The sequence below is a fragment of the Leptodactylus fuscus genome, chromosome 2, assembly GCF_031893055.1.
Source record: "Leptodactylus fuscus isolate aLepFus1 chromosome 2, aLepFus1.hap2, whole genome shotgun sequence".
Lineage (NCBI taxonomy): Eukaryota > Metazoa > Chordata > Amphibia > Anura > Leptodactylidae > Leptodactylus > Leptodactylus fuscus.
Window position 1 is genome coordinate 50248187 of NC_134266.1, and position 288358 is coordinate 50536544.

The 288358-nt window shown below is 44.7% G+C and overlaps 2 protein-coding genes across 5 annotated transcripts; one reads left to right on the forward strand and one right to left on the reverse strand.

Moving 5' to 3' along the window:
- Positions 1–54086: 54086 nt before the first annotated feature.
- GIT1 (GIT ArfGAP 1) lies at positions 54087–149120 on the forward strand. 3 transcript variants are annotated; one of them, XM_075263759.1, is made up of 21 exons: positions 54087–54335; positions 95198–95331; positions 99762–99874; positions 100443–100548; positions 104755–104841; positions 106840–106970; positions 107785–107879; positions 110453–110495; positions 116184–116210; positions 121486–121534; positions 121830–121902; positions 132389–132486; positions 132586–132697; positions 134971–135098; positions 136107–136259; positions 139072–139287; positions 140897–140986; positions 142134–142210; positions 143022–143204; positions 143573–143636; positions 144591–149120. In XM_075263759.1, exons 1-21 carry the CDS (start codon positions 54284–54286, stop codon positions 144801–144803), a joined length of 2244 nt encoding a protein of 747 aa, XP_075119860.1. In that variant the 5' UTR covers positions 54087–54283; the 3' UTR covers positions 144804–149120. The 3 variants fall into 3 exon arrangements, with proteins under 3 accessions (XP_075119860.1, XP_075119862.1, XP_075119861.1); XM_075263761.1 differs by lacking the exon at positions 140897–140986; XM_075263760.1 differs by lacking the exon at positions 116184–116210.
- Positions 149121–153456: 4336 nt separating this feature from the next.
- TP53I13 (tumor protein p53 inducible protein 13) lies at positions 153457–167202 on the reverse strand. 2 transcript variants are annotated; one of them, XM_075263704.1, is made up of 9 exons: positions 167091–167202; positions 164770–164844; positions 163927–163962; positions 163126–163184; positions 162377–162455; positions 161043–161171; positions 159153–159341; positions 157400–158309; positions 153457–155837 (listed from the first exon to the last, which is right to left on the reverse strand). In XM_075263704.1, exons 1-9 carry the CDS (start codon positions 167169–167171, stop codon positions 155728–155730), a joined length of 1668 nt encoding a protein of 555 aa, XP_075119805.1. In that variant the 5' UTR covers positions 167172–167202; the 3' UTR covers positions 153457–155727. The 2 variants fall into 2 exon arrangements, with proteins under 2 accessions (XP_075119805.1, XP_075119804.1); XM_075263703.1 differs by having other exon boundaries at positions 163927–163965.
- Between the last annotated feature and the right edge of the window lie 121156 nt (positions 167203–288358).

Sequence of the window (288358 nt, forward strand, 5' to 3'; positions counted from 1 at the left end):
GACGTCACCAAACCTGACCACAGACATATATAATAAACCACTGAATATATTTCCTACTTGACAAAGGGGAAATATAAGGAAGTGTGTGCAAAGAGAGAAACTACAATGACGGCTGAGGTTACATGGGTGGCTGTGTGACATAAAATCGCAACATCACATTTCTGTATCATATAACCATCCAGTAGAGGGCAGGTTTCTCTATACAAAGGACAGACTAGACTGATATTTCTCCTACCTAACCTGAGTCAAGCTGATTTATAGTTTTTTTTTAATGGTTTTAGTAAGGTCTCTCACTTCAACATACAAAACGTTAATTTTTGTCTTTGTGACATTTTTGTGTAAAACTGGAAAATTATTGAAAAAAACAAAACAATGCAGATTATAGTGACACAAAAGCTAGAAATTACAGAGGGTTTCCCACTAGCATACCTTATCGACTGTCCATAGGATTATTGGTGTTTGCTGGGAGCCCCACCGGTCGGAGCCCTATGGCCCCCGTTTTAATGGCCTGTTGGTCGTGCTTGAGTGCTGCTTTTCCGTTCCTTCTCTGTGGGACTGACCACTATATACAAGTTGTTCTATACAAGCAATGTCACTGCATTGAAATGGGGGTGCTACTCTTTTGATTGGTAAGGGTCCAGTGGTGGGACCCTCAGTGATGAAACATCTAATATATTGATATGGAGAGACAACTACAGTAATTTAGACCAGACCCCAGCATATAAACCCAGCCCTGCAGATAGATAGTGTTAGGGTGAATTCACACTGAGTAAACGCTAGCTTATTCTGAACTTAAAACACGTTCAGAATAAGCGGCGTCTAAAGCAGCTCCATTCATTTCTATGGGAGCGGGGATACGAGCGCTCCCCATAGAAATGAATGGGCTGCTTCTTTCACTCCGTGCAGTCCCATTGAAGTGAATGGGGAGTGCCGGCGTGTACGCTCAGGCATGAGCAGAGCTTGCCGTATACGCCGGCACTCCCCATTCACTTCAATGGGACTGCACGGAGTGAAAGAAGCAGACCATTCATTTCTATGGGGAGCGCTCGTATCCCCGCTCCCATAGAAATGAATGGAGCTGCTTTAGACGCCGCTTATTCTGAACGTGTTTTACGTTCAGAATAAGCTAGCGTTTACTCAGTGTGAATGCACCCTTAGGGTCACCTGAATAAAACAGAGTTTCTTCTTATGCTTCCATTGCTGAAATATTGCAATATGCAAATAATCTCTTAACAACGGAGATGACAATCCACAGAGGGAAACTGCGGTTTGATTCAGGTGACCCTAACCTATCTGTCTCCAGGGCTGGGTTCTCATGACACTCCCTTTAATTGTTTTTGTCATGTCATTTATTAGCCATACATCATGGCCTGCAGTCAGGATCCAGGCACAACCCATAGCATAATGTGCTGTTTCTGGAGATTGTCTCTGCTTATGCAGATCCTTTTTTTCTACTTTCAGTCATTTCCATTTACACATATTTATTGCACTACCCATCATTTTTGGAGGGTTTATGCATTTTCCAGTGTTTATTTAATGTTCTATGATTTTCACTATTCGATTCTCATTTCTGCAAACAACCTGCAGTACTAATTTTTATCTCTAAGCTCAGTCATATAGCTGCCCTGTAAATCCCCTTGCAGACAACCGTGCACTAGGTCAGTGTGCTATCTGGATTTTTCCTGGATAGCACACAGACCCATTAATTTCTATGGGCCTGTGCACATAACCATGACTTAGGCCGGGTTCACATCTGCGAATCGGTTTCCATTCAGGGGGTCCATTTGGGTTCCCCCCCCAAACGTAAACCTAATTTGCATAAAAAAGTGATTACCTTAGGAAACCCCATAGAGTATAATGAGGTCCATGTGGTTTCCATTCAGTTTCCACAAAAAAAATGCGGAGAGAAAAGAGCTGCCTGCAGGACTTTTCTCTCCATATTTTTCATGCGGAGAGAGGAATGGAATGGTCCAAATGCAGATGTGAACCTGGCCTTACATGGTCCTGTGTCTGGGATGCAAAATATGGAGCAGGTTCTATTCCTGTCCGATTTTGTGGCAGTGCTTCTGCAGCCCCTCTTCTTTGAATGAATGGGGCCCCGGAAGCACAGCCAGTGCACATGGATCACATCCGTGTATTGCAGCTTTTCTCAGGTTCTGATAAAGCCAGGTCTGTTATCTCTCTGTGTAAACACTCAGCTAACCCTCAGTCCATCCTGTACATGCATTTGCATATTATCTGATCTTCTGCAGGCAGTGCAGACACACTGGATGGGAAAACACCTTTAATCCCAATTGGCAGTTTGCTACTTTTAAACACGCTGGGAAAAAGAAAATCTAATTTGTCACAAAATTCTAAAACCACGAGAGCTATGAAGGTAGCCAGACGTTAACACAGTTCTCCTCAAGCAGAGCTGAAGGGGATCATCGATGACAACAGCACACTCATTATATGGCATCCCAGCGAGCTGCTGAGATGCCAGAACAATCACTGACACGGTGCGAGGAACAAGTTCAGCAGCACGCCAGCTTGAGAGCTGCCGAAACGCTGAACCATGTAGATCATCGACGCCAGCAACATGCTCATTATATGGCTTCCCAGCGAGCTGCTGAGATGCCGAAACAATCACGGGCACAGCGCAAGGAACGTGTTCAATGGTAGGCCAACTTGACAGCTGCTAAAACGCTGGAGCAGGCGGATCATTAACGCAACAACACACTTATTATATGGTGTCCCAGGGAGCTGCTGAGATGCTGGAACAATCACAGGCACGGCTTGAGGAACAACTTGCAGCATGACAGCTTGGGAGCTGCCGAAACGCTGGAGCAGGCAAACCATTCACAGCAGCAATTTGCTGAACATAGGCGGATCATCGACACCAACAACACACAGACGAAGTCGCGGGCAGGGGCTAGTATCCAATGTATTCAGAATTCCATTATTTGCTACTTGGTGTCGATGTAGTTTTTTTCATTTAGCCTTTACATCAATATGGAGATGAGCTGTGAAATGTCATCCTTGTAAATGGACAAGGAGTCTCTAATATGGAAATACATAGGTTCAACCTTCTACTTGCCTCTGTCCTTGTCCAACCCATAAACCTGGACAGCTCAGAGGCAGCGTGAGTGCAGAGTATTATTCCTGCGACGTGTGCTCTGAACAGTATTTGAATATTCTGAGTCATGGCAGAAGTCATCTGCTATCAGATCTCTCTTCATATGGCAGCAATTCAGTATCCCAGAGAATGGAGGCGATGAGAAGAATTGACAGATTGATGGCACGCTTGTGCATATTGTGACTATTGATTTAGATTAAGAAAGGCGCCTTCTGTTTCTCACAACAAGAGGTGTTACGCATCCTTTTTGCAAAGATTACCAAGTAAATTTCAGGGGAGGAATCAGCAAGTGGTATATGGAATAAAGTGTTAATTATTAATTAGAATAGGAAGCGATTGATCTGTTACTATGAGATGCTAACAGACCTAGAAATAAACAGCTTCCAAAGGGACCATTAATAGTCCAAAGCTGGCAAGGGCAGTCACACATTTTACCATAAATAAAGCTTCTTCTCCCTGGGTAGAGTTATCGGCGCAAGACGGAGATACGATGGATGTATAAGTAACATTACACTTGATTAGAAACCAACACATATGTCATATACAAGGGCAGATGATTCCAAGATGTGGGGGGATCTGGCTGCTCACGCCTTTAAAATAAACAGGAACATTTTTGGCAATCAGTTTTCAGTTATTCTGCTTTCCCGATTGCTTTTTGCATACTCATATGGCACGACTGCCAGTCAACAGGTTACATGACCATGATGCTGGGCCTAACTACACAACAGTACTAGTTGTCAGTTGTCAGGGTTGTTTCCCTTAGGCCTTATTCACTTGATAGTAAAACACTGCCGTGTGATGACTGGTTTTGAACAGCCATCGAATGAGCGTGAATGGGAATATTCACATGTCCGTTTTTTTGATGATCAGTTTAGTCCATTAGTAAATAAAAAACAGACATGCTCTATCTTTGTCTATTTTGACAGATACGAAAACATACATGTGAACACACCCATAGACTTTCCTGGGTTTTAAAATGGCTGTGTGATGGGTTCTGAAAAAAACAGACATCACATGGCTGTTTTTCATTGTCATGTGAATAAGGTTAAAAAACGGACGGACACGTCCATATTTCACAAATAGTAGGTCTGTGAAAAACGGAGTGGTCATGTGAATCTGTTAGGGTATGTTCACACAAAGGAATCTGCAGCACATTCCATCCAGAATTGCAATAAGAGTACTGCTCAAACTTGCAGCTGATTCAGCCGCAGATTTTGCATCTCAAGACTCCTTGCCGATTAGGTCCATTCATCTGGGCCTAACCAGCAGCGGAAAGCCGTGAGGGAATGCCAATGCACTGCATTGCCATGCCTCCGCGGATAGTGTGTTGGCCGAATATGGCGATGGAAATGAAGAGGAATTTTCTTCTTTTTCTGCCATGTGAACGTATCCTTATAAAGAAAATAACTGATAAAGAACGTGGGCTCCACAGGGCAATGGAAACGCTGCACACAGGCCACGGGAAAATGCCCGCTTGCACAGTATTGTTAGCGGCCATCTTCCCGTGGCCTGTGTGCCTGCGCAGTCAGCTCTGCTCAAGGCCCGACGCCTCAAAGTTACGAGCCTGCGCCAGAAGAAGACTTTGAAGATGACGCTGCGGACGAAGAAGAAGGCGGCGCTGGAGACAATTCCCTGGCAGTAGTGGGGACGCCCCCATCGCTGTTTGAGCACTGGGGCCCGCCCCCATCGCTGCAAGAGAACTAATTTGCATACAGTTAAAAACGGAATTTCCAAGGAACGGCACAGCGGAGACCACGTCTAAAGGTAAGAGACGAATAGCCTTTCTAAAGGCTATTCCGACGTCTTATCCACAAAAAAAGGTTTTAATGGTAGAATCCCTTTAAGTTTTGAACTGTCTTTGCAGCGACTTTATGATGGGCTTCGTTTTCACAGTCACTGCATGACATACAGTACACAGAGACTCCGCCCCAGAGAAACCACAGTGTTTGTGCCCACTTGGCTACTCTAATTCGCATCAGCACTAAAGGGGCTTATATCTTTGGAATGGCTAAACAGATTTGGATAAACAAAACCCTATAACGCTCAGGGGAACAGCGCCTACCCTATGATGCAGTGGTATTTTGAGACCTAATAACAGGTCCTATTTAAGGTTTTTATACATTTTTTGCAAGTAACTCCACCAATACCTACCCACCAATAACGCCATGTTGTTTCAAATGCAATATGTTGTGCAGGTTCCGATATGGGGATTAAAATGTAAGAATCAGGGGACCACCACTCCTAAGCCAGGCCAATTCACAGTGCGGCTACACTTACTATATTACAATATATTCAGAATTTTATATTTTGAGCAAAACTAAATTCAACGATTGAACAAATCTAGGTCCCAGATTTAAAGGGGTATTCCCACGTCGCATACTCGCTAGTCTTCGCTGCTGTAAATTCTTCTGTCTTCCGGCTTTGTTGCGTCATTGATGGGCGGGGTTACATATGCAAAGCCAGCGGTGAGAAGTCGTCGCTTCTATGCCGCTGGCCCTGCGTGTGCGCTCCTGATGCAGCTAGGCATTGGACGTACAGCATTCACAATGTAATACAGACCTGGCATCCGCTGTTATAGAGAGGCAGATGCCGGGGAGTGTAGACACCAGCACAGGTGCCTGCAACATCGCTACGCTCCTGCCCTGCATGAAGCCAGCAGCGGCAGGAGCGATGCTGCTATTCCGCTCCTCCGCCCCTCCCTCCCCTCCGGAATAGCAGCATCGCTTCTGCTGCTGCTGACTTCATGCAGGGCAGGAGTGTAGCGATGTTGCAGGCACCTCTGCCGGCGTCTACACTCCCCGACATCCGCCTCTCTATTATATCGGATGCCGGGTCTGTATTGCGGCCCCTCCCCCCCCCCAAGTGTAAACTATCCCCCCCTCCTCCAGGCTCGCTCCTGTGTACTTAGCCCCTCCTCCCTCCCCCTCAGAGCAGCAGATACATCACTTGACTTATGACCAGATAAGTCAAGGGCTGTGTCAACAAAGAAATGAATAATGTAATATAGTGGACAAACAAAGCAGTTTTGCTAAAGCAGTGTATTTAGGAAAAGTCTTACATTCACATTAACAAGCAGTATAGATAGGATCCTTGTGATGGGACAACCCCTTTAAGGCTCTATTCTCATGGAGTAACGCACCACTCATTTAGACACGTATACACGTGTCAGAGCGCGGTGCTTCAAAACAGATCCTATTGATTTCAATAGGTTCCGGTTTATGCGCGCTACACATTGAAATCAATGGGAGGCTTTGTCACCCATTGATTTCAATGTGTAGCACGCGTAAGTCGGCACCCATTGAAATCAATGGGTTCTGTTTTGAAGCGCCGCGCTCTGACACGTTTATACGTGTCTAAATGAGCGGCGCGTTACTCCGTGAGAACGGAGCCTAATCTGAATATTTCCTATTACACAGTAGTGCAAGCTGACACTAAGCAATATGTAACGTTCACTCATCTGTAAAAAGCTTCCTTTACAGCGGCCCTATTTGTAATGCAGTACATATGCTTTGGATTTGTAGCTGCAGGAGCTTAGAGCATTTCTAGGGGAACTGTAATACAACAACGCAGAATCAAAGTGTCCGCGCCAGAAGATCTGTCTGAGGTGATAATTAGAGACAGAAATTGTTAGATACGTCGATTATAACACGCAGAAATGTGGTAGAAGATGCCACTAGGAATACCAGGACAGATGTCACCTTGTAAGCTTCATGTGTAGATGACTTATTTAAAGACAACATTTCACACACTGCACATATGTACGCATACATCAACAGTTTATTTATAGAGGAAAATATGTAGTGTTATTGAATGCTATATAATTTATCACATGTAGCCAGCAGGGGGCATAATACATAGGCATACACCTGCCAAAGCCAATCCGTTGCATGCTGCTACACCAAATGGAGCCTCTGAGCTTAAAGGGAACCTGGGTCTTTTAAACCACCCCTTCACCTACCCCCTCCCAGGCTTATTAGCTATGCCAGCATTCTGCATCACATCACTGGTGTCCTCTATTAACCAGAAATTGTGATAATTTGGGAAAAATACAGTTTTCTTTTCTAATCTTATGTATCCCCTATAACGAGAACCTGTCATGTCTATTCAGGGTGCTACACCAGCTACACATACTTAAGGAGAGGTAGTTTAGAGTCCCAAATAGCCCTGTGCTAATGCTGTCGATGGCTGCAATTATTCTTACTTTCCTGACTCCTGGTACTTCTGATGCGCAGCGTGTACTGAAGTCAGAGTAGCACACCTTGGCTTTAATTCACATGCATCGGACCTCAGCACATGTGCAGCGAAGTCAAGGTGTACATGAGTGAAGACTAGAGCTGCCCAGCTACCAAGGAAGTCTGGTGAGACTAATCACTAGAAGGGACTATAAGGGTAAGTTCACACAGAGTTTTTTGGTTAGGGTTTTGAGGCTGTGTTCGCCTTAAAACCCTGACCAAAAAGACGGCTCCCATTGAAATCAATGGGAGCTGCTCAGGTCTTTTTTCCGGGAACTGTTTCTTTTGGCTCCCGGAAAAAAAGAAGTGAGATTCTCATTCTTCAGGCCGAGTTGCCTCGCGATTTGGCCTGAAGACACTCCCTCCTCCAGACTAGGTCCATTCATTGGGCCTAATCCAGAGCAGAGTGCGCGGTTGGATGCTGGTGCAGTGCACTGGCTTTAAGTCGTGGCTACCCAGTTTTTGGATCGGAACCTGAGGCCTCTGCCTCAGGCTCTGATCCAAAAGACCCCATGTGAACTTACTCTAAGGGTCCATTCACACGGAGGAAAGTGCTGAGGAATTTGGTGTGTCGAATTTTTCACACTGAAAAAAATGCCTCCTATTGATTTCAATGGGTTCTGCTAGCATTTTTTTTCACTAGCGGAATTTTCCTCTAGGAAAGTGAGAAGCGACATCCGCCTGAAGACACTCTCTCCCGACTAGGCCCATTCATTTGGGCCTAATCCGGAGCGGAGTACGCGACTGGATGCCGGTGCACTGCAGCGGCATCCGGTCGCAGCTACCCGTATTTTGGTCCGGAGCCTGAGGCTCAGACCCGCCTCTGGAGCACTTGCAGCTGATTTGCATATCGTTAAAAATGCTTATTTCATTGTTTCATCAGTTTGCAGCCAGAAATGAATGTTTCTGCTCCTTGTAAAATCCCTTACACAGCATTATTATTGGTTTGGAAGGAAATGTTGCACCTGATAGACTCACTTTAAGAAATCTGTCATGCTATATGTATGAAAAAATGACATCTTGAAAATTTTATATAATTTTCCAAATAAAACCAGTGGATAATTTGTTTGAGAAGAAGGAATACGGAGGTGTCTTGAGGCAGAGGTATCGACATAATAGATGTTTTGGATGTGCATCAAAAAGTCAAGTTGTAGCTTAAAATAATACATAAGATGTGTCTGTGTGTCTTCTCATAATGGAAAGAATTCTGCTTTGGCACGGTTACCTGGTGCCAGCTATGCTTACGTTCGATGGTACGCCATAAATTTCAGGCTCTAGTTTTGCTCTGTGTAACTTAAGTCAAGGCTTCTAAGTGCAAGTGAATAATGCGAGATGCCAAGTATGTGTGTCTTCTAAAATGCTGCAAAAATGCAGGAACAATGAATGATCTTTAATATTGCAATTCCGTGACCGCCACAAGTTAACCCTTGCTAACTCAATATCTGTGCAGAGCGTATTCTGTTGATGTTGATTCTGGATAGTGAGGTCTTTGCACCAGACACTGTACAGTAATCTGCTGTAGGAAAATCTAAGAGCTCCACAACATGGCAGGTACTCAACTAAGATGACAACAGGCTTGATGAATGTTTTTTAAAAAAAAAAAAAAAAAAAAAAGCAGAATTGTGAATGCAGCTCTGGAGTATAATACAGGCTGTAATTCAGAACCAGAGCAAAAGGTAATGTATTTGTAAAATTACTCACTTTTATATGGGGTATTGTGTCTCTATAGGGAGAGATTGTATATAATGCAGAGGCCCTGCTGAGAATTCTGGGTAAGGAATATGCAAATAAGAACTCATTGGTGGAAAAGAAGAACAAGCTCTAGCTCCAACTTGGAATAGATGAATAGGGATCCACCCCGGACCCACACTGATCACATGGCTGTAAAGACTCCAACTTTGGATAATCTACAAGGCCCATTTATTGAATACTAAGATATTGCCCTACATACCATAGAGGCAGTGTAGCTCTGCCCCATTTACATGGGAATGGGACTGAGCTGCTGCTATACCATGTGACTGATTGGAAGCAGTCCAGGGTCTTAGACCACCACCAATCACATTGACCTCTCCTAATGTTATCAATGTGTAAGTTACAGAAAACCCATTTAGGACAGGGCTCCATGTGACATAAATGTCGCGGTTTGACTGCAGCGTAAATGCTGCTGAAAAAACTGCATTTTACAGTTCCTGCGAAGTGAATGTGAATCCCATCCACACATTGTGGAAAAATATACTGTTGTGGTTTTGGAAATTGCAGCATGTCAGTTATACCTACAGAAACGCCAGTGGTTTCCCCATAGTGATAATGGAAGCAGAAAGTCCGCAGAGGAAACTGCACACTTTCTGTGAAAAGCGCTGCAGGAAAAATTGTGATGCGTTGCCAGCAACGTTTTTTTGCTGTCGCCCACTATAGGGAGATGACCTGCAAGTCATCACAGGCATGAAATTGTTGGTGGACCCACTGTAAGAAGACCTAGATATACACATCGACAGAGAAGGAGAGATCTAGAAAGATAGATGGAATTATAGATAGATAATAGATAGATGGATAGATAGATAGATAGATAGATAGATAGAGATAGATAGATAGATAGAGATAGATAATAGATTGATAGAGATAGATAGATAGATAGATAGATAGATAGATAGATAGATAGATAGATAATAGATTGCACTATATCAATGTTAGTTTTTACAGTTATTCTATCTTCTTTTCTTCACTATACGTAATGGTTATTTGGCCTGGTTTATATTATTTTTGCCAGCTTTCTTAATCTCCTCTTCCCCCATCCTATTGTTATTGTGTAACTTTTGGAAAATAAAATACACTCCTATAGTTTTACAGTGACAGGAATATTTTATGGGCTCGATAGCGATGTAGCAAACAGATAGAAGAGCCAAGTAACAGGCAATCCGTCTTCCAAGTAACGTTGCTGTGAAGTCACTTCTGGAAGGAGACGTAATGGGATTGAGCAACATTACCTCCTGTTATACTGAGATTTGTGAACATCTGGCACATGTCATACCTTGATCATTTGTCTGAGCTAATGTCACATATTAACTCCTTCCCACTTGGCGAATGTTCGATTTTTTCCTTTTTTTTTTTTTCCTCCATGCCTTCCAAAAGCCATATCTTCTATTTTTCTGTTAACATAACTCTGCGGGGCTTATTGTCTGTGAGAATATTTGCAATTCCTGTTGGCACCATTTTACACTCCGTAGGATATACGTTACTAAATTTAGATTGTTTTTGTTATGTTTTAATAGAAATAAATAATAATTAAAAACGAGTTTTATATATATATATATATATATATATATATATATATATATATATATATATATATATATTTTTTTTTTTTTTTTTTTTTTTTTTGCTGTATTCCTACCTGCTTATCTTTTATATTTATATTTTTTCAGCTACAGAGCTGTGGCTCTTAGGGCTCGTTCAAACGGGGACAGAGGGGGCGGATTTTGGCACGGAATCCGCGTCATAATCCGCCCCCTCACAATGATGGTTTATGGCGACCGCTAACGATTAGAGATGAGCAAACACTGTTCGGATCAGCCGATCCTAACAGCATGCACCCATAGAAATGAACGGAAGCACCTGGCACGGCAACCGGCCGCCGGCAAAGTGTACGTGCCAGGTGTTTCCATTCATTTCTATGGGTGCATGCTGTTAGGATCGGCTGATCCGAACAGTGTTCCCTCATCTCTACTAACGATCCTTTTTCTGTAAGCGGTATGTTGCCACTCACGGAAAAAAGAAGCGAGCTGCCCTTTCTTCAGGCGGATTCCACGGCTCATTGAGCCACGGAGTCTGCCTCGCGGCAGCACCCTCTGGACTGAGCCCATAAATTTTGGGCCTACTCCGGAGTGGGAAGCCAGCGTATCTTGCTCCTGATTTTGACGCGGCTTCCCGCGTCAAAATCAGGACCAAAATATGCTATTCCATGCCCGTGTGAACTAGGCCTTATATTTGCGAGGCAAGCTTTTATAGCAGGAATAGGACAAAAATTGTGATTTTTGTTCCATTACATTCACTGTACAGGATAAATAATTTTATATTTTGATAGTTCAGACATATGTAGACACAGCTGTGTGTCCAGGTCACATTTGAGAGCCACAAATACTGGAGCTGTTCCTGTACATGTCCACATTTGCAGCTCGGCCTATTCAATAGAATGGATGGGTCAGGGAAAACCGCGGATGACACCCAGGTCTCATCCATACCATTTTCACTGACATGCAGACTGTGCACGATTGTGTACATGAGGCCTAAGTGCATGGAGTTTATAGGGGTGCAAGTTTTCAGAATAGCCAAGGTCTACTTAACCTGTCACTGCTAACATGAGCTTGTTAGCAGAAGAGCTGACAGGCCACCTGGAATAAGGGCTTACATGCACCTGCTACCTCTGCAGCTACAGTATTGCTTGTTCTTGCCTTGGCAAGTACAGACTTTTATAAACCCATCTCAGCTCATCTGAACTTACAGATACAGACAGTGGCATCTGTGTAATTGTCAGCGTCTCTTAGCAGCTACACAGAGATTCTGGATTCTACCTGTATACAGGCCAGTTTACACTGAGCAGATTTTAGTAAGCAATCACTGACTATGTACAATCATTATAATCATGATGGCTGCCCTTGTCGTGGTGCTGTGCCTGTGGGGTGGGGGGCCCAGAGCCTGGCAGCGGTGCCTCTGGGTTGCTCTTACTATGCGTTGCAGTGGTGGTGGTCGTCATGCCACATCCATTATTGTAGGGACCCTCTATTCAGAGATTGCCATGAAGTGGCTAGTGGGTTTATACACCTTGAGCAAAATGTATATTGAGAACCCCCATGGGAAGCTAGATCACTAAATAATACTGGGATGTGCCTCCATGTCTTTATTTCCTAAAGGGAACATGTCAGGTTGGGATATTAATCCTTATGGACTGGGGGTTTAGTGTCCTATACATGATCAGAGGCACCAAATCACCTTATGCGGGTGTAAAGATCCATATCATACAGGATCCTTTTGTCCCAAGCCAGATTAAATGCCGCAGCGCTAATCCTTTTCTTGGCGCAACCAGATCCTTCCAGTGTCCCCCTCCAACCATACTTCCACATCCTCCTACTCCAACCCTGAAGACCCCCCGCCAAGCCGCCATGACAGCATCCAACACAAACCATCAGCCCCATACCCCCCCCCCCCAGATAAATACTAACCCAGAAACCCAGACCACCTATCCCTATACCTAAATAGGGGAGGAAGGGTGGGAGCTTCTCTGATTCCTCAGCAGCACAACTGCCGTTTCTTCTCAGGATTTTCCTATGAAAGCCAACCCCTGCAACTAACCTTTAGGACATACCCCCCTAAAGCTTCCTTCAAACTAGCCAATAGCGTTTGTCCAGCCCGGCCCACATCATGGGCGACTTCCCGTAGGCTGCGCTCAGTCCAGCCTTTTCTGACGTGCAGCAAGGCCTGAGCATAAAACACAAACTTTTATAGTTACCTAAAGATGAGTCCAATGAGTCGCGTCAGACCTATTTCTGGTTTTCCAGGCACTTGTCCATTTCTTCAATGAAGCCAGGGACCTCAACTTCACTACTCATGTACCCAAAGTCTGATGCATGCGCACTTTAGCCAAGGTATACTCCTACAGCGTCAATGTAGAACTGTGTCCTAAATCACCATAAAAGGCCCCCATTAAAGGGGTTGTTCCATCACAAGGATCCTATCTATACTGCTAGTTTATGTGGATTTAAGACTTTTCCTAAATGCATTGCTTTATCAAAACTGCTTTGTTTGGCCGCTATCTTAATTTATTCACTTCATTGTTTACACTCCGTTTCTATGGCCCTTGGGATTATCTGCTCATTTGTCAAGTGATGTAGCTGCCTGCTCTCAGGGGGGGGGGAGGGGCTGGGAGCAGCTCTGAGCTGTTTGTGTCTGATAAGTAGCAGAGCTTCTGAGATAGGGGAGGTGAGAGCTCCGTGATTTCTGAGTTCTTATCAGTCGGTTTAATTGAATTTGGCTGATAAGGGCTGAGATAGGGAGTCCGTTACCTTATATGTAATGTGAACTGACTCAAACCCAGCTCTGCTACATCAGCTTCACGCTGTGGTAATTCACTTACAACCAATCCCGTGCAAGTGAAACCCCGCCCACCTATGTGCCGAGGAAAGCAGGAAGTGAAGAGAGCACAACAGCCTGCAGGTTAGTGAACAAGCGTCATGTGAATACCCCTTTAAATATGGTTATAGTTCTGTCTATACATGTAGTAGCTTCTTATAGATGTTTGTTATTTCCTATATGCTTATCTGCAAAAAAAATAGGGTGTATTTATTAGTACACGATCACATTGAAATATTACCACAATCAATTAAAGCAAATCACAAAATAAATTATCAAAATTATAATAATATATTGCTGAAAAATGCCATACAATGGACACCAATGGTAAACCGCGGTCACTTATAAAGGGCCAGCCCATTTTCTGTCCATCATTTCAGCAGTAAGAATAATACAGCATGTTGCCCTTTTTTTCTTCCTGTGAAATACAAAGAAACTTCTGAACAAAAGTGTGAACAGAGACCTACTGATATAAGTCAGGGTAAAATCGATTTCTGGCCAGGGCCCCATGTTGCGTAAACGCTGCAATTTGTCCGCAGCGTTTTACAGTACCAGCAAAGTAGATGGAATTCTGGCTAATCCTATCTACACACTGCAGAAAAAAAATCTGAATCATGTCAATTATACGTACGGAAACTGTGGCATTTTCAATACAGGTATAATAGAAGCAGAAAGTCTACAGAGGAAACCTGCAGACTTGTGACAAACGTTGCAGACAAAAACGCACGCAACGTGTTTCTGCCACAGTCTTTTCCGCAGTACTTTTTGCCTGCAGCTCCATGGGGCCGTTGCCTCTGGCAGGAAACGTCTGAACATACTAAATCTAAACTAATAAAAGTAGCAATGATTAGTAAATTAGTAATAACTTAAGTGCTTGTGTTATTGGAGGAGAGAAGAGTATCGGTGGTTTCACATCTCTTACCTGGAAATCAAAAGATGCAAAAAACATTGAATCCATTCTGACCCATTAGTGTTCCTATTATGCACGATTCACACTGAGACAATAATCACACCATAAAAAGCGAGAATTGAAACTGGCCAAAAAGCTTCATTTCATCCACGCTGACAGAACAGTATTTGTTTGCTTTTAGCATGTACGCCCCCTGCTGTTCACAGAAGAGCTGCCAATTATCACTTGTACTGGAGCTGTAAGACATATCATTCTGTGTGTTTAATGCTGATACTTGGCACTGACAAGTATGTGGGGAAGTATGCATTGGTTTGATCTTTCGCTACAGTTCCCTGGAACATTTTCTATATGACAAGATAAAAATAAAACTATAGAAAGCCTAAACTATATGTAAAATCTAAGTATGGAGAGCCCTGGAATCTGCTAGCAATGAGCAAGCACCGTGACAGTATATTCAAGACAGTGCACAATGCGACAATCTTTCTCCTGTTATATTCCAGTGATACATTATTCATCACAAGAGCAATATTTGTGGGTGATAGACAATAGTTGTCAGCTATTCCTAAGAAGAACCTGCACAGTATACATGTTTCTGATCTACCGACATGTCAAACATGTTTAACACACGTTTTCTGAAGTGAACCTATGCTTATACATCAAAGGGATATTCTGACTTGTGTTTTTTTGTATTTTGTATAATAGGAAATTATTCAGTTTTATAATATACACATATTTGAAATTCTGCACCATACCTACGCTATATGGATAAAAGTTGGCCATTGCAGCTTCTGGGAAAGCTTTCTTTTTTATTTCATTAAAAGTTTATTGAAGTATTAACAATTTTACAAGAAATTAAAGGGGGCGGGGGGGGGGGGGAGAAAAATCAGGATATGGAGCGAAACTAAAAACTCAACAGGGGGCAAGGGAGGTCAAAATGTGGGAAGGGGGGGAAGGGACGGGTGGAGGGTATGGAACTGAAATGAGCTCTGACGCAGTAGAGCGCGCATACAAATGTCTGAATTAAGTAAGTCAACAAAAAACTTGGGTAACTTGAAAGCGTCAAATGGTAGTTAGAGAATGAAGGAGCAACCACAGAAACAAACAAAAAAACACGTACACAGACGGAAAGACATTGACAGGGGGACACAGAAGGAAAGAGGGATTGGAAGTCAGCGGAGTAGTCAAAGTGGTTCCGGAGAAGCCACGTCTGCTGATGTACTCTGTCATCCTGAAGGAGCTCAGCTACCATGCTCTCCATGGTACGCAAGGCGAGAACCTCATGCGTCCCTTCTCGACTGGAGTCAGACAGGTGATTTTGCAAGTGACAGGAGTTGACCTGGAGGATGATCCGGCCCCATTGCTTCTCTCCATATTCTCGCGGGAGTTTCGGAAGCCCACCCGCAGACTCCTGGGTTCCTGTTAGTGGCCCCCCAGTTTAATTTCCTCCCACAATTGCCCCCAGTTTAATGTTCTCTCCCAGCTACTCCCAAGTTTAATGTCCTCCTCCAGTTGCCCCCAGTTTAATGCCCCCTCCATTTGCCCTCAAATTTAGTCCCTCTCATATGCTCCACCCAGTTTAATGTCCCCTCTCTGCCCCTACAGTTTCGGTCTTGCGCTGTAAAAGTTTAACATAAAAAACAGTGATACTCACCTCTCCTTGCTCCCCTGCTACGCTGTTTACAGTTTCTTGTCCCGGGAGCTGAGTGACGTCATCACATTGCATCTGCATCTACAGCTCCTCCTTACAGAGGAGGCACAGTGGTGAGGTGGGAGCTGTCCACTCCTTCCTCACTACTGTATTCAACTCATCAGTGTCCTCTCCGGATGCAGAGGAATTGAATCCGGGACATACCTCCCGCAAACTGTGACCGCGGGACAGGACCCACAATCTGGGACTGTTCTGCAGAATCCAGGATGGTTGGGAGGTATGTGTTACTAGCAGGAGAGGTGTGGACTCTGAAGTTATTGTGTCTGCAGAGTGTTGATGACTTTTATGTACTATGCAACGACCTCGCTTTGTAACTTTATGTGGTCTGTCACTGCCTGGCTGAGTTGTTGTGGTTACTAAACGCTTCTACTTTTCAATAATACCTTTCACAGTTGATGGTGGAATATCGAGGAGGGAAGACATTTCACAAGTGGACTTGTTGTAGCAATTGTTTCTATTATATGGAGTACCATGCTGGAATGAAGTGATCTCCAAAGAACCAGCCATAAGTGTTTATAAAGGTGACTACATGGTAAGGGGCTGGATTTTATACATGGGGGTAATGGGACTGAATGAAACACTTGACCTATGAATTTAGAATGGGAAAAGAACATACTGTAGGTGTAATGTGTAGTTGTTCCAATAGTGTTCTCCCTATAGTGTATGAGTAGGTTCAAACCTGTGCATGCTCTCCTTGGGGTTTCTGTCTCCAAATCCACCTGAAAAATGCGAAAACCAGACAGACCCCAATATAGTCTATGGAGTCTGCGGGTTTCCGCAGGTAACTGCTTTTTAAGCAGAGTTGTTTTTTTGTTTTTCGGCTCCCAGTACACTTGTGTGACTGTCACATCATTCACAACTATGGGGTTGTGGGCACTGCCGGAGATTACTGTCCCAGCAGCCTCATATAAATGAATGAAGCAAGTGCTTTTACACAGAGGCCCTAGGGGGACTTTTGGTCCCCCGTCCTCCTGCTCACTAGGGGAGCCCTAAATCTGGCCCCCAGTGATCAATTATCCCCTGTACTGTGGATAGGGTATAAGTGTCCATGACAGAACAATAGCTTTAATGGTGTTGAGTCATTGAAATTCTTCCTTCTTTTTATTTTTTTGCCTGATAACCTGACACTTATTTTTGCTTCCTCTTTAAATTTTCTGTAGTTGCAAAAAATTCAATATTCAAAAAGGACCACAAATCAATACAGTAAAAAAACAACTTATAAATTAATTCCATAAAAAAACCTTTCCATCCAACATCCTAAACCCTTCCCTGGCACATGGTTATTAGGGATCTTGTTATAGATTTTGCATTACGACTTAGGATCTACAAGTTACTCCCCCAGCTCAATGTATACCCTGGTGGAGTACAAAATATTGGAAGGACCTTATCTTATTTCTCGTGTTTAGCCCATTTCCGCATACTTTGGCCATATTCAGGTTTTCACACCATTCCTATCTGTTACTTAACAATTTTTTCTGTGTCCGAAAACTGATAAGAGTAATAGAAGCATATCTCATGACATCCCGGGGGACCATATTTTATATATTACATAGCTGGATAAAATACGCCATTGATTTTGGCAGACCTGCATTGGGTCCTGTGTGTGAATCAGCAGACAAAGGCGCTTTGATTTTCTTCAGCTCTCTAGTAAGGAAGAAGCAGCCTGGAAGGAATTCCCTCTGCATGATAAAAAGTGAGTTTACTGATAAAGCTCAGTATAATACAAGACATCATATTGCAACCAGAACAGGACACCGGAAGAAAGCAAACTAAACCTGCAGGCTCTGCATGTGATAGTGTGTAAAATAAACTTCCATAGACCAAAAATAGCATGTCTAACCACCGCTACACGTACAATAACTAACCTAGTAAATGGAATGTAAACACAATGTAGAAACTTCTGCCCTGCAGTCACAGTATTCTCTATGTCAGTTCTCAGTTCCATGACTACTAACGTAGGAATTTTTTTTTCTAATTGGATTATTAACCCATTAAGGACATGTCCTCTTTTGGCGTTAAGAATATAGCACTCTTTCAGAATTCATAACTAATTTATTTTTCAGTCATTTTAGCCATTACTTGTTCTTCTTTTGCATGATGAGTTGTGCTTTTCAATGGTCCCATCTTGGGGGTACATAGATCTTGATGAACTTTTACTAACTGTTTCAGGGTTGGAAAAAAAATGCATAACTTTATCTTCCGTTACAAAAATAAAGAAAAATAAAGAAATAAACAGTCTCTCTGTTTACAGTAGAATGAATGGGAACGGACACCGAAACAGTCTGCTGTGTCCATTCTCTGCAACAGTTTAATGTCCGTTGCTGTCATCCTATGGCAGAAGACAGCAACGGACATTAACAACGGTAGTGTAAACCCAGCCTTAATGGCAAAAATCCATTGTCTTTTCAAGCTGCTGTACTTTTGTTTAGTCCCAGTATGAGACTTAACAAGATCTAATAGTTGCATAAAGATGGTAGACCAGGGAGGGCTTAAGTGGGTCACCCGCTGACACAACAACCCATAGGACATCCTGCAACCCACCAATGTGCCCAGGCTCAGATACAATAATGGGCCCAAACGTTCAACATAAAACAACTGCATGCATAGCTAACTTTGGAGCCAATCACTTTAAAATGAAATTTATTTGGCATGAATGTGTACAATGATAAAAACAATGTTTCTGTATAGATATGGTATAGGAGTATAGGCCCTGAAATTACTTCCTCTGGTAGGTAAGAGTATTTTTGAAAGCATGCAAAGATATTTATCATTTTAGATTACTTTAAACTATCCAAAAATTGTACAAAAGAATTATTTTTCATCAATCTACATCTCATACAAAAATTCAAGTAAAAGCTGAACGCCACATGCTGCATGTGCTGTGTTCCCAACATTGGCCCATATATACTGATAGTAAGAAAGTATGAACTTAGATAGCTAGTCTTAAAATTTGTCAGATTTATCATAGTGGCTGATGCTGGATGAAAAATCTGGTGCAGCTTTAGACTATCCCGTCTAAATTTATATCAACTCTTAGTTGGCTTACATTGAACCAGAATTTTATACCAAAATCTTGTTGCAAAAGGGTGCAAAGCCATACCCACTTGTCTGCTAAATAAAAAAAAGTATATATCAAGCTAGATGTGCCAATGTGAACCAGGAGGCACCAAGATATGTCACAATATGGTGCATTTTATGAGTCAAGTTATAACCACAATATTACATTTTCCCCATTGTGTTTTACTTGACAGCTGCAACTGAACAACATTCATCTGGATTCTACTAAAACAACCTCCCTGGCAATCTCATTACGCCAAATCCCTTATTCCCAGAGTGGGGTTTTGCATTGCTTTGCTCCGTTCAATACATTTCCTTGTTTGCGCACATTTATAAGCTAGAACTTGAAGTGAAGATTTTCTTGAAACTGTAAACACTCTTGAGAAATGGTTTCTTATGTGTTAGCTATATTGTGGGTCAGGAGGTTTTAGTGGAGGTGTATAATAGATTGCTATAAAGAACTGTTCTACCCTATATTTATAGTCATGTATTGTCTCAATTTGTAAAAGTGTGCGATGAACACATGGGGAGAATCTTAAAGTGCTACGCTTTCTCACCTTTCAGTCATATGTACAAATGCAGTTTTGTAATTAACCTTTTGCTGTCAGGGGTTTTGCTACAATGTTCCAGTTTTATGATATGGGGGGAGGTTAATATCTTCTTTAATTTACGTATTTCCAATTTTCTCGCTTTTAATATACAATAACAAATGAAACCTGAATTGTAAATCAACTAAATCTTATTATACTGCCATAACTGGGGTTGAGCCGATCTTGACTTTTCAGGATCGATTTTAAAATCTGATTTTCGATCATTTTTCATTCGAACCCGATCTCGATCCCAATTCCGATCCCAATGCAAGTCAATGGGATTTTTTTATTAATCGGAGATCGGATTTTAAAAGCAATCCTATTCACTATACAGCATGGAATATAACAATTGTTAGAATCCACGCTGTGTAGTGAATCACTAAGTAGCCAGAGGATTTTTTTTAATCCTCTGGCTACTTAGTCCCCCCTGGTGTCCACTTACCTCCAGAAATGGCTGGTCCAGTGCCCGGTGCCTTCCTTCTTCTTGTCCTCGCTGCTGCTCCACGCTGCAGTCTTCTCCCTTCGCTGCCCCCTCCCTGCCAGGTTAGGAGAGTGTGGGCTGGTTAGGAGAGTGTGGGCGGGTACTGGGAGGGGAGACGTCACGGAGGGGAGACGTCCTAAGCCACAAGCCCCGCCTACCTAGCGCTTTAAACACTAACCTGGGAGGCGGGGCAGCGAGGCAAGAAGACTGCAGCACAGAGCGGCAGCGAGGACAAGAAGAAGGAGGGCACCAGAGCAGCCATCTCTGGAGGTAAGTAGCTGCTAGAATGAATGTATGAATGGAGGCAACCGGCGCGCAGGGGGTTAAGGCTGTGTGCCGGCTGCTTCCATTCATTCCTATGGAACTGCAGCGGAGCCTTCACACTGAGTATACAGCGTATACTCAGTGTGAAGGCTAAGCAAAGCATTGTGGGAAAAGATCACCGATCTCGATCCCACATAAAAAGATCGTGTTCTAAATTCCGATCACGATCGTGAAATTTTCTCGATCGCCGATCGGAATCCGATCTTTTCCGAACACGATCGCTTAACCCTAGCCATAACCATATATTTTTTATGAATACCGTAATCTCATGGCTGGTTGTGAAAATACCATGCACCTTATAGTCCTTATAGTCATAAGGACCTTCACCCAAAAGGTGCATAAAAAAAAATCATGTTTATTGCAAAAAAGGGAAATCAAGCAAAGCTTGAGACAAACAAAATTTCCCAAAACTAAACGTTCAGGATGTACAGAGATTATACATTGTGCTTTTGTGTCCACATGCAAGTATCTTCTCAAAACTCAAGATCTCGTTTGAGTCCTGTCCTGTGATGGACTGTGATGTTTTTTCCTGTTTTCACATGTAGCTTCTGCATCTACCGCCTACACACATAGAGAAAGGTTAACGGTGTTGTCTGACCCCAAAAGGATTTATATTGATGAACTATCCACAGGATTTGTTAGGCTTCATGCACAGGATCGTGTGCAGTCTGTAGGTCAGTGAAAATGGAACTGATGAACCCAGATTAGTAACTGCGTGTCATTCATGGTTTTCATTGGCCCATATGGAGCAGGTCCTGTACCTGTACACATTTGCTGCTCAGCCAATTCAACAGAATGGATAGGTCAGTGAAAACCAAGGATGACAACTGGATACCAAATCGGGTCCATCCATGCCGTTTTCACTGACCTGCAGACTTCACATGATCATATGCATGAAACCTTAGGAACCAACACCTGGACTGATCAGCTGTTTCAGCAGCATTTATGACAGTGGACAGGGAGAACTCCTTTTCTTGATGTCTGCTGGCCTACCTTGCCTCTATTGAGCAGGCACCGGCAGAGAGCAAGAGGAGGAGGAGCTAGCTCCTGCAGAAAAACCTGATCTCCATTGTCCATAAGATCCGGACAGGAATACATACAGCAATGGCGTAACTACCACCATAGCAGCGGAGGCAGCTGCCACAGGGCCCAAGACATTGGGGGCCCAGTGACAGCCACTACCTCTGCTATCATTATACTCAGGGGTCTTTTCGGACCCCCGAATATAATGATTGGCGGATCGGGAGAGGTAAGAAACATAAAAAACATGTTACCTCTCCACGATCCTGCCAGGCCTCCTTCCTGACATCTCTGACGTCACATGAACCCGGCCTGTGTCCCGGGTCATGTGACATCCGACGTCATTGAACAAGGATAGCAGAGCAGAAGGCAGCGGAGAAGACCACGTAGGAGCCGGGGGACAGGTAAGTAACAGTAGTTTTTTATGTTTTTATTCCCCCGGGTGTCCGATTATTATACTCTGGGGTCTGAAAAGACCCCAGAGTATAATAATTGTTTATGGGTGTCCACAGTGGGACATAATACTGTGTGCAGGGGCCACTAGGGGGGATAATACTGTGTGCAGGGGCCACTATGGGGGATAATACTATGTGTAGGGGCCACTAAGGGACATAATACGGTGTGTAGGGGCCACAATGGGGGATAATACTGTGTTAAGGGGCCACTATGGGGCATAATAGAACGCGCAGAAATGCGTAGGAGGGGGTCAGTTGAGGTCGTCGGTGTCGGTCAGGGAGGGGAGGGGGGCCATGTCAAAAGTTCACCACGGGGCCCCGCTATTCCTAGTTACGCCACTGACATACAGTAAGGATGATGGGGTGGGCTGAGTTAGTTAGGAAGGGCTAGTAGTGGACAGGCTAGCTAAGGAAACAGGGAGGGGGTATAAGGGAGTGAGAGAGGGAGGGGGAGGGTGTGAGGGTTGGAGGCAGTGTGAGTCAGTTCTGAGTGAAGCACAATGCATCATGGTAGTTGTAGGATTAAACGGATCCTATCTTTTGAACACATTTTTTTCTCCCTAACATGTCGGAATAGCCTTAAGAAAGGCCATTTGTCTCCTACCTTTCCTTTTATTTTCCGCGCCGCCATTCGCCTTCAATCCCGGTATGTAAGTGAGCTCTCTCGAAGCACTGGGGGCGGGCCCAAGACCTCAAACAGCACTGAGGGCGTCCCCAATGCTGCCAGAGAGCTCTCCAGCACCGCCTCCATCTTCTTCTGCAACGAGGTCTTCACCATGTCTTCTGCCGGCGGCGTCTTCTTACTTCTAGGCTTCAGGCCTAGGACAAGCCGACTGTGCATGCCCATGGCCACAAGAAAAATTGCCGCTTCCACAGTATTATAAGCGGCTATTTTTTCGTGGCCGGCAGGCATGCACAGTCGGCTTGCCCTAGGCCTAGAAGTAAGAAGACGCCGCCAGAAGAAGACGCGGTGAAGACCTTGTTGCAGAAGAAGATGGAGGCGGTGCTGGAGAGTTCTCTGGCAGCATTGGGGACGCCCTCAGTGTTGCGAGAGAGCTTATTTGCATACCGAAAAAAACGGGATTGCAGGCGAACGGCGGCGCAGAGAAGAAAAGGAAAGGTAGGAGACGAATAGCCTTTCTTAAGGCTATTTTGACATGTTAGGGAGAAAAAAAAGTGTGTAAAAGATAGGATCCCTTTAACAGGAATGCAACAACAAATGCAGAGGTTGTCAGGAGCTTCCAGAGAAACCCAGAAATCACTCAGAACACTGCTAAAGGTATTCGGTTACACTTATTACACATTTGGTTAACGTATTAATAGCACTAAAAGACCTTATTTAAAAATAAATAAATCAAAACATTGCCTGGAAAATCCCTTTAAGAGAATACTGTATATGTAGTTTGTATATCATGTTGGTTGTTGTGCAAAACGCAGATCAAATATTATATAAATCCATGCAGCTGTGCACATTATATTGTGAGAAACGGCTGAAAAATAAGGCAGCTATAGCTAAAAATATTATGGCATTAAATTTCATTAAAACTTCATATTAGTCTAGTTTAGTCAGATGGGTGTTAGCTTTTCTATCATGATTTTTCTCTGCTACCAAAGTGTCCTCCGGATTGTAAGTGAGCAGCTCTAATTCCCTAACAATGAAATGCTGACACCCCGAAAACTCTGAAATTATTACACTGTGAAAGCTCCATATGTGAACGCATTACTTCCTTAATGTAAGCTGACTGGTTGCTATGAGCTATGAAATATTTTTGCTCTTTATATTTAGTTATTAATAGGACATGAATAGTTAGCCATAGGCAGCTCCACCATAATGTTCAACTTCCATCGTATTGTTATTGAGCACATGCAGTATAATATTCATATACAGTATATCATATTTTAAAATCAGTAAGTAGAAGGAGAAGTCCAAAATTCTGTGTTCAAATCCATTATAGCAGCTTGAAACAACATAGACTGCCATTGCTTTCCTGACTCGGATGTTGAATCCCTTGTATACCATGATCAATAGTGACTGCGGCATCTAAGGAGTGGTTTACTCTTATGGCTGTATGACCCCCCTTCCCCAAAGGTTCAGAATCAGAAGATCACTTGATCTAGTGCCCTAATAGGACTAAAAAAAGTAAACAAAATAAATAGATTAAATGTGTTCAAATGTTAAAAAATATTTAAGATAAACAGAAAATCCTGATATACAAATGTCTATATTATTTATTATGTAAAGCAATAAAAGAGAAATAAAACCAAAGATCTAGGTTTAACCCCTTCCCGCCGATGGCACTTTTTGACTTCCTGGCCAAGCTCGATTTTTCAAAACGGACATGTGTCACTTTATGTGGTAATAACTTTGGAATGCTTTAACTTAATTATGAAAAAATAAGAAATTTGGTGGAAATTTTGAAAAATATGCATTTTATAAAGTTTGAAATGATGTGCATTGCATACAGATAGTCAGACCGCCAAAATTATATCCTAAATCTAATGTCCTAGATCTCTGCTTTATGTCGGCATCAAACTTTAGTCACCCTTTTATTTTTTACGGACATTATAAGGTTTACAAGTGAAACAACAATATTCAAAATTTTCAAGAAATTTCCAAAACCCATTTTTTAAGGGACTAATTCAGTTGTGAAGGGGTTTTGAAAGACCCTTGTATTAAACCCCCCATAAATCACCCCATTTTCAAAACTTCACCCCTTAAAGAAGCCAAAGCAACATGTACCTAGTAGTTTAACCCTATAAGTGCTTAACAGGAATTAAGACAAAATGGAGGTGAAAGTTACACATTTGATTTTATTTTTCTAATATTTTCGTTTAGCCCTAGAATTTGCACATTCACAAGGGGTTAAAGGAGAAATGCATCCCGGAATTTGTTAGGCAAGTTCTCCAGACTACCTTAGTACCCCACTTGTGGGTGTAAACTAATATATGGACGCACAGCGAGACACAGGAGGGAAGGCGCGCCAAAGAGCTTTTAGAGGGCAGATCTGGCTGTTATCAGTTTCAGGAACCATGTCGCATTTACAAAGCCCTTGATGTCAAAACAGTGGAAACCTCTAGAAATTGACCCCATTTTGAAAAGCGCACCCCTCAAAGAATTTATCAAGTGATGTAGTGAGCATTAGTAACCCTGAAGTGAATGTGTAAGTTGTGCGGAGTAAATTGGGTACACCAAATGCCATTCTATTTTCCCACTAGCTCCTATGACACGGACGGGGAAGAGGGGCATTCTGGGGGATCAGCGCTGGTGTATTATCTCTCATAAGCTCTAAATATGGGGTGTCCCCTGAATTCGCTCGCACAGCTTACACATTTCCTTCTAGTCGCAGCCACTTATGTCCTAATGATTTGGCGACTTTTGGGGTTTTTGCCTTCACATTGTACAAGCTAGATTTTTTTTTATTTTCTGGCAATGTGGCCATATGAGGGCTTGGTGTTTGCGGTATGAAATGTACTTTTCAAAGCCACAATTTTTGGGTGCCTGTAACTTATTGACTACATTTTATTAACTCTTTCTGGGTGGGATGTAAAAGAAAACATCAATTCTAGCATTGCTTTTTAGCATTTATTTTTTTCCCGTGCAGCGTACAGCATAAGAAAGAGAGAGAGATATTCTGTCCAGCTGTGTTTTCTAGAATCTCAGATTTTCTTCATGATTTTCATCACCACAGTTTCCTGTACACTACTTTCTACAATACTGTAAGCCTATAACTTGCTTGTAGAGGTCTCTTACAATGATTTTACTAGTATCTATCACTCTCCCCTTTCATCACCATTACTCTTTTTACATTTCCTGCTATGCGTGCACTTTTCACACTATTGATATATTTGGTTTAGGGTCAATGAAAGACACTGTTGCATAGACCCATAGGCCACTTGTCACCTCTCACTATATATAGTCCATTAGACTTCACCAACTTAAGGGGATATGCTATGATAATAAGAACTGCTATTAAGGGATTTGTTGCTGATGATTTTCATATCATGCAGCGAGTGTGATTTAGAATATTCTCACAGCAATCTTCTAGATTAGGTTTGTTTGCTTATGAACTGCACAAAATTCTATTAACATAAAATAAATAATTAATAGTTATGTGACTTTATTACATAATAATATAGTAAAAATATAGAAGTTGGATTGACAATATCGTGGCAAAAAAATAAAACAAACACAACAAGCACGTAAATATTCCATAAGTAGGTATTGTCTACCTTGTCAGTGGTGGCAGGAGGGACACAAATAACAGGGAGCAGGGAAGGGGAGAGGGTCTAAGAAGCTGTGAGTGGTAAGTGAGAGTGAAATTTGCAACTACCGCTCGGCTATGTCAGTGCAATGAGCAACTCCATCAGTATTGATGGGAGTGCTGACTGCCGAAACTACTAGCACCAGCCCTGGAATTTAAACTCACTTAGGCCTGCAAACCACATCTGCATTCGGGTTTCCGTTTGGGAATTCCACTTGAGGTCCCTCCAAACGGAAACCTGCCAGTGGCGTAACTAGGAATGGCGAACTTTTGACATGCGGCCCCCCCTCCCCCCGACCGACACCGACGACCTCGACAGACCTCCTCCTACGCATTCCTGCGCGCTCTATTATGCCCCATAGTGGCCCCTGCACACAGTATTATACCCCGTAGTGGCCCCTGCACACAGTATTATACCCCGTAGTGGCCCCTGCACACACTATTATGTCCCTCAGTGACCCCTGCACACAGTATTATCCCCCATAGTCTCCCCTGCACACAGTATTATCCCCATAGTGGCCCCTCCACACACTATTATCCCCCATAGTGGCCCCTGCACACAGTATTGTACCCCATAGTGGCCCCTGCACACAATAGGCCGGGGTCATGAAACATGAGACGACTAAGCCAAAGCCTGCCCAGATAGTGGAGAGGTAAGTAACAGTATTTTTTATGTTTTTTTTTTTACCTCTCCTGGTCCGCTGATCATTATACTCAGGGGTCCGAAAAGACCCCCGACTATAATGATAGCAGCGATAGCGGCTGTCACCGGGCCCCTAATGTCCCGGGCCCTGTGGCAGCTGCCTCTGCTGCTACGGCGGTAGTTACGCAACTGCTATCTGCATAAAAAGTGGTTACTTAAAGAAACCCGCGGACTCCATAGGCTATAATGGGGTCTGTGTGCTTTTCGCTCAGTTTCTGCACAAAAAATTTGAACGTGCTACTTGCACTTAGGAATAGGAATCCTGCAGGTGAACTACAACTAAAACCACCAGACTTTTGCTGCAGCAGCTTGCAAAGGAATATGTTGCAGAATTTCCCTGCAAAAATGTGTGCAGTGTGTTCACTGTGTGTGGCCCCAGCTAACATTTGTCTAGGAATAGATTGTAATAGATATGTAATGACATGATCTATTGAGTGTCATGACTCATGCTTTTAAGGTTGCAGTGGGCCCCCTCACCTACACACATTTGGTATGCATGCTCTTGAGTAATAGCCAATGACTAATGTGAATATGCTAACTTGTACATACCTTATTTAAAGATATATATTCAGTGGTGCTAAACATGTGCTGAACGTCTATAGAGAAAAGTTAACACATCTGCAGATTTTCTTCACTTTATGCTCAAAACCTACAACTCTGCCTATTGCCTCGCCAAACAAGCCTACTTCACCGTTCTCATATCTTCACTTTCCAATAACCCTAAACAACTCTTTGAGACCATTCACTCCCTCCTTATTCCAGAGGTGCATGTACCTGTCACAGACCTCAGTACTCAAGACCTGGCCACATATTTCAAGGACAAAATTGACAACTTCCATCAAGAGATAACCCAATCTCCAAGTGGTATCTGCCCCTTCTTTCCTACCCTCCCTTGCTCCTCTTCATTGTGAACTCTCATTCTTTGACCCCATAACAGAAGCAGCTCCTTTTTTCTTCTCACCTTACTACTTACACAGTTGATCCTATTCTGTCGCACCTCCTCCGGTCACTGTCCCCTGCTGTTAGGACTCACCTTACAAAATTTTTTTACCTCTCTCTCTTCTGGATTCTTTCCCTCCTCCTTCAAATACGCTGTCATAACCCCACTACTGAATAATCCTGCCTTGACAAATCCCGGGCCGCTAACTATCGAACTGTCTCTAACCTCCCCTTCATCTCTAATCCCCTGCAACGCTTAGTCTGTTCCAACCTGATCCAATATCTCTCTACTAACTCTCTTCTGGACTTCAAAAGCTCTCTTGGGTTTCTTCCTATCTTTCTGACCACTCATTTAGTGTATCTTTCGCTGATGCTATATCTTCTCCTCTGCCCCTTGCGGTTGGGGTACTTCAGAGCTTGGTCCTAGGCCCCCTCCTCTTATCTCTGTACACAACCCCAATTTTACAAACCATCAGCAGATTTGGCTTTCAATACCATCTTTATGCTGATGACACCCAATATAGATCTCATCCGGAGTCATCACCTCTGCACTACTACAGAACACCAATGACTGTCTATCTGCTGTCTCTAACATCATGTCTTCTCTTTATATGAAACTCAATCTTTCAAAAACTGAACTTCTCATAGTCCCTCTGTCCATTAACCCTGATATCCCCATTTTTGTCTGTGGCCTTACTATTACACTGGGGCAGTATGACCACTGTCTCAGGGTTGTATTTGACTCGGCTCTCACTTCACCCAACATAGTCAGACAGTTGCACTCTTTTGTCACCTGCACCACAAGAACATCTCTAAAATTGCTGCACTGGTTACCCATTCATCACAGAATAAAATATAAGATTATCACACTCACCCACAAATCCATTCGTAGCGCTGCACCCCTCTACATCACCTCCCTCATCACTATCTAAAACCATAACTGTCTTCTCCATTCTGCCAATTACCTTAGACTTGTCTCTTCTGTTATACGAACATCGCACTACCATCTCCAAGACTTTTCTTGAGCTGCACCAGTGTTCTGGAATGCTTTACCCTGGACAATCCGATTAATCCCCAACTACAGCAGCTTCAAAACTGCCCTAAAATCACATCTGTTTAGGCAGGCTTATCACATGACCTGATCACATTGTTCTACAACCTGCAAACTAAACTAACATGTCTTATCCTATACTATCTTTCCTCCTTTATTTCTCACACCTCTGGTGTGCTACCAAGTGTCAGTCTTCTTATTACATGCTTCATAATGGCTTTTCCTCTATACAAACGCCTCTATAATATTCCGAGAGTGCTGCAGCAATACAGCTGTCAGTGATGGCTTACAAGTGCAGGTAAATATAGCTTATGTCATCTCTTCTATATTTAGGCATGGTGGTCCCAAGAGTCACAAAGGAACTAATAGGGAATAGGTAAGGGCTTGTAAACATGACTGGGAGTGTGCATATTGAGCTTGCTGCCTCCAGCTCCACTACATACAAGTTTCGGTGTTTCCTCGCTGTCTGATCCTGCAGTCTTCTCTTGGGAACAATAGCAGTAATGTTCCCTAGGCAATAATGGCATGACGTCAGCTAAAGGCCATACAGTCCATCTTATAGCAGAGATTACATGTTCAAGACAGCAACAAGAGATTTATCTTCCACACTTGACTGATCCACAAGTTATTGGGGGAGATTTATCCATGTATTTCCGCTGGCAATGCTTTACAGGGATAGTAATTTCTCAATAGAGAGAGAGGGAACATGGCAAGATTGCTTTCTAACAGGTATGAAATTATGGCACATGGATGTATGGCATGTGGGCAGTATAGCTCCATGCACTTCTATGGGTGATATATTATGGCCCTGTACAATTTGCAGGTTGCAGAGATTTTCTATATGTATGGTCTTAAAATAACAGGTTAAAGAGATATCCAGGTTTTAGGATTGATGGTCTATCCTTAGAATAGGCTATCAATATTACCGTAAGTCTGTGGGGTCTTATACCCGTAGGGAATCTGTTCCTTCTGGAATAGAAATACTAATTTGGCAATTAAATCCGCATCATGATAGTAGGCTTATTAACTGAGTCATGCATGATGTTAAGGAGGCTGCCCTCTAGAGGGCAGCACACAGAGGCACTGTTCTCCTAACTACATCCAGGAGAATAGATTTGCATATTCTTTACCTAGGGATTCAATAGTGCAAGTCCAGTTATGGGTGACAGGGAGAAAAGGTTATTGTAAGGCGGTAAATTATGCTTTTTTCTAGGATTGGTTCAGAAATCCATTCCAATGGTGTCTATAGCAAACAGGGTGTGCAATACATATGCACCAGGGCGAGAGTGGTTTCTAAATTTCCTTTTCATGTTGTGTTTCCTCCTGCCACTGTCACCCTCACACAATGAACTATAAATAAAATGTCAGAATACATTATAAATAGCTGACAATGTGCAAGCTTTCTCTGCCATTTAACTCCCACAGCTTTTCATAGTCACAATACAATAAAATCCTTTTACTCTTTAAGGTTAAGGGGGTGTTCACATTACTGTTAGTAATGTCCATTGCTGTCTTCCGTCATAGCATGACAGCAACAGACATTAAATTGTCACAGAGAATTTCTGGCACATGGTGTGGAGTTGTCCGATTGTACAAGCCTTCTGGAGAGGGGTGGTGGACCTCCTGGCAGTTATCCTGGATCGCACTGCCCCGTTTTCTCCCGAAGTCTGGTTATTCGGTGTACTGGAGGAGGAGATATGGCAGCATCACATCCAGATTTTTCTTCGGCAGTGTTTATTTTACGCCAGGAAGGCCATTGCCCTACGGTGGATGGCCCCACAGTCTCCGTCGGTATCTCAATGGCGGAAACTGGTCAATTCGATTCTCCCATTATTATATATAAAGGCAGGGGCTGCCCCCAGAAATTTACCAAGGTTTGGGGAGCATGGTGTGATTCTCCTATTACCCAATACTCTGCCCCCTCAATGCGTTCAGCGCTGGGCGCCTTTACGTCTTGAGAGGGGACGTCTGCTGGACGGATCCGTGGCCCCCTTGTGTCAGTATAATGTGTGACTGCCGACGCTAGGGTGCTCTGCTCATTATTGCACCTTTCCGTATATGGAGTAGGTTTAGACTAGGTTGGGATGGCGATGTGGCAGATCTTTGTTTGGAACCTTTTTTTGTACATTATTTTGTGCCCTTCTGTATATATACTTTCCTGATTGCATTGTTTAACTTGTTACATCACCTTCAATAAAACGAGATTAAAAAAAAAAAAAATTGTGACAGAGAAGGCTGATTCTGTGTCTATTCCCATTGACACTAATGTAAACAATATTAGTTCTGTAAACCACAACTTCTGTTTGTTCACATTTGTAATGGAAGATAAAGTCCTGCCTGTATCTTGTGTTATAAAGGTAAACTAACATGAAGGAAGATTCTGTCATGTTGTTTACATTAGTAATGGAGGGACCCTCACAGATTGCTTGCTTGAAGCTTCCATTTCAAAGGCCAGTGATGTCAGGTTCATTCTCTATATACTAGTATTTAATATGAAGAAGCTGCAGTGTTCACCCGAATGCTGTAGCTCTTCAAACAGCTGATCTGTGGGGGTCTCAGGTGTTGAACCCCTACCAATATTGATAACCTATAATAAATAATAATAATAAATTTTATTTATATTCCGCCAACATATTCCGCAGCACTGTACAATTTGTAGGGTTCAAATACAGACAAAATTTCACACAATGGGACTGAGGGCCCTGGTCACAAGAGCTTACAATCTATGAGGTAGAGGGGGTGACACAAGAGGTAGCAGGGGCGGCATTGCTTATACAGAGGTCAGACAATTTTGTAATAGAGGTGACTGTCATTACACAAACTTAAAACTTTATGAGCCGTCACTAGTGGTGTCCTTTAACATGTGGATGGAGCTTGGACCTATAAAGTTAGCCTGAAATGGCGTCATATCATGTGGGGAAATGTGGGAGCGGGGACAGAGGAGGGTTAAATTTTGGGGATTCTAATTATAGTACGGAAGGGTTTACATTAGGAATTGTGATAGGCCTGTATGAAAAGATGTGTCTTTAGTTTGCATTTGAAACTGTAGAAATTGGGAGTTAATCTGATTGTCCGGGATAGAGCATTCCAGAGAAGTGGTGCAGCTCGGGAGAAGTCTTGTATACGAGCGTGGGAGGTTCTGATAATAGAGGATGTAAGTGTTATCCTAATGATAAGTGATCAATATTTAACTCTTGGAAAACCTTTTAAGCTGATGTAACATCTCTGCCTGTTCGGGTCACTGCACCACCCTCTGCTCGCGTGCTGCGGCGCAGGAGGCGGGTGCAGTTTGGTTCTTGGATTAAAGTTTTTGGTCGCACTGTGTGAACTCGGCTCTAGTTCTGTGATTGCATTTGCACCACACCCGTCTTCTGCCTATGTTGCCTCTGTCTATTAAGTGGTTAATCTGGCCTTGCCCTATGATTGACAGCTGCCTTCCTGTGAACTCCATGGGCGGGTTCTTCCTCCCTATTTAGCCTTGGTTCCCATTCACACCAGTGCTTGCTATTGCCGTGTGCATACCTGCTCTTACTGTCCCTGTTTGCTTATACTATTATCCTTGACCTTTGGCTTCCCTCATTGACAATTCTTTTGACTCTGATTTGGCACTTCATCGCTCGACTGTTACCGAACCCTGGCTAGCTGAACTCCCATTGTTGTTGTTTGTCTTGTCTGCGTTTTGTGTTTCACATATTCAGGGAGGGACTGTCTTCGTGGTTGTCGCCTATTACCTAGAATAGGGTCTGGCAATAGGAAGGGAAAGTTGGGGGCTTCAGCTTAGGGCTCACTGTCTCTTGTGCCCCGCCCCAGGGTTTTAACAGTTACTGAGGAACTGCTGTCCTAGCAATTCCCTTACAGCTGACCATACACAATAGTCTGTGTTGAATCCACCATTTTTCAGTATAAGGACAACAGCTTTCTCTCCCCTTTTAAAACACATGCATGCTTGGCCAAGCTGAGCGTATGTGTGTATAGGGGGAGGGTGTGACAGAAAGGATAGCTGATGATTAACCCTGCATTCACATGACTGAGTTTCAGCCATGAAACTCGGTTCATGTGTTGGTCGGGAGAATCCCGGAGAAGAACTCCTAGTAGTATAGTTATGTGCAATGCTAGTAGTCCTTCTACTGGGATTCTGTACAGGCCAGTAAATCTGACACTCACATGGACCAAGTTTCACGGGTGAAGGTTGATCGTGTGAATGCGGGGTAATAATATTTCCAGTTTTACAGCCTACATTCATAGGGACACACATGCCTAACAACTTAGCTGATGCTACCCTGCATTTCACTACACTACATCACTTTAAACCTAGAATTATATTGATCGCTCTGCATTCACAGTAGAAGAGATGGAGGGAGAACACTCATACAATAGCAAATATGAAATAAGTGACAAGGGCACTACAATGGTATCAAGTAAACTAGAATAGAAAGGAGGGTACAAATGAACCATACTCAATTTACAAAAAAAACCTGCAAACATTATAATTTATACATATATAATATTTTAATTATATTAAAAATTATATATATATATACTGTATATATATATATATATTTCTATAACTGTATTTAGTATAATAATTATTATATGTTGTGTTCACATGTATTATTCTACATGGGCAATGTGGATTGAGATCCTAAATCATATCAGGTGCATGGGAGAATTAGAAGCGATGACTAATGACAGGCAAGACATTGTCAGCTGTACCTGGGCACTTTGGAACGCATTTCACCTCTCCTGAGACTTGGGGTATCTATTTGTTGGACTTTCCCCTTTGTTCTCCCCCCACCCCTGACCCCTACTCATCATTTGAAACTAGGCATTTACTTATATACAAGACGCTTAAAAAGTAAAAAAGCCAAAAAAAAAAAAAAAAAAAATTAATAATTTCCTTTCTGTATAAAAATTAAACAAACAATAACAAAAAATTTAATTATTAAAATCTAATAACCTTTTATCCCATTTGGTAAATGCCGCATCGGGGGGAAAAAAAATCTAAATTTGCAAATTTAACATTTTTTGTTCACTTTTCCATACACAAAAATGTAATACAAAGTGATCAAAAAGTCATATGTACTGCTGTTTTTTTTTTTTTTGTTTTTTTTTTAAAATAGGCCGTTACCAACAGGAGTTACTCCAGCCGGTAGCGGACCCTATTTACTTACCGATCTGGGTTCCCGGGGGGTCTTCAGTGTCAGGAAAGAGGAGGTCATGTCAAAAGTTTGTCACAGGGCCCCACCATTCCTAGTTACGCCACTCCTCCCAAAGGTACCAATAAAATTTTCAGGTTTTTTGCTTTAGCTCGCTACATGAGGCCTCAGTCTAAATATGTTATCACCATAAGGTTTTTTTCCAATTCCACCGCCTTTACAATTTTTACTGGTTTCCAGTACATGGTATTATATTAAATAGTTCCAACAGGAAGTACCTGCATGAAACGCTCCCATATGGCTGAGAAAATGGAAAATAGAGACGTTATAGCTTTTGGAAAACTGGAAGAAAAAACGAAAATGAAAAATTTTGAATTATTCGTGAAGGAAAGTGGTTAACTGAAGAATAGCATAAACAGAAATGTCCTAGTGTAATATTTTCATTGAATTAAAAAACGTACTCATTTCCTTTAGTGCGAATGATCCGATAAGACATATTCAAGACTACCGAGAAATACAGGTTATTGAATGACAGTAAAGAGAGGTCTTAAATAAGGTGAGGAACTAATACAGGAATAATATATTTCACTATCCAGAGATTAAGGTTCCTATAACCTGACCAGTTGCTGCAGTGAAGATCTTTCGGTTTAATGTCTACCAGCTGCTTTAGACAGGAATAGATATTTCTTGGCAACATCTGGAATTGGAAACTCTGTAAATATAGGAAAGCAGCCTCTCGTATACATTCCTGCATAGGTGAACCTAAGTGATGACCCCCACAGGTGCTACAAAATAGCAGCTGTTACTTTATAGCCATTGTCAAGCTGTCATAAATTAAAGGAGTTGATCAGGCGAAATTTCTATATTTTAAATAGGTTGGAGGAGGTTAATTTAAAGAAGAAAAAAAAAAATCATACTCACCGATTTACGGTATTCAGTACATCCAGCAGGTTGGATCTGCAGCGCCAATGTCTCCTCAAAGAGAAACTGCTTGCCAGCTATGACGTCCGCTGAAGCTGTTGAGGGCCTCAGGGTCACGTGATCACTGAGGCCAATTAGCAGCCTCAGGAAGAGACCCCAGGACTTCACAAGTAGTGACATCACATGACCTTCGCTGAGGCCACTGATTAGCCTCAGCGGTCACGTGTGGTGGGGACTTCCACTGGAAGATGACAATGGTCCAGGAGGAACGGACCACGCTGGGAAGCACCAGAGCTCCAGGGAAAGGTGAATATGATTTTTTTTTTGTCACCTCCCCTGGCCTATTTAAAATATTTTTTTAAAAAATCCTGGATAACCCCTTTAAAACTTGGATTCATATGCTGTGAGATGTCCTTTTTAATGGCTATTAAATTCAAAGGGAGTGAGTGGGGGCTATTCACATGACCAATATTTTGACATTCTGTTGTGGAGGACTGCCAAAATAAAGGTCACGTAGATTGTGTGAATGTAGGATTAGGATATGTTCACACAGCATAATATGGCGCCAATTAGGTGGACATTTTTTTTACACCAGAAATATAATATATAATAAATCTCCCCCATGGATTTGTTTTTGGTCAGTAAGGACAAAAATAGGACATGCCCTATTTTTTATCAGATGTTATACCTGGTCTGGTAACAAACATATGAGTATACGTGCCGGTTGATTTCCATTGTCAGCCATTGAAGGAGCCTGGTTGTCTCAGTATTTCCTTTATACACCATCTTCACCCTCTCGCAGTATATAGAGTGGTCTGAAGGGGTAGCCGATTCCTTTAATAAGCTTCCCTGACATTTGGAAATAAAATACTTCCCTCCTCTTAGCTCAATTATTCCTTCAAGGATCCTGCGCTGTGTCTGAATAGCTCTAAGAATGATGCCAGTTCTGGCCTGCATTTGTAAATGACCTGACTATTTAGTATTGTTATTTTTTTCATCTCGTTCTCAACATCTAAGACTTCTATATTTGAGACAATTATAGTTATTTGAAGTAGAATGACTTGGCAGAGCATGACGGAAATGTCTATTGTGTTAGCAACCCCGATGACCCACAGCAGACGTAAATGGTATAAGACAGCCCTTACAAACAGAGCTTAGTAGGTAGAGAAGGCCAAACCTACCATTAAAAGTAATTGTTATACGCGATATTAAAGTGTACCTCCAGACATGCAATTTTGCACCTGTCCCTGACTGAAGAGCAATTCTAAAGAAAGGTTAAAAAACACATCAGTAAATATAAGAGATTGTGTTATCCTCATAGTTATATGTGCAGGGTACAGTCAATAGGATTATTATTGCAGGTTGCACATGAGTCATCACCCAGCTGGGAGCGATTTTTGGGGGCATGGCCTGCAATGAGCTGGATTTCCAATTTTATTTTTTTAGGAAGGAAAGTATCAGCAATAAAGTTTAGACCATGCTCCCTGTTCACAGTTACTACCCCCTGTTTAGAGGTTAAAATATCTGGATAAAATAATACAGCATGGTGTGCTATCTTGTCTGGTAAAATACCAGTTTCCCTATGGTGCACCGCTCTGTATGTTCCACAGGACTGTTCCACACCCTTTGTGGCCTCGCACATTATAATGACCATTAGTTTTTATAACTGGATTGAAAAACTAGGGAGAAATGGTGCTGCTGACCCGGTTCTGCTACTAGTAGAGCAGAAAGCCATAGGCTTCCTGCGCTACCAATGACAGGCCCATGGCCTACAAGCTAAGCATCAATACTTACCTGACTGCTCCCCAGCGCCTCCTGGTTCTTCTTGCTCCAGGCACACATGACGTCATATCAGTGCACCCGAAGCAAGAAGAATCAGGATCGGGGAGCAGACAGGTAAGTAATAACCTAATGATGTTATAAGGGGGAACCAGTGAAGGAGCTACTATGGTCCCTATAGTGTTCCGTTCACTATCCCACCCCATACAGTGGTGACTTCACCAGCCCACTCATACAGTGGCCTTTTCACTGGTCCCATATACTGTATGGGGTCCATTGATGAGACCATTATATTGTGGCAGGGAACATTGATGGGGGCCAATATCGGTACTATTCCGTTATCGGGCCAGCAGAGCTGTTCAGCACTAGTATCGGGACAGCAGCAAGCAAGGCCGCATACCCGCATCGCAGTACAGTTCCGGACAGCATCGCGCATCGCAGATGAGTTTGGGACAGCATCGGGTTCAGCAGCATTCACACACACACACAGCTAATTGTAAGTGGATATACTTTATTTCGTAATTGCCGGCAGAGATGCTCAGCACTAGTTATCGGGACAGCAGCAGCAGCAGCATCGTAGTGAGAGAAATGGACGTGTCGGGCTGTGTTATATAACTTGTCTTAAACAGGAGGCATGAAATTAGCGATCTCTTTTAACAAATCTGTGAACATTGTTTCTTTGGAATGATTTTATCGCCACATAAATTCGGCTAAGTATGACTCCAGATGCTGGCGGGCTGTTCCACGCTGTCTTTTATTGCGCCATTTAGCACTTCCCCACAAACGTTCCACATTTTGCGTGTGGCACTGAGTGTTTGGGTCAACAAAATTGTACTTGTGGTTCACTGTTAAATGGTCGTAGCCAGCAGCTTTTAAGTCTGTAGTATTATACCCCTTCCAGCAATCAGAGTATATTATACTCCCATCTGCCACGTTGGCTTTAATAGAAGCTATCAATGTTGTAGCTGATCTTTCTGGGACTGCAACAACAAAACACTCCTTAGTCTCACGGCACAATCCTCCAAAGATCCATTGTGGTGGCAGAACCCGGCCGCTGTTGTTTTTCCTTTTTGTAAAAAGGCTTTCATCCACCTCAACCACTTTGTTTAGGCCTCCTATTTTTGTAGAAGGTCGGGATATTAAGGCACTTGTACACACTTCGCGGAGGTAATTATTCCAATCTACGAAGGTGTTGTGATTCATCTTCAATTGCTGTTCACAAAACTCTACGGATGTCAGCTCTTGGCACCAACAATATATGAAACGGGCAGCCGTAAGAAAAGGAATGCGTGAGTTGGCAAACCAAGTTTGCGATCTCACACCCTTTTTTTCGTCACACGGACGTTTGCTGCACCGCCATTTTGGAGATGCTTTGGCCAAAAAACACATTTTCATCTGGTGGTTACGAACACAAAACCGGCTCTTATGGATCAGACCATTGGCTTGGAACAGTTCAATTGCTGATTTTTCATCTGCAGGTAAATCCCACAGCGTGTAATCCATCTGACAAAACTGCTGAGAACTGTGACTGAAACAATGGTGAGTACTGTGACTACAACTACGAACACACTAATTTGGCGCCCAATTTTTCTGTCAGCATCGGACCAGCCCGGCACGTCCATTTCTCTCACTACGATGCTGCTGCTGTCCCGATAACTAGTGCTGAGCATCTCTGCCGGCAATTACGAAATAAAGTATATCCACTTACAATTAGCTGTGTGTGTGTGTGAATGCTGCTGAACCCGATGCTGTCCCAAACTCATCTGCGATGCGCGATGCTGTCCGGAACTGTACTGCGATGCGGGTATGCGGCCTTGCTTGCTGCTGTCCCGATACTAGTGCTGAACAGCTCTGCTGGCCCGATAACGGAATAGTACCCCAATATCTTGTGGGGGACATTAACGGGGTTGTGCAGGATAACATTTCTTTCTTTTTTTAACATTTTTTTTAACATACTTTCCTGTCCCCAGTGTGGTTCAGTCCTGCAGCTCCATTATTCTCTTCCAGTGGAAGTCCCCGCTGCACCTGACTACCTGTGACGTCACATGACCCCCGAGACCAATCAGCAGAAGACACCGAAGCAGCAGGATCAGACCGTACTGGGAAGACACCGGAGCACCAGGGACAGGTGAGTATGGCTTTTTTTGTCTCTTTTCACCTATCCCAGACTAACTATAAAAAAAAAAAATGCTGAACAACCTCTTTAAAGCGTGGGGTCAGTGGCATAACTACCGCCATAGCAGCAGAGGCAGCTGCCACAGGGCCCGGGACATAAGGGGCCCGGCGACAGCTACCTCTGCTACCCCCGCTCTTATCACAGACAAACTGTTTTAACTGTGCTAAGAGCGGGGGAAAGCTGAAAGGACCTTGTGTGACGTCATCTGTCACATGACTGGGTGGGCGTGTCTATAGCCCGTACAGTCCTGGAAAGAGAAGGAGAGATCTGCTGCGAGGTAATGAAGGGGAGGGGGAAGGGAGATGCAGGATGGAGAGTGTCTGTCTGTGTGTAAGTGTGTGTGAGTGTGTATGTATTTGTGGTGAGGAGCAACAGTAACCTAGGGGCAGAGATGGAGGAGAGGACATGAAAATGTGGGTAGAGATGAGGGGTGCATGAAACTGGGGGCAGATGGAGGGAGGGTATGAAATGTCATGTGACATCAGTGTGTTATTAAAGATGGCCAACACCACCAAAGACTGCAGCGGAGCCGGAGACAGGTAAGTAACTTTTTTTTTTATGTCTGTATCTCCCCTCGGTCTCCGATTATTATACTCTGGGGTCTGAAAATACCCCAGAGTATAATAATTGTTCATGGGTGTTCATTATTGGGCATAATCCCGTGTGCAGGGGCCACAATGGGGTGTAATATTGTGTGCAGGGGCCACAATGGGGTATAATACTGTGTGCAGGGGACACTATTGGGTATGATAATGTGTGCAGGGGCCACAATGGGGTGTAATATTGTGTGCAGGGGCCACAATGGGGTATAATACTGTGTGCAGGAGCCACTATGGGACATAATTGACCGTGCAGGAATGCGGCGTGTGTGTGGGGGGGTAGTCGGTCGAGATCTTCGGTGTCGGTCAGGAAGGGGGGGGGCCATGTCAAAAGTTCGCCACGGGGCCCCGGCATTCCTGGTTACGCCACTGCGTGGGGTATTAGGGAGAATCTTAAAGGGGTTGTCCAGGGGTCTGACCTCAGCATAGGCCACAAATACCTTATCAGTTGGGATGTGACACTTGGTCCCAAGACCGATCAGTTGTACGAAGCCACTGTACACAATACGGGGCTGGAAGCAGAAAGCTCTGTCTTCTGTATATTACCCTTCATATTGATCTACAGTGAAGGTGACAGGTGAGTTTGCTTTCTTATTTTTGTTATTTTTATGTTACACCTCCCTCTCGCTACATAGGTTGCTCCAATTAATGTATAAACTCTTTAAGGCTGAGGCCCCACACTGTGGAAATGCAGCATTATTTGTTGCAGATTTTGCTGCGTTTTTTTGAGCCAAAGTCAGAAGTGGATTTAACAAGAGGGAAACATATAAATACTTTCATTATATTTCTCATTCCTTTTCAAGTCATTCTTGACCTTGGCTGAAAAAACTGCAGAAAAATCTGCAACAACAAAAAATGTTTGCATTTCCACAACTAATATTGATGGTCTGTCCTTACAATAGGCCATCAATATTATATCTGCAGGGGTACAACAGCCAGGACCTATGCAGATCAGCTTCATTATTATAGTGTGGCTACAGATAATGGTAACAATTCCGGGAGCTATGCTGTTCACTTGCTATACAGGTTGTAGCGGTGGGTTTAGGTAGTGCAGTGGTGCACATCGTATGTTGGGTGAGCAGCATGGTATTGTTTGTTATTACCAGTAGCTGCGCTATCTCAGTACAGCTGATCTGTAGCGGTGGTGATGTCCTGACATTATTAAACCGGTTCACCAGGAATGTTAAATTTATAAGATCATATTGGTGGTGGGCTTACTGGCAGATATGGGGATGTATGGATGTATGTATGGGGAAACTTCTGATGCTTATTCTATACACAGCATGGAGCCAGAAGCAGCTCCGGTCCATGTATACTGGCCGGGTGACATCGGCTCAGCTACCAGTGAAGTCAAAGGGCTAACTGCTTTCAGCTCCATGCTGTGTATAATATGGACGTTGGACCCCGACTGGTCTGCAACTTATCCCTTGTTCTGTTTATAGGGGATAAATTGAAGAGGTGGGAAAAACTTTTAAGTGTCAAGCTTCATTGTCAGAAATGTAAAGGTGACCATATTGTTTGCCACTCATTTCTGGAAGAAAAATGTCACATATATGAATATATATTTTAACAACTCGACAGAAGTGGATTTGACAATTTCTTTCTAGTTCAGATGGAAATCCACATCTCCGAACCAGGGATGTCCCTGGCATTTGGCTTCTTTTATATGACGACCAATTTGAAACTCCCTCCAAGCTCAGTCATGGCTGAATCCTTTCTCTCTAGCGCCACCTGCTGCAGATCCATAGTCAGTGTGCTGCCAGCGTTCCCTAGCATGACATCATCTTTTTTTTCGAGTCACACCTCCAATTTGCATCTGTCATTCTGAGCTCTCTCTTTCCTCGGCCTTTTCTTCCTGTGTTTTTCACACTTGCCACTTGGTGAGCATGCGTGGGTTTTCTCATGTCTGATCCACAGGATTAAAATAGCTTCACCTCATCACGTAATTGCAGCTTAGGTGTAAGGTTCAGCCTGAGCTTCAGGGAACAGACAGAAAAGATGAGCAGATAATGTTATATGGAGAACCATGCACAAATAGCGGATGTCATCACGGACATGTGTAAAACTATATATATATAGGCAGTTATATATGGCGACCTCATTTACGTGCATGCTTGCCAGATTCCAGCTTTCATGTTTTAGGGACGGTTTAAAAAAGGGATCTGAATCATTGCCCTAGGCAACAGTGACACTTTGGTTGGTACATTTTTATGCCCATTGGTCCTGATGGAGTTCAAGAGTCCTATAAATATCACTTATACTAGACTGACCCCGCTCTATCAGCCAAAACATGACGCCGCTCTGGTGCATCTAGTCTCTCTATGTAATACATTAATCTGAATGACCGCCATGTAATACTACACTTCCCCAGCAGCTAATACATATGTCACATCATGCAAAGTTTTATACATTTACTGCAAATTATAGCACCGCAGACTTCAGCAAGAATGACTCCCCTCATGATAAATCTCCCCCACTGTCAATAGTCTCTGGTAAGATTCTGATCAGTGGCCATGTGAATACAGTACAAAGGTAAAGATGTATTTTACTAGTTAACTTTTGCACCAGCACCTAAGGCTAGGGCAGTGGCGGATCCAGGGTTTGCGGGCCCTGGGCAATTGACTTTGGCCGGACCCTACTTACAGGGGGTCTGGGATTTTTTAAAAAAAATTAGCCCTAAAAATGCATTTTTGAGGTGTTTTTTAACTAGTTAGCTGTTTTTGACCAACTTATAAAACTGACCTTATTTGCGTACTATTAGTTGCATCGGGAGCGCACATGCAAGGCCAGTGGCATAGAAGTGATGTCATCTCGCCGCTGGCTTTGCATTTTGAAACCCCGCCCACCAGTTGACGCAAGAAAACGAGGAAGAAAGAAGAGTTTACAGCAGTGAAGATTAGTGAGTAAGGGACATGGGACTACCCCTTTAAGGGCCTTGCGCTTCTAACCCTTACCTCGCAACTTTTGAAGACTAGAAAGAGGGAATAAAATGTGCGCAGTGTGCCGCGGCAAATTTGTCTCTGCCCACTTTTATGTTGACTCCGCCCATTCTCATTAATTTTTCATGTGCTCCCACACAGTATAATCCTCCTACAGTCACCTGTAAATTATATGTCCCCCCTCTATCTCTCCCCCAGTTTCATATACACCCTTCATCTGCCCCTAGTTTCATGTCCCTCTCCCTCCATCTCTGTCCCCAGTTTCATGTCCCCCCGTTTCTGCCCAGTTTCCTGCCATTCTCCCCCCTTCATCTGCCCACAGTTTCATGCTCCCCCATCTCTGCACCAGTGCCATGCCATTCTCCCCCCTTCATCTGCCCCAGTGTCATGCCGTTCTCCCCCCCTTCATCTTCCCCAGTGTCATGCCGTTCTCCTCCCCTTCATCTGCCTCAGTGTCCTGCTGTTCTCTCCCCCTTCTTCTGCCCTATTGTCATGCCGTTCCCCCCTTCATCTGCCCCAGTGTCATGCCGTTCCCCCCTTCATCTGCCCCAGTGTCATGCCGTTCTCCCCCCCTTCATCTGCCCCAGTGTCATGCCGTTCTCCCCCTCCCTCATCTGCCCCCAGTTTCATCGGCCCCCATACATTATGTTCCACCTTAATGTTTAACACAAAAAAACCACTTACACTCACCTTCCAACGCTCCCCCGCTGCTCTCTCCCTCATACACATAGTTGTAGGCGCGATGTGACATCGTCACATCGCGGCTACAAATGCAGGAGAGCAGTGTTAAAGCAGGAGCTAAGCTGTGACAGCTCCTGCTTTAAACACCTATGTATTCTTTATAAGAATGTTGTACTATTCTTTGAAATCGGGACATACCTCCCGCCGACTGGGACTGTTTTGCTAGGTCCGGGCCACGCCGCGGGGACCCAGGCGGTTGCCCGGCTCGTCTGGCCCTGGATCCGCCCCTGGGCTAGGGCCACATGGCGATTTTGACCAAGGTTCCTGTTGTCTGATTAAAGATTACTATGTCACACTCCGACTCATTCACTTATGTTAGTGACTTCTTAGTTGCTAAAAAGTCTAAATTTTTTAGTCAATTTTGCAATGGACACAGCACCCTTACATTCATGATGCAATTCCATTCACTAACATGACTGAGCTTAAGTTAAATCCCAGTGGAAGGATCAATGCCAAAACTAATGGCACCAATATCTCTGATACTTAGGCGCATGCTGGCAAATTCAGCGTACTGTCATCTTTCTAGCAGTATATAATACTGGCAATCTGCAAAGACTTGAAAGTTCTATAGCCATAGATTAAAATTGGCTGATTGTGTAACCAAGGTCAGCCATGCATATTAGGTAGCTATGGGCTGACCACTTGTATAGCAGACAGCTAATGATCTGACCCTCCTATACACAAGTATAAGTATGATTTAATCTAATCTGCATGTGGTGCATGTGCAGTCGCGTAGCTAAAGTCTTGTGGGCCCCGATGCAATCTTTTGTCTGGGGCCCCCTACTTCATCCCTATATGCCCGAATTCTTGATAGGGATGGTTACAGGTCTAAGGGGTTGAATCAATGTTAGTGTGGTTAGGGTAATGTGTGGGTCTCCTTGACTTAAGAGTCAGATGGAAGCTGTGTGGGCCAGTGCTTATGGGCCCCCTAAGGTTCCTGGGCCTTGGTGCGACTGCACCCTATGCACCGCCTCAAGTTACCCCCCTGTGCATGTGTATGGGAATAAGAGAGAAAGCTGCTGTCAGATTCCGCTGGAGGTGACTTATCTTTCTTCAAAATGAAAAGGATTGGACATGTTGAAATCCACACCCTGATCCTTGTCTCCACCAACATCTGCCATCGGGGGGGGGGGGGGGGGGGGAGTCAGGAGGTTCTAGTACACATGAGGGTCTGTTCACACAGAGTTTTTTTGCAGGCGGATTTTGACGCGGAATCTGCCTCAAAATCTGCGTACAAAAAAAGGCTCCCATTCATTTCAATGGGAGCCGCTCGCTTTTTTTTTCTCCGCTAGTGATATTTTTCAGCTAGCGGGAAAAAGAAGCGGCGTACCCTATCTTACCGTGGATTCCGGGGCTGACTCAGCCACGGCGTTCGCGGTGTGAGACTCGATTAGGCCCATTCATTCAGGCCTAATCAGGAACGGGATGCCGTGATGGGATGTCCATGCACTGCTAGCCGTGCGGAGAACTCACATGGTGGAAAAGGTTTCCGCTCTGTGAACGGGCCCTGAGATTGCCAGTTAGTCGTATTGTACAGGGTTTGGCTGACATTAGTGTAATATGGAGTGATGTGAAAAGATTTTAGGCATGTGTGGGAAAACATGCGGCAAAGTAAGAATATTTTAAAAAATACTATTAATAGTTTATTTTTGTCATTTAAAAACATTAACTGAATGAACAAAAGAGAAACCTAAAATGCATCAACATTGTAGGAGGATGATATATATGGCCCCATATGTCTGGGATTATATGAAGATACAGATAAAGATACATTCACACAAGATCAGTCCTTAATTCTCAAAGATGGCGGGAACAATCTTCCGGGTGAGTTCCTTCAAAAACCGTCTGCAAGTGTATTCAGAAGAAATGATGAAAGGCAAAGGGCAAAGGTCACACCAAATATTGATGGGCTTTAGATTTCTCTTTTGTTCCCTGACTTCATTTGGTTCATTGACAAAAATAAACCATTAACACTTCTACTTCTGGAAGCATTCTTACTCTGCACCTTCCTGTATATGGCCGTCTTTAGGGGACAGTTACTTTTTTCACATGGGTGATACGGCTATTGAATAACTTGCACTTAACAATTTAGATAAGTGCAAACATGAAAGAACAAACTGTGCCATGAGAATACTTTCTGACAGTATAGTATAAAGAGAAAGAACACCATATACATAGGTCAAATGTCTGCACTACAGAAGTGAATGAAATTAAAAATTAACAGACACACCCTTGAGGGTTACTGTGCCAGTGGATCTTATCAAACTGGAGATGGCTTTCTTAAGAAAGTGTCTGAATGTTGTTGTGCTAAGTAGTTATGTCTCCAACAATGCAAACTTTCCAAACAACAAAAAAGCCCCTCCACATTTGGCCATAATTTTTTTCTTATTTTTTCAAATTTTTCTTCCTTCACTTTCCTTCTCCATCATAGCTGATGCAGAGACAGAGAAGTAAGCTACAGTACTTAGCTATTGAACTACATCAACCTCCAGCCCCCTTCTATCATACCACTGACACGGGAGACACGGAAGAGGTTCTCAGCCTCGAAATGAATTCAGAAGTGGGTCGGCCAAGACCAGGACGATACATGTATAAAGTCACCAGCAAGTTTCAGGAGAACATACAGATCAATACAACACTTTTTACCTAAACTGCTTTTTAGGAGATGTTCCATCCTAAGGCCAGGACCCCACGTTATGTAAATGCAGTGTTTAGGCTGTGGCAGAAATACAGAGGAAAAAATCGCTGTGTTTTACATTACCTGCAAGGTGGATGGGATTCTGGCTAATCCCTTCTACACATTGCAGAAAAAAAATCTGTAATAAAATGCTGCCATTTCAAAGACATTCGATGTGTTTCCGCCTCAGCCCTGCGTAAGGAACTACATTGGTTGTTTATTCATTATAGAATACAATTGAAACTTATCACCGTCATCCACAAGGCTCTCCATAATGCTGCACCTCCCTACATTTCCTCCCTCATCTCTGTCTATCGCCTAGCCGATGCTCTCCATTCACTCAATGACCTAAGACTAACATCCTCTATTATCAGAACCCCCCACACTCGTATACAAGACTTCTCCCGAGTTGCACAACTTTTATGGAGTGCTCTACCCTGGACAATCAGATGAACTCACAACATTTAGATCTGGAAGTGCAAACAAAAGACAAATATTTTCAGACAGGCCTATCACAATTCCTAATGTAAACAACTCCACAGTCAGAATGTCTAAAACTAACCCTCCACTGTTCAACATGCCCTCTACACATAATAGGACATGATTGGTGACGGCTCATACAGCTTTATTTATATGTGTAATGAAAATTAGCTTTATCACAAAAACAACTGGACCAATGCTACCTCCGATGCCACCCCTGCCACCTCTTCTACCTCATAAATTGTAAGCTCTTGCGAGCAGGTCCCTCAGTCCCATGTGTGAATTGATTTATTACGCTGGGAAGGAGTTAAGAGGAAGCTCGCTCCAATCGGAGCAAGGGAAGAAGACAAAGTGAGAAGGGTGACCCAAAATGGCACTACATGCATCAAGGCTCCTCAAGACCTCATGAGCTCCCAATACTCCTGTGAGCCCTGAATCATTATCTAGAGGGTCCAGGAGGAGACGACGAAATTGTGTGTGTTTCAGAAGAACACCGTAGAGTCCTCGATCTGTTGTATGCACACCACCTTATGAATCCAGTGAAACAATGTGGTAGAGCTGATTGATTTCCACAAGGCCACGGCACAAGTACCGGCAGCATTTACAGAATGTTTAAGCACTGACTTTCAGTATGTTCGGCATGTAGAAAAAAAATCCAGGGATTGAGGTATAGGAACATGAAAGATTCTTGTAAGTTCTTGATGAGTTCCATTCCAGAAATTTCTCACTTCAGGATAAGTCCAAAAGTGTCCCTTCTGCTGCAACTCAACTCCAAAAAAGCGTAGAGACATTTGGGAACATTTTGTGTAAGTTGCAGGAAGCCCACTCTCACCTAGTTAGTAATTTGGAATCTGCTTCCTGGTACTTGTTTGCAATGGATGATTTTGTGTGCAGATTCTAAGATCCTGCAACACTGAGGGATAGGCCCGGTTCATTTTCCTACCTCTGAAGGTGTAAGCAGTAAAGTATAAAATCCCTCCAGGCAGTGACTATTTCACTCTTGTGCTGCCCTTTCTCATCGATCTGGCCTCCTGTTCTTCAGCCAACATACTTTAAGGCTAAAAGTCTCCCCTGTTTCTGTAGGATATGGATACCTGGTCTGCTTATGGTCTCAGAAGCTCCAAGGCTCTTTGAGAACCACATGCTTTCACCCTAACTACTCTTACTTCCGTCTAACAAACACTCATGGATGGAAAACCTTCCTAATAAAAGCCCTCCATTGGGTTTCCACTGCCTCTTTGAGTGATGCAGCATCTGTACCTTATATTCACAGATAAGCTAGGACTTTGTCTAACACAGTAGGATGCTATTTTGGACTATTTTACACTATTTTGGAGAAAGCTTTACATTGCACATGGTCCTTTCATTGCCTGTCTGAGGCCATCCAGTTGTGTTATTCCCCTATGCCCATCCTTTGTATCGTTTCTAAGAAGAAAATTTATTTGCATTTCACAGCTTGTTAGGGCTCTTTTTCATGGGCCGACAAGCGGGGCAATGAAAGTGACCAGACATTCCTGGGAATATTTGTTCCTGATCATTGCTTACTTGGCTGTACTTATATGAAGCAAGCATTGCTGTCATATGGGGATGAACAAATCGTTCCTGTTTATATGGCATGATGTCCTGACTATAAACAATGATGTAAAATGCCCTATGCAAGATGTGATCACTGTCTGAGCTGCGTCATTGCAGAGGCCACAGATAAGTGAGTGGCATTCACACTCATTTCCTGCAGGGTCAAGACAGGAGCATCCACAACATAGGGGAAAAGTGTCTAATCCACAGGATAGGGGATAAGTGTCTAATCCGCAGCACGAGAGATAAGTGTCTAATCCACAGCATTGGAGATGTGTCTAATCCACAGGAGAGGGGAAAAGTGTCTAATCCCTAACATAGGGGAAAAGTGTCTAATCCATAGGAGAGGGGAAAAGTGTCTAATCCCTAACATAGGGGAAAAGTGTCTAATCCACAGGAGAGGGGAAAAGTGTCTAATCTACAGGATAGGGGAAAAGTGTCTAATCCACAGCCTAGGGAAAAAGTGTCTAATCCACAGCATAGGAGATAAGTGTCTAATCCACAGGAGAGGGGAAAAGTGTCTAATCCACAGGAGAGGGGAAAAGTGTCTAATCCACAGGAGAGGGGAAAAGTGTCTAATCCACAGGAGAGGGGAAAAGTGTCTAATCCACAGGAGAGGGGAAAAGTGTCTAATCCACAGGAGAGGGGAAAAGTGTCTAATCCACAGGAGAGGGGAAAAGTGTCTAATCCACAGGATAGGGGAAAAGTGTCTAATCCACAGCCTAGGGAAAAAGTGTCTAATCCACGGCATAGGAGATAAGTGTCTAATCCACAGCATAGGGGTAAGTGTCTAATCTACCGCATAGGGGATAAGTGTCTAATCCACAGCATAGGGGATAAGTGTCTAATCCACAGCATAGGGGATAAGTGTCTAATCCACAGCATAGGGGATAAGTGTCTAATCCGCAGCATAGGGGATAAGTGTCTAATCCGCAGCATAGGGGATAAGTGTCTAATCCGCAGCATAGGGGATAAGTGTCTAATCCGCAGCTTAGGGGATAAGTGTCTAATCCGCAGTTTAGGGGATAAGTGTCTAATCCGCAGCATAGGGGATAAGTGTCTAATCCACAGCATAGGGGATAAGTGTCTAATCCACAGCATAGGGGATAAGTGTCTAATCCACAGCATAGGGGATAAGTGTCTAATCCACAGCATAGGGGATAAGTGTCTAATCCACAGCATAGGGGATAAGTGTCTAATCCACAGCATAGGGGAAAGGTGTCTAATCCACAGCATAGGGGATAAGTGTCTAATCCACAGCATAGGGGATAAGTGTCTAATCCACAGCATAGGGGATAAGTGTCTAATCCACAGCATAGGGGATAAATGTCTAATCCACAGCATAGGGGATAAGTGTCTAATCCACAGCATAGGGGATAAGTGTCTAATCCACAGCATAGGGGATAGGTGTCTAATCCACAGCATAGGGGAAAGGTGTCTAATCCACAGCATAGCGGATACTTGTCTGATCTACAGCATAAGGAATAATTGTCTGATCCACAGCATAAGGAATAAGTGTCTGATCCACAGCATAGGGAATAAGTAGTACCTAAATTGCAGAGACCCTACACAGAGAACAGCCCTCTCGGCTTCCTGCTCCATTCTCTATGAGTTGCTGAGGACACAGCTTTGCAATGTGGTGGTAGATGTCAGACAGACACAGATCTGTAATTAGTGACCCATAATTAGGATAGGTCATCAATATTTTAAGCCAGTAAAAAAAACTTTTAATTATTATTTTTGGGACAATTACCAGCACAAAATAATTAGGTAATAAAACTTTGTAGGTAAAAGAAATATTGCAAGTCACCACGGATTAAAAGGCCTGGGTGCGTCTTACCTAAAACAATTGTATGAAACATTCATGAAGGTATTAATCACTGTAATTATAACTTCCCAGGATGGTTTCCGCAGTTTATGTAATGATACCATAGTCAGGTATGGACACATCCGAAAACCGGGAGAGTGAAGGAGTGCAGGAGGCCATGATAGCAGTGAATGAGGGACAGAACTGAAATACCATGTCTAAGCCACAAGTGTCATGTTATTCATTCAGATAACTGGGAAAAAAAAGACTTCAAGGAAAACTTGTGATTCACATGATCTGAAAACTAGAGGGGGGAGAAAACTACAAGCAGCAGAATTGTTGCAACTAAAAAATCAGTTTCATTCACACCAATGGGTTTGGTTCTGCAATATGCACATAGATTTCTGAAATTCCCATTGACTGACAGTTCTGCAAAACATATGCTGTATGTGAATATACCCTAAGGTCGGGGCCCCATGTGGCATAAACACAGCATTTTTACAGTCTCAGCAAGGTGGATGGGACTCTGGTGAATCCCATCCCCCCATTGTGGAAAAATACGCACATATAGTATAATTGTCCACTCAGTGCTCCCATATGTAATAAAATAGCCCCCATATTCAAGTCGAATGTCTCCCTCAGTGCTCCCACACTCAGTAGAACAATGACCCACAGTGCCGCCACATTTAATATAATGGTGGCTCAGTGGTTAGCACTGCAGCCTTGCAGCGCTGGAGTCCTAGGTTCAAATCCTGCCAAGGGCAACATCTGCAAGGAGTTTGTATGTTCTCCCCGTATTTGCGTGGGTTTCCTCCGGGTACTCTGGTTTCCTCCCACACACCAAAGACATACTGATAGGGAATGTAGTTTGTGAGCCCTATATGGGACAGTGACTGATAATATCTGTAAAGTGCTGCGGAATATGATGGTGCTATATAAGTGAGCTTAATTAATTAAATATAATGCATGCCAGAGATAGCAGGGTGCGTGCATCATGGGGATACATATATTAGGGGTTGAGGACAACTGCCCTAAAGCACAATACCAGTTGTGGTCTATCCCTCTTCCATGCTATTCATTACAGCTGAGTGTTCTCACTATTGGTTTATGCACAAGTTGATCAAGATATAAATGATAAAATTGCATTCATTGACATAAAAATAACCGACGCAGATAGAAATGTCAGATTACTGCAAATCTCAGCCTGTAGTTATAGCTCAGGCAGGTATGTATCAATTATTATACGTGTGGTCTGACTAGATACTGGGTTTTGCCACAAGAGGGTGTAAAAATGCTTTCCCCTGCCTATAAAAAAGGCTACTTTGGGTAGTGTACCTTCTGGTGCAAAAACATTAGGTGCTAGTCATGCCCCTATAATGCCCAGTTGACAGGCATTGAGAGGAGACACAGTATTTGTAGTGTTGATGAGTTGCTCACCATTTTGGTTGTTGTAACCTAGGAGGCCTGTTAGGAGGTATTGGGATCAGTGATACACACAATACAAACAATGCTGCGGACGGCCTAGACATATCATTAGCAGAGAGGATTGTTTGATCCGCCGACAAGCAGCTTCCAAAGTGTTCTTCTCCACTATAATTTTCCGGCACTTTGTAGAAGGAAATTTGGTGTCATGTCCTTTACTGGAGATTGACACAATACCCCAACTGCTGGTGTAATAATCTGGGGAGCCATTGCACACAAACGATCACCCCCCGTAGTGATACAAGGACATGAACAGCTCGGCAATATGTGCAGGACATCCATATCTGTTGCCTCTCATGGCAGCACTTCCAACTGGTATTTTCCAGCAGGATAATGCTCGCCCATACACAGCAAGGATTTCCCAAGTGTGCAGGATCTACAAACCCAAGAGCAACATATGTGGGTGTGTGTGCTGCAAGATACCATACAGAACCTGCATACCTTCATGCCCAACAGTATCTCATCTTGTATGCAGACTAATGTCCACCCAACATGGTACTAGAGACTCCTTTCAATTGTTTCCCCAACAAAGTTCTCCTTTCCCTCTAATATCAAAATCTCTTACAGTTATCATCATTACATTCACACGCAGAAAGGAAACATTAGCTCCCCAGAAAAGTAACAGGTGTATTTCACTATATAGTCCTTATTAATGTAGTGTAAGGAAAATGTTAAATGGGTCGACAGATTCACAAAATATTGACTGATAAGTGCCAATAGGAACAGGGTCGGCACGTCAAGTGTATCCGAATAATCGGGGCTGATGTGCAATCCACAGGACACAAGTGAGTCAGTGGTGAAGCTGTAGAAGAGCACTTTATGGATGTCTGGAGCACTATGTACTCACACCTATGTGTGCGGATGGCCAGTCTGTGATCTAGTGACAAGGCAGATTTAGGACTGTGACTATATGGCGGAAACAGGGGATTCTGTCAAGCAAGCTACAGCACTCAACATAAATATTGTAATTTAAAGGGGATCTTTCATCACCTCAAAGTCGTCCAGCTCTTTTCATTATTTAATAGGTGCTGCTCCACTGATTCTGGCATAGTTGCAATTTTCTCTCTCTAGCCTCCACCATTCCTGAGCAATCCATGCCAGTAGTTTTGGTGCCTGATCTGCCATTTAGTCTCTGTACTGTCAGGAAGACGGTGTCAGACAGGAGTAGACAAGAGGTGTGATTCTGAGCTCTGAATCACACCGCCCGCCTGAAATTACTGAGCATAAATAACACACCAGGCACCAAAACTAACTGCACTTGTTGCTCAACAATAGTGGGGTTAGAGAGAAAATTCCAACTGTGCTGGAATCAGTGGCATAGAGACCATTAACAGATGCTAAGAACTGGAATCGATGGAGGTGGTGAAAGGTCTGCTTTAAAGGGAGTCTGTTAACAAGAAAAAATAAATATCAAAATAATAACTTTACCTTTCAGGGCAGCTGCTACACTTTCCAAAGATGTCTTTCTTATTCTGTAGCACAGCTCCATTTTCATGAAAATCAGCATTTTATAATGACTCTAGGTCGTGCTTCAAAAGTGGTTACCCGCATTAGGGACGATTATCCAGGGCAAAGAGTGAAGCCCCAGCAGACGAAACGCCCTTAAAGTCCTTTTCACCTCATTTGTATAAAAATAAAATCCTGATTTTCATGAAAATGGAGCTGCAATGCAGAATAAGAAAAAGATGCTTGGAAAGCATAGACGCCATTTTTCCTGCTGACAGACTCCCTTTATGATCAATGGACAACCTCAATTAATTTTTAATCTTAGAAACTTCCTAATTCTGTGCTGAATCACGTTATTATATCTTTATAGTTGTAAACTTTTTTAATCTCATACAGAGCTGCTAATTTCCATTGTGGGAACTCAGCAGTGGATATGACGTCCTCTGCAGTATAAAACTCCACCAGGGGTTGTATTTGCTGAAAAATGTAATGGATAGGTTCACACTAGCGTTTGGGTTTCCATTGTTCAGGTTCACTTGGGGACCTGAAAAACGGAAACCAATCTGCTATAAAAAGCGGTTACCCGCGAACCCCATAGACTATAATGGGGTCCAGCTTGCTTGCAGGACTTTTCTCTCCACATTTTTCAAGTGTAATGGGGGACGGAGACCCAGAACAACGGACAGGCGGATCGCTAAAATAGCGGTTTCACATACTGAGTATAATGGGGTCCGTCGGGTGTTTGTTGTTTTAAAACCAAAACTGGCAGATGGAAAAGTTGTGCATGAAGGACTATTTTGTCCACCATTTTCAAGTAGACATTGTGACAGAGACTCAGCGCAAACGTAAACGTAGCCTTAGGTCAGATCTGCGTTGGGCGTCCATTATTCTGGTCAGTCGTAAGACTTATGTGCTACCAATACGTATAAAACAAATGGCCCATTTATTGTCAGACGATGTTTTTTATACTTTTAATGAAACCATCCTAAAGGTAAAGAGTAAATATTAGACACGAGCTAAGGTTTATAGGTCAGAAGCTGCTGCCATATACATAGGTCACTACAGTAACTTCCCTGCTCCATAGCTGACATATATGACATGGTGACATATCAGCCCTGAAGAGATGACACCACAGGGACACAAGTCTATAGCAGACTGATGTATGTAATGTTTACTATCCGACCGCCTCAGCCCCGGCTCCTTCGTCGTCTTCTTCTTCCTCCTCCTCCTCTTGCTTTCTCTCCCATTTCCTTTTCCCATCCCCTGGGGGTGAAGCTTGGGATATGGCCCCTCCTGTTGGATGGGCAGGGCTTCTCTCAGTTTCCTGCAGCCGATACAGTCAGCCCAGGGTGAGCTGCAGAGCCAGAGCCAGGAGACACCATAGCCCTGATCCCTAATCCGCAGCCTGGTAGCAGTGCAGGGGCTGCGGGTGTGAGGTGCCCGCCATACAGCAGCCTCTCCCCGGCTTTCTCTGGACTGGTGCAGCACAGGACAGCACCCTGGCTCAGAAGGTGATCCCCTCCTCTCCTCTGAGGATGTCTCGGAAGGTGCAGAGGGGCGAGGTGTGTGCAGACTGCAGTGCCCCAGGTAAGACACCCCATGCCAGGCAGCTGGCCTCATCTCCTGTGCCCTGCTGCTCCCCTTGGGCCTGACATAAGGGGCACATCATAGGCCTTCAGTGCACTAGTTCTGTAGTACACTCCTTGCTGGTATCTTGTGAGCTGCCTGCTGGTGAACTTCTGCCCCCTGTAGTGCCACACTTCACCCCTGGCAGAGGTAACCTGCCCCCTGTAGTACCACACTTCACCCCTGGCAGAGGTAACCTGTCCCCTGTAGTGCCACACTTCACCCATGGGAGAGGTAGCCTGTCCCCTGTAGTGCCACACATCACCCCTGGCAGAGGTAACCTTCCCTCTGTAGTGCCACACTTTACCCCTGGCAGAGGTAACCTGCCCTCTGTAGTGCCACACTTCACCCCTGGCAGAGGTAACCTGTCCCCTGTAGTGCCAAACTTCACCCTTGGCAGAGGTAACATGTCCCCTGTAGTGCCACACTTCACCCCTGGCAGAGGTAACCTGTCCCCTGTAGTGCCACACTTCACCCCTGGCAGAGGTAACCTGCCCTCTGTAGTGCCACACTTCACCCCTGGCAGAGGTAACATGTCCCCTGTAGTGCCACACTTCACCCCTGGCAGAGGTAACCTGTCCCCTGTAGTGCCACACTTCACCCCTGGCAGAGGTAACCTGCCCTCTGTAGTGCCACACTTCACCCCTGGCAGAGGTAACCTGTCCCCTGTAGTGCCACACTTCACCCCTGGCAGAGGTAACCTGCCCTCTGTAGTGCCACACTTCATCCCTGGCAGAGGTAACCTGCCCTCTGTAGTGCCACACTTCATCCCTGGCAGAGGTAACCTGTCCCCTGTAGTGCCACACTTCACCCTTGGCAGAGGTAACATGTCCTCTGTAGTGCCACACTTCACCACTGGCAGAGGTATCCTGCCCCATGTAGTGCCACAGTTCACCCCTGGCAGAGGTAACCTGCCCCATGTAGTACCACACTTCACCCCTGTCAGTGGTAACCTGCCCACTGTAGTGCCACACTTGACCCCTGGCAGAAGTAACCTACCCCCTGTAGTGCCACACTTCACCCCTGGCAGAGGTAACCTGTCCCCTGTAGTGCCACACTTCACCCCTGACAGAGGTAACCTGTCCCCTGTAGTGCCACACTTCACCCCTGGCAGAGGTAACCTGTCCCCTGTAGTGCCACACTTCACCCCTGGCAGAGGTAACCTGTCCCCTGTAGTGCCACACTTCACCCCTGGCAGAGGTAACCTGTCCCCTGTAGTGCCACACATCACCCCTGGCAGAGGTAACCTGCCCTCTGTAGTGCCACACTTTACCCCTGGCAGAGGTAACCTGCCCTCTGTAGTGCCACACTTCACCCCTGGCAGAGGTAACCTGTCCCCTGTAGTGCCACACTTCACCCTTGGCAGAGGTAACATGTCCTCTGTAGTGCCACACTTCACCCCTGGCAGAGGTAACCTTCCCTCTGTAGTGCCACACTTCACCCCTGACAGAGGTAACCTGTCCCCTGTAGTGCCACACTTCACCCCTGGCAGAGGTAACCTGTCCCCTGTAGTGCCACACTTCACCCCTGGCAGAGGTAACCTGTCCCCTGTAGTGCCACACTTCACCCCTGGCAGAGGTAACCTGTCCCCTGTAGTGCCACACATCACCCCTGGCAGAGGTAACCTGCCCTCTGTAGTGCCACACTTTACCCCTGGCAGAGGTAACCTGCCCTCTGTAGTGCCACACTTCACCCCTGGCAGAGGTAACCTGTCCCCTGTAGTGCCACACTTCACCCTTGGCAGAGGTAACATGTCCTCTGTAGTGCCACACTTCACCCCTGGCAGAGGTAACCTTCCCCCTGTAGTGCCACACTTCACCACTGGCAGAGGTATCCTGCCCCATGTAGTGCCACAGTTCACCCCTGGCAGAGGTAACCTGCCCCATGTAGTACCACACTTCACCCCTGTCAGTGGTAACCTGCCCACTATAGTGCCACACTTGACCCCTGGCAGAAGTAACCTACCCCCTGTAGTGCCACACTTCACCCCTGGCAGAGGTAACCTGTCCCCTGTAGTGCCACAGTTAACCCCTGGCAGAGGTAACCTGCCCCCTGTAGTGCCACAGTTCACCCCTGGCAGAGGTAACCTGCCCCCTGTAGTGCCACACTTCACCCCTGGCAGAGGAATGTTGGCCATACCTTTAACCATTTCGTGCCCATTCCCACCGATAATGGTTATAGTGATCGGATAGAATCATTGGGAAACTGATAACCTGCCAGGTGTCAAACTAGCGGGTACTGACGTTACCTCTGGGGTCAGCAATCTGTAACACTCTAACTGTTGTGAAACTACAACTCCCAGCATGTCTTCATAGCCTGAGAGTTTTAGTTTTTCAACAGCTGGAGCGCCTCTAGCTGGCAACATCTGGATATGTTTCGTGGTACAACCAGCTCTGTACCCCCATATATTTCCGATAAGGTGCCAAGAAATCGGATACAACGCTATTACACCAATAGCCTAGTGACACTTTATACATTGTATACAATAACGCTCTATGATGACGTGTGGACGTAGCAGAGCTGAATCGGTCATTTAAGTCATTAGGGATTTTTGGGCTGTGTACTCTCTGACCTAAACTCTAAGCAGTGTACAGTCACATGGAGTTGTGGTTTTACTGAGAATTGTCAGGGTTTTGTACTAAGCTATGTTCACCTCTGCACCCAATATTCTGGTCTATCGGAGGACCAGAACAGAAGATCAAAGCTGCGGGGTGAACTGCAGCAGAAATAGACATGCTGCAGGTAGCAAACCCACAGCACAGTCACTTTGCACTGTTTTTTGTGCAGCATGTGGATAAGATTTAGCTACTGTATCCTGCTGCAAGTACACCTTATGTGACCCCATCCTAAAAGTTTGACTTATCTCTATTTGCTTGTGCGCAATTTATTGTTCACTGTTATCAGCCATGTCAAACGGGACAAACACCGACTGTAGTGTTATTCAGTGGGGGGGACATACAGTGAGTCCAAGAGAATGTCTTCCATCATAATCGCTACTTTATCTGAGTTGTCTCCGATTCTGCGTAACTACAAACATGTCAATACCTTACTATTAAATGGTATTAAGATTTGGGTTATAAATTTAGATTTGTCCAAGTTACTGGCTCTAGTCAGTGGTGCTGTGGTAGTGCGGTAAGATTTCTACTTAAGTTGAGCAGACACTTGTCCCTTCTACATTAGACATATTCGGCTCTGCTGCATCTGCAATGTTGGTAGGATTTTAGCTCAGTTATGTATCAGATCCTTTACGACTGAGGCTCACAATGTGACGTCTACAGTGTCAGTCTTTAAAAATGGCAGATATGCTTGCGTCGTGTGTAGAGCGGTTGAGATTTTGATGCGGTAGAAGTTTTTGCACTTCTTGAGACGTTCTGGTTGTGTCTTGTACTCCAGAAACAAACAGCCCTATATACGGTTGTACACAGACTTCTAGAGACTTTATTTTCTGCCTGTTCGACACAACGGAGACATTTCTTGGGACAATGAAGACGTTTCCTATACAGGACCCCTGTGTGTGTTTTCTCGTTGGAGCTGGTTGCTCTTTGTGCAGTTATCTGTGAAGAGTGAAGTCACTGCTGGCACATTGTTCGCTTGATGTGTCTGTCAGATGCTGGGTATAATGTGCATACATATGGCGTCATGTCTATCTGCCTCCAGGGAATGAATGGATTTATCTCCTATCCCTCGTGTACGCCACATCATGTCTGTATGGCTGCCTCGTAATGTTTAGCTCTTTGTTCTCCATCTGGTCGCTGCTAGAGTAGATGGTAAGCTCTTTGAACTCGAGTCTTGTGACTTCAGCTTTGTGTAATGTGCCGTCACTAGTTCTTCCTGGCAGTCAGCAAGGCTTACGATATTGAGAGAAGATGACTGGCAGGCAGTAGTCGCATGTCTACCTGACATCCACCGTCTCCTTACAGGGATGGAGAATGCACAATAGATGCTAAGAGTGTGTTCACACCTGTGTTGTTGGATTTATTCATCTGGTCTGTCATAGGAAAGTAAAGACAGTTTGCTATTAACAGGCAACAGCAGATCCTGGGGGACCCCATTGGCTATAATGGGGTTTGTCAGGGATACTTAGTTTTCTTGCTGATATTGCCAGACATAAAGGTCCTGCTTGAGACCGACTCTGTGGCAGATGGACAGCAGCGCAGATGTGAACATAGCCTAATACGTTTACTGTTCACGCACACACCAATTTTCATAGGGGCTAGTGACCTCTATGACTAGCATTTTGCCCACAATGACAGGTTATAGCTGTACCTGTCTGAGAGACGCTGTCACTGTGTTGTCGGGATGTTCATGAGCTCATTGCTGTGTGATCGATCCGCGAAATGCAGCCAACATGTGGACTATGTTTCTCAGACTGAAGATAGCCATGAGAATACACCATTACTGTACATACAATGGTTGTCATACAGATACACCTGTTTATTTATGGGAACCTGTAACATGCGGCTGTGCGATAGTCTGCTGGCTTCATGTTATACAGCAAATGGAGCTGAGCAGACTGATGGCTTGTGGCAAAAGTTCTGGGCTAGGGCTACACAGCGAATCGGGCTGTAACTCCTGTTGTGCACCGTGTCACCCCGTGCGCCCTGTCACCCTGCACCTCCTGTAAGTGAATGGAGTTACGTAATGACCCTAAGGGATTTGTGACTGCATCTTTGCTAAAAGTTTAAGCTCTGCTGTATTTATTATTTTTGTAGATCTTACATTTGCAGCATTCTTGGGGTCTTAATGAACTCCATTCATTTACATTGGTGAAGGGTTCGCAGGAAGACTTAACGATCTTTTGTCAAATAACTGGAGTCACGGCCAAAGTGGCCATATAGCCCTAGCCTAAATGGTGACTTGATTAAAATCCCTGCTCTTTCTGTTCTTAAGTATTTAGTGTTAGTGATGGGCGACCTTCCCTGTATGGTTGGGTATACATAGGTAACTTAACATTGGCACTCCGAAATCCAACGGAAGTGCTGGATTCTCTAAATATTTAGAATGATAGACACTAACTGAGCCCAAAAGATCCCACTGACCATAATAGGATCAATTGGGCTTTTGTTCCAGCGTCCATCATTTTGCTGGATAAAAAGTCCTGCGCGTAGGATTTTTTTCATTTGCAATTTTTAACAGATTCAGCAATGGAGACTCCTAATGTGGCCTCTAAGGCAGATGTAAACTTAACCTTATATTGAATGTTTCTCACAAAACCATACATCAATCTGCTCAACCCCCCACTCTACAAACAAACAGACGCCATGTTTAGGTGATTTTTGGAGTGTGGTGCAGAAAACTCACAAAAAGTCTCATATCCTAATGACATCCTGAAAAAGCTTAAAGTTCCTCTCTTCCAATGTAAAATATGCAATGAGGCCCCCACTTACCATGTGCTATCTATAATACTGGGTTCTACTTATGTTTTAGAGAGGCCATTGAACCCACTGAGGTTTCAGGGCCCGGTAGTAACTGCTACCTATGCACCCCATGTAGACATGCTCCTAGTAACCTTGAGTACCCATTATATTATAATATAATATAACTGGAACCTTAGCATTTACTTTGCGATTCCTTTGTTACAGGTGATGATGGTGGGTACAGATGTAAACAAAATAAAATGGGGGGGGGGGGGTTGTCAGGCTTGGACATCCTCTTTAGGCTAGCTCCACATGGGCATTTACTATCTGGATAGTATGGTGTATGGTAATTCCTGGACTGCACTCTGTCTGGAGACCCTAACTCATAATCGACCCACCGCAGGACTACTCTCCCATTATGGTCATAGTACAGGACAGTAGTTCCCAGGTCTCCCATATCGTAGGTAAATATAATACTGTGTGACCAGGACACAGAACACCGTGAAGTCCGGAAAAGGTGGCCAATATATGGACCTTATTTTCTAGCCTGTGAATGCTCAAGTGCGGATAGCCTTAAAGGGGTTTTCCGGTTTCATATGTACACCTCCGCAGATCACTGATACCGAGACAGTGTAGGAGAATTCCGCCACTCTCACAGTATAAATTATTTCGCCGTGTGTAGGTACTGCAGTGCTGCTCCATAGACTTCAATGGGGTATTGCTGCAGTACCTTCACTCACCGCTATTGCGGATAGACCAGCAACTGGATAACCCCTTTAAATTGTCAAAATGAGCACATTGTGGACAACCTATGTACACTGTTTTCTCATCCTGGCCCGATCTAATATTGATCATCTATCCTAAGGATGTGTAAGGCTTTTGACCTTCTACTCAGCCTGGTTGTGTGTTGGCAGATGTATGGCGGCTCGCACATTCTTCGTGACACAATATTATGGACCCATAGAAACTCCATGTGCCACCATATGGCATTGTATAATGTCTCCTATAAAATCACTGCTAACAGGTGCGGTAAATAAGTTTGGCTATTGTCAGGCGGTTTGTGGTGTTGCGTTGTCAGGGATTGATAATTATCCATTGGTTGTGTTATGGGACAGACGTCACAAGTTGTCGGAGTCTCTAGGACACAGCCATAAGCAGTAATGCTGAAGAATTCTGTAAAATTCTTTCCTAGTGTTCTGCTTTGCAGGTTGTTACATAAGACACATTAACACACAATGCAGCAATTATTTGGGCTCCTCGGTGTGACACAATGGCCTCGCTCAGGTCATGGCTCATTCTGCCGTTTCTTTGTAGCTCTGAAATGTTTTTGGAAAAAGCAAGGACAGCTAGCCATTGTGACTGCACTGCATTGTTAATTTGGCTGGGTACACTATACCAGGGAAGCTGGCACATGGGACTGGTTACTGTCTGTGCTGTCTAATCCAATCCCATTTGTTAGTGATGACCTCGCACTGCCGAGAGGGATTACACCGCAATCCTATATTTGTATAGTTCTCTCATACATTGCAGAAACAGTTAACCCTTGTTAGAATGAAATTGTACATGCATGTTCTTACAAGTTTGCTAAAATTATTTATGCAGATCAATTTTATATGTAAACAGTGAGTATTACTTACCTTGTACTGATCCTGAGTTACAGCTTGCATTGTACTCCAGAGCTGCACTCATTATTCTCGTGCGGGAGTCACTGTGTATATAAATTACATGAATTATCCTACACTGATCCTGAGTTACTGCCTGTATTGTACTCCAGAGCTGTACTCCTTAGTCTTCTTGGGGAGACACTTGGTTCATATATTACAGGATTATCCCACACTTATCCTGTTACAGCCTGTGTTATACTCCAGAGCTGCACACCTTAATCTTCTTGGGGAGACACTTGGTACATATATTGCATGATTATCCCTTGAAATCTGCCACACTAGAGGGGGGTGTCTGAATTATTAAAAATCCAGGATCGCTTAAGAATTCAGGCACAGTGAGCACCAGCAAAGTAGCTGATTAAGACTGGCATATATACCGTATATACTTGAGTATAAGCCGACCCGAATATAAGCCGAGGCCCCTAATTTTACCACAAAAAACTGGGAAACCTTAGGGGGGGGAAATGCAGCAGCTACTGGAAAATTTCAAAAATTAAAATGGTCGGAGTTTTTGGGTGCAGTAGATGCTGGGAAAGGGGAGGGGGTGTTTTGGTTGTCTGTCTGCCCCTTCCCTGAGCTTGAGGACTGGGATTTTTTTCCCCCACTTGGAATTCACTCTGGCTGAATATAGGGTATCTGCAGTGCTCCTATTAACCCCTTCCCAACGGAACAGGAGCACTGCAGATACCCTATATTCAGAAGAAAGGAAAGGGAAAGGAAGGATTTAGAACTTTTATTTTTAATTTTTTTTTTAAAGCTTTGTTTTTTTTTTTTTTTTTTTTGTCCACTATTTTATAGGAGATTCTATACATTGATATTGCGGCTGGTCATAGACCTCCTCCCCTCCTAAAAAAAATAAAATAATTTTTTTTTTTTTGCTGACGCGAGTATAAGCCAAGGGCGGGCTTTTCAGCACAAAAACTGTGCTGAAAATTTCGGCTTATACTCGAGTATATTCCTCCAAATGACTGATCCTGACTTACAGGTAGTGTTGTACTTAAGGTGGAATCACTGGGGGGGATTTATTAATCCATTTTTGTGGGATAGATGGATGATATTGTGGCACGCCTTTGTCGCAAGGCCCTTTCTTGCACCAAACCGCCCATTCATCGTCTTGTTCTTCACACGCGAATGTTGGTGGTTCAGGGCGGTGATGCTTCAGCCTAACAGAACTATTATAAAGTTATAATGAAATTTTACTTCAGTTTCGGAGCCTCTTAATAATTAACCATGACTTGCGCCTTCATTAAGACTGGTATATGAAATGCTAGTCTTAATAAATCTGCACTATTTTGTTCTTACATTATATTAGTAATCCTTCAGCGATCATGAGTTATATCCTATATCATCCTATACTCCAGAGCTGCAATTGTTGTTCTCAAATCAAATGAAAAATAAAGCTTTATTGGCACGTCCGAATAGATATTTGGCATTGCCAAAGCTAGTAAAGTGGGGGGGAGGGGGGAGTTGGACTCGGGTGGGTGAGTGGTGGGGGTGGGGTGGATGGTTTGGGGTATGACAGTCCGTGGAGTCTCATCTTCCTCTTCGTTGGTGACTGCTATATGGGGAGGTGGGGTGGGGTGGGGCGGGTGTTTTGGGATAAATATAACAGTCCGTGGAGTCTCATCTTCCTCTTGTTTGGTGACAGCTGGACACATATTGGGCAGCGATCTCCACAGTGGCCTCTTCTTCTCCCAGTAGGATGTAGAGTTTCCTCTTCTCATCTGCAGATATGAAGTCTGGGATGTGGGCAGAGAGTCTTTGGTAGTAGACGGCCCTCACAGCTGAGTATTTGGTGCAGTGTAGCAGGAAGTGGGTCTCGTCTTCTAGGGCCCCCTGGTCACAGTGCTGGCACAGTCTGTTCTCCCGTGGCTTGTACGTCTGCCTGTATCGCCCCGTCTCTATCTCTAGGTTGTGGGCGCTCAGTCTGTACCGGCTCAGGGTCTGTGTGTTTGGGGTGGTGTATTCTCTCCAGGTAGGTGGCCATGGTGTAGTCCCTTTGTAGGGATTGGTACACGGTGAGTTTCTTGTAGTTATTTATTTCGTTTCTCCATTCTTCAATGTACCGCTCTCTGTTTGCCTCTGTGGTCGCCTTTATTTCGGCCTTGGTGTTCTTCTGGTGCAGTTGCTTTGTGTGCGTGCAGTACATTACTTCTGATCCAGATGGTTCTGCACAGTGTTTCAGTCTCTTTAGTGGTATTCTGGGTAATGTCATATTTGGGGTTAAATTTGCATGTTGTTGTCAAACAGGTTTTGCTTTTATTTTGCAGACGTTTTATGAAAATTATTGCAAATGGCAGTATGACGGCATGGTGTGAATAGATCTTTACACCAGCCTTATGTACTCATTTGATGTAGATAACTACCCTACTGTATTTAGGTGATGTGTCTGAAAGCTATGAATAAGCAGAACCGTGAATACAGCTCTGGTATATACCACAGTTTGTGGATCAGGATCAACACAAGATAAATAAGGCAAACTGTGCAGCTTACATTGGTCTCTGGGTCTTCATTCCATCTGGTGTCTGGGATCCATTGTAAAATTGATCCTTCATATCCATCATGAGTCCTGTAAAAATGAGCGCCATGATACCAGTGTGTGCCATATGGTGATCACAGGTGAATATATGCTATAGAAGTGTTTGCAAACTTCCTTTGAAGTACTTGTATACGTGTATGTCTGATGTCAGTGTTATAAGTAAGGGCCCACATTTGCACCATCATGGCTCAGATTGTTACATAGACAACTTAGCTTGACCCACAAATTGATTTTAAAGGGAGTCTGTCACCAGAACCCAATAGATCAGCCCAGCCGCACAAATAGGTGAGGGTCATTGCTCCAAACAGGAAAGTGGCAACACCTTTGTTGCTCCAAAGAGCTCACTTGCATAATATATCTCAGCAAAAGGGGGTCTCCTGAATCAATCTGCCTGCGGGCCTGGCTTCTGATGACAGACTTCATATGGTAAAAGTTTGCTGCAATTATTTTGTAGAAGTTTGTCCATTACTTCTTATATATGACTCACTGGAGGAGATTTGTCAATGCAATTTCGCCGGTTTTCTGCTTGAACGCCGTATCTTGAAGCTCCTGTCAAATTTGACAATTGCAGCTTATTTTATAAAAAGGCGACATTGCACCTAGTGTGGGTGGTTTATTCACGTTTTTATCACTTTCCTGAAGGAAAAAATATGTACCACCTGGCATCATTCAGTAGTGTACATTGTATTGGCAAATCTAATAAGCATATGCGTGCAAGTGTTGGGGGCTACAATATAAGGGGCTGTTCACGTTACGTTTCGATCATCAGTTTTACGGATGCAAAAACTGGTGCTAAAAACTGATGGAAACTGATAAACATCTGTGAATATAGATCAAAATAATAGGGGGGAAAAAAGCTAATATCTCAGGGGTTAAAGGGAATCTGTCACCAAGGTGGAGCATATTGGAGCAACAACACAGATAGGTCAGGCTCGCCTGAATGTAACACATTTACTGAAATCCTACAGGATTGCATTTATCTCACAATATGCAAATGAGCAGTTTGGATCATCAAGGACGGCTCAATTGCTCCAAACTGTGATGCTCTACATGGCTCTAATACGCCCTCCTTTTCCCCCCGGCCCTTCACAATAGTGCCAGTGTTATAGAGCGGTGTGTAGTGTAACAGTTTGGAGCAACGGGGGCCGCCCTCAGTGCTCCAGGCATTTTGGTAATGGAGGCACTAATTTTCATGCCAGAAAAAGGCATAGTGTTCAGGTGATGCTAGGTTCGCCCTAGCGTCGGGCTGTCATTCTGGTCCAGAACAATGGACAGATGGACCACTAAAATAGCAGACACTTCCGGAACCCATGGGGGTTGTTTTTTTAAACTGAAATTGAAAGTAAAAGTGGACGCTAGAGTGAACCTAGGGTATGTTTGTTACTGGTTTAATAGGCTTCACCCTGGTAACACTCCCTTTAACCCCAATACTAGACTGACTGTTCCTGTTCTTTGCAGCAGTCACCTCCTTGTCAGCACGTGACAGATATCATCTAGTGGTAAGAGTATCACACAATGTAGCCGGATGATATTCTGTTGGACAGCACAGGTCTTCATGTGCTTGGGGCCAGAGTCTTGATACATGTGCTTGCCCATTGCAATGTATCCGACTCTGGCTGTAACTTCTCAGGGCTCTTTGGAGAATGAAAGCGCCAGTCGCCCCATGTTTCTGTTCCGTGTGTTGTGATGTGTTAGTTCCTGTCTGTCACGGCCACTTTTTCTAGGCGGCGGTTTTGATGAATGTGTTGGGTGAGTATTTGAGCACCTTCAGCGTTTTCTGTATTCCTCGAGCACAGCAGCTCTTTTATGTCCATTGTTTTTGTTGCTGATGCTCCCCATTGAATGAACATATTGTATTGTTTGCCTCGGTCAGTAGGAAATGTTGAGTAAGGCCTTATTTACACGTCGGTGACAGTTTCCTCCTCTTACTGTCTGTCAGTCTTTGATTTTCCATCTCTGTCGTCTGTTTGTCATGTCCGTATTAAAGAATATGGAAAGGGTCCGTTATGTCCAAACCCACTGAAAATGGGCACATGACTGAACCAATGCAATCTCTGGCAGATGTCTATGAAGAAAGACTGCACATGGATGGCGTCCGAGTGCTGTCTGTGATTTACATGGGACTGTTGACTTGAATGAGCTTGTTTGGACTGGAGAAACTGCCAATAGTAATGGATGTTTCCATCTTTTTTGTGACGCTAGGCATGGAGTCTCCTATGGAGACTGTGGTACAAATATACCAATGAACTAATTTGAATATCCATAAAAATCTGATTATCTCTGCATTGGTTCGTCAGTTTGTGGTCACACAGACTTGTTTCTACTCCTATTTCTGCTCCTACTCCAAACCGACTACTACTAAACCGACACCTTCACAAAAGTCTGTAACGATTCTCTAATTCATTAAAATTCTATGAAAGTAAATGTGTAACAAACTATCCCATTACAATATTAATCATTTTAGTTTTGAAGTCTGAGTCGGTAACGTTTTTCTGACTGATTTTGACACTGGCTGAAATTGGTCCCAAATCTGACTCCTCAGCCTTGCCTTGTACAGTATTATTGTTGTTTTTGAAGGTATTTTGGACCCGATATACTTCCTTTAGGGGCTCATTCACACCACTGAGCAGCCAATAGCATTATCTACATCCGCATTAATATGGCATATACTTCTGCAGGGAAAGTATGAAGAATTTTCAGCTGCCAGAGGGAGAAGGAGACTGATTCTGTCCGGGTCCAGGCCCTGGCAGCTCAGACTAATAACAGCATATTAGGGAAAGACATAAGAAAACAAAAAGTGATGAAAAATAGTATGTATATATATATATATATATATATATATATATATATATATATATATATATATTTTACTTTTATGGTATGTTCTTGTTTGCTTTTTATTATAGGAACCATATAAGTGACATTAGGATGGATTCATCATATGATGGAAAACGATTCCAGTAGACCCCATTAACTATAACAGGGTCTCTTAGGTCTCCATTATAGTGCCTGTCATTTTGCCAGATGCAGGATGACACTTTTGCAGAGTTCCATGTGAACTGCAGAGTGTGAACACAGCCTAATCCTTTTCCTTGTCTCTTAAAATAAAAATCTGTTTGTATGATTGTTTTTATCCTACTGGGACATGTATTATAACAATAAGAATAATTCTAGTAAAATACTATTTCTGGTTTACAACTTAAAACACACAAGGTCATCTTAAAACCACAAGCAGTCAGCACTTTCCAGGAAACTAAAATGATCAAAGAAGTGTCTGTCGTACAGGCTGCGAAAATACGTAGGGGATTCGGAAATGCATATTCATTCACAGGAGCTTGGTCTGGTGCCCTGTGCTGCAGCACTGCCCTGGCACTGAAGGCCTCGATCATGTATATGTGCAAGTGTATATGTACAAGCTATATCTGGCTGTCTGTACGTAGATGCCTGAGCTAAAGCTTCCCACTCACAGCCGCATCCTGTCCTATAGCTGCAGTGCGGACTCAGCAGCCTTGGGGGATGGGAAGATCTCCTTTTTTTTTTTTTCTCTTTCTTTTTATAGTTTCCTATTTTTATGTCTGTTCTTTTTCTGGGTCTCATGCCTAGGTGAATGTATAGATGCTACAGCCCATGTCTCGGCAGCAGGGCTTGACTGCAAAATCTGACTTTTATCATTGATTTCTACTACAGAGTGAATGACAGGTTATAAAAGTCATGCGGCCCGCTCGAACAGTGCACTGCAAAACACAGAGCAGCTATGCCCAAAGTAATAGCAAATATACAGTGGTTATATAGAATAATAATAGTGTGTGTATATATATATATATATATATATTTATTTAATTTGTGTTTGTTTTTTTACGCTATGTTCACATATGCGCCCATGTCTGTTGTTCTGGTCCGTCGGAGGACACATTTACTAACACGGTGACTGTCGGGCTACACTATCTGCATCCAGTAAGTAGGCCTCGCTTCAGTCACATGATACTTGGCAAGTTGCTATCCGCGAGTGACCCTGTGATACGCCATGGAGGTGTTTTCATTCCAGCGCCCTTGTTGGCCGGGCCATTTGGTGGGTGTATAGGTAATGGATCTGCAGTATGGCGCTCGGATTAATTGAATACATAAAATTTTAACCACTTGTAACCATTGATACTGTTTGTGTGCACTTCTTTAAAGGGGTTGTCTGGTTGATCAAAAAAACTTTTTAAGGGAGATAAAAGAAGCCATGGTACCTCCTCGGATCCCCTGGTACTCCAGATCTGCCTTCCCTGATGGTCTGTACTTCCTGGTCCCACTTGACACCCAGAGAATATTGCTGAGGCCGGGCACCATTGTGGGCAGTTATCTTAGAGGGCATTTCCTATAAGGCACAAGAGAGCAGAGATCAGTAGCGACCCAGATGGTTTTATATTTTCTCACCATATTTTATAAGTGTTTTTCTGGCTTTTTTGATGATATTTCCCTATGATAGGTCATCATTTGAAGATCAGCAGGGGTCTGATACCCAGGACCCCCACAGATCAGCTGTTTGAAGCAACGGTTGCTCTCTTTGAGTGCCACTTCCACTTCTGATGAGTGCAGATTCCTGGGTCTGGGTCCTAAGCATAGGTCAATCCGTTAATAAACCCGGAAAACCATAGGCGACCAATTAGGGCCATCTGAAGGCCTCTTGGCCAAGTCATTTGCCTGGGTGGCTTACAACTGTACCCATAGATATCAGTTGATTATTATAGTTGAGTGGGTTTTGCATTATCCCCTTTTTAGAATGAGACCTTATCTGTTGGGACTTGTTTCGGAAGATTCAGAGCAAGTATACGACATGTTGTCTGGAATCTAAAAACAGTCAATCCCTTGAACACTTGGGTAAGAACTGTCTACCTTGGTTGTACTTTAAATGGACATATTGGGGAGTGACTCGCAACCGTACTAAGTTTGGGGATTTTTTTTTCTTTATGACAAATAACATGAGGGATCACTGAGTATATTTCGCACTTAGGAGGAGACTGTTGTGTGATGTATGAATAATGGACGGTCAATGTAAATGGCAGGATATACTGAAGGCAATGATGATGTCTATGAATGGATAACCAGATGTCATGGATGACACAGACTTCATTATAGACATCCGTACTTGGACAAACTACTAATGTCAAGCAGAATTCCATGTATTCCATAATCCCCGCAGCTAAATGATCCATATTCTAGCTATTTTCTACTGTGCCATTTCCTATTGATGGATCTGGGGAGTTATTATTAGCTGACTACTACATATGTACTTGAATGATCCCTATTGAGCAGGTCTGACTATATAAAACCGTACTGTATTATTTTTCTGCTCCCGCCACTATGCATTTATTCTCAACTGAGAGGCCATTGTTGTAGTATTTTTACTCCATGAGGTCATTGTTTAGTTTGGTTCGTAGGCCACAGTCTTGCTTATATATTAACACTCCTAGTGATTGTTTAACCAGGGGTCACACCGAAATTATACATTTGTTCTGCTTTGCTATAATTATTCTAAATTTAGAGACAAAAAAATCAAGTACCGTGTAGTTCCATAGTTTCTAATTAGGGGTATAACAGTCCGTGGAGTCTCATCTTCCTCTTAGTTGGTGGCCGCTATATGGGGAGGTGGGGTGGGTGGTTTGGGGTATAAGAGTCCGTGGGGTCTCATCTTCCTCTTGTTTGGTGACTGCTGGACACGTATTGGGCAGCGATCTCCACAATGGCCTCTTCTTCTCCCAGTAGGATGTAGAGTTTCCTCTTCTCGTCTGCAGATATGAAGTCTGGGATGTGGGCAGAGAGTCTTTGGTAGTAGACGGCCCTCACAGATGAGTATTTGGTGCAGTGTAGCAGGAAGTAGGCTATTTATGGATGAGTTGTTTGGACTACTGACCCCACAGCCCTAAGAAAAGGTGCAGTCTCTCTATCTGTTATCCCTCCAAGAAAGTGAGCAGACGCCATGTTATTGGTGCCATAAATACATGGAATTTATAATAACTATTTTGCTATTGATAGGTCACAACCAACAAAAGATATAATCGACAGGAAGGAAAAATGATTGAAGTAGTTTTGGAGGCCAAAGGCTTTTGGCATAGGTGGGCAAATTTATGTTTAGGAAGTTGCCCCACGGATAGATAAGTGTCTGATAGCTGGAAGTGTCGCTGATCATGAGAATAAGGATCCTGTATTCTCCACATAAATGGAGCAGTGGTCTCGCATATGCTTTGTGACCCCATTCTAAGCCTAGGAGACTGCTTAAAGTTGCCAAGCCCTCTCCGCAGACATCCTACAGTCGGTTACAGGGACTAAGGCCTCTTGCACATGATCGTGTGTATTGTACGGTTGGATGACACACGGATTGATATACATTCATTGAAATGAATGGACCAAGCTGCAAATGCGGACAGGTATAGGACCTCCTCCAAATTTTGTGGTTCTTCAATTCGGCCTGGACAGACAACTGCTAAAACTACGGCTGTGTGTCTGGGCCCATTGAAAAGTATTTGTTCATACTCTGATAAAAAGTACGGTCGTGTGCATGAGGCTTTTTGATTTTTTTTATTTATTTTTTAATACGCTTCCAATATTTTCCAGATTTTTTTTTTTGTTTTTCCTCTCTTCTATATACATCTATATACAAGAATTTGTCCATCCCAGGTTCTTCAATTCTGTCTACCCTAGAAATAGCTGGTAATCTTGGCAGTCCAGCTCTGAGGATTTGTACTTCGGGGAATGAAACACTTAATTTAATGCTCAATAAGAGGAATTAATTCTGGCCACAAAGGAAATACTTTGTCCTTTGGATTTGTGACCTGAAGGCGACGCAGCTGTGTGAAGAGTTGGCTGCCTAAGCAGCACTCGCTCTATCGTATTAGCGACACATTAAGGCTTAAGGCATTAACAGACTGCATGGCACAACTTGGTATGGAAATATGTAAAAATGTGGTGCTTTTATTAACCGTTTCTTACTGAGTGACCGGGATGGTCAGAAGCCATTGCATTCAGCTGTGTCCCTCCTGTATTGGTTTATAGGCACAAGGACTCCAGAGGATTCGTCTATTTTATGATGAGGGGTGTACCTTGACGTAAATTAGGCGCTAACTCCACACGGAACTGGGATTATAAATACTGCCATGGGAAATGTTGTGTGTGAACTGCCATAGGTGTCGGGTGAATGTTACGGTTATTTTATAGGTATTATATGTCATGGCCAATCTGCATTATTTACTATATTGCATTGTATTACATACTGCAGGACCATTGGGTCTCATTCCGCACAGATCCTCAGGACAGTAAGTCTTATGCTTTTGTTCTGATCACTGTACTGGTTCCCCAATTCATTTGTCATATCCAACCAACATTGCACTGCGGTTCCAAGTGCCATGATTGGTGGCAAACTACACAGCGATTGGTCCTCACTAATCTGAGAATGCATGGGCATCAATGCTTCACACTTTTTGTGGACCAGGTGACAGACACTATGTTAGGCCAGGTGCAAAGTGGCATGGTTATACATAAGATGTTGTGTGATGTGGTCCCTGGCGAGGTACATACTGATGTGTTTGGTGATTCTGCATCAGGGGCAAGAGAAGGCTGAGGTGGTGCTCTGGGCACTTAAGTATTGCCACCTGCCCTGTACTTCAGCTTGGCTTTGGCATTGCAGGCCTTAGAAAGGTCCTACTGTACATGCCAGTGGCTGAAGTGAGCTAAGCTGGACTGGACCAGAATGGAATTTAACAGAATTAGTCCTGTGTGCCGAGAGGATTGTGAACTGGGTTACAAAAAACAAGTGAACCACCACTGCAATGGTTGCAAGTTGTAATGCATCCTTATGTTGATTGAATGGATGTTATCCCAAATAGGATAGAATTGATGTTATGTCTTCTTTAAGTGTGGTGCCTTGCTAAATCACCCTTATGGTCACATCGGTCACCCTTTATGGCCACATTAACCTGTTGCTGCAATGGTCTGTAGGCACACAACTTTTCCAGGTGGAGATGGAGCACTTCATTCCCAAGCCTTCCTGGGCGAGGATGAAGCAGTTCATACTCCACCTCATGATGGAGGAAGAGGGGGTCCACCATTACCAAACTTGTGGATTCTTGGAGAACCGTGTTACATGTTTTGGGACAGCAACAAGCTGAATAATAGCCATCCCATCTAAGTTCCTCCAAGCTCCAGCTTATAAGGTTTTTCTCCTTTTTATCTTTTTACAACTTTTTGCTTGTTTTGTCACTTTTGTTTCTTTTTTATATATAAGCAAATGAATCCTTGGATATTGAATTATTCAATTTTATGGTGATTCATGTATATGTTCTATGAACCTATTACCTTTAAGTGTGTGTGTGTCTGACTGTTAAAGAGACATATTCATCTGTGCGTGGGGTTCCTACTAAACCCATCAAAATTAGTAGCGGTGTCAGCATGTATCCGGGTGCGTGGTCTGTGATGGGCTGTGATTTATACTCAATTTGCAGCCATAGTGAAGGTTTGGTGGAGTGAATTAAACCCTGACAGACGCACCCACGTCACATACGTAACCTGGTGTGGTTAGCCTGTCTGGCTATCTGTAATACAGCTTTATCCACTGCAAATTTTTGCAAAGTGGCATTTTGGTGGACTCACTCCAATGACTGCTTGGCATGGGAGCTGGGGGAACATATCAGGTGAAAAGTGTTAGTTATTCATGGGTCAAATTTATCAAACATTGTGCATTTGAAAGACTGTGCTCTGACTGTTTTAAAAAGTGATGAAAATGAATGAATTAACACAAAATTTTCAGCCTAGCAAAAAAATGATCATTTTTGCACATGAAGAGTAGAACGTACTGAGGACTCCATCGTACAGCTCCCAATACCAGAGTTTGGAAATTTTACTCTGTGCTTGACATCCAACTGAAAAGGACATTTGGGAGGAGAATAGTCACCTAGCCAGACAATTGACTATCTATAGGTGAGAGCGTATATGTCTGACACCCTGCAGTTCACAATGCTCCATTCATTTTCCCCTGTAATTTCGTGTAGGTGTCTTCTCCTGCCCTGGCACATGTTACATCAAACCCACCGGCAATACAAAAATACAGACACTACATACATGCCCTCATGAATAAAGCAACTAGTTCAGACAATGAATGGAGCTTGTAATTCCCCATAGTATAGTGTTTGCAGGGGGAACTGGTTTAGTACGGGATTCATCTGAACATGCTTGTTTCATTGTATATCTGATGACTAATGGCGTCTTGTGTTCTATAAGAAGTATGTATAAATAAATGCATGGACCCGGACTCACTAATGTTGTAGTTATGGGCACAGGAGGCGAGCACATGGAGAAAATGCGTCCTAATTAAAAGTGAGGAGACAGAACAAAACTCATGCTGTGCGCTAAAAATAGAAGGCCCCCAATGTACCGCAATGTGCTCAGGCTGCTAATGTAATGTGTGCAAAGTGAGATCAGTCTGGAAGGAGAATCCATTCTTATTACACTGCGTGCTTAATAACAACTACAATATCGGCCATAGAATGCAGGTAAACCAACTAAATAAACACGCTGCACCCCAAAGTCACAATAGCGCAAGACTTTTCTCGACTATGGTATCTACCAGTAGATATATCTATTGGTAGATACCACACAGGCAGTCTGAGCACACATTTCCCTGGTAAAATACGTGTGGATTATATTGGATGCAAGTAGAGTGACACTGAATCTACTGGCTTTCCAATAGAGACTGTTGAAATATACTAATATAAGTCAGTGCTACCTGTACTGTGCTGCTCTCTAGCTGTGCTGCTTGTACTCTGCTGCTTCCTAGCTGTAGTACCTGTACTCTGCTGCTCTCTAGCTGTGCTACATGTACTCTGCTGCTCTCTAGCTGTGCTACATGTACTCTGCTGTTCTCTAGCTGTGCTGCCTGTACTCTGCTGCTCTCTAGCTGTGCTGCATGTACTCTGCTGCTCTCTAGCTGTGGTACCTGTACTCTACTGCTCTCTAGCTGTGCTGCTTGTACTCTGCTGCTTCCTAGCTGTAGTACCTGTACTCTGCTGCTCTCTAGCTGTGCTGCCTGTACTCTGCTGCTCTCTAGCTGTGCTGCCTGTACTCTGCTGCTCTCTAGCGGTGCTACATGTACTCTGCTGCTCTCTAGCTGTGCTGCCTGTACTCTGCTGCTCTCTAGCTGTGGTACCTGTACTCTGCTGCTCTCTAGATGTGCTGCTTCTACTCTGCTGCTCTCTAGCTGTGCTGCCTGTACTCTGCTGCTTCCTAGCTGTGCTGCTTGTACTCTGCTGCTTCCTAGCTGTGCTACATGTACTCTGCTGCTCTCTAGCTGTGGTACCTGTACTCTGCTGCTCTCTAGCTGTGCTGCCTGTACTCTGCTGCTTCCTAGCTGTGCTGCTTGTACTCTGCTGCTTCCTAGCTGTGCTGCCTGTACTCTGCTGCTCTCTAGCGGTGCTACATGTACTCTGCTGCTCTCTAGCTGTGCTGCTTGTACTCTGCTGCTCTCTAGCTGTGCTGCCTGTACTCTGCTGCTCTCTAGATGTGCTGCCTGTACTCTGCTGCTCCCTAGCTATGGTACATGTACTCTGCTGCTCTCTAGCTGTGCTGCCTGTACTCTGCTGCTTTCTAGCTGTGTTACCTGTACTCTGCTGCTTTCTAGCTGTGCTACATGTACTCTGCTGCTCTCTAGCAGTGGTACCTGTAGTCTGCTGCTCTCTAGCTGTGCTACATGTACTCTGCTGCTCTCTAGCTGTGCTGCATGTACTCTTCCTGCTCTCTAGCTGTGCTGCCTGTACTCTGCTGCTCTCTAGCTGTGCTGCCTGTACTCTGCTGCTCTCTAGCTGTGCTGCCTGTACTCTGCTGCTCTCTAGCTGTGCTACATGTACTCTGCTGCTCTCTAGCTGTGCTACATGTACTCTGCTGCTCTCTAGCTGTGGTACCTGTACTCTGCTGCTCTCTAGCTGTGCTGCCTGTACTCTGCTGCTCTCTAGCTGTGCTGCCTGTACTCTGCTGCTCTCTAGCTGTGCTACATGTACTCTGCTGCTCTCTAGCTGTGCTACATGTAATCTGCTGCTCTCTAGCTGTGCTGCCTGTACTCTGCTGCTCTCTAGCTGTGGTACCTGTACTCTACTGCTCTCTAGCTGTGGTACCTGTACTCTACTGCTCTCTAGCTGTGCTGCTTGTACTCTGCTGCTTCCTAGCTGTAGTACCTGTACTCTGCTGCTCTCTAGCTGTGCTGCCTGTACTCTGCTGCTCTCTAGCTGTGCTGCCTGTACTCTGCTGCTTCCTAGCTGTGCTGCATGTACTCTGCTGCTCTCTAGCTGTGCTGCATGTACTCTGCTGCTTCCTAGCTGTGCTACATGTACTCTGCTGCTCTCTAGCTGTGCTGCTTCTACTCTGCTGCTCTCTAGCTGTGCTGCCTGTACTCTGCTGCTTCCTAGCTGTGCTGCTTGTACTCTGCTGCTTCCTAGCTGTGCTACATGTACTCTGCTGCTCTCTAGCTGTGGTACCTGTACTCTGCTGCTCTCTAGCTGTGCTGCCTGTACTCTGCTGCTTCCTAGCTGTGCTGCTTGTACTCTGCTGCTTCCTAGCTGTGCTGCCTGTACTCTGCTGCTCTCTAGCGGTGCTACATGTACTCTGCTGCTCTCTAGCTGTGCTGCCTGTACTCTGCTGCTCTCTAGCTGTGGTACCTGTACTCTGCTGCTCTCTAGATGTGCTGCCTGTACTCTGCTGCTCCCTAGCTATGGTACATGTACTCTGCTGCTCTCTAGCTGTGCTGCCTGTACTCTGCTGCTTTCTAGCTGTGTTACCTGTACTCTGCTGCTTTCTAGCTGTGCTACATGTACTCTGCTGCTCTCTAGCAGTGGTACCTGTAGTCTGCTGCTCTCTAGCTGTGCTACATGTACTCTGCTGCTCTCTAGCTGTGCTGCATGTACTCTTCCTGCTCTCTAGCTGTGCTGCCTGTACTCTGCTGCTCTCTAGCTGTGCTGCCTGTACTCTGCTGCTCTCTAGCTGTGCTGCCTGTACTCTGCTGCTCTCTAGCTGTGCTACATGTACTCTGCTGCTCTCTAGCTGTGGTACCTGTACTCTGCTGCTCTCTAGCTGTGGTACCTGTACTCTGCTGCTCTCTAGCTGTGCTGCCTGTACTCTGCTGCTCTCTAGCTGTGCTGCCTGTACTCTGCTGCTCCCTAGCTGTGGTACATGTACTCTGCTGTTCTCTAGCTGTGCTGCCTGTACTCTGCTGCTCTCTAGCTGTGCTGCCTGTACTCTGCTGCTCTCTAGCTGTGCTGCCTGTACTCTGCTGCTCTCTAGCTGTGCTGCCTGTACTCTGCTGCTCTCTAGCTGTGCTGCCTGTACTCTGCTGCTCTCTAGCTGTGCTGCTTGTACTCTGCTGCTCTCTAGCTGTGCTGCCTGTAGTCTGCTGCTCTCTAGCTGTGCTACATGTACTCTGCTGCTCTCTAGCTGTGCTACATGTACTCTGCTGCTCTCTAGCTGTGCTGCCTGTACTCTGCTGCTCTCTAGCTGTGCTGCCTGTACTCTGCTGCTCTCTAGCTGTGCTGCCTGTACTCTGCTGCTCTCTAGCTGTGCTGCCTGTACTCTGCTGCTCTCTAGCTGTGCTGCCTGTACTCTGCTGCTCCCTAGCTGTGCTGCCTGTACTCTGCTGCTCCCTAGCTGTGGTACCTGTATTCTGCTGCTCTACTTGTGCTACATGTTCTATGCTGTACCAGGATGTTAGGTGGACAGCACTGACAATTCCCCTGTCCTTCATTATAATTGTTCAGTTTTTTCCCTTAATTTTGATAAATCATGGCGTCCCCAATCTCCCGACCCTTCAGTGTTCCTGTTGGCCAACACTCTCTAGTAAGAGATTTACCCAAATGTCCCTCTCTGCATAGGGTGGTGCCATATTTTACAGAGACTACAACAGCACGTGTATGATAGACTCAGCTTCTTCTGCCGTCTTCACGCTGATGGAACTGCGGGGAAGGTTCAGGATATTTTTGGTTATATTTTAACTCTGGAAGGTATTTGTTTTGTTTTTTTAATTTGCTCTATAATTTGTTGAATTCTCCTTTTAGTCGAGTACAGATGTCGTGTACTGCAGTATTCTGTTATCTGGGTGGGATCTTTCAGAGCTGTTCACACTGAGATTCCTGGTTCATTACTAAAATACCAGAATGGTAGTAAAGTCACTAAAAGAAATATGGAGGCGAGGTTATGCAAGTCCTCAACCTGCTGCGGTCTGCAGTAACTTTTATGCTGATCGCAACTTCTCAGGATTTATTTGTAGCGATCAGCTTTGACTTCACTCGGTCATTCTTTTCACATTTACGATAGATCATACATGTGGGAAATGAAGCAATACAATATCATCAGAGGAATGATGTAAACATGTCGGGCTGTACAATTCCAGTATCTTTCTAGTCACATGGAACATTTGTGCAGGAATTCCAGTGTACTGGGAAGTGTTTGCAGTGAAATCTATTCACGATCCATTACATCTTCAGGGCTTTGAATCTTCTTGGTAGGCTATACGTCTGTTTGTCTCTTGCAGAGATTTATGCCATAAATTCTAAAGCCTGTCTTTGTTAATCTCTAGTCCTTGACTGACATTTGATGTACCATATATATGCCAATGTGTCCATAGACTAGCCCACAGCTGGCCGTATACATTAGATATAAATGTACCGTATGTTCTCCTCACTTTTAGCCATTTAGTGTAGTTCAAGTTCAGCCTACTCTCCTCTCCAAGGTCAATGCACATGCACTAGGTGGCCGAGAGTGCATGTGTATGGGGTGAGATTCAGCCCACCATTATGTAAAGCGCATAGTTTGGCCAGTAGGCACAAGTATGCATAGGTGACTTTTTTTTTTTAAATTTTTTTTTAAATACAAGGGAATCCAGTGATGGACTGAGTTTTTGGCAAGGAGGCTGGGGAAGGTGAGGAAAAATACGAAACAAAAAAATACCATACTTGCCTGTCCTCAGTGCTCCATTGTCTTCTACCCTGGTCAGGTCCAGTGGCGCCCCCCTGCTTCTTCCAGTGGAAGTCCTCACCTTATGTGTTCCTTAGACCAATCAGCGGCCTAAGTAAAGGAACAGGGACATCACAGTTATCATGGCCTTTTAGGCTGCTGAATCAAGGACTTCCACCGAAACAAAACCCTAGGAGCGTCAAGACCAGATCACAGGGGAAGGTATGTTGTTGTTTTATGTTTTCCCATTCCCTGGCCTTCTTGCCAAAAACTGGACAACCCCCTTAAGGTCGAGGACTGTCGGCTTTACCAGTATGCACTCCAGTGCTGGAGATTTCGGTGCTGTTAATTTCGGCACCAATATCTCCCCACTGTCCGAAGGTTGGGCCCCCACAATTCGGTCCTTCTGCTTTAGCAGCCTAAGGAAAGGACTTGTTAACTGTCAGATATTGATGCTGGAATTAACAGAACCGATATCTCCAGCACCGCGGCACATACCGGGAAAGCCAATAGTGCGCTGAATTCAGGGCACCGTCGGCTTTCTAGTGGTATATAATGCTGCACATTGATAAGAACATGAAAGGTCCAATTTAAAGAAATCCCTCCAACTCCCTGCAGAAAGAAATACATTTTGTGCTGCAGGTCAGACACCCAGCACTCCTGTCATCCTGGCTGAAGCCTCATGTTGCGGAAATGCAGCTTTTTTTGTTGCAGATTTTGCTGCGGGTTTTTGAGCCAAAGCCAGGAGTGGATTGAGCAGAAGGGAGAAGTATAAGAACTTCCTTTAATATTTCCCATTCCTTTTGTAGCCACTCCTGGCTGTGGCTCAAAAAACTACAGTAAAATCTGCATTAACTCTGGCTTTAGCCTCAGTATCACTGTGAATATGGAGATTATGGTCACCCTGGCTCTCAAAAAGAACAACAAACCAACAGAAGGTTTTTTTAATTTTTTTTCTTTTATCACTCATCTGGTTTGTATATGTAAACATCTAGATTACCCCCTCCCATTCTAGAGAAGTGGAGACGGCAACACATCCTTTGGCGACTGTAGGACAATCGAGTGGATTGTTTGCTTCTTCTGGCTCCTGAATTCTGATTTACTGGAAAATAATATGCATAAAACACAATAGAAAATGTACATTATCTAGTGCAGGAGCGCTGATAGCAGGGAGGTAGCTTATCATAGCGAACAGCTGGATTAGTTTCTGGATTTTTGTAAGGGAAAGTTTATACGGCACACAGTGCTGCCGCCTGTCAACGCGTAATGGAATCCATTGTTTTGTGTGTCTGTATAATGTAGCAGCCAAAACTGTCCCAGTGATGTTATCTCATTTCCTACCATGTGGGGGGTATGTTGTCCTTCCAGGGGTATGCTCCCCTTCTGCATGATAAAAGCTATTTGTGTGGTTTTAGGGCCTATTCACACTACCGATGGCCGTCTGTTATGATAGGGTCTGTAAAAAATTAATCAATGAATAAATAATGCACACGTCACATCCATCATAAGTCTACAATTTTTAATGGAGCCAAAAGTCCTGCACCCTGTGTTATTATCTCCGCCAAAATAACGGACCTGTGGCGGATCTGATGAAAATGGATAGTAACAGCGACATATAAGCAATAGTGTTCTTATGGAGTGAACTGCAAGTGTTAACAGAGCTTTGTCTGTGCTAGATATTGAGATTGACACCTGTAATGTCGTATGTGGCTGTACACTATAGAAGGATGTTGGGGGACAGTCAGTGCGCCTCTTAAGCATTAGACAACGTAATGTATATGGCCGGCCTAAAGTGACTCTGTCGTCATGAAAATGTATGTTATGTATTTGGTCGAATGTTCTTTCAACATTCTATCATCACGTCGTCCTCTTTCTCCGTGTCCAATAGCCGATATCATGACGTGTAATGTTTTCGTATTTGGTTGAAAGTTCTTTCAAGTTTCTATCACCGTATCCTCCGTGTCCAGTAGCCAAATGAGCTTCATGAAGTTTGTGAAATAACTTTGAGTCTGTGACATAATACTGGATAGTAGTGTCGCCTTCTTTAACAGGATAAATGAGTTTTTACTTTTGTTTTCTATAATCATCACATCATAGCGATTCAGCAACCAATAGTCCCTGGGTTCCTTCTTAGTAGTCATTTTGGCTTTTTGGACATCATTGATTAACTTCCGGTAAGCAGTTTTGCTTCAGAAAATTCTGTTTTTGGCAGCATTCCCTCCAAATTTGGACAGTTCATCATCAAATCGTTTCATTTCCTTCTCCAACCCTACAGCTTGCTCCTCATCCCCCATTTTCATGGACACTCACGAACAACCAACTGATTCTAAGCCTGAAACAGTGTACGCGGGTTCAAAGTCTGCCTTTCTCTAAGCCTGAGGCAGCAGCGACTGTCGAGTATCGCATGCGGAGGCGGTGGGTTCAAAGTCACGTGCCTTGCTTGCCGGAACGAAGCGCGATCGGAGATGCTAGTGCCTTCCCGCAACGAAAGAAGGGATCGGAGAGGTCACCGATTTCATACTTTGCCGCTTTCTCATTTGGCATTCTATAGAATGCCTAGGCAATGTGGGAAATGATGAATTGTTTCATACACTGCCAGCTAGTTTTCGGCATTCTATACAATGCCTAGGCATTGTATAGAATGACGGATTTCATACATTACCGGTAACACGTACAAGGATAGCAGATTCCATGTTATTTTCACTAGTTGACAAGTTTCTTTAATCCTGCAGCCTCTGGGGGGCATGTGGCTACCATTTATGGTCTATCTGTGGCCCAGGATCAAGTCCAGTATATTAGGGCTTTGCAGTTGGAATTGGTGCTTTGGCCTACTGACTCCTTAGCAGAATACACAGAAGAACTTCTGGGTCATAGCAGGTCTTCAGGACTCATACATGATATTATCATATGATAGTACATGGCTAGCACTCTGATGTGTGCATGAGCCCCAACACCGAGAACCTCCAGGAGACTGGAAAACAACAATTCTTTTCAATATCCTTGTGTTCACCTTCATTCCTCCACCCCTTGGTGGTCACCCATAGCCGTGTAGACAGTGATGTTTTCTCAGTTACATACCAGGTTTACATAACCATTATATACGCTTGTTCTGGTGCTGTATATACTTTGAGTGTATCATGTTATATTAATATTGATGAAATATCACTGCGGCCCACTAGTGACACATAGACATGGACTACAGGTGACAGGAAGGGATTGTTATTACTTCAGTGGTGTTATCTATAGAGGTGTTCTCTTCTGTTGTAATCCTGTCTTTCTTGTTTGTAATTGAAATAAGGTGACTGCTGCAATGAAGGTAAATCCCGAATTGGCAAGTGTCAGTCTAATATATGGCTTGAGTGAAAATTGCTGAATATGGTACGCTTTTAAAAATATACATAGTGATGAAATGAAATAGAGAAAATCATCAAAAAGTCTTAAAGGGGTTATCCAGTTTTAGACTAATATTAAGAGAGAAATGTCAATGAAAAGTTATACAATTTCCCATTATACTTTCTGAATTAATTCCTCGCAGTTTTCTAGATCTCTGCTTGCTGTTATTATTTGATTACTTCCAGTGGATAAAAATCAGTCCATGGTCATGTGATGTACGGTCCATTGTCATGTGACGTACGGTCCGTGGTCGTGTGACGTACGGTCCGTGGTCGTGTGACGTACGGTCCGTGGTCATGTGATGTACGGTCCGTGGTCATGTGATGTACGGTCCCTGGTCATGTGATGTACGGTCCATGGTCATGTGATGTACGGTCCATGGTCATGTGATGTACGGTCCATGGTCATGTGATGTACGGTCCATGGTCATGTGATGTACGGTCCATGGTCATGTGATGTACGGTCCATGGTCATGTGATGTACGGTCCATGGTCATGTGATGTACGGTCCATGGTCATGTGTCGTACGTCCATGGTCATGTGATGTACGGTCCATGGTCATGTGATGTACGGTCCATGGTCATGTGATGTACGGTCCATGGTCATGTGTCGTACGTCCATGGTCATGTGATGTACGGTCCATGGTCATGTGATGTACGGTCCATGGTCATGTGATGTACGGTCCATGGTCATGTGATGTACGGTCCATGGTCATGTGATGTACGGTCCATGGTCATGTGATGTACGGTCCATGGTCATGTGATGTACGGTCCATGGTCATGTGATGTACGGTCCATGGTCATGTGTCGTACGTCCATGGTCATGTGATGTACGGTCCATGGTCATGTGATGTACGGTCCATGGTCATGTGATGTACGGTCCATGGTCATGTGATGTACGGTCCATGGTCATGTGATGTACGGTCCATGGTCATGTGATGTACGGTCCATGGTCATGTGATGTACGGTCCATGGTCATGTGATGTACGGTCCATGGTCATGTGATGTACGGTCCATGGTCATGTGATGTACGTCCCATGGTCATGTGATGAACGTCCCATGGTCATGTGATGAGCACACCGGTGCACAGCTCGTTACCAGACAGATGTCTGATTGCTGTGACTGTAACGAGTTGTACACCTGTGTGTGCATCACATGATCATCGACTAAGCAGAATGAATGACAGCAAGCAAAGATCTAGAAAACCGCGAGGAATTGATACAGAAGTATCTTGGAAAATTGTAGAACTTTTCAATATTAAAACAAAAGTACTTTCTCAAAATTGGGCTGAAAGTGGACAACCCCTTCAAATGTGTTTCATATGAAAACGTGATTCAAAACGTAGTCCATGTATGGTGACAACTTCCCTCCATCGTGGACAACTCTGATGAGGTTGTCCGCCTGAATCCAGCCTTAGGTTATATTTCAGGCCTAGCTCCATACAATTGAATTACTTCCTGTTTATGAGCATTTCCTGGGCAGCGGCCACAAGCGTTACTATATATAATTTTTACAATAGATATAACAGTATATGTAAAACCAAGACTATATGGGCCATGTTTACTAAGAAATCACGACTATTTGTCAGCTACAACTTGCCATTGATAGACTGTCTTCATCACTTACAGGGTTAATATTGGGACTGAGGTGTGAGCGGCGTGGTCTTCCGGTTCTGCCTCATGTGTACACATAGGTTTTGGCATTGCATTGTCTATATAGAAGCAGGGCGGCTGCTGGCACCATACCTGCACTTTGTATATGAACTGTAAACCCTCTTTGACACAGAATTACAAGCAGGCTTTTATCACCCTGAAATATTCAGGCTGTTATAATGGAGGTAGGAGGAGGCCCAGCTGTGTGTGGGAGAGGGGAGAACACTGTGTAACCAAGCTATGAAATTTCCATTAACTCTCCCTGTGTGAGATTTGAGAGTCCATAGTAACCCTTCAGCGATCGCCCCATGCCCCGCACAGATCAGCACTTTGTCAGCGATTTAGTAATCATGGTTGGCGAGCAGATGAGGCCCCAGGCGGTAGGCGATGGGGACGCTTCACAGCGTGCCGGTGATTTTATAATTACCTGTATATTCACGTTGCATATTATATAATAAGTAATGTCGCAAGGTGTGAGGAAAGACTTTTAGAAAAGGCAGGAGAAAAACACTTGCTGCACTGCGCCGCTCCTGGCGATTGCCACTTCATCAGCAGCCATGTTGGAAGTGCAGCACTGTGTTAACAGGGGATCGGCAAGGCTAAGTGCAGGCCATAGTACTAATGGACCCCTATTGCTGTTTCCTGCACCTTTGTGGTTGGCCGTACACATTAGATTGTAGGCTAGTGATTGAGCTAACATTGAATGATCGTCTGGCGATCAGTTTGTAGACATGGCCATAAGATAACATTCAGACGACCGAAGTGCAAAATAACTATGAAAAATATCCTTTTTTCATGGCCATCCTGCAGCCGAGGGCATCCAGTTTCACATTAGTGTATGGAGGGATATGTGAAAACGGACAAAAATAAAACAAATGACCTATATTTTGACGCTCAGTTCAACAGACCAGCAAAATAACAACTCATGTGAATAGGCCTCATTCACAGACATTGAATGTAATTCCGCCATTTGACATCTGTTAAAATATAAAAAATTGGACGTCACACAGCTGATTTTTCACTGTTGTGTGAATGTAGCGTTAGGCTGGGTTCACACTTGCACCATGCTCTCCATTGTTTGTATCCATCATGAGACCTGACTGAGAGCCTGCCCTCTAAAACAGCGTATACCCGCAGACTCCTCCGTACCCCATTGAATGTAACAGACCGTGCAGGACTATTTTCTCTGCCAATTTTTGGTGGAATCTACAACGGAGTCTCAGATTTTGGCCATATTGAAGATTTCAGTATTTTTAGACTTGCCCTACATCTTCAGTGACACCCGGTGAGGGGAAACAATTTTTTAGAGCACTTTCCTCTGGATAGGTCATTAATATAAACAGTCGGTTGGGGTCAGAAACCTACTTTACTAGGCTGAGGCCCCACGTTGCAGAAACGCGGCCTTTTTTTTTTTTTTTTTTTTTTTGAGCCAAAGCCAAGAATGGCTACTAAAGGAATGAGAAATATATAGGAAGTTCTTCAACGTCTGTATTTTGCTCAATCCACTCCTGGTTTTGGCTCAATAGACCGCAGCAAAATCTGCAACAAAATTAAGCTGCATTTCTGCAATTTTTATTTTTTTACATATAGCCTTAGTCTGTGAAATGAACAAACTGGACCAACAGCTGCATTAAAACTGCATCCATGCACCATGTAAATCCATGCACGGCCAGCACTAATCTACGTTAGTGACTACACTGGCGTGCGGGCGATGCCACAGTGTGTGCTTTTATCGTAACCGTAAGTAACTGCTAACACTTATTATACCGACTTTGATACTTGATTGTTTCTAATAATTCTTTGGAAAATCTTTTTTTCTTCTAATTCCTGGTAACCTATCAGTCCCATCTCCTACTATTACCTGTGAATGCTAAAGGCACGGACATTGTAGGAGATGTGTATAGAGGAAATGTATAGTCACTGACTAGCAGACTTCTGTAGAAATCACGTGAGGTATATTCACACATTTGTTTTAGTCATTTAACTAAAATTGACTGTTCAGATGTTTCTGTCTGTACAAGGACGTCTTCAGTTCCAGTAAGTCTTTGTCACTTCATTGTGGTTTTCCAGTTCTGTATTCATAGAAGGGTTTGTCAAATTTGCCTAAAATTTATTTTTATTTTTTTAAATAAATCTGTTTTTCTACTTTTGCTTAAAAGTAAAAAAAAAAACAAAAAAACAAACAAAAAAACCCCCCTGACACAGTAAGAAGTTTTAAAAGTAAAAAAAACAAAAAACAAAAAACTTGACACAATAATCAGGAATCAAGTTATATTTGGTTCAGGCTTCCACAACCTATAGCCCAACTACTGAACAGCCCCTCAGTCAGAAAACTGATCTGATTTGTGTCATAATCCTACTTGTCGACATGTTTTAGGGAGACCTGGAAAACGGGATCACAACGCGTCAGATTTATGCAAATTTTGCCCAAAGTAGCTGATTTGGACAGGGCTGTGGAGTCTGAGTCGGGGACTGTTTTGGGTGGAGTTGGTGAAAAGTTCTTGATTATGTTCAGTTATACAATTATTAATATTGTGTAATTACTTATATGTATAGTTTGTTACATATTTACTTTCATAGGGATCGATCACTAGAATTTTTTGTGAATTAGAGAATCTTTACTGCAGTTGTCCATTATTCATGAAGGAGTCTGAGTAGGGCTCTGGAAGAATAGAACAGTCGCAGTTGGTGGTTTGGTCTGGTTTTGGGTCGTTCCCAGATTTGTTCACAAAGCCGTGTGTGTATACTCAGCTATACTGGCGTTGGTCGTTCTCCTGACAGCCAGTTTGCTGACTACACTTTCACCTGTCACGGTGTAATTTTTCCAATTCCAGATGCCATAGGAAGGAATGTGTGTGTTACATTGCCATGGGGCAGTGAGGTAATACATTCCTGAAATACTTGACGTAAACCAGAATGAAGTTGAATATTTATCTGTTGTGTCCTGGCATATTGAGTTCTATGTTGAAATCTAGTTGGTAGCCTATGAGATGTAGAAAAGATTTTCATGCTAAATATGATAATTTGTCAGAAGATTGACAACCGGATGAGAGCTCTGAATTCATGTAATGTGATCTAAACTACATATATATTTGAGGCCATGTCCACTTCTCTTCTTATTTTGAAAAAAGTCATAAATTTTCCCCTCTCATATGACAGCACCAGAGAGCGAGGATCTGTCCTCAGGGCAGGAAACCTACTAACTAAATGCAGTGGAGTCTCTTTCCCTGCCACTTCCAGTAGTTTTCTGTCCCTAGAGGAAGCCTACCTTCCTGGGTGCTGTTGGGGCATCCGGTGGATGTTACCTTGATGGTGCAGAGACAGGGGATTCCCTTAGTTGGGGTCCTCTCCCGGACCTCCCATTCCTGAGAGGCTGCAGTGGGCTGTCTTCTTCAGAGAAAGGTGCAGTCCCTTTCCCCGCCGTTCCCTGTGCCGCATCTTCAGCATTAGGGTGGAGCTGAAGAGGATGTGGGGCGCAGGGTGACTTCATAATAACGTTTTTACAGCAGGATTTATGCTAAACAGGTGTGTCCTTGAGGCCGACTGAGTGGAGCATAGTGAGAAGAAGTTGATAGTCAACCATGTCAACAGCTGCAGAGAGGTCCAGAAGAATAAGAAGAGAAGTCACCATTGGATTTAGCCATTAGGAGATCATTGGAGACTTTCGTGAGGGCCGTTTTAGTAGATTGCAGAGCAGGGAAACTAGATTGTAAGGGGTCAAGCAGAGAGATAGCGGATTAAACGGGAATAGACCAGGCGTTCCAAGATTTTAGAGAGGAAGGGGAGGTTAGAGACGGGTCAATAGTTAGCAGCACAGGACGGGTCCAGGGAGGTTTTTTCAATTGCGGGGTTATAACAGCATGCTTGAAAGAGGATGGGAAAATTCTAGAAGAGAGAGAGAGAGAGGTTAAATATTTTAGTAAGGTAAGTCATGACAGCAGGTGACAGAGATTGGAGAAGGTGTGAGGGGAAGGGGTCACTACTGCAGGTTGTACGGCGAGATGAAGAAAGTAGCTGGGAGACTTCCTCTTCTGTAACAGGTTCAAAAGATGAGAATGGACAGTCTGAAGTGCGGTTGGTGAGGGGATCAGTACTATGGTAGGTGAGGGAATCAATGCCACCTGAGGCTTGGGCAGTTATTTCCTGACGGATCTTATCAATTTTATCATGGAAATAAGTGGCCAGGTCATCAGCACTAAGGTCTGTGAATGGCGTCTGCACCTTGGGTGTGAGTGAGGAGTGAAAAGTTTCAAAAAGCCTTTTAGGGTTGCTGGAGAGAGAAGAGATGAGGGCGGTGAAATAGTCTTGTTTGGCGAGGTAAAGGGCAGAGCTATATGTTTTAAGCATAAATTTGAAGTGGAGGAAATCTGCAGGTGAACGTGATTTTCTCCACAGACGTTTGGCACACCTAGAGCACCGCTGAAGAAAACGTGTCTGTGGCGTGTGCCAGAGTTGTTGCCTCCTATGTGGGACTTTACGAGTGGAGGGGGGAGCCACCTCATCCAATGCATTTTTAAGGGTTTCATTATAGTGACTGGTGTAATCTCTGAGAGTCCAACTATTTGGGTCCTCAGCCATCATGGGCATGGGGGTGACCAAGTCCACAGTATGAATGAAGTGGTACCGGTAGGGCACTTAAAGAAGCCCTATAATCTATCTTTGTCAATGCCATAGAAATGAAAATAATGGAGACTCTTGTTCTTCTGATCGTTGGGACCTCCAATGATCATATGTTTATCACCCATCCTATTTATTGTAATAAATAGTTGCTGCGGGACAATTTAATAAATCTGCCCTGTGTACTCAAGGGACAATCCATAGGAATACATCGAGTTTTGAGAATACTGTTTTCCATGGACATGAGTTGCAATTGTCATGGAGTCCTGGAGGAAGGAATCTGCAGAATGTTTACAGCATGGACACAGTGTTGCGATTTTGATTGCAGGTCCATGTGGTTGGCAATGAAGCGCACATTGGATAGGTTAGGGTATATTCACAACTGTTTTGTAGTCTCTGTAGAAGACTCTGACACAGATTCCGCCTAAAATCGGGGGAGAGAAAAGCCCTACAAGGACGACTTTTCTCTCTGCCCGTTTCAGTATAAAATTGGTGGAAACCATTATAGTCTAGGGGTCTGTGTGTGTGTGTAGGTGTCCTTGGGTAACAACTTTTTAATCGGAGAGCGTAGTCCCCATGCGAACCCGAGCAATGGAGAGCCAAATGCTAGTGTGAACCTAGTGTAAATCTACCAAGCTGGTAACCATTTAGCCTAAATGGAAAGGGACCATAGAACTGGAGGAACCCCAGCAGGAAGACTAAAAGGAGAACATCAGGTTCCTTAACTTGACATTTACATTCAATTCTTATGGAGAACTGAAGGATCGCTTTCAAAGGTCGTAAATATGAAGGACTAAAGTATTTCTCTAGTTTGTCCTTTTTGCATTCTCAGCCAGGTTCCCGGTGGACAAATTCTATATATTGATTTAGAATTAATGCAGTTTTAGATTTTTGATGCCCTCTGCACTATTTCAATGGCAAAAACCGCCTCCCGCAACGCCACGCACTTAGGCCTCAGTCAATCAAGCGGCGTGTAAAATGCCGCAATCAAGAGCAATTCAGATATTTTTTAATAGGCCTTCAGATGGCGAACTAAAATAGTCCATACCACCATTAAACATAATTGATTATGGAACGCACAGCACACGTCGCTTTCTTTAGCGTGCAATTAGAGGCCGCTTCCTGACGGAAGGGTTTTAACATTGATTTCACAGCTTGTGGCGACGTGCCACAGAGATTATTAAAATGTATGGTGCTGGATAGCAAAGGTGTGCCAACAAAACGAAATACTCAAAATATAATAATAGCCAGAAAAACATGCTGTCGAACATGAAATTGCCAGGAATATGTACTCGGGCCTGGATATTTCAAGGAACATGCTAAATAGTTGAACATTATTATCATAGCAGGAGAGAGCATACCCTCGTCTCATTAGTTGGCATTACTAATTCAACTATATGGACCACCGGTCCTGTAGATCGTGTCTATAAGTATACATTAGAACAGTGTTTCTCAAACTTGTTAACCCAAGTGTCCCCTTGTGAAAAAAATTTCAGGGTGCCCCCATTGGACGCTTTGGTGGCTTACCCTGCTGTCGGTCTCAAGTGAGGAGGGAAAACGAGTATACTAAGGAAATCTTTTAGCTTATGGAGGCACATGTGACAGGTGTACACTAAAAGTTCTGAGGGTCTTTTAGTTTCTGGTAAGCTTTTTGCATAGCAGGTCATTGATCACAAGCACTAGTCCACTAGTGAACACTTAAAGAGGACCTTTCATGGTTTGGGGCACAGGCAGTTCTATATACTGCTGGAAAGCTGACAGTGAGCTGAAACCGTACCGTAGCTCTTTACAGTTAGAAGGGCGTTCCTGACAGTCTGTCAGGAACTTCCTTCTGCACTTCCTATAGCGCTGTACAGTGTGAGCGGGGAGAATGCCCCCTCCCCTCCTGATAATCATCTATGAACAAGCACTGTGAGCAGAGGGAGGGGGCGTTCCTCCTCGCTCACACTGTACAACGCGATAGGCACTGCTGTGGAGAAGGACGTTCCTGACAGACTGTCAGGAACGCCCTTCTGACTGTAAAGAGCTACGGTACCGGCACCGCTAGCTCTTTACCCGGGGAACAGATCGGGAAAGCCGACAGTGCACTGAATTCAACGCACTGTCTGCTTTCCAGCAGTATATAGAACTGCCTGTGCCCAAAGTCATGAAAGGTCCTCTTTAAAGAGGACATTTCACCCACTCCAACATACCAAGGTCTTTGCATCTGCTAATAGGCGCTGCTCCACTGATTCCAGTTTTTCATTTAGCCCCCACCATTCCTGAGTAACATGCATGGTTAGTTTTGGTACATAATATACTGTTTAAGCTCTGTAATGTCAGAAGGGCGGTGTCAGACAAGGTGTGTGATTCAGAGCTCCAATTAGAGGCAGTCAGTGGCAGAGCTCAGAATCACACCCCTTGTCTGCTCCTGCCTGACACTGCCCTCCTGGCAGTACAAAGCCCAAATAGTTTATTGGGCACCAAAACTAACTGCATTGATTGCTCAGGAATGGTGGGGTCTAGAGAAAAAAAATTCCAGAATCAGTGGAGCAGCGACTATTAAATTGTGTGAAGAGCTCGACTTGTTGAAGATACACTTTAAGATATATGCATACTTGGAAGGGAGTTTTTATACTGGAGTCCATGGGGCAGCTGTTTTCAGTAACAAAAAAGGGACATGTGAGTAGCCCTATTTTATTCACTGGGGCAATTCAAGCTTCAACCAAGTGTTCGACTGCACAAGTCTCTGGCCTCTTTATAAATTAGGTGCACGCCTGAGCACCAAAACAGAAATATACGGCAATCATTAAGTGGCCCTGTATAACCTATGCCAGGCTGAGGTATCTCCACCAAAAGAAATGGTAAGCAAGGTGCAAATTGGGGTATGTGTCTCATGTAAGGGTCATGTACCAAAGATTTGCCACATTAAAGAGAGAACATGTAAGGTCAATTTGTGACACTAAATCACCCACAGGACTTAGACCAGGGGTTTAGTGGCAGAAATCGCCCTCTTTTACACCCATCCGTGCCCACAAATTTTTTTTTTTTTTTTTTACAAAAACCTTGCCTAGAGATGAGTCTCATTGTACTCCTCATTGGTGCTCCTGTTGCTTGGGCAGTCCAGGATGTACACTCCAGCTTTACGGTGAGGTGTACAGCTTTACTGCTGAAGTGTACTGCTCCGGCTTCAGTAAAGAACTACCCTGGCATGGGAAGTACAGTGGCGGGAAGAGTATAAAGGTTTTTTATTTTGGGCACAGATGGCTTTTATAACAGGGTGACTTGGGACACTAAAACCTGGTTCATAAGGACCTGTGAGAAATTATGTCAAATTGACCTGACCGATCTCCTTAGGGTTCATTCACACGGAGGAAAATGGCGCTGAATTTGGTGTGGAATTAGTGCCAGATTCAGTGCTGAAAAAAAAGACTCCTATTGACTTCAATGGGTTCCTTTGAGGCTTTTGTTTCAGCGCTGAATCTGATGCGGATTCCACAGCAAATTCAGCGCCATTTATCTCCATGTGAATGCACCCCTAGGCTGAGTTCACATGGAATTTTTTGGTCAGGATCTTGACGTGGAATCTGCGTCAAAATCCACCTCCAAAAACCACCTCAGAATAGAGTCCTATGTAATCTGCTAGCTTTTTTGTTTCCGTGACATGACCTTTCTTCCACCGGGAGTCAATGTGAGGTGGAAAAAAACGCTAGTGGTTTTTTTTCAAGGTCTGTACACTGTGCTGGAGGAAAAAAAACCCAAAACCTAAAAATGCCTCAAAAAACGCCTCATGTAAAAAATAGCTTCAAAAAACCATTTACTAATTCCCGAAGTGGAATTTTTCCTCTCCAGAATCCTTGCAAAAAAACTCAGTGTGAACTCAGCCTTAAATTGCCCATGTATTCCAAAAAAATGGTTCTAAAAATGGCAGTCACGTGGCCCCTTTGTGACGTTTGCTGGTCTCGTGAAGTTTGAGGGAACTAGCGTCTCTCAATGATTTCTGAAGACGTAGTGGACTGGCTGAGATCACTCGAGCAGATTGAGATAAGACGAGCTCTTGTATAAAGCCTCCATTATCTCTAGTAGGAGTTTTCATCTCTCGCTCTTGCTGGGACTTGATTAAGTAGGTGGGAAGGGCAGGTCACCCCGGGGTTACCACGAAATGACTCCATTATATGTGAATGTGTCACTGTATAGCCGGCCTGCATTTATACGAGCAGCAGCTGAAGACTACTTCATGCGTTTTCTTGACCTGAAGCAAGTTTGTGTACCTGTAGTGAATGCATGACTTGTCATGCAAGAGAAGCTTACACAGCTAGATTCTCAGAAGGCCGCACGACTCCTGAAGGTCGCTTTATGTACTGTGTGTCTTGTTTCACCAACAACTTGTTAATACATAGCCGGAGATTGCAGAGTAAGGAAAACATATGTTCGTGACTTAGTTTACTACCTAAATGGGCCTTCATTCATGAGGATCTTCTTGGATGTGGTCCAGTATGGGCGAGTAATCCTTCCTTCATGTCCAAATTCTGTGCAGTGCTTTTATTGGGACTTAACATCTGCTATGTACAGTACTGTGCAAATGTTTTAGACAGGTGTGGAATAAAGTAGTAACGTAAGGCTCCATTCATATCACATTGTAAAACATCCGATTAGCAGATATATTTAACAGATGTAAAAAGACCGACGTGAATGTATTGCCATTAGTTTACTCGCAGATCAATGTTTAAAAAAAAATCCTTTTTTTTTTTTTACGGACATTGATGTCTATGTGAATGGGTTGACCATCCGCTTGCCTGTTTTTTTGCATACCTTAAATGCGCTAAGTGTGTGTGTGTGTGTATATATATATATATATATATATATATATATATATATATATATATATATTAAAATATGTGTGTCTTCGAGAGTTTCAAGCACTTCTGGAAGTGATGATATGGCCCCCACAGAGCCCTGATCTCACCATCATCCAGTCTGTCTAGGATGACATGAAGAGACTGAAGGATTGGGCAAGCCTACATCTACAGAAGATCTGTGCTTAGTTCTCCAGGATGGTGGGAACAATCTCCCTGCCGAGTTCCTTCAAAAATTGTCTGCAAGTGTACCTGGAAAAATTGATAAAAGGCAAAGGTCAGACCAAATATTTTGGTTTTGCTTCAGGCTCATGGCCCATACACTCACCCGTGATAATACATGTTAATGCACATGGTTGTGTACAAGAAGGCCATATATATATATATATAATTTGATGCTTTGGTCAGAAGATTAAGATTATGACTGGTGCACTGTAGTGAGGTCCTTAGTGCAACTTAAGAAGCAATATGTGAATATATTGATCAGGGCTCACTGCTGGCAAAAATAATATCAAAGCACCTTTATTACGCTTGGCTCTCATCTGCAGCAAGTAGAAGAACCAGAAGAATGACTATAAAAATAGTGGACACCGACGAAGGGACCCCTTTGACTATAATGAGGACTGTTGTCTGTCCGATCTTTTTACCTGGATGAAAAAATCAAGCTTGCGGGACTTTCTTGTCCTGCGACTTTAGACAGATCTGTGCTAGACAGGCACCCAGTGCAGATGTGAACCCGGCCTTACTGATCCTTGGGCATCTGACTGTAGTGTTGTAGTGAGGATGCAGGTCTTCTGGAATAAGTCCACTATGAGATGGTTACTCTTGTGGATCAGAACACTTTATTCCATGCTCCATCATGGCTCCCTGTCTAACAACTCCTCCCCCTAAGCTCAGCTCCTCCTCCATTACTACCTCACTGTTGCTAGGCAGACAAAGCAGAATAAGTAAGCAGAACAGAACATACAGAACATACTTATAACAACATCACACTGACGTCATTGAAGAATCTCCTTTACGGATTTCTCCTGCACTGAGACACTTCTGGCAGTCTCCTCGCTGTTCAAGGAACTACAATGTAGCCTCATTCTCTTAAATGGGTCTGTACCATAGTTCCCTGCACAGTGCTGCAATGCTAGAGAACTTCCATTCTTATATTTTCTGGGGGTCCTAGCGACTAGACCCCACCGATCAGCATGATCTTAGCCCTATAACATTCCAAGATGGGAGTATGCCTTTAAGGCATAAAATAAATCTCCAGCGAGCAATGAGGTTGCGGTTCAGATATTCCTATTAGCTTCCATCAGTATCATCCGCCTCTTTCTTGACTACTGATATCCCTGGAAACATCTGCAAATCCTCCATATTGTTCATTTGATGACATTCTCTGCACAAGCCATCAGGTCATTTTTTGCTGTAGTTTAGGAGGGGCTGTGTTGGCGGCTCAGATATTAATGTGCTTCCCGCTTGGATTGCTGTGGCTCTGATGTGTTTAGTTCAGGAACAAACAAAAGTGATGGCCCATTTTATTAATACAGCGGCGTGTGTAATTGTTGGTTTGCTCTCTGATGGCTATCTCTTATATTCTTCCTCCTGGCACATTCTGTCTGGCGCCCAAAGGTTCAGTCTCCTGCAATACAAATGTTACATCTGTCGGTGTCGGGGCGTTGGTATCATCCAGCAGTTCTGTTCCCTACCAAGTGTATATCTTTGATGTGCGGATATATTAGATTTTATTGGGTTGTATAAATAACTTGCATCTGTGGTGTCCAATTTTTGGACTGGACAGCTAAGACCAAATGCCGCAAGTTTACAGCCTGAAGTCTGTAGTGGACATAGCACAGCAGACCTGCTTGCGGCAAAGAAACAGCTGAAATTGGCTGTTTTTGCGTGAAATCCAGGGCTTAAGATGCAGCAATAATGGACATGCTGTGGCCCAGATTTATTAATAGACAGTCTGAAACTACGCCAGATTTATCACAGTGGCTGGTGCAGAATGATAGATTTGACATATCTTTACACTGTCTAGGCTACATTTATACCACCTTTTAGTTTAACTTTGAGTCAGAATTTTTCATCACTATTTTGGCACATTTGTCATGCCCCCTTTTCTGAGGATCCACACCCTCATATCTAGTATGTCATGAAATTTTACCGAAATCTAGATGCTCCAAGCTTGTCAACTGGCGTGACTGCCTACACCGAGGTTACCCATTTGTAATTCTGCACCTTGCTACCAGATATACATTGTGAGCTGTTATGTCGGAAGGCGTACAGGACTATGGAGTACATAAGTATTTCTCACTAATGCAGTAGCTTTCGGGTTGCTGCAGGCACTCCTCATAATTCTGTGTAGACGTACCACTACTTTTATGGTACTGGTGTCCTCAGCAGTTGTACTATGTGGTCCTAGTGTGGTGGAAGTCTTCTCTAACCAATCCAGCTCTAAGAACATGGCATGACATTATGTCCAAGCTTTGTAGGTGTAGCCGCCGTATTGAAAGGTGAACATACATCTAAAACATCTGCTGGGACACGTACTTTTATGTATTCATAGATATGTTTCTCAGATGGTTGTTGAAAAGTCAGCTAGCTGGCCACCACAGTAAAATTATGATGAATAGAACTTAAAGGGGTCTTCGTATAAAATCAAGTTATTCCCAGTCCACAGGATAGGGGATCATTTGCAGATCAGTGGGGGTCTGGCTCGACGATTCACCATCATCTGTGGTATGTTGTATAATCTGCTTTTTTGTGTATATAATAATTTACTTATATTATGTTTTCTTCTTTCCTACAGATCCAGGATGGGCCTCGATAAACCGGGGAGTGCTGATCTGTGATGAATGCTGTAGTGTGCACCGCAGTCTTGGAAGACACATCTCAATTGTCAAGCATCTTCGACATAGTGCATGGCCATCGTCACTCCTACAGGTCAGCCTCGAAATGTCAAGACTAGAATCTAGTGCAATGAAAGAACTAGTAATGTTACTGAAGCACCGTAAAAAATGCCCATTTTTCTTTTCCATGAAAAATTCAGGGAAAATCCAGACAAATTGATCTCCCGATGTGTCATATGTGTATGTACAAAGATCTCCCACCCTATGTGCCTTCATTGATGTGAGAGGCCATTGTTTTAGAATATTGGGAAGATATTTTATTATTAGAGGTATATATTTGGTGCTGTTTGCTCGACATGGCTGATGGCCCTTCAGGAGAACCGAGCAGTGGAGTGGTGGACTGCTAAATTAGTGGTTATACGTGGAGCCCGATGGACCCCAATGTGCAGGACTTTTTTTTTCTCTGATGATTTTCGGTGGATTCTGCGACGGAATTTCCAAAAGAGACTCCGACATAGATGTGAACTTAGCCTTACTTTACCAATATGGCTCCTTACTTTGCTATTTCCAATAGCAAAAATTGGAGCCATTGCCACATAATATTCCATAGGACATATTGTACATCCATATTGCATAAGAATCCTTGAGAAATGACATCACGTCATACCACAACCAATTTTATATTATAAAGCAATCCAAGCAGTGCTGCTATGGGAGAGTAGTCTGCTTGTAGTTGGCATCACATGGGGGCACATATAGTGCAATCTCCTCCTATTGTATTGTGCAGTGCTAACTATAATGGAATATGAATATCATAGATTCCCCACCATGAGCCGGAGCAGAGAGTCCCTGCTAGTTACTTGCTTTATCATATCGCGGGTGACAATTTCAGACTTGGAGTCCTTGGATAGCATATTTTTTGACTAAGCGGTTGCTGCAAAACACAGTATATGTGACATTCCTTTATAAGTCTGTCTCAACAGATGTAACTAAAAGAAAGTCAGATGTGACGTCTAAGTGATCGGGCATTGTTAATGGTCACATTTTATTATGCAGGGTGCAGAGCCTACAGATCATGTTCTGACCATTCCTCACACAATACACAATTTCCTATTGTAGCTAAAAACATTACTCATTCTGTCCATTGGCACAGAGTCCCAGCTTTCCGAGCGTGCAGGCCATGGCTCTCACTATACAAGCAGACAGTGGTGACTCTGTTCTCCTCATAGAGGATAGGAAACCTTTCAGTCACTTCTGGATCTGAGTTTCTTCGCTATAAAGACAGGCTAAAACTTGCATAGGTTGTGTTTTTTACATACATATATATGTGTTTTTGTTTTTTGGAGGGAATTTTTCTGGCTTGAGTAGAAGCAGAGGAAAATGTGTAGAGAATTGGCAGCCAATTCACCAGGCAATGTATAATAGTGAGATATAGAAGTGCATTATATGTAATAGTGAGATATATGAGAGCACAATGTGTAATAGTCAGATATATATGCATATGCGCAGGTTCTTTTGGATCTACGTCGCTGTTTCATAAAGGGTTTCTTGGCAATGGCGACACTCATTTGCAAGGGATAAATACCGTTGCATTCAGATGACATAAACCTACACACGCCACACATCCCCTAACATATGTCTGACCACTGTGTGCTCCCTGTATGAATTGAAGTGCACGTGTGTGACCACTGCTCAGTTCACGTCTATGAGCCTGACGGAGATAGCCAAGTACACCACGCAGTCAGTCCCATAGAAGTGAATGAAGCAGTGGTGGTGCATGCGTGTCAACAGTGATGACTATTGTAAAGTGCCTGTTATAGCAGTCAGAGGCAGCCATTGATATGGCCATAATATGTTTTCAACTAAGGCTACGAATGCAAGTAGTTTTTTTTTTGTTGCAGATGGTATTATGGTATTCCAGGGATGATGATGTAAAGCTTTTGCCTGATATTGGCATCTTAACTCGAAATTCTACTGAGCTGAGCATGCATATGTATGGGTGATCATGAGGAATAGCTGTCCTCATTCTGAACTATTGTAGGTTGTATGGACACCTTTAGAATATCTTCAGATTGGTGCATTATAAGGGGTGACATCCAGGATGACTGCCCTCAAATTGGCTTAGAGAAAGACAAGAGTGTTTTTTTTGGTAGCATTCATGTGCCATGTGTGCCGTCTTCTCACGTCTTTGTGTGCATATGGGCTTAGTGATAGATTTTCAGACCAGAAGCCGCAGATGTGAACATAGCCTTAGGTGTGGTTAAAACTGCATTCGAGAAACATGCATGGGTTTTCCTACTATTTTATGATGCCATTTGGCTTTATAGAATGAAACCTTTAATTTACTTTGTTTATAAAAATCACAAAACCGTACCAAATCCAGCTAGAACCACATGCTGTTTTGCAGGTGCAGTTTTAATTGCACAACATCCATATGTGTGAACATTCCCTTATTTCTAATGAGATGGAGTTGTTGCTTTTTCTGCTATACTCGTGGTTTCTAGATTTTGTATATTTCCATTATTAGTAAATACTTTTGGTAGTTCTTGAAATGCAAAGCTGTAAAACGGTGTAGCTGAGAGGGAGAAGCAGAACACCAGATGTTAGTATGGCCTCTTCTGGGGGACAGACATATATAAAGCACATTATGGGTGTGTGTTTATATATAGATCTGCAGTCCAAGAAAAACTTCATGTATCCGTATGTCAGGGTGTGTGCTGTGCATTGAATGCAAACGTGTCAGGTAGACAAAAAGCATAAGCAGATGATCAGAGCCATCTGAAATTGTCCTAGTGAATGTACGTAGGATAGGGCGAGCCTGACGTTTCCTTCTCTTGTGGTGCAGATTTCTGGCGCAGGGTTCATGATCATTACCAGCCAGAGCTTTATGTCTTCTCTTACCTGAAGTGAGACATGGGAGTCTGGAAACTTCACAGGGGTTTTGTATTATAGGGTCTGTCTGGATACATCAGATGGATCTGCCTTCTGTCTGTAAACTATAGGATGATCAGTCATAAAGCTGCAGATCATCTTGCCTTTATAGGGGGTCGTCCAAGAGTCCACCATACACGTTAGACCAGGGGTCCTCAAACTTTTTAAACAGTGGGCCGGAGGCAGAGCAGGTTGCACAGACATCGGGAGCGGTGCCCTCCAATAGGTAAAGTGAAGTGCGCTCCATGGCCTGGCCCGAGCTCCCCAGGAGCTTCATTATAAATGCACGCCTGCCGGTGTTGTCGGCGGGGCCAGACAGAAGTGCTTGGCGGGCCGCAGTTTGAGGACCCCTGCGTTAGACGGTCAGCTGATCCCGCTGTGAGTGAAAGGTTCAGTTCACATTATTCTAATCTATATAGACCGCATATTAGGGGTCGTTTAAAATGAGTATAAATTAGGATACAGCAAAACAACAAAATAAGCATTGTTACATTGTCTACCCCTCCATTCCACCCCATTGGTCTTTATAGGACTGCAGCTCTGACATCACATTGACAACACATCAGCTGCTGACCCCTGGTGGTGTGGTGTCCAGTGATTGGCTACAGCGGTCACGTGTTATCTGTGACATCAGCGCTTCATCCCCATAAACAAAATTTGGTGAGGTGAACTGGAGTAGCAGATGATGTAAGTGATGAGCAATGCTTATTTTGTCCCTTTCCACTATCACCTATCTGTGCAACAATTTTTTTCAAATTCCTGACAACCTCTAAACTAGGTTCTCTCACCACCAGTGTTTCCACGGCCATACACCAATGGATCTTCCATATACAACTGCAATCCATCTGATGGATGTTACATGGATTGCGGGATCCAATAATTCTAACTTATTCGCATCTCAACCCCTGGGGTGCCAAGTTGTCTTTCATATTATTTTTATGGGGTGGAACCCTACTTGAGCACCAAACACAAGTGCAGTGACCTGTATCCTCACGCAACACCTAAAGTGTTGTCCATACACTTTAGAATATTGTGACCTGACCCCTGCCAATTTCAGAGGAATCAGCTGACCATCGCTGTGTATGGGCCCTCTTGATGGAGGAGGGAAGGATCAGTCTGTTGGATTTGGTGATGCCTGATCCTTTCCTATACATGGAGATAGGATGAGTCAAGGAATATTAGCTAGCCAGTCACTTGTATCTGATAGCCAGGTTAACTCCCCTCTGCCCAGACAATCATTCCTACTCCAGTTGCCCCGGACTATATTATGCACAGCAATAAACCCCCCAAAAAAACAGATTAATTCATGACTACACATAGTTACTATTGTAGTCTGTAATCATAGAGACATACACATAAGCATAAGAGCTATATTCGCAAAAACAATAGTATAGTTTTTAATTCAGACTTTTTATTTATTTTGGTCATATTGGATCAATAAAGCAAATGTATTGAAAATGTCCATGTAGACTATTGTAGCTTTCATTCATTGCTTTACATAAGAGTACTTCAATCTGTACATGTAATAATTCATGCAATACTTTAAGCCTGCAGGTATAATATCCTTTTCATATCCTTTTTTAACCATTGTAGATGGTGCACACGTTGGCTAGCAATGGAGCAAATTCCATTTGGGAACATTCTCTGTTGGATCCTGCACAGGTTCAAAGTGGTCGACGCAAAGCCAACCCTCAAGACAAGCTACAGTGAGTATTAATACAAAGGAATTGCAATAAACTTTCCATACACTGAACAGGTTAGGTAATAAATGTCTGATCGCTGGGGTCCAACATTTGAGATTCCCAGTGAACACTGGAGGTCATTGATTCTGCTATGTGAATGGCACAGTTGTGTGCATGTGAGACCACTACTCTATCAAAGAGGTTGTCCGGGCAAAAATGGACAATTTTTTTTAAATCAGTTGGAGGCAGTGAAAAAAATGTAAAAAAAAAAAAAGCATAATTTCTTGTCCCCATTGGTCTGGTGTCGCCCTGCGCCTCCTGGTTCTTCTGCTCTCCCAGGCCTCTTCTGGTGTTTGGTTGAAGCCGCTTATTGGCCAATCAGCCTCAGGAAGAGGACCGGTGATGTCACAGGTAGTGACATTCAGGCCCTTCGTAACCACTGAGGCCAATCACTGGAAGACGTGGCCAGAGCACGTGAACCAGGAGGTTATTATTGAACGTTAATGCATATTGAACATGGACATTGTTGAATGTGTGAATGTAGCCTTAGAGAAAACAATTGTGATTGACTATCTCTATTCACTCCTTGCAGTCCAACAAAGTCGGAGTTTATTCGTGCCAAGTATCAGATGCTCGCGTTTGTGCACAAGTTACCATGTCGTGATGACGATGGAGTGACTGCCAAAGATCTTAGCAAGGTACTGCCGTAAGTTCTGATCTTCAGTAGGAGAGTCGTATACTGAATACTTTCCTCTTTTCGGGTCAGATCTCTTCATATCACTTTCTTTCTTCTCTATTAGACAGTATATTCTAATTGTCATCTAATAGCCTTCTGATAACTATTATTTCTCTCTTTGATATCACTTTTAGCCAATATTTCCCCTTAAACCTCCTGTTCATGTTGATATTATCCCCCTATTACATTATGTGATAGGTTCACTGTAACGTCCTGATTTAAAGGGAACCGATCACCAGGTTTGAAGCCCCTAGCACCAGCAGCATGTCCTTAAGCTCTTGAGGTTTAGGCCCCGATTCTGGTGGCCCCATTCCTATCTGACGCTCTCCTTAGCAGATATTGGAATTTTTAATCTGCAGGAGGAGTTATGACATGTATGTGTGGACGTGTGCCATAAAGGTATGTGCACACAGTGGAATTTCACACTGATTTTGAATTGGATTCTGCCTCCAAAATCAGCATCGAATTCCACTCTCAAAGATCGAAGCCAAAGAACCCATGGCACAGGGGCCACTGCTGTTATTAGCCCTTTTCATCTGAGCCTACACAGTGAGTGAAAGGAGCAACGGAAAGCTGTGTGTGGGGGCAGAAGAGGAATCAGAAATCTGGTCAACTGCAATAAGTGACTAGGTACTGGCATGTGCCCGCCTTGGTCTCCGTGCCCTACTGTTCAGCAGTCACAAGACTTGTAGGTCACACAAATGTTGCGTGTGGATATGATTCACAGAATTTGCATCCTGATGCATGAAAATCCCAGTTCCTCTTTGTCTCCAGACCACAGGTTCTCATTATGTATATATAGTAAACTGGAAAAGGAGAGTAAACAGGATGGCACTGCTAAATATACGGATGTGAGTCCTGGTAAGCTGGAGGTATATATGAGGAATAAAACCTTTTGTATTGAGAGCCGTGGGGGTGCTCAACAACCAGAAATAGAGCACTGTGGCAATAACAAAATAGTAGAAAAATTGGAAGGGCACTCACCCACATCGAGGCTCGTCTTTGTAAAAAACTTCTTTATTTGAGGCAATACATATCTAAAAGCAATAAGTGCAGGGAGGGAAGAACAGCATGCAAAGGCAAAAGGCAACAGCCGTTTCGCGCAGCTATGTGCGCTTTCTCAAGCCATAGAATGCAATCACAAGTGGACAAGAAAGCAGGTTTAAGTACTGTGGGAACAATCAAGCATAGAGGAGAAACTCCTGAAATGGCTTCAAATTCTAACCAATAGGAATGCCAGTATTCTCATTGAGAGAGAGGACCAGAATGAAAACTGTCAGAAGCCCATATAAACCAATTGGTAAAGGGCCGACGCTCATGCGTCAATGCAACTTTGCACTATGAGAAAGTGCTTCTATGTTTCTACGCTGCTCTTCGCTCATAGGAGCAAACCTGGGCAGCTAACCAATGAGGGAGAGGCCTACGCGCAAGCGTACTGCTGCCTCTACTATCTATCCTTCTCAATAGTAGCCAAAGGGCCGTGGCCAATAGGCGAAGCGCCGATGCGCATGCGCATTTGAGCGCAATCACGCCGGCAAAATGTACAGACACTTCATTGGCAGCCATGGAGAGGCATTAGCCAATGTAAAGGGTGCCGACGCGCATGCGTACCAAAGCGCATCGGCATCCACCTACCACTGGTCATAAGGGGACACTGGCCAATCCAAAAGATGCCGATGCGCATGCGCACTGAAGCGCATCGGCATCCACACATTACTGAACTTACGAGAGTGCGGCATATAGCGGCATATATGTTATACAAAAAACCCAAACTGGATGATAAATAATATCAAATTAAGTGGGATTACTCAATGTTGTTAATCCTTTATGCTTAGATGTTATTAAGAGGAGCAGTTTTCACATGAGAGAACAGCAGATTGATAAAAGAACAATATTATAATGACACTGAACAGGGAATTTGTAGAAGAATTATATATATTTGAGATAGAAGAACGACAACCAAATGTTGTAGCGATATCTTATAACTACAAAAATACTCATAAAAAAATTCCCATGTCCAATCTATCGTTTAACCCTAGAGGACCTGTTGCATCGGTCCGTAAGATCCATTTCGCTTCGCATTGAAGCAATAATTTGTTATGATCTCCTCCTTGAGGGGGTAAATTTACTTTCTCGATTCCGGCAAATCTCATACAACTTGCATCACCATTGTGTATATCATGAATATGTTGTATTAAACGTGGAGAACCTTTTTTGGTGTAAATAGATTTAAAATGTTCCCGAAATCTAACATAAAGTGGTCTAATGGTTTTGCCAATGTAAAAATATCCACATGGACAATAAATTACATAAACTACAAATTTTGTTTTGCAATTCAGAAATTGATTTACCGTATGTTGGATTTTTCCTAATGGTAATAAAGTTCTTTTTGAATTATAACAACAATATTTACAATGTCCGCATGAAAAATTTCCTTTAGGACAAAATTTATCCAGCCAACTGGGATCTTTTTGGGGCGTCAAACGGCTGGACACTAACGTATCTTTTATGGTTCTGCAACGCCTAAAACTAATCAGGGGTTTTATTTCCGCCCTGGATGCAAGAGTAGTATCAGTTTGAATTATGCTCCAATTACGATAAATGGCTGATCTAATGTGTTTTTCCATAGGGCTATATTTAAAGGTAAATGTGAATCTGTTCTGAATTCTATCATGTTTATTTGGACCTTTTAAAAGTTTTTTTCTATCCAAACTCTTTGATTTAATATATGCTTTTTCAATAGCATGTTCAGGATAACCCCTCGATTTAAGGTGTTTTTTTAATAATTCAGCTTGTTTTTCAAAAACTTGAGCCTCGCTATTGATCCTTTTCAGGCGGATAAATTTGCCATAAGGAATGGAATTTTTTACAGATTGTGCATGAAAGCTTTTATAGTGCAATAATGCATTGGTTGCTGTTGGTTTTCTATAAACTTCCGTGAAGATATTATTACCTGTTTTTTTGACCAACACATCTAAGAATTCAAGAGTGTCATTATTATTATCAATCTGCTGTTCTCTCATGTGAAAACTGCTCCTCTTAATAACATCTAAGCATAAAGGATTAACAACATTGAGTAATCCCACTTAATTAATTTGATATTATTTATCATCCAGTTTGGTTTTTTTGTATAACATATATGCCACTATATGCCGCACTCTCGTAAGTTCAGTAATGTGTGGATGCCGATGCGCTTCAGTGCGCATGCGCATCGGCATCTTTTGGATTGGCCAGTGTCCCCTTATGACCAGTGGTAGGTGGATGCCGATGCGCTTTGGTACGCATGCGCGTCGGCACCCTTTACATTGGCTAATGCCTCTCCATGACTGCCAATGAAGTGTCTGTACATTTTGCCGGCGTGATTGCGCTCAAATGCGCATGCGCATCGGCGCTTCGCCTATTGGCCACGGCCCTTTGGCTACTATTGAGAAGGATAGATAGTAGAGGCAGCAGTACGCTTGCGCGTAGGCCTCTCCCTCATTGGTTAGCTGCCCAGGTTTGCTCCTATGAGCGAAGAGCAGCGTAGAAACATAGAAGCACTTTCTCATAGTGCAAAGTTGCATTGACGCATGAGCGTCGGCCCTTTACCAATTGGTTTATATGGACTTCTGACAGTTTTCATTCTGGTCCTCTCTCTCAATGAGAATACTGGCATTCCTATTGGTTAGAATTTGAAGCCATTTCAGGAGTTTCTCCTCTATGCTTGATTGTTCCCACAGTACTTAAACCTGCTTTCTTGTCCACTTGTGATTGCATTCTATGGCTTGAGAAAGCGCACATAGCTGCGCGAAACGGCTGTTGCCTTTTGCCTTTGCATGCTGTTCTTCCCTCCCTGCACTTATTGCTTTTAGATATGTATTGCCTCAAATAAAGAAGTTTTTTACAAAGACGAGCCTCGATGTGGGTGAGTGCCCTTCCAATTTTTCTACTATTTTGTTATGTATATATAGGATTGTGGACCTTGCTTACTGTTCGATGATTTTTTTCTTGCAATATTCTCATTCTCTACTTCATGTAGATCCTTTTGCTGTTTTGTAAAAGGTCACAAGTTTCGTGACGTGATGATGTAAGGCAGGTGGAGGATTCCCTGTAGCTGGGGATTGTGCAACTGGGCTGCCCCTGATTTTATCTAATCTGGTTTTTTGTTTTTCTTTTTTGCTGATTCTAGCAACTTCATTCCAGTGTGAGGACTGGGAACCTGGAAACATGCTTACGTCTGCTCTCTCTTGGTGCACAAGCCAATTTCTTCCACCCGGTAATCACTCCTCTCAACACCGCTGATATCACATTACTATGTAATCTGACTGCTATTTCCTGTCACCTCTCCACTGTAGTTACATGTGTTTGTCTTACAGAGAGGTTTCTAACAACGTTCACATCTGCATTGGAGTCTGTGCTTGGAGACTCCATTGCAATGGGTGTCCAATGTTATTGGTCAAAAATGTATAGAAAATCCGACTTTATCATTTGGCTGTTTCAATTTTAAAGATCAGACCCCCGACGGATCCCATTAGAGTGAATGGGGTCTGTTGGACTCCGTGTGACTTCCGTTGTTCTGGTCCTACGACAGATGAGAATAACGGAACAGGCGACTCTAGTGTGAAAATAACGTCATCCCGTATTTCATTACATATGCAAAGGATCATAATGACTTATCTCACGAAGCATATACATAACTTTTTGGCTAAACTCTTGGAATCAACTTTTCTGTGCCAGAACTGTTGTTATTATTACTGTTTATTTATATAGCACCATTAATACCATGGTGCTTTACATTTGGGGGTTACATGCAGTGCACATAATATACAGGTAGATATAATACTAACAGTGACCGACTAGCACAGTGGGGTAGAGGTCCCTGCCCGCGAGGGCTTACAGTCTATGAGGGAAGGGGGGTAGAGACAGAAGGTGAGGGGGAGACTGTACAGATGGCAGTGAGGTGATAGTGTTATTGGAGGTTGTAGGCCTTCCTGAATAGGTGAGTCTTCAGGGCCTTCTTGAAGCCTGTGTTGATAGTCCAACATTAAATGGCCGATCTATGATAACCTCAGTTTTCCCCATGACCTTATTGTTAAAGGCCCTATGTCCAAAAGATACTATAATGGTTAGCTGATCGCAGGATCTTTCACAACAAGGACCCCTTTAAAATTCAGGTGTAATCTGTGGTGAAATAGGTTGGAAGAGAAAACTGGCCGCTGGAAAAACTTTTGGAGACTGCTTATCTCCTATGTGTTAGGGCTCATTCACACAAAGGAGTTTGAGGCAGCCTTCCACCACAGGCTCCACTTCCAAAACCGGCCCTGTGGAACCCATGGTGGAAAGCTGAAGCTGACCTCTGTTCCCCCCCCTCCCCCTGCAAGTTTGTATGCTGATGACCCTCATGTATAATGAGGCTTATGGGGCAAGAGACCATATGCTGCAGCTTTGCGGTGATTAGATAAGATAAGATAATCCTTTAATAGTCCCACAATGGGGAAATTCAGTGTGATACAGCATCATGGCTAGTACAGTAGTATATAGCAAGAGAGAAGCACATACAAGCTCATGGCAGATCAAGAGATACTAGGAGTCATAACAACTAAAAAGAAAGAAACAAAGGACACACTGCAGGATCATTTAGTTCTCTGTGCGAAGTGATGTTGATAATGCAGTCCAACTGCGGTTGGAGGACACAAGGGGGGGGGGGTCACAGCATGTAGACATAACATGCAATAGAAACTGTGGCAACTGTGTGTGCTGAAAAAAATAATCACCCTTCAATACCCCCTATTATAGAACACAATGGGAGGCAAACTTTGGTGGGATTTGGAGCTGATCTTGTCCCCCGCCTCGTGTCTGAATGAATAGTATGCCACATGCGAGATTCATTCACATCAATGGCACCGTCGAGAATAGCTGAACAAGGAGGCGATAAGTGTCCCCAGCTGGGAAGAGGTGTTGGGGGTTCTGTTTCTGTGCTTGGTTGTTAACATTTTCTTATAACTATTGTTAGAATCGCTCACCCCCATACCATTCCATTATTGCTTCTCTTTACATGGCAGATGTGCTGCTGACAATGATTTTTATGTCCACATAAAAGTTGCGATCAATAGCGTACTCATTTGTCTTGTGATCAGCAGACATGCTTACAAGGGCAGTGGTTGGAAATGAGCATTCAGACACCCATCACGTCTTGTAGAATGGCCTTTAGTCTTGTAAGTTATCCTCATTATATATGTGCCAATAGTTATTGCCAATTCTTCTTGTGTTGTAGGAGAAGGGGAGCACTCCTCTACATGTAGCGGCTAAGGCTGGGCAAATCCTTCAGGCTGAGCTTTTGGTAGTGTATGGAGCTGACCCGGGGGCCCCTGACGTGAATGGAAGAACACCTATTGATTATGGCAGGTAAGGTGTCAAATCACAGGGACATTATAATTAAGTCATCTATACATTTTCTGGACCATGTGGATTTTTCTTAAAAGGGTGTCTTTAAGATTATCAACCCAACCCGCCGATGCATATAAGTTGGGTACCCAGTCCTTGTTGCTTCAGAGGACTTATTTGCAAATTGACAAAAAGATATCTCAGCAATGGAGGCCCTGGTCCATAAGTGGAAGACACTGTTTGATTCAGATGACCCTAACCTATCTATATGTGGCACTGGGTTGATTTGCTGGGTTCTGGTGATTGACCTCCTTTATTGCTTTGTAATGGCCTGTACCATGTTATAGCCCATATATCCACCTGCAGGAGGTGGCAGGTCAGTGCCTAAGACTAGATGTCAATTATGAAATCATTAAAGGGGTTGTTCAGTCCCAGAAGGATTTTTTATACTGATACCTATTCACAGGTGTGTAAGTAATAGCAGCGGCACTGCAATTCCCCGGATCCACCGCTATGCAGTATATAAGGCTGCTGCACTGCTCCTTTTACTTGAATCGGAGCAGTTTGCAGGTACTTCACATCCACTCCTGTTGCTTCAGAGGGCTGCCAAAACAGCTGATCTGTGCGGGGTCCTGGTCTAAGTCGCCAACCAATTACTTACATATGTATGGTTATTGGTATGCAAAATCCTAATTTTTCTCCTTGTCCTTTAAATGGGGTTGGAACAACGCCTATAGTCCTGGATTGAAGCTGTCGCCTGTCTCTCAATTCTGATGTAGATTGTGGTGACCATATGTAGGATAACCTTCTCTGTTTTTCTCTTCTGTTCTTATAGGCAGGCTGGTCACCATGATTTGGCGGACAGACTGGTGGAGTGTCAGTATGAGCTAACAGACAGACTAGCCTTCTACCTCTGTGGCCGAAAACCAGGTGAGTGTGTCTTTGGTTACAAACTTTCCATCATGTACCTTATTTTTAAGCCTTGTTCACATGAGCCTATTATCAAACCAATTACTGGAAACTAGCTTTTATAGGACCACTCATCCCCCATAATAGGCCCATGTAAGGGTATATATGGCAGATGCACCTAATGCTGCCTCCATTGCAACACCTGAAGCCCTGCTCACAGCACTAAAGTCATTTGCAACCATGGGTGGCCAGGGCTCGGGTGGTGGCATGAGCCACATCATGTTGACACTTGCCTGTGTATGTTTGCCCTTTGCATCTTTTCTGGAGTATAAAAGATGTTGATGGACAGGTCCTCACCCTGTGTGTATATAGAGGATTTGATGTTGATGGTCAGTAGGGATCATTCCTCCTCCATGTATTTTGCATTGGCCCGTATAAAAGACTGATGCAGACACACGCCATTCGATGTGATACATTATCAAGTAGCACTTATAGGCCCCTGCCTCGAGCTGATAAGTCCATCAAAGGTGTCATTTTGTTTACCTTCACTTTTAAAGTTTGCTGACATGTACTGGGTATGCTACGGATTAACAGTCTGGATTTGCAGCCAAAAAATAAGAAGCCTATTACAGTAGCAGCAAAGGAGATGAGATTATAGAAAATATCACCCATTTGCTTTGGACAAAATCAACACTGAATATGATTGTCAGTTGTGCAATGCATAGTGTGAAATCTGCAATGAAACCAGGGTTATAATATGCATGTATTAAATGTGGAATTTCAGGAGATTTGCACTGAACAATGTTACCAGTTATTCATTGCTGACCTTCACTTCATGTGGCCGTACCATGAAAGTGGGGAAACTAGGTGATCAAAATGTAAGCGCAGGGCTAGGCAGCCATCATTTAGTATGTTCAGAGGGGAAAATCCAGACAAACCCAGGACCTACATTTCCATTATATGTCTGTTTGTTTCGGAGGATTAATGTTTGTGGGTTTTTTTTTGGATGTTGCACTGAGCATCGTACATCATCTGAAAACAATGGTGCCGGAGAGACTCATTCTCTGTTTATAGAGACATAGAAATACGTTCTGGGGAACGTAATATTTAGCTGTATAATTGGAGATAACATTTCATGCTTGGGAATAAACAGCTCTCCGATGCAGGATTGAACATATGTGCCTTCACAAAAACATCAGTCCTGGAAGAGGAAAAAATAAATCTACTCTTCTGCTTGCTCACTTCTGATAGAGAAGACAGAATAAATCTTCGCCACAAGATTTAAAGTGACAGTCTAGTAAAATAAGTGTATTTCATTGGATTTTGTAAGAGAGCACCTGCCCTGTTAGATTCCCCTTCTACTAGCCAGAGGATGGATACAAAGGGTGTAAGGACTAAAACTTCCATGTATTAAATGCAGGACTACTGAGTCCATTGATTCATTGCTTTGGTACTGCTGTAACCAATGTGACGCCATTATTTCTGGTCCAGCAGGGACAGAAACCGGCAGACACTGGACCTGTGGTACTGGAACAGTGGCATATTTCAGGAATGACTTTTTTTTTTTTAAAAAAAATTATTATTATTTTATGCTGTTTTTTTTTTTTCCGTTTTGGCAAGTGGGAGGAAACTGAAGCACCCAGAGGAAACACACGCAAACATGAAGAGAACATAGAAACTCCATGCAGATGTTGCCCTCAGCAATGCAAGGCAACATTGCCAACCGTTGAGTCAGTGTGCTTCCCTAAAAATGCAGCAGCCAGATGTGTTTTTATTTGTGGGGTATAATAGGGTATACAGAGAATCCCCTTTAAGAGTTTGTAAAGGGACCTCTCTTCATTCAGCTATCTGCACTGTATAGTATAGAGACCAAACGGACATCAAGTAAAGATCTGCAAGGGTCTGTGACATCCAGGACCCCTGCATATCAGCTGTTTGCAATAGTACAGCCTTAGTTGTCTCTTCTGCTTCATGGGCCATGTGATATCACATGACCTGTTTGCAGTACCATTCAAGAGAAAGGGTTAAGCCACAATACCAAACACAGTTGTCATATAACGTACAGCGCTGTGCTAGGTTTTCTGTGTAACACTCTGATCCTTTCAAACAGCTGATAGGTCATAAGCCTGGAAAACTCCATTAAGGCTAAGGCACAACATAGTGGGCCACAGCAAAAAAAAAAAGCTCTGTGAGAAAAACTGCGTTGGAAATGCTTTGTAGCTTTTCCCGCAGTGCTTTTCCTCTGCGGACTTTCTTCTTCCATTATACCTATAGGGAAACCGCTGGTGTTTCAGTAGGTATAATTGACGTGCTGCGATTTCCAACACCGCAACAACGTTTACTCAACGTGGGGTGTCTGTCTATTTATCTAGAGACTACATAGAGTAGATGTGTGTATTCCAATAGGATATACGGTCAAATGCTCGAGACCAATGGTTTACATGCAGACATACGATCCCGTAGTGTTCAGTTCCTACTTTTATGAGTACAAGCGCTCTGTTTAATGTCCTGTAGCTAAACTGTTTCCGATCCTACAGGAAATTCTTGATTTACTCTAAGCACTAACTATCGTGTGTTTTATTTGTCTGTTTCAGATCATAAGAACGGACATTATATCATTCCTCAGATGGCCGATAGGTAATTGAGTTTGCACTCTTCCTCTGCTCTTTAACGCCATAAATGTAATTGCAGAAATGTGTTTGTCGAGTATAATTACTTTGTACCGCTCCGCACTGTCCTTTGTTTCCACTGCCAACGGGTCTTTTAAAACTGGTGGCCTCATTAGATACAATTCACATTGTAATTTATGAACCTGCAAAATATGAATAGCCATTAACCCCTTGGGTTGGATGTTGGCGTTTTTACGTTGAAAAATCATATACCAATTTTGAAGGGAATCTGCGGTAGAGCTCTGAAGATTTCTGCTATGGTTGCAGATTGATATGTGACATGAGATTAGTCCTATTCAGTTATTTAGCTCCATGACTGATGAGTTTGGTAATATACCTGTAAAGTATGTAATATTATGCAATATTCTCTTCAGAGTGCTGTTTTTCTGATAGAGCTCCAAATCCCCTGTATACATGTATATTTAATATAGTGTGATATGTATACTAAGGTAAATGCACCCAAATTGGGGTTTAATTTACGCCAAAAAACGCACCCGTCTGTGCTAGATTCATTATGCTTGTAAGACGCTTTGTGCACCTCATTAGAAAGTGCCTAGAAATGAGCTTTTAGACTGGTCTAGTCCATAGTGCACCTTCTGCCTGGTCTAGTCTAAACTAGCTAAATTTTAGTAACTATACCGTATTTCTGAAAACGTGAATGTGCCACAGACATTTTATTCAGACGTCTGACATGCAACTCCCCATTTTTATGATTGGTGGGGGTCCAACAGCTGTTGAACCTCTTTCAATCCATGGGATAGGTGATAGGTTGTGATTGTGGGACAGATCCCAAAATTAAAGGTAATGAAGTGGGGATGAGCTTTATGTGCACACCGCTACGTTTACACCCCTGTTGTCTGGATTGATAGGGATTTCCACGGACGGTCTCCCATGATCAATTTATCCATTATCCTATGGGTATAGGATAAATAATTTTCGTGGCATTATACTTCTATGCACTGCTGTCTGGCAACATAAAATCAAAGCTCTGGCCACTGTATAGTTATACCATGAAATTATCAACACAGAAATTGGAGATAATTTATAGTAGATAAATTATATTCTGGGCCAGAAATGAACTTTAAAGTTTACATGATCTTTCAGCATACTGCATTTTTAGCAGTTTTCACCCTGTATACCAATACACTACACAGAGAACGTAGAGGAAATTCCAAGTATGTGAACAAGACATATATAGAGAAATACTGACCTGTATTGATGTGAATAAAGCACTTGGGATAAGATAGCAACTTCAGGAATTATGGAAATAGCTGTTTGCTGTACACTGTTTCTATAACTCCTGTTGACCTTCAGGGTTATCACAGAAATGGCATAAAACAGGCGTATTGTGCGGTTTCTGTGTCTCCATTCCACCTCATAGAGGCAGAGATAAAGCTGTAAAAGGCTGAGAGTTAGGGGTATGCCATATAAAAATGTCCATGCAAATGTGAACACTCCTACTAGCCAAACATGACTTGATAGGGCTTAAAAAGGTGGTCTGAATCTGACATCTGTGATGACGCAAGAATATAAGTAATTCCTTATCTGTAGCAGTTCTTTGACACTCTAATGCTATACAGAGAGGGATGACTGCGCTCTGTGCGGGTTGTAACCAGGAAATTACAGTCCTATCTGCATCCTGTTTTCACTGGACCGCTGAACTCATCGTATTCACCATGTGGCTTTGTTGTCGGGATGTATATTATAATCTTATACCAAAGCATCCCAAAATACAAAGCAAAATGGGAATACAGCAATGCACACAGACCTTCATATCCAAAGATATCTGATCTCTGAGAAGGCATCTTTTATATGAGGTGTCCCACAACAAGATTGAACTCTGTTTGCTTGGGGTCTCAGTATTGGGACACCTCACTGACCCCAAAAACAAGAACAGCATGGTCTATTCATGTCTGATGCTACTGTTCTAACAGATTGCCAAAGGTGGCTGAGTACACACCTTGAGGCCTTTTGCAGCACCAGAGCTAGAGTAAAAGTAAACCTTCAGATGTTATGGTTAAATGTAAACCGGGCAGGGGTCAAGTGTCTGCTATCAAAGATGTCTCTGATCTCAAGTACTGTGTCCACATCTGTGCTGTGTAAAACAGCAGAGCCCCCGTGGCTATGGCGCTTGCTCAGATCCTGAGTGGACAGCATGCTTATATACCTCACACCTGTTATATTATTACAGTGGATGTCGGGACGGGGTTAAAGCAGTTGTCCGGGAATTAGTAAACATGTCTGTCCGGTGTCTATTCTCTTCCAGATATTGCTGGATATAAAAGTTGTGCCTGTAGGACACTGCAAATGTAGACTCTGTATAGATGTGGACCTAGCCTTAGAGGCATCAGGCAGCATAGAGAATAGGTTACGCTGGGTTCACACTAGCGCCCGGAGTCCGTTCTGAGCTTTCCGTCTTCTGCATGCAGAAGACTGAAAGCTGTCAGACTGGGTCCGGCCATGAGCACCGGTGAGCCCTTTATGCTCTCCACCGCGAAACCGGTTTTTTAAAACTGGACACAAAGTACTGCATGTCCAACTTAAAAAAAATCGGTTTCGCGGCGGAGAGCATAAAATGCTCACCGGCGCTCATGGCTGGGACATCCTTCAAACCCATTCAAATGAATGGGTATGAAAGAGTCCTGCAGGTTTCCGTCTCCTGCTCTGTTTTGTGCAGGAAACGTAAACCTGCATGAACGGAGACCTGACGCAGATGTGAATGAGCCCTTATATGGTATTGCAGCTTAAAGGGGTTTCCTACCTCTATTTCAAATCAAATTTTCATACTGATGACCCATCCACAGGATAGGTCATCAATATGTGATCTGTTGGGATCTGACACCAGAACTTTGCAAAAATCATCTCTTCTAGCAGCCTCCGTGAAAAGGCAGCACATGCAGCACCGCTCCTATTCAAGTAATAGGAACAGTTCTGTACCCTCCGACAGACCAAAACGGACACATGAACCACTAAAATAGAGGACGCCATTGGTGCCTGATGGACCTCATTGACTAATATTGTTTCCATTGGGCATCTGTTCTTTTAAACTGAAACCACTGGGTAAAAAACTTTTGATAGACTCCACAAAAGAGTCACCAAACGGAAAACAAAGCTTAAGTGCTCCCTTTATATCTCCCATTTCTTTTGAAGCACTGGCTGAAAAAGACGCAGCAAAATCTTCAACAATAAAAAACACAGCTTTTCTGCAACATGTACCCTCAGCCTTAAGGCTGAGGCCCCATTTTGCGGAAATGCATTTTTTTTTGTTGCAGATTTTGCTGCATTTTCAGCCAAAGTCAGGAGTGTGTTTAACAGAAGGGAGAATTCTAAGAGTTTCCTTCATATTTCCCATTCCTTTTGCAGCCATTCTTGACTTTGGCTCAAAAAACCGCAGCAAAATCTGCAACAAAAAAGGCTACGTTTCCGCACTATGGGGCCTCAGCTTAAGGCGGTTTTTCCAGCTAAGCAAGTTATTTCTATCCAGTAGATAACTTTCAGATCAGTGGGGGTCACTGCAGAGATGCCCAGTGCTTGGGAGAATGGGGGATATTTGGCATTTGAGTGGTGGTCAGGCAGCGTACGTACCCGTTCCTTTCATTTCAGTGGGAGTACAGCTGTGAAATGACTTAATTGCACTGTATTAGTTGTCTATATTCAATGTTACCTAATGATTCTCAGGGACATCCTACATCTGTACTGAACAAGTGCACATAGACTGACATAGCGGGATTTGTACTTGTGCTGCTTCCACCATTTCTTCTGCTCTACAGGGCTGTCGCCTCCATATTGCCCTGGATTGTGGACATCTGTCTGTTTCTGTGGCTGTTTCTTCCTTTCAGTATATTAACCGGTTTTATCAGCCATGTGATACAATCATTTGCCTATTATTAGTGTGGTAACCGCTAAAGACCTGCCGAAACTTACCCTGTCTGGCTGTTACTTTACCGAGACAGGCTGCGGTGTTCTTCTTGTTTTCCATCCAAGAATAGAAGATCTTATCAATTTCTCTACCTATAGTATTGGACTATCTTATATATCAGACATGTTATACAGTATATCAGACATGGTGAAAGCTGCGTCTTTAATGGTGATCCCTGTAAAACTATTACTATACTTGAGCTCCCCCTTGTGGGCTAATTAAAAGTTACAACCAGTGAGTAAAGGTGCCTTCACACGGTGCAGTTGTGTACAGGTGGAAAAAAAACTGCATACACTTCTGATGTGGTTTTTGGTGCAGGTTTTTTTAAAAATACGATTTTACAGGATTTGATACATTCCAGTGCAGTTTTAACTCTGCCCAACTTCACTGTGTGAATGCACTCTTAATAAAGGCATACATCAAATTATCAGACAACGTGTGTCAAACAGTCTATACATATGGGAACTAAGCCAACGAATCCGTTGTGTAAACTATTGGACAGTGTAAAGGTGCACCATATATATTATCCAGCATCCGCCACTGTGATGAATCTGGTGCATTTTGTCTGTCTAGTCTGTTTACATGGCACTATCAGACCGGATCACTATGATGTGGGTCAGATCTTAAGATCACCTTTCCCCTGCTAGTCGTGGCAACAGCTTGCCCTGATGGCTATGATATGATGAAGGGAAACGGCTGCCTTAATACATTATGAACAAGATAAATGCAATGTAATCATCATATAATGTGTGTCCTGTATCATTTTAAGACTCTGTTCACGTATAACAAAAACAGATGGACCCCGATGGAGTCCATTGACTATATTGGGGTCGGTTAGGTATTTATATTGTCTGTCATGGTGGGATGAAAAGTTTCTGCATGTAGGATTTTTTTTTGTCTGCTATTTTAAACCAAATCTACAGTGAAGACTCCTAACAGAACTACTGACACAGGTGTGAACATAGCCAAGACTCTCTACTCATACAGTATATCTGATCTGTCATTTTGATTCCTATAAGAAATGTCAGAGATGTGTTCTATATACCTATTTAGTTATCCTTCACAAAACACTTAGTATACTGTTTCCAGTTGTACGGCTCTGTTCACACTTGCATTGGTTATTTTCTGTTGGGTCAGTGCTGCATTCGTTTACCCAGTAAGTAAAAAATGGAAAAGCAAATAAGGGTAAAATTATATCTTCTATTATAAAGGATCCATTATGTCAATGACTGGTCCTGCAGAAATGGAATCCATGATGCTAGTGTGAACTAGATGCAGTCATTGGTCAGATTTGTGGTGTTTCTGAGATTTTTGGGGGGCTTTTGACTCTTGTGTACAAATTCGTGTCCCTCTACAGCCGTCCTATCTGTTGTGATAGAACATAATCTCAGGATGGCAGGGGGCAGCAACTCCAGTTGGTGTGAAACTACAACTCCAAGCAAGCACGTGCGTGACTGTTCTGGGAACTCCCAATAGAAGTGAATGGAGCATGCTGGGAGCTGTAGTGCCAATGTTCGCTGACCCCTGCACTTCAGTATCAATCTGAATACATGTAAACCATGTTGATCCCATACTGTATAGGGACATGTTCTTCCATTTGGCACATTGCGCTGTTCCTCGCTGTCCTGTTCCATCTGTGTATTTCGATGATTTGTATCTATCTGTATGTCTTAACAATAACTTGCTGTCTAACCTCTTGCCTCTCTCCTGTTCTTCCTTGTGCTGCATTGGATGTAGAACTCGTCCCAGGGGTGTGCCGCAGAGGTATTGTGCAACCTGCTCATGTGTGACTTGTGCCAGCCCATGACTTGTATCATTGTCATTCCTTACTTGTCAGACATGGGAATGAAGCAGACATCACTAAACCAACATTTCACCCATTATCACTGTCTGTCATTGATTTCTACACAATGATTTACTATCAGGCAATAATCTATACATCTCTCGGCTAAGTAAGGCTGGATTCACATATAGGGAATTTTTTTCTTGATTTCTTGACTTGATAGATATCTAATAAAATTACGGATAAAAATCAACGATCTTTATGGAATTGTTTACTTTGTGTCTCGCTCAGACCTTCATATACACTGAGGCACTGTGTGTTCTTCCATACGGTGCGCCATATGGTACCGTATCTCAGAGATATTCTCAGCTAGAAGAAGTATTTCTTAGATGAGGGCACAATTTTTCCATTGTTATCAGATTTGTACAGAATTTAAGAAAGACACTGCCTTCATGTACACCTATAATACACAGAGATGGCTCAGTGGCTAGCACTGGGGTCCTGGGTTCAAAGGACAACATCTGTTGTATGTTCTCCCTGTGTTTGTATAGGTTTCCCCATTGGAAATCCATATGTCAGAAATATACTGATAAATTGGCTTACCCAATTTATGGGTGTTGGGGATGAGCGCCTGTAGGGCAGCCACTAATACCCCTATTCCACAATGTTCCCTGCTTCCCTTGGATGAGAAAAGCGCACTACAAGGGAACATTTACACTGCAGATTTTCCATCACAATATCCGCAGTAGTATAAATGTCATCATATTGTGCAGTTTATTGGTGAAGACTGTGAGGAATCGCTGCAGATTTCACCTGATGTATTTTTGCAGCATGTTGATAAGATTTGTTTAAAGGAGTCATATAGCTTTGAATTTTAACAGTAGGTAACAGTCAATAAGGGGTCTGACTGCCAGGACCCCAATACATCAGCTGTTTTCCCATAACTGCAGTGCTCACTCTCTATACTTATAATATCGGCAGTGGCGAGTACTTCTGCGGTGGTCCCGTCACTGTTAAAAGTACATCAAGAAAACACTGCGGCCTGCACCTTCGGGAATCCAGCTAATGTGTGGGAGCCTGCCGATCCAACATTGACGTCCTATCTCAGGGATTAGATGTTAATTTTGTAAAGCTGGATAACTTCTTTATCCGCTTTTCTTCTAACATAAACGCTGCAGATTTTCCACCTGCAATTCTGAAGTGGAAAACTTTTGGGTTATGTATCCCATGTGGACATATCCTAATCCTGACATTTGTCTGTGACTCTATAGCTCCAAGCAGATATTTCTCATGGAAAGCAAACAATTGTTTATCTCCATGAATTTTAGGATGTCCCATCTTACCAGACTGTAAATCTAGCCTTACCTTGCAAAGAGATTCCTAACATGGCTTGTTCTTCTTCTCACAGTCCCTGCAATTCTGTGATGACTTAAGAGACTAAAATGTACTAATAAATCTAATAATATATTGTATCTGTGAAACTAAAGAGAAGTAACACCATGCAAAGGTCCATGTATGAAATGTGGGACTGTTATCATTTTCCAGTCACTTGTATTGTCTGTCTAGGACGGTCCTGAGCCCTGGCAAAATATTACTATACATGACCGCCCTCATGTGGCCAAAAATGGAATCCCTAGGACCATGCAAACATTGCACTGAGAACTTGTTCCGTTGTATGAATTTGCTATTAGATACACAGCACATTGAAAGACATAGGTTAGGTTCATATGAACACAAGGAAAATTGTTCTATCTGCAGTAAGTGGATGATTTTTCATCTTTGTGGTGGTCTGTATAACCACAGAGGCAATAGACTTGAAGGTCATTGTTGACTAAGTCTCCAAGTCCATGTCTTTCACAGTACAGACTGAAATAGTAAAAAGATGGTTGTGTAACTTGCACCATACACTACTGTGGGTCCATGTACTGCAGACACTGTACAAAAATACATCTGTGTAGATTTGCCCTTAAAGGGGCGCTCCTACCTTGACATCTATGGTCATATATCAGAACCGTGGTGCCCGAGTTGGTATCCATTTTGGCTGTAGTCAGGGAAAAAGTTGCAGATTCCAACTTCCAGATAAAATGATGAATTACTTTATATAATAGATATTCGATGTATAATTGTTACATATTTACTTATATAGAAATAAGTCTCTGTCTCCTTAATGAATTAGAAAATTTTCACTGCTTCTGACTGACCGTGGCTGTCCGCCATTTATAAAGGAGTCAGTGGTTTGGCCCATCGACTCCACAGCCCTGGTAATGGAGGATCACACCTCTGGGTCTGTCTTAAGAACGGAGCTTCATTCCTGACTTCAAGTCTCTCCTGTCACTTGTACAGGACTTCCAAAAATAGCAGAGTCTGCCCCATAGCTGGGACCACTAGGGATTCCCAAACTCTGAGCACTGGTCAAACTGGTTTCTCTCAATCCTCTGAGATTTGCGTTACTGGAAATATAACACAACATTGCCAACATTGAGTGGTTCCAGGGGGTAGGAGGCCTCTCAATTTGGAAGTCATTTTCTTCTCGCATGTACTTGACATATCAGATGATGATTTTGGCCGGACCTCCCTTCTGAAGGCAAGAGCCAAGCAATGACTAATATGACTATATTTGTGTGACTAAATTGTCCATCTGGATGACAGCTTGGATTACTTTGTGTGGTCGCTGCCACTAGTCACATGTACAAGAAATAATATGCGTGAATGTGACATAATATCATGGTAGCCATCAAGGCATCAACACCATATAGAAGCATTATGTCAAGCATTATATTGTATGAGAGGAAAAGGATCTACTTTTTCCATAAACAGTGCCACACATGTCTATAGGTCGTACATGGTATTGCAGCATCATTCACTTGAATAGACTAGGCCTAGAATAGTGTTGAATAGGGAAATAATAGACCCTTTTCCACTTTTATACAACTTATTTAATTTAGTAGAACTAGATGATATGAACCCATCTGTCCATTCTATATAGAATACACAGGAACGTCTTGTGATAATGATAGAATACACAGGAACGTCTTGTGATAATGGATCACCTTAGCCATTTCCTATGTTATATGAGCAGATCTAATAGGTCTGTGATTACTACAGCAAGGGCAGAGGTCAAGGATCACCTCTATTCACTTCCAGCAGTCAGACCCCCGGCAATCGTACATTGATCACCGATTCTATGGATTGGCGATTGTTATTGATTCAGCCATTCCCTTTATTACATTAGGACCCGTCTCTTCTCCTGACATGCCTGTTTTAGTAAATATATGTATTTCCCATAATATAACAATTCTGTAACCTCTCTTCTTACACTACGTTCATATTAGCGTCAACTGTCCGTTGTTCTGGTCCGTCTGAGAACTATAACAACACACAAGTGGACAGAGGGACCCTATTGACTGTAATGGGGTCTGTTGTTTTTAAATTGAAAGTGGCGGATCTAAAAATCTGTGCGTGCAATAATTTTGAACGTAGTCGTAAGGGAGATTTCACACGTGTGGTGTTTAACCTGTTCTGCTCCACAGTGGAAACAGAAGAACACACTAATCAATAAGAACCAAACATGACTAAGGCTGGATTTACACCAGGACTCGCTCTACATTTGGGGATCCCGTCCCCAAATCCAAATGTGGAGAGAAAAGTCCGTTCCTCTGTTATTCCTCTTGGAAATATATAAGTTCCAATGAGGTGTTTCCTTAGATAGTCTGGCAGTATGCAGTCACAACTGTGTAGACTCCCAAATAATTAAGATTGAAAAGGTTTATTGATACCTAGACATAGTGCATAGTGTTCAGATAACTTGCTGCAGAACTGTGAAAGTCAATTTGTAAAACTTTATTAATAAATGAATAGATATATTCTGGTATATGTGTAAAAGACAATGTGTACATTACTCTCCTTAAAAAGTGTAGCCCATCTTATCAGATTTATGCGTCATGAAATTCTTCCTCATAGGCCCCTTGCACACGACTGTTTCCGGATAGCACAATGACCCATTAATTTCTGTTGTCCCATGCATGTGACCGCGTATTACACAGATCCGTGTGTGGGCTACAAAAATCAGGACAGGTGCTTTTCTTTTCCGGTTTTGCAGCCGGCTCCCATTCATTGTCTGATGTGCTTTTCAATCAGTGTATATTAGACATGGTTCAGCTGGGATTGTTAGGTGTAACTTGTATTTAAGAATATTTATCTACTGGTTTCTGTAAATTAATTTATTATTTTCCCGTACCTACTAAGGCTGTGTTCACATCTCAGTAGGGATTTTAGTTTTTCTGCTCCATTATAAAGACAGAATAAAGGAAATTTTGATGGAGAGAGATCCATATGATGGAAACAAAAGGATCCTAATGGACCCCAATTGATTATAATGGGATCAGTCGGGTAACTGTTTTGTTGTCCATCACAACTCTAGAGGGAATTTGCTCATGTGGATATCTCCTTATTGTGCAGGCTTCTCTTGGTGTGATGTAGGGTCTGTACTATGCCCTAGAGAATCAGATGTGTCTCTTCCTCAGTTGCTCCTTTCCCCTCTCACAGAATACAGTCTCAATACAGACTGTATAAGCAGCTTCATCCCCTTCCTCCCTCTCTGCTATTTACTCTTTCTGATCATAGAGCCTTCAATAAGGGAAAGGAGGGTTGCTAGAAATTAAGACTAATTTAACTAATAAAATGTGTTTCGAAGACCCCTACTTGTTGTTCCAGGCTTTATTATTTAAAGGGGTTTTTCCTTTTATGTCCATGAAAGTCATGAAACCTCCTATGACTAACTCCTATAGAAGTAAATGGGGAGAGCTGTGAACATGCTACTTGTATAGTCATACTTCTTCCGAATGCAGCAGCTAGTCGGCAACTTCTTAGGGTCAGGGTAGATAGTGCGGGCCCCAGAGGTGGGAAATGAATCTGTCAGGCCTTTATGGCATATTCTGTACAAGGAAAAGCAAACCTCTACAGCTATATGGAATAAAATATATAGATACATAGAAAGTGTATCTTATATAGAATACACCTTTTCAGCAGTAAATTTGGCATGTTTTTTTTTTAGATAAGGAAATAATTTGATGGATGCACTTCATTAGGTTTTAAGGAGGTGAAGCAGAGACCCTTTTGTACCTTATACCATCATTTACTATTATAACATATGCTAATATTCATATTTAATAGACAAAGGAGAGCCGTGAAAACTGTGACCTCTTTGTATGTGGGTTTATGTAACATATTCTCAATCCATGTATGTTTTTGTTACAGTTTGGACCTGTCTGAACTGGCAAAAGCTGCCAAAAAGAAGCTTCAGGCGGTAAGTTGTGTGTGCCAGCACAGGGCGGGCATGCGCTGGGTATCGAAGATCCTCTATCTTTCTCATTTCTACCGTCCTGGATAACTTGTCACTTCTAGGTGTCACTTGTGTGGCCTCCTTTAATCACATAGTGCGCCCGTCCATTGTAATTACAGGCCTGTCACTTTGTGTACGCTCCGGTGGACTTCTTGGTCATTATCCTGCACTTCTCCATCCTCTCTCCTTTCTTGTGATGGACATTTACTCTTTCCCTGTTATTTCCTCCCGATTAACCAGCCGTTCTGTTTATTCACAGCTCAGTAACCGGCTCTTTGAAGAACTGGCCATGGATGTCTACGATGAGGTAGATCGAAGAGAAAATGATGCAGGTAGAGAGTTTTTTCATTGTGTGTCCAATGTGTATTGATGTACTCGGAACACTCATCAATTATATTAAATGACTTTGTAAGTTCCCGGTACTTCTAAAAACCAGGGAAAATCTGTAAGAACAGAAAGCATTACTTAAAGGGGCTGTCCAGGACTTATGGTCATATGGCCATACTATAGCTCAGTCCCATTCAAATGCTGCAATACCAAGCACAGCCACTAGACAATGAACAGCGCTCTCCTTGGTAAGTAATCTTTATCATAGTCCTAGTCAAGCCCTTTAAGTTACTTTCTTTCATCCTGACTTTCAGTCATAGATGTTCTTTCACTGTTTATTAGGAGGACACAATGGGTGTGGCCTCACATTCCCAACACCGTACATTTTGTTTGGGTTCAGACATGGAGTTTTTTTACTTTTGGTAACTTAATGTTGCATAAGAAGCTTTTCACTAACAATGGTTATCCCTCATTCAGAAAGCATACTGCTGCGAGTCCCGTTTGTAAATGGAGCCGTTGTGGAAATGAGTGACTGCTGTTCCATCCACTTCTATGGTACTTGTCTATCTTCATCAGTCCCATAGAAGTGAATAGATGGTGGTCATGTGTGGGCAGTACTACTCTATTCACATGAGGACTCAAGGGGGCGGGAGGGAAGGGGGAGCAGCAGTTGGAATCCCAGCGACCAGACACTTCTCCTCTATCCACAACAAGTACTTTCAAGCACTTTTACCCCTGCTGTAAGTTTGTTTGGGAAGGGGTAAAGTATAGGACTTCTGTTGCCCAATATTCCCACACTTAAGTGATCAGGCAGATGGCAATGCATCCAATGTAATTGTCTTGTGTGGGCTTCACTGTTGTATTGTACAAAATACTGAACTATAGGGCATACTGTACATATTCTAGAACTATACCCCAGTGGTAATGTTGGCCCCATGTCCCATGCAAGTAATGTAGGTATATGTGTGTACATGGTATATAAAACTGGTGTCATTGCAGTTCTCTTGTACAGTAAGGACTCGTTCACACCTAGTTTTTTGGCAACGGATTTTGACGCAGAATCCGCCTCAGAATCCACTGCCAAAAACAGCTCCCATTGACTTCTATGGGAGCCACTTGTTTCTTTTTTCAGCTAGCTAGTAGCAGAAAAATGAAGCGAGATGACCCTTCTTGCTGCGGATTCCGCGACTGACTCAGCCACAGTGTCAGCGGCGCTAGACTCCCTCCTGATTAGGCCCGTTCATTTGGGCCTAATCTGGAGCAGAATGCCGTGACAGGATGCTGGTGCACCGCATAGGCATCCCGTCACGGTTAGCCATGCAGAATGTGCACACACGGAATGCAAATTCCACCATGTGAACATACCCTTATAATTTTTCTTACTCTATTACTTGTATTCTGGACTATAGAGTACACATCAGAGAAAAGTCAGCCAAACCAGATTATTTTGGTGGCATCGGCCAACTATGTAACTATGAACTTCCTGACTCTTCACTGACTGATAATGACAAGGGGTAAAAAGTTCAGGCATGTTGAATTTCAGGACCCCATCTTGTACAAGGCAAGCTCCCAACAGAGGTGTCTAGCAGTGTCTTGCACCACTCTCCCCATTAATTCAGACATTAATGGAGTATTCCCATCTTATGTCATCACTTCATGATCAGTAGGGTGTGAATTCTGTGACCACACACACACACACACACACACACACACACACACACATCTCCTGAGAATGATGGGGCTGCAGAAGTGATTTTACCACTACAGCCACTTCACTGATTCAACCTGCACAGTGGCGCCCCCCATGCACCTACTATAACATATGTCCATTCAGATGAATGGGGCTGTCTCCAGTTATACCTGCAGAGTCACAGACTGGAACTATTTTAGCGCCGTTTAATTCTCAGTATCAGTAAGGGTCCCAGAAGTCAGGCCCCCACTAATCATAAACCGATGGCTTATACTAGGGACGTAGTGAGAGAGGAATACCCTTCTAATCTCTATCAACAGATTTAACCCTATAATGATTTCAATTAAAGATGGCGCAACCCGTCTAAGACCATCTTAAACAATTCTACACATTTCATACAATTTTTCCAGATGTGCTGGGACTTCCTGCTGGTAGAGAGGCAGAGAGAGCTGCTTTATGTGACTTTCTCATAGCCCCATGCAATAACTTTTATAAATACTTTGCACACACTGAGATCTGTGAGCCAATATTAATAGATGCTGCTCTAGGGAGAAAAAAATCGCATTGGTGACCGTTCCTAACAGCTTGGGGACAGTTTAATGGCTACTTGTGATATATTTCTTTTCCACTTGTATAATGAGTATAAAGCGTTTTGGTATATGGCCAACCTGAAGACTTGTCTGCTCAGGTTAATGATCTCTGAAGTATTGATGTGTAAAATGAACTATACGTGACACGGCGCTCAGCGTGTATAAGAAGCTTCTGTATAATTGCAGATTTCACTGTTTTGGTTGTGAAGTATGAAAAGCAGTCGACATCCAGACATAACACAGCATTTGCGGCTTTGGGGTTTTATAACTAAATTCAAGTTATGACTTGTTATCTGCTGTCATGACAGAGGTGGCGCTGTGCCCCTGTACTGTGTATCCTGCTGGTTTTTACTGTTACATTGAGTCTCAGCTGTATAATTGCATTTTTAAGTCCACTGACCATGCTAAGGACAGTGGTAACCCTCAATGCCGTTTCCCTACCACCTTCCTGACAGCGAGTATATCATCTGAGCCTTGGATTAATCCGCATGTCTCATAATATGAGGTTCCCAGGTAATAGTATTAATGGGGTGCCCTGTTCATGGACATGGGGTGCGGTGCCTGGTACATAATAATTTTATTTTTGCAAATAAAATAATTTAACACTTGCCACACCTGCCTAAAACTTTTGCACAACACTGTATACTAGTAATTAAAATGCTCAAAATAAACAGGTTTTATTTTTTCCTACATAACTTTTTTAACCAGGGATGTGCCCCACCTGTCCAGACGTGGCGCTGTTTCTGTTATAATCACCCATAACCCTTGTTCAGGCGGCAGGTCCCACAGTGAGTACAGCCGGTCATGGGGTCCTGCAGCTGATACCCCTGAAGTAAATGGTGGGTAATAAGACCTGGCCTCTTCGTACACCTTTCCCCTGCAGTTATACTACTTGTCAAGTCCAGTCAGGCCCTGTATGTGACATTGACTGATGCGTCTTGTGGCGCTCCTTGCACTAACCTCACACAGACTTAGGCTTCTGTATGTTACTTGGAGCTTATAAACAACTTCAGTCAACAAAACTTTTTTTTTTTTTTTCTCGTCGTCTCTCGGCTGCCCCAGCACACAACACATCCTCTTCGCTCCAGACAGAGACGTCACATGTCAGGATTGCCAAGAATATGTGGGAAGGGGAATGATCTAATCTTAAGCCAAGTCTGTTGCTCTAGGCATGTAGTGGGTTAACCAGAGCTAGTCATCTTTAAGGTTCCTTGCTGCCAGCGAGTACATTTTCTACCAAAGTGGAAACCGCAAAAGAGCTACAATAAAAAAAAAAAAAAAAAAAAAAGAAAACTCTTCACCAAAAGGCTGATATACGTTTTTTTTTATAAAGCAGTTCCTGACCCATCCCACATTCCATAAAGCTGCCAATTCTCAGCCGCGTACACAGGCTATAACAGACCATTTCATGTTAAGCAAGCAGACAGAGCCTTTTCTGTTGCTTCTCCTTGCTCGCCCCCAGTACAGAAGAAACTGGACCACACGTCAGGCTGCCGAAATTCTCCTCCCCGATCTGAGATGACCAGGAGCCCTCCCTGCCGCGCCATCCTTAGGTCTATGTAACTGGCAGCCGCACTTGGGACTATCCCTGGATTTATAACCTTCTTGACTTCTCATGGTGTCTCCTTTGCTGCATTGTGGTTACTCTCAGCTGGATACAGTCTAAGGCTCTATGTAAGTAGTCCATTAAACAGAGGAGAGGCTTTAATGGGATTATTGTCCACTTCCCCATAATCTTTACTTTATAGGACATGGCTACTGATAAACTTTTTATACATTTTTATTACTTTGCTTCCTGGTAACAACTTCCTTATGAACGCTATATTTTAGGTTTAGTGTCTCTGCGAAGCAAAACGGAGAAAGGTATAAATGGAAGGGCGCTTCGTTTGTGTTAGTGGAAGTTGTTGCATTTATAGGTTTTTTTGGATTTCATTGACGGGATGTTGTTTTCTTGCATTCCTTGTGTGACAGTGCATGGGAATGTATACACACACACACACACACACACACACACACACACACACACACACACACACACATACACATATATATATATATATATATATATATATATATATATTGCAGTAAAACTGTAAAATTGCACTAAAAAGTGTTCTTCTAGGGTGTGGTGTATATAGATATATATAATGTATCACCGGTGCTAGGGATGTGCCATACATTAACATGAGGGATACTGAAGTAGTTATTTCCCTCTTAAAATATGGCTCTTCCCCATGAGCGCTGCAGATGTTGTGCAATGTGGCGCAGCAGATTGAGCTTCTCCTCCTTCTGTCTGCGTTACCTACTAAGGGCTTGTTTGCCATATGAGAACACTAAGACACTGTAAATCCCGGTGTTTTGCCTTGTGCTGTGTTAATACAATGAGCCATGAAGTATTTATTGTTGCAAGATGTTCTCTTATTCACATAAAGCAAACCTGTCACATTGCAAAAAGCAGTGCATCATGTTACACAGCAGGAGGAGCTGGGTGTATGTATATAAATATATATATATATATATATATATATATATATATATATATATATATATATATATAATATATATGACATCCAGTATAACTTGTCATTTATTCATTTACATCTCTGCTCATCCTGTGTTTAGGAGTCCGGTGGGCGGTCCTATTGGCAGCCCTCCCTGTATGAGTGTGTATACAAATAGCTGGCAGTCACTGAGTAGGACCGCGCACTGGACTCCTAGGTCCAATTGAGCAGAGGTATAAATGAATGAATGACAATTTATCCTGGGTCTCCTCCCATAAAACTATATATCTGCTGCCCACGTGGTGGAACCTACTCTACCATAAGCAACTTCAGAAGCAAGATCAGGGCACAGTGATCTCCCAGTACAGAGATGTGACAGTAATAGGATAATGCACAGAGTAATGTCATAGAGGCATAGTTATAGGTGGCTCAGAGAGAGGTAGCAGTTGCTACAGGACCCCATGACACACAGGTCCCTATGCCACATAAAATGAGCCAGTATTTTAAATGACATAAGTTGTATAGGGGTCCCATTACAGACCTTGTACTGGGGCCAAAGAGTTACACCCCTGGTCATAGCAGTAGGAATAATGCACACAGTGATGTTATAGTAGTTGGATATTGCACACAGTGATGTCACAATACCTAGAACATTTACTTGATGACATACCATTGGAGGAATGACACGAGCAGTGATGTCACACACAGTAGAGGGATAATGCAGATATGGTGCATCTACATTACTAGATGTGATACCACTGGTATCCTGAAAAATGCTACATAGGAATGAGCTACATAGTGGGGATTAACATGGGGTTCTATTAGGACGAGGCTTCATACAATTTCTACATCACCTGCCATTATGCATAAGCATCACTAACTACACCTATATCTGAGTGTAAATGGCCCCCTTAGTTTTGGGGGGCCCATAGTAGTTGTTATGCCTGATACCCTGGGAACCATATATGCATGTTTTGCACAATAGTTCTACGTGGCACGCATTACAGACGCTTTTGTATTGGCATACAGAGAGAGGAGTCTTGAGCCAACACTCCCCTAAATTATGTCCATATGACCCCCAAGTGGGCATGTTAGCAGTGGTTATTGTGAATGGACAGCCCCTTTAACAGGCTCTTTATTCCAATTGTATGACATATCGGATACCAGTGATAGGGGAACAAGCACTCCCCTGGGTATAAGTTCTTGTTTAGCCCCTGGCCCAGACTTGTGTGGGTAGATGTTGCACCTAATACCTGCCTTATTATAGTCCGGTAACACGGCATGAGAGAACAACGCAGGGAATGTTTTCTTATCATCTATATTTGTCTCAGAGGAAGCGTGGACATTATAGCAAATGTAGTGAGGCCGTGGCTTTCTTCTGATTGTAAGGACTAGTAGCCAGGAAATCTGACAATGACCAGTAACTACCACACACTTTACTTTCCTGTGCCTATGACATTGTTCTCCAGGCTAATGTGGCTACAGGGATGTGAACTGGGGTCACCTAACAGTGCATTAAATGGAGTTGTCTGAAATTAGAAACAAGCATGTGTTCTTTACCAAAAACAGCATCACTCCTGTCCTTGGCCTGCTTCTGATATTGCGTTCCACTCCGTGCAGTACCAAACATAGCCTAACAAAAGGTGGGGCAGTGTGTTTGGTTTATAAAAAAAATTCTAATTAAGATGACCCCTTTAGGTAAAGATTCTCTCAAACATTTATAACACATCCTATCTACGTGACAGAAATGTATGCCATGGGAATACTACTACAATTATTACTCTCACATCTTCGTCAGAGTCTTCTTTAGTTGAAACTCGCCAGACCAAAAAGTTCTACAAGTTCGACTTATCCTTCCGGCTATTTCAGTTAAAAAGAATGGATGCCTGACAGATCCCATTACAGACAGCGGAGACCATTGGGCTCGTATATGTTCACAGTTTTAGCAGTCCGCCTATCCATTGTTCTGGTTCTCTAAGGGAACAGAGCAATGGACACCACAAAGCAGATGTCAACATAGCCTAAAGCTGAACTTAAAGGGGTTGTCTAGGATATGGAGCCACCCATGGGGGACACTTATTGGTCTGAGCGGTCATGTGACCATAAGGCCTTTCGACTAAGCAGTCATTGTTTGAGACTGAGGCATTGGTGACTGCCAACATTGCTCCATATCATAGGCAACCTCTCTAAAGAGAGTCTGTCATTACAGCCTGACATCTAAACCCAACCCAGCAGATAAATAGGTTGCAGTCATCTGAATCAAACTGTATTTTGCCCCTTACCAATGGTTGGCCATATTTCTGATATATCACTGTTTTGTCAATATGCAAATGAGCTCAGTGGAGAAATGTGAGTGTTGTTGCTTAGCTGTTTGGAGCAATGGCAAGACCCTCGTTGCTCCAAAGTGCTCATATCTTGGCCCTGGAGGCAGCGATTCATCAGAGTGACCTTAACCTATCTATCTGTAGGGCTCGGTTATGGTGACACACTTTAATTAGGATGGGATTCTCACTGTACAGGCCCTATGCACATGGCTCTGCTGTGACCATGACCTTTAATTCTGAGGAAAATTTAAAGGGTTTTTCCTTCCCCAAATCAATTTTCCATATTGATGACCTATCCAAAGGATGAAACCAGGACCCCACACACATCAGCTGTTGGAGTAGACTCAGCAAATGCAGAGATGATGCCCGTCCACTAGTAGCTTCCAGTACCCAAACGTTGCTGGAACAGCTGATCTGTACAGGACCCACAGATTACATACCACTTAAATAGTGGACACCCACATTGACTTTAATGGGATCCATCAGGTGTCCATTTTTTGATCTGAAACCAGCGGATGAAAAAGTAGCAGCACTTTTTCGTCTGTCGATTTTCAGCACACACTGCAGAAACTCCAATGCAGATGTGAACACGGCCTTAATGTAGTATCACTCCCCCCCCCCCCCCCCCCACACACACACCATATAGTAGTATAAAAATCCCATATATCTGAATGGGAAAAAATAAGTCCAAGAAATGGAATATTTGTGTGTAGCTCCATCTTTGTCTGTTGTCCTATCATCCTAAGCGGCGCTCGCTTTCGGTATTCCAGCAGTGACTCCGCCTGTGCTATATCCAGTGTGTGTCTGATGGAGCTGTCAGTGCTGCTTTTATAGGGATGACAGCCTGGCAGATTCCATGCACTGACCATAGGGAGGTCGTGTACAAGCCGTAGCATGTGCGCACACACCCAGTAATCCTCTCTGGCCTGCGCGCTGTTGGAGAATTCGGTTTCCTGGGATGGCAGGGCGCAGCGGAGTGAGGATATATGAATATGCTTTTGTTTTCTCGCCTCCTGACAGCAGCTGGGAAAACAAAAGTGAGGTTAATGGGAGCCGAGTAATTACAGAGCGGGTGCCCAGAGAAACAAACTAGTGCTGACTCCGCACACCCCGTACGCTGCAAGCACAGGTGTCTCGCTCTTACTTCCATCTAATAGAAGAGCTAGTTGTTGCTTTTGGACACGTCCCAATAGTTTCTTCTGGATCTCGCCCACCTAGAGTGCTGTCCTTATGCCAGCCATTAACGTATTGCGCATGCAGTGTGCCTGCCATAATTCTTCTATGCTTTTGCTCTAAAAATCTAATTATTCAACTAGTGAGAGGGGATCCATGTCTAAAGTATGTCAGGTGTATGAGAGGGTTAACCTGTGCTGATCCTATCTGTAGTCTGCAGTGTGATGGATGAGGGATGCTAAGAAGGAGATACTATCTCTCCTAACATATCTGTTTTAGTATATGATGATAGTGAAATAACAGTTTTGCAGCATCTTTCTTAAAATGCGGCATGCTTCCATTCCTCTGTTATTCCTCTTGGTAATGTATGTATACATTGACTGGGTGTCACAATTCTCTTTGGTAGTAAGGTGTATGAACAGTGTGAACGTGTCAGCATTGATCATGTCTTACTGTAGGGGGCACCCTATTGACAAGGGGGATGGTAAAACCTAGTTCAGCGCTATACCTGCCATGTGGGCAGACCACACAGCTGCTTTGGGGCCCGGACTGATCTTCTTCTCCTGCTTCCTGACATTAGTACACTACATTTTCTTGCAGCCACCTCTAGGAGAGCGCAGTGTAAGGAGATTTTTACAACTTCAATTGAGTATACATAGCTGTATTAAAGGAGTTCTCTGGTTTCTAAAAAGAAATATGGGCCAAATAACAGGACGCATCAATACAAAACACTTCCTAATATATCCTATTTAAATTCAGTACTATTTATCGGATTTGTTTTCAGGTCATTGACCTCAGCTGTAATGTTTTGTTTGTTTGCTGAACTGCTTTACAGGGAGGAGTAGCGAGCTTGCAAACAAAACATCACAGCAGCACTGGACTGATTGTGGGAGTGATTTATTACCTGTGATCCAGAGTGGGGAATGGTTGTGGGGGCCCTATCATACCTGTGTATACTCCACTTTCTTAGCAATTTATTATACTTTTCTGTAAGAGTAACAGAGGAATTGCAGAATGCAAAGTTATAAGATTACATTGTGGTAAGCTGCACTAGATTAGGGAACATTTTCCAGGCATTGTCTGTGGGTTTCAGCATCCCATGTGCGCAAGTTTATATATTACATTTTCCGATTTTCACCATACACCAAAGGGGCATGCTGTTATTTTACAAGCTGAAGTATTGCCCCTACCTATCTCTTGCTTTCTAACATTGTATTGCTTTTTTTGTCCACTGAGGTCGATAGGGCAATAAAATATGTTCCACAATAAGCACATGTCCCTTTAAATGAGTATAGCTGGTAAAAATAGCTTTTTTTCTGTCCATAAATTTGTGCCTAGGGGATTTCTTACAGCACCCTTCCTATGTACACCTTTCACCTAATTGTACCTGTGATTTCTGCCATTTTTGGCAAAGTAAGCAACTAGGAGGAAGATGCAGACTTGGAGATGTGTAAGGTTATGGTTTTGCCCCCCTTTCCCCCCCATCAGTGAACAGTCTATGTGCCTTTACACTGTTAAAGGTTTGGTCCAAATTGGGCAACCCTTGTCCATGTCTGTCCTTTTATTTTGGACACACACAAAATGGACATAAATAAATAATTTTTAATGTTTTTATAATACATTGACCTCTCTATGTAAACGGGTGACTATCTGTTTGCTTCCATTTTTTGCATTTGTAAAAATCTTGATGTAAAATCTTGATGTTAATGTAACCCTGCCAGGTCATGTGTTTCTTGGTATGTATTAAAGGGGTTGTATCCTAAAGATTTCTAACGTTTCTTCAGATAAATAGTTGACCCTGTGATACATTGGGGGTCAGGCCCATCACAAACTGCTGCTTGTTGGAACCCAATAATATTAATACAGTAGCTCAGGCCTGAGCCTTGTTCTTAGTATTTGCTTTCCAATCTGCTAGCTTTATTCTTTTTATTGCATCTTCTCTTTGAGACCCACAATGCTGAAAACTTATAATATTTGCAACGTGTAATATACAACTTGTAATATTCTGGGTTTTGCGTCATTGTGTTCCTTAGAGTATAAGTTAGTGATGTACCAAACTTACAGAGTTAAAGAAGAATGCAGATTCTATGCCGTGTATGTCTGTCATCCAGCAGGGTGTGGGACATTGATCCCTTTACACATATGTATAGTCTGGTGAGAAAACTTGTTTTACTCTCTCTCCTCACTCCCTATCCTGTCCTTCTCTCCAACAGTTTGGCTGACAACCCAGAATCACAGCACGCTGGTCACCGAGCGCAGCGCCGTTCCATTCCTGCCAGTTAACCCTGAATATTCTGCTACGAGGAATCAGGTACATCTCCTGTGTCTTCATTTTTGCCGCCTTCTTCTATCGATCCCTTCTGTATGTAAGGTAAGGTACCCCTTAACACTCTTGTCATTGTTCCTATAGGGGCGCCAGAAACTGGCACGTTTCAATGCCCGCGAGTTTGCCACTTTGATCATTGATATACTAAGTGAAGCCAAGAGAAGACAACAAGGCAAAACCTCTATAATTCCCACAGGTAATGGCTGCCATTAGAAATCATCCTTTTGGGGAAAAAATATGGTAATTGGATTACATTAAGGTGGTTTCCCACAATTGTCCACAGGATAGATAATAAATGTACAACTGCAAGGGCCCCACCAACTACAGACTGATCAGCTGGACAGAGCTGCTTCCAGTGCCCGTCCTGTGAACAATACATGGCCAGAAGCTTAAAGCTCCATCACCTGTATAGCGAACCAGCAATAGGCGTCGAGCCGCTAGAAAACTCGGTTTGCTGCTTCCGGCCCCATATTGTTTACAGGATGAATGCTAGAAGCGGCTTCATACAGATGATTGGTGCGGGTGTCTGCCCCCCTATCAATCAGATATTTATGGCCTATTGTGATAGGCCATACAAAAAAAATAAGCCCGGACATGGAAGTATGGCGCACTGCTATTTCTGTTATCCCCATAGATATTGAATAGAGTCGCAGGGTAAATGCTCAACCCGCCACTCATTCAAACCCTAGACCCTTATTCTAGTAGTTACTGGGTGGGGGGGGGGGTACCCACAGACCCCATTATAGTCTATGTGAACTGCAGGTAACCACTTTTTAAGTCGATTGGGTTTCTGTTTTTCGGGTCCCCAAACATAGGGATGAACCTAGAGTAAGTCATTTCGTATCTGACCAGTCACTTCTGTATCTCCATCCAGAGGCTACTTAGGGCTCTCCGACCCCACATGTGCTTCTGTCACCCCTGGCAGCTGCAGATACTATTGTGTACCTGTAGTACCATTGATATTCTAGCATTACACCAGGTTTAGAGCAATATGACTGTCTTTTGTTACTAGCCCAGGAACAGTTTGCTTCTATATCATATATATATAGTAGGCCATGATGTCTGCAGTAAGCAGTATGGGCACTTCACCAGCACCTCTTAAGGATACCATATTGAAGAGCTTCCCAAGAAGGTTTAGGTGCTCGTGTGCCAGTCTTCTTTTTGGCTATTATGAAGTATCGTTTCCCATGACTTCATTTTAGATGGGAGTGTAGATGGGATCGCTCCTCAGAGGACAGTAAGATTTCCAGAGGTCTGTATGTACTTTTGGCAAAATATATCTATGGAGAAATGAACTGGCTGTGTCTAATAAGTCGCCTACAATTGTGATTTTACATTAATGCTTAAGACCCTAGAAGTGACAGGTAACTACATTTTAGTTATTCCTATAGGTTAGGGCAACTCACAGACTTCGCTGCAACACTTATCACACATATAAGGATTGTCTGAATTGCAGCTAATGAAAGTAAATATTATTTTCTGATGCCATGTTCACATGTCCGTTGTTCTGGTCCATCAGTGGACTACAATAATGAACACATGGATCACTATAATAGCCAACATCAGTGATGCATGATGGATCCCATTGACTATAAGTCGGACTTGCAGCGTCAACTTTCAACTTTTACTGCTATGAAGTGTCCAACACAAATGTGAACGTAGCCTGACTTGCAAGTTACCTGTGACATTGCAGTTGTCGTAGATCCAGACCTGCTGAGTCTCCAGCAACGTGATGTGCTGTGGTTACAGACACATGCAGATCGCACATTCATTTCTATTATTTGCAGTGCAAGGTGTGTGATCTACAATGTTTGTTCCAGCCAAATCGCTGTGCAGCCATAGCTTTAGAGTGGAAAATCTGGTGTTCTGATATTATATGGCCCTTAAACGGGTTTTCCAGGAATATCATACTCTAGACCTGCCTTAAGATAGATGATCGATATGAGATTGGTGGAGGTTCAATAATTGGTACCCGTACTGATCAGCTCTTTGAAAAGACTGCATTGGTTGTACATTGTATAGTGGCTGTGCCTGGTATAACTAGAATAGAAGTAAGCTGCAAAAAGGCCACATGAGCATGATTGGCTTGTGAAGCGGAAGTGCCACTCACCCTAAAAACAATGCAATTTCAATCATCTGATCTGTGGTGGTCCCATGTATGTGGATATGCTGGGTTTTCATGACAGACGCTTTTAACTCATGGAAACGCTCTTTAACATGTCATAGTGCTAAAGTTCACACTGCTTTTTTGCATTCTGTTTCAGATGAGTTTTCGGTGTCTGTGAAAATTAAATGCAAATAATTTCTCAGTGTGTATTTTTGCTGTGTGAACGTATCCATATAGTATAACCACCTCCCAATCTGCAGGGGCTTTACGTATATATATTTTTTTATTATATAAATTGTAGAAAATATTTCTGTTTTAAAACACTTTTTAACAATAATGATTTTTCTCCGCTCTTTCTGCAGACAACCTTGACTATACTCTGAGGAACAATGCCAATGACTGTGATGACCAGCACGACTATGACAGTGTAGCTTCTGATGAAGACACCGACCAAGAACTGCTCAGAAACTCCCGGAACAATCGAGCCAGGGTGAGTGGGTCAGGAGAACGCCCCGCATCGCACAGCATGTTCGGACACCACAGTACAGCTGGGGTGGATTACACTGCATGAGCTCCTGTATATCCCAGACAAGTGTTGTGTTCTGTGCATGCATTGTTATGGCTTTGTTCATTGCTTGCCTTAGTCATATATCCTGTCTGGAATGGTCCCAGCAAAACAGGCACATTTTATCAACTAGCCAGACATGTGGGAAGGACTCAAACGCCATTGCCGAGTTTTTCGTCTAGCTCCCAGCCACTGCAAGAATGCTGAATGCATGATCAAAGGAATAATATTATTGTAGATCTCCGCTGGTTACTATGATGAATAATTCACAGGTGGTTGGAGGGCGCTGCTTATATGCCCAATGTCATATACACTTATATGCCACATATACACTGTCTTAGTGATGCCGCTGCTTAGTTATTAGAGCACATTCACTTTTAGACTGATACAGTATTGCTTCTCCTTTATTATAGCAATTATTCTTTGCCTTAAAGGGTTTTCTGGACCCCCAGCGTTTTCCATACTGTTAACTTATCCACAATATAGGTAATCAATATCTGATCGTGTGGGTCCGATTCCCAGACCCACACCGATCGGCTAATGCAGCATGCTCCAGTGGCATTGGGAGAAGGATACGTGATCTTTCTGGTAATATTTTTTACAAGGAAAGCTCATTTATGGATAGAAAGATCTTTCAGAAGAATGGAAAGCTCTTTCATCCAACCATCAGATGAAAATTTCATACCTGGCCAACTTCTTACCAGATGTTTGTGTTTCATCTGTTGGCTAGTACAATTATTCAGTGCTAAATTTTACGTTCATTTTGGTTGAAATCATCCAGCTTCTTCCATTTTGTATTGTGTATGGACATTTCTTTAGCTTGTAGGAGAACCTATTTTGTGCACTGCTTGACTATTCTGATGCATGTATATAAAAAAAAGTATCCTAAGCAATAAGTAATGGTTACGTGCTACAATTTTACGTTATGTATAGAGTATGGACTCCTCCGACCTGTCAGATGGTCCCATTACCTTGCAGGAGTACCTGGAAGTGAAAAAGGCTCTTGCAACGTCTGATGCCAAAGTTCAACAATTGATGAAAGTCAATAACAATCTAAGTGAGGAGTTGCGGCGACTTCAGAGAGAGGTGAGTACACGATCACACTGACTGAACTCACTACAGGCGGCAGTGGTTTTGTATAATTGTGCACCCTGAGACCAATTAGGGCCATTGACTTATCTCTGGCTTCTTAAAGGGGTTTTCTGAGACTATTTAATTCATGACCTATCCTTAGGATACAGTGTTGGCCAAAAGTATTGGCACCCCTGCAATTCTGTCATATAATACTCATTTTCTTCCAGAAAATGATTGCAATCACAAATTCTTTGGTATTATTATCTTCATTTAATTTGTCTTCAATGGAAAACCACAAAAAGTCAAAAAGCCAAATTGGATATAATTCCACACCAAGCATGAAAAAGGGGGTGGACAAATGTATTGGCACTGTTTAAAAAATCATGTGATGCTTCTCTAATTTGTGTAATTAACAGCACCTGTTACTTACCTGAGGCACCTAACAGGTGGTGGCAATAACTAAATCACACTTGCAGCCAGTTGAAACGGATTAAAGTTGACTCAGCCTCTGTCCTGTGTCCTTGTGTGTACCACATTGAGCATGGAGAAAAGAAAGAAGACCAAAGAACTGTCTGAGGACTTGAGAAGCAAATTTGTGAGGAAGCATGAGCAATCTCAAGGCTACAAGTCCATCTCCAAAGACCTGAATGTTCCTGTGTCTACCGTGCGCAGTGTCATCAAGAAGTTTAAAACCCATGGCACTGTGGCTAACCTCCCTAGATGTGGAGGGAAAAGAAAAGTTGACGAGAGATTTCAACGCAAGATTGTGCGGATGGTGGATAAAGAACCTCGACTAACATCCAAACAAGTTCAAGCTACCCTGCAGTCTGAGGGTACAACAGTGTCAACCCGTACTATCCGTCGGCGTCTGAATGAAAAGGGATTGTATGGTAGAATACCCGGGAAGACCCCACTTCTTACCCAGAGACATAAAAAAGCCAGGCTGGAGTTTGCCAAAACTTACCTGAGAAAGCCAAAAACGTTTTGGAAGAATGTTCTCTGGTCAGATGAGACAAAAGTAGAGCTTTTTGGGAAAAGGCATCAACATAGAGTTTACAGGAAGAAAAAAAGAGGCCTTCAAAGAAAAGAACACGGTCCCTACAGTCAGACATGGCGGAGGTTCCCTGATGTTTTGGGGTTGCTTTGCTGCCTCTGGCACTGGACTGCTTGACCATGTGCATGGCATTATTAAGTCTGAAGACTACCAACAAATTTTGCAGCATAATGTAGGGCCCAGTGTGAGAAAGCTGGGTCTCCCTCAGAGGTCATGGGTCTTCCAGCAGGACAATGACCCAAAACACACTTCAGGTCAGCACTAGAAAATGGTTTGAGAGAAAGCACTGGAGACTTCTAAATCGACCAGCAATAAGTCCAGACCTGAATCCCATAGAACACCTGTGGGGGAGAGATCTCTTGATGGCAGTTTGGAGAAGGCCCCCTTCACATCTCAGGGACCTGCAGCAGTTTGCCAAAGAAGAATGGTCTAAAATTCCAGCAGAGCCTTGTAAGAAACTCATTGGAGTGGTTGTGGAAGTGGTTGTGCGCAGTTATTTTGTCTAAAGGTTGTGCTGCCAAGTATTAGGCTGAGGGTGCCAATACTTTTGTCCAGCCCATTTTGGAGTTTTGTGTAAAATTATCAATGATTTGACTTTTTTTTTCATTCTCTTTTTTTGTTTTTTCATTGCAAGCAAAATAAATAAAGATATTAATACCAAAGAGTTTGTGCTTGCAATCATTTTCTGGAAGAACATGAGTATTATCTGATAGAATTGCAGGGGTGCCAATACTTTTGGCCAACACTGTAGGTCATCAGTTGAAGATCCGTGGGCCCGCACATCAGCTGATTGAATCGGCAGCGGTTCCATATGGCATGGCGTTCATTGGTTGCATGACCTGATCAGACTTCTGTCTCATTGTAGTGAATGGGCTGAGCTGCGATACCAAGCACAGCCATGGCACAAATTATAGTGCAGTGCTTGGTAAGTACTGTAGAGGTGGTAACGCTCACATGAACGTTTCAGGCTCTTGAAATGATGTACTGGTGGTCCCTGGGGTTGAAACCCCCCCCCCCCATCTTTAATTGATGACCTGTCCTAAATATATCTCACCAATTAATTACATTTCGGCAAACCAGCTTGCTATTTGTAGCAGATTGAAATACTGCGCTTAAAAATTGTAGGATGAGGTGCTTACTATATAATAAATGATACTGAATGATATCTTTACAAAAAGAAAAAAAACATTCTGTATGTTTCCACTTCTTACTTCATTAGTAAGGTTAAAGAAGGCCTCTGTTTGGACATCCGTGTGATGCAAGAATTTTAGCTCTAATCCTGAGCAACAATTTCTAGCAAATGGAAAGATTAGTCCAAAGTGAACATCCCCTTTAATTTGCTTAGCAAAAGCCACTTCTTTTAGGGTATATGCTAGAATGGGGTAGTCAAAAGTAGGTTCTTCCTGGTCTCTTGTGGATCCAGTAGTTGGCGCTGTTATGATTTTGGTGTTGGGACCACCTTCTCCGAAGGTTTTATCCCCGAGTACATGTCAGACTTGGTTAGGAATTGCTTTTAGGAGACACATTTAGTTCCTATGACTTGGACCACCCTGCAGCAATAACAACATGTCACTGCTGTAACGGGTAAGCGGGCAGAGCCCACCAGACAGCACAGCTAACACGCCTGAAGCCGAGGCATTGTCACGTACTGGATCCATGCCACACCAGGGAGAACCTACTTTTTACCAGTCTATTCTAGATTGACTGCATGTTTTAGGCCACATGTGAATTACTTTTTTTTATTATTAAAGAGGATCTAATTTCTTGTAGATTCATAAGTTGCAGTCTGAGAACTCCCAAATTCGTCACCAGACTGGCCCTTCACCACCTCCACCAGCAAATCCTGAGAGGACTGAGCACCAGTTACCCTCAGCTTACAGACGAGACCGCCAAGCGGTTTCCATGTATGAACCGGGATCAGCACTTAAACCATTTGCACAGTCCACAGATGACCTTAGCAGTCGGCTGCAGCCCTTCCACCCTGGTGTAAGTACTTGTACTTATATCTAAGTCGTCTATGGTTTCTCCAGCATGACACTTTACTTCTCCAAGTATATTAACTATACCCAAGCAACCATGTTTAACCTATAAGACCCCATTATAAATCTTTATCACACTGAAATACATTATGTGGAAATACTTATAAATTTGGGGGAAGATTTCTGAAGACTCGCGTTGCTAATGCCATTCCTTCTAGTCTCATAGCCGGCAAAGTGTGCGCCTTACATTGGATATGGCGGATCCTCCACCAGTCTGAGCACCTAGGTGGAAATAAAGTCGGGTCGTAGCCAGTGTCTTTTCCATCATTTGTGCCACATTTCTGGTGTAAGAGATAAATGTGGAAAAAACTGACATCATAAATCTGTCCCATGAGTTTATATGTATTTGCATCAGTATTTCTAAGCCAAACACTAGAAGTGAAATACAAGGAAATCTCTCCATTATAGTTCTTTTTTGTGCCACTCCTGACTTTGGCATAAAATACAAACTGGAATCCTGCCATGTGAATGAGGACGTAGGCTAAATTCATATTCTGCCTGTGTAATAGTGTCCATGTATATGACGACATGAATGCTGACGTCCTGCTCAATCATGTCGCGGATGCCGAGGCCCATTCAGCTGTGGATTCCGCAGCTCAAGACTCCCTGTTGGTGAGGCCCATTCATCTGGGCCTAACCCGCAGCGGAAAGTGCAAGGCCGCAATCCCTGCCTTGGCATCTTGTTGCGGGTAGACTGCCCAGAAAATGGTGGCGGAAAATGAAGAGGACTTCATTTTTCACAAGGTGAAATTACCCTTATATTTCATAAAACTTAAAGGGGTCCATTGGCGTGACCTGAAAAAATCCTCTGTATATGCCATAAATTTCTGTGCTCAGATTAAGAAAACTTTTATATCCAGAATACATTTCTACTTTTTGGCTCTTTTTTAACGTAGAACTTTTTTTTTTTTTTTTACCAGTCTGTAATGGGTTGGATTTGGTTTGTATACAGAATACGGTCAACGCCAGCACTTCCCCGACTTACACACTTCACTTTCTGAAATGCACAAGTGGCCGCCCCTGTCCTTTATATCATGTCTGTCTTAATTTACTAATATAAAAAAAAAAAAAACTTGATAGTCTTCAGTAGTTGATACCTTTTTAATGGCTAACTAATAATGATGACAGATTACAACGTATCGGAACTCTAGGCTCCTTTCTCAAGAACCAAGAGTTCCGAAACGCTGTAATCTGTCATCATTATTAGTTAGCCATTAAAAAGGTATCAACTATTGAAGACTATCAAGTTTTTTGTTTTTTTTATATTTCCTACCCGCTGGCTAACACGGCATGAGAACAAACATTTTCCTTAATTTACTAAGTAATCTGATGTAATGGAAGGTGAAGAGTCCACATCAAACATACATATGGCTTTGTTGCCTCCTGCCGCCTTGTGTTTGTCCTGTGCACATAATTCTGCTGTATATGGGTGATGGTGTTCATGTTATATGTTAGTGCACTAGGGTTAGATGTTATTGTGCCATGTAGTTTTGTTATAGACTGTGCTCTTTTCTTGTTTGTGTGCATGCCGCCTGACGCTCCCCTTCCTGTTCTAGATCCGGAAAGGCATCTCTGCCTCTTCTGTGCCCTTCCCCCCTCTGTCCTCCCCTCTGTTCTCCGGACCCCCGGACAGTACCCGGAACATGGTGATGTACCCCCCTCCTTTGTATTGACATGTAATGATTAATATTTTGGGAAACCCTTGATGAATATTAATGAACTATGTAACTCTGCAGACGTCTCAGTAATACCTGTATTAAAGGTGTATGCCCATCACAGAATATTCTCACCTTTTAGATGTCCTTAAGTACAGTGGCGCTCCCGGCCGCCCAGTCTGGGGCTGTTTTGCAGTTGACTGGGGGTGTCACTATGCAAGGAAACCTGAAGCAGCCACATTTCTTTGCTAGAAATGTGGCATCTTCTTTTTAAGGATTTTGGGGTCTCACTGTCAGACCCTTACTAATCATGTATACGGTTTATTCTAGCCATATCTTAGTCTTTCATTTCTGTAATGGGAAAACGTCTTTAATATTAATCTGTAATAACCAGCGGTTTGCAAAATGCTGGATGTGACTTGTCCCTGGTCTTCTGTTTGTCTATGTAGTAGTTGTCTCTATATTGCCTTGTTCTAGGCGAATGCTGTAAGGCTGTCCGTGAAACCTCTCCAAAAGACCACCCCTTATCCCAATTTTCACTTCCACCATATAGCATATATACTGGCCTTCTTTATTGATCCAAGAAGACCACATTCCAATGTAATTTAGGATGGTCATGTCTAAGAGGTTCCCCTGTATAACACCTATCACAGCGACCACATTGTGATGTGACTACCCATGTCAGGCACCCCCGATACATAAGCTCTAATACGCTTTTTAAGGTTTTTGATCTATTTAATGGAAGTCTATCAGGTCTTAAAAGTTTCCAGCACTAATAGTATTACGTAGGAGTCTTTACTTGTAGCAAACCCAAGACTATAATAACCTATCTATAGATATGCAGATCAGCCTGCAAGTGCATTGGGGGCGGAGCCTGTTTTACCAGCTAGCCATAAGTGCTCCGTCCACCTAACATCAGCCTTTGTGTATATGGCCAACTTCAAAGGGAGAAAAGAAAAGCTTTAAACATTGTAAATACTCAGCAACAATAGCAAAGTCAGTCTAAGAGGCAATATTGGCTTTGTCTCATGAAATAGTAGAAAGTATTGTGATATTGAGAGTATATAGATGTCCAGGAAAGAATTGCATGATACAAAGGTAAATTGGTAGTGAAACTAAATGGTCTATTTCTTTCCAGTCTGTTAAGGCAGACCGACATGGCAGCGGTGCCGACAGCGACTACGACAACACGCAGAGTACAGACACAAGCACTGGGTAAGTGCCCTGAATAAACCTTCATTTACTTTACATAGTTACATAGTAAGGACCATCCAGTCCAACCCACGAGCTGATTGACGTCACTCAGAAGAAGGCATAAAACCCCCCTCCGATCCATTGATCAACATCCCATCTGCAGAATTCTATTAACCATATCCATATTTTTTATGCCACCCAGTGCCCTCTTTAGCATGTACATGTTATCATCCTGTGGTAGTGCCTTCCATAGCCCCTTACTATAAAGATGGCCGCCTATGACTATGCTAAACCTCCCGACGCAGACAGTTACATAGACAGTCATGCTGACAGGTCTAGGAGTAAAAATATCATTAGAAAGATCTCTGAATTATCCATTGATGTATTTGTATATTATAGACATAATACAAAGAGGGTCCAGTACTGTCCAATGTTGTACCCCAGCAGTAATTCTGACCAAGTCTTGAGTATTTACCATTGCCTGCCCTACATGTATACTGAGGCATATTACATCTTCTCTTATAATTCTCATGACATAATTCTCTTATACATACTTATAGAAGAGCATACAAACTACATGTAGAGGTTGTCCTTGTTCGTATTCAACCCCAGTAACCAGTACTGCAGGACAACTATGCTAACCACTGAGCCAACGCGCTGTCCATTATGCAGTATATATGATAGATAGATAGATATTTCAATTGTCTTCTACCCATAACAACTGTTACACACTTGTGACTATGCAGCCACATTCCAGACAACAATAACGTCTCCAGGTGTTTCTTCTTTCTGTCATTTGGTTAAGATATGGTGATTATTTTATGTTATTTAGGATGGAAGGAAGAAGGTACTTGGAATTATCCCGGGATGAAGATTTCCATGCTGATGCAGAGGATGTAGAGGTGGAATTAGATGGCACCTTACCCAGCACAGAGGATGTGATCCTCCGAACCGAACAAGTGACCAAGAACATCCAGGAGCTGCTGAGAGCTGCACAAGAGTTCAAGCATGATAGGTAAGGGTAGGGTTATCTTCTGGCAGAAAACATTTGGAAAAAGATGATTTGTTATATAATGCAGCTCTGCACTTGCTAAAAAACCCTGTCACCAATGTCCGTGCTAAGCAGGTCTCCTCGGATCTTCTCCGTCTTATGCACAGTAAATCCTCTATGCTGTCTATTATCTTTACAGCATTTCCCGAGATTGCGTAGTTTTCTTCTCAGTACAAGACCATCTTGACATCTATATCAATCTTAAGTAGGGGGTGAGCCATATCGGTTGGGTTGAGCTCTTGGAGTCTACCAATGGGATGTTGGTGGTTTCTCTCTGACTTGTCTAAAGATCACTTTTGCATGAACGTCTCCTTTACTTTCTTCTTTTCCAGTTTTGTACCCTGCTCTGAGAAAATCCACTCGGCGGTAACAGAGATGGCATCACTCTTTCCTAAGGTATATTATGTTATTGTGTAATTCCACAGTTTTTCTAGGCAGTTTCTACATACCACTGTATTGATCTGTGTACGCCCTTCAAGGAGCATTAAAAGGTTGCACCTTCAGTACCAATGGCAATAAGTAAACTGATAATGCATATTACAGTAACTTCGTAAAGTATCGTTGTTTAAAAAAAAAAAAAAAAGTTTCCTTACAGAAATATCACAGATATCTGCTTGTGATCGCAGCGCCTGGTTTGTTAGAAAGTGTTGTCTGTGCAGGTCATTCTAGTGAGGCTTTGTATCACACGCCCAATAGAGTACAGTACAGCTTCTGCTGTAATACTATTATACATGAGAAGTGAAAAATTCTAAATATTACAATAAAAAGGAAGGTCACACAGACCTATATTGGCACATCGATTTGTGAATGCTTGGGAGCTAAGAATCCTCTACCAGTAGACGTTACATACAAGGAGACTCCCTGTGTGCATTAGGATTAGGCAGTGCTACAAAGTTCTATGCTATGCCTAAATCTATAGCTACAGTAAATGCTAAAGGAAATGTGTTCACTAAAGCCACGCAGGGTGAACGGTCCTCAAAACATATAGTCTCAGCCCAATGACATGATGAATAACACACTACATTGTCAATAATAGTGATGGGCAGCAGAGTGACGTGCCCACAATTGATAGCAGTGGTCAACTTCTGATGTATCATCGTCCCCACTTGTTATACTCTGGGGTCTCCTCAGACCCCAGATTATGATATTGTTTCTCATTTGGTAGATTTTCGGGTCAAATTTGGTTCTAATTGAATCGGTTCACTTTTCCCTATTGGAAGCTCTCTTGTATGTAGGTGCAGCCATCCAGCTGGGTAACATATAGTAAGACATATTGACCTTTCTTTCTCCTGTTCTGTAGAAATCCTTGTGGCATTCGATTGTCTGACATTTCCCTATTGTCTTTGGCAGAAACCAGCACTGGAGACCGTACGCTCCTCCTTGAAACTGCTGAATGCCAGTGCGTATCGACTGCAAAGTGAGTGTCGCAAGACTGTTCCACCAGAACCAGGGGCGACTGTAGACTACCAGCTCCTCACACAGCAAGTCATCCAGTGCGCCTACGACATTGCCAAAGCAGCTAAACAGCTGGTCACCATCACCACCCGGGAAAAGAAACAGTGACCTCTGTTATCCACTAGGAACATTGTCCTTACTAAAGGCCTACCAAGACCATAAGACATGGGGGGTGGGGGCTCATCACAGCCTTGGATGACACTGAGGCTTTTTTTTTTTTTGCTCTTGGCTGCTTATGAGACAATTTCCCCTGCAGGCCAAATATTTAAAGTGCAGTCCCCTACAGAGAAATGCCATATAGATGCCCTGCTGTATATCCATTGTTCCGTACACATTACCCAGACTGTACACAGGTGTGTGCAAAGAGAAAAGGCTTGTGGTTGTAGGACCCGTCCTGTGGTCAGTACTCCTTGTGTTGTATGTTAGGACGTAAGGTCTGATTTGTCATTTTGGAACAGGACCAGAAGTTTCTTATAGCTGCTGAATGTTTACATACAGAATCCAATGGGTGTAACCACATGAAGCACAAATATGCCATGGACCACAGGCGGTAAGGGGTCACTAAGGATACGTCCCGCCCAAAGCAACTGGGCTACAAATCTGCAATTCCTGCTGGTCATTGTTCAGTCCACATATAAATTATACCGAATATTCTGGAATAATCCGCAGCTTCACCAGTTACAATTATTAATATTTTGTTTTGTTTTTTTCCCCTTTTTAAATATTATTTTTCTCTACTCTGATTCTGAATGCAAACAAGAATCAACTGGGTAAGACGCTTTATTCTGCATCGTCTTCTTGCAGTATGAGTCCTCAATGAATGGTGTACATGACCTACAAGCCAAGGAAGGCAGATTTGCTTACACTGTATCCTATATGGGGGGAAACATTTGTATGCTTGGTGGTGGGGTTGCATTAGACCTTTTCAGATCTTCTCCACTTTACCTACTATTAGGGCTGGCGGCCATCTCTGGATATCTGGGCCTTTAGTCCAGAGCAGATCCAGAATGATCGGGGGCTCCTGCAACTGGAAATTGCCATCATACACTAAAGTAGATTCTAGCGTCTTTATTTATCCCCTATACAACTAAATAAGAATCGGTTGCAACATCTTTGTTGTAACCATCAGCCTGTGTCCAGGAAGAATATTGACAAGCCTGCAGCGTCCTGGATACCGACTGCTAACATTGGCGCACACTGTTTTAACGGAAACTTTGGCACATATCAGTTCATGTGATGCAAGTCCTTAAATATGTTGAAATATTGGGACTGTGCCTTAATCTGCCTTCCGACTCTGCCGGGAGCACAACAAGGGCACTCGAATGCAAAGTCAAATAAAACAGCTGGAAATGCCCCGTGTCGTGGGGCGCACACACCTCACAGTGGGGGCGCTGTGTATAGTTACCAAGGTAACCTGCCAAGGGTTTTGTGCCAGGTTTGAAGAACCCTTGACCAACCAAGACTGATCTTTCTGCTTTGCTGTGAAGGGATCACTCAGCGAGGCCAACGCTAAACATACACTGGAATCTGTATATATATACATATATATATACATGCATATATATAATATATTCTAAACATCTCTTTTTGTTATTTAGGAGGGAAGGATTCATGTAGAAGATTGCTCATGTATTTTGTATAAAACCACTTTTAGCTCATTTCCAAAGCAGACTTTGACAACCTATCGCTTTTGTTTTCGGAAAACTTTGCCAATTCAGGGCTTAAAGGGGTTGTCCAGGTGTAGAAAAAGGGTCTGCCTTTTTTTTTTTAGAAACTGCGTCACTGTTGCTCAGAGGTTGTTTCTGGTATTGCTGCTTTTTCGCTGTTCGAGTTCTGCTAGGTTCACGCTAGCGCCGGCTGTCTAGTCTGTTCTGTTTTGTTAGAGGACAGGCGGAATGGTAAAACTGCGGTTACATACAGAACCTGATGGCCCCATTTGGCTATAATGGGATCTGACAGGTGTTGGCTGTCTTTAAAGGGAGTCTATCATTGGCAAAACTCATTTTTAACTAAAGACTCATTGGAATAGCCTTTAAAAAGGCTTTTGTACTCCTACCATTCCATCGTGGATTCTCCCTGCCTTTTCTTCTAAAAACTATTTCTTCTGTTATGCTAATGAGCCTCACCGAGCACCCGGGAGTTCACCCAACGTTCTGAGCACCCCCGCGTCATCCCTGTACACTGCCCCTTTAATGCTAGTGCTCAGGCTCCTCCTCCTCTCTTTCGGTACTTGGGCCGAGCACAGGCCTCTGATTCTGCGCTGTACTAGCTAAAATCTTGCGCAAGAGGAGGGGACAAAGCACAGGCCCCACAGAGGCAGTATACAGGATTGACGTGGGGTGCTCGGACACTGGGTGACCTCCCCTGGTGCTCGTTGAGGCTCATTAGCATAACAGAAGAAAGTGTTTTTAGAAGAAGCAGCAAGCTGGAAAGGCAGGAGTAGCATTACATTTTTAAAGGCTATTCCAACGTGTCTTTAGTTAAAAATGAGTTTTGCCAATGATAGACTCCCTTTAAACTGAAAGCAACAGATTAAGAAGCTGTGCGTGCAGAATTTTTTTTGTCTGCCAATTTCAGGCGGACATTACGTCCTATTCCTCTACGGAGATTGACGCAAATGTGAATGTAGCCTTAGAGGGGCTCTATCAGCAAAATTATGCTGTATGAGCCCCACATATGCCTTTATAGCCTTTAAAAAGGCTATTCAGGCTCAGCTAATGTTATTTTAACCCCCCGGTCTTAAAATAAAAACTATAAAAACGAATATGCAAATTATTCTTACCGTGCACGGTGGGCGGTCGTGCACTGTCCAATGTCATCTTCTGTCATGCCTTCCTGTTCTTTCTTCATTCGGCGATGCCCTCCGATCTTCCTCTTCTTCCGGCAGGCTTGGTCCAAATGCGGCGCGTGCGCAGTATCGCTGCCTCTGGAGCGCTACTGCACACACTCCGGCGCCATTTTTCTCAATGGCAGTTTGCGAGTGTACTGCGCATGCGTGTTCTAAGGGGGAACTGAGCATACGGAGTCCCCTTAGAACTACATGAGCGTACTGCCATTGAGAAAAATGGTGTCGGAGTGTGCGCACTAGTGCTCTGGAGGGAGCGATACTGTGCATGCGCCGGATTTCAACCAAGCCAGCCGTAAGAAGGAGGAAGAGCCAGGACCGGAGGGCATCGCCGAAAGAAGAGGAAGGCGTGACAGAAGATGACGTCGGGCAGTGCACAACCGCCCACCGTGCACGGTAAGAATAATTAGCATATTCGTCTTTATGGTTTTATTTTAAAAGGGGTGGGGGGTTAAAATAGGATTAGCGGTGCCTGAATAGCCTTTTTAAAGGCTATTCCCGCATATGTGGGGCTCATACAGCAGACTTGCTGATAGAGCCCCTTTAATGGGAATGAGATAAAGTTCCGCACACAGGCCATGGACGGGAGTAACAGTGGTTCTGTTTCAGGAAGGGGGCAGACTCTCAAGTTCTAGACAATCCATTTATTCACATTTACTCCATGACTTGCAGAGTGCTGGGAATAAATTCTATAGGTTGGCTAAGCTGCTGTATAAAGGTAGCACAATGCCACTTTCTGTAGCCAAGTAGGGAGTTACTACTATGTGACTGTAAATGGGATAACTTAGCTCCATGTTTACTCATTGTGCAGTAAGTGTCACAAGCATCTCGTCTTCCCAGTCTTTTTTGCACTGACACTATATATGACCCATGGTTGTTCTGGAGGGATCTGCACCTTCTCATATTAATGTAGTCGGAAAAAAACAACCCGCGTTCTGCCTCGCATGGTGCGCATGTCACGGGCAGCAACCTCAAACTGAAGAGAAGGCAGCAGTCACTCTTTCCATGCCATTTCTTCAAAGCTTTATTCCCACAGATGTGTCCAGATGATGATTCGGCTACAAACAGGCCTTTCTATATTAGTTTGAGATAGGTGTGTTTGTAGCCAAAAGAGCGTTATGTGGACATGTATGTAGACTTACCCATAATGCTCTGAAGAAATTGCATCAAAAACCTGAATTCTCTTAACTTTTCACTCAAGACCTGGAGAGCCGTAGTTTGCAGACCACTGCTGTATAGACCATAATGATAGCAAACCTGTGCCTGTATATATCCTCCAAGGAGCCCGGAGCACAGACTCCATGCTCCAGCCTGCACCTAGTAATACAGCGACTGCAGGCAAAGCTACAAGGAAAAACCTCTCCAGTGCCGTCTCCAAACTCCTCGCCCAATCCGCTTTCATTTTCATTTTGCCGATTGATCTTACTGACCTGCCTGCCTTTAAGTTCCTCATGTGACTTTTTTTGTTGCTACAAATGCCATAAACTGCTTATACTGACGTCTGTAAGAGCTCGGTGGTGGGTGTTTATGTAAAAAAATAATGCATAATGTACATTTGTATCAAATTAAACAACTAACACTCCCATGTCCCCTGTGTGTTATTAAAGATGATAGATAATATATGGGGTTAAAGACCCAAGAGAATAGGCAATGTGATAGGACCAGAGTTATCAGCTCTAGTTTTTGGGGGGAACAATCTGGGCGCAAGAGAAATTCCCTGCAGCAATACCAGAATGCCTAAGAGGTTTTTTTGCAGACAGATTTTGGGGCAGAATCCAGCCCTATAAACGCCTCCCAACTCTACCATTCATTTCAGTGGGTGTCAGTAACAGATTTTTTTTTTCCCTGTAGCTGATTCTTTCGCCAGAGATAAAAAAAACAACTAGTTTTGACAGCCATAACTAAACCTCCATTTGAACCTTTGGAATTGGTCCCTATCAGGACCCTGACTCCTAAAATGATCGCCAGGCCCTTTCTGCTAATCCCCCATTCACAGTGACTTCAGAAGATGGGGTTATGATTAAAATAAAAATAAATAATTTATATAGCGCTAACATATTCTGCAGCGCTGTACAATTTGTAGGGTTCAAATACAGACAGAAAGATACATAACAAAGAAAATCATTTCACACACAATGGGACTGAGGGCCCTGCTCGCAAGAGCTTACAATCTATGAGCTAGAAGGGGTGACACAAGAGGTAGCAGGGGCGGCATTGCTTATGCAGAGGTCAGACACTTTTGTAATAGAGGTTACTCTCATTACATAAACATAAAACTTTATGAGCCATCACTAGTGGTGTCCTATAACATGTGGATGGAGCTTGGACCTATAAAGTTAGCCTGAAATGGCATCATATCATGTGGGGAAAAGTGGGAGCGGAGACAGAGGAGGGTTAAATTTTAGGGATTCTAATACAGTACGGAAGGGTTTATATTAGGAATTGTGATAGGCCTGTCTGAAAAGATGTGTCTTTAGTTTGCATTTGAAACTGTAGAAATTGGGAGTTAATCTGATTGTCCAGGGTAGAGTATTCCAGAGAAGTGGTGCAGCTCGGGAGAAGTCTTGTATACGAGCGTGGGAGGTTCTGATAATAGAGGATATAAGTGTTAGATCATTGAGTAAGCAGAGAGCACGGGTTGGGCGGTAGACAGAGATGATTAGGCTTGACCCAGCTTTTCTCCCCCAGGTTAACTGTTCTCAGGAGGGTGAACATCTCTATCGAATTCATTTGTAGGACATTACTTGTTCCTCACATCTACCTTTTTCAAAAACTATAGGTTGGATGTGATCCCTATTCTACTCTCTCACTATTCACTATTGTTGGTAGGCCAATTTATTCTAATAATTGTTGTAGACAGATCATCTTGTACACGGGATGGGCTCTCCAAAGTGGGAACACAACTATGTTTTCATTGGCTCATATAAATAAGGGCGCATGTGTTTATATTGACTTGTCATATTGATCGTTGCTCATTCTGGGCAGAAATTTGTTCCATGCAAACAGACCCAAAGTCTGTGTCACATTCAGTAATGTAAGAAAAATGCCAATGTTCACACTGTTCCATAGGAATGCAGGTTGGCAAAAGCTATAAAACTGCATTTTATAGAATTCTGTTACCTGTAATAAGAGATTTGCAGTTTTGTTTCAGCTAGTAAACAGCTATGTGTGAATGTGTCCAAAACATCCCAGCTGATCGTACTAAAATCTAAACCTGTCTATCCAATATTCATGTTCATCAGTGGAATGGACATTGATGTAAATAAATGAGCAGTCTGTGGCTTTCCCACACGGAATAGTGAACGCAGATTTGAGCTAGGCCTAAATCCAGCTCACAAAGGGACAGAGTTTGAGTCAAACATACTCTATACAAAACTATATCAATCTGCTCTGTTCCTCCTGCTCTATAACATACCGACTGCATATTCTGTGTCAGGTTCCCTTTAAAGGATCCGTCTACTATTTTGGAGTCTCGAGTTAAATATTACTTCACGATACCCAGCACAGCCCTGGTTTGCATTCAGTTTGCCACGTAAACAGCAAGTGCTGGCTTTAGGTTTCTTAATTTATCCTTGTGGTTTGGCTTTTTAGGTACACTGGTCATTTGAGGAAAAGGGAAAATAAAAAGCAGCTTGTGCACAGAGACTGAATGTAAAATAGCGGATTATTATATTGTGGTGACTACTGGAACCAGAAGGAAAAAGGGTCACAGTCCAGCTCTAATGGGAGAAATATTTTGTTGGCTTACTTTGCATGGAATTGTGATCCAAAATTTCAGCACGATTTTGGAATACACAACAAGTCAAAAGGGCCTAAAACACAGATGGTGCAAATGAAGCCCGAGTTCTGGCATATTTCGCTTAGAAAATCTTCCCTACTGTGTTGTCCCAAGGGCAGGGCCTCAAGAACTTTAATCAAGTCCTACACTACCTATAACTGAGATCAGCGAGATCTCTGCCAGTATTGCCAAATGATGGAGTCATTCATTATACACCACGTATTGGCCCACACACAGTGGCCTTGTCCATGTGCACGGTGTGGTCTGGTACATGGGACCTGGTATCTGGTCTGGGATCCAATAAATTACTCAGTCATTTTATGTATTTTTAGGTCATTTTTCAATAAATCATCAAGCAACACTTAAGGCATTGACTGGCAAGAAGGGAAAAACAAAGAGAGCATGGAGAAAGATTATGAAATGAAGACTTGAGCATAAGGAGAGATAATATCAGACATTACACATCACAGCAAAAAAAAAAAAAAGTGTCCTGCGCACCTAAGCTTAGGAACACACCACTAATTTTTAACAGGCGGAGAATATTCACAGCAACACACTAACCTAGAAGGCTGCTGGTGGAGGTAAGTACAGTAAGTAGGGGAACTGACTGGTGCAGGCCCCACAATAGGGGAGACACAGATATACACAAGAGAATCTGATGAATGACCAAAACGCGCTCAGTCATGTTAACATGCTACAGAGGACTTTATTTTCTTGCAGAGTCTACACCCATGGTGGGAGATTGTAACCTTGGGAAGGGTCTCCTTTAGGTTGGAGTTCACTTACCGTATATACTCGAGTATAAGCCGACCCGAATATAAGCCGAGGCCCCTAATTTTACCACGAAAAAAACTGGGAAAACTTATTGACTCGAGTATAAGTCTAGGGGGGTAAATGCAGCAGCTACTGGAAAATTTCAAAAATTAAAAATGGTCGTAGTTTTTGGGTGCAGTAGGTGCTGGGGAAGGGGAGGGGGTGTTTTGGTTGTCTGTCTGCCCCTTCCCTGAGCTTGAGGACTGGGATTTTTCCCCCCCCACTTGGAATTCAGCCTGGCTGTATATAGGGTATCTGCAGTGCTCCTATTAACCCCTTCCGGACAGGACAGGAGCACTGCAGATACCCTATATTCAGTAGACTGGGCACTTTCAGACACAGGGATACCTAATGTCCTAATGTGTATGTGTTTCACAGTAATTTTCTACTTTTATATGTATTCTAGGGAAAGGACAGATTTAGAACTTTTATTTATTTATTTTATTATAATTTGTAAAGCTTTTTTTCCCCCACTATTTTATGGGAGAAGAAATATACGTTGAAGAAGAAAAAAATAATAATGTCCTGCTCGCCCCTGCCTGAGAAGTGTCCTCATCTGCTAATCTGCACCGGTATACAGAGGCATCAGCATTCTGCCGCAACAGTCCCGTGGCAGAATATGGCAGCAGCAAATGAAGAGGAATTTCTCTTTAGTTTCCACCGTGTGAACTTAGCCTAAGTCCATTTTTGCTATTTTTTGTTTCTCTGCTATTGTGTTGGAGGTGTTTGGTCAACATTTCTGTAATATACTTCCTTAACCTATCTAACTTTCACCAGAAAGACAGGCTGTAAAGCTCCCACTAGCAATGGTCAAACTAATCACTGCCCGAGTCTGTTCTATACACCTGTGCTTAATGCAGTATGTAGAGCTGTAGCATTTGTCATATGTGGAATGTCCACTCCAAATGGCTGTATCTGATTTTATACCATAAAAAAAGGAGATTCTCAGCTTTGATATCCTGCCAGGATACTATAAAATAACTGAAGAGAGATCACTGCTGCATAAAACTAATGCTGACAGTGTTTTAAGTTGAGATATATCATCTTATAAAACCATTTTTTCTAGGTGTTATAGAACTAGAGATCTAGCCCTTTGAAGCAACAATCTCCCCCTTTGGCAAGTGTTACAGCTCTCTCTACATACAGTACAATAACCAATTGCAGTAGTTAACTTGCTGAGTACTGTTCGTGTTTCCTTAGCCAAAGAGCAATAAGCTGAAGAGCACACAAAGTATTTAATAAAACACAAAGACAATTTATATATACTGTTATATTTAAAGAAATCTGAAAAAAAACCTGATTATATATAAAAATACAGACAAGAAAACAATATACAGTTTACTTCAAAAAGTACAAAAATAAATATATAATGTCATTTATAAATCGTTGCCAAACGCAACACCAAGTATTCATACTTAGAAAGCCAGAGCTGGCTATAAGATCATTCTCTGGTACAGAGAGAGGACGGCAGGGTCTAAGAGAACCCGAAAGTATAAAAGTGGAGGGTGAGGGGAAGATTTCCAATGTGCACTATGAAAAATCTTCATGTAGTGAACCCAGCTAGAAAATATATATAAATCCAGCAGGAGGTCCGGCTTATTACAGGCCTTGCAGGTCTATCTGACGTCACTAGATAGGAAATGTCCAGCACTGGTTCACACACACAGAACAGTAGAGACATACAGAATGGGTGATGCCGAATTTTAGGTCAACCTTACCTCACAGATGTAGGAGCATCAACCCCCAAACTGGAAAGCAAACAATCTAAAGATTTCCATGCCAGCAGGGTTGTTACTGCAGTCTCCACCGCTCTGTTATTAGCATCTTGTTCACACTTGTATTTTAGATTTAGTAGTTTTTAAGAGAACAATCAGCAGTGTGCATGGTGGGTCCTGTGGAAACCAAGATAAAAATGGCCTAACAACTCTCCCCTGAACAGAACGTCAGAGGAAGGATCGAGTATGCTGCCATTCGACATCCAGTCTTTTTAGTCTCATGCATGCTCAGCCGAACCAACCATGTATGTACATGAGAGTCACGTGTTGTGTTATTTTAGGTGTATGACCACCTTAAGACTTAATCTTCAGCCAAAAGACAGGTTGAGACATAAATTTGGCACTAGATTGGAGTAAATTGCACAAGACAAGGCCGAGTTAATTCACTACTAAGGGGGTTAATGGAGACTGTAACGCTTAAAGCTGCAAACAAATCAGTAACAGATCGTCCCGCTCCCTGAAAAGGTCCTAGATTGAGGCCAGCGAGCCCAAAACTTATCACTTTAGAGCAGTGGTTCTTAACCAGGGTTCGATCGAACCCTAGGCCCTATGCACGGTTCATTTTGTGTACCAGTAAAAAAAAACATATACCCATGTCTTGAATTTGGAAAAAAAAATCATATTTGATTTATCACTAAAGAAGGGTTCGGTGAATGTGCACATGAAACTGGTGGGCTCGGTACCTCAAACAAGGTTAAGAACCACTGTCCTAGAGAGCAGAGTAAAGATTTCCACCAAAAGAAACCCTCACTGCATGTAGTACCCAGCTAGTAATATCTAAAATGTCTGCATCATAAAAGGGAATGTCCCAGGATCACAAAAATTCCCCCAAAATACTTGTCCATGAGTTGTGTCTGGTGCTGAAGGGAACGGGCGGGTACCGCAATACCACACACAACCTATGTAAGGCTAAGGCCCCACAGGATGTCCTGCAGCAAAAAAGCACTGTGAGAAAATCCGTGGCAGCAACACAGCGCGGTTCTTCTCACAGCACTTTAGATGGAAAGTTTACAGAGTTTTCTTCCATGGACTTTCTGTTACAGTTATATCTATGGAAACGCTGGCAGTTTTCCCATAGGTATAATTGACATGGTGAGATTTCCAAAAGCGCGCTGGTTTTGGAAATTACAGCATTTCCGCACCACATTTTTTACCGCAAAATGCGTATGGGTTTGCTAGAATCTCATCCACTTGCCTTTACTGTAAAACGCTGCGAGTTTTTGTCCTATGGGGCCCCGGACTAAAGGACTTGTATGAGATTAGAAATAAAGTTCTGCTACTGCTCCCTCAGATAGGTGCTGTGTCTGGTATTGAAGAGTCACCTGAATGGGTGAAATACTACATACATACCATGTGCAATACTACATACATACCATGTATGTAACACTGTGTTTTTTGAAAGTCGCAGCCTGCCAGTTATACCTGTGGAAATGCTGGCGTTTTCCCATGTAGGTATCAGAGGCAAAAAGTCAAAACCAGAAGTAGGTCCAAAAGAAAAAGTTTTCGTCCAAATATTGCAAAGGTGCTTCCAGCCTAAAGTTTGTATAGCAGAATTTTTCAGCTTCAGGAATTCAAAACAACATTTTCCCACTTGACCAAATTCCACACCTGCCAGGAGGAATTTTCCACCTCCTATTCACTTCAATGGGAGCCATCAGGTAGAATCCACCTGAAAATCAAACATGATGCTTATTTTTTTTGCTAGCCGGGACAGATGACATCACTCAACCATCATCAGCGTCTCAGTAGTGCTCCAATTCCACTTCCAGATCCGCTAGGAGTGTATTCCACACAGCGACAATCTGGATGACTTGTACTATTCTAGTCTGAACTCTCACTCAGACTTTCATACAAGACCACAGGACTTTTCTTGCGTCCAATCCATTTCTTGCGTATGCTGTGACCTTGAACCAATCTCCTCTTGATGACCGCTAAACAGAGAGAGAGAGAAAAAAAAAAAAAAAAGATTTTTACAGCACAAAAAAAAAACAAAAAAAACTAAAGACTTGTACGTGCATTTATACATGAATTATTGTCAGTATACTCTCTACCTAGATACAAGCTGGTTGGTTGACGGTAAGAGATGTCAATCACATGGGTTTTATAGTTGTTGGGGATTGTCCAATCCGTTCTGCTAGAGCCATACTACAGGGCATACACAAACATTATATTCCCATCTATGTGAGTATATCGGTTTGATATACCATCACTATACGCTCGTGGAGGGGGATTAACCCAACAATCCCAAGAAGGAAAGAGTCACTGGATTGGAGCTGTGCTTGTGGCTAAGACCAACTGTAGTTCTCTGCAAAGCCAGATAGCAAATAAGAAACAATGAAGGATCAACTGTGCCGATCCATTCTTAGGACTATTTCGGGTTGGATCCATGTCAAAAGCAGCAGGCCAACCCGCTGTGTGAAGGAGTTACACAGACTCCACATGGTTGGACATTTTTAAATAAAAGGCATTTAGAAAGGAGTTTGACTTTGCACTGTTTTACATTCTTCTTATACATTGGTTTCCTAAATGCAAAGATCCTGGTATCACCTCAAAGCCCAGAATATAAATCTAGGCTTTAAATTGTTACCAGGCTCTTTGTTATAGGCGCGCTATTGAGGATGCGGCACTTGTTTATTACAGTCATGCAAAAATGGAAGGAAAAATCTCAGCCTGTTACGGTCCTCTCTCCCCTTGTACAGCTCCTTGTAAAGCAGTGAGGTCAGTACAGTAGAGATCTGGCCCTACAAGAGAAAACCTTCGGCTTTTATTTTTAGAAGTCTCAGGCGTAAACTTTTTTTTTTTTCTAAACCAAATTATTTACTTTGATGCAAAATTGCACAACACCAATGGCCTGTAGACTGGCGAGTACCCCATGCCTACTTTAAAATTATTTTGGGGGGGTAGAATATGATTTATTTTTTTTAATTTGAGAATATAGATTTCATTTCTGTGTGACAAATGTAAAGACATGCCACCTTGGCACTATATTCAGACATGTGGCGTTAACTATAAAGAGGACCTTAAAATCGTGTTATATACTACCGCAAGGCCAACAATGCCCTGAATTCAGCACAGTCAGTTTTGCCAGTGTCTGCCCCAGTTGCAGAGATATTGGTGCGGTTATTTTCGGTACTGATATCATTTATGGGTGGTAACAAACGTCCCCCTTCACAGTACAAAACTATAGAATTATACCAAAAGGGGGGCATTCCCCAGCACCCAGCGATGATGCTGAATTGTGCGCCTGGCTCCTCTGACAGGGAAGAGATATCAGTAGCCAAAACTAACGCCTCCAATATCTCTCCAACTGGGAGAGATACTGACAATACTGGAGGTGTGCTAATTTCGGTCAGCTCTGCATCGGTATGTAATACTCAAAACCTTAAGAGACCATGAAAGGTCCTCTTTAAAGCAGCCATTTCTTATAACACCGGACCTGTATTGTGCATGATATATTTCATTATTTTTGTTTTTCACATAACTGAAGACTTACATGCCACAGACTCCTTCTCCTCCGAGTGGCTTTCCGAGGTCCAGTACAGACTCTTACTCTTGCGAAATTTCTTATAAATTTGTGTGTACAAGACTGAAAAAGTGAGCAGTGCAAAGAGGAAGATAAGAGACGCCGCTGCCCACTTTGCTTCTTCAGTGCGGGGAGTAGAAACAAACACTCCAGCGTTCTTCTGGTGACTGACACCCAACCTCCTCTGGGCCTTTGCTGGTACCTGCACGGTGACATCTTGCTGACATTTGCACTCTTGTTTTTGCTCTTTGTCAGTTGAAGGCTTTTCAGAGGGCAGTATCTGCTGCTCGGTAGAATTACTTACATTCTGGGGAGTTGGTTTCGGAAGGAGAACAGGACTTACAGATTCCTTACTTTGCTTGGATTCAGGAGACTCTACGTGTTGGGTCACTGCAGAATTTGGCAACACCTCTGTATTATCATGGTGGCTCACCTCCTGGGAGGCATTCCCTTCAAGAGTAAGGCCCAAATTCAGTCCAGGTGAGCCAGGCGCGATACCTCCAGGAGTGGGTGCAGTCATGTTTGGTGACAGCCCTGCTAGGTCAGCTCGATGACTTCCATCTAATTCTCTGCTGTGAATCTCAGTCCTTGAACCTTCAGTTTTAGCTTCCAGAGGCAAATCCACAGAGGGGGTTGTTGTTACAGGATCTGGCAGAGAACTGGTGTTGGCGGTCACAGATACACTCAAAACTGAAGACTGATTGTTGATGAGTTCCCCAGGTTGTGGTGCAGGTGCTGCGGTGGAGCCAGTACTCTGGGATACATTATACTCTGTTGTTTTTTGGACAAACACGGTGACTGGTAACGCTAATCTTCTCCGCCTCGTCTTTACAGTACGCTTCTTCATCCTGGAACCTTTGTTTGTAACATAATTTTGTACCTGAAAGAATCATAGTGTGACATTAATGGGAAACATTTTAACCAAAAACAGTGCCACATTCATCCATGGGCTGTGCCTGGTACTGCAGCTCATCTCCATCACAAATGGCACTATTTTGCAGTACCGGACACAGCACATGGGCAGATCAAGCGTTGCTTCTGGTATAAAAAAAAAAAAAAAAAAAAAATCAATAAAAATCTAACTCAATAACCAATAACTAACCAATATATAATATCTAATCAATAACTATTTCACAATACAACGCTCCTTCAGTAACTGATGAGATTCCTTCTTGTGTCTTTGCTCAATAAAAGTTCAGCCTTCCGATAAACTGTAATCTGAGATAGACTACGTGCTAGGGATGCGTTATCTGGCAACCTTATAGAAAACAAGGTTTCTGGCAACCAGATTCGCCAAAGTGTCAATGCCACTGTACCGTCAGAGGGAAGGAAAGGCATTTTGGTAGCAGTGACAACTCATCTTTGTCACAAAATATGTCACAAATGTGGGTCATCAGAACCCACACGTCTCTCCAGAACAAGGGTACCAACCAACAATTTGTTCCAAATGGCCCCATGGCCACAGAGAATAGTAGGGTGGCCCAATAAGCGTATTCACATCTAGAGGAGTTCTGAGAACAGTCAGGTACGTACATACCTGTCCATGATTAAAATAAGCCTTTAATAAAGCAGTCTCAGGGTAGACATCATAACCTATCCTAGCGATGCGCCACCATTGTACCGTTTACGGAGCCCTAGGTATGGAAAAGACTGAGCACAGCTATTAATGGATCTAAGGTAATATGGTTTGTACATGGAGACCGTAGATGTGTCCTTGTCTTACCCGCTTGTACATAGTGGAGTCACCGGATTGTGTCACAGAGGGTCGGATGAGTAAATGCTGGTAGGAACCTTCTTCTTCTGGATTATACTGTTGTTCAATGTGCACGTTGTCCCTTAGCCAGCCGATGACTTCAGTCCTCTTTATATGAGACATCTCCAGAGTCGAGCACCAAGCAGCCAGAGCTAAGGGCTGAGAAAAGGGAAGACAGCTAATATAACAATGAAGTAATGACCAATGCAGGGGGCTCAGGACACTGCACAGTAAAGGGGGACACTAGTGATCACAACAGGGAAGATCAAAATGGGATTTTCTCACTTGTGTAACCAATATAATAATGCTCCCAAGTATGTTAATATTTATTTCCCCTTTGACTATTTAGTCCTGCCAGCAGTTTGGAGAGGCAATCCATGCACAATGATCTTCTCATATGTCATGAACACATGCAAGAAGAGCAAAATGAAGGGGTCCCATTCCCTTATCCAAATGGAGAGGCAGGCTGAGCACTGGGGTAGGGCACCCATTCTCATGATCGATGTGGTCACCATGAACAGCTTACTTCTTCCTATTCTGTGGAGAAGGTCATAACTTCAAAACTAGGGCCAACCCCTTTAAATAAGAAAACTAGATCAAGATTTGTTTCTGTGTTCAAGTTTTCACAAGATCCAGTCTTAGATTTTTAAGAATATTTTATATAGTGTAAAAAAAAATAAAAATAAATAAAAACGCTTTCCCATAATCACTAGAGAACATGCACTCACACACGGCTGCCATTGCCGGCTTTATGTAAGCTCAGTTTGAAGCATTAGGCCACATGCACTTCATCTAGTAAGCCTGGGCTGAAAAAAAGGATAGGTATAGGAGTTTTGTCCTGGGCTAACTGCTACATACATGGGCCAGTGATAATGCAGGGGCATGTGTATGAGACCACAGTGTATTAGCTGTGAAACACACCACAAGCACACTGACAGCATAGAGAGCCTTACTGTGTAGACTGCGGTTTTAGTGACCGCTCTACTGTACTGGGGAGTGTTAGATAAGGCAGGGTCTATACCCACAGACAGCTCTGTATGCAGTGCTAGGATCAGTCTATGAGATTTCTCATTTATTGCAGCTGCCGTAAAGCGCACACACAGGCTGCTGTGCTGCCTATACAGACAATATGGTGGCTCCCAGAAAATTAATTGCAGACTATGCTGGCAGGACCCTGCAGTATATGAAAGAGACCCCCACGGCTATTGCTCTCACCCAGCTCATAAGCAAGCACCATGGTTAAAGACCTGACACCCACCGTACAAGCACGGCAACTATTGGGGAAAAGTTAAAGTGAAATACCCACAATTGATACTTATCATCTGCCCAAAAGTCACAAATGTCTGCTAAATCAGTCCCACACCCATCACTAGAATGGGGATCTATAGCAGACCTTTTTAGAAGATGTTTCAGTGTAGGGTAGGCCATGCATGACCCATGACAAAGATGACCAAGCGATGTGCCGCCTCTGCAGTCCCGTAGACTCTTAGCAGCGCCCACACTACTGTCGCTTTATTCAAACTCCTCTTCACTATGGAGAAATGGGGGAGTCTGCTGGAGCCCTAATTGAGTGACCAGAGGAGAAGAACAGGGGAGCAGCAGGTGATCAGACATTTCCCCTAAGTACACCATACGAATGGAGGGACTGTGTCATACATGGCCGGCACTACATACAGTTTTATGGAGCTGTCAGAGATCACCATCCCGGCAGACCCAGAAAAGCAAATGCAGCAGAGATCACGTATATGAATAGGGGACAAGCGTCTACAGAGGGACAACACCTTTAACCTATACAAATAAATGGGATGCGAATCCTACAAAGAGCAATGTATGAATTATATAACACATTGAGAGTCTTACCCGGTCTCTGGAGAGGGTAGGGAGGGGTGTGATGATGTGTTTTGCTACATAATGTCTGGCCAAACAGGATAAAGCTTCCTTGAGTTTTGGGTGCACACATGGATGGTACAAGAAGGCCACACCGCCATGCTGGATTACAAAAGACACAGCACATTAATATGAGGCACAATATACACAAATACCTGAATAAACATATGGTTAATGGCATATGGAGACTTTATTTTCAGGCTATATCAATAAGATATGTGATGTGTAAAGAAACACTTCGGAAATATTTTACATTTTTAATAGATGTTGCAAAACAGTAGCTCACCACGTGGTCAATAAAAGACAAAAGTGCCTTTTGTGGTTTGAAAATTTCGCCAATCAGCCACAATATGGCCGCACAGTGTGTACACAGCCTAAAGGTAGCCTTATACTTCATACAATATCATTGTTAGAGGGGTTGCATGAAAGCTTTTCACCGATGTACTCTCACATCCATCTACCAGTTTGAATGGATTTGGCTCAGTTTTCTTAGCTCCTGCCCTACAAGCTAAGCAGTAGCGAGCTGCCTCCGCCATGACCTTTAGTAATCTCATAATTACAGATAAGGGAGAATATTTTCTTATCATTGTACTCTGTGACCGAACATAAAAGTAAGTAAAGACACCCTAAAAACATACAAGACATGAGTTGTTTCCAGCAAACCCTTCACAAATATATACATTTACAATTATAGATATATATATATATATATATATATATATATATATATATATATATATATATATCTCTATCTCTATCACAAACCTTATCACATTAACAATACCTTTATCGTAAAGGTAGTTCTGCTCACACCGCCATCATGGTTTCAATTAAAAACCGTGATGCAGAGTCAGACCTGTACAATGGGTTATAGTGGGGTCTATTGGGCTTCCAGACCAGAGGAGTGCAGGCCGCCATCCAAGAAACAGCTCAAAACTTATGTGATGCTTTATTTCCTAATACATCTGTCATTTTTTGAGAACCTCTGGACCAATAGGGATGAAGGGTATAATTCTGGTTGTCTATAGTAAAAACTTGCCCTATACGGTTATAGATAAAGAATTATGCCATGAGCTTCCCCTAGTGGCAGCTGCTGGCAGTCAGGAATGAATTTCTTTCCTTTAGGTCTATGCATGGGATTTTATAGTAAAAGGGAGCCCTGTCCAAGAAATGTTGGACAGAAAAGGTGGATAAATAAGATAAACAGGTAAAATAACAGGCACAGATCTGCATCAGCAATAGTGTATATTCTATTATTAAAAATAACTAAAGACCTATGCTTTAAATAATAATTAAAAAAGACCTACCTTTAGATTATGAACCCATTGCTGAGGTGGACAGTAGATATATTCTCCATACTTGGCCCAGGTAGATCTGTGTATTCCACTGCATTTAAGAAAAAAATAAACAGTAAAATGGATGATTGGGGATTTTCTCATCATTTCACAGGATAAGTGAAGGGGGGGGGGGGGGGGGGGTGTCCAACTACTCAGGAGGATGAGGGTTTCGCCCACAGCAGAAGTACGGTGCTAGTATTTTGTGGCAAAAACCACGTGTAACTTTAATAAATTTGGGAAATATAATGGCCTCCCTTTTTTTTAAAACAGTCAAGCGATGTGTTAAATACTAAATTAGATCCTTTCCATGTACTCATTTATTTTTTATGTCCTCCGACAACCCCTTTAAATTGTCACTGTTACTTCAATAGCCTCAGTAATAGCCATTGTGATCACTATCAAAATTGCAATTTATTTTATTTACAGAAAATTAACTTTTTTCCAGAAAAATTAATCCCAATGCCAGCTGCTAGGGACCAGCGGTGCAACAAGTAGAGACCATTCTAAGGGTAAAAAGTTATGAGCAGCAAAAAACCAAAACCCAAAACACTGACTATAACCCTTTAGAATGAAAGCTACAAGAAGATGCTTTTATTCCTTATTTTAGGGACATGACAGATACACCTTAGGTCCCGGAGTGCTCCTTTATTACAGGCAGGGAAAACGTCTGCAATTGTTGTAAACAGCCCCTTATGTGTACAGACTGCATCGCCACTTACCTGTTTGGTATTGCAGCTGTATACACTATGGCAGTGTCCATGCACACATGAGAGGATCTCTACAAGAGAATATGTGACACTGTGACTCAAGGATTCATTAGTAGAGACATATTACCCTAAAGTAACACACACAGCTCACCTTACACACCATGGATACAGAATACATTCACTTGTAGATTTTGGCATTGGTTACCTCTGGTTAATAGTAAACTATAATCCTTGGTGAACCTCAGCTCAGGTATCAGTAACCGCACACAGTTCTATACTTATTACTAAAAAGTCACCACTTTCTGGCTATTTTGTTGTAAACCTTGAGCCCTCATGCACATGATCCTAATTGTAATCCCCAATTGCAGGTCAAAGTACAGACCCAAACACAGCCATAGTTTTTGTGTCTGTGTGTCCAGGACAAATTGAAGAGCTGCAAAATATGGTGCAGGTCCAATACCTATTCGTATTTGCAGCTCTATCAATTCATTTTCAATGTATAGGTCAGTAAAAAGCACAGATGATATACGTATACCAATTTGTGCGCCATTCGTGCCGTTTCACTGCTCCTAGATTGTACACGGTTGTGTGCACACGGCCTGATTCTTTAATGAGATTTAATGTGGGTGTGAGACCAACCATAAGAAACAAAATATACCCTCATCACTTCAATACTATACCATAGATCTGAGATTACTGCAGGAATACAAAAATCCAACATAGCAAATGAAGACAGAATGATGGTTTTCAGCGAATGGACCCAATTAATGGTCGACAATCTAGAAAAACATGGGATGTCCAACTCTTACTTACCTCCTGTTCATACACTGAAGCAATACTGGGGAGAACCTGCTGAACAGAAAAACACAAGAGATAATAATGTCAAACAGGAAGGCATCACGGTAGTATCTGTAATGGTAAGAATAGGTACAGATGAGCGTGTACTACTTGTGCAGTACCCTACCAGGCGGTAGATGTAAATACATTCAGACTACATAGTGACAGTCATGTGACAATTACATTAAAAGTCACGGGATTACTGCCAAAAAAAAAAAAAGTTAAAAGGTTTGGCTGAGTTAACCTTGTAGGACATGGATCTGTATTCAGCTTATTAATATAATGTTATTAAACATTAATTTGTGATGTGCTGCCCCTGGTTTAGGCAATGAAGTCAATGATGTGAGATTTCTTATCCTGTGACGGGACCCCCCTCCTTCCTTCACCGGCCTCCTCACACTGCGAAAGTGGGGTGTTTTTAAAGAGGACCTTCCATGTCCTCTAATATTGATGATATTATATACCACTGAACTCTTGTATGTGCTCTAGCTGGAGATACTGGTGACGTTGGTTTTGGCTAGTCAGAGAGGCCAGCCTTACAGCTCAGCGTCATCACTGGGCAGAGGGGAATGCCCCCCCCCCCCCAAAGGTACTCTTCCATAGCCTTGTTTTGTCAGGGGGGTGTGTGTGTCCCACCCCACCCCACTTCTGACACAGTCCTAGCCTTACACTTCCTCCAAGTCCTCTGGTTCTTCCCACAAAAATATACTGATCAATTTGATAGAAAAGCCTTCAAAAAATATCAATGAAATTGCAGGGACATGTGTGAATCTATTCTCAGTACAATGGCATGGAATAAAGTGCAAAGTATTCTCCTACCTGACCGGGTAGAGGAATATAATCCTCAGTGCAGGTATATACATCTTCTCCCGGCAGGTCCAGCTGTATATTAGACTGAAAGAGGAAAGTAAACTGATGAGAATAGATTGATATAGCTGTATATATGAACAAGGATCCTGCCGGCTACTTTACTGTGTGAGCTGGAGCACCTGTCAACCACTAAAGTTTCCATGACTAAGAAACTTCCATGTGGTGACATCGTGCAGACCAATACCTAGAAAGCGCCAGCACATCTGTGGAAATGTACACAGCCTATACACTCCCTGCTGTAAGCTGCTCAAACATGGAAATATCATAGCACATGAGTGACACGTAAGGAAAAGGAAGAATTGAAGGAGTATTCAGATATAGCAATGCTGGGACCCCTCCTGATCATGAGAATTGGGGTCCTGCTCATTTGTGGGTACACAAAACAGCTGGTTGCACATGTGGCCGCTGCATGGACTTCTACAGGACTGCCATAGATATCTGAGCAACTAACTCCAGCAGTGACAGAGAAAGGGATAAAGCACACATGCTCATGCTGCATCACCAGCTAGGGTTTACCCGAAATACTACTTCAGGCAGATTCATCTCAGCAACAGGACATATGCAAAAAAATTATACAGTATGAACAGAAATAAGCTGTACACTCTAGCCTGGGGCTACGAGGCAATTTTGGTTGGGTCTTCTGTTGCCCTGCAACACCACTAATGTACGTGAATGGATTCTGTGACCAAGGATGCTGCAAATGCATCTTATAGTTGCAAAACATATAAATAATGAAATAAGAGAAGTCCTAGTTGCAGCATCTTATACCAGGGTCTTACCTTAGCGGTTATACGCTGTATGTAGGGCAAGTCACACTCGCACTAGTACTGGCTCAGAGTCTGACAAAGGGTCTGGAGGGCCAAAACATCACTCTTGTGCGGTTTCTGGATTCGCATTAATAAAATACTTGACTGCGGTATAAAACGGGAGTGCTAAAGATCCTCTAATCATTTGCTACTGGGTGGGAACCTTACCTTGGCAATACAGAGTGCTGCTCACATCTGAAGTCTACTGAGGTCAAGATGCAACTCTATTCAGTTACATTAGTGAAGAAGTTACATGGAAAGCTCTAACTCTGTGGCAGGAGTCGAGGACAGAATGACCATGTAGCCACAGCCTCATCTGTCCACCAAATGTACTTGTTCATTTAATGATGTGCCCTAAACACATGCACACTCAGCTTGGTTAAGCATGCATATGTCCTGAATGGGAAAGGGAACAGTCAGATTTCTCCAGTGAACGTTTACCTGTCCTGAGAACAGAAGGATTGGGCATGTTGAAATCCAGCTGCCTGCTCCTCATCTCCCCCAGACATCTGCCATCAAGGGATATTTGAGGGGCTCCAATATATTTTCCTTTACAGAAATTCAGCAGTATGACCGTAGAAGAGCTCAGCAATACGTGACTGGTGAGGGTCTGACACCCAGGACCACCACCATTAAGCTGATTTAAAGTCACTATATATATTCATTGTTGAGGATGCAGCCGTTTCCCCCAGCTGATCTGTAGGGGTCCCTAGTGTTTGACCCTTACGAATCTGATATTGACATGTCTTGGAAGGCCCCTTTAAGGTCCATGACGTTCCTGTTTTAATACCATAAAATACACTAGAGAAGGACACAAACGTAATGATAGTCCACAGCTATGTAGAGCAACTATGGTAAAAGTGGGAGAAATTAAAGGTATTATCCAGAGACTTCTATTTAACCAATTTGACCAGCAGTTTCTTCAGGCATGACCTGGGGGTTCAGGGATGGCTCCGACTTCAGGCCACACAAGATCGACACTAGCCCCAAGTTCACTTTGCCTCCTCTTCTGTATTTACAGGTGCTATGTGGACCCAGGAGATGGGGACAAGTACTGATACTGATCACGTGACCCAGGGTCAGAACAAGACTGAAGAAACCGCTGATCAAAGTAATTTAAACAGAAGTCTATGGACAACCCCCTATGGCGACTTTGGCTGTAACTCCTGTGACACAACCAGAGACCACCAGGTCGTTCTGCAACTCTCTCATTATATAAGTGAATGTTATGGCTGCAATGGCAAATACTAGCCACAGGAAAGACCAGCAGGGCGCGATCTTATCGGAGCGAGAAGTCGCCGTAACTTAAATGATATCTTGTAAGATGAGAGCTTGGCTAATACTCGGGTACTTCATACACTTCTCCGGCATCCACAGGTTGCACTAGACTACAGACATTGCAATAACTTTGTCCTCAGGCACTAGAAGCGGAGAATGTCGCGGCCGCCGCACTGCACTACTCACCAGGGCATGGTCACACGTCACTCCGGCCGCTGGAGGAGCCGAGGTCAGGAGCAGAGCTGTCACCGCACACAGCCGCCACATCCCGCACACAAGTAGCACTACATCCTGGAGACTCGGCCTGCACACAACGTCAGCGTACGTCACCTTCCTCAGCTCCGGCGCGTCTCAGCCAATCAGCGAGAACAAAGATCGGGCACTTACGTTCTATTGGTCACTTGTAGCTCCGCCCCAAATAAATGGCACGCCCCTAGCCGGTCCCCGGGACCAGCTCTCTGTGGTGAGATAGGGTTGCGTCTAGAATGGAATTGCTCCTGGTAGGTCCTCCCTCCAGCAACTCCAATCTAGTCACCTCACTAGTGAACGGGCTAGAATGGAGTTGCTGGAGGCAGGAACCACCAGGAGCAACTCCAATGTAGACTGTTTAGTACTGAAGTGACTAGAATGGAGTTGCTAATAGGAGCTGCCGCCAGAAAATCCAATCTAGTCACCTCACTACGGGATCAGCTAGAGTGGAGTGTCTATAGGGAGGAGCCAGAACTGGCCAAGAGAGACATTGTATATGTATATGATTATCAATGAGAATATAGGAAAAACACATTCCTGGACATAGGATACATACATATATATATATATATATATAATAAAAAAAAACTTGATAGTCTTCAGTTCATAGTCAAGTTTTTTTTAAAATATTTCCTACCCACTGGCTAACACGGTACGAGAACAAACATTTTCCTTATATATGCAAGTCCAGAGAAGAGCAACCAAAATGGTGGAAGGTCTGCAAACCATGTCCTATGAGGAGCGGCTAAAAGAACTGGGATTGTTTAGTTTGCAGAAGAGAAGGCTGAGGGGAGATTTAATAGCAGTCTACAAATATCTGAAAGGTAGTCACAGTGCAGAGGGATCTACCCTATTCTCATTAGCACAAGGAAGTACAAGAAGCAATGGGATGAAACTAAAGGGAAAGAGATACAGATTAGACATTAGGGAAAAACTTTCTGACAGTGAGGGTAGTGAGAGAGTGGAATAGGCTGCCACGGGAGGTGGTGGGCGCTCCATCAATGGAAATCTTCAAGCGGAATCTGGATAAACATATAGCTGGGATGATTTAGGAAAACCTGCACTCGCAGGGGGTTGGACCCGATGGCCCTTGAGGTCCCTTCCAACTCTACCATAAGAAAAATATACATATAGATAGGGGCCTCTGCAGATCTCCGTTGCTGTACAAACTGTAGTGGTGAGTGTAGGTACCACAGCGATGCACCACTACAAACTCTGTACCGGAGATATGCAGGGGTTTCACGTGTTGGGGTTCCCCTGCAGGTCTAATATTGATGGCCTACCCTGAGAAAGTGGATAACGCCTTGAGGCTGGCGCGCATGTGCAGGGTGTCCCAAAAAAATGTATACACATTTTAGCAGCTGATAACTCAATTATTTATTCTTTCTTTACAGACTGAACTCATTAAACCGAGTGATGGCATACAGACTTGACTTTGAAGAAAGGAAATTTATTCTAAAATGCTACTGGAAGTATGAAAACGCAGTAGAAGTTCAAAGACAATTTAGGAGGGAGTTTAACAAAGAACCACTGGAATTAGAGATAAGTTTGAAGCTGATGGAACTGTTCAGGACATCCATAAGAAGCGTTCCGGAAGACCACGTACCTCGACAAGCCCCATAAAAGAAGAAAGATGAGGCACCTCCACACTACCATGTGTTATTGTCAGGTCCCCAGTAGGTGCAATTGTGTCTGTAATCGAACCATTTATTTGAATGTGGCCTCATCACTCCACACAATCTTTGCCATCACTCGGATTAATGGGTTCAGTCTGTAAAGAAAGAATAAATAATTGAGTTATCAGCTGCTAGGGTGTCCCAAAAAAATGCACGCGCACATGTGCGCGGGTGTCCCATATATATGCGCTTGCATATATATGAGCCATATATATGAGTGCGCATACACAGGGTGTCCCAAAAAAATATATACACATTTTAGCAGCTGATAACTCAATTATTTATTCTTTCTTTAGAGACTGAACCCATTACGAGCGCTCCTATTGAAGTGAATGGGAAGTGTTCGGCAGCCTGCCGTAGCGCTGGCGTGTACGGCTGAGATACATGCTCGGCGTTACTCTGTGTGAATGCTCGTGGTTGTGGACGTCAGTTTCACAACCTGAACAGGTGAGAGGTCATCGGGTCTAAATATTATTACTCTTTATACTTTTTTTGTACCAACCATATTTTAAAAATTACTACTCTATCATCGGTTTTTGCTCGGTGTTGTTTTGTTTTGTGTTCTCTTTGAGGTTTAAGATGATGGAAGTTCTCGGTTGTTCTGATCTGGTCCTAGTCTTCGCCGAAGTCCTCACCTGTCTTGGATTGTGTTCAGTCCTGGTCTTGGGCTGTGTCTGGCCTTGTCCTGGATTGTGTCTATTCCTGTCCTTGGGCTGTATCTAGTCCTGTATTGGGCTGTGTGTAGCCTGGTCTTGGGCGGTGTCTAGACCTATTCTTGGGCTGTGTCTGACCCTGTCCTGGATTGGGTCTAGTCCTGTCTTGGACTGTATCTAGTCCTGGTCTTGGGCTGTGTCTGATCTTGTCCTGGATTGTGTCTAGTCCTGTCCTTGGACTGTATCTAGTCCTGGTCTTGGGCTGTGTCTGACCTTGTCCTGGATTGTGTCTAGTCCTATCCTTGGACTGTATCTAGTCCTGGTCTTGAGCTGTGTCTGATCTTGTCCTGTCTTGGGCTGTATCTAGTCCTGTCTTGGACTGTATCTAGTCCTGGTCTTGGGCTGTGGCTGACCTTGTCTTGTCCTGGGTTGTATCCAGTCCTGTCTTGGACTGTATCTAGTCCTGGTCTTGGGCTGTGTCTGACCTTGTCCTGGATTGTGTCTAGTCCTGTCCTTCGACTGTATCTAGTCCTGGTCTTGGGCTGTGTCTGACCTTGTCCTGTCTTGGGCTGTATCTAGTCCTGTCTTGGACTGTATCTAGTCCTGGTCTTGGGCTGTGTCTGACCTTGTCCTGGATTGTATCTAGTCCTGTTCTTGGGCTGAATCTAGTCCTGGTCTTGGGCTGTGTCTGACCTTCTCCTGGATTGTGTCTAGTCCTGTATTGGGCCGTGTCTAGACCTATTCTTGAGCTGTGTCTGACCCTGTCCTAGATTGTGTCTAGTCCTGTCTTGGACTGTATCTAGTCCTGTCTTGGGCTGTATCTAGTCCTGTATTGGCCTGGTGTAGCCTGCTTTTGGGCCATATCTAGACCTATCCTTCGGCTGTGTCTGGCCTTGTCCTGTATTGTGTCTAGTCCTGTCTTGGGCTGTATCTAGTTCTGACCTAGGGCTCTGTTTAGCCTGGTCTTTGGATGCTTGTTAGTCTTGTCTTGGGCTCCGTATACTCCTGATCTAATATTATCTATAGTTAGAGTGTTTTTTGTTTTTTTTTTAAATGTAGATTGTGAGCCCCACATAGAGCTCACAATGTACATTTTTCCCTATCAGTATGTCTTTTTTGGAATATGGGATGGAAATCCATGCAAACATGGGGAGAACATACAAACTCCTTGCAGATGGTTTTTTGCCCTTGGTGGGATTTGAACCGAGGACCCCAGCGCTGCAAGGTTTCAAAAGGTTTCAGTTTCAAAACCTGAACAAGTGAGAGGCCATCGGGTCTAAATAGATATTATTACTCTTTATACTTTTTTTGTACCAACCATATTTTAAAAATTACTACACTATCATCGGTTTTTGCTCGATGTTGTTTTTTGTTTTTTTGGGACACCCTGTATATGCGAGCGCATAAATATGGGACACCCGCGCACATGAGCGTGCACATTTTTTTAGGACACCCTGTATATGCGCCTACATATAAATGCGAGCACATATATATGGGACACCCGCGCACATATATATGCGCGCGTATATACAGGGTGTCCCAAAAAAATGCACGCACACATGTGCGCGGCTGTCCCATATATATATGCTCGTATATATATGTGCGCGCATATACAGGGTGTCCCAAAACAATGCGCGCACATGTGCGCGGGTGTCCCATATATATGCGCGCACATATACAGGGTGTCCCAAAAAACAACACAGAGCAAAAACCGATGATAGTGTAGTAATTTTTAAAATATGGTTGGTACAAAAAAAGTAAAATTTTTTTGGGACACCCCGCATCTACGCGCGCATACATATGCGAGCGCATACATACTGATTCCGGCACATGTGGGACAACTTGTATATGCGTGCGCGGGTGTCCGGCACATATATGCGATCGCACATAAATGCGCTCGCATATACAGGGTGTCCCAAAAAAATGTACGCGCACATGGGCCGGAATCAGAATGAGAGGTCAGAGCCAGAATTAGTATGAGAGGTCAGAGTCAGGATCAGTCTGAGAGGTCAGAGCAAGGACCAGTCTGAGAGGTCAGAGCCAGAATCAGTCTGAGAGGTAAGACCCAAAAGCAGTCTGAGAGGTCAGAGCCAGAATCAATATGAGAGATCAGAGCCAGAATCAGTATGAGAGGTCAGAGCCTGAATCAGTATGAGAGGACAGAGCAGGAAAAAGACTAAGAGGTCAGAGCCGGAATCAGACTGAGAGGCCAGAGCCAGAATCAGTCTGAGAGGTCAGAGCCAGAATCAGTCTGAGAGGCCGGAGCCAGAATCAGTCTGAGAGGTCAGAGCCAGAAGCAGTATGAGAGGTCAGAGCCAGAATTAGTATGAGAGGTCAGAGCCAGAATCAGTCTGAGAGGTTAGAGCCAGAATTAGTATGAGAGGTCAGAATTAGAATGAGAGGTCAGAGCCAGAAGGAGTCTGAGAGGTCAGAGCCAGAAGCAGTATGAGATGTCAGAGCCAGAATCAATATGAGAGATCAGAGCCAGAATCAGTCTGAGAGATCAGAGCGAAAATCAGTCTGAGAGATCAGAGCCAGAATCAGTCTGAGAGGTCAGAGCCAGAATCAGACTGAGAAGTCAGAGCCGGAATCAGACTGAGGGGTCACAGACAGAATCAGTCTGAGAGGTCAGAGCCAGAAGCAGTATGAGAGGTCAGAGCCAGAATCAGTCTGAGAGGTCAGAGCCAGAATCAGTCTGAGAGGTCAAAGCCAGAATCAGTCTGAGAGGTCAGAGCCAGAATCAGTCTGAGAGGTCAGAGCCAGAAGCAGTATGAGATGTCAGAGCCAGAATCAATATGAGAGATCAGAGCCAGAATCAGTCTGAGAGATCAGAGCGAAAATCAGTCTGAGAGATCAGAGCTAGAATCAGTCTGAGACGTCAGAGCCAGAATCAGACTGAGAAGTCAGAGCCGGAATCAGACTGAGGGGTCACAGACAGAATCAGTCTGAGAGGTCAGAGCCAGAAGCAGTATGAGAGGTCAGAGCCAGAATCAGTCTGAGAGGTCAGAGCCAGAATCAGTCTGAGAGGTCAGAGCCAGAATCAGTATGAGAGGTCAGAGCCAGAAGCAGTATGAAAGGTCAGAACCGGAATCAGTATGAGAGGTAAGAGCCAAAAGCAGTATGAGACGTCAGAGCCAGAAGCAGTCTGAGAGGTCAGAGCCAGAATCAGTATGAGAGGTCAAAGCCAGAATCAGTATGAGAGGTCTGAGCCAGAATCAGTATGAGAGGTCAGAGCCGGAATAAGACTGAGAGGTCAGAGGCAATATAAGTATGAGAGGTCAGAGCCAGAAGCAGTATGAGAGGTCAGAGCCAGAATCAGTCTGAGAGGTCAGAGCCAGAATCAGTCTGAGAGGTCAGAGCCAGAATCAGTATGAGAGGTCAGAGCCAGAAGCAGTATGAAAGGTCAGAACCGGAATCAGTATGAGAGGTAAGAGCCAAAAGCAGTATAAGACGTCAGAGCCAGAAGCAGTCTGAGAGGTCAGAGCCAGAATCAGTATGAGAGGTCAAAGCCAGAATCAGTATGAGAGGTCTGAGCCAGAATCAGTATGAGAGGTCAGAGCCGGAATAAGACTGAGAGGTCAGAGGCAATATAAGTATGAGAGGTCAGAGCCAGAAACAGTATGAGAGGTCAGAGCCAGAATCAGTCTGAGAGGTCAAAGCCAGAAGCAGAATAAGAGGTCAGAGCCAAAATCAGTATGAGAGATCAGAGCCAGAATCAGTATGAGAGATCAGAGCCAGAAGCAGTATGAAAGGTCAGAACCAGAATCAGAATGAGAGGTCAGAGCCAGAAGCAGAATAAGACGTCAGAGCTAGAAGGAGTCTGAGAGGTCAGAGCCAGAATCAGTCTGAGAGGTCAGAGCCAGAAGGAGTATGAGAGATCAGAGCCGGAATCAGTATGAGAGGTCAGAGCCAGAATCAGTCTGAGAGGTCAAAGCCAGAATCAGTATGAGAGGTCAGAGCCAGAATCAGTCTAAAAGGTCAGAGCCAGAATGAGTATGAGAGATCAGAGCCAGAATCAGTATGAGAGGTCAGAGCCTGAATCAGTCTGAGAGGTCAGAGCCAGAATCAGTATGAGACATCAGAACCAGAATCAGTATGAAAGACCAGAGCCAGAATCAGTGTAAGAGGTCAGAGCCAGAATCAGTCTGAGAGGTAAGAGCCAGAATCAGTATCAGAAATCAAAACCAGAAACAGTATGAGAGGTCAGAGCCAGAATCATTCTAACAGGTCAGTGCCAGAATGAGTATGAGAGATCAGAGCCAGAATCAATATGAGAGGTCAGAGCCAGAATCAGTCTGCAAGGTCAGATACAGAATCAGTATGAGAGATCAGAGCCAGAATCAGTATGAGAGATCAGAGCCAGAATCAGTCTGAGAGGTCAGAGCCAGAATCAGTATGAGAGGTCAGAGCCAGAATCAGTCTGAGAGGTCAGAGCCAGATTCAGTATGAGAGGTCAGAGCCAGAATCAGTCTGAGAGGTCAGAGCCAGATTCAGTATGAGAGGTCAGAGCCAGAATCAGTATGAGAGGTCAGAGCCAGAATCACTCTGAGAGGTGAGAGCCAGATGTAGTATGAATCGTCAGAGCCAAAAGCAGTATAGGAGGTCAGAGCTAAAATCAGTATGGGAGATCAGAGCCAGAATCAGTCTGAGAGATCAGAGCCAGAATCAGTATGAGAGATCAGAGCCAGAAACAGTATGAGAGCTCAAAACCAGAAACAGTATGAGAGGTCAGTGCCAGAATCAGTATGAGAGATCAGAGCCAGAATAAGTATGAGAGATCAGAGCCAGAAGCAGTATGAGAGGTCAGAACCAGAATTAGTATGAGAGGTCAGAGCCAGGATCAGTATGAGAGGTCAGAGCCAGAAGCAGTATGAGAGGTCAGAGCCAGAATTAGTATGAGACGTCAGAGTCAAAATCAGTCTGAGAGATCAGAGCCAGAATCAGTATGAGAGGTCAGAGACGGAATTAGAATGAGAGGTCAGAGCCGGAATTAGAATGAGAGGTCAGAGCCGGAATAAGACTGAGAGGTCAGAGCCGGAATGAGACTGAGAGGTCAGAGCCAGAATCAGTCTGAGAGGTGAGAGCCAGAAGTAGTATGAATCGTCAGAGCCAAAAGCAGTATAGGAGGTCAGAGCCAAAATCAGTATGGGAGATCAGAGCCAGAAATAGTCTGAGAGATCAGAGCCAGAATCAGTATGAGAGATCAGAGCCAGAAACAGTATGAGAGGTCAGAGCCAGAATCAGTCTGAGATGTCTGAGCCAGAATCAGTATGAGAGGTCTGAGCCAGAATCAGTCTGTGAGGTCAGAGCCAGAATCAGTATGAGATGTCAGAGCCAGAATAGGTATGAGACGTCAGAGCCAGAATCAGTATGAGAGATCAGAGCCAGAATTAGTCTGAGAGGTCAGAGCCAGAATCAGTCTGAGAGGTCAGAGCCAGAATCAGTATGAGAGGTCAGAGCCAGAATCAGTATGAGAGGTCAGAGCCAGATTCAGTATGAGAGGTCAGAGTCAGAATCAGTATGAGAGGTCAGAGCCAGAATCAGTCTGAGAGGTGAGAGCCAGAGGTAGTATGAATCGTCAGAGTCAAAATCAGTATGGGAGATAAGAGCCAGAATCAGTCTGAGAGATCAGAGCCAGAATCAGTATGAGAGATCAGAGCCAGAAACAGTATGAGAGGTCAGAGCCAGAATTAGTCTGAGAGGTAAGAGCCAGAATCAGTCTGAGAGGTCAGAGCCAGAATCAGTGTGAAAGGTCAGAGCCAGAATCAGTATGAGATGTCAGAGCCAGAATCAGTAGGAGACGTCAGAGCCAGAATCAGTAGAAGAGGTCAGAGCCAGAATCAGTATGAGAGGTCAGAGCCAGAAGCAGTATAAGAGGTCAGAGCAAAAATCAGTATGAGAGATCAGAGCCAGAATTAGTCTGAGAGATCAGAGCCAGAATCAGTATGAGAGGTGAGAGCCAGAAGTAGTATGAATCGTCAGAGCCAAAAGCAGTATAGGAGGTCAGAGCCAAAATCAGTATGGGAGATCAGAGTCAGAATTAGTCTGAGAGATCAGAGCCAGAATCAGTATGAGAGATCAGAGCCAGAAACAGTCTGCGAGGTCAGATACAGAATCAGTCTGAGAGGTCAGAGCCAGAATCAGTATGAGAGGTAAAAGCCAGAAGCAGTATGAATGGTCAGAACTGGAATCAGTATGAGAGGACAGAGCCAGAATCAGACTGAGAAGTCAGAGCCAGAATCATTCTAACAGGTCAGTGCGAGAATGAGTATGAGAGATCAGAGCCAGAATCAATATGAGAGGTCAGAGCCAGAATCAGTCTGCGAGGTCAGATACAGAATCAGTCTGAGAGGTCAGAGCCAGAATCAGTATGAGAGGTCAGAGCCAGAAGCAGTATAAATGGTCAGAACCGGAATCAGTATGAGAGGACAGAGCCAGAATCAGACTGAGAGATCAGAGCCAGAATCAATATGAGAGGTCAGAGCCAGAATCAGTCTGCGAGGTCAGATACAGAATCAGTCTGAGAGATCAAAGCCCGAATCAGTATGAGAGGAAAGAGCCAGAATCAGTCTGAGAGGTAAGAGCCAGAATCAGTCTGAGAGGTGAGAGCCAGATGCAGTCTGAGAGGTCAGAGTCAGAATTATTATGAAAGGTCAGAGCCAGAATCAGTCTGAGAGGTCAGAGCCAGAATCAGTATGAGAGATCAGAGCCAGAATCAGTATGAGAGGTCAGAGCCAGAATCAGTCTAAAAGGTCAGAGCCAGAATCAGTATGACAGATCGGAGCAAGAATCATTATGAGAGGTCAGAGCCTTAATCAGTCTGAGAGGTCATAGCCAGAATCAGTATGAGACGTCAGAGCCAGAAGCAGTCTGAGAGACCAGAGCCAGACGCAGTCTGAGAGGTCAGAGCCAGAATCAGTCTGAGAGGTCAGAGCCAGAATCAGTCTGAGAGGTCAGAGCCAGAATCAGTCTGAGAGGTCAGAGCCAGAATCAGTATGAGAGGTGAGAGCCAGAATCAGTCTAAAAGGTCAGAGCCAGAATCAGTATGAGAGATCAGAGCCAGAATCAGTATGAGAGGTCAGAGCCTTAATCGGTCTGAGAGGTCAGAGCCAGAATCAGTATGAGACATCAGATCCAGAAGCAGTCTGAGAGACCAGAGCCAGAATCAGTGTAAGAGGTCAGAGCCAGAATCAGTCTGAGAGGTAAGAGCCAGAATCAGTATCAGAAATGAAAACCAGAAACAGTATGAGAGGTCAGAGCTAGAATCATTCTAACAGGTCAGTGCCAGAATCAGTATGAGAGATCAGAGACAGAAACAGTATGAGAGGTCAGAGCCAGAATCAGTCTGAGAGGTATGAGCCAGAATCGGTATGAGAGGTCAGAGCCAGAATCAGTATGAGATGTCAGAGCCAGAATAGGTATGAGACGTCAGAGCCAGAATCAGTATGAGAGATCAGAGCCAGAATCAGTCTGAGAGGTCAGAGCCAGAATCAGTATGAGAGGTCAGAGCCAGAATCAGTCTGAGAGGTCAGAGCCAGAATCAGTCTGAGAAATCAAAGCCCGAATCAGTATGAGAGGAAAGAGCCAGAATCAGTCTGAGAGGTGAGAGCCAGAGGTAGTATGAATCGTCAGAGCCAAAAGCAGTATAGGAGGTCAGAGTCAAAATCAGTATGGGAGATTAGAGCCAGAATCAGTCTGAGAGATCAGAGCCAGAATCAGTATGAGAGATCAGAGCCAGAAACAGTATGAGAGGTCAGAGCCAGAATCAGTCCGAGAGGACAGAGCCAGAATCAGTCTGATAGGTCAGAGCCAGAATCAGTGTGAGAGGTCAGAGCCAGAATCAGTGTGAGAGGTCAGAGCCAGAATCAGTATGAGATGTCAGAGCCAGAATCAGTAGGAGACGTCAGAGCCAGAATCAGTAGGAGAGGTCAGAGCCAGAATCAGTCTAAGAGGTCAGAGCCAGAATCAGTATGAGAGGTCAGAGCCAGAAGCAGTATAAGAGGTCAGAGCAAAAATCAGTATGAGAGATCAGAGCCAGAATTAGTCTGAGAGATCAGAGCCAGAATCAGTATAAGAGGTGAGAGCCAGAAGTAGTATGAATCGTCAGAGCCAAAAGCAGTATAGGAGGTCAGAGCCAAAATCAGTATGGGAGATCAGAGCCAGAATTAGTCTGAGAGGTCAGAGCCAGAATCAGTATGAGAGATCAGAGCCAGAAACAGTCTGCGAGGTCAGATACAGAATCAGTCTGAGAGGTCAGAGCCAGAATCAGTATGAGAGGTAAGAGCCAGAAGCAGTATGAATGGTCAGAACCGGAATCAGTATGAGAGGACAGAGCCAGAATCAGACTGAGAAGTCAGAGCCAGAATCATTCTAACAGGTCAGTGCCAGAATGAGTATGAGAGATCAGAGCCAGAATCAATATGAGAGGTCAGAGCCAGAATCAGTCTGCGAGGTCAGATACAGAATCAGTCTGAGAGGTCAGAGCCAGAATCAGTATGAGAGGTCAGAGCCAGAAGCAGTATGAATGGTCAGAACCGGAATCAGTATGAGAGGACAGAGCCAGAATCAGTAGGAGAGATCAGAGCCAAAATCAGTCTGATAGGTCAGAGCCGGAATCAGTCTGAGAGGTGAGAGCCAGAATCTGTCTGAGAGGTAAGAGCCAAAATCAGTCTGAGAGGTGAGACCAGATGCAGTCTGAGACGTCAGAGCCAGAATTATTATGAAAGGTCAGAGCCAGAATCAGTCTGAGAGGTCAGAGACAGAATCAGTCTAAAAGGTCAGAGCCAGAATCAGTATGAGAGATCGGAGCCTTAATCAGTCTGAGAGGTCATAGCCAGAATCAGTATGAGACGTCAGAGCCAGAAGCAGTCTAAGAGACCAGAGCCAGAATCATTCTAAAAGGTAAGAGCCAGAATCAGTCTGAGAGGTCAGAGCCAGAATCAGTCTGAGAGGTCATAGCCAGAATCAGTCTGAGAGGTCAGAGCCAGAATCAGTCTGAGAGGTCAGAGCCAGAATCAGTATGAGAGGTCAGAGCCAGAATCAGTCTAAAAGGTCAGAGCCAGAATCAGTATGAGAGATCAGAGCCAGAATCAGTATGAGAGGTCAGAGCCTTAATCAGTCTGAGAGGTCATAGCCAGAATCAGTATGAGACGTCAGAGCCAGAAGCAGTCTGAGAGACCAGAGCCAGAATCAGTCTGAGAGGTCAGAGCCAGAATCAGTCTGAGAGGTCAGAGCCAGAATAAGTCTGAGAGGTCAGAGCCAGAATCAGTCTGAGAGGTCAGAGCCAGAATCAGTCTGAGAGGTCTGAGCCAGAATCAGTATGAGAGGTCAGAGCCAGAATCAGTCTAAAAGGTCAGAGCCAGAATCAGTATGAGAGATCACAGCCAGAATCAGTATGAGAGGTCAGAGCCTGAATCAGTCTGAGAGGTCAGAGCCAGAATCAGTATGAGACATCAGATCCAGAAGCAGTCTGAGAGACCAGAGCCAGATTCAGTATGAGAGGTTAGAGCCAGAATCAGTCTGAGAGGTCAGAGAAAGAATCAGTATAAAAGGTCAGAGCCAGAATCAGTATGAGAGGTCAGAGCCAGAAGCAGTATAAATGGTCAGAACCGGAATCAGTATGAGAGGACAGAGCCAGAATCAGACTGAGAGATCAGAGCCAGAATCAATATGAGAGGTCAGAGCCAGAATCAGTCTGCGAGGTCAGATACAGAATCAGTCTGAGAGATCAAAGCCCGAATCAGTATGAGAGGAAAGAGCCAGAATCAGTCTGAGAGGTAAGAGCCAGAATCAGTCTGAGAGGTGAGAGCCAGATGCAGTCTGAGAGGTCAGAGTCAGAATTATTATGAAAGGTCAGAGCCAGAATCAGTCTGAGAGGTCAGAGCCAGAATCAGTATGAGAGATCAGAGCCAGAATCAGTATGAGAGGTCAGAGCCAGAATCAGTCTAAAAGGTCAGAGCCAGAATCAGTATGACAGATCGGAGCAAGAATCATTATGAGAGGTCAGAGCCTTAATCAGTCTGAGAGGTCATAGCCAGAATCAGTATGAGACGTCAGAGCCAGAAGCAGTCTGAGAGACCAGAGCCAGACGCAGTCTGAGAGGTCAGAGCCAGAATCAGTCTGAGAGGTCAGAGCCAGAATCAGTCTGAGAGGTCAGAGCCAGAATCAGTCTGAGAGGTCAGAGCCAGAATCAGTATGAGAGGTGAGAGCCAGAATCAGTCTAAAAGGTCAGAGCCAGAATCAGTATGAGAGATCAGAGCCAGAATCAGTATGAGAGGTCAGAGCCTTAATCGGTCTGAGAGGTCAGAGCCAGAATCAGTATGAGACATCAGATCCAGAAGCAGTCTGAGAGACCAGAGCCAGAATCAGTGTAAGAGGTCAGAGCCAGAATCAGTCTGAGAGGTAAGAGCCAGAATCAGTATCAGAAATGAAAACCAGAAACAGTATGAGAGGTCAGAGCTAGAATCATTCTAACAGGTCAGTGCCAGAATCAGTATGAGAGATCAGAGACAGAAACAGTATGAGAGGTCAGAGCCAGAATCAGTCTGAGAGGTATGAGCCAGAATCGGTATGAGAGGTCAGAGCCAGAATCAGTATGAGATGTCAGAGCCAGAATAGGTATGAGACGTCAGAGCCAGAATCAGTATGAGAGATCAGAGCCAGAATCAGTCTGAGAGGTCAGAGCCAGAATCAGTATGAGAGGTCAGAGCCAGAATCAGTCTGAGAGGTCAGAGCCAGAATCAGTCTGAGAAATCAAAGCCCGAATCAGTATGAGAGGAAAGAGCCAGAATCAGTCTGAGAGGTGAGAGCCAGAGGTAGTATGAATCGTCAGAGCCAAAAGCAGTATAGGAGGTCAGAGTCAAAATCAGTATGGGAGATTAGAGCCAGAATCAGTCTGAGAGATCAGAGCCAGAATCAGTATGAGAGATCAGAGCCAGAAACAGTATGAGAGGTCAGAGCCAGAATCAGTCCGAGAGGACAGAGCCAGAATCAGTCTGATAGGTCAGAGCCAGAATCAGTGTGAGAGGTCAGAGCCAGAATCAGTGTGAGAGGTCAGAGCCAGAATCAGTATGAGATGTCAGAGCCAGAATCAGTAGGAGACGTCAGAGCCAGAATCAGTAGGAGAGGTCAGAGCCAGAATCAGTCTAAGAGGTCAGAGCCAGAATCAGTATGAGAGGTCAGAGCCAGAAGCAGTATAAGAGGTCAGAGCAAAAATCAGTATGAGAGATCAGAGCCAGAATTAGTCTGAGAGATCAGAGCCAGAATCAGTATAAGAGGTGAGAGCCAGAAGTAGTATGAATCGTCAGAGCCAAAAGCAGTATAGGAGGTCAGAGCCAAAATCAGTATGGGAGATCAGAGCCAGAATTAGTCTGAGAGGTCAGAGCCAGAATCAGTATGAGAGATCAGAGCCAGAAACAGTCTGCGAGGTCAGATACAGAATCAGTCTGAGAGGTCAGAGCCAGAATCAGTATGAGAGGTAAGAGCCAGAAGCAGTATGAATGGTCAGAACCGGAATCAGTATGAGAGGACAGAGCCAGAATCAGACTGAGAAGTCAGAGCCAGAATCATTCTAACAGGTCAGTGCCAGAATGAGTATGAGAGATCAGAGCCAGAATCAATATGAGAGGTCAGAGCCAGAATCAGTCTGCGAGGTCAGATACAGAATCAGTCTGAGAGGTCAGAGCCAGAATCAGTATGAGAGGTCAGAGCCAGAAGCAGTATGAATGGTCAGAACCGGAATCAGTATGAGAGGACAGAGCCAGAATCAGTAGGAGAGATCAGAGCCAAAATCTATCTGATAGGTCAGAGCCGGAATCAGTCTGAGAGGTGAGAGCCAGAATCTGTCTGAGAGGTAAGAGCCAAAATCAGTCTGAGAGGTGAGACCAGATGCAGTCTGAGACGTCAGAGCCAGAATTATTATGAAAGGTCAGAGCCAGAATCAGTCTGAGAGGTCAGAGACAGAATCAGTCTAAAAGGTCAGAGCCAGAATCAGTATGAGAGATCGGAGCCTTAATCAGTCTGAGAGGTCATAGCCAGAATCAGTATGAGACGTCAGAGCCAGAAGCAGTCTAAGAGACCAGAGCCAGAATCATTCTAAAAGGTAAGAGCCAGAATCAGTCTGAGAGGTCAGAGCCAGAATCAGTCTGAGAGGTCATAGCCAGAATCAGTCTGAGAGGTCAGAGCCAGAATCAGTCTGAGAGGTCAGAGCCAGAATCAGTATGAGAGGTCAGAGCCAGAATCAGTCTAAAAGGTCAGAGCCAGAATCAGTATGAGAGATCAGAGCCAGAATCAGTATGAGAGGTCAGAGCCTTAATCAGTCTGAGAGGTCATAGCCAGAATCAGTATGAGACGTCAGAGCCAGAAGCAGTCTGAGAGACCAGAGCCAGAATCAGTCTGAGAGGTCAGAGCCAGAATCAGTCTGAGAGGTCAGAGCCAGAATAAGTCTGAGAGGTCAGAGCCAGAATCAGTCTGAGAGGTCAGAGCCAGAATCAGTCTGAGAGGTCTGAGCCAGAATCAGTATGAGAGGTCAGAGCCAGAATCAGTCTAAAAGGTCAGAGCCAGAATCAGTATGAGAGATCACAGCCAGAATCAGTATGAGAGGTCAGAGCCTGAATCAGTCTGAGAGGTCAGAGCCAGAATCAGTATGAGACATCAGATCCAGAAGCAGTCTGAGAGACCAGAGCCAGATTCAGTATGAGAGGTTAGAGCCAGAATCAGTCTGAGAGGTCAGAGAAAGAATCAGTATAAAAGGTCAGAGCCAGAATCAGTATGAGAGGTCAGAGCCAGAAGCAGTATAAATGGTCAGAACCGGAATCAGTATGAGAGGACAGAGCCAGAATCAGACTGAGAGATCAGAGCCAGAATCAATATGAGAGGTCAGAGCCAGAATCAGTCTGCGAGGTCAGATACAGAATCAGTCTGAGAGATCAAAGCCCGAATCAGTATGAGAGGAAAGAGCCAGAATCAGTCTGAGAGGTAAGAGCCAGAATCAGTCTGAGAGGTGAGAGCCAGATGCAGTCTGAGAGGTCAGAGTCAGAATTATTATGAAAGGTCAGAGCCAGAATCAGTCTGAGAGGTCAGAGCCAGAATCAGTATGAGAGATCAGAGCCAGAATCAGTATGAGAGGTCAGAGCCAGAATCAGTCTAAAAGGTCAGAGCCAGAATCAGTATGACAGATCGGAGCAAGAATCATTATGAGAGGTCAGAGCCTTAATCAGTCTGAGAGGTCATAGCCAGAATCAGTATGAGACGTCAGAGCCAGAAGCAGTCTGAGAGACCAGAGCCAGACGCAGTCTGAGAGGTCAGAGCCAGAATCAGTCTGAGAGGTCAGAGCCAGAATCAGTCTGAGAGGTCAGAGCCAGAATCAGTCTGAGAGGTCAGAGCCAGAATCAGTATGAGAGGTGAGAGCCAGAATCAGTCTAAAAGGTCAGAGCCAGAATCAGTATGAGAGATCAGAGCCAGAATCAGTATGAGAGGTCAGAGCCAGAATCAGTCTGAGAGGTCAGAGCCAGAATAAGTCTGAGAGGTCAGAGCCAGAATCAGTCTGAGAGGTCAGAGCCAGAATCAGTCTGAGAGGTCTGAGCCAGAATCAGTATGAGAGGTCAGAGCCAGAATCAGTCTAAAAGGTCAGAGCCAGAATCAGTATGAGAGATCACAGCCAGAATCAGTATGAGAGGTCAGAGCCTGAATCAGTCTGAGAGGTCAGAGCCAGAATCAGTATGAGACATCAGATCCAGAAGCAGTCTGAGAGACCAGAGCCAGATTCAGTATGAGAGGTTAGAGCCAGAATCAGTCTGAGAGGTCAGAGAAAGAATCAGTATAAAAGGTCAGAGCCAGAATCAGTATGAGAGGTCAGAGCCAGAATCAGTCTGAGAGGTGAGAGCCGGATGTAGTATGAATCATTAGAGCCAAAGCAGTATAGGAGGTCAGAGCCAAAATCAGTATGGGAGATCAGAGCCAGAATCAGTATGAGAGATCAGAGCCAGAAACAGTATGAGAGCTCAAATCCAGAAACAGTATGAGAGGTCAGTGCCAGAATCAGTATGAGAAATCAGAGCCAGAATAAGTATAAGAGATCAGAGCCAGAATCAGTATGAGAGGTCAGACCCTGAATCAGTATAAGAGGTCAGAGCCGGAATATAACTGAGAGGTCAGAGCCGGGATCAGACTGAGAGGTCATGGCCAGAATCATTCTGAGAGGTCAGAGCCAGAAGCAGTATGAGAGGTCAGAACCAGAATTAGTATGAGAGGTCAGAGCCAGGATCAGTATGAGAGGTCAGAGACAGAAGCAGTATGAGAGGTCAGAGCCAGAATTAGTATGAGACGTCAGAGTCAAAATCAGTCTGAGAGATCAGAGCCAGAATCAGTATGAGAGGTCAGAGACGGAATTAGAATGAGAGGTCAGAGCCGGAATTAGAATGAGAGGTCAGAGCCGGAATAAGACTGAGAGGTCAGAGCCGGAATGAGACTGAGAGGTCAGAGCCACAATCAGTCTGAGAGGTGAGAGCCAGAAGTAGTATGAATCGTCAGAGCCAAAAGCAGTATAGGAGGTCAGAGCCAAAATCAGTATGGGAGGTCAGAGCCAGAATCAGTCTGAGAGATCAGAGCCAGAATCAGTATGAGAGATCAGAGCCAGAAACAGTATGAGAGGTCAGAGCCAGAATCAGTCTGAGAGGTCTGAGCCAGAATCAGTATGAGAGGTCTGAGCCAGAATCAGTCTGAGAGGTCAGAGCCAGAATCAGTATGAGATGTCAGAGCCAGAATAGGTATGAGACGTCAAAGCCAGAATCAGTATGAGAGATCAGAGCCAGAATCAGTCTGAGAGGTCAGAGCCAGAATCAGTCTGAGAGGTCAGAGCCAGAATCAGTATGAGAGGTCAGAGCCAGAATCAGTATGAGAGGTCAGAGCCAGATTCAGTATGAGAGGTCAGAATCAGAATCAGTATGAGAGGTCAGAGCCAGAATCAGTCTGAGAGGTGAGAGCCAGAAGTAGTATGAATCGTCAGAGCCAAAAGCAGTATAGGAGGTCAGAGTGAAAATCAGTATGGGAGATCAGAGCCAGAATCAGTCTGAGAGATCAGAGACAGAATCAGTATGAGAGATCAGAGCCAGAAACAGTATGAGAGGTCAGAGCCAGAATCAGTCTGAGAGGTCAGAGCCAGAATCAGACTGAGAGGTCAGAGCCAGAATCAGTGTGAGAGGTCAGAGCCAGAATCAGTATGAGATGTCAGAGCCAGAATCAGTAGGAGATGTCAGAGCCAGAATCAGTAGGAGAGGTCAGAGCCAGAATCAGTAGGAGATGTCAGAGCCAGAATCAGTCTGAGAGATCAGAGCCAGAATCAGTATGAGAGGTCATAGCCAGAAGCAGTATAAGAGTTCAGAGCAAAAATCAGTATGAGAGATTAGAGCCAGAATTAGTCTGAGAGATCAGAGCCAGAATCAGTATGAGAGGTGAGAGCCAGAAGTAATCTGAATCGTCAGAGCCTAAATCAGTATAGGAGGTCAGAGCCAAAATCAGTATGGGAGATCAGAGCCAGAATTAGTCTGAGAGATCGGAGCCAGAATCAGTATGAGAGATCAGAGCCAGAAACAGTCTGCGAGGTCAGATACAGAATCAGTCTGAGAGGTCAGAGCCAGAATCAGTATGAGAGGTCAGAGCCAAAAGCAGTATGAATAGTCAGAACCGGAATCAGTATGAGAGGACAGAGCCAGAATCAGACTGAGAGGTCAGAGCCAGAATCATTCTAACAGGTCAGTGCCAGAATGAGTATGAGAGATCAGAGCCAGAATCAATATGAGAGGTCAGAGCCAGAATCAGTTTGCGAGGTCAGATACAGAATCAGTCTGAGAGGTCAGAGCCAGAATCAGTATGAGAGGTCAGAGCCAGAAGCAGTATGAATGGTCAGAAACGGAATCAGTATGAGAGGACAGAGCCAGAATCAGACTAAGAGATCAGAGCCAGAATCAGTCTGAGAGGTTAGAGCCAGAATCAGTAGGAGAGATCAGAGCCAGAATCAGTCTGAGAGGTCAGAGCCGGAATCAGTATGAGAGATCAAAGCCCGAATCAGTATGAGAGGAAAGAGCCAGAATCAGTCTGAGAGGTAAGAGCCAGAATCAGTCTGAGAGGTGAGAGCCAGATGCAGTCTGAGAGGTCAGAGCCAGAGTTATTATGAAAGGTCAGAGCCAGAATCAGTCTGAGAGGTCAGAGCCAGAATCAGTATGAGAGATCAGAGCCAGAATCAGTATGAGAGGTCAGAGCCAGAATCAGTCTAAAAGGTCAGAGCCAGAATCAGTATGAGAGATCGGAGCAAGAATCAGTATGAAAGGTCAGAGCCTTAATCAGTCTGAGAGGTCATAGCCAGAATCAGTATGAGACGTCAGAGCCAGAAGCAGTCTGAGAGACCAGAGCCAGAATCATTCTAAAAGGTCAGAGCCAGAAGCAGTCTGAGAGGTCAGAGCCAGAATCAGTCTGAGAGGTCAGAGCCAGAATCAGTCTGAGAGGTCAGAGCCAGAATCAGTCTGAGAGGTCAGAGCCAGAATCAGTATGAGAGGTCAGAGCCAGAATCTGTCTAAAAGGTCAGAGCCAGAATCAGTATCAGAAATGAAAACCAGAAACAGTATGAGAAGTCAGAGCTAGAATCATTCTAACAGGTCAGTGCCAGAATCAGTATGAGAGATCAGAGCCAGAAACAGTATGAGAGGTCAGAGCCAGAATCAGTATGAGATGTCAGAGCCAGAATAGGTATGAGACGTCAGAGCCAGAATCAGTATGAGAGATCAGAGCCAGAATCAGTCTGAGAGGTCAGAGCCAGAATCAGTCTGAGAGGTCAGAGCCAGAATCACTATGAGAGGTCAGAGCCAGAATCAGTATGAGAGGTCAGAGCCAGATTCAGTATGAGAGGTCAGAGTCAGAATCAGTATGAGAGGTCAGAGCCAGAATCAGTCTGAGAGGTGAGAGCCAGAGGTAGTATGAATCGTCAGAGCCAGAATCAGTATGGGAGATCAGCACCAGAATCAGTCTGAGAGATCTGAGCCAGAATCAGTATGAGAGATCAGAGCCAGAAACAGTATGAGAGGTCAGAGCCAGAATCAGTCCGAGAGGTCAGAGCCAGAATCAGACTGAGAGGTCAGAGCCAGAATCATTCTAACAGGTCAGTGCCAGAATGAGTATGAGAGATCAGAGCCAGAATCAATATGAGAGGTTAGAGCCAGAATCAGTCTGCGAGGTCAGATTCAGAATCAGTCTGAGAGGTCAGAGTCAGAATCAGTATGAGAGGTCAGAGCCAGAAGCAGTATGAATGGTCAGAACCGGAATCAGTATGAGAGGACAGAGCCAGAATCAGACTGAGAGATCAGAGCCAGAATCAATATGAGAGGTCAGAGCCAGAATCAGTCTGCGAGGTCAGATACAGAATCAGTCTGAGAGGTTAGAGCCAGAATCAGTAGGAGAGATCAGAGCCAAAATCAGTCTGAGAGGTCAGAGCCGGAATCAGCATGAGAGATCAAAGCCCGAATCAGTATGAGAGGAAAGAGCCAGAATCAGTCTGAGAGGTAAGAGCCAGAATCAGTCTGAGAGGTGAGAGCCAGATGCAGTCTGAGAGGTCAGAGCCAGAATTATTATGAAAGGTCAGAGCCAGAATCAGTCTGAGAGGTCAGAGCCAGAATCAGTATGAGAGATCAGAGCCAGAATCAGTATGAGAGGTCAGAGCCAGAATCAGTCTAAAAGGTCAGAGCCAGAATCAGTATGAGAGATCGGAGCAAGAATCAGTATGAGAGGTCAGAGCCTTAATCAGTCTGAGAGGTCATAGCCAGAATCAGTATGAGACGTCAGAGCCAGAAGCAGTCTGAGAGACCAGAGCCAGAAGCAGTCTGATAGGTCAGAGCCAGAATCAGTCTGAGAGGTCAGATCCAGAATCAGTCTGAGAGGTCAGAGCCAGAATCAGTCTGAGAGGTCAGAGCCAGAATCAGTATGAGAGGTCAGAGCCAGAATCAGTCTAAAAGGTCAGAGCCAGAATCAGTATGAGAGATCAGAGCCAGAATCAGTATGAGAGGTCAGAGCCAGAATCAGTCTGAGAGGTCAGAGCCAGAATCAGTATGAGAGGTCAGAGCCAGAATCAGTATGAGAGGTCAGAGCCAGATTCAGTATGAGAGGTCAGAGTCAGAATCAGTATGAGAGGTCAGAGCCAGAATCAGTCTGAGAGGTGAGAGCCAGAGGTAGTATGAATCGTCAGAGCCAGAATCAGTATGGGAGATCAGCACAAGAATCAGTCTGAGAGATCTGAGCCAGAATCAGTATGAGAGATCAGAGCCAGAAACAGTATGAGAGGTCAGAGCCAGAATTAGTCCGAGAGGTCAGAGCCAGAATCAGTCTGAGAGGTCAGAGCCAGAATCAGTATGAGACATTAGATCCAGAAGCAGTCTGAGAGACCAGAGCCAGAATCAGTGTAAGAGGTCAGAGCCAGAATCAGTCTGAGAGGTAAGAGCCAGAATCAGTCTGAGAGGTTAGAGCCAGAATCATTATCAGAAATGAAAACCAGAAACAGTATGAGAGGTCAGAGCTAGAATCATTCTAACAGGTCAGTGCCAGAATCAGTATGAGAGATCAGAGCCAGAAACAATATGAGAGGTCAGAGCCAGAATCAGTCTGAGTGGTATGAGCCAGAATCGGTATGAGAGGTCAGAGCCAGAATCAGTATGAGATGTCAGAGCCAGAATAGGTATGAGACGTCAGAGCCAGAATCAGTATGAGAGATCAGAGCCAGAATCAGTCTGAGAGGTCAGAGCCAGAATCAGTCTGAGAGGTCAGAGCCAGAATAAGTATGAGAGGTCAGAGCCAGAATCAGTATGAGAGGTCAGAGCCAGATTCAGTATGAGAGGTCAGAGTCAGAATCAGTATGAGAGGTCAGAGCCAGAATCAGTGTGAGAGGTGAGAGCCAGAGGTAGTATGAATCGTCAGAGCCAAAAGCAGTATAGGAGGTCAGAGTCAAAATCAGTATGGGAGATTAGAGCCAGAATCAGTCTGAGAGATCAGAGCCAGAATCAGTATGAGAGATCAGAGCCAGAATCAGTCTGAGAGGTCAGAGCCAGAATCAGTGTGAGAGGTCAGAGCCAGAATCAGTATGAGATGTCAGAGCCAGAATCAGTAGGAGACGTCAGAGCCAGAATCAGTAGGAGAGGTCAGAGCCAGAATGAGTCTGAGAGGTCAGAGTCAGAATCTGTATGAGAGGTCAGAGCCAGAAGCAGTATAAGAGGTCAGAGCAAATATCAGTATGAGAGATCAGAGCCAGAATTAGTCTGAGAGATCAGAGCCAGAATCAGTATAAGAGGTGAGAGCCAGAAGTAAAATGAATCGTCAGAGCCAAAAGCAGTATAGGAGGTCAGAGCCAAAATCAGTATGGGAGATCAGAGCCAGAATTAGTCTGAGAGATCAGAGCCAGAATCAGTATGAGAGATCAGAGCCAGAAACAGTCTGCGAGGTCAGATACAGAATCAGTTTGAGAGGTCAGAGCCAGAATCAGTATGAGAGGTAAGAGCCAGAAGCAGTATGAATGGTTAGAACCGGAATCAGTATGAGAGGACAGAGCCAGAATCAGACTGAGAAGTCAGAGCCAGAATCATTCTAACAGGTCAGTGCCAGAATGAGTATGAGAGATCAGAGCCAAAATCAGTCTGAGAGGTCAGAGCCGGAATCAGTCTGAGAGGTGAGAGCCGGAATCTGTCTGAGAGGTAAGAGCCAAAATCAGTCTGAGAGGTGAGAGCCAGATGCAGTCTGAGACGTCAGAGCCAGAATTATTATGAAAGGTCAGAGCCAGAATCAGTCTGAGAGGTCAGAGACAGAATCAGTCTAAAAGGTCAGAGCCAGAATCAGTATGAGAGATCGGAGCAAGAATCAGTAAGAGAGGTCAGAGCCTTAATCAGTCTGAAAGGTCATAGCCAGAATCAGTATGAGACGTCAGAGCCAGAAGCAGTCTGAGAGACCAGAGCCAGAATCATTCTAAAAGGTCAGAGCCAGAATCAGTCTAAGAGGTCAGAGCCAGAATCAGTCTGAGAGGTCAGAGCCAGAATCAGTCTGAGAGGTCAGAGCCAGAATCAGTCTGAGAGGTCAGAGCCAGAATCAGTATGAGAGGTCAGAGCCAGAATTAGTCTAAAAGGTCAGAGCCAGAATCAGTATGAGAGATCAGAGCCAGAATCAGTATGAGAGGTAAGAGCCTGAATCAGTCTGAGAGGTCAGAGCCAGAATCAGTATGAGACATCAGATCCAGAAGCAGTCTGAGAGACCAGAGCCAGATTCAGTATGAGAGGTTAGAGCCAGAATCAGTCTGAGAGGACAGAGAAAGAATCAGTATAAGAGGTCAGAGCCAGAATCAGTATGAGAGGTCAGAGCCAGAATCAGTCTTAGAGGTGAGAGCCAGATGTAGTATGAATCATCAGAGCCAAAAGCAGTATAGGAGGTCAGAGCCAAAATCAGTATGGGAGATCAGAGCCAGAATCAGTATGAGAGATCAGAGCCAGAAACAGTATGAGAGCTCAAAACCAGAAACCGTATGAGAGGTCAGTGCCAGAATCAGTATGAGAGATCAGAGCCAGAATAAGTATGAGAGATCAGAGCCAGAATCAGTATGAGAGGTCAGACCCTGAATCAGTATAAGAGGTCAGAGCCGGTATATATCTGAGAGGTCAGAGCCGGAATCAGACTGAGAGGTCATGGCCAGAATCATTCTGAGAGGTCAGAGCCAGAAGCAGTATGAGAGGTCAGAACCAGAATTAGTATGAGAGGTCAGAGCCAGGATCAGTATGAAAGGTCAGAGACAGAAGCAGTATGAGAGGTCAGAGTCAGAATTAGTATGAGACGTTAGAGTCAAAATCAGTCTGAGAGATCAGAGCAAGAATCAGTATGAGAGGTCAGAGACGGAATTAGAATGAGAGGTCAGAGCCGGAATTAGAATGAGAAGTCAGAGCCGGAATAAGACTGAGAGGTCAGAGCCGGAATGAGACTGAGAGGTCAGAGCCAGAATCAGTCTGAGAGGTGAGAGCCAGAAGTAGTATGAATCGTCAGAGCCAAAAGCAGTATAGGAGGTCAGAGCCAAAATCAGTATGGGAGATCAGAGCCAGAATTAGTCTGAGAGAACAGAGCCAGAATCAGTATGAGAGATCAGAGCCAGAAACAGTATGAGAGGTCAGAGCCAGAATCAGTCTGAGAGGTCTGAGCCAGAATCAGTATGAGAGGTCTGAGCCAGAATCAGTCTGAGAGGTCAGGGCCAGAATCAGTATGAGATGTCAGAGCCAGAATAGGTATGAGACGTCAGAGCCAGAATCAGTATGAGAGATCAGAGCCAGAATTAGTCTGAGAGGTCAGAGCCAGAATCAGTCTGAGAGGTCAGAGCCAGAATCAGTATGAGAGGTCAGAGCCAGAATCAGTATGAGAGGTCAGAGCCAGATTCAGTATGAGAGGTCAGAGTCAGAATCAGTATGAGAGGTCAGAGCCAGAATCAGTCTGAGAGGTGGGAGCCAGAAGTAGTATGAATCGTCAGAGCCAAAAGCAGTATAGGAGGTCAGAGTCAAAATCAGTATGGGAGATCAGAGCCAGAATCAGTCTGAGAGATCAGAGCCAGAATCAGTATGAGAGATCAGAGCCAGAAACAGTATGAGAGGTCAGAGCCAGAATCAGTCTGAGAGGTCAGAGCCAGAATCAGTCTGAGAGGTCAGAGCCAGAATCAGACTGAGAGGTCAGAGCCAGAATCAGTGTGAGAGGTCAGAGCCAGAATCAGTGTGAGAGGTTAGAGCCAGAATCAGTATGAGATGTCAGAGCCAGAATCAGTAGGAGACGTCAGAGCCAGAATCAGTAGGAGAGGTTAGAGCCAGATTCAGTCTGAGAGGTCAGAGCCAGAATCAGTATGAGAGGTCATAGCCAGAAGCAGTATAAGAGTTCAGAGCAAAAATCAGTATGAGAGATCAGAGCCAGAATTAGTCTGAGAGATCAGAGCCAGAATCAGTATGAGAGATCAGAGCCAGAAACAGTCTGCGAGGTCAGATACAGAATCAGTCTGAGAGGTCAGAGCCAGAATCAGTATGAGAGGTCAGAGCCAAAAGCAGTATGAATAGTCAGAACCGGAATCAGTATGAGAGGACAGAGCCAGAATCAGACTGAGAGGTCAGAGCCAGAATCATTCTAACAGGTCAGTGCCAGAATGAGTATGAGAGATCAGAGCCAGAATCAATATGAGAGGTCAGAGCCAGAATCAGTCTGCGAGGTCAGATACAGAATCAGTCTGAGAGGTCAGAGCCAGAATCAGTATGAGAGGTCAGAGCCAGAAGCAGTATGAATGGTCAGAACCGGAATCAGTATGAGAGGACAGAGCCAGAATCAGACTGAGAGATCAGAGCCAGAATCAGTCTGAGAGGTTAGAGCCAGAATCAGTCTGAGAGGTCAGAGCAGGAATCAGTATGAGAGATCAAAGCCCGAATCAGTATGAGAGGAAAGATCCAGAATCAGTCTGAGAGGTAAGAGCCAGAATCATTTTGAGAGGTGAGAGCCAGATGCAGTCTGAGAGGTCAGAGCCAGAATCAGACTAAAAGGTCAGAGCCAGAATCAGTATGAGAGATCGGAGCAAGAATCAGTATGAGAGGTCAGAGCCTTAATCAGTCTGAGAGGTCATAGCCAGAATCAGTATGAGACGTCAGAGTCAGAAGCAGTCTGAGAGACCAGAGCCAGAATCATTCTAAAAGTTCAGAGCCAGAAGCAGTCTGAGAGGTCAGAGCCATAATCAGTCTGAGAGGTCAGAGCCAAAATCAGTCTGAGAGGTCAGAGCCAGAATCAGTCTGAGAGGTCAGAGCCAGAATCAGTATGAGAGGTCAGAGCCAGAATCAGTCTAAAAGGTCAGAGCCAGAATCAGTATGAGAGATCAGAGCCAGAATCAGTATGAGAGGTCAGAGCCTTAATCAGTCTGAGAGGTCAGAGCCAGAATCAGTATGAGACATCAGATCCAGAAGCATTCTGAGAGACTAGAGCCAGAATCAGTGTAAGAGGTCAGAGCCAGAATCAGTCTGAGAGGTCAGAGCCAGAATCAGTCTGAGAGGTATGAGCCAGAATCGGTATGAGAAGTCAGAGCCAGAATCAGTGTGAGAGGTCAGAGCCAGAATCTGCCTGAGAGGTCAGAGCCAGAATATGTATGAGAGGTCAGAGCCAGAAACAGTATGAGAGGTCAGAACTGGAATCAGTATGAGAGGTGAGAGCCAGAAGTAGTATGAATCGTCAGAGCCAAAAGCAGTATAGGAGGTCAGAGCCAAAATCAGTATGGGAGATCAGAGCCAGAATTAGTCTGAGAGAACAGAGCCAGAATCAGTATGAGAGATCAGAGCCAGAAACAGTATGAGAGGTCAGAGCCAGAATCAGTCTGAGAGGTCTGAGCCAGAATCAGTATGAGAGGTCTGAGCCAGAATCAGTCTGAGAGGTCAGGGCCAGAATCAGTATGAGATGTCAGAGCCAGAATAGGTATGAGACGTCAGAGCCAGAATCAGTATGAGAGATCAGAGCCAGAATTAGTCTGAGAGGTCAGAGCCAGAATCAGTCTGAGAGGTCAGAGCCAGAATCAGTATGAGAGGTCAGAGCCAGAATCAGTATGAGAGGTCAGAGCCAGATTCAGTATGAGAGGTCAGAGTCAGAATCAGTATGAGAGGTCAGAGCCAGAATCAGTCTGAGAGGTGGGAGCCAGAAGTAGTATGAATCGTCAGAGCCAAAAGCAGTATAGGAGGTCAGAGTCAAAATCAGTATGGGAGATCAGAGCCAGAATCAGTCTGAGAGATCAGAGCCAGAATCAGTATGAGAGATCAGAGCCAGAAACAGTATGAGAGGTCAGAGCCAGAATCAGTCTGAGAGGTCAGAGCCAGAATCAGTCTGAGAGGTCAGAGCCAGAATCAGACTGAGAGGTCAGAGCCAGAATCAGTGTGAGAGGTCAGAGCCAGAATCAGTGTGAGAGGTTAGAGCCAGAATCAGTATGAGATGTCAGAGCCAGAATCAGTAGGAGACGTCAGAGCCAGAATCAGTAGGAGAGGTTAGAGCCAGAATCAGTCTGAGAGGTCAGAGCCAGAATCAGTATGAGAGGTCATAGCCAGAAGCAGTATAAGAGTTCAGAGCAAAAATCAGTATGAGAGATCAGAGCCAGAATTAGTCTGAGAGATCAGAGCCAGAATCAGTATGAGAGATCAGAGCCAGAAACAGTCTGCGAGGTCAGATACAGAATCAGTCTGAGAGGTCAGAGCCAGAATCAGTATGAGAGGTCAGAGCCAAAAGCAGTATGAATAGTCAGAACCGGAATCAGTATGAGAGGACAGAGCCAGAATCAGACTGAGAGGTCAGAGCCAGAATCATTCTAACAGGTCAGTGCCAGAATGAGTATGAGAGATCAGAGCCAGAATCAATATGAGAGGTCAGAGCCAGAATCAGTCTGCGAGGTCAGATACAGAATCAGTCTGAGAGGTCAGAGCCAGAATCAGTATGAGAGGTCAGAGCCAGAAGCAGTATGAATGGTCAGAACCGGAATCAGTATGAGAGGACAGAGCCAGAATCAGACTGAGAGATCAGAGCCAGAATCAGTCTGAGAGGTTAGAGCCAGAATCAGTCTGAGAGGTCAGAGCAGGAATCAGTATGAGAGATCAAAGCCCGAATCAGTATGAGAGGAAAGATCCAGAATCAGTCTGAGAGGTAAGAGCCAGAATCATTTTGAGAGGTGAGAGCCAGATGCAGTCTGAGAGGTCAGAGCCAGAATCAGACTAAAAGGTCAGAGCCAGAATCAGTATGAGAGATCGGAGCAAGAATCAGTATGAGAGGTCAGAGCCTTAATCAGTCTGAGAGGTCATAGCCAGAATCAGTATGAGACGTCAGAGTCAGAAGCAGTCTGAGAGACCAGAGCCAGAATCATTCTAAAAGTTCAGAGCCAGAAGCAGTCTGAGAGGTCAGAGCCATAATCAGTCTGAGAGGTCAGAGCCAAAATCAGTCTGAGAGGTCAGAGCCAGAATCAGTCTGAGAGGTCAGAGCCAGAATCAGTATGAGAGGTCAGAGCCAGAATCAGTCTAAAAGGTCAGAGCCAGAATCAGTATGAGAGATCAGAGCCAGAATCAGTATGAGAGGTCAGAGCCTTAATCAGTCTGAGAGGTCAGAGCCAGAATCAGTATGAGACATCAGATCCAGAAGCATTCTGAGAGACTAGAGCCAGAATCAGTGTAAGAGGTCAGAGCCAGAATCAGTCTGAGAGGTAAGAGCCAGAATCAGTCTGAGAGGTAAGAGCCAGAATCAGTATCAGAAATAAAAACCAGAAACAGTCTGAGAGGTCAGAGCTAGAATCATTCTAACAGGTCAGTGCCAGAATCAGTATGAGAGATCAGAGCCAGAAACAGTATGAGAGGTCAGAGCCAGAATCAGTCTGAGAGGTATGAGCCAGAATCGGTATGAGAAGTCAGAGCCAGAATCAGTGTGAGAGGTCAGAGCCAGAATCTGCCTGAGAGGTCAGAGCCAGAATATGTATAAGAGGTCAGAGCCAGAAACAGTATGAGAGGTCAGAACTGGAATCAGTATGAGAGGTCAGAGCCGGAATTAGTATGAGAGGTCAGAGCCAGAATCAGTCTGAGAGGTCAGAGTCAGAATCAGTCTGAGAGATCAAAGCCAAAACATAGTATGAGAGATCAGAGCCAGAATTAGTATGAGAGGTCAGAGGCAGAATCAGTATGAGAGGTCAGAGCCAGAATCTGCCTGAGAGGTCAGAGCCAGAATATGTATGAGAGGTCAGAGCCAGAAACAGTATGAGAGGTCAGAACTGGAATCAGTATGAGAGGTCAGAACCGGAATTAGTATGAGAGGTCAGAGCCAGAATCAGTCTGAGAGGTCAGAGCCAGAATCAGTCTGAGAGATCAAAGCCAGAAGCAGTATGAGAGGTCAGAGCCAAAAGCAGGATGAAAGGTCAGAACTGGAATCAGTATGAGAGGTCAGAGCCAGTAGCAGTTTGATGTCAGAGCCAGAAGCAGTCTGAAAGGTCAGAGCCAGAATCAGTCTGAGAACTCAGAGCCAGAATCAGTCTGAGAGGTCAGAGCCAGAAGCAGTCTCAGAGGTCAGAGCAAGAATGAGGATGAGAGGTCAGAGCCAGAAGTAGTATGAGAGGTCAGAGCCAGAATAAATATGAGAGATCGGAGACAGATTTAGTATGAGAGGTTACAGCCGGAATCAGTATGAGAGGTCAGAGCCGGAATCAGACTGAGAAGTCAGAGACAGAATCAGTAAGAGAGGTCAGAGCCAAAATCAGTATGAGAGATCAGAGCCTGAATCAGTCTAAGAGGTCAGAGAAAGAATCCGTATGAGAGGTCAGAGCCAAAATCAGTCTGAGAGATCAGAGCCAGATTCAGTATGAGAGGTTAGAGCCAGAATCAGTCTGAGAGGTCAGAGAAAGAATCAATATAAGAGGTCAGAGCCAGAATCAGTCTGAGAGGTTAGAGCCAGAATCAATATGAGAGGTCAGAGCCAGTAGCAGTACGAAAGGTCAGAACTGGAATCATTATGAGAGGTCAGAGCCAGAAACAGTCTGAGAGGTCAGAGCCAGAATCAGTCTGAGAAGTCAGAGACAAAATCAGTCTGAGAGGTAAGACCCAGAAGCAGTATGAGAGGTCAGAGCCAGAATAAGTATGAGAGGTCCGAGCCAGAATCAATATGAGAGATCAGAGCCAGAATCAGTATGAGAGGTCAGAGCCAGAATCAGTCTAAGATGTCAGAGCAAGAGGTAGTATGAGAAGTCAGAGCCAGAATCAGTCTGAGAGGTAAGACCCAGAAGCAGTATGAGAGGTCAGAGCCAGAAGCAGTCTGAGAGGTCAGAGCCAGAATAAGTATGAGAGGTCCGAGCCAGAATCGATATGAGAGGTCAGAGCCAGAATCAGTCTGCGAGGTCAGATACAGAATCAGTATGAGAGATCAGAGCCAGAATCAGTATGAGACGTCAGAACCAGAATCAGTCTGAGAGGTCAGAGCCAGAATGAGTATGAGAGGTCAGAGCCAGAATCAGTATGAGAGGTCAGAGCCAGAATCAGTCTGAGAGGTCAGAGCCAGAATCAGTATGAGAGGTCAGAGCCAGAAGCAGTATGAATGGTCAGAACCGGAATCAGTATGAGAGGACAGAGCCAGAATCAGACTGAGAGATTAGAGCCAGAATCAGTGTGAGAGGTTAGAGCCAGAATCAGTAGGAGAGATCAGAGCCAAAATCAGTCTGAGAGGTCAGAGCCGGAATCAGTATGAGAGATCAAAGCCCGAATCAGTATGAGAGGTAAGAGCCAGAATCAGTATGAGAGGTGAGAGCCAGATGCAGTCTGAGAGGTCAGAGCCAGAATTATAACGAAAGGTCAGAGCCAGAATCAGTCTGAGAGGTCAGAGCCTGAATCAGTATGAGAGGTCAGAGCCAGAAGCAGTATGAATGGTCAGAACCGGAATCAGTATGAGAGGACAGAGCCAGAATCAGACTGAGAGATCAGAGCCAGAATCAGTCTGAGAGGTTAGAGCCAGAATCAGTAGGAGAGATCAGAGCCAAAATCAGTCTGAGAGGTCAGAGCCGGAATTAGTATGAGAGATCAAAGCCCGAATCAGTATGAGAGTTAAGAGCCAGAATCAGTCTAAGAGGTGAGAGCCAGATGCAGTATGAGACGTCAGAGTCAGAAGCAGTCTGATAGATCAAAGCCAGAATCAGTCTGAGAGGTCAGAGCCAGAATCAGTATGAGAGATCAGAGCCAGAATCAGTCTGAGAGGTCAGAGCCAGAATCAGTCTAAAAGGTCAGAGCCAAAATCAGTATGAGAGATCAGAGCCAGAATCAGTATGAGAGGTCAGAGCCAGAATAAGTATGAGAGGTCCGAGCCAGAATCAATATGAGAGGACAGAGCCAGAATCAGTCTGCGAGTACAGATACAGAATCAGTATGAGAGATCAGAGCCAGAATCAGTATGAGACGTCAGAGCCAGAATCAGTCTGAGAGGTCAGAGCCAGAATCAGTATGAGAGGTCAGAGCCAGAATCAGTATGAGAGGTCAGAGCCAGAATCAGTCTGAGAGGTCAGAGCCAGAATCAGTATGAGACGTCAGAGCCAGAATCAGTCTAAGAGGTCAGAGCCAGAATCAGTATGAGAGGTCAGAGCCAGAAGCAGTATGAATGGTCAGAACCGGCATCAGTATGAGAGGACAGAGTCAGAATCAGACTGAGAGATTAGAGCCAGAATCAGTGTGAGAGGTTAGAGCCAGAATCAGTAGGAGAGATCAGAGCCAAAATCAGTCTGAGAGGTCAGAGCCGGAATCAGTATGAGAGATCAAAGCCCGAATCAGTATGAGAGGTAAGAGCCAGAATCAGTCTGAGAGGTGAGAGCCAGATGCAGTCTGAGAGGTCAGAGCCAGAATTATAATGAAAGGTCAGAGCCAGAATCAGTCTGAGAGGTCAGAGCCTGAATCAGTATGAGAGGTCAGAGCCAGAAGCAGTATGAATGGTCAGAACCGGAATCAGTATGAGAGGACAGAGCCAGAATCAGACTGAGAGATCAGAGCCAGAATCAGTCTGAGAGGTTAGAGCCAGAATCAGTAGGAGAGATCAGAGCCAAAATCAGTCTGAGAGGTCAGAGCCGGAATTAGTATGAGAGATCAAAGCCCGAATCAGTATGAGAGATAAGAGCCAGAATCAGTCTAAGAGGTGAGAGCCAGATGCAGTATGAGACGTCAGAGTCAGAAGCAGTCTGATAGATCAAAGCCAGAATCAGTCTGAGAGGTCAGAGCCAGAATCAGTCTGAGAGGTCAGAGCCAGAATCAGTATGAGAGGTTAGAGCCAGAATCAGTCTAAAAGGTCAGAGCCAGAATCAATATGAGAGATCAGAGCCAGAATCAGTATGAGAGGTAAGAGCCTGAATCAGTCTGAGAGGTCAGAGCCAGAATCAGTATGAGACATCAGATCCAGAAGCAGTCTGAGAGACCAGAGCCAGATTCAGTATGAGAGGTTAGAGCCAGAATCAGTCTGAGAGGACCTAGAAAAAATCAGTATAAGAGGTCAGAGCCAGAATCAGTATGAGAGGTCAGAGCCAGAATCAGTCTTAGAGGTGAGAGCCAGATGTAGTATGAATCATCAGAGCCAAAAGCAGTATAGGAGGTCAGAGCCAAAATCAGTATGGGAGATCAGAGCCAGAATCAGTATGAGAGATCAGAGCCAGAAACAGTATGAGAGCTCAAAACCAGAAACAGTATGAGAGGTCAGTGCCAGAATCAGTATGAGAGATCAGAGCCAGAAAAAGTATGAGAGATCAGAGCCAGAATCAGTATGAGAGGTCAGACCCTGAATCAGTATAAGAGGTCAGAGCCGGTATATATCTGAGAGGTCAGAGCCGGAATCAGACTGAGAGGTCATGGCCAGAATCATTCTGAGAGGTCAGAGCCAGAAGCAGTATGAGAGGTCAGAACCAGAATTAGTATGAGAGGTCAGAGCCAGGATCAGTATGAGAGGTCAGAGACAGAAGCAGTATGAGCGGTCAGAGTCAGAATTAGTATGAGACGTCAGAGTCAAAATCAGTCTGAGAGATCAGAGCAAGAATCAGTATGAGAGGTCAGAGACGGAATTAGAATGAGAGGTCAGAGCCGGAATTAGAATGAGAGGTCAGAGCCTGAATAAGACTGAGAGGTCAGAGCCGGAATGAGACTGAGAGGTCAGAGCCAGAATCAGTCTGAGAGGTGAGAGCCAGAAGTAGTATGAATCGTCAGAGCCAAAAGCAGTATAGGAGGTCAGAGCCAAAATCAGTATGGGAGATCAGAGCCAGAATTAGTCTGAGAGATCAGAGCCAGAATCAGTATGAGAGATCAGAGCCAGAAACAGTATGAGAGGTCAGAGCCAGAATCAGTCTGAGAGGTCTGAGCCAGAATCAGTATGAGAGGTCTGAGCCAGAATCAGTCTGAGAGGCCAGAGCCAGAATCAGTATGAGATGTCAGAGCCAGAATAGGTATGAGACGTCAGAGCCAGAATCAGTATGAGAGATCAGAGCCAGAATTAGTCTGAGAGGTCAGAGCCAGAATCAGTCTGAGAGGTCAGAGCCAGAATTAGTATGAGAGGTCAGAGCCAGAATCAGTATGAGAGGTCAGAGCCAGATTCAGTATGAGAGGTCAGAGTCAGAATCAGTATGAGAGGTCAGAGCCAGAATCAGTCTGAGAGGTGGGAGCCAGAAGTAGTATGAATCGTCAGAGCCAAAAGCAGTATAGGAGGTCAGAGTCAAAATCAGTATGGGAGATCAGAGCCAGAATCAGTCTGAGAGATCAGAGCCAGAATCAGTATGAGAGATCAGAGCCAGAAACAGTATGAGAGGTCAGAGCCAGAATCAGTCTGAGAGGTCAGAGCCAGAATCAGTCTGAGAGGTCAGAGCCAGAATCAGACTGAGAGGTCAGAGCCAGAATCAGTGTGAGAGGTCAGAGCCAGAATCAGACTGAGAGGTCAGAGCCAGAATCAGTGTGAGAGGTTAGAGCCAGAATCAGTATGAGATGTCAGAGCCAGAATCAGTAGGAGACGTCAGAGCCAGAATCAGTAGGAGAGGTTAGAGCCAGAATCAGTCTGAGAGGTCAGAGCCAGAATCAGTATGAGAGGTCATAGCCAGAAGCAGTATAAGAGTTCAGAGCAAAAATCAGTATGAGAGATCAGAGCCAGAATTAGTCTGAGAGATCAGAGCCAGAATCAGTATGAGAGATCAGAGCCAGAAACAGTCTGCGAGGTCAGATACAGAATCAGTCTGAGAGGTCAGAGCCAGAATCAGTATGAGAGGTCAGAGCCAAAAGCAGTATGAATAGTCAGAACCGGAATCAGTATGAGAGGACAGAGCCAGAATCAGACTGAGAGGTCAGAGCCAGAATCATTCTAACAGGTCAGTGCCAGAATGAGTATGAGACATCAGAGCCAGAATCAATATGAGAGGTCAGAGCCAGAATCAGTCTGCGAGGTCAGATACAGAATCAGTCTGAGAGGTCAGAGCAAGAAGCAGTATGAATGGTCAGAACCGGAATCAGTATGAGAGGACAGAGCCAGAATCAGACTGAGAGATCAGAGCCAGAATCAGTCTGAGAGGTTAGAGCCAGAATCAGTCTGAGAGGTCAGAGCAGGAATCAGTATGAGAGATCAAAGCCCGAATCAGTATGAGAGGAAAGAGCCAGAATCAGTCTGAGAGGTAAGAGCCAGAATCATTCTGAGAGGTGAGAGCCAGATGCAGTCTGAGAGGTCAGAGCCAGAATCAGGCTAAAAGGTCAGAGCCAGAATCAGTATGAGAGATCGGAGCAAGAATCAGTATGAGAGGTCAGAGCCTTAATCAGTCTGAGAGGTCATAGCCAGAATCAGTATGAGACGTCAGAGTCAGAAGCAGTCTGAGAGACCAGAGCCAGAATCATTCTAAAAGTTCAGAGCCAGAAGCAGTCTGAGAGGTCAGAGCCAGAATCAGTGTGAGAGGTCAGAGCCAAAATCAGTCTGAGAGGTCAGAGCCAGAATCAGTCTGAGAGGTCAGAGCCAGAATCAGTATGAGAGGTCAGAGCCAGAATCAGTCTAAAAGGTCAGAGCCAGAATCAGTATGAGAGATCAGAGCCAGAATCAGTATGAGAGGTCAGAGCCTTAATCAGTCTGAGAGGTCAGAGCCAGAATCAGTATGAGACATCAGATCCAGAAGCAGTCTGAGAGACTAGAACCAGAATCAGTGTAAGAGGTCAGAGCCAGAATCAGTCTGAGAGGTAAGAGCCAGAATCAGTCTGAGAGGTAGGAGCCAGAATCAGTATCAGAAATAAAAACCAGAAACAGTTTGAGAGGTTAGAGCTAGAATCATTCTAACAGGTCAGTGCCAGAATCAGTATGAGAGATCAGAGCCAGAAACAGTATGAGAGGTCAGAGCCAGAATCAGTCTGAGAGGTATGAGCCAGAATCGGTATGAGAAGTCAGAGCCAGAATCAGTGTGAGAGGTCAGAGCCAGAATCTGCCTGAGAGGTCAGAGCCAGAATATGTATGAGAGGTCAGAGCCAGAAACAGTATGAGAGGTCAGAACTGGAATCAGTATGAGAGGTCAGAGCCGGAATTAGTATGAGAGGTCAGAGCCAGAATCAGTCTGAGAGGTCAGAGCCAGAATCAGTCTGAGAGATCAAAGCCAAAACTTAGTATGAGAGATCAGAGCCAGAATTAGTATGAGAGGTCAGAGGCAGAATCAGTATGAGAGGTCAGAGCCAGAATCTGCCTGAGAGGTCAGAGCCAGAATATGTATGAGAGGTCAGAGCCAGAAACAGTATGAGAGGTCAGAACTGGAATCAGTATGAGAGGTCAGAGCCGGAATTAGTATGAGAGGTCAGAGCCAGAATCAGTCTGAGAGGTCAGAGCCAGAATCAGTCTGAGAGATCAAAGCCAGAAGCAATATGAGAGGTCAGAGCCAAAAGCAGGATGAAAGGTCAGAACCGGAATCAGTATGAGAGGTCAGAGCCAGTAGCAGTTTGATGTCAGAGCCAGAAGCAGTCTGAGAACTCAGAGCCAGAATCAGTCTGAGAGGTCAGAGCCAGAAGCAGTCTCAGAGGTCAGAGCAAGAATGAGGATGAGAGGTCAGAGCCAGAAGTAGTATGAGAGGTCAGAGCCAGAATAAATATGAGAGATCGGAGACAGATTTAGTATGAGAGGTTACAGCCGGAATCAGTATGAGAGGTCAGAGCCGGAATCAGACTGAGAAGTCAGAGACAGAATCAGTAAGAGAGGTCAGAGCCAAAATCAGTATGAGAGATCAGAGCCTGAATCAGTCTAAGAGGTCAGAGAAAGAATCCGTATGAGAGGTCAGAGCCAGAATCAGTCTGAGAGATCAGAGCCAGATTCAGTATGAGAGGTTAGAGCCAGAATCAGTCTGAGAGGTCAGAGAAAGAATCAATATAAGAGGTCAGAGCCAGAATCAGTCTGAGAGGTTAGAGCCAGAATCAATATGAGAGGTCAGAGCCAGTAGCAGTACGAAAGGTCAGAACTGGAATCATTATGAGAGGTCAGAGCCAGAAACAGTCTGAGAGGTCAGAGCCAGAATCAGTCTGAGAAGTCAGAGACAGAATCAGTCTGAGAGGTAAGACCCAGAAGCAGTATGAGAGGTCAGAGCCAGAATAAGTATGAGAGGTCCGAGCCAGAATCAATATGAGAGATCAGAGCCAGAATCAGTATGAGAGGTCAGAGCCAGAATCAGTCTTAGAGGTGAGAGCCAGATGTAGTATGAATCATCAGAGCCAAAAGCAGTATAGGAGGTCAGAGCCAAAATCAGTATGGGAGATCAGAGCCAGAATCAGTATGAGAGATCAGAGCCAGAAACAGTATGAGAGCTCAAAACCAGAAACAGTATGAGAGGTCAGTGCCAGAATCAGTATGAGAGATCAGAGCCAGAAAAAGTATGAGAGATCAGAGCCAGAATCAGTATGAGAGGTCAGACCCTGAATCAGTATAAGAGGTCAGAGCCGGTATATATCTGAGAGGTCAGAGCCGGAATCAGACTGAGAGGTCATGGCCAGAATCATTCTGAGAGGTCAGAGCCAGAAGCAGTATGAGAGGTCAGAACCAGAATTAGTATGAGAGGTCAGAGCCAGGATCAGTATGAGAGGTCAGAGACAGAAGCAGTATGAGAGGTCAGAGTCAGAATTAGTATGAGACGTCAGAGTCAAAATCAGTCTGAGAGATCAGAGCAAGAATCAGTATGAGAGGTCAGAGACGGAATTAGAATGAGAGGTCAGAGCCGGAATTAGAATGAGAGGTCAGAGCCTGAATAAGACTGAGAGGTCAGAGCCGGAATGAGACTGAGAGGTCAGAGCCAGAATCAGTCTGAGAGGTGAGAGCCAGAAGTAGTATGAATCGTCAGAGCCAAAAGCAGTATAGGAGGTCAGAGCCAAAATCAGTATGGGAGATCAGAGCCAGAATTAGTCTGAGAGATCAGAGCCAGAATCAGTATGAGAGATCAGAGCCAGAAACAGTATGAGAGGTCAGAGCCAGAATAAGTCTGAGAGGTCTGAGCCAGAATCAGTATGAGAGGTCTGAGCCAGAATCAGTCTGAGAGGCCAGAGCCAGAATCAGTATGAGATGTCAGAGCCAGAATAGGTATGAGACGTCAGAGCCAGAATCAGTATGAGAGATCAGAGCCAGAATTAGTCTGAGAGGTCAGAGCCAGAATCAGTCTGAGAGGTCAGAGCCAGAATCAGTATGAGAGGTCAGAGCCAGAATCAGTATGAGAGGTCAGAGCCAGATTCAGTATGAGAGGTCAGAGTCAGAATCAGTATGAGAGGTCAGAGCCAGAATCAGTCTGAGAGGTGGGAGCCAGAAGTAGTATGAATCGTCAGAGCCAAAAGCAGTATAGGAGGTCAGAGTCAAAATCAGTATGGGAGATCAGAGCCAGAATCAGTCTGAGAGATCAGAGCCAGAATCAGTATGAGAGATCAGAGCCAGAAACAGTATGAGAGGTCAGAGCCAGAATCAGTCTGAGAGGTCAGAGCCAGAATCAGTCTGAGAGGTCAGAGCCAGAATCAGACTGAGAGGTCAGAGCCAGAATCAGTGTGAGAGGTCAGAGCCAGAATCAGACTGAGAGGTCAGAGCCAGAATCAGTGTGAGAGGTTAGAGCCAGAATCAGTATGAGATGTCAGAGCCAGAATCAGTAGGAGACGTCAGAGCCAGAATCAGTAGGAGAGGTTAGAACCAGAATCAGTCTGAGAGGTCAGAGCCAGAATCAGTATGAGAGGTCATAGCCAGAAGCAGTATAAGAGTTCAGAGCAAAAATCAGTATGAGAGATCAGAGCCAGAATTAGTCTGAGAGATCAGAGCCAGAATCAGTATGAGAGATCAGAGCCAGAAACAGTCTGCGAGGTCAGATACAGAATCAGTCTGAGAGGTCAGAGCCAGAATCAGTATGAGAGGTCAGAGCCAAAAGCAGTATGAATAGTCAGAACCGGAATCAGTATGAGAGGACAGAGCCAGAATCAGACTGAGAGGTCAGAGCCAGAATCATTCTAACAGGTCAGTGCCAGAATGAGTATGAGAGATCAGAGCCAGAATCAATATGAGAGGTCAGAGCCAGAATCAGTCTGCGAGGTCAGATACAGAATCAGTCTGAGAGGTCAGAGCCAGAAGCAGTATGAATGGTCAGAACCGGAATCAGTATGAGAGGACAGAGCCAGAATCAGACTGAGAGATCAGAGCCAGAATCAGTCTGAGAGGTTAGAGCCAGAATCAGTCTGAGAGGTCAGAGCAGGAATCAGTATGAGAGATCAAAGCCCGAATCAGTATGAGAGGAAAGAGCCAGAATCAGTCTGAGAGGTAAGAGCCAGAATCATTCTGAGAGGTGAGAGCCAGATGCAGTCTGAGAGGTCAGAGCCAGAATCAGGCTAAAAGGTCAGAGCCAGAATCAGTATGAGAGATCGGAGCAAGAATCAGTATGAGAGGTCAGAGCCTTAATCAGTCTGAGAGGTCATAGCCAGAATCAGTCTGAGACGTCAGAGTCAGAAGCAGTCTGAGAGACCAGAGCCAGAATCATTCTAAAAGTTCAGAGCCAGAAGCAGTCTGAGAGGTCAGAGCCAGAATCAGTGTGAGAGGTCAGAGCCAAAATCAGTCTGAGAGGTCAGAGCCAGAATCAGTCTGAGAGGTCAGAGCCAGAATCAGTATGAGAGGTCAGAGCCAGAATCAGTCTAAAAGGTCAGAGCCAGAATCAGTATGAGAGATCAGAGCCAGAATCAGTATGAGAGGTCAGAGCCTTAATCAGTCTGAGAGGTCAGAGCCAGAATCAGTATGAGACATCAGATCCAGAAGCAGTCTGAGAGACTAGAACCAGAATCAGTGTAAGAGGTCAGAGCCAGAATCAGTCTGAGAGGTAAGAGCCAGAATCAGTCTGAGAGGTAAGAGCCAGAATCAGTATCAGAAATAAAAACCAGAAACAGTCTGAGAGGTTAGAGCTAGAATCATTCTAACAGGTCAGTGCCAGAATCAGTATGAGAGATCAGAGCCAGAAACAGTATGAGAGGTCAGAGCCAGAATCAGTCTGAGAGGTATGAGCCAGAATCGGTATGAGAAGTCAGAGCCAGAATCAGTGTGAGAGGTCAGAGCCAGAATCTGCCTGAGAGGTCAGAGCCAGAATATGTATGAGAGGTCAGAGCCAGAAACAGTATGAGAGGTCAGAACTGGAATCAGTATGAGAGGTCAGAGCCGGAATTAGTATGAGAGGTCAGAGCCAGAATCAGTCTGAGAGGTCAGAGCCAGAATCAGTCTGAGAGATCAAAGCCAAAACTTAGTATGAGAGATCAGAGCCAGAATTAGTATGAGAGGTCAGAGGCAGAATCAGTATGAGAGGTCAGAGCCAGAATCTGCCTGAGAGGTCAGAGCCAGAATATGTATGAGAGGTCAGAGCCAGAAACAGTATGAGAGGTCAGAACTGGAATCAGTATGAGAGGTCAGAGCCGGAATTAGTATGAGAGGTCAGAGCCAGAATCAGTCTGAGAGGTCAGAGCCAGAATCAGTCTGAGAGATCAAAGCCAGAAGCAGTATGAGAGGTCAGAGCCAAAAGCAGGATGAAAGGTCAGAACCGGAATCAGTATGAGAGGTCAGAGCCAGTAGCAGTTTGATGTCAGAGCCAGAAGCAGTCTGAAAGGTCAGAGCCAGAATCAGTCTGAGAACTCAGAGCCAGAATCAGTCTGAGAGGTCAGAGCCAGAAGCAGTCTCAGAGGTCAGAGCAAGAATGAGGATGAGAGGTCAGAGCCAGAAGTAGTATGAGAGGTCAGAGCCAGAATAAATATGAGAGATCGGAGACAGATTTAGTATGAGAGGTTACAGCCGGAATCAGTATGAGAGGTCAGAGCCGGAATCAGACTGAGAAGTCAGAGACAGAATCAGTAAGAGAGGTCAGAGCCAAAATCAGTATGAGAGATCAGAGCCTGAATCAGTCTAAGAGGTCAGAGAAAGAATCCGTATGAGAGGTCAGAGCCAGAATCAGTCTGAGAGATCAGAGCCAGATTCAGTATGAGAGGTTAGAGCCAGAATCAGTCTGAGAGGTCAGAGAAAGAATCAATATAAGAGGTCAGAGCCAGAATCAGTCTGAGAGGTTAGAGCCAGAATCAATATGAGAGGTCAGAGCCAGTAGCAGTACGAAAGGTCAGAACTGGAATCATTATGAGAGGTCAGAGCCAGAAACAGTCTGAGAGGTCAGAGCCAGAATCAGTCTGAGAAGTCAGAGACAGAATCAGTCTGAGAGGTAAGACCCAGAAGCAGTATGAGAGGTCAGAGCCAGAATAAGTATGAGAGGTCCGAGCCAGAATCAATATGAGAGATCAGAGCCAGAATCAGTATGAGAGGTCAGAGCCAGAATCAGTCTTAGAGGTGAGAGCCAGATGTAGTATGAATCATCAGAGCCAAAAGCAGTATAGGAGGTCAGAGCCAAAATCAGTATGGGAGATCAGAGCCAGAATCAGTATGAGAGATCAGAGCCAGAAACAGTATGAGAGCTCAAAACCAGAAACAGTATGAGAGGTCAGTGCCAGAATCAGTATGAGAGATCAGAGCCAGAAAAAGTATGAGAGATCAGAGCCAGAATCAGTATGAGAGGTCAGACCCTGAATCAGTATAAGAGGTCAGAGCCGGTATATATCTGAGAGGTCAGAGCCGGAATCAGACTGAGAGGTCATGGCCAGAATCATTCTGAGAGGTCAGAGCCAGAAGCAGTATGAGAGGTCAGAACCAGAATTAGTATGAGAGGTCAGAGCCAGGATCAGTATGAGAGGTCAGAGACAGAAGCAGTATGAGAGGTCAGAGTCAGAATTAGTATGAGACGTCAGAGTCAAAATCAGTCTGAGAGATCAGAGCAAGAATCAGTATGAGAGGTCAGAGACGGAATTAGAATGAGAGGTCAGAGCCGGAATTAGAATGAGAGGTCAGAGCCTGAATAAGACTGAGAGGTCAGAGCCGGAATGAGACTGAGAGGTCAGAGCCAGAATCAGTCTGAGAGGTGAGAGCCAGAAGTAGTATGAATCGTCAGAGCCAAAAGCAGTATAGGAGGTCAGAGCCAAAATCAGTATGGGAGATCAGAGCCAGAATTAGTCTGAGAGATCAGAGCCAGAATCAGTATGAGAGATCAGAGCCAGAAACAGTATGAGAGGTCAGAGCCAGAATAAGTCTGAGAGGTCTGAGCCAGAATCAGTATGAGAGGTCTGAGCCAGAATCAGTCTGAGAGGCCAGAGCCAGAATCAGTATGAGATGTCAGAGCCAGAATAGGTATGAGACGTCAGAGCCAGAATCAGTATGAGAGATCAGAGCCAGAATTAGTCTGAGAGGTCAGAGCCAGAATCAGTCTGAGAGGTCAGAGCCAGAATCAGTATGAGAGGTCAGAGCCAGAATCAGTATGAGAGGTCAGAGCCAGATTCAGTATGAGAGGTCAGAGTCAGAATCAGTATGAGAGGTCAGAGCCAGAATCAGTCTGAGAGGTGGGAGCCAGAAGTAGTATGAATCGTCAGAGCCAAAAGCAGTATAGGAGGTCAGAGTCAAAATCAGTATGGGAGATCAGAGCCAGAATCAGTCTGAGAGATCAGAGCCAGAATCAGTATGAGAGATCAGAGCCAGAAACAGTATGAGAGGTCAGAGCCAGAATCAGTCTGAGAGGTCAGAGCCAGAATCAGTCTGAGAGGTCAGAGCCAGAATCAGACTGAGAGGTCAGAGCCAGAATCAGTGTGAGAGGTCAGAGCCAGAATCAGACTGAGAGGTCAGAGCCAGAATCAGTGTGAGAGGTTAGAGCCAGAATCAGTATGAGATGTCAGAGCCAGAATCAGTAGGAGACGTCAGAGCCAGAATCAGTAGGAGAGGTTAGAGCCAGAATCAGTCTGAGAGGTCAGAGCCAGAATCAGTATGAGAGGTCATAGCCAGAAGCAGTATAAGAGTTCAGAGCAAAAATCAGTATGAGAGATCAGAGCCAGAATTAGTCTGAGAGATCAGAGCCAGAATCAGTATGAGAGATCAGAGCCAGAAACAGTCTGCGAGGTCAGATACAGAATCAGTCTGAGAGGTCAGAGCCAGAATCAGTATGAGAGGTCAGAGCCAAAAGCAGTATGAATAGTCAGAACCGGAATCAGTATGAGAGGACAGAGCCAGAATCAGACTGAGAGGTCAGAGCCAGAATCATTCTAACAGGTCAGTGCCAGAATGAGTATGAGAGATCAGAGCCAGAATCAATATGAGAGGTCAGAGCCAGAATCAGTCTGCGAGGTCAGATACAGAATCAGTCTGAGAGGTCAGAGCCAGAAGCAGTATGAATGGTCAGAACCGGAATCAGTATGAGAGGACAGAGCCAGAATCAGACTGAGAGATCAGAGCCAGAATCAGTCTGAGAGGTTAGAGCCAGAATCAGTCTGAGAGGTCAGAGCAGGAATCAGTATGAGAGATCAAAGCCCGAATCAGTATGAGAGGAAAGAGCCAGAATCAGTCTGAGAGGTAAGAGCCAGAATCATTCTGAGAGGTGAGAGCCAGATGCAGTCTGAGAGGTCAGAGCCAGAATCAGGCTAAAAGGTCAGAGCCAGAATCAGTATGAGAGATCGGAGCAAGAATCAGTATGAGAGGTCAGAGCCTTAATCAGTCTGAGAGGTCATAGCCAGAATCAGTCTGAGACGTCAGAGTCAGAAGCAGTCTGAGAGACCAGAGCCAGAATCATTCTAAAAGTTCAGAGCCAGAAGCAGTCTGAGAGGTCAGAGCCAGAATCAGTGTGAGAGGTCAGAGCCAAAATCAGTCTGAGAGGTCAGAGCCAGAATCAGTCTGAGAGGTCAGAGCCAGAATCAGTATGAGAGGTCAGAGCCAGAATCAGTCTAAAAGGTCAGAGCCAGAATCAGTATGAGAGATCAGAGCCAGAATCAGTATGAGAGGTCAGAGCCTTAATCAGTCTGAGAGGTCAGAGCCAGAATCAGTATGAGACATCAGATCCAGAAGCAGTCTGAGAGACTAGAACCAGAATCAGTGTAAGAGGTCAGAGCCAGAATCAGTCTGAGAGGTAAGAGCCAGAATCAGTCTGAGAGGTAAGAGCCAGAATCAGTATCAGAAATAAAAACCAGAAACAGTCTGAGAGGTTAGAGCTAGAATCATTCTAACAGGTCAGTGCCAGAATCAGTATGAGAGATCAGAGCCAGAAACAGTATGAGAGGTCAGAGCCAGAATCAGTCTGAGAGGTATGAGCCAGAATCGGTATGAGAAGTCAGAGCCAGAATCAGTGTGAGAGGTCAGAGCCAGAATCTGCCTGAGAGGTCAGAGCCAGAATATGTATGAGAGGTCAGAGCCAGAAACAGTATGAGAGGTCAGAACTGGAATCAGTATGAGAGGTCAGAGCCGGAATTAGTATGAGAGGTCAGAGCCAGAATCAGTCTGAGAGGTCAGAGCCAGAATCAGTCTGAGAGATCAAAGCCAAAACTTAGTATGAGAGATCAGAGCCAGAATTAGTATGAGAGGTCAGAGGCAGAATCAGTATGAGAGGTCAGAGCCAGAATCTGCCTGAGAGGTCAGAGCCAGAATATGTATGAGAGGTCAGAGCCAGAAACAGTATGAGAGGTCAGAACTGGAATCAGTATGAGAGGTCAGAGCCGGAATTAGTATGAGAGGTCAGAGCCAGAATCAGTCTGAGAGGTCAGAGCCAGAATCAGTCTGAGAGATCAAAGCCAGAAGCAGTATGAGAGGTCAGAGCCAAAAGCAGGATGAAAGGTCAGAACCGGAATCAGTATGAGAGGTCAGAGCCAGTAGCAGTTTGATGTCAGAGCCAGAAGCAGTCTGAAAGGTCAGAGCCAGAATCAGTCTGAGAACTCAGAGCCAGAATCAGTCTGAGAGGTCAGAGCCAGAAGCAGTCTCAGAGGTCAGAGCAAGAATGAGGATGAGAGGTCAGAGCCAGAAGTAGTATGAGAGGTCAGAGCCAGAATAAATATGAGAGATCGGAGACAGATTTAGTATGAGAGGTTACAGCCGGAATCAGTATGAGAGGTCAGAGCCGGAATCAGACTGAGAAGTCAGAGACAGAATCAGTAAGAGAGGTCAGAGCCAAAATCAGTATGAGAGATCAGAGCCTGAATCAGTCTAAGAGGTCAGAGAAAGAATCCGTATGAGAGGTCAGAGCCAGAATCAGTCTGAGAGATCAGAGCCAGATTCAGTATGAGAGGTTAGAGCCAGAATCAGTCTGAGAGGTCAGAGAAAGAATCAATATAAGAGGTCAGAGCCAGAATCAGTCTGAGAGGTTAGAGCCAGAATCAATATGAGAGGTCAGAGCCAGTAGCAGTACGAAAGGTCAGAACTGGAATCATTATGAGAGGTCAGAGCCAGAAACAGTCTGAGAGGTCAGAGCCAGAATCAGTCTGAGAAGTCAGAGACAGAATCAGTCTGAGAGGTAAGACCCAGAAGCAGTATGAGAGGTCAGAGCCAGAATAAGTATGAGAGGTCCGAGCCAGAATCAATATGAGAGATCAGAGCCAGAATCAGTATGAGAGGTCAGAGCCAGAATCAGTCTTAGAGGTGAGAGCCAGATGTAGTATGAATCATCAGAGCCAAAAGCAGTATAGGAGGTCAGAGCCAAAATCAGTATGGGAGATCAGAGCCAGAATCAGTATGAGAGATCAGAGCCAGAAACAGTATGAGAGCTCAAAACCAGAAACAGTATGAGAGGTCAGTGCCAGAATCAGTATGAGAGATCAGAGCCAGAAAAAGTATGAGAGATCAGAGCCAGAATCAGTATGAGAGGTCAGACCCTGAATCAGTATAAGAGGTCAGAGCCGGTATATATCTGAGAGGTCAGAGCCGGAATCAGACTGAGAGGTCATGGCCAGAATCATTCTGAGAGGTCAGAGCCAGAAGCAGTATGAGAGGTCAGAACCAGAATTAGTATGAGAGGTCAGAGCCAGGATCAGTATGAGAGGTCAGAGACAGAAGCAGTATGAGAGGTCAGAGTCAGAATTAGTATGAGACGTCAGAGTCAAAATCAGTCTGAGAGATCAGAGCAAGAATCAGTATGAGAGGTCAGAGACGGAATTAGAATGAGAGGTCAGAGCCGGAATTAGAATGAGAGGTCAGAGCCTGAATAAGACTGAGAGGTCAGAGCCGGAATGAGACTGAGAGGTCAGAGCCAGAATCAGTCTGAGAGGTGAGAGCCAGAAGTAGTATGAATCGTCAGAGCCAAAAGCAGTATAGGAGGTCAGAGCCAAAATCAGTATGGGAGATCAGAGCCAGAATTAGTCTGAGAGATCAGAGCCAGAATCAGTATGAGAGATCAGAGCCAGAAACAGTATGAGAGGTCAGAGCCAGAATAAGTCTGAGAGGTCTGAGCCAGAATCAGTATGAGAGGTCTGAGCCAGAATCAGTCTGAGAGGCCAGAGCCAGAATCAGTATGAGATGTCAGAGCCAGAATAGGTATGAGACGTCAGAGCCAGAATCAGTATGAGAGATCAGAGCCAGAATTAGTCTGAGAGGTCAGAGCCAGAATCAGTCTGAGAGGTCAGAGCCAGAATCAGTATGAGAGGTCAGAGCCAGAATCAGTATGAGAGGTCAGAGCCAGATTCAGTATGAGAGGTCAGAGTCAGAATCAGTATGAGAGGTCAGAGCCAGAATCAGTCTGAGAGGTGGGAGCCAGAAGTAGTATGAATCGTCAGAGCCAAAAGCAGTATAGGAGGTCAGAGTCAAAATCAGTATGGGAGATCAGAGCCAGAATCAGTCTGAGAGATCAGAGCCAGAATCAGTATGAGAGATCAGAGCCAGAAACAGTATGAGAGGTCAGAGCCAGAATCAGTCTGAGAGGTCAGAGCCAGAATCAGTCTGAGAGGTCAGAGCCAGAATCAGACTGAGAGGTCAGAGCCAGAATCAGTGTGAGAGGTCAGAGCCAGAATCAGACTGAGAGGTCAGAGCCAGAATCAGTGTGAGAGGTTAGAGCCAGAATCAGTATGAGATGTCAGAGCCAGAATCAGTAGGAGACGTCAGAGCCAGAATCAGTAGGAGAGGTTAGAGCCAGAATCAGTCTGAGAGGTCAGAGCCAGAATCAGTATGAGAGGTCATAGCCAGAAGCAGTATAAGAGTTCAGAGCAAAAATCAGTATGAGAGATCAGAGCCAGAATTAGTCTGAGAGATCAGAGCCAGAATCAGTATGAGAGATCAGAGCCAGAAACAGTCTGCGAGGTCAGATACAGAATCAGTCTGAGAGGTCAGAGCCAGAATCAGTATGAGAGGTCAGAGCCAAAAGCAGTATGAATAGTCAGAACCGGAATCAGTATGAGAGGACAGAGCCAGAATCAGACTGAGAGGTCAGAGCCAGAATCATTCTAACAGGTCAGTGCCAGAATGAGTATGAGAGATCAGAGCCAGAATCAATATGAGAGGTCAGAGCCAGAATCAGTCTGCGAGGTCAGATACAGAATCAGTCTGAGAGGTCAGAGCCAGAAGCAGTATGAATGGTCAGAACCGGAATCAGTATGAGAGGACAGAGCCAGAATCAGACTGAGAGATCAGAGCCAGAATCAGTCTGAGAGGTTAGAGCCAGAATCAGTCTGAGAGGTCAGAGCAGGAATCAGTATGAGAGATCAAAGCCCGAATCAGTATGAGAGGAAAGAGCCAGAATCAGTCTGAGAGGTAAGAGCCAGAATCATTCTGAGAGGTGAGAGCCAGATGCAGTCTGAGAGGTCAGAGCCAGAATCAGGCTAAAAGGTCAGAGCCAGAATCAGTATGAGAGATCGGAGCAAGAATCAGTATGAGAGGTCAGAGCCTTAATCAGTCTGAGAGGTCATAGCCAGAATCAGTCTGAGACGTCAGAGTCAGAAGCAGTCTGAGAGACCAGAGCCAGAATCATTCTAAAAGTTCAGAGCCAGAAGCAGTCTGAGAGGTCAGAGCCAGAATCAGTGTGAGAGGTCAGAGCCAAAATCAGTCTGAGAGGTCAGAGCCAGAATCAGTCTGAGAGGTCAGAGCCAGAATCAGTATGAGAGGTCAGAGCCAGAATCAGTCTAAAAGGTCAGAGCCAGAATCAGTATGAGAGATCAGAGCCAGAATCAGTATGAGAGGTCAGAGCCTTAATCAGTCTGAGAGGTCAGAGCCAGAATCAGTATGAGACATCAGATCCAGAAGCAGTCTGAGAGACTAGAACCAGAATCAGTGTAAGAGGTCAGAGCCAGAATCAGTCTGAGAGGTAAGAGCCAGAATCAGTCTGAGAGGTAAGAGCCAGAATCAGTATCAGAAATAAAAACCAGAAACAGTCTGAGAGGTTAGAGCTAGAATCATTCTAACAGGTCAGTGCCAGAATCAGTATGAGAGATCAGAGCCAGAAACAGTATGAGAGGTCAGAGCCAGAATCAGTCTGAGAGGTATGAGCCAGAATCGGTATGAGAAGTCAGAGCCAGAATCAGTGTGAGAGGTCAGAGCCAGAATCTGCCTGAGAGGTCAGAGCCAGAATATGTATGAGAGGTCAGAGCCAGAAACAGTATGAGAGGTCAGAACTGGAATCAGTATGAGAGGTCAGAGCCGGAATTAGTATGAGAGGTCAGAGCCAGAATCAGTCTGAGAGGTCAGAGCCAGAATCAGTCTGAGAGATCAAAGCCAAAACTTAGTATGAGAGATCAGAGCCAGAATTAGTATGAGAGGTCAGAGGCAGAATCAGTATGAGAGGTCAGAGCCAGAATCTGCCTGAGAGGTCAGAGCCAGAATATGTATGAGAGGTCAGAGCCAGAAACAGTATGAGAGGTCAGAACTGGAATCAGTATGAGAGGTCAGAGCCGGAATTAGTATGAGAGGTCAGAGCCAGAATCAGTCTGAGAGGTCAGAGCCAGAATCAGTCTGAGAGATCAAAGCCAGAAGCAGTATGAGAGGTCAGAGCCAAAAGCAGGATGAAAGGTCAGAACCGGAATCAGTATGAGAGGTCAGAGCCAGTAGCAGTTTGATGTCAGAGCCAGAAGCAGTCTGAAAGGTCAGAGCCAGAATCAGTCTGAGAACTCAGAGCCAGAATCAGTCTGAGAGGTCAGAGCCAGAAGCAGTCTCAGAGGTCAGAGCAAGAATGAGGATGAGAGGTCAGAGCCAGAAGTAGTATGAGAGGTCAGAGCCAGAATAAATATGAGAGATCGGAGACAGATTTAGTATGAGAGGTTACAGCCGGAATCAGTATGAGAGGTCAGAGCCGGAATCAGACTGAGAAGTCAGAGACAGAATCAGTAAGAGAGGTCAGAGCCAAAATCAGTATGAGAGATCAGAGCCTGAATCAGTCTAAGAGGTCAGAGAAAGAATCCGTATGAGAGGTCAGAGCCAGAATCAGTCTGAGAGATCAGAGCCAGATTCAGTATGAGAGGTTAGAGCCAGAATCAGTCTGAGAGGTCAGAGAAAGAATCAATATAAGAGGTCAGAGCCAGAATCAGTCTGAGAGGTTAGAGCCAGAATCAATATGAGAGGTCAGAGCCAGTAGCAGTACGAAAGGTCAGAACTGGAATCATTATGAGAGGTCAGAGCCAGAAACAGTCTGAGAGGTCAGAGCCAGAATCAGTCTGAGAAGTCAGAGACAGAATCAGTCTGAGAGGTAAGACCCAGAAGCAGTATGAGAGGTCAGAGCCAGAATAAGTATGAGAGGTCCGAGCCAGAATCAATATGAGAGATCAGAGCCAGAATCAGTATGAGAGGTCAGAGCCAGAATCAGTCTTAGAGGTGAGAGCCAGATGTAGTATGAATCATCAGAGCCAAAAGCAGTATAGGAGGTCAGAGCCAAAATCAGTATGGGAGATCAGAGCCAGAATCAGTATGAGAGATCAGAGCCAGAAACAGTATGAGAGCTCAAAACCAGAAACAGTATGAGAGGTCAGTGCCAGAATCAGTATGAGAGATCAGAGCCAGAAAAAGTATGAGAGATCAGAGCCAGAATCAGTATGAGAGGTCAGACCCTGAATCAGTATAAGAGGTCAGAGCCGGTATATATCTGAGAGGTCAGAGCCGGAATCAGACTGAGAGGTCATGGCCAGAATCATTCTGAGAGGTCAGAGCCAGAAGCAGTATGAGAGGTCAGAACCAGAATTAGTATGAGAGGTCAGAGCCAGGATCAGTATGAGAGGTCAGAGACAGAAGCAGTATGAGAGGTCAGAGTCAGAATTAGTATGAGACGTCAGAGTCAAAATCAGTCTGAGAGATCAGAGCAAGAATCAGTATGAGAGGTCAGAGACGGAATTAGAATGAGAGGTCAGAGCCGGAATTAGAATGAGAGGTCAGAGCCTGAATAAGACTGAGAGGTCAGAGCCGGAATGAGACTGAGAGGTCAGAGCCAGAATCAGTCTGAGAGGTGAGAGCCAGAAGTAGTATGAATCGTCAGAGCCAAAAGCAGTATAGGAGGTCAGAGCCAAAATCAGTATGGGAGATCAGAGCCAGAATTAGTCTGAGAGATCAGAGCCAGAATCAGTATGAGAGATCAGAGCCAGAAACAGTATGAGAGGTCAGAGCCAGAATCAGTCTGAGAGGTCTGAGCCAGAATCAGTATGAGAGGTCTGAGCCAGAATCAGTCTGAGAGGCCAGAGCCAGAATCAGTATGAGATGTCAGAGCCAGAATAGGTATGAGACGTCAGAGCCAGAATCAGTATGAGAGATCAGAGCCAGAATTAGTCTGAGAGGTCAGAGCCAGAATCAGTCTGAGAGGTCAGAGCCAGAATCAGTATGAGAGGTCAGAGCCAGAATCAGTATGAGAGGTCAGAGCCAGATTCAGTATGAGAGGTCAGAGTCAGAATCAGTATGAGAGGTCAGAGCCAGAATCAGTCTGAGAGGTGGGAGCCAGAAGTAGTATGAATCGTCAGAGCCAAAAGCAGTATAGGAGGTCAGAGTCAAAATCAGTATGGGAGATCAGAGCCAGAATCAGTCTGAGAGATCAGAGCCAGAATCAGTATGAGAGATCAGAGCCAGAAACAGTATGAGAGGTCAGAGCCAGAATCAGTCTGAGAGGTCAGAGCCAGAATCAGTCTGAGAGGTCAGAGCCAGAATCAGACTGAGAGGTCAGAGCCAGAATCAGTGTGAGAGGTCAGAGCCAGAATCAGACTGAGAGGTCAGAGCCAGAATCAGTGTGAGAGGTTAGAGCCAGAATCAGTATGAGATGTCAGAGCCAGAATCAGTAGGAGACGTCAGAGCCAGAATCAGTAGGAGAGGTTAGAGCCAGAATCAGTCTGAGAGGTCAGAGCCAGAATCAGTATGAGAGGTCAGAGCCAGAATCAGTATGAGAGGTCAGAGCCAGATTCAGTATGAGAGGTCAGAGTCAGAATCAGTATGAGAGGTCAGAGCCAGAATCAGTCTGAGAGGTGGGAGCCAGAAGTAGTATGAATCGTCAGAGCCAAAAGCAGTATAGGAGGTCAGAGTCAAAATCAGTATGGGAGATCAGAGCCAGAATCAGTCTGAGAGATCAGAGCCAGAATCAGTATGAGAGATCAGAGCCAGAAACAGTATGAGAGGTCAGAGCCAGAATCAGTCTGAGAGGTCAGAGCCAGAATCAGTCTGAGAGGTCAGAGCCAGAATCAGACTGAGAGGTCAGAGCCAGAATCAGTGTGAGAGGTCAGAGCCAGAATCAGACTGAGAGGTCAGAGCCAGAATCAGTGTGAGAGGTTAGAGCCAGAATCAGTATGAGATGTCAGAGCCAGAATCAGTAGGAGACGTCAGAGCCAGAATCAGTAGGAGAGGTTAGAGCCAGAATCAGTCTGAGAGGTCAGAGCCAGAATCAGTATGAGAGGTCATAGCCAGAAGCAGTATAAGAGTTCAGAGCAAAAATCAGTATGAGAGATCAGAGCCAGAATTAGTCTGAGAGATCAGAGCTAGAATCAGTATGAGAGATCAGAGCCAGAAACAGTCTGCGAGGTCAGATACAGAATCAGTCTGAGAGGTCAGAGCCAGAATCAGTATGAGAGGTCAGAGCCAAAAGCAGTATGAATAGTCAGAACCGGAATCAGTATGAGAGGACAGAGCCAGAATCAGACTGAGAGGTCAGAGCCAGAATCATTCTAACAGGTCAGTGCCAGAATGAGTATGAGAGATCAGAGCCAGAATCAATATGAGAGGTCAGAGCCAGAATCAGTCTGCGAGGTCAGATACAGAATCAGTCTGAGAGGTCAGAGCCAGAAGCAGTATGAATGGTCAGAACCGGAATCAGTATGAGAGGACAGAGCCAGAATCAGACTGAGAGATCAGAGCCAGAATCAGTCTGAGAGGTTAGAGCCAGAATCAGTCTGAGAGGTCAGAGCAGGAATCAGTATGAGAGATCAAAGCCCGAATCAGTATGAGAGGAAAGAGCCAGAATCAGTCTGAGAGGTAAGAGCCAGAATCATTCTGAGAGGTGAGAGCCAGATGCAGTCTGAGAGGTCAGAGCCAGAATCAGGCTAAAAGGTCAGAGCCAGAATCAGTATGAGAGATCGGAGCAAGAATCAGTATGAGAGGTCAGAGCCTTAATCAGTCTGAGAGGTCATAGCCAGAATCAGTCTGAGACGTCAGAGTCAGAAGCAGTCTGAGAGACCAGAGCCAGAATCATTCTAAAAGTTCAGAGCCAGAAGCAGTCTGAGAGGTCAGAGCCAGAATCAGTGTGAGAGGTCAGAGCCAAAATCAGTCTGAGAGGTCAGAGCCAGAATCAGTCTGAGAGGTCAGAGCCAGAATCAGTATGAGAGGTCAGAGCCAGAATCAGTCTAAAAGGTCAGAGCCAGAATCAGTATGAGAGATCAGAGCCAGAATCAGTATGAGAGGTCAGAGCCTTAATCAGTCTGAGAGGTCAGAGCCAGAATCAGTATGAGACATCAGATCCAGAAGCAGTCTGAGAGACTAGAACCAGAATCAGTGTAAGAGGTCAGAGCCAGAATCAGTCTGAGAGGTAAGAGCCAGAATCAGTGTGAGAGGTAAGAGCCAGAATCAGTATCAGAAATAAAAACCAGAAACAGTCTGAGAGGTTAGAGCTAGAATCATTCTAACAGGTCAGTGCCAGAATCAGTATGAGAGATCAGAGCCAGAAACAGTATGAGAGGTCAGAGCCAGAATCAGTCTGAGAGGTATGAGCCAGAATCGGTATGAGAAGTCAGAGCCAGAATCAGTGTGAGAGGTCAGAGCCAGAATCTGCCTGAGAGGTCAGAGCCAGAATATGTATGAGAGGTCAGAGCCAGAAACAGTATGAGAGGTCAGAACTGGAATCAGTATGAGAGGTCAGAGCCGGAATTAGTATGAGAGGTCAGAGCCAGAATCAGTCTGAGAGGTCAGAGCCAGAATCAGTCTGAGAGATCAAAGCCAAAACTTAGTATGAGAGATCAGAGCCAGAATTAGTATGAGAGGTCAGAGGCAGAATCAGTATGAGAGGTCAGAGCCAGAATCTGCCTGAGAGGTCAGAGCCAGAATATGTATGAGAGGTCAGAGCCAGAAACAGTATGAGAGGTCAGAACTGGAATCAGTATGAGAGGTCAGAGCCGGAATTAGTATGAGAGGTCAGAGCCAGAATCAGTCTGAGAGGTCAGAGCCAGAATCAGTCTGAGAGATCAAAGCCAGAAGCAGTATGAGAGGTCAGAGCCAAAAGCAGGATGAAAGGTCAGAACCGGAATCAGTATGAGAGGTCAGAGCCAGTAGCAGTTTGATGTCAGAGCCAGAAGCAGTCTGAAAGGTCAGAGCCAGAATCAGTCTGAGAACTCAGAGCCAGAATCAGTCTGAGAGGTCAGAGCCAGAAGCAGTCTCAGAGGTCAGAGCAAGAATGAGGATGAGAGGTCAGAGCCAGAAGTAGTATGAGAGGTCAGAGCCAGAATAAATATGAGAGATCGGAGACAGATTTAGTATGAGAGGTTACAGCCGGAATCAGTATGAGAGGTCAGAGCCGGAATCAGACTGAGAAGTCAGAGACAGAATCAGTAAGAGAGGTCAGAGCCAAAATCAGTATGAGAGATCAGAGCCTGAATCAGTCTAAGAGGTCAGAGAAAGAATCCGTATGAGAGGTCAGAGCCAGAATCAGTCTGAGAGATCAGAGCCAGATTCAGTATGAGAGGTTAGAGCCAGAATCAGTCTGAGAGGTCAGAGAAAGAATCAATATAAGAGGTCAGAGCCAGAATCAGTCTGAGAGGTTAGAGCCAGAATCAATATGAGAGGTCAGAGCCAGTAGCAGTACGAAAGGTCAGAACTGGAATCATTATGAGAGGTCAGAGCCAGAAACAGTCTGAGAGGTCAGAGCCAGAATCAGTCTGAGAAGTCAGAGACAGAATCAGTCTGAGAGGTAAGACCCAGAAGCAGTATGAGAGGTCAGAGCCAGAATAAGTATGAGAGGTCCGAGCCAGAATCAATATGAGAGATCAGAGCCAGAATCAGTATGAGAGGTCAGAGCCAGAATCAGTCTAAGATGTCAGAGCAAGAGGTAGTATGAGAAGTCAGAGCCAGAATCAGTCTGAGAGGTAAGACCCAGAAGCAGTATGAGAGGTCAGAGCCAGAAGCAGTCTGAGAGGTCAGAGCCAGAATAAGTATGAGAGGTCCGAGCCAGAATCGATATGAGAGGTCAGAGCCAGAATCAGTCTGCGAGGTCAGATACAGAATCAGTATGAGAGATCAGAGCCAGAATCAGTATGAGACGTCAGAGCCAGAATCAGTCTGAGAGGTCAGAGCCAGAATGAGTATGAGAGGTCAGAGCCAGAATCAGTATGAGAGGTCAGATACAGAATCAGTCCGAGAGGTCAGAGTCAGAATCAGTATGAGACGTCAGAGCCAGAATCAGTCTGAGAGGTCAGAGCCAGAATCAGTATGAGAGGTCAGAGCCAGAAGCAGTATGAATGGTCAGAACCGGAATCAGTATGAGAGGACAGAGCCAGAATCAGACTGAGAGATTAGAGCCAGAATCAGTGTGAGAGGTTAGAGCCAGAATCAGTAGGAGAGATCAGAGCCAAAATCAGTCTGAGAGGTCAGAGCCGGAATCAGTATGAGAGATCAAAGCCCGAATCAGTATGAGAGGTAAGAGCCAGAATCAGTCTGAGAGGTGAGAGCCAGATGCAGTCTGAGAGGTCAGAGCCAGAATTATAACGAAAGGTCAGAGCCAGAATCAGTCTGAGAGGTCAGAGCCAGAATCAGTATGAGAGGTCAGAGCCAGAATCAGTATGAGAGGTCAGAGCCAGATTCAGTATGAGAGGTCAGAGTCAGAATCAGTATGAGAGGTCAGAGCCAGAATCAGTCTGAGAGGTGGGAGCCAGAAGTAGTATGAATCGTCAGAGCCAAAAGCAGTATAGGAGGTCAGAGTCAAAATCAGTATGGGAGATCAGAGCCAGAATCAGTCTGAGAGATCAGAGCCAGAATCAGTATGAGAGATCAGAGCCAGAAACAGTATGAGAGGTCAGAGCCAGAATCAGTCTGAGAGGTCAGAGCCAGAATCAGTCTGAGAGGTCAGAGCCAGAATCAGACTGAGAGGTCAGAGCCAGAATCAGTGTGAGAGGTCAGAGCCAGAATCAGACTGAGAGGTCAGAGCCAGAATCAGTGTGAGAGGTTAGAGCCAGAATCAGTATGAGATGTCAGAGCCAGAATCAGTAGGAGACGTCAGAGCCAGAATCAGTAGGAGAGGTTAGAGCCAGAATCAGTCTGAGAGGTCAGAGCCAGAATCAGTATGAGAGGTCATAGCCAGAAGCAGTATAAGAGTTCAGAGCAAAAATCAGTATGAGAGATCAGAGCCAGAATTAGTCTGAGAGATCAGAGCCAGAATCAGTATGAGAGATCAGAGCCAGAAACAGTCTGCGAGGTCAGATACAGAATCAGTCTGAGAGGTCAGAGCCAGAATCAGTATGAGAGGTCAGAGCCAAAAGCAGTATGAATAGTCAGAACCGGAATCAGTATGAGAGGACAGAGCCAGAATCAGACTGAGAGGTCAGAGCCAGAATCATTCTAACAGGTCAGTGCCAGAATGAGTATGAGAGATCAGAGCCAGAATCAATATGAGAGGTCAGAGCCAGAATCAGTCTGCGAGGTCAGATACAGAATCAGTCTGAGAGGTCAGAGCCAGAAGCAGTATGAATGGTCAGAACCGGAATCAGTATGAGAGGACAGAGCCAGAATCAGACTGAGAGATCAGAGCCAGAATCAGTCTGAGAGGTTAGAGCCAGAATCAGTCTGAGAGGTCAGAGCAGGAATCAGTATGAGAGATCAAAGCCCGAATCAGTATGAGAGGAAAGAGCCAGAATCAGTCTGAGAGGTAAGAGCCAGAATCATTCTGAGAGGTGAGAGCCAGATGCAGTCTGAGAGGTCAGAGCCAGAATCAGGCTAAAAGGTCAGAGCCAGAATCAGTATGAGAGATCGGAGCAAGAATCAGTATGAGAGGTCAGAGCCTTAATCAGTCTGAGAGGTCATAGCCAGAATCAGTCTGAGACGTCAGAGTCAGAAGCAGTCTGAGAGACCAGAGCCAGAATCATTCTAAAAGTTCAGAGCCAGAAGCAGTCTGAGAGGTCAGAGCCAGAATCAGTGTGAGAGGTCAGAGCCAAAATCAGTCTGAGAGGTCAGAGCCAGAATCAGTCTGAGAGGTCAGAGCCAGAATCAGTATGAGAGGTCAGAGCCAGAATCAGTCTAAAAGGTCAGAGCCAGAATCAGTATGAGAGATCAGAGCCAGAATCAGTATGAGAGGTCAGAGCCTTAATCAGTCTGAGAGGTCAGAGCCAGAATCAGTATGAGACATCAGATCCAGAAGCAGTCTGAGAGACTAGAACCAGAATCAGTGTAAGAGGTCAGAGCCAGAATCAGTCTGAGAGGTAAGAGCCAGAATCAGTCTGAGAGGTAAGAGCCAGAATCAGTATCAGAAATAAAAACCAGAAACAGTCTGAGAGGTTAGAGCTAGAATCATTCTAACAGGTCAGTGCCAGAATCAGTATGAGAGATCAGAGCCAGAAACAGTATGAGAGGTCAGAGCCAGAATCAGTCTGAGAGGTATGAGCCAGAATCGGTATGAGAAGTCAGAGCCAGAATCAGTGTGAGAGGTCAGAGCCAGAATCTGCCTGAGAGGTCAGAGCCAGAATATGTATGAGAGGTCAGAGCCAGAAACAGTATGAGAGGTCAGAACTGGAATCAGTATGAGAGGTCAGAGCCGGAATTAGTATGAGAGGTCAGAGCCAGAATCAGTCTGAGAGGTCAGAGCCAGAATCAGTCTGAGAGATCAAAGCCAAAACTTAGTATGAGAGATCAGAGCCAGAATTAGTATGAGAGGTCAGAGGCAGAATCAGTATGAGAGGTCAGAGCCAGAATCTGCCTGAGAGGTCAGAGCCAGAATATGTATGAGAGGTCAGAGCCAGAAACAGTATGAGAGGTCAGAACTGGAATCAGTATGAGAGGTCAGAGCCGGAATTAGTATGAGAGGTCAGAGCCAGAATCAGTCTGAGAGGTCAGAGCCAGAATCAGTCTGAGAGATCAAAGCCAGAAGCAGTATGAGAGGTCAGAGCCAAAAGCAGGATGAAAGGTCAGAACCGGAATCAGTATGAGAGGTCAGAGCCAGTAGCAGTTTGATGTCAGAGCCAGAAGCAGTCTGAAAGGTCAGAGCCAGAATCAGTCTGAGAACTCAGAGCCAGAATCAGTCTGAGAGGTCAGAGCCAGAAGCAGTCTCAGAGGTCAGAGCAAGAATGAGGATGAGAGGTCAGAGCCAGAAGTAGTATGAGAGGTCAGAGCCAGAATAAATATGAGAGATCGGAGACAGATTTAGTATGAGAGGTTACAGCCGGAATCAGTATGAGAGGTCAGAGCCGGAATCAGACTGAGAAGTCAGAGACAGAATCAGTAAGAGAGGTCAGAGCCAAAATCAGTATGAGAGATCAGAGCCTGAATCAGTCTAAGAGGTCAGAGAAAGAATCCGTATGAGAGGTCAGAGCCAGAATCAGTCTGAGAGATCAGAGCCAGATTCAGTATGAGAGGTTAGAGCCAGAATCAGTCTGAGAGGTCAGAGAAAGAATCAATATAAGAAGTCAGAGCCAGAATCAGTCTGAGAGGTTAGAGCCAGAATCAATATGAGAGGTCAGAGCCAGTAGCAGTACGAAAGGTCAGAACTGGAATCATTATGAGAGGTCAGAGCCAGAAACAGTCTGAGAGGTCAGAGCCAGAATCAGTCTGAGAAGTCAGAGACAGAATCAGTCTGAGAGGTAAGACCCAGAAGCAGTATGAGAGGTCAGAGCCAGAATAAGTATGAGAGGTCCGAGCCAGAATCAATATGAGAGATCAGAGCCAGAATCAGTATGAGAGGTCAGAGCCAGAATCAGTCTTAGAGGTGAGAGCCAGATGTAGTATGAATCATCAGAGCCAAAAGCAGTATAGGAGGTCAGAGCCAAAATCAGTATGGGAGATCAGAGCCAGAATCAGTATGAGAGATCAGAGCCAGAAACAGTATGAGAGCTCAAAACCAGAAACAGTATGAGAGGTCAGTGCCAGAATCAGTATGAGAGATCAGAGCCAGAAAAAGTATGAGAGATCAGAGCCAGAATCAGTATGAGAGGTCAGACCCTGAATCAGTATAAGAGGTCAGAGCCGGTATATATCTGAGAGGTCAGAGCCGGAATCAGACTGAGAGGTCATGGCCAGAATCATTCTGAGAGGTCAGAGCCAGAAGCAGTATGAGAGGTCAGAACCAGAATTAGTATGAGAGGTCAGAGCCAGGATCAGTATGAGAGGTCAGAGACAGAAGCAGTATGAGAGGTCAGAGTCAGAATTAGTATGAGACGTCAGAGTCAAAATCAGTCTGAGAGATCAGAGCAAGAATCAGTATGAGAGGTCAGAGACGGAATTAGAATGAGAGGTCAGAGCCGGAATTAGAATGAGAGGTCAGAGCCTGAATAAGACTGAGAGGTCAGAGCCGGAATGAGACTGAGAGGTCAGAGCCAGAATCAGTCTGAGAGGTGAGAGCCAGAAGTAGTATGAATCGTCAGAGCCAAAAGCAGTATAGGAGGTCAGAGCCAAAATCAGTATGGGAGATCAGAGCCAGAATTAGTCTGAGAGATCAGAGCCAGAATCAGTATGAGAGATCAGAGCCAGAAACAGTATGAGAGGTCAGAGCCAGAATCAGTCTGAGAGGTCTGAGCCAGAATCAGTATGAGAGGTCTGAGCCAGAATCAGTCTGAGAGGCCAGAGCCAGAATCAGTATGAGATGTCAGAGCCAGAATAGGTATGAGACGTCAGAGCCAGAATCAGTATGAGAGATCAGAGCCAGAATTAGTCTGAGAGGTCAGAGCCAGAATCAGTCTGAGAGGTCAGAGCCAGAATCAGTATGAGAGGTCAGAGCCAGAATCAGTATGAGAGGTCAGAGCCAGATTCAGTATGAGAGGTCAGAGTCAGAATCAGTATGAGAGGTCAGAGCCAGAATCAGTCTGAGAGGTGGGAGCCAGAAGTAGTATGAATCGTCAGAGCCAAAAGCAGTATAGGAGGTCAGAGTCAAAATCAGTATGGGAGATCAGAGCCAGAATCAGTCTGAGAGATCAGAGCCAGAATCAGTATGAGAGATCAGAGCCAGAAACAGTATGAGAGGTCAGAGCCAGAATCAGTCTGAGAGGTCAGAGCCAGAATCAGTCTGAGAGGTCAGAGCCAGAAACAGTATGAGAGGTCAGAGCCAGAATCAGTATGAGAGATCAGAGCCAGAAACAGTATGAGAGGTCAGAGCCAGAATCAGTCTGAGAGGTCAGAGCCAGAATCAGTCTGAGAGGTCAGAGCCAGAATCAGACTGAGAGGTCAGAGCCAGAATCAGTGTGAGAGGTCAGAGCCAGAATCAGACTGAGAGGTCAGAGCCAGAATCAGTGTGAGAGGTTAGAGCCAGAATCAGTATGAGATGTCAGAGCCAGAATCAGTAGGAGACGTCAGAGCCAGAATCAGTAGGAGAGGTTAGAGCCAGAATCAGTCTGAGAGGTCAGAGCCAGAATCAGTATGAGAGGTCATAGCCAGAAGCAGTATAAGAGTTCAGAGCAAAAATCAGTATGAGAGATCAGAGCCAGAATTAGTCTGAGAGATCAGAGCCAGAATCAGTATGAGAGATCAGAGCCAGAAACAGTCTGCGAGGTCAGATACAGAATCAGTCTGAGAGGTCAGAGCCAGAATCAGTATGAGAGGTCAGAGCCAAAAGCAGTATGAATAGTCAGAACCGGAATCAGTATGAGAGGACAGAGCCAGAATCAGACTGAGAGGTCAGAGCCAGAATCATTCTAACAGGTCAGTGCCAGAATGAGTATGAGAGATCAGAGCCAGAATCAATATGAGAGGTCAGAGCCAGAATCAGTCTGCGAGGTCAGATACAGAATCAGTCTGAGAGGTCAGAGCCAGAAGCAGTATGAATGGTCAGAACCGGAATCAGTATGAGAGGACAGAGCCAGAATCAGACTGAGAGATCAGAGCCAGAATCAGTCTGAGAGGTTAGAGCCAGAATCAGTCTGAGAGGTCAGAGCAGGAATCAGTATGAGAGATCAAAGCCCGAATCAGTATGAGAGGAAAGAGCCAGAATCAGTCTGAGAGGTAAGAGCCAGAATCATTCTGAGAGGTGAGAGCCAGATGCAGTCTGAGAGGTCAGAGCCAGAATCAGGCTAAAAGGTCAGAGCCAGAATCAGTATGAGAGATCGGAGCAAGAATCAGTATGAGAGGTCAGAGCCTTAATCAGTCTGAGAGGTCATAGCCAGAATCAGTCTGAGACGTCAGAGTCAGAAGCAGTCTGAGAGACCAGAGCCAGAATCATTCTAAAAGTTCAGAGCCAGAAGCAGTCTGAGAGGTCAGAGCCAGAATCAGTGTGAGAGGTCAGAGCCAAAATCAGTCTGAGAGGTCAGAGCCAGAATCAGTCTGAGAGGTCAGAGCCAGAATCAGTATGAGAGGTCAGAGCCAGAATCAGTCTAAAAGGTCAGAGCCAGAATCAGTATGAGAGATCAGAGCCAGAATCAGTATGAGAGGTCAGAGCCTTAATCAGTCTGAGAGGTCAGAGCCAGAATCAGTATGAGACATCAGATCCAGAAGCAGTCTGAGAGACTAGAACCAGAATCAGTGTAAGAGGTCAGAGCCAGAATCAGTCTGAGAGGTAAGAGCCAGAATCAGTCTGAGAGGTAAGAGCCAGAATCAGTATCAGAAATAAAAACCAGAAACAGTCTGAGAGGTTAGAGCTAGAATCATTCTAACAGGTCAGTGCCAGAATCAGTATGAGAGATCAGAGCCAGAAACAGTATGAGAGGTCAGAGCCAGAATCAGTCTGAGAGGTATGAGCCAGAATCGGTATGAGAAGTCAGAGCCAGAATCAGTGTGAGAGGTCAGAGCCAGAATCTGCCTGAGAGGTCAGAGCCAGAATATGTATGAGAGGTCAGAGCCAGAAACAGTATGAGAGGTCAGAACTGGAATCAGTATGAGAGGTCAGAGCCGGAATTAGTATGAGAGGTCAGAGCCAGAATCAGTCTGAGAGGTCAGAGCCAGAATCAGTCTGAGAGATCAAAGCCAAAACTTAGTATGAGAGATCAGAGCCAGAATTAGTATGAGAGGTCAGAGGCAGAATCAGTATGAGAGGTCAGAGCCAGAATCTGCCTGAGAGGTCAGAGCCAGAATATGTATGAGAGGTCAGAGCCAGAAACAGTATGAGAGGTCAGAACTGGAATCAGTATGAGAGGTCAGAGCCGGAATTAGTATGAGAGGTCAGAGCCAGAATCAGTCTGAGAGGTCAGAGCCAGAATCAGTCTGAGAGATCAAAGCCAGAAGCAGTATGAGAGGTCAGAGCCAAAAGCAGGATGAAAGGTCAGAACCGGAATCAGTATGAGAGGTCAGAGCCAGTAGCAGTTTGATGTCAGAGCCAGAAGCAGTCTGAAAGGTCAGAGCCAGAATCAGTCTGAGAACTCAGAGCCAGAATCAGTCTGAGAGGTCAGAGCCAGAAGCAGTCTCAGAGGTCAGAGCAAGAATGAGGATGAGAGGTCAGAGCCAGAAGTAGTATGAGAGGTCAGAGCCAGAATAAATATGAGAGATCGGAGACAGATTTAGTATGAGAGGTTACAGCCGGAATCAGTATGAGAGGTCAGAGCCGGAATCAGACTGAGAAGTCAGAGACAGAATCAGTAAGAGAGGTCAGAGCCAAAATCAGTATGAGAGATCAGAGCCTGAATCAGTCTAAGAGGTCAGAGAAAGAATCCGTATGAGAGGTCAGAGCCAGAATCAGTCTGAGAGATCAGAGCCAGATTCAGTATGAGAGGTTAGAGCCAGAATCAGTCTGAGAGGTCAGAGAAAGAATCAATATAAGAAGTCAGAGCCAGAATCAGTCTGAGAGGTTAGAGCCAGAATCAATATGAGAGGTCAGAGCCAGTAGCAGTACGAAAGGTCAGAACTGGAATCATTATGAGAGGTCAGAGCCAGAAACAGTCTGAGAGGTCAGAGCCAGAATCAGTCTGAGAAGTCAGAGACAGAATCAGTCTGAGAGGTAAGACCCAGAAGCAGTATGAGAGGTCAGAGCCAGAATAAGTATGAGAGGTCCGAGCCAGAATCAATATGAGAGATCAGAGCCAGAATCAGTATGAGAGGTCAGAGCCAGAATCAGTCTTAGAGGTGAGAGCCAGATGTAGTATGAATCATCAGAGCCAAAAGCAGTATAGGAGGTCAGAGCCAAAATCAGTATGGGAGATCAGAGCCAGAATCAGTATGAGAGATCAGAGCCAGAAACAGTATGAGAGCTCAAAACCAGAAACAGTATGAGAGGTCAGTGCCAGAATCAGTATGAGAGATCAGAGCCAGAAAAAGTATGAGAGATCAGAGCCAGAATCAGTATGAGAGGTCAGACCCTGAATCAGTATAAGAGGTCAGAGCCGGTATATATCTGAGAGGTCAGAGCCGGAATCAGACTGAGAGGTCATGGCCAGAATCATTCTGAGAGGTCAGAGCCAGAAGCAGTATGAGAGGTCAGAACCAGAATTAGTATGAGAGGTCAGAGCCAGGATCAGTATGAGAGGTCAGAGACAGAAGCAGTATGAGAGGTCAGAGTCAGAATTAGTATGAGACGTCAGAGTCAAAATCAGTCTGAGAGATCAGAGCAAGAATCAGTATGAGAGGTCAGAGACGGAATTAGAATGAGAGGTCAGAGCCGGAATTAGAATGAGAGGTCAGAGCCTGAATAAGACTGAGAGGTCAGAGCCGGAATGAGACTGAGAGGTCAGAGCCAGAATCAGTCTGAGAGGTGAGAGCCAGAAGTAGTATGAATCGTCAGAGCCAAAAGCAGTATAGGAGGTCAGAGCCAAAATCAGTATGGGAGATCAGAGCCAGAATTAGTCTGAGAGATCAGAGCCAGAATCAGTATGAGAGATCAGAGCCAGAAACAGTATGAGAGGTCAGAGCCAGAATCAGTCTGAGAGGTCTGAGCCAGAATCAGTATGAGAGGTCTGAGCCAGAATCAGTCTGAGAGGCCAGAGCCAGAATCAGTATGAGATGTCAGAGCCAGAATAGGTATGAGACGTCAGAGCCAGAATCAGTATGAGAGATCAGAGCCAGAATTAGTCTGAGAGGTCAGAGCCAGAATCAGTCTGAGAGGTCAGAGCCAGAATCAGTATGAGAGGTCAGAGCCAGAATCAGTATGAGAGGTCAGAGCCAGATTCAGTATGAGAGGTCAGAGTCAGAATCAGTATGAGAGGTCAGAGCCAGAATCAGTCTGAGAGGTGGGAGCCAGAAGTAGTATGAATCGTCAGAGCCAAAAGCAGTATAGGAGGTCAGAGTCAAAATCAGTATGGGAGATCAGAGCCAGAATCAGTCTGAGAGATCAGAGCCAGAATCAGTATGAGAGATCAGAGCCAGAAACAGTATGAGAGGTCAGAGCCAGAATCAGTCTGAGAGGTCAGAGCCAGAATCAGTCTGAGAGGTCAGAGCCAGAATCAGACTGAGAGGTCAGAGCCAGAATCAGTGTGAGAGGTCAGAGCCAGAATCAGACTGAGAGGTCAGAGCCAGAATCAGTGTGAGAGGTTAGAGCCAGAATCAGTATGAGATGTCAGAGCCAGAATCAGTAGGAGACGTCAGAGCCAGAATCAGTAGGAGAGGTTAGAGCCAGAATCAGTCTGAGAGGTCAGAGCCAGAATCAGTATGAGAGGTCATAGCCAGAAGCAGTATAAGAGTTCAGAGCAAAAATCAGTATGAGAGATCAGAGCCAGAATTAGTCTGAGAGATCAGAGCTAGAATCAGTATGAGAGATCAGAGCCAGAAACAGTCTGCGAGGTCAGATACAGAATCAGTCTGAGAGGTCAGAGCCAGAATCAGTATGAGAGGTCAGAGCCAAAAGCAGTATGAATAGTCAGAACCGGAATCAGTATGAGAGGACAGAGCCAGAATCAGACTGAGAGGTCAGAGCCAGAATCATTCTAACAGGTCAGTGCCAGAATGAGTATGAGAGATCAGAGCCAGAATCAATATGAGAGGTCAGAGCCAGAATCAGTCTGCGAGGTCAGATACAGAATCAGTCTGAGAGGTCAGAGCCAGAAGCAGTATGAATGGTCAGAACCGGAATCAGTATGAGAGGACAGAGCCAGAATCAGACTGAGAGATCAGAGCCAGAATCAGTCTGAGAGGTTAGAGCCAGAATCAGTCTGAGAGGTCAGAGCAGGAATCAGTATGAGAGATCAAAGCCCGAATCAGTATGAGAGGAAAGAGCCAGAATCAGTCTGAGAGGTAAGAGCCAGAATCATTCTGAGAGGTGAGAGCCAGATGCAGTCTGAGAGGTCAGAGCCAGAATCAGGCTAAAAGGTCAGAGCCAGAATCAGTATGAGAGATCGGAGCAAGAATCAGTATGAGAGGTCAGAGCCTTAATCAGTCTGAGAGGTCATAGCCAGAATCAGTCTGAGACGTCAGAGTCAGAAGCAGTCTGAGAGACCAGAGCCAGAATCATTCTAAAAGTTCAGAGCCAGAAGCAGTCTGAGAGGTCAGAGCCAGAATCAGTGTGAGAGGTCAGAGCCAAAATCAGTCTGAGAGGTCAGAGCCAGAATCAGTCTGAGAGGTCAGAGCCAGAATCAGTATGAGAGGTCAGAGCCAGAATCAGTCTAAAAGGTCAGAGCCAGAATCAGTATGAGAGATCAGAGCCAGAATCAGTATGAGAGGTCAGAGCCTTAATCAGTCTGAGAGGTCAGAGCCAGAATCAGTATGAGACATCAGATCCAGAAGCAGTCTGAGAGACTAGAACCAGAATCAGTGTAAGAGGTCAGAGCCAGAATCAGTCTGAGAGGTAAGAGCCAGAATCAGTGTGAGAGGTAAGAGCCAGAATCAGTATCAGAAATAAAAACCAGAAACAGTCTGAGAGGTTAGAGCTAGAATCATTCTAACAGGTCAGTGCCAGAATCAGTATGAGAGATCAGAGCCAGAAACAGTATGAGAGGTCAGAGCCAGAATCAGTCTGAGAGGTATGAGCCAGAATCGGTATGAGAAGTCAGAGCCAGAATCAGTGTGAGAGGTCAGAGCCAGAATCTGCCTGAGAGGTCAGAGCCAGAATATGTATGAGAGGTCAGAGCCAGAAACAGTATGAGAGGTCAGAACTGGAATCAGTATGAGAGGTCAGAGCCGGAATTAGTATGAGAGGTCAGAGCCAGAATCAGTCTGAGAGGTCAGAGCCAGAATCAGTCTGAGAGATCAAAGCCAAAACTTAGTATGAGAGATCAGAGCCAGAATTAGTATGAGAGGTCAGAGGCAGAATCAGTATGAGAGGTCAGAGCCAGAATCTGCCTGAGAGGTCAGAGCCAGAATATGTATGAGAGGTCAGAGCCAGAAACAGTATGAGAGGTCAGAACTGGAATCAGTATGAGAGGTCAGAGCCCGGAATTAGTATGAGAGGTCAGAGCCAGAATCAGTCTGAGAGGTCAGAGCCAGAATCAGTCTGAGAGATCAAAAGCCAGAAGCAGTATGAGAGGTCAGAGCCAAAAGCAGGATGAAAGGTCAGAACCGGAATCAGTATGAGAGGTCAGAGCCAGTAGCAGTTTGATGTCAGAGCCAGAAGCAGTCTGAAAGGTCAGAGCCAGAATCAGTCTGAGAACTCAGAGCCAGAATCAGTCTGAGAGGTCAGAGCCAGAAGCAGTCTCAGAGGTCAGAGCAAGAATGAGGATGAGAGGTCAGAGCCAGAAGTAGTATGAGAGGTCAGAGCCAGAATAAATATGAGAGATCGGAGACAGATTTAGTATGAGAGGTTACAGCCGGAATCAGTATGAGAGGTCAGAGCCGGAATCAGACTGAGAAGTCAGAGACAGAATCAGTAAGAGAGGTCAGAGCCAAAATCAGTATGAGAGATCAGAGCCTGAATCAGTCTAAGAGGTCAGAGAAAGAATCCGTATGAGAGGTCAGAGCCAGAATCAGTCTGAGAGATCAGAGCCAGATTCAGTATGAGAGGTTAGAGCCAGAATCAGTCTGAGAGGTCAGAGAAAGAATCAATATAAGAGGTCAGAGCCAGAATCAGTCTGAGAGGTTAGAGCCAGAATCAATATGAGAGGTCAGAGCCAGTAGCAGTACGAAAGGTCAGAACTGGAATCATTATGAGAGGTCAGAGCCAGAAACAGTCTGAGAGGTCAGAGCCAGAATCAGTCTGAGAAGTCAGAGACAGAATCAGTCTGAGAGGTAAGACCCAGAAGCAGTATGAGAGGTCAGAGCCAGAATAAGTATGAGAGGTCCGAGCCAGAATCAATATGAGAGATCAGAGCCAGAATCAGTATGAGAGGTCAGAGCCAGAATCAGTCTAAGATGTCAGAGCAAGAGGTAGTATGAGAAGTCAGAGCCAGAATCAGTCTGAGAGGTAAGACCCAGAAGCAGTATGAGAGGTCAGAGCCAGAAGCAGTCTGAGAGGTCAGAGCCAGAATAAGTATGAGAGGTCCGAGCCAGAATCGATATGAGAGGTCAGAGCCAGAATCAGTCTGCGAGGTCAGATACAGAATCAGTATGAGAGATCAGAGCCAGAATCAGTATGAGACGTAAGCCAGAATCAGTTTGAGAGGTTAGAGCCAGAATGAGTATGAGAGGTCAGAGCCAGAATCAGTATGAGAGGTCAGATACAGAATCAGTCCGAGAGGTCAGAGTCAGAATCAGTATGAGACGTCAGAGCCAGAATCAGTCTGAGAGGTCAGAGCCAGAATCAGTATGAGAGGTCAGAGCCAGAAGCAGTATGAATGGTCAGAACCGGAATCAGTATGAGAGGACAGAGCCAGAATCAGACTGAGAGATTAGAGCCAGAATCAGTGTGAGAGGTTAGAGCCAGAATCAGTAGGAGAGATCAGAGCCAAAATCAGTCTGAGAGGTCAGAGCCGGAATCAGTATGAGAGATCAAAGCCCGAATCAGTATGAGAGGTAAGAGCCAGAATCAGTCTGAGAGGTGAGAGCCAGATGCAGTCTGAGAGGTCAGAGCCAGAATTATAACGAAAGGTCAGAGCCAGAATCAGTCTGAGAGGTCAGAGCCTGAATCAGTATGAGAGGTCAGAGCCAGAAGCAGTATAAATGGTCAGAACCGGAATCAGTATGAGAGGACAGAGCCAGAATCAGACTGAGAGATCAGAGCCAGAATCAGTCTGAGAGGTTAGAGCCAGAATCAGTAGGAGAGATCAGAGCCAAAATCAGTCTGAGAGGTCAGAGCCGGAATTAGTATGAGAGATCAAAGCCCGAATCAGTATGAGAGTTAAGAGCCAGAATCAGTCTAAGAGGTGAGAGCCAGATGCAGTATGAGACGTCAGAGTCAGAAGCAGTCTGATAGATCAAAGCCAGAATCAGTCTGAGAGGTCAGAGCCAGAATCAGTATGAGAGATCAGAGCCAGAATCAGTCTGAGAGGTCAGAGCCAGAATCAGTCTAAAAGGTCAGAGCCAAAATCAGTATGAGAGATCGGAGCCAGAATCAGTATGAGAGGTCAGAGCCAGAATTAGTATGAGAGGTCCGAGCCAGAATCAATATGAGAGGACAGAGCCAGAATCAGTCTGCGAGGTCAGATACAGAATCAGTATGAGAGATCAGAGCCAGAATCAGTATGAGACGTCAGAGCCAGAATCAGTCTGAGAGGTCAGAGCCAGAATTAGTATGAGAGGTCCGAGCCAGAATCAATATGAGAGGACAGAGCCAGAATCAGTCTGCGAGGTCAGATACAGAATCAGTATGAGAGATCAGAGCCAGAATCAGTATGAGACGTCAGAGCCAGAATCAGTCTGAGAGGTCAGAGCCAGAATCAGTATGAGAGGTCAGAGCCAGAATCAGTATGAGAGGTCAGAGCCAGAATCAGTCTGAGAGGTCAGAGCCAGAATCAGTATGAGACGTCAGAGCCAGAATCAGTCTAAGAGTTCAGAGCCAGAATCAGTATGAGAGGTCAGAGCCAGAAGCAGTATGAATGGTCAGAACCGGAATCAGTATGAGAGGACAGAGTCAGAATCAGACTGAGAGATTAGAGCCAGAATCAGTGTGAGAGGTTAGAGCCAGAATCAGTAGGAGAGATCAGAGCCAAAATCAGTCTGAGAGGTCAGAGCCGGAATCAGTATGAGAGATCAAAGCCCGAATCAGTATGAGAGGTAAGAGCCAGAATCAGTCTGAGAGGTGAGAGCCAGATGCAGTCTGAGAGGTCAGAGCCAGAATTATAATGAAAGGTCAGAGCCAGAATCAGTCTGAGAGGTCAGAGCCTGAATCAGTATGAGAGGTCAGAGCCAGAAGCAGTATGAATGGTCAGAACCGGAATCAGTATGAGAGGACAGAGCCAGAATCAGACTGAGAGATCAGAGCCAGAATCAGTCTGAGAGGTTAGAGCCAGAATCAGTAGGAGAGATCAGAGCCAAAATCAGTCTGAGAGGTCAGAGCCGGAATTAGTATGAGAGATCAAAGCCCGAATCAGTATGAGAGTTAAGAGCCAGAATCAGTCTAAGAGGTGAGAGCCAGATGCAGTATGAGACGTCAGAGTCAGAAGCAGTCTGATAGATCAAAGCCAGAATCAGTCTGAGAGGTCAGAGCCAGAATCAGTCTGAGAGGTCAGAGCCAGAATCAGTATGAGAGGTTAGAGCCAGAATCAGTCTAAAAGGTCAGAGCCAGAATCAATATGAGAGATCAGAGCCAGAATCAGTATGAGAGGTAAGAGCCTGAATCAGTCTGAGAGGTCAGAGCCAGAATCAGTATGAGACATCAGATCCAGAAGCAGTCTGAGAGACCAGAGCCAGATTCAGTATGAGAGGTTAGAGCCAGAATCAGTCTGAGAGGACCTAGAAAAAATCCGTATAAGAGGTCAGAGCCAGAATCAGTATGAGAGGTCAGAGCCAGAATCAGTCTTAGAGGTGAGAGCCAGATGTAGTATGAATCATCAGAGCCAAAAGCAGTATAGGAGGTCAGAGCCAAAATCAGTATGAGAGGTCAGAGCCAGAATCAGTCTGAGAGGTCAGAGCCAGAATCAGTATGAGACGTCAGAGCCAGAATCAGTCTAAGAGTTCAGAGCCAGAAACAGTATGAGAGGTCAGTGCCAGAATCAGTATGAGAGATCAGAGCCAGAAAAAGTATGAGAGATCAGAGCCAGAATCAGTATGAGAGGTCAGACCCTGAATCAGTATAAGAGGTCAGAGCCGGTATATATCTGAGAGGTCAGAGCCGGAATCAGACTGAGAGGTCATGGCCAGAATCATTCTGAGAGGTCAGAGCCAGAAGCAGTATGAGAGGTCAGAACCAGAATTAGTATGAGAGGTCAGAGCCAGGATCAGTATGAGAGGTCAGAGACAGAAGCAGTATGAGAGGTCAGAGTCAGAATTAGTATGAGACGTCAGAGTCAAAATCAGTCTGAGAGATCAGAGCAAGAATCAGTATGAGAGGTCAGAGACGGAATTAGAATGAGAGGTCAGAGACGGAATTAGAATGAGAGGTCAGAGCCGGAATTAGAATGAGAGGTCAGAGCCTGAATAAGACTGAGAGGTCAGAGCCGGAATGAGACTGAGAGGTCAGAGCCAGAATCAGTCTGAGAGGTGAGAGCCAGAAGTAGTATGAATCGTCAGAGCCAAAAGCAGTATAGGAGGTCAGAGCCAAAATCAGTATGGGAGATCAGAGCCAGAATTAGTCTGAGAGATCAGAGCCAGAATCAGTATGAGAGATCAGAGCCAGAAACAGTATGAGAGGTCAGAGCCAGAATCAGTCTGAGAGGTCTGAGCCAGAATCAGTATGAGAGGTCTGAGCCAGAATCAGTCTGAGAGGCTAGAGCCAGAATCAGTATGAGATGTCAGAGCCAGAATAGGTATGAGACGTCAGAGCCAGAATCAGTATGAGAGATCAGAGCCAGAATTAGTCTGAGAGGTCAGAGCCAGAATCAGTCTGAGAGGTCAGAGCCAGAATCAGTATGAGAGGTCAGAGCCAGAATCAGTATGAGAGGTCAGAGCCAGATTCAGTATGAGAGGTCAGAGTCAGAATCAGTATGAGAGGTCAGAGCCAGAATCAGTCTGAGAGGTGGGAGCCAGAAGTAGTATGAATCGTCAGAGCCAAAAGCAGTATAGGAGGTCAGAGTCAAAATCAGTATGGGAGATCAGAGCCAGAATCAGTCTGAGAGATCAGAGCCAGAATCAGTATGAGAGATCAGAGCCAGAAACAGTATGAGAGGTCAGAGCCAGAATCAGTCTGAGAGGTCAGAGCCAGAATCAGTCTGAGAGGTCAGAGCCAGAATCAGACTGAGAGGTCAGAGCCAGAATCAGTGTGAGAGATCAGAGCCAGAATCAGACTGAGAGGTCAGAGCCAGAATCAGTGTGAGAGGTTAGAGCCAGAATCAGTATGAGATGTCAGAGCCAGAATCAGTAGGAGACGTCAGAGCCAGAATCAGTAGGAGAGGTTAGAGCCAGAATCAGTCTGAGAGGTCAGAGCCAGAATCAGTATGAGAGGTCATAGCCAGAAGCAGTATAAGAGTTCAGAGCAAAAATCAGTATGAGAGATCAGAGCCAGAATTAGTCTGACAGATCAGAGCCAGAATCAGTATGAGAGATCAGAGCCAGAAACAGTCTGCGAGGTCAGATACAGAATCAGTCTGAGAGGTCAGAGCCAGAATCAGTATGAGAGGTCAGAGCCAAAAGCAGTATGAATAGTCAGAACCGGAATCAGTATGAGAGGACAGAGCCAGAATCAGACTGAGAGGTCAGAGCCAGAATCATTCTAACAGGTCAGTGCCAGAATGAGTAGGAGAGATCAGAGCCAGAATCAATATGAGAGGTCAGAGCCAGAATCAGTCTGCGAGGTCAGATACAGAATCAGTCTGAGAGGTCAGAGCCAGAAGCAGTATGAATGGTCAGAACCGGAATCAGTATGAGAGGACAGAGCCAGAATCAGACTGAGAGATCAGAGCCAGAATCAGTCTGAGAGGTTAGAGCCAGAATCAGTCTGAGAGGTCAGAGCAGGAATCAGTATGAGAGATCAAAGCCCGAATCAGTATGAGAGGAAAGAGCCAGAATCAGTCTGAGAGGTAAGAGCCAGAATCATTCTGAGAGGTGAGAGCCAGATGCAGTCTGAGAGGTCAGAGCCAGAATCAGGCTAAAAGGTCAGAGCCAGAATCAGTATGAGAGATCGGAGCAAGAATCAGTATGAGAGGTCAGAGCCTTAATCAGTCTGAGAGGTCATAGCCAGAATCAGTATGAGACGTCAGAGTCAGAAGCAGTCTGAGAGACCAGAGCCAGAATCATTCTAAAAGTTCAGAGCCAGAAGCAGTCTGAGAGGTCAGAGCCAGAATCAGTGTGAGAGGTCAGAGCCAAAATCAGTCTGAGAGGTCAGAGCCAGAATCAGTCTGAGAGGTCAGAGCCAGAATCAGTATGAGAGGTCAGAGCCAGAATCAGTCTAAAAGGTCAGAGCCAGAATCAGTATGAGAGATCAGAGCCAGAATCAGTATGAGAGGTCAGAGCCTTAATCAGTCTGAGAGGTCAGAGCCAGAATCAGTATGAGACATCAGATCCAGAAGCAGTCTGAGAGACTAGAACCAGAATCAGTGTAAGAGGTCAGAGCCAGAATCAGTCTGAGAGGTAAGAGCCAGAATCAGTCTGAGAGGTAAGAGCCAGAATCAGTATCAGAAATAAAAACCAGAAACAGTCTGAGAGGTTAGAGCTAGAATCATTCTAACAGGTCAGTGCCAGAATCAGTATGAGAGATCAGAGCCAGAAACAGTATGAGAGGTCAGAGCCAGAATCAGTCTGAGAGGTATGAGCCAGAATCGGTATGAGAAGTCAGAGCCAGAATCAGTGTGAGAGGTCAGAGCCAGAATCTGCCTGAGAGGTCAGAGCCAGAATATGTATGAGAGGTCAGAGCCAGAAACAGTATGAGAGGTCAGAACTGGAATCAGTATGAGAGGTCAGAGCCGGAATTAGTATGAGAGGTCAGAGCCAGAATCAGTCTGAGAGGTCAGAGCCAGAATCAGTCTGAGAGATCAAAGCCAAAACTTAGTATGAGAGATCAGAGCCAGAATTAGTATGAGAGGTCAGAGGCTGAATCAGTATGAGAGGTCAGAGCCAGAATCTGCCTGAGAGGTCAGAGCCAGAATATGTATGAGAGGTCAGAGCCAGAAACAGTATGAGAGGTCAGAACTGGAATCAGTATGAGAGGTCAGAGCCGGAATTAGTATGAGAGGTCAGAGCCAGAATCAGTCTGAGAGGTCAGAGCCAGAATCAGTCTGAGAGATCAAAGCCAGAAGCAGTATGAGAGGTCAGAGCCAAAAGCAGGATGAAAGGTCAGAACCGGAATCAGTATGAGAGGTCAGAGCCAGTAGCAGTTTGATGTCAGAGCCAGAAGCAGTCTGAAAGGTCAGAGCCAGAATCAGTCTGAGAACTCAGAGCCAGAATCAGTCTGAGAGGTCAGAGCCAGAAGCAGTCTCAGAGGTCAGAGCAAGAATGAGGATGAGAGGTCAGAGCCAGAAGTAGTATGAGAGGTCAGAGCCAGAATAAATATGAGAGATCGGAGACAGATTTAGTATGAGAGGTTACAGCCGGAATCAGTATGAGAGGTCAGAGCCGGAATCAGACTGAGAAGTCAGAGACAGAATCAGTAAGAGAGGTCAGAGCCAAAATCAGTATGAGAGATCAGAGCCTGAATCAGTCTAAGAGGTCAGAGAAAGAATCCGTATGAGAGGTCAGAGCCAGAATCAGTCTGAGAGATCAGAGCCAGATTCAGTATGAGAGGTTAGAGCCAGAATCAGTCTGAGAGGTCAGAGAAAGAATCAATATAAGAGGTCAGAGCCAGAATCAGTCTGAGAGGTTAGAGCCAGAATCAATATGAGAGGTCAGAGCCAGTAGCAGTACGAAAGGTCAGAACTGGAATCATTATGAGAGGTCAGAGCCAGAAACAGTCTGAGAGGTCAGAGCCAGAATCAGTCTGAGAAGTCAGAGACAGAATCAGTCTGAGAGGTAAGACCCAGAAGCAGTATGAGAGGTCACAGCCAGAATAAGTATGAGAGGTCCGAGCCAGAATCAATATGAGAGATCAGAGCCAGAATCAGTATGAGAGGTCAGAGCCAGAATCAGTCTAAGATGTCAGAGCAAGAGGTAGTATGAGAAGTCAGAGCCAGAATCAGTCTGAGAGGTAAGACCCAGAAGCAGTATGAGAGGTCAGAGCCAGAAGCAGTCTGAGAGGTCAGAGCCAGAATAAGTATGAGAGGTCCGAGCCAGAATCGATATGAGAGGTCAGAGCCAGAATCAGTCTGCGAGGTCAGATACAGAATCAGTATGAGAGATCAGAGCCAGAATCAGTATGAGACGTCAGAGCCAGAATCAGTCTGAGAGGTCAGAGCCAGAATGAGTATGAGAGGTCAGAGCCAGAATCAGTATGAGAGGTCAGATACAGAATCAGTCCGAGAGGTCAGAGTCAGAATCAGTATGAGACGTCAGAGCCAGAATCAGTCTGAGAGGTCAGAGCCAGAATCAGTATGAGAGGTCAGAGCCAGAAGCAGTATGAATGGTCAGAACCGGAATCAGTATGAGAGGACAGAGCCAGAATCAGACTGAGAGATTAGAGCCAGAATCAGTGTGAGAGGTTAGAGCCAGAATCAGTAGGAGAGATCAGAGCCAAAATCAGTCTGAGAGGTCAGAGCCGGAATCAGTATGAGAGATCAAAGCCCGAATCAGTATGAGAGGTAAGAGCCAGAATCAGTCTGAGAGGTGAGAGCCAGATGCAGTCTGAGAGGTCAGAGCCAGAATTATAACGAAAGGTCAGAGCCAGAATCAGTCTGAGAGGTCAGAGCCTGAATCAGTATGAGAGGTCAGAGCCAGAAGCAGTATGAATGGTCAGAACCGGAATCAGTATGAGAGGACAGAGCCAGAATCAGACTGAGAGATCAGAGCCAGAATCAGTCTGAGAGGTTAGAGCCAGAATCAGTAGGAGAGATCAGAGCCAAAATCAGTCTGAGAGGTCAGAGCCGGAATTAGTATGAGAGATCAAAGCCCGAATCAGTATGAGAGTTAAGAGCCAGAATCAGTCTAAGAGGTGAGAGCCAGATGCAGTATGAGACGTCAGAGTCAGAAGCAGTCTGATAGATCAAAGCCAGAATCAGTCTGAGAGGTCAGAGCCAGAATCAGTATGAGAGATCAGAGCCAGAATCAGTCTGAGAGGTCAGAGCCAGAATCAGTCTAAAAGGTCAGAGCCAAAATCAGTATGAGAGATCGGAGCCAGAATCAGTATGAGAGGTCAGAGCCAGAATTAGTATGAGAGGTCCATGCCAGAATCAATATGAGAGGACAGAGCCAGAATCAGTCTGCGAGGTCAGATACAGAATCAGTATGAGAGATCAGAGCCAGAATCAGTATGAGACGTCAGAGCCAGAATCAGTCTGAGAGGTCAGAGCCAGAATCAGTATGAGAGGTCAGAGCCAGAATCAGTATGAGAGGTCAGAGCCAGAATCAGTCTGAGAGGTCAGAGCCAGAATCAGTATGAGACGTCAGAGCCAGAATCAGTCTAAGAGTTCAGAGCCAGAATCAGTATGAGAGGTCAGAGCCAGAAGCAGTATGAATGGTCAGAACCGGAATCAGTATGAGAGGACAGAGTCAGAATCAGACTGAGAGATTAGAGCCAGAATCAGTGTGAGAGGTTAGAGCCAGAATCAGTAGGAGAGATCAGAGCCAAAATCAGTCTGAGAGGTCAGAGCCGGAATCAGTATGAGAGATCAAAGCCCGAATCAGTATGAGAGGTAAGAGCCAGAATCAGTCTGAGAGGTGAGAGCCAGATGCAGTCTGAGAGGTCAGAGCCAGAATTATAATGAAAGGTCAGAGCCAGAATCAGTCTGAGAGGTCAGAGCCTGAATCAGTATGAGAGGTCAGAGCCAGAAGCAGTATGAATGGTCAGAACCGGAATCAGTATGAGAGGACAGAGCCAGAATCAGACTGAGAGATCAGAGCCAGAATCAGTCTGAGAGGTTAGAGCCAGAATCAGTAGGAGAGATCAGAGCCAAAATCAGTCTGAGAGGTCAGAGCCGGAATTAGTATGAGAGATCAAAGCCCGAATCAGTATGAGAGTTAAGAGCCAGAATCAGTCTAAGAGGTGAGAGCCAGATGCAGTATGAGACGTCAGAGTCAGAAGCAGTCTGATAGATCAAAGCCAGAATCAGTCTGAGAGGTCAGAGCCAGAATCAGTCTGAGAGGTCAGAGCCAGAATCAGTATGAGAGGTTAGAGCCAGAATCAGTCTAAAAGGTCAGAGCCAGAATCAATATGAGAGATCAGAGCCAGAATCAGTATGAGAGGTAAGAGCCTGAATCAGTCTGAGAGGTCAGAGCCAGAATCAGTATGAGACATCAGATCCAGAAGCAGTCTGAGAGACCAGAGCCAGATTCAGTATGAGAGGTTAGAGCCAGAATCAGTCTGAGAGGACCTAGAAAAAATCCGTATAAGAGGTCAGAGCCAGAATCAGTATGAGAGGTCAGAGCCAGAATCAGTCTTAGAGGTGAGAGCCAGATGTAGTATGAATCATCAGAGCCAAAAGCAGTATAGGAGGTCAGAGCCAAAATCAGTATGGGAGATCAGAGCCAGAATCAGTATGAGAGATCAGAGCCAGAAACAGTATGAGAGCTCAAAACCAGAAACAGTATGAGAGGTCAGTGCCAGAATCAGTATGAGAGATCAGAGCCAGAAAAAGTATGAGAGATCAGAGCCAGAATCAGTATGAGAGGTCAGACCCAGAATCAGTATAAGAGGTCAGAGCCGGTATATATCTGAGAGGTCAGAGCCGGAATCAGACTGAGAGGTCATGGCCAGAATCATTCTGAGAGGTCAGAGCCAGAAGCAGTATGAGAGGTCAGAACCAGAATTAGTATGAGAGGTCAGAGCCAGGATCAGTATGAGAGGTCAGAGACAGAAGCAGTATGAGAGGTCAGAGTCAGAATTAGTATGAGACGTCAGAGTCAAAATCAGTCTGAGAGATCAGAGCAAGAATCAGTATGAGAGGTCAGAGACGGAATTAGAATGAGAGGTCAGAGCCGGAATTAGAATGAGAGGTCAGAGCCGGAATTAGAATGAGAGGTCAGAGCCTGAATAAGACTGAGAGGTCAGAGCCGGAATGAGACTGAGAGGTCAGAGCCAGAATCAGTCTGAGAGGTGAGAGCCAGAAGTAGTATGAATCGTCAGAGCCAAAAGCAGTATAGGAGGTCAGAGCCAAAATCAGTATGGGAGATCAGAGCCAGAATTAGTCTGAGAGATCAGAGCCAGAATCAGTATGAGAGATCAGAGCCAGAAACAGTATGAGAGGTCAGAGCCAGAATCAGTCTGAGAGGTCTGAGCCAGAATCAGTATGAGAGGTCTGAGCCAGAATCAGTCTGAGAGGCTAGAGCCAGAATCAGTATGAGATGTCAGAGCCAGAATAGGTATGAGACGTCAGAGCCAGAATCAGTATGAGAGATCAGAGCCAGAATTAGTCTGAGAGGTCAGAGCCAGAATCAGTCTGAGAGGTCAGAGCCAGAATCAGTATGAGAGGTCAGAGCCAGAATCAGTATGAGAGGTCAGAGCCAGATTCAGTATGAGAGGTCAGAGTCAGAATCAGTATGAGAGGTCAGAGCCAGAATCAGTCTGAGAGGTGGGAGCCAGAAGTAGTATGAATCGTCAGAGCCAAAAGCAGTATAGGAGGTCAGAGTCAAAATCAGTATGGGAGATCAGAGCCAGAATCAGTCTGAGAGATCAGAGCCAGAATCAGTATGAGAGATCAGAGCCAGAAACAGTATGAGAGGTCAGAGCCAGAATCAGTCTGAGAGGTCAGAGCCAGAATCAGTCTGAGAGGTCAGAGCCAGAATCAGACTGAGAGGTCAGAGCCAGAATCAGTGTGAGAGGTCAGAGCCAGAATCAGACTGAGAGGTCAGAGCCAGAATCAGTGTGAGAGGTTAGAGCCAGAATCAGTATGAGATGTCAGAGCCAGAATCAGTAGGAGACGTCAGAGCCAGAATCAGTAGGAGAGGTTAGAGCCAGAATCAGTCTGAGAGGTCAGAGCCAGAATCAGTATGAGAGGTCATAGCCAGAAGCAGTATAAGAGTTCAGAGCAAAAATCAGTATGAGAGATCAGAGCCAGAATTAGTCTGAGAGATCAGAGCCAGAATCAGTATGAGAGATCAGAGCCAGAAACAGTCTGCGAGGTCAGATACAGAATCAGTCTGAGAGGTCAGAGCCAGAATCAGTATGAGAGGTCAGAGCCAAAAGCAGTATGAATAGTCAGAACCGGAATCAGTATGAGAGGACAGAGCCAGAATCAGACTGAGAGGTCAGAGCCAGAATCATTCTAACAGGTCAGTGCCAGAATGAGTATGAGAGATCAGAGCCAGAATCAATATGAGAGGTCAGAGCCAGAATCAGTCTGCGAGGTCAGATACAGAATCAGTCTGAGAGGTCAGAGCCAGAAGCAGTATGAATGGTCAGAACCGGAATCAGTATGAGAGGACAGAGCCAGAATCAGACTGAGAGATCAGAGCCAGAATCAGTCTGAGAGGTTAGAGCCAGAATCAGTCTGAGAGGTCAGAGCAGGAATCAGTATGAGAGATCAAAGCCCGAATCAGTATGAGAGGAAAGAGCCAGAATCAGTCTGAGAGGTAAGAGCCAGAATCATTCTGAGAGGTGAGAGCCAGATGCAGTCTGAGAGGTCAGAGCCAGAATCAGGCTAAAAGGTCAGAGCCAGAATCAGTATGAGAGATCGGAGCAAGAATCAGTATGAGAGGTCAGAGCCTTAATCAGTCTGAGAGGTCATAGCCAGAATCAGTCTGAGACGTCAGAGTCAGAAGCAGTCTGAGAGACCAGAGCCAGAATCATTCTAAAAGTTCAGAGCCAGAAGCAGTCTGAGAGGTCAGAGCCAGAATCAGTGTGAGAGGTCAGAGCCAAAATCAGTCTGAGAGGTCAGAGCCAGAATCAGTCTGAGAGGTCAGAGCCAGAATCAGTATGAGAGGTCAGAGCCAGAATCAGTCTAAAAGGTCAGAGCCAGAATCAGTATGAGAGATCAGAGCCAGAATCAGTATGAGAGGTCAGAGCCTTAATCAGTCTGAGAGGTCAGAGCCAGAATCAGTATGAGACATCAGATCCAGAAGCAGTCTGAGAGACTAGAACCAGAATCAGTGTAAGAGGTCAGAGCCAGAATCAGTCTGAGAGGTAAGAGCCAGAATCAGTCTGAGAGGTAAGAGCCAGAATCAGTATCAGAAATAAAAACCAGAAACAGTCTGAGAGGTTAGAGCTAGAATCATTCTAACAGGTCAGTGCCAGAATCAGTATGAGAGATCAGAGCCAGAAACAGTATGAGAGGTCAGAGCCAGAATCAGTCTGAGAGGTATGAGCCAGAATCGGTATGAGAAGTCAGAGCCAGAATCAGTGTGAGAGGTCAGAGCCAGAATCTGCCTGAGAGGTCAGAGCCAGAATATGTATGAGAGGTCAGAGCCAGAAACAGTATGAGAGGTCAGAACTGGAATCAGTATGAGAGGTCAGAGCCGGAATTAGTATGAGAGGTCAGAGCCAGAATCAGTCTGAGAGGTCAGAGCCAGAATCAGTCTGAGAGATCAAAGCCAAAACTTAGTATGAGAGATCAGAGCCAGAATTAGTATGAGAGGTCAGAGGCAGAATCAGTATGAGAGGTCAGAGCCAGAATCTGCCTGAGAGGTCAGAGCCAGAATATGTATGAGAGGTCAGAGCCAGAAACAGTATGAGAGGTCAGAACTGGAATCAGTATGAGAGGTCAGAGCCGGAATTAGTATGAGAGGTCAGAGCCAGAATCAGTCTGAGAGGTCAGAGCCAGAATCAGTCTGAGAGATCAAAGCCAGAAGCAGTATGAGAGGTCAGAGCCAAAAGCAGGATGAAAGGTCAGAACCGGAATCAGTATGAGAGGTCAGAGCCAGTAGCAGTTTGATGTCAGAGCCAGAAGCAGTCTGAAAGGTCAGAGCCAGAATCAGTCTGAGAACTCAGAGCCAGAATCAGTCTGAGAGGTCAGAGCCAGAAGTAGTCTCAGAGGTCAGAGCAAGAATGAGGATGAGAGGTCAGAGCCAGAAGTAGTATGAGAGGTCAGAGCCAGAATAAATATGAGAGATCGGAGACAGATTTAGTATGAGAGGTTACAGCCGGAATCAGTATGAGAGGTCAGAGCCGGAATCAGACTGAGAAGTCAGAGACAGAATCAGTAAGAGAGGTCAGAGCCAAAATCAGTATGAGAGATCAGAGCCTGAATCAGTCTAAGAGGTCAGAGAAAGAATCCGTATGAGAGGTCAGAGCCAGAATCAGTCTGAGAGATCAGAGCCAGATTCAGTATGAGAGGTTAGAGCCAGAATCAGTCTGAGAGGTCAGAGAAAGAATCAATATAAGAGGTCAGAGCCAGAATCAGTCTGAGAGGTTAGAGCTAGAATCAATATGAGAGGTCAGAGCCAGTAGCAGTACGAAAGGTCAGAACTGGAATCATTATGAGAGGTCAGAGCCAGAAACAGTCTGAGAGGTCAGAGCCAGAATCAGTCTGAGAAGTCAGAGACAGAATCAGTCTGAGAGGTAAGACCTGGAAGCAGTATGAGAGGTCAGAGCCAGAATAAGTATGAGAGGTCCGAGCCAGAATCAATATGAGAGATCAGAGCCAGAATCAGTATGAGAGGTCAGAGCCAGAATCAGTCTAAGATGTCAGAGCAAGAGGTAGTATGAGAAGTCAGAGCCAGAATCAGTCTGAGAGGTAAGACCCAGAAGCAGTATGAGAGGTCAGAGCCAGAAGCAGTCTGAGAGGTCAGAGCCAGAATAAGTATGAGAGGTCCGAGCCAGAATCGATATGAGAGGTCAGAGCCAGAATCAGTCTGCGAGGTCAGATACAGAATCAGTATGAGAGATCAGAGCCAGAATCAGTATGAGACGTCAGAGCCAGAATCAGTCTGAGAGGTCAGAGCCAGAATGCGTATGAGAGGTCAGAGCCAGAATCAGTATGAGAGGTCAGATACAGAATCAGTCCGAGAGGTCAGAGTCAGAATCAGTATGAGACGTCAGAGCCAGAATCAGTCTGAGAGGTCAGAGCCAGAATCAGTATGAGAGGTCAGAGCCAGAAGCAGTATGAATGGTCAGAACCGGAATCAGTATGAGAGGACAGAGCCAGAATCAGACTGAAAGATTAGAGCCAGAATCAGTGTGAGAGGTTAGAGCCAGAATCAGTAGGAGAGATCAGAGCCAAAATCAGTCTGAGAGGTCAGAGCCGGAATCAGTATGAGAGATCAAAGCCCGAATCAGTATGAGAGGTAAGAGCCAGAATCAGTCTGAGAGGTGAGAGCCAGATGCAGTCTGAGAGGTCAGAGCCAGAATTATAACGAAAGGTCAGAGCCAGAATCAGTCTGAGAGGTCAGAGCCTGAATCAGTATGAGAGGTCAGAGCCAGAAGCAGTATGAATGGTCAGAACCGGAATCAGTATGAGAGGACAGAGCCAGAATCAGACTGAGAGATCAGAGCCAGAATCAGTCTGAGAGGTTAGAGCCAGAATCAGTAGGAGAGATCAGAGCCAAAATCAGTCTGAGAGGTCAGAGCCGGAATTAGTATGAGAGATCAAAGCCCGAATCAGTATGAGAGTTAAGAGCCAGAATCAGTCTAAGAGGTGAGAGCCAGATGCAGTATGAGACGTCAGAGTCAGAAGCAGTCTGATAGATCAAAGCCAGAATCAGTCTGAGAGGTCAGAGCCAGAATCAGTATGAGAGATCAGAGCCAGAATCAGTCTGAGAGGTCAGAGCCAGAATCAGTCTAAAAGGTCAGAGCCAAAATCAGTATGAGAGATCGGAGCCAGAATCAGTATGAGAGGTCAGAGCCAGAATCAATATGAGAGGACAGAGCCAGAATCAGTCTGCGAGGTCAGATACAGAATCAGTATGAGAGATCAGAGCCAGAATCAGTATGAGACGTCAGAGCCAGAATCAGTCTGAGAGGTCAGAGCCAGAATCAGTATGAGAGGTCAGAGCCAGAATCAGTATGAGAGGTCAGAGCCAGAATCAGTCTGAGAGGTCAGAGCCAGAATTAGTATGAGACGTCAGAGCCAGAATCAGTCTAGGAGTTCAGAGCCAGAATCAGTATGAGAGGTCAGAGCCAGAAGCAGTATGAATGGTCAGAACCGGAATCAGTATGAGAGGACAGAGTCAGAATCAGACTGAGAGATTAGAGCCAGAATCAGTGTGAGAGGTTAGAGCCAGAATCAGTAGGAGAGATCAGAGCCAAAATCAGTCTGAGAGGTCAGAGCCGGAATCAGTATGAGAGATCAAAGCCCGAATCAGTATGAGAGGTAAGAGCCAGAATCAGTCTGAGAGGTGAGAGCCAGATGCAGTCTGAGAGGTCAGAGCCAGAATTATAATGAAAGGTCAGAGCCAGAATCAGTCTGAGAGGTCAGAGCCTGAATCAGTATGAGAGGTCAGAGCCAGAAGCAGTATGAATGGTCAGAACCGGAATCAGTATGAGAGGACAGAGCCAGAATCAGACTGAGAGATCAGAGCCAGAATCAGTCTGAGAGGTTAGAGCCAGAATCAGTAGGAGAGATCAGAGCCAAAATCAGTCTGAGAGGTCAGAGCCGGAATTAGTATGAGAGATCAAAGCCCGAATCAGTATGAGAGTTAAGAGCCAGAATCAGTCTAAGAGGTGAGAGCCAGATGCAGTATGAGACGTCAGAGTCAGAAGCAGTCTGATAGATCAAAGCCAGAATCAGTCTGAGAGGTCAGAGCCAGAATCAGTCTGAGAGGTCAGAGCCAGAATCAGTATGAGAGGTTAGAGCCAGAATCAGTCTAAAAGGTCAGAGCCAGAATCAATATGAGAGATCAGAGCCAGAATCAGTATGAGAGGTAAGAGCCTGAATCAGTCTGAGAGGTCAGAGCCAGAATCAGTATGAGACATCAGATCCAGAAGCAGTCTGAGAGACCAGAGCCAGATTAAGTATGAGAGGTTAGAGCCAGAATCAGTCTGAGAGGACCTAGAAAAAATCAGTATAAGAGGTCAGAGCCAGAATCAGTATGAGAGGTCAGAGCCAGAATCAGTCTTAGAGGTGAGAGCCAGATGTAGTATGAATCATCAGAGCCAAAAGCAGTATAGGAGGTCAGAGCCAAAATCAGTATGAGAGATCAGAGCCAGAAACAGTATGAGAGCTCAAAACCAGAAACAGTATGAGAGGTCAGTGCCAGAATCAGTATGAGAGATCAGAGCCAGAAAAAGTATGAGAGATCAGAGCCAGAATCAGTATGAGAGGTCAGACCCTGAATCAGTATAAGAGGTCAGAGCCGGTATATATCTGAGAGGTCAGAGCCGGAATCAGACTGAGAGGTCATGGCCAGAATCATTCTGAGAGGTCAGAGCCAGAAGCAGTATGAGAGGTCAGAACCAGAATTAGTATGAGAGGTCAGAGCCAGGATCAGTATGAGAGGTCAGAGACAGAAGCAGTATGAGAGGTCAGAGTCAGAATTAGTATGAGACGTCAGAGTCAAAATCAGTCTGAGAGATCAGAGCAAGAATCAGTATGAGAGGTCAGAGACGGAATTAGAATGAGAGGTCAGAGCCGGAATTAGAATGAGAGGTCAGAGCCTGAATAAGACTGAGAGGTCAGAGCCGGAATGAGACTGAGAGGTCAGAGCCAGAATCAGTCTGAGAGGTGAGAGCCAGAAGTAGTATGAATCGTCAGAGCCCAAAGCAGTATAGGAGGTCAGAGCCAAAATCAGTATGGGAGATCAGAGCCAGAATTAGTCTGAGAGATCAGAGCCAGAATCAGTATGAGAGATCAGAGCCAGAAACAGTATGAGAGGTCAGAGCCAGAATCAGTCTGAGAGGTCTGAGCCAGAATCAGTATGAGAGGTCTGAGCCAGAATCAGTCTGAGAGGCCAGAGCCAGAATCAGTATGAGATTTCAGAGCCAGAATAGGTATGAGACGTCAGAGCCAGAATCAGTATGAGAGATCAGAGCCAGAATTAGTCTGAGAGGTCAGAGCCAGAATTAGTCTGAGAGGTCAGAGCCAGAATCAGTCTGAGAGGTCAGAGCCAGAATCAGTATGAGAGGTCAGAGCCAGAATCAGTATGAGAGGTCAGAGCCAGATTCAGTATGAGAGGTCAGAGTCAGAATCAGTATGAGAGGTCAGAGCCAGAATCAGTCTGAGAGGTGGGAGCCAGAAGTAGTATGAATCGTCAGAGCCAAAAGCAGTATAGGAGGTCAGAGTCAAAATCAGTATGGGAGACCAGAGCCAGAATCAGTCTGAGAGATCAGAGCCAGAATCAGTATGAGAGATCAGAGCCAGAAACAGTATGAGAGGTCAGAGCCAGAATCAGTCTGAGAGGTCAGAGCCAGAATCAGTCTGAGAGGTCAGAGCCAGAATCAGACTGAGAGGTCAGAGCCAGAATCAGTGTGAGAGGTCAGAGCCAGAATCAGACTGAGAGGTCAGAGCCAGAATCAGTGTGAGAGGTTAGAGCCAGAATCAGTATGAGATGTCAGAGCCAGAATCAGTAGGAGACGTCAGAGCCAGAATCAGTAGGAGAGGTTAGAGCCAGAATCAGTCTGAGAGGTCAGAGCCAGAATCAGTATGAGAGGTCATAGCCAGAAGCAGTATAAGAGTTCAGAGCAAAAATCAGTATGAGAGATCAGAGCCAGAATTAGTCTGAGAGATCAGAGCCAGAATCAGTATGAGAGATCAGAGCCAGAAACAGTCTGCGAGGTCAGATACAGAATCAGTCTGAGAGGTCAGAGCCAGAATCAGTATGAGAGGTCAGAGCCAAAAGCAGTATGAATAGTCAGAACCGGAATCAGTATGAGAGGACAGAGCCAGAATCAGACTGAGAGGTCAGAGCCAGAATCATTCTAACAGGTCAGTGCCAGAATGAGTATGAGAGATCAGAGCCAGAATCAATATGAGAGGTCAGAGCCAGAATCAGTCTGCGAGGTCAGATACAGAATCAGTCTGAGAGGTCAGAGCCAGAAGCAGTATGAATGGTCAGAACCGGAATCAGTATGAGAGGACAGAGCCAGAATCAGACTGAGAGATCAGAGCCAGAATCAGTCTGAGAGGTTAGAGCCAGAATCAGTCTGAGAGGTCAGAGCAGGAATCAGTATGAGAGATCAAAGCCCGAATCAGTATGAGAGGAAAGAGCCAGAATCAGTCTGAGAGGTAAGAGCCAGAATCATTCTGAGAGGTGAGAGCCAGATGCAGTCTGAGAGGTCAGAGCCAGAATCAGGCTAAAAGGTCAGAGCCAGAATCAGTATGAGAGATCGGAGCAAGAATCAGTATGAGAGGTCAGAGCCTTAATCAGTCTGAGAGGTCATAGCCAGAATCAGTATGAGACGTCAGAGTCAGAAGCAGTCTGAGAGACCAGAGCCAGAATCATTCTAAAAGTTCAGAGCCAGAAGCAGTCTGAGAGGTCAGAGCCAGAATCAGTGTGAGAGGTCAGAGCCAAAATCAGTCTGAGAGGTCAGAGCCAGAATCAGTCTGAGAGGTCAGAGCCAGAATCAGTATGAGAGGTCAGAGCCAGAATCAGTCTAAAAGGTTAGAGCCAGAATCAGTATGAGAGATCAGAGCCAGAATCAGTATGAGAGGTCAGAGCCTTAATCAGTCTGAGAGGTCAGAGCCAGAATCAGTATGAGACATCAGATCCAGAAGCAGTCTGAGAGACTAGAACCAGAATCAGTGTAAGAGGTCAGAGCCAGAATCAGTCTGAGAGGTAAGAGCCAGAATCAGTCTGAGAGGTAAGAGCCAGAATCAGTATCAGAAATAAAAACAGAAACAGTCTGAGAGGTTAGAGCTAGAATCATTCTAACAGGTCAGTGCCAGAATCAATATGACAGATCAGAGCCAGAAACAGTATGAGAGGTCAGAGCCAGAATCAGTCTGAGAGGTATGAGCCAGAATCGGTATGAGAAGTCAGAGCCAGAATCAGTGTGAGAGGTCAGAGCCAGAATCAATATGAGAGATCAGAGCCAAAACTTAGTATGAGAGATCAGAGCCAGAATTAGTATGAGAGGTCAGAGGCAGAATCAGTATGAGAGGTCAGAGCCAGAATCTGCCTGAGAGGTCAGAGCCAGAATATGTATGAGAGGTCAGAGCCAGAAACAGTATGAGAGGTCAGAACTGGAATCAGTATGAGAGGTCAGAGCCGGAATCAGTATGAGAGGTCAGAGCCAGAATCTGCCTGAGAGGTCAGAGCCAGAATATGTATGAGAGGTCAGAGCCAGAAACAGTATGAGAGGTCAGAACTGGAATCAGTATGAGAGGTCAGAGCCGGAATTAGTATGAGAGGTCAGAGCCAGAATCAGTCTGAGAGGTCAGAGCCAGAATCAGTCTGAGAGATCAAAGCCAGAAGCAGTATGAGAGGTCAGAGCCAAAAGCAGGATGAAAGGTCAGAACCGGAATCAGTATGAGAGCTCAGAGCCAGTAGCAGTTTGATGTCAGAGCCAGAAGCAGTCTAAAAGGTCAGAGCCAGAATCAGTCTGAGAACTCAGAGCCAGAATCAGTCTGAGAGGTCAGAGCCAGAAGCAGTCTCAGAGGTCAGAGCAAGAATGAGGATGAGAGGTCAGAGCCAGAAGTAGTATGAGAGGTCAGAGCCAGAATAAGTATGAGAGATCGGAGACAGATTTAGTATGAGAGGTTAGAGCCGGAATCAGTATGAGAGGTCAGAGCCGGAATCAGACTGAGAAGTCAGAGACAGAATCAGTAAGAGAGGTCAGAGCCAAAATCAGTATGAGAGATCAGAGCCTGAATCAGTCTAAGAGGTCAGAGAAAGAATCCGTATGAGAGGTCAGAGCCAGAATCAGTCTGAGAGATCAGAGCCAGATTCAGTATGAGAGGTTAGAGCCAGAATCAGTCTGAGAGGTCAGAGAAAGAATCAATATAAGAGGTCAGAGCCAGAATCAGTCTGAGAGGTTAGAGCCAGAATCAATATGAGAGGTCAGAGCCAGTAGCAGTACGAAAGGTCAGATTTGGAATCATTATGAGAGGTCAGAGCCAGAAACAGTCTGAGAGGTCAGAGCCAGAATCAGTCTGAGAAGTCAGAGACAGAATCAGTCTGAGAGGTAAGACCCAGAAGCAGTATGAGAGGTTAGAGCCAGAATAAGTATGAGAGGTCCGAGCCAGAATCAATATGAGAGATCAGAGCCAGAATCAGTATGAGAGGTCAGAGCCAGAATCAGTCTGAGAGGTCAGAGCCAGAATCAGTATGAGAGATCAGAGCCAGAATCAGTATGAGAGGTCAGACGAAAATCAGTATGAGAGATCAGAGCCAGAATCAGTATGAGAGGTCAGAGCCTGAATCAGTCTGAGAGGTCAGAGCCAGAATCAGTATGAGACATCAGATCCAGAAGCAGTCTGAGAGACCAGAGCCAGAATCAGTGTAAGAGGTCAGAGCCAGAATCAGTCTGAGAGGTAAGAGCCAGAATCAGTCTGAGAGGTAAGAGCCAGAATCAGTATCAGAAATCAAAACCAGAAACAGTATGAGAGGTCAGAGCTAGAATCATTCTAACAGGTCAGTGCCAGAATCAGTATGAGAGATTAGAGCCAGAATCAATATGAGAGGTCAGAGCCAGAATCAGTCTGCGAGGTCAGATACAGAATCAGTATGAGAGATCAGAGCCAGAATCAGTATGAGACGTCAGAGCCAGAATCAGTCTGAGAGGTCAGAGCCAGAATGAGTATGAGAGGTCAGAGCCAGAATCAGTATGAGAGGTCAGAGCCAGAATCAGTCTGAGAGGTCAGAGTCAGAATCAGTATGAGACGTCAGAGCCAGAATCAGTCTGAGAGGTGAGATCCAGAAGTAGTATGAATCGTCAGAGCCAAAAGCAGTATAGGAGGTCAGAGCCAAAATCAATATGGGAGATCAGAGCCAGAATCAGTCAGAGAGATCAGAGCCAGAATCAATATGAGAGGTCAGAGCCAGAATCAGTCTGTGAGGTCAGATACAGAATCAGTCTGAGAGGTCAGAGCCAGAATCAGTCTGAGAGGTCAGAGCCAGAATCAATATGAGATGTCAGTGCCAGAATCAGTATGAGACGTCAGAGCCAGAATCAGTATGAGAGGTCAGAGCCAGAATCAGTATGAGAGGTCAGAGCCAGAATCAGTCTGAGAGGTCAGAGCCAGATTCAGTATGAGAGGTCAGAGCCAGAATCAGTATGAGAGGTCAGAGCCAGAATCAGTCTGAGAGGTGAGAGCCAGAAGTAGTATGAATCGTCAGAGCAAAAAGCAGTATAGGAGGTCAGAGCCAAAATCAGTATGGGAGATCAGAGCCAGAATCAGTCTGAGAGGTCAGAGCCAGAATCAGTCTGAGAGGTCAGAGCCAGAATCAGTCTGAGAGGTCACAGCCAGAATCAGTCTGAGAGGTCAGAGCCAGAATCAGTATGAGAAGTCAGAGCCAGAATCAGTCTAAAAGGTCATAGTCAGAATCAGTCTGAGAGGTCAGAGCCAGAATCAGTCTGAGAGGTCAGAGCCAGAATCAGTATGAGAGGTCAGAGCCAGAATCAGTCTAAAAGGTCAGAGCCAGAATCATTATGAGAGATCAGAGCCAGAATAAGTATGAGAGGTCAGAGCGTGAATCAGTCTGAGAGGTCAGAGCCAGAATCAGTATGAGACATCTGATCCAGAATCAATATGTGAGGTCAGAGCCAGAATCAGTCTGCGAGTTCACATACAGAATCAGTATGAGAGGTCAGAGCCAGAATCAGTATGCGAGGTCAGAGCCGGAATCAGTCTGAAAGGTAAGAGCCAGAATCAGTATCAGAAATCAAAACCAGAAACAGTATGAGAGGTCAGAGCTAGAATCAGTCTAACAGGTCAGTGCCAGAATCAGTATGAGAGGTCAGAGCCAGAATCAGTCTGAGAGGTCAGAGCCAGAATCAGTATGAGACGTCAGAGCCAGAATCAGTATGAGACGTCAGAGCCAGAATCAGTCTGAGAGGTCAGAGCCAGAAGCAGTATAAGAGGTCAGAGCAAAAATCAGTATGAGAGGTCAGAGCCAGAATCAGTCTGAGAGGACAGAGAAAGAATCAGTATAAGAGGTCAGAGCCAGAATCAGTATGAGAGGTCAGAGCCGGAATCAGTCTGAGAGGTGAGAGCCAGAATCTGTCTGAGAGGTAAGAGCCAAAATCAGTCTGAGAGGTGAGAGCCAGATGCAGTCTGAGACGTCAGAGCCAGAATTATTATGAAAGGTCAGAGCCAGAATCAGTCTGAGAGGTCAGAGACAGAATCAGTCTAAAAGGTCAGAGCCAGAATCAGTATGAGAGATCGGAGCAAGAATCAGTATGAGAGGTCAGAGCCTTAATCAGTCTGAAAGGTCATAGCCAGAATCAGTATGAGACGTCAGAGCCAGAAGCTGTCTGAGAGACCAGAGCCAGAATCATTCTAAAAGGTCAGAGCCAGAATCAGTCTGAGAGGTCAGAGCCAGAATCAGTGTAAGAGGTCAGAGCCAGAATCAGTCTGAGAGGTCAGAGCCAGAATCAGTCTGAGAGGTCAGAGCCAGAATCAGTATGAGACATCAGATCCAGAAGCAGTCTGAGAGACCAGAGCCAGATTCAGTATGAGATTTTAGAGCCAGAATCAGTCTGAGAGGACCTAGAAAAAATCAGTATAAGAGGTCAGAGCCAGAATCAGTATGAGAGGTCAGAGCCAGAATCAGTCTTAGAGGTGAGAGCCAGATGTAGTATGAATCATCAGAGCCAAAAGCAGTATAGGAGGTCAGAGCCAAAATCAGTATGGGAGATCAGAGCCAGAATCAGTATGAGAGATCAGAGCCAGAAACAGTATGAGAGCTCAAAACCAGAAACAGTATGAGAGGTCAGTGCCAGAATCAGTATGAGAGATCAGAGCCAGAATAAGTATGAGAGATCAGAGCCAGAATCAGTATGAGAGGTCAGACCCTTAATCAGTATAAGAGGTCAGAGCCGGTATATATCTGAGAGGTCAGAGCCGGAATCAGACTGAGAGGTCATGGCCAGAATCATTCTGAGAGGTCAGAGCCAGAAGCAGTATGAGAGGTCAGAACCAGAATTAGTATGAGAGGTCAGAGCCAGGATCAGTATGAGAGGTCAGAGACAGAAGCAGTATGAGAGGTCAGAGTCAGAATTAGTATGAGACGTCAGAGTCAAAATCAGTCTGAGAGATCAGAGCAAGAATCAGTATGAGAGGTCAGAGACGGAATTAGAATGAGAGGTCAGAGCCGGAATTAGAATGAGAGGTCAGAGCCGGAATAAGACTGAGAGGTCAGAGCCGGAATGAGACTGAGAGGTCAGAGCCAGAATCAGTCTGAGAGGTGAGAGCCAGAAGTAGTATGAATCGTCAGAGCCAAAAGCAGTATAGGAGGTCAGAGCCAAAATCAGTATGGGAGATCAGAGCCAGAATTAGTCTGAGAGATCAGAGCCAGAATCAGTATGAGAGATCAGAGCCAGAAACAGTATGAGAGGTCAGAGCCAGTATCAGTCTGAGAGGTCTGAGCCAGAATCAGTATGAGAGGTCTGAGCCAGAATCAGTCTGAGAGGTCAGAGCCAGAATCAGTATGAGATGTCAGAGCCAGAATAGGTATGAGACGTCAGAGCCAGAATCAGTATGAGAGATCAGAGCCAGAATTAGTCTGAGAGGTCAGAGCCAGAATCAGTCTGAGAGGTCAGAGCCAGAATCAGTATGAGAGGTCAGAGCCAGAATCAGTCTGAGAGATCAGAGCCAGAATCAGTATGAGAGATCAGAGCCAGAAACAGTATGAGAGGTCAGAGCCAGAATCAGTCTGAGAGGTCAGAGCCAGAATCAGTCTGAGAGGTCAGAGCCAGAATCAGACTGAGAGGTCAGAGCCAGAATCAGTGTGAGAGGTCAGAGCCAGAATCAGACTGAGAGGTCAGAGCCAGAATCAGTGTGAGAGGTTAGAGCCAGAATCAGTATGAGATGTCAGAGCCAGAATCAGTAGGAGACGTCAGAGCCAGAATCAGTAGGAGAGGTTAGAGCCAGAATCAGTCTGAGAGGTCAGAGCCAGAATCAGTATGAGAGGTCATAGCCAGAAGCAGTATAAGAGTTCAGAGCAAAAATCAGTATGAGAGATCAGAGCCAGAATTAGTCTGAGAGATCAGAGCCAGAATCAGTATGAGAGATCAGAGCCCGAAACAGTCTGCGAGGTCAGATACAGAATCAGTCTGAGAGGTCAGAGCCAGAATCAGTATGAGAGGTCAGAGCCAAAAGCAGTATGAATAGTCAGAACCGGAATCAGTATGAGAGGACAGAGCCAGAATCAGACTGAGAGGTCAGAGCCAGAATCATTCTAACAGGTCAGTGCCAGAATGAGTATGAGAGATCAGAGACAGAATCAATATGAGAGGTCAGAGCCAGAATCAGTCTGCGAGGTCAGATACAGAATCAGTCTGAGAGGTCAGAGCCAGAATCAGTATGAGAGGTCAGAGCCAGAAACAGTATGAATGGTCAGAACCGGAATCAGTATGAGAGGACAGAGCCAGAATCAGACTGAGAGATCAGAGCCAGAATCAGTCTGAGAGGTTAGAGCCAGAATCAGTCTGAGAGGTCAGAGCAGGAATCAGTATGAGAGATCAAAGCCCGAATCAGTATGAGAGGAAAGAGCCAGAATCAGTCTGAGAGGTAAGAGCCAGAATCATTCTGAGAGGTGAGAGCCAGATGCAGTCTGAGAGGTTAGAGCCAGAATCAGACTAAAAGGTCAGAGCCAGAATCAGTATGAGAGATCGGAGCAAGAATCAGTATGAGAGGTCAGAGCCTTAATCAGTCTGAGAGGTCATAGCCAGAATCAGTATGAGACGTCAGAGTCAGAAGCAGTCTGAGAGACCAGAGCCAGAATCATTCTAAAAGGTCAGAGCCAGAAGCAGTCTGAGAGGTCAGAGCCAGAATCAGTCTGAGAGGTCAGAGCCAGAATCAGTATGAGAGGTCAGAGCCAGAATCAGTCTAAAAGGTCAGAGCCAGAATCAGTATGAGAGATCAGAGCCAGAATCAGTATGAGAGGTCAGAGCCTTAATCAGTCTGAGAGGTCAGAGCCAGAATCAGTATGAGACATCAGATCCAGAAGCAGTCTGAGAGACTAGAGCCAGAATCAGTGTAAGAGGTCAGAGCCAGAATCAGTCTGAGAGGTAAGAGCCAGAATCAGTCTGAGAGGTAAGAGCCAGAATCAGTATCAGAAATAAAATCCAGAAACAGTCTGAGAGGTCAGAGCTAGAATCATTCTAACAGGTCAGTGCCAGAATCAGTATGAGAGATCAGAGCCAGAAACAGTATGAGAGGTCAGAGCCAGAATCAGTCTGAGAGGTATGAGCCAGAATCGGTATGAGAAGTCAGAGCCAGAATCAGTGTGAGAGGTCAGAGCCAGAATCAATATGAGAGATCAGAGCCAAAACTTAGTATGAGAGATCAGAGCCAGAATTAGTATGAGAGGTCAGAGGCAGAATCAGTATGAGAGGTCAGAGCCAGAATCTGCCTGAGAGGTCAGAGCCAGAATATGTATGAGAGGTCAGAGCCAGAAACAGTATGAGAGGTCAGAACTGGAATCAGTATGAGAGGTCAGAGCCGGAATTAGTATGAGAGGTCAGAGCCAGAATCAGTCTGAGAGGTCAGAGCCAGAATCAGTCTGAGAGATCAAAGTCAGAAGCAGTATGAGAGGTCAGAGCCAAAAGCAGGATGAAAGGTCAGAACCGGAATCAGTATGAGAGGTCAGAGCCAGTAGCAGTTTGATGTCAGAGCCAGAAGCAGTCTGAAAGGTCAGAGCCAGAATCAGTCTGAGAACTCAGAGCCAGAATCAGTCTGAGAGGTCAGAGCCAGAAGCAGTCTCAGAGGTCAGAGCAAGAATGAGGATGAGAGGTCAGAGCCAGAAGTAGTATGAGAGGTCAGAGCCAGAATAAATATGAGAGATCGGAGACAGATTTAGTATGAGAGGTTAGAGCCGGAATCAGTATGAGAGGTCAGAGCCGGAATCAGACTGAGAAGTCAGAGACAGAATCAGTAAGAGAGGTCAGAGCCAAAATCAGTATGAGAGGTCAGAGCCAGAATCAGTCTGAGAGATCAGAGCCAGATTCAGTATGAGAGGTTAGAGCCAGAATCAGTCTGAGAGGTCAGAGAAAGAATCAATATAAGAGGTCAGAGCCAGAATCAGTCTGAGAGGTTAGAGCCAGAATCAATATGAGAGGTCAGAGCCAGTAGCAGTACGAAAGGTCAGATTTGGAATCATTATGAGAGGTCAGAGCCAGAAACAGTCTGAGAGGTCAGAGCCAGAATCAGTCTGAGAAGTCAGAGACAGAATCAGTCTGAGAGGTAAGACCCAGAAGCAGTATGAGAGGTGAGAGCCAGAATAAGTATGAGAGGTCCGAGCCAGAATCAATATGAGAGATCAGAGCCAGAATCAGTATGAGAGATCAGAGCCAGAATCAGTCTAAGATGTCAGAGCAAGAGGTAGTATGAGAAGTCAGAGCCAGAATCAGTCTGAGAGGTCAGAGCCAGAATAAGTATGAGAGGTCCGAGTCAGAATCGATATGAGAGGTCAGAGCCAGAGTCAGTCTGCGAGGTCAGATACAGAATCAGTATGAGAGATCAGAGCCAGAATCAGTATGACACGTCGGAGCCAGAATCAGTCTGAGAGGTCAGAGCCAGAATGAGTATGAGAGGTCAGAGCCAGAATCAGTATAAGAGGTCAGAGCCAGAATCAGTCCGAGACGTCAGAGCCAGAATCAGTCTGAGAGGTCAGAGCCAGAATCAGTATGAGAGGTCAGAGCCAGAAGCAGTATGAATGGTCAGAACCGGAATCAGTATGAGAGGACAGAGCCAGAATCAGACTGAGAGATTAGAGCCAGAATCAGTGTGAGAGGTTAGACCCAGAATCAGTGTGAGAGGTTAGACCCAGAATCAGTAGGAGAGATCAGAGCCAAAATCAGTCTGAGAGGTCAGAGCCGGAATCAGTATGAGAGATCAAAGCCCGAATCAGTATGAGAGGTAAGAGCCAGAATCAGTCTGAGAGGTGAGAGCCAGATGCAGTCTGAGAGGTCAGAGCCAGAATTATAATGAAAGGTCAGAGCCAGAATCAGTCTGAGAGGTCAGAGCCTGAATCAGTATGAGAGGTCAGAGCCAGAAGCAGTATGAATGGTCAGAACCGGAATCAGTATGAGAGGACAGAGCCAGAATCAGACTGAGAGATCAGAGCTAGAATCAGTCTGAGAGGTTAGAGCCAGAATCAGTAGGAGAGATCAGAGCCAAAATCAGTCTGAGAGGTCAGAGCCGGAATTAGTATGAGAGATCAAAGCCCGAATCAGTATGAGAGTTAAGAGCCAGAATCAGTCTAAGAGGTGAGAGCCAGATGCAGTATGAGACGTCAGAGTCAGAAGCAGTCTGATAGATCAAAGCCAGAATCAGTCTGAGAGGTCAGAGCCAGAATCAGTATGAGAGATCAGAGCCAGAATCAGTCTGAGAGGTCAGAGCCAGAATCAGTCTAAAAGGTCAGAGCCAGAATCAGTATGAGAGATCGGAGCCAGAATCAGTATGAGAGGTCAGAGCCAGAATAAGTATGAGAGGTCCAAGCCAGAATCAATATGAGAGGACAGAGCCAGAATCAGTCTGCGAGGTCAGATACAGAATCAGTATGAGAGATCAGAGCCAGAATCAGTATGAGACGTCAGAGCCAGAATCAGTCTGAGACGTCAGAGCCAGAATCAGTCTGAGAGGTCAGAGCCAGAATCAGTATGAGAGGTCAGAGCCAGAATCAGTATGAGAGGTCAGAGCCAGAATCAGTCTGAGAGGTCAGAGCCAGAATCAGTATGAGACGTCAGAGCCAGAATCAGTCTAAGAGGTCATAGCCAGAATCAGTATGAGAGGTCAGAGCCAGAAGCAGTATGAATGGTCAGAACCGGAATCAGTATGAGAGGAAAGAGCCAGAATCAGACTGAGATATCAGAGCCAGAATCAGTCTGAGAGGTTAGAGCCAGAATCAGTAGGAGAGATCAGAGCCAAAATCAGTCTGAGAGGTCAGAGCCGGAATCAGTATGAGAGATCAAAGCCCGAATCAGTCTGAGAGGAAAGAGCCAGAATCAGTCTGAGAGGTAAGAGCCAGAATCAGTCTGAGAGGTGAGAGCCAGATGCAGTCTGAGAGGTCAGAGCCAGAATTATTATGAAAGGTCAGAGCCAGAATCAGTCTAAGAGGTGAGAGCCAGATGCAGTATGAGACGTCAGAGTCAGAAGCAGTCTGATTGATCAAAGCCAGAATCAGTCTGAGAGGTCAGAGCCAGAATCAGTATGAGAGATCAGAGCCAGAATCAGTCTGAGAGGTCAGAGCCAGAATCAGACTAAAAGGTCAGAGCCAGAATCAGTATGAGAGATCGGAGCCAGAATCAGTATGAGAGGTCAGAGCCAGAATAAGTATGAGAGGTCCGAGCCAGAATCAATATGAGAGGACAGAGCCAGAAACAGTCTGCGAGGTCAGATACAGAATCAGTATGAGAGATCAGAGCCAGAATCAGTATGAGACGTCAGAGCCAGAATCAGTCTGAGAGGTCAGACCCAGAATCAGTATGAGAGGTCAGAGCCAGAATCAGTATGAGAGGTCAGAGCCAGAATCCGTCTGAGAGGTCAGAGCCAGAATTAGTATGAGACGTCAGACTTAGAATCAGTATGAGAGGTCAGAGCCAGAATCAGTATGAGAGGTGAGAGCCAGATGCAGTCTGAGAGGTCAGAGCCAGAATTATTATGAAAGGTCAGAGCCAGAATCAGTCTGAGAGGTTAGAGCCAGAATCAATATGAGAGGTCAGAGCCAGAAGCAGTATGAATGGTCAGAACCGGAATCAGTATGAGAGGACAGAGCCAGAATCAGACTGAGAGATCAGAGCCAGAATCAGTCTGAGAGGTTAGAGCCAGAATCAGTAGGAGAGATCAGAGCCAAAATCAGTCTGAGAGGTCAGAGCCGGAATCAGTATGAGAGATCAAAGCCCGAATCAGTATGAGAGGTCAGAGCCAGAATCAGTCTGAGAGGTCAGAGCAAGAATCAGTATAAGAGATCGGAGCCAGAATCAGTATGAGAGGTCAGAGACAGAATCATTCTAAAAGGTCAGAGCCAGAAGCAGTCTGAGAGGTCAGAGCCAGAATCAGTCTAAGAGGTGAGAGCCAGAATCAGTATGAGACGTCAGAGTCAGAAGCAGTCTGATAGATCAAAGCCAGAATCAGTCTGAGAGGTCAGAGCCAGAATCAGTATGAGAGATCAGAGCCAGAATCAGTCTGAGAGGTCAGAGCCAGAATCAGACTAAAAGGTCAGAGCCAGAATCAGTATGAGAGATCGGAGCCAGAATCAGTATGAGAGGTCACAGCCAGAATAAGTATGAGAGGTCCGAGCAAGAATCAATATGAGAGGACAGAGCCAGAAACAGTCTGCGAGGTCAGATACAGAATCAGTATGAGAGATCAGAGCCAGAATCAGTATGAGACGTCAGAGCCAGAATCAGTCTGAGAGGTCAGAGCCAGATCAGTATGAGAGGTCAGAGCCAGAATCAGTATGAGAGGTCAGAGCCAGAATCAGTCTGAGAGGTCAGAGCCAGAATCAGTATGAGACGTCAGAGCCAGAATCAGTCTGAGAGGTCAGAGCCAGAATCAGTATGAGAGGTCAGAGCCAGAATCAGACTGAGAGATCAGAGCCAGAATCAGTCTGAGAGGTTAGAGCCAGAATCAGTAGGAGAGATCAGAGTCAAAATCAGTCTGAGAGGTCAGAGCCGGAATCAGTATGAGAGATCAAAGCCCGAATCAGTCTGAGAGGAAAGAGCCAGAATCAGTCTGAGAGGTAAGAGCCAGAGTCAGTCTGAGAGGTGAGAGCCAGATGCAGTCTGAGAGGTCAGAGCCAGAATTATTATGAAAGGTCAGAGCCAGAATCAGTCTGAGAGGTCAGAGCCAGAATCAGTATGAGAGGTCAGAGCCAGAAGCAGTATGAATGGTCAGAACCGGAATCAGTATGAGAGGACAGAGCCAGAATCAGACTGGGAGATCAGAGCCAGAATCAGTCTGAGAGGTTAGAGCCAGAATCAGTAGGAGAGATCAGAGCCAAAATCAGTCTGAGAGGTCAGAGCCGGAATCAGTGTGAGAGATCAAAGCCCGAATCAGTATGAGAGGTCAGAGCCAGAATCAGTCTGAGAGGTCAGAGCCAGAATCAGTATGAGAGATCGGAGCCAGAATCAGTATGAGAGGTCAGAGCCAGAATCATTCTAAAAGGTCAGAGCAAGAAGCAGTCTGAAAGGTCAGAGCCAGAATCAGTATGAGAGGTCAGAGCCAGAATCAGTATGAAAGGTCAGAGCCAGAATCAGTCTGAGAGGTCAGAGCCAGAATCAGTCTGAGAGGTCAGAGCCAGAATCAGTATGAGAGATCAGAGCCAGAATCAGTATGAGAGGTCAGACGAAAATCAGTATGAGAGATCAGAGCCAGAATCAGTATGAGAGGTCAGAGCCTGAATCAGTCTGAGAGGTCAGAGCAAGAATCAGTATGAGACATCAGATCCAGAAGCAGTCTGAGAGACCAGAGCCAGAATCAGTGTAAGAGGTCAGAGCCAGAATCAGTCTGAGAGGTAAGAGCCAGAATCAGTCTGAGAGGTAAGAGCCAGAATCAGTATCAGAAATCAAAACCAGAAACAGTATGAGAGGTCAGAGCTAGAATCATTCTAACAGGTCAGTGCCAGAATCAGTATGAGAGATTAGAGCCAGAATCAATATGAGAGGTCAGAGCCAGAATCAGTCTGCGAGGTCAGATACAGAATCAGTATGAGAGATCAGAGCCAGAATCAGTATGAGACGTCAGAGCCAGAATCAGTCTGAGAGGTCAGAGCCAGAATGAGTATGAGAGGTCAGAGCCAGAATCAGTATGAGAGGTCAGAGCCAGAATCAGTCTGAGAGGTCAGAGTCAGAATCAGTATGAGACGTCAGAGCCAGAATCAGTCTGAGAGGTGAGATCCAGAAGTAGTATGAATCGTCAGAGCCAAAAGCAGTATAGGAGGTCAGAGCCAAAATCAGTATGGGAGATCAGAGCCAGAATTAGTCTGAGAGATCAGAGCCAGAATCAGTATGAGAGATCAGAGCCAGAAACAGTATGAGAGGTCAGAGCCAGAATCAGTCTGAGAGGTCTGAGTCAGAATCAGTATGAGAGGTCTGAGCCAGAATCAGTCTGAGAGGTCAGAGCCAGAATAAGTATGAGATGTCAGAGCCAGAATAGGTATGAGACGTCAGAGCCAGAATCAGTATGAGAGATCAGAGCCAGAATTAGTCTGAGAGGTCAGAGCCAGAATCAGTCTGAGAGGTCAGAGCCAGATTCAGTCTGAGAGGTCAGAGCCAGAATCAGTATGAGAGGTCAGAGCCAGATTCAGTATGAGAGGTCAGAGTCAGAATCAGTATGAGAGGTCAGAGCCAGAATCAGTCTGAGAGGTGAGAGCCAGAAGTAGTATGAATCGTCAGAGCCAAAAGCAGTATAGGAGGTCAGAGTCAAAATCAGTCTGAGAGGTCAGAGCCAGAATTAGTCTGAGAGGTCAGAGCCAGAATCAGTCTGAGAGGTCAGAGCCAGAATCAGTCTGAGAGGTCAGAGCCAGAATCAGACTGAGAGGTCAGAGCCAGAATCAGTCTGAGAGGTCAGAGCCAGAATCAGACTGAGAGGTCAGAGCCAGAATCAGTGTGAGAGGTCAGAGCCAGAATCAGACTGAGAGGTTAGAGCCAGAATCAGTATGAGATGTCAGAGTCAGAATCAGTAGGAGACGTCAGAGCCAGAATCAGTAGGAGAGGTCAGAGCCAGAATCAGTCTGAGAGGTCAGAGCCAGAATCAGTATGAGAGGTCATAGCCAGAAGCAGTATAAGAGTTCAGAGCAAAAATCAGTATGAGAGATGAGAGCCGGAATTAGTTTGAGAGATCAGAGCCAGAATCAGTATGAGAGGTGAGATCCAGAAGTAGTATGAATCGTCAGAGCCAAAAGCAGTATAGGAGGTCAGAGCAAAAATCAATATGGGAGATCAGAGCCAGAATCAGTCAGAGAGATCAGAGCCAGAATCAATATGAGAGGTCAGAACCAGAATCAGTCTGCGAGGTCAGATACAGAATCAGTCTGAGAGGTCAGAGCCAGAATCAGTATGAGACGTCAGAGCCAGAATCAGTATGAGAGGTCAGAGCCAGAATCAGTATGAGAGGTCAGAGCCAGAATCAGTCTGAGAGGTCAGAGCCAGATTCAGTATGAGAGGTCAGAGCCAGAATCAGTATGAGAGGTCAGAGCCAGAATCAGTCTGAGAGGTGAGAGCCAGAAGTAGTATGAATCGTCAGAGCAAAAAGCAGTATAGGAGGTCAGAGCCAAAATCAGTATTGGAGGTCAGAGCCAGAATCAGTCTGAGAGGTCAGAGTCAGAATCAGTATGAGACGTCAGAGCCAGAATCAGTCTGAGAGGTGAGATCCAGAAGTAGTATGAATCGTCAGAGCCAAAAGCAGTATAGGAGGTCAGAGCCAAAATCAGTATGGGAGATCAGAGCCAGAATTAGTCTGAGAGATCAGAGCCAGATTCAGTATGAGAGGTCAGAGCCAGAATCAGTCTGAGAGGTCAGAGCCAGAATCAGTATGAGAGGTCATAGCCAGAAGCAGTATAAGAGTTCAGAGCAAAAATCAGTATGAGAGATGAGAGCCGGAATTAGTTTGAGAGATCAGAGCCAGAATCAGTATGAGAGGTGAGATCCAGAAGTAGTATGAATCGTCAGAGCCAAAAGCAGTATAGGAGGTCAGAGCAAAAATCAATATGGGAGATCAGAGCCAGAATCAGTCAGAGAGATCAGAGCCAGAATCAATATGAGAGGTCAGAACCAGAATCAGTCTGCGAGGTCAGATACAGAATCAGTCTGAGAGGTCAGAGCCAGAATCAGTATGAGACGTCAGAGCCAGAATCAGTATGAGAGGTCAGAGCCAGAATCAGTATGAGAGGTCAGAGCCAGAATCAGTCTGAGAGGTCAGAGCCAGATTCAGTATGAGAGGTCAGAGCCAGAATCAGTATGAGAGGTCAGAGCCAGAATCAGTCTGAGAGGTGAGAGCCAGAAGTAGTATGAATCGTCAGAGCAAAAAGCAGTATAGGAGGTCAGAGCCAAAATCAGTATTGGAGATCAGAGCCAGAATCAGTCTGAGAGGTCAGAGCCAGAATCAGTCTGAGAGGTCACAGCCAGAATCAGTCTGAGAGGTCACAGCCAGAATCAGTCTGAGAGGTCAGAGCCAGAATCAGTATGAGAGGTCAGAGCCAGAATCAGTCTAAAAGGTCATAGCCAGAATCAGTCTGAGAGGTCAGAGCCAGAATCAGTCTGAGAGGTCAGAGCCAGAATCAGTATGAGAGGTCAGAGCCAGAATCAGTCTAAAAGATCAGAGCCAGAATCATTATGAGAGATCAGAGCCAGAATAAGTATGAGAGGTCAGAGCGTGAATCAGTCTGAGAGGTCAGAGCCAGAATCAGTATGAGACATCTGATCCAGAAGCAGTGTGAGAGACCTGAGCCAGAATCATTGTAAGAGGTCAGAGCCAGAATCAGTCTGAGAGGTAAGAGCCAGAATCAGTCTGAGAGGTAAGAGCCAGAATCAGTATGAGAGATCAGAGCCAGAATCAATATGTGAGGTCAGAGCCAGAATCAGTCTGCGAGTTCAGATACAGAATCAATATGTGAGGTCAGAGCCAGAATCAGTCTGCGAGTTCAGATACAGAATCAGTATGAGAGGTCAGAGCCAGAATCAGTATGAGAGGTCAGAGCCGGAATCAGTCTGAGAGGTAAGAGCCAGAATCAGTATCAGAAATCAAAACCAGAAACAGTATGAGAGTTCAGAGCTAGAATCAGTCTAACAGGTCAGTGCCAGAATCAGTATGAGAGATCAGAGCCAGAATCAATATGTGAGGTCAGAGCCAGAATCAGTCTGCGAGTTCAGATACAGAATCAGTATGAGAGGTCAGAGCCAGAATCAGTATGAGAGGTCAGAGCCGGAATCAGTCTGAGAGGTAAGAGCCAGAATCAGTATCAGAAATCAAAACCAGAAACAGTATGAGAGGTCAGAGCTAGAATCAGTCTAACAGGTCAGTGCCAGAATCAGTATGAGAGGTCAGAGCCAGAATCATTATGTGAGGTCAGAGCCAGAATCAGTCTGCGAGTTCAGATACAGAATCAGTATGAGAGGTCAGAGCCAGAATCAGTATGAGAGGTCAGAGCCAGAATCAGTCTGAGAGGTCAGAGCCAGAATCAGTATGAGACGTCAGAGCCAGAATCAGTATGAGACGTCAGAGCCAGAATCAGTCTGAGAGGTCAGAGCCAGAAGCAGTATAAGAGGTCAGAGCAAAAATCAGTATGAGAGGTCAGAGCCAGAATCAGTCTGAGAGGACAGAGAAAGAATCAGTATAAGAGGTCAGAGCCAGAATCAGTATGAGAGGTCAGAGCCAGAATCAGTCTTAGAGGTGAGAGCCAGATGTAGTATGAATCATCAGAGCCAAAAGCAGTATGGGAGATCAGAGCCAGAATCAGTATGAGAGATCAGAGCCAGAAACAGTATGAGAGCTCAAAACCAGAAACAGTATGAGAGGTCAGTGCCAGAATCAGTATGAGAGATCAGAGCCAGAATAAGTATGAGAGATCAGAGCCAGAATCAGTATGAGAGGTCAGACCCTGAATCAGTATAAGAGGTCAGAGCCGGAATATAACTGAGAGGTCAGAGCCGGAATCAGACTGAGAGGTCATGGCCAGAATCATTCTGAGAGGTCAGAGCCAGAAGCAGTATGAGAGGTCAGAACCAGAATTAGTATGAGAGGTCAGAGCCAGGATCAGTATGAGAGGTCAGAGACAGAAGCAGTATGAGAGGTCAGAGCCAGAATTAGTATAAGACGTCAGAGTCAAAATCAGTCTGAGAGATCAGAGCCAGAATCAGTATGAGAGGTCAGAGACGGAATTAGAATGAGAGGTCAGAGCCGAAATTAGAATGAGAGGTCAGAGCCGGAATAAGACTGAGAGGTCAGAGCCGGAATGAGACTGAGAGGTCAGAGCCAGAATCAGTCTGAGAGGTGAGAGCCAGAAGTCGTATGAATCGTCAGAGCCAAAAGCAGTATAGGAGGTCAGAGCCAAAATCAGTATGGGAGATCAGAGCCAGAATTAGTCTGAGAGATCAGAGCCAGAATCAGTATGAGAGATCAGAGCCAGAAACAGTATGAGAGGTCAGAGCCAGAATCAGTCTGAGAGGTCTGAGTCAGAATCAGTATGAGAGGTCTGAGCCAGAATCAGTCTGAGAGGTCAGAGCCAGAATCAGTATGAGATGTCAGAGCCAGAATAGGTATGAGACGTCAGAGCCAGAATCAGTATGAGAGATCAGAGCCAGAATTAGTCTGAGAGGTCAGAGCCAGAATCAGTCTGAGAGGTCAGAGCCAGATTCAGTATGAGAGGTCAGAGCCAGAATCAGTATGAGAGGTCAAAGCCAGATTCAGTATGAGAGGTCAGAGTCAGAATCAGTATGAGAGGTCAGAGCCAGAATCAGTCTGAGAGGTGAGAGCCAGAAGTAGTATGAATCGTCAGAGCTAAAAGCAGTATAGGAGGTCAGAGTCAAATTCAGTATGGGAGATCAGAGCCAGAATCAGTCTGAGAGATCAGAGCCAGAATCAGTATGAGAGATCAGAGCCAGAAACAGTATGAGAGGTCAGAGCCAGAATCAGTCTGAGAGGTCAGAGCCAGAATCAGTCTGAGAGGTCAGAGCCAGAATCAGTGTGAGAGGTCAGAGCCAGAATCAGACTGAGAGGTTAGAGCCAGAATCAGTATGAGATGTCAGAGCCAGAATCAGTAGGAGACGTCAGAGCTAGAATCAGTAGGAGAGGTCAGAGCCAGAATCAGTCTGAGAGGTCAGAGCCAGAATCAGTATGAGAGGTCATAGCCAGAAGCAGTATAAGAGTTCAGAGCAAAAATCAGTATGAGAGATCAGAGCCAGAATCAGTCTGAGAGGTCAGAGCCAGAATCAGTCTGAGAGGTCAGAGCCAGAATCAGACTGAGAGGTCAGAGCCAGAATCAGTGTGAGAGGTCAGAGCCAGAATCAGACTGAGAGGTTAGAGCCAGAATCAGTATGAGATGTCAGAGCCAGAATCAGTAGGAGACGTCAGAGCCAGAATCAGTAGGAGAGGTCAGAGCCAGAATCAGTCTGAGAGGTCAGAGCCAGAATCAGTATGAGAGGTCATAGCCAGTAGCAGTATAAGAGTTCAGAGCAAAAATCAGTATGAGAGATCAGAGCCAGAATTAGTTTGAGAGATCAGAGCCAGAATCAGTCTGAGAGGTCAGAGCCAGATTCAGTATGAGAGGTCAGAGCCAGAATCAGTATGAGAGGTCAAAGCCAGATTCAGTATGAGAGGTCAGAGTCAGAATCAGTATGAGAGGTCAGAGCCAGAATCAGTCTGAGAGGTGAGAGCCAGAAGTAGTATGAATCGTCAGAGCTAAAAGCAGTATAGGAGGTCAGAGTCAAAATCAGTATGGGAGATCAGAGCCAGAATCAGTCTGAGAGATCAGAGCCAGAATCAGTATGAGAGATCAGAGCCAGAAACAGTATGAGAGGTCAGAGCCAGAATCAGTCTGAGAGGTCAGAGCCAGAATCAGTCTGAGAGGTCAGAGCCAGAATCAGACTGAGAGGTCAGAGCCAGAATCAGTGTGAGAGTTCAGAGCCAGAATCAGACTGAGAGGTTAGAGCCAGAATCAGTATGAGATGTCAGAGCCAGAATCAGTAGGAGACGTCAGAGCCAGAATCAGTAGGAGAGGTCAGAGCCAGAATCAATCTGAGAGGTCAGAGCCAGAATCAGTATGAGAGGTCATAGCCAGAAGCAGTATAAGAGTTCAGAGCAAAAATCAGTATGAGAGATCAGAGCCAGAATTAGTTTGAGAGATCAGAGCCAGAATCAGTATGAGAGGTGAGAGCCAGAAGTAGTCTGAATCGTCAGAGCCTAAAGCAGTATAGGAGGTCAGAGCCAAAATCAGTATGGGAGATCAGAGCCAGAATTAGTCTGAGAGATCAGAGCCAGAATCAGTATGAGAGATCAGAGCCAGAAACAGTCTGCGAGGTCAGATACAGAATCAGTCTGAGAGGTCAGAGCCAGAATCAGTATGAGAGGTCAGAGCCAGTATCAGTCTGAGAGGTCAGAGCCAGAATCAGTATGAGAGGTCAGAGCCAGAATCAGTCTGAGAGGTCAGAGCCAAAAGCAGTATGAATAGTCAGAACCGGAATCAGTATGAGAGAACAGAGCCAGAATCAGACTGAGAGGTCAGAGCCAGAATCATTCTAACAGGTCAGTGCCAGAATGAGTATGAGAGATCAGAGCCAGAATCAATATGAGAGGTCAGAGCCAGAATCAGTCTGCGAGGTCAGAGCCAGAATCAGTATGAGAGATCGGAGCAAGAATCAGTATGAGAGGTCAGAGCCTTAATCAGTCTGAGAGGTCATAGCCAGAATCAGTATGAGACGTCAGAGCCAGAAGCAGTCTGAGAGACCAGAGCCAGAATCATTCTAAAAGGTCAGAGCCAGAAGCAGTCTGAGAGGTCAGAGCCAGAATCAGTCTGAGAGGTCAGAGCCAAAATCAGTCTGAGAGGTCAGAGCCAGAATCAGCCTGAGAGGTCAGAGCCAGAATCAGTATGAGAGGTCAGAGCCAGAATCAGTCTAAAAGGTCAGAGCCAGAATCAGTATGAGAGATCAGAGCCAGAATCAGTATGAGAGGTCAGAGCCTTAATCAGTCTGAGAGGTCAGAGCCAGAATCATTGTAAGAGGTCAGAGCCAGAATCAGTCTGAGAGGTCAGAGCCAGAATCAATATGAGAGATCAGAGCCAAAACTTAGTATGAGAGATCAGAGCCAGAATTAGTATGAGAGGTCAGAGGCAGAATCAGTATGAGAGGTCAGAGCCAGAATCTGCCTGAGAGGTCAGAGCCAGAATATGGATGAGAGGTCAGAGCCAGAAACGGTATGAGAGGTCAGAACTGGAATTAGTATGAGAGGTCAGAGCCGGAATTAGTGTGAGAGCTCAGAGCTAGAATCAGTCTGAGATTTCAGAGCCAGAATCAGTCTGAGAGATCAAAGCCAGAAGCAGTATGAGAGGTCAGAGCCAAAAGCAGGATGAAAGGTCAGAACCGGAATCAGTATGAGAGGTCAGAGCCAGTAGCAGTTTGATGTCAGAGCCAGAAGCAGTCTGAGAGGTCAGAGCCAGAAGCAGTCTCAGAGGTCAGAGCAAGAATGAGGATGAGAGGTCAGAGTCAGAAGTAGTATGAGAGGTCAGAGCCAGAATAAATATGAGAGATCGGAGACAGATTTAGTATGAGAGGTTAGAGCCGGAATCAGTATGAGAGGTCAGAGCCGGAATCAGACTGAGAAGTCTGAGACAGAATCAGTAAGAGAGGTCAGAGCCAAAATCAGTATGAGAGATCAGAGCCTGAATCAGTCTAAGAGGTCAGAGAAAGAATCCGTATGAGAGGTCAGAGCCAGAATCAGTCTGAGAGATCAGAGCCAGATTCAGTATGAGAGGTTAGAGCCAGAATAAGTCTGAGAGGTCAGAGAAAGAATCAATATAAGAGGTCAGAGCCAGAATCAGTCTGAGAGGTTAGAGCCAGAATCAATATGAGAGGTCAGAGCCAGTAGCAGTACGAAAGGTCAGAACTGGAATCATTATGAGAGGTCAGAGCCAGAAACAGTCTGAGAGGTCAGAGCCAGAATCAGTCTGAGAAGTCAGAGACAGAATCAGTCTGAGAGGTAAGACCCAGAAGCAGTATGAGAGGTCAGAGCCAGAATAAGTATGAGAGGTCCGAGCCAGAATCAATATGAGAGATCAGAGCCAGAATCAGTATGAGAGGTCAGAGCCAGAATCAGTCTAAGATGTCAGAGCAAGAGGTAGTATGAGAAGTCAGAGCCAGTATCAGTCTGAGAGGTAAGACCCAGAAGCAGTATGAGAGGTCAGAGCCAGAAGCAGTCTGAGAGGTCAGAGCCAGAATAAGTATGAGAGGTACGAGCCAGAATCGATATGAGAGGTCAGAGCCAGAATCAGTCTGCGAGGTCAGATACAGAATCAGTATGAGAGATCAGAGCCAGAATCAGTATGAGACGTCAGAGCAAGAATCAGTCTGAGAGGTCAGAGCCAGAATGAGTATGAAAGGTCAGAGCCAGAATCAGTATGAGAGGTCAGAGCCAGAATCAGTCTGAGAGGTCAGAGTCAGAATCAGTATGAGACGTCAGAGCCAGAATCAGTCTGAGAGGTCAGAGCCAGAATCAGTATGAGAGGTCAGAGCCAGAAGCAGTATGAATGGTCAGAACCGGAATCAGTATGAGAGGACAGAGCCAGAATCAGACTGAGAGATCAGAGCCAGAATCAGTGTGAGAGGTTAGAGCCAGAATCAGTAGGAGAGATCAGAGCCAAAATCAGTCTGAGAGGTCAGAGCCGGAATCAGTATGAGAGGTCCGAGCCAGAATCAATATGAGAGGACAGAGCCAGAAACAGTCTGCGAGGTCAGATACAGAATCAGTATGAGAGATCAGAGCCAGAATCAGTATGAGACGTCAGAGCCAGAATCAGTCTGAGAGGTCAGAGCCAGAATCAGTATGAGAGGTCAGAGCCAGAATCAGTATGAGAGGTCAGAGCCAGAATCAGTCTGAGAGGTCAGAGCCAGAATCAGTATGAGAGGTCAGAGCCAGAAGCAGTATGAATGGTCAGAACCGGAATCAGTATGAGAGGACAGAGCCAGAATCAGACTGAGAGATCAGAGCCAGAATCAGTATGAGAGATCAGAGCCAGAAACAGTATGAGAGGTCAGAGCCAGAATCAGTCCGAGAGGTCAGAGCCAGAATCAGTCTGAGAGGTCAGAGCCAGAATCAGTCTGAGAGGTCAGAGCCAGAATCAGTGTGAGAGGTCAGAGCCAGAATCAGTATGAGATGTCAGAGCCAGAATCAGTAGGAGACGTCAGAGCCAGAATCAGTAGGAGAGGTCAGAGCCAGAATCAGTCTGAGAGGTCAGAGCCAGAATCAGTATGAGAGGTCAGAGCCAGAAGCAGTATAAGAGGTCAGAGCAAAAATCAGTATAAGAGATCAGAGCCAGAATTAGTCTGAGAGATCGGAGCCAGAATCAGTATAAGAGGTGAGAGCCAGAAGTAGTATGAATCGTCAGAGCCAAAAGCAGTATAGGAGGTCAGAGCCAAAATCAGTATGGGAGATCAGAGCCAGAATTAGTCTGAGAGATCAGAGCCAGAATCAGTATGAGAGATCAGAGCCAGAAACAGTCTGCGAGGTCAGATACAGAATCAGTCTGAGAGGTCAGAGCCAGAATCAGTATGAGAGGTAAGAGCCAGAAGCAGTATGAATGGTCAGAACCGGAATCAGTATGAGAGGACAGAGCCAGAATCAGACTGAGAAGTCAGAGCCAGAATCATTCTAACAGGTCAGTGCAAGAATGAGTATGAGAGATCAGAGCCAGAATCAATATGAGAGGTCAGAGCCAGAATCAGTCTGCGAGGTCAGATACAGAATCAGTCTGAGAGGTCAGAGCCAGAATCAGTATGAGAGGTCAGAGCCAGAAGCAGTATGAATGGTCAGAACCGGAATCAGTATGAGAGGACAGAGCCAGAATCAGTAGGAGAGATCAGAGCCAAAATCAGTCTGAGAGGTCAGAGCCGGAATGAGTCTGAGAGGTGAGAGCCAGAATCTGTCTGAGAGGTAAGAGTTAAAATCAGTCTGAGAGGTGAGAGCCAGATGCAGTCTGAGACGTCAAAGCCAGAATTATTATGAAAGGTCAGAGCCAGAATCAGTCTGAGAGGTCAGAGACAGAATCTGTCTAAAAGGTCAGAGCCAGAATCAGTATGAGAGATCGAAGCAAGAATCAGTATGAGAGGTCAGAGCCTTAATCAGTCTGAGAGGTCATAGCCAGAATCAGTATGAGACGTCAGAGCCAGAAGCAGTCTGAGAGACCAGAGCCAGAATCATTCTAAAAGGTCAGAGCCAGAATCAATCTGAGAGGTCAGAGTCAGAATCAGTATGAGACGTCAGAGCCAGAATCAGTCTGAGAGGTCAGAGCCAGAATCAGTATGAGAGGTCAGAGCCAGAAGCAGTATGAATGGTCAGAACCGGAATCAGTATGAGAGGACAGAGCCAGAATCAGACTGAGAGATCAGAGCCAGAATCAGTGTGAGAGGTCAGAGCCAGAATCAGTCTGAGAGGTCAGAGCCAGAATCAATATGAGAGGTCAGAGCCAGAATCAGTCTGAGAGGTCAGAGCCAGAATCAATATGAGAGATCAGAGCTAAAAGTTAGTATGAGAGATCAGAGCCAGAATTAGTATGAGAGGTCAGAGGCAGAATCAGTATGAGAGGTCAGAGCCAGAATCTGCCTGAGAGGTCAGAGCCAGAATATGTATGAGAGGTCAGAGCCAGAAACAGTATGAGAGGTCAGAACTGGAATTAGTATGAGAGGTCAGAGCCAGAATCAGTCTGAGAGGTCAGAGCCAGTAGCAGTTTGATGTCAGAGCCAGAAGCAGTCTGAGAGGTCAGAGCCAGAATCAGTCTGAGAACTCAGAGCCAGAATAAGTTGGAGAGGTCAGAGCCAGAAGCAGTCTCAGAGGTCAGAGCAAGAATGAGGATGAGAGGTCAGAGCCAGAAGTAGTATGAGAGGTCCGAGCCAGAATAAATATGAGAGATCGGAGACAGATTTAGTATGAGAGGTTAGAGCCGGAATCAGTATGAGAGGTCAGAGCCGGAATCAGACTGAGAAGTCAGAGACAGAATCAGTAAGAGAGGTCAGAGCCAAAATCAGTATGAGAGATCAGAGCCTGAATCAGTCTAAGAGGTCAGAGAAAGAATCCGTATGAGAGGTCAGAGCCAGAATCAGTCTGAGAGATCAGAGCCAGATTCAGTATGAGAGGTTAGAGCCAGAATAAGTCTGAGAGGACAGGGAAAGAATCAATATAAGAGGTCAGAGCCAGAATCAGTCTGAGAGGTTAGAGCCAGAATCAATATGAGAGGTCAGAGCCAGTAGCAGTACGAAAGGTCAGAACTGGAATCATTATGAGAGGTCAGAGCCAGAAACAGTCTGAGAGGTCAGAGCCAGAATCAGTCTGAGAAGTCAGAGACAGAATCAGTCTGAGAGGTAAGACCCAGAAGCAGTATGAGAGGTCAGAGCCAGAATAAGTATGAGAGGTCCGAGCCAGAATCATTATGAGAGATCAGAGCCAGAATCAGTATGAGAGGTCAGAGCCAGAATCAGTCTAAGATGTCAGAGCAAGAGGTAGTATGAGAAGTCAGAGCCAGAATCAGTCTGAGAGGTAAGACCCAGAAGCAGTATGAGAGGTCAGAGCCAGAAGCAGTCTGAGAGGTCAGAGCCAGAATAAGTATGAGAGGTACGAGCCAGAATCGATATGAGAGGTCAGAGCCAGAATCCGTCTGCGAGGTCAGATACAGAATCAGTATGAGAGATCAGAGCCAGAATCAGTATGAGACGTCAGAGTCAGAATCAGTCTGACAGGTCAGAGCCAGAATGAGTATGAGAGGTCAGAGCCAGAATCAGTATGAGAGGTCAGAGCCAGAATCAATCTGAGAGGTCAGAGTCAGAATCAGTATGAGACGTCAGAGCCAGAATCAGTCTGAGAGGTCAGAGCCAGAATCAGTATGAGAGGTCAGAGCCAGAAGCAGTATGAATGGTCAGAACCGGAATCAGTATGAGAGGACAGAGCCAGAATCAGACTGAGAGATCAGAGCCAGAATCAGTGTGAGAGGTTAGAGCCAGAATCAGTAGGAGAGATCAGAGCCAAAATCAGTCTGAGAGGTCAGAGCCGGAATCAGTATGAGAGATCAAAGCCCGAATCAGTATGAGAGGTAAGAGCCAGAATCAGTCTGAGAGGTGAGAGCCAGATGCAGTCTGAGAGGTCAGAGCCAGAATTATAATGAAAGGTCAGAGCCAGAATCAGTCTGAGAGGTCAGAGCCTGAATCAGTATGAGAGGTCAGAGCCAGAAGCAGTATGAATGGTCAGAACCGGAATCAGTATGAGAGGACAGAGCCAGAATCAGACTGAGAGATCAGAGCCAGAATCAGTCTGAGAGGTTAGGGCCAGAATCAGTAGGAGAGATCAGAGCCAAAATCAGTCTGAGAGGTCAGAGCCGGAATCAGTATGAGAGATCAAAGCCCGAATCAGTATGAGAGTTAAGAGCCAGAATCAGTCTAAGAGGTGAGAGCCAGATGCAGTATGAGACGTCAGAGTCAGAAGCAGTCTGATAGATCAAAGCCAGAATCAGTCTGAGAGGTCAGAGCCAGAATCAGTATGAGAGATCAGAGCCAGAATCAGTCTGAGAGGTCAGAGCCAGAATCAGTCTAAAAGGTCAGAGCCAGAATCAGTATGAGAGATCGGAGCCAGAATCAGTATGAGAGGTCAGAGCCAGAATAAGTATGAGAGGTCCGAGCCAGAATCAATATGAGAGGACAGAGCCAGAATCAGTCTGCGAGGTCAGATACAGAATCAGTATGAGAGATCAGAGCCAGAATCAGTATGAGACGTCAGAGCCAGAATCAGTCTGAGAGTTCAGAGCCAGAATCAGTATGAGAGGTCAGAGCCAGAATCAGTATGAGAGGTCAGAGCCAGAATCAGTCTGAGAGGTCAGAGCCAGAATCAGTATGAGACGTCAGAGCCAGAATCAGTCTGAGAGGTCAGAGCCAGAATCAGTATGAGAGGTCAGAGCCAGAAGCAGTATGAATGGTCAGAACCGGAATCAGTATGAGAGGACAGAGTCAGAATCAGACTGAGAGATCAGAGCCAGAATCAGTCTGAGAGGTTAGAGCCAGAATCAGTAGGAGAGATCAGAGCCAAAATCAGTCTGAGAGGTCAGAGCCGGAATCAGTATGAGAGATCAAAGCCCGAATCAGTCTGAGAGGAAAGAGCCAGAATCAGTCTGAGAGGTGAGAGCCAGATGCAGTCTGAGAGGTCAGAGCCAGAATTATTATGAAAGGTCAGAGCCAGAATCAGTCTGAGAGGTCAGAGCCAGAATCAGTATGAGAGGTCAGAGCCAGAAGCAGTATGAATGGTCAGAACCGGAATCAGTATGAGAGGACAGAGCCAGAATCAGACTGAGAGATCAGAGCCAGAATCAGTCTGAGAGGATAGAGCCAGAATCAGTAGGAGAGATCAGAGCCAAAATCAGTCTGAGAGGTCAGAGCCGGAATCAGTATGAGAGATCAAAGCCCGAATCAGTATGAGAGTTCAGAGCCAGAATCAGTCTAAGAGGTGAGAGCCAGATGCAGTATGAGACGTCAGAGTCAGAAGCAGTCTGATAGATCAAAGCCAGAATCAGTCTGAGAGGTCAGAACCAGAATCAGTATGAGAGATCAGAGCCAGAATCAGTCTGAGAGGTCAGAGCCAGAATCAGACTAAAAGGTCAGAGCCAGAATCAGTATGAGAGATCGGATCCAGAATCAGTATGAGAGGTCAGAGCCAGAATAAGTATGAGAGGTCCGAGCCAGAATCAATATGAGAGGACAGAGCCAGAAACAGTCTGCGAGGTCAGATACAGAATCAGTATGAGAGATCAGAGCCAGAATCAGTATGAGACGTCAGAGCCAGAATCAGTCTGAGAGGTCAGAGCCAGAATCAGTATGAGAGGTCAGAGCCAGAATCAGTATGAGAGGTCAGAGCCAGAATCAGTCTGAGAGGTCAGAGCCAGAATCAGTATGAGAGGTCAGAGCCAGAAGCAGTATGAATGGTCAGAACCGGAATCAGTATGAGAGGACAGAGCCAGAATCAGACTGAGAGATCAGAGCCAGAATCAGTATGAGAGATCAGAGCCAGAAACAGTATGAGAGGTCAGAGCCAGAATCAGTCCGAGAGGTCAGAGCCAGAATCAGTCTGAGAGGTCAGAGCCAGAATCAGTGTGAGAGGTCAGAGCCAGAATCAGTATGAGATGTCAGAGCCAGAATCAGTAGGAGACGTCAGAGCCAGAATCAGTAGGAGAGGTCAGAGCCAGAATCAGTCTGAGAGGTCAGAGCCAGAATCAGTATGAGAGGTCAGAGCCAGAAGCAGTATAAGAGGTCAGAGCAAAAATCAGTATGAGAGATCAGAGCCAGAATTAGTCTGAGAGATCAGAGCCAGAATCAGTATAAGAGGTGAGAGCCAGAAGTAGTATGAATCGTCAGAGCCAAAAGCAGTATAGGAGGTCAGAGCCAAAATCAATATGGGAGATCAGAGCCAGAATTAGTCTGAGAGATCAGAGCCAGAATCAGTATGAGAGATCAGAGCCAGAAACAGTCTGCGAGGTCAGATACAGAATCAGTCTGAGAGGTCAGAGCCAGAATCAGTATGAGAGGTAAGAGCCAGAAGCAGTATGAATGGTCAGAACCGGAATCAGTATGAGAGGACAGAGCCAGAATCAGACTGAGAAGTCAGAGCCAGAATCATTCTAACAGGTCAGTGCCAGAATGAGTATGAGAGATCAGAGCCAGAATCAATATGAGAGGTCAGAGCCAGAATCAGTCTGCGAGGTCAGATACAGAATCAGTCTGAGAGGTCAGAGCCAGAATCAGTATGAGAGGTCAGAGCCAGAAGAAGTATGAATGGTCAGAACCGGAATCAGTATGAGAGGACAGAGCCAGAATCAGTAGGAGAGATCAGAGCCAAAATCAGTCTGAGAGGTTAGAGCCGGAATGAGTCTTAGAGGTGAGAGCCAGAATCTGTCTGAGAGGTAAGAGCCAAAATCAGTCTGAGAGGTGAGAGCCAGATGCAGTCTGAGACGTCAGAGCCAGAATTATTATGAAAGGTCAGAGCCAGAATCAGTCTGAGAGGTCAGAGACAGAATCAGTCTAAAAGGTCAGAGCCAGAATCAGTATGAGAGATCGGAGCAAGAATCAGTATGAGAGGTCAGAGCCTTAATCAGTCTGAGAGTTCATAGCCAGAATCAGTTTGAGACGTCAGAGCCAGAAGCAGTCTGAGAGACCAGAGCCAGAATCATTCTAAAAGGTCAGAGTCAGAATCAGTCTGAGAGGTCAGAGCCAGAATCAGTCTGAGAGGTCAGAGCCAGAATCAGTCTGAGAGGTCAGAGCCAGAATCAGTCTGAGAGGTCAGAGCCAGAATCAGTATGAGAGGTCAGAGCCAGAATCAGTCTAAAAGGTCAGAGCCAGAATCAGTATGAGAGATCAGAGCCAGAATCAGTATGAGAGGTCAGAGCCTGAATCAGTCTGAGAGGTCAGAGCCAGAATCAGTATGAGACATCAGATCCAGAAGCAGTCTGAGAGACCAGAGCCAGATTCAGTATGAGAGGTTAGAGCCAGAATCAGTCTGAGAGGTCAGAGAAAGAATCAGTATAAGAGGTCAGAGCCAGAATCAGTATGAGAGGTCAGAGCCAGAATCAGTCTGAGAGGTGAGAGCCGGATGTAGTATGAATCATCAGAGCCAAAAGCAGTATAGGAGGTCAGAGTCAAAATCAGTATGGGAGATCAGAGCCAGAATCAGTATTAGAGATCAGAGCCAGAAACAGTATGAGAGCTCAAATCCAGAAACAGTATGAGAGGTCAGTGCCAGAATCAGTATGAGAAATCAGAGCCAGAATAAGTATGAGAGATCAGAGCCAGAATCAGTATGAGAGGTCAGACCCTGAATCAGTATAAGAGGTCAGAGCCGGAATATAACTGAGAGGTCAGAGCCGGGATCAGACTGAGAGGTCATGGCCAGAATCATTCTGAGAGGTCAGAGCCAGAAGCAGTATGAGAGGTCAGAACCAGAATTAGTATGAGAGGTCAGAGCCAGGATCAGTATGAGAGGTCAGAGACAGAAGCAGTATGAGAGGTCAGAGCCAGAATTAGTATGAGACGTCAGAGTCAAAATCAGTCTGAGAGATCAGAGCCAGAATCAGTATGAGAGGTCAGAGACGGAATTAGAATGAGAGGTCAGAGCCGGAATTAGAATGAGAGGTCAGAGCCGGAATAAGACTGAGAGGTCAGAGCCGGAATGAGACTGAGAGGTCAGAGCCAGAATCAGTCTGAGAGGTGAGAGCCAGAAGTAGTATGAATCGTCAGAGCCAAAAGCAGTATAGGAGGTCAGAGCCAAAATCAGTATGGGAGATCAGAGCCAGAATCAGTCTGAGAGATCAGAGCCAGAATCAATATGAGAGATCAGAGCCAGAAACAGTATGAGAGGTCAGAGCCAGAATCAGTCTGAGAGGTCTGAGCCAGAATCAGTATGAGAGGTCTGAGCCAGAATCAGTCTGAGAGGTCAGAGCCAGAATCAGTATGAGATGTCAGAGCCAGAATAGGTATGAGACGTCAGAGCCAGAATCAGTATGAGAGGTCAGAGCCAGAATCAGTATGAGAGGTCAGAGCCAGATTCAGCATGAGAGGTCAGAACCAGAATTAGTATGAGAGGTCAGAGCCAGAATCAGTCTGAGAGGTGAGAGCCAGAAGTAGTATGAATCGTCAGAGCCAAAAGCAGTATAGGAGGTCAGAGTCAAAATCAGTATGGGAGATCAGAGCCAGAATCAGTCTGAGAGATCAGAGCCAGAATCAGTATGAGAGATCAGAGCAAGAAACAGTATGAGAGGTCAGAGCCAGAATCAGTCTGAGAGGTCAGAGCCAGAATCAGACTGAAAGGTCAGAGCCAGAATCAGTGTGAGAGGTCAGAGCCAGAATCAGTATGAGAGGTCAGAGCCGGAATCAGTATGAGAGATCAAAGCCCAAATCAGTATGAGAGGAAAGAGCCAGAATCAGTCTGAGAGGTAAGAGCTAGAATCAGTCTGAGAGGTGAGAGCCAGATGCAGTCTGAGAGGTCAGAGCCAGAATTATTATGATAGGTCAGAGCCAGAATCTGTCTGAGAGGTCAGAGCCAGAATCAGTATGAGAGATCAGAGCCAGAATCATTCTAAAAGGTCTGAGCCAGAAGCAGTCTGAGAGGTCAGAGCCAGAATCAGTCTGAGAGGTCAGAGCTAGAATCAGTCTAAAAGGTCAGAGCCAGAATCAGTATCAGAAATGAAAACCAGAAACAGTATGAGAGGTCAGAGCTAGAATCATTCTAACAGGTCAGTGCCAGAATCAGTATGAGAGATCAGAGCCAGAAACAGTATGAGAGGTCAGAGCCAGAATCAGTCTGAGAGGTACGAGCCAGAATCGGTATGAGAGGTCAGAGCCAGAATCAGTATGAGATGTCAGAGCCAGAACAGGTATGAGACGTCAGAGCCAGAATCAGTATGAGAGATCAGAGCCAGAATCAGTTTGAGAGGTCAGAGCCAGAATCAGTCTGAGAGGTCAGAGCCAGAATCAGTATGAGAGGTCAGAGCCAGAATCAGTATGAGAGGTCAGAGCCAGAATCAGTATGAGAGGTCAGAGCCAGATTCAGTATGAGAGGTCAGAGTCAGAATCAGTATGAGAGGTCAGAGCCAGAATCAGTCTGAGAGGTGAGAGCCAGAGGTAGTATGAATCGTCAGAGCCAGAATCAATATGAGAGGTCAGAGCCAGAATCAGTATGAGAGGTCAGAGCCAGATTCAGTATGAGAGGTCAGAGTCAGAATCAGTATGAGAGGTCAGAGCCAGAATCAGTCTGAGAGGTGAGAGCCAGAGGTAGTATGAATCGTCAGAGCCAGAATCAGTCTGAGAGGTTAGAGCCAGAATCAGTAGGAGAGATCAGAGCCAAAATCAGTCTGAGAGGTCAGAGCCGGAATCAGTATGTGAGATCAAAGCCCGAATCAGTATGAGAGGAAAGAGCCAGAATCATTCTGAGAAGTAAGAGCCAGAATCAGTCTGAGAGGTGAGAGCCAGATGCAGTCTAAGAGGTCAGAGCCAGAATTATTATGAAAGGTCAGAGCCAGAATCAGTCTGAGAGGTCAGAGCCAGAATCAGTATGAGAGATCAGAGCCAGAATCAGTATGACAGATCGGAGCAAGAATCAGTATGAGAGGTCAGAGCCTTAATCAGTCTGAGAGGTCATAGCCAGAATCAGTATGAGACGTCAGAGCCAGGAGCAGTCTGAGAGACCAGAGCCAGAAGCAGTCTGATAGGTCAGAGCCAGAATCAGTCTGAGAGGTCAGAGCCAGAATCAGTCTGAGAGGTCAGAGCCAGAATCAGTCTGAGAGGTCAGAGCCAGAATCAGTATGAGAGGTCAGAGCCAGAATCAGTCTAAAAGGTCAGAGCCATAATCAGTATGAGAGATCAGAGCCAGAATCAGTATGAGAGGTCAGAGAAATAATCAGTCTGAGAGGTCAGAGTCAGAATCAGTATGAGACATCAGATCCAGAAGCAGTCTGAGAGACCAGAGCCAGAATCAGTGTAAGAGGTCAGAGCCAGAATCAGTCTGAGAGGTAAGAGCCAGAATCAGTCTGAGAGGTAAGAGCCAGAATCATTATCAGAAATGAAAACCAGAAACAGTATGAGAGGTCAGAGCTAGAATCATTCTAACAGGTCAGTGCCAGAATCAGTATGAGAGATCAGAGCCAGAAACAATATGAGAGGTCAGAGCCAGAATCAGTCTGAGTGGTATGAGCCAGAATCGGTATGAGAGGTCAGAGCCAGAATCAGTCTGAGATGTCAGAGCCAGAACAGGTATGAGACGTCAGAGCCAGAATTAGTATGAGAGATCAGAGCCAGAATCAGTCTGAGAGGTCAGAGCCAGAATCAGTCTGAGAGGTCAGAGCCAGAATCAGTATGAGAGGTCAGAGCCAGAATCAGTATGAGAGGTCAGAGCCAGATTCAGTATGAGAGGTCAGAGTCAGAATCAGTATGAGAGGTCAGAGCCAGAATCAGTCTGAGAGGTGAGAGCCAGAGGTAGTATAAATCGTCAGAGCCAAAAGCAGTATAGGAGGTCAGAGTCAAAATCAGTATGGGAGATTAGAGCCAGAATCAGTCTGAGAGATCAGAGCCAGAATCAGTATGAGAGATCAGAGCCAGAAACAGTATGAGAGGTCAGAGCCAGAATCAGTCCAAGAGGTCAGAGCCAGAATCAGTATGAGAGGTCAGAGCCAGAAGCAGTATGAATGGTCAGAACCGGAATCAGTATGAGAGGACAGAGCCAGAATCAGTAGGAGAGATCAGAGCCAAAATCAGTCTGAGAGGTCAGAGCCGGAATGAGTCTGAGAGGTGAGAGCCAGAATCTGTCTGAGAGGTAAGAGTTAAAATCAGTCTGAGAGGTGAGAGCCAGATGCAGTCTGAGACGTCAGAGCCAGAATTATTATGAAAGGTCAGAGCCAGAATCAGTCTGAGAGGTCAGAGACAGAATCTGTCTAAAAGGTCAGAGCCAGAATCAGTATGAGAGATCGAAGCAAGAATCAGTATGAGAGGTCAGAGCCTTAATCAGTCTGAGAGGTCATAGCCAGAATCAGTATGAGACGTCAGAGCCAGAAGCAGTCTGAGAGACCAGAGCCAGAATCATTCTAAAAAGTCAGAGCCAGAATCAATCTGAGAGGTCAGAGTCAGAATCAGTATGAGACGTCAGAGCCAGAATCAGTCTGAGAGGTCAGAGCCAGAATCAGTATGAGAGGTCAGAGCCAGAAGCAGTATGAATGGTCAGAACCGGAATCAGTATGAGAGGACAGAGCCAGAATCAGACTGAGAGATCAGAGCCAGAATCAGTGTGAGAGGTCAGAGCCAGAATCAGTCTGAGAGGTCAGAGCCAGAATCAATATGAGAGGTCAGAGCCAGAATCAGTCTGAGAGGTCAGAGCCAGAATCAATATGAGAGATCAGAGCCAAAAGTTAGTATGAGAGATCAGAGCCAGAATTAGTATGAGAGGTCAGAGGCAGAATCAGTATGAGAGGTCAGAGCCAGAATCTGCCTGAGAGGTCAGAGCCAGAATATGTATGAGAGGTCAGAGCCAGAAACAGTATGAGAGGTCAGAACTGGAATTAGTATGAGAGGTCAGAGCCAGAATCAGTCTGAGAGGTCAGAGCCAGAATCAGTCTGAGAGATTAAAGCCAGAAGCAGTATGAGAGGTCAGAGCCAAAAGCAGGATGAAAGGTCAGAACCGGAATCAGTATGAGAGGTCAGAGCCAGTAGCAGTTTGATGTCAGAGCCAGAAGCAGTCTGAGAGGTCAGAGCCAGAATCAGTCTGAGAACCCAGAGCCAGAATAAGTTGGAGAGGTCAAAGCCAGAAGCAGTCTCAGAGGTCAGAGCAAGAATGAGGATGAGAGGTCAGAGCCAGAAGTAGTATGAGAGGTCAGAGCCAGAATAAGTATGAGAGATCGGAGACAGATTTAGTATGAGAGGTTAGAGCCGGAATAAGTATGAGAGGTCAGAGCCGGAATCAGACTGAGAAGTCAGAGACAGAATCAGTAAGAGAGGTCAGAGCCAAAATCAGTATGAGAGATCAGAGCCTGAATCAGTCTAAGAGGTCAGAGAAAGAATCCATATGAGAGGTCAGAGCCAGAATCAGTCTGAGAGATCAGAGCCAGATTCAGTATGAGAGGTTAGAGCCAGAATAAGTCTGAGAGGACAGAGAAAGAATCAATATAAGAGGTCAGAGCCAGAATCAGTCTGAGAGGTTAGAGACAGAATCAATATGAGAGGTCAGAGCCAGTAGCAGTACGAAAGGTCAGAACTGGAATCATTATGAGAGGTCAGAGCCAGAAACAGTCTGAGAGGTCAGAGCCAGAATCAGTCTGAGAAGTCAGAGACAGAATCAGTCTGAGAGGTAAGACCCAGAAGCAGTATGAGAGGTCAGAGCCAGAATAAGTATGAGAGGTCCGAGCCAGAATCAATATGAGAGATCAGAGCCAGAATCAGTATGAGAGGTCAGAGCCAGAATCAGTCTAAGATGTCAGAGCAAGAGGTAGTATGAGAAGTCAGAGCCAGAATCAGTCTGAGAGGTAAGACCCAGAAGCAGTATGAGAGGTCAGAGCCAGAAGCAGTCTGAGAGGTCAGAGCCAGAATAAGTATGAGAGGTACGAGCCAGAATCGATATGAGAGGTCAGAGCCAGAATCCGTCTGCGAGGTCAGATACAGAATCAGTATGAGAGATCAGAGCCAGAATCAGTATGAGACGACAGAGCCAGAATCAGTCTGACAGGTCAGAGCCAGAATGAGTATGAGAGGTCAGAGCCAGAATCAGTATGAGAGGTCAGAGCCAGAATCAATCTGAGAGGTCAGAGTCAGAATCAGTATGAGACGTCAGAGCCAGAATCAGTCTGAGAGGTCAGAGCCAGAATCAGTATGAGAGGTCAGAGCCAGAAGCAGTATGAATGGTCAGAACCGGAATCAGTATGAGAGGACAGAGCCAGAATCAGACTGAGAGATCAGAGCCAGAATCAGTGTGAGAGGTTAGAGCCAGAATCAGTAGGAGAGATCAGAGCCAAAATCAGTCTGAGAGGTCAGAGCCGGAATCAGTATGAGAGATCAAAGCCCGAATCAGTATGAGAGGTAAGAGCCAGAATCAGTCTGAGAGGTGAGAGCCAGATGCAGTCTGAGAGGTCAGAGCCAGAATTATAATGAAAGGTCAGAGCCAGAATCAGTCTGAGAGGTCAGAGCCTGAATCAGTATGAGAGGTCAGAGCCAGAAGCAGTATGAATGGTCAGAACCGGAATCAGCATGAGAGGACAGAGCCAGAATCAGACTGAGAGATCAGAGCCAGAATCAGTCTGAGAGGTTAGGGCCAGAATCAGTAGGAGAGATCAGAGCCAAAATCAGTCTGAGAGGTCAGAGCCGGAATCAGTATGAGAGATCAAAGCCCGAATCAGTATGAGAGTTAAGAGCCAGAATCAGTCTAAGAGGTGAGAGCCAGATGCAGTATGAGACGTCAGAGTCAGAAGCAGTCTGATAGATCAAAGCCAGAATCAGTCTGAGAGGTCAGAGCCAGAATCAGTATGAGAGATCAGAGCCAGAATCAGTCTGAGAGGTCAGAGCCAGAATCAGTCTAAAAGGTCAGAGCCAGAATCAGTATGAGAGATCGGAGCCAGAATCAGTATGAGAGGTCAGAGCCAGAATAAGTATGAGAGGTCCGAGCCAGAATCAATATGAGAGGACAGAGCCAGAATCAGTCTGCGAGGTCAGATACAGAATCAGTATGAGAGATCAGAGCCAGAATCAGTATGAGAGGTCAGAGCCAGAATCAGTATGAGAGGTCAGAGCAAGAATCAGTCTGAGAGGTCAGAGCCAGAATCAGTATGAGACGTCAGAGCCAGAATCAGTCTGAGAGGTCAGAGCCAGAATCAGTATGAGAGGTCAGAGCCAGAATCAGTATGAGAGGTCAGAGCCAGAAGCAGTATGAATGGTCAGAACCGGAATCAGTATGAGAGGACAGAGTCAGAATCAGACTGAGAGATCAGAGCCAGAATCAGTCTGAGAGGTTAGAGCCAGAATCAGTAGGAGAGATCAGAGCCAAAATCAGTCTGAGAGGTCAGAGCCGGAATCAGTATGAGAGATCAAAGCCCGAATCAGTCTGAGAGGAAAGAGCCAGAATCAGTCTGAGAGGTAAGAGCCAGAATCAGTCTGAGAAGTTAGAGCCAGATGCAGTCTGAGAGGTCAGAGCCAGAATTATTATGAAAGGTCAGAGCCAGAATCAGTCTGAGAGGTCAGAGCCAGAATCAGTATGAGAGGTCAGAGCCAGAAGCAGTATGAATGGTCAGAACCGGAATCAGTATGAGAGGACAGAGCCAGAATCAGACTGAGAGATCAGAGCCAGAATCAGTCTGAGAGGATAGAGCCAGAATCAGTAGGAGAGATCAGAGCCAAAATCAGTCTGAGAGGTCAGAGCCGGAATCAGTATGAGAGATCAAAGCCCGAATCAGTATGAGAGTTCAGAGCCAGAATCAGTCTAAGAGGTGAGAGCCAGATGCAGTATGAGACGTCAGAGTCAGAAGCAGTCTGATAGATCAAAGCCAGAATCAGTCTGAGAGGTCAGAACCAGAATCAGTATGAGAGATCAGAGCCAGAATCAGTCTGAGAGGTCAGAGCCAGAATCAGACTAAAAGGTCAGAGCCAGAATCAGTATGAGAGATCGGAGCCAGAATCAGTATGAGAGGTCAGAGCCAGAATAAGTATGAGAGGTCCGAGCCAGAATCAATATGAGAGGACAGAGCCAGAAACAGTCTGCGAGGTCAGATACAGAAACAGTATGAGAGATCAGAGCCAGAATCAGTATGAGAAGTCAGAGCCAGAATCAGTCTGAGAGGTCAGAGCCAGAATCAGTATGAGAGGTCAGAGCCAGAATCAGTATGAGAGGTCAGAGCCAGAATCAGTCTGAGAGGTCAGAGCTAGAATCAGTATGAGAGGTCAGAGCCAGAAGCAGTATGAATGGTCAGAACCGGAATCAGTATGAGAGGACAGAGCCAGAATCAGACTGAGAGATCAGAGCCAGAATCAGTATGAGAGATCAGAGCCAGAAACAGTATGAGAGGTCAGAGCCAGAATCAGTCCGAGAGGTCAGAGCCAGAATCAGTCTGAGAGGTCAGAGCCAGAATCAGTCTGAGAGGTCAGAGCCAGAATCAGTGTGAGAGGTCAGAGCCAGAATCAGTATGAGATGTCAGAGCCAGAATCAGTAGGAGACGTCAGAGCCAGAATCAGTAGGAGAGGTCAGAGCCAGAATCAGTCTGAGAGGTCAGAGCCAGAATCAGTATGAGAGGTCAGAGCCAGAAGCAGTATAAGAGGTCAGAGCAAAAATCAGTATGAGAGATCAGAGCCAGAATTAGTCTGAGAGATCAGAGCCAGAATCAGTATAAGAGGTGAGAGCCAGAAGTAGTATGAATCGTCAGAGCCAAAAGCAGTATAGGAGGTCAGAGCCAAAATCAGTATGGGAGATCAGAGCCAGAATTAGTCTGAGAGATCAGAGCCAGAATCAGTATGAGAGATCAGAGCCAGAAACAGTCTGCGAGGTCAGATACAGAATCAGTCTGAGAGGTCAGAGCCAGAATCAGTATGAGAGGTAAGAGCCAGAAGCAGTATGAATGGTCAGAACCGGAATCAGTATGAGAGGACAGAGCCAGAATCAGACTGAGAAGTCAGAGCCAGAATCATTCTAACAGGTCAGTGCCAGAATGAGTATGAGAGATGAGAGCCAGAATCAATATGAGAGGTCAGAGCCAGAATCAGTCTGCGAGGTCAGATACAGAATCAGTCTGAGAGGTCAGAGCCAGAATCAGTATGAGAGGTCAGAGCCAGAAGCAGTATGAATGGTCAGAACCGGAATCAGTATGAGAGGACAGAGCCAGAATCAGTAGGAGAGATCAGAGCCAAAATCAGTCTGAGAGGTTAGAGCCGGAATGAGTCTGAGAGGTGAGAGCCAGAATCTGTCTGAGAGGTAAGAGCCAAAATCAGTCTGAGAGGTGAGAGCCAGATGCAGTCTGAGACGTCAGAGCCAGAATTATTATGAAAGGTCAGAGCCAGAATCAGTCTGAGAGGTCAGAGACAGAATCAGTCTAAAAGGTCAGAGCCAGAATCAGTATGAGAGATCGGAGCAAGAATCAGTATGAGAGGTCAGAGCCTTAATCAGTCTGAGAGGTCATAGCCAGAATCAGTATGAGACGTCAGAGCCAGAAGCAGTCTGAGAGACCAGAGCCAGAATCATTCTAAAAGGTCAGAGCCAGAATCAGTCTGAGAGGTCAGAGCCAGAATCAGTCTGAGAGGTCAGAGCCAGAATCAGTCTGAGAGGTCAGAGCCAGAATCAGTCTGAGAGGTCAGAGCCAGAATCAGTATGAGAGGTCAGAGCCAGAATCAGTCTAAAAGGTCAAAGCCAGAATCAGTATGAGAGATCAGAGCCAGAATCAGTATGAGAGGTCAGAGCCTGAATCAGTCTGAGAGGTCAGAGCCAGAATCAGTATGAGACATCAGATCCAGAAGCAGTCTGAGAGACCAGAGCCAGAATCATTCTAAAAGGTTAGAGCCAGAAGCAGTCTGAGAGGTCAGAGCCAGAATCAGTCTGAGAGGTCAGAGCCAAAATCAGTCTGAGAGGTCAGAGCCAGAATCAGTCTGAGAGGTCAGAGCCAGAATCAGTATGAGAGGTCAGAGCCAGAATCAGTATAAGAGATCAGAGCCAGAATCAGTATGAGAGGTCAGAGCCTTAATCAGTCTGAGAGGTCAGAGCCAGAATCAGTATGAGACATCAGATCCAGAAGCAGTCTGAGAGACCAGAGCCAGAATCAGTGTAAGAGGTCAGAGCCAGAATCAGTCTGAGAGGTAAGAGCCAGAATCAGTCTGAGAGGTAAGAGCAAGAATCAGTATCAGAAATAAAAACCAGAAACAGTCTGAGAGGTCAGAGCTAGAATCATTCTAACAGGTCAGTGCCAGAATCAGTATGAGAGATCAGAGCCAGAAACAGTATGAGAGTTGAGAGCCAGAATCAGTCTGAGAGGTATGAGCCAGAATCGGTATGAGAAGTTACAGCCAGAATCAGTCTGAGAGGTCAGAGCCAGAATTAGTATGAGAGGTCAGAGCCAGAATCAGTCTGAGAGGTCAGAGCCAGAATCAATATGAGAGATCAGAGCCAAAACTTAGTATGAGAGATCAGAGCCAGAATTAGTATGAGAGGTCAGAGGCAGAATCAGTATGAGAGGTCAGAGCCAGAATCTGCCTGAGAGGTCAGAGCCAGAATAAGTATGAGAGGTCAGAGCCAGAAACAGTATGAGAGGTCAGAACTGGAATCAGTATGAGAGGTCAGAGCCGGAATTAGTATGAGAGGTCAGAGCCAGAATCATTCTG

Bases quoted from the DNA above. Each gene is read 5' to 3' on its own strand.
- TP53I13 (XM_075263703.1), bottom strand. From the start codon at position 167,171: ATGTGGCGGCTGTGTGCGGTGACAGCTCTGCTCCTGACCTCGGCTCCT. The intron at 164,845-167,090 runs GTGAGTAGTGCA...TTCCTCTTTCAG, and splicing joins TGACGTGTGACCATGCCCTG to TCTAATATACAGCTGGACCT. The intron at 159,342-161,042 runs GTAAGACTCTCA...CCCTTTTCTCAG, and splicing joins CTACCCTCTCCAGAGACCGG to CCCTTAGCTCTGGCTGCTTG.
- GIT1 (XM_075263759.1), top strand. From the start codon at position 54,284: ATGTCTCGGAAGGTGCAGAGGGGCGAGGTGTGTGCAGACTGCAGTGCC. The intron at 107,880-110,452 runs GTGAGTGTGTCT...TGTCTGTTTCAG, and splicing joins CCTCTGTGGCCGAAAACCAG to ATCATAAGAACGGACATTAT. The intron at 121,903-132,388 runs GTAGAGAGTTTT...TCTCTCCAACAG, and splicing joins TCGAAGAGAAAATGATGCAG to TTTGGCTGACAACCCAGAAT.